We start from the raw sequence: 267,958 nt of genomic DNA, 5'->3' as shown, positions 1-267,958 counted from the left end.
TTAAACAGGTGTGAAGAGAGTCTTGCTGTGGATAATCTTTGCCTGCTGGTATAAAATTATGTTTGTACAGCTTTGTAAATATATGCAGCCACTTCGTATGCTCTCTGTGAAAGAAACTATTTTATTCCCTAGGTTTTCCTTTTGTACTCTTTTTTTGAATTCCTGCATTTCCATTCCTGACACTAACTGATGCTATTTTTATGCTCTGTTTTCTTGTTTAAAAAAAAAGTTCCTAAATAATAAGTGTGCCATTCATTATTTGTGTTTTAAGACACAGTAGACTGAGTCAATGTCTACTGTAACTTAGGTAGATTTACAACAAATGTTACTTTGGCATTTGATGACTGAATTTGACAGTTAAAAAGCTTGCCTTGCCTCCAGGAAAGTGGCAGATGAAGGGCCAAATTTCCTTCTCACAGCTCCTGGCACAAATCAGCTTCGTTCCCAGTAAAACTGAGAAGAGAGTTTGATACAAAGTACAGTTGCACACATTTTTATTTTTATTGAATGGTTGCCCAAAAGCAGCACGTCCAAGAACTTTAAAATTACTGTTTTCCCTCTCTCTTAGGAATATCCTTGATCCAGAGTGTTTAATATGTGGAAAGAAGATAGTCACAGATGATGCAATTTTTAATTTTGGCTCTGTGAGTATTTTATTTTTTTAATCCTCCCAACTTTTCTAGGAAGCATAAGAAGATAACACTGTATCCAATAATAACTGGATAGAAATTCAAATTGCAGGAAGAAGTACACTTAAATGCGTAGTGAGGTTGTCTAGGCAGTCCACCTGTAAACACTTCTGAACTGTACAATATTGTTGTGAGGGTAACTGTATTATGAGACCTAATTATCTCTCAAGAGTGATACATCTTCTCATAAACTCCTGTTTCTTGCATCTGAGTATAAACGCCAAGATACTGACTCAACTATCCCTGCTAAGGTGGAACCTGAAGATTTCTTTAAAGCACAATGATGTCATTATATGAAAAAGATCAAATTATATTCAGATGTCATAGCCATGGGTCACACTGCTAAGATATCAGTTAGTTAAAATAATTCCCATTCTTATTGCATGGAGTAGCTAAGATGGCCTTTAAGAGCTTTAATTTAAATTCTGCCTATATCATTAATATAGCTTTGCTCTGGCTTGTGGTTAGTAGTGTTTACGAGATTTGTATCAATCTGTTTACCAATTTTGTATTCATACTGTGTGCTAGATAAAACCAGATGAAACCAAGAGCAAGGACATTGAAAGAATTACAGCCAAGGGTATGAACAAGAGTTTTCTTCATTTGGGTCAATCAGATCCATATAAGGTAAGTCATAGTTAACATCTAGAAAGACAATGTAAGAAATAATATTTAATATGTATGGGTTATAAATAAGTAATTTCCAGGGAAATAACTCTGTTATAGCAATATCCCTTAACCTTAATCAATATATGTATAGCAGGGCCAATTCTGCATTGTACGGAGAATTTCCCAAGACTGGTGGGACTAAAGCATCCCACAAGGCTGTTGATGGTTTCTGTTGCAACTTTAAGGGTTCAAGGATTTTCTTTGCCTTCTCCAGCTGACACTAGAGTACCCTGAATATCGTATATGCTGAATATCAAAGTGGTACACAGTATACACTGCATAAAAGGACAGTGTTTTATCTCTGTCTTCTACACAGAAGGGTTGGATTTTTTTTTTTGCATAAGCAACATTTGACCTGAAAAAAACTTAAAATATTCCAATGTTGGAACGTCTGGTTTTGTCAACATCTGTAAAACTCACAGGGCTTTACAAAGACAAAAAAAGAATTGTCAGTACTGTGATGCATATAGTATTTAGAAATACACAACTAGAACAAAAAAAAACCTAAAAAGAATTTGCAGGGGATTGATTTTATGGACTCAAAGCAGTGCATTATAGATGAGGAAACTGTATTATCAAGAGCAGTCAAATGACTTTCTCAAGGCTACCGACAAGGCCAGTTGCAGAACTGGAACACTGACTGAAGTATCCTGGCATTCATTGTGAGTTTATCAGACCACAGTGACTCAAGAAAGAAAAGAAAGAGAATACAACAAAGGAGATGGCTACATAAGCAAAACAAACATGTTCTGCTGTTTCTTCTCTGTGTCAGAGGCTCAAATGAGTGTCAAGTAATATTTTAAGATTAGGCACCAAAACACATTTTCCTACTAACTGCTAATGGCAAAACAAAGACAGCTGAAAGAACGTTGACTTTATCAAGCAGTTTTAAAATAGATGAAATCACAAAGACAGATACGGTCTTCATGGGTTGTACGAAACGAACCTTGGGTCCTGTTAGCTTATTCAGAAGTGTAATTTTTGAAATGTAAATTACACTTTAAAAACTTTAAATGACAAGGAGCATGTCTTACTTTGGCAGGTGACTTGTGAAATTTAAGTTCTATTGATTTTTAGTGAGACAGACTACAAAAAGGCTGTATTGCTCCTGAAGACCTAGGAACCTAATTTAAAAATTACATATAAAAATGCTGCACTTAAGTATCAAATTGGCAGTCATTAGTTTAAAAAATGTCTTTAATCTTATTTGTTGTGTCTCTGTTTCTATCCAGAATTATCTATCCAATATATCATTGAGATCATTAAAATATTTTAAATATATGTATTTTATATTTGTATAATTTTATAGATATTTAGCCATGTATGGTATGGAGGTATGTATATATACCAATGTAAGAAGATTTACCATCCTCATGTGGCATGGCGTGACGTTCATATGAAAATCACGTGGGGGAAAGGTATATCTGTGTCTTCATCTGTTTCACACATGTAAATTATGTTGGCAGATTTCCATCGGATCTAGTTAGTAAGACAAGAGAAAATGGAAATGACATGGGACAGATTTTCGAATCTACTGCCATGCTAACCTTAGTGACTTGTAGTCGGAGAGTTCTGAAGTACTAAGCAACTCACAGGATTAATCCCAGCAAAAATGGAAATTCTTGGAATAATCACTGCTTAGATGACTCATCTGTATTATGAAATGGAAATTATTTCAAAACACATTCTGTACTTCCATGCTTACTGGGGATTCTGGACATCAGAAAGGTCCTTTTATATCTGAATTGTACACAGTGTTTTTCTATTCCTTGGTTGTTTATATACATGGTGTGCAAGTATCCAAATGTTCCAGGCTTTGAATCACCAGCTAATAGCTTTAGCGGTTCCAGAAAAACATGCGTTCAACTGCTACACTTTTGTAGTCTCCCCAAAGGCCAGCCAGCCTCTGTATGTGGGATTACGATCTGCCTACATATTACTGCACTTGCCCAGAAAACGGTGTACTTTAGTCCAAATTTATTCTCACGTCTCCTAGAATAGAGATGACTGGCCTCGTCTGTCAATTCTGACAAGATGCCAAGGGCCATGTATAAACAGGATTTTTATTGTCATTTATTGACATAATAGCACATCATAGTCTACCTAGCCTCCGAAGTGAACTTCAGAGTTTCTCCTAGTGATATGCACAGATAATCTCTGAAAGCAGGACCTACTAAAGGCAATCAAATGAGTTTGGTCATTATACTTGTATTCCTTTTTAATATATTTCCCAGATCAGCCTTTGAATAGGACAATTCACCAGATGCCATTCTAATGTGATTCTCCCTGAATACTCTTGGCAGATATGTAAGACCTGAATTGGTTGAATTCCTGAGATAACAACAATTCTGAGGGTTAATACTATGTAAGCCTTTTAGTTCTTTTAAAAATATATATTTCTGTAAGTTTCCATTTGTATTTTACTGATTTTTAGATAGCTAAGTGTCACAAAATGAACTGATTTCTCTCTTCATTGCAACCAGAAATTAATCTAATTGATCCAAGCTAGTAAGTGACTCAAATAGACCAAATTCCACCCTGTTATGCATAGTGACACATGAAACTCGCACTCTTTTGGTCTGGTCATGAAAGCTGCTGTGCTGCGTCTAATTACTGTGACTAATCTAGGAAGAGAGCCAAATGGTGCCGTTCTCTGGCCATTGTTTTACTAGCAGGGTGGAAATGATTTTGTGTATATAATCTTTCAGGATATGCCACAAGCTCTAAGTAGCCTTAGCCAGATGAGTGCTCTGTCAAAAATGTTTTTGAATTAGGAATACCCTACAATTTTAGAAGAGGAATGCTAAATCCCTGTAGCAGGTTAATATTCTTGCTTTTCAATACCTCTGTACCTTTAAGTGAGTGTCATAATTCTTTCCTGGCTGACCTGAAAACATATCATATTAAATACCAGGTGAAAGAAAATTGCTTACATGAGCTAGTAGGATGCAAGTCCAAGTTACCACATAATTTTTATTTTGTTATGATCGTACACTCAGAATCTGAAATCATCTGGAAGAGGAGAAATATTCACTTCATCACACTGAGTTGTTTGTTCAGCGTATTTGGACAACGTAAAGCCAGAATATCACACCGAAATAATTTTCTGTCTTTGTATAGCAATGAAGATGTTCAATATAGGCACAGCCTCCCTTCTGAGTCAGCAGGTGGGATCCTGCATTGGGTAGAGCAATGCAAAGTGCTAGAATTGAATCCTTAGTAAGATTTCTTTCAAGTTCAAAAATCTTTTTTCATAAATAATCTCAAACCCCTGTTTCCACAAACAAAGAGTTGTGGAATCTACTGACAGAGGTCAGTAGATTCATTTATAGTAGGGGTGTGGAAGAGATGAGTGAGAACATACTAAGGAAATCCATTTTTTCTTTTGAGTGAATATTTTGTAATTTTAAAAAATCGCGCTCTCTCTGAGAGCTGCCAGTTTGGTGTTCATCCATCATGAGTTCTCTCACTTGACCCTACCTACAGAGGCTTATTTTCAGTCTATGTAAATGTTAATGTTTATGCATGTCTCCTAGCAAAATGTGTTCTTAATCTCCTGCTGAATTCTTACATCAGAACACACTGAAATTTGGCATGGCCATCAGTTATTTTCCAGTAAAAAACCACCTTATAGGAGTTACATATGCTTTCAATTTTTAAGATATTTAATAATGTTTTCACCTCTAATTAGGAGAAATATCTGGGTTTGGCTCTTTCATTCTCCTGGGAACTAAGAGTTTGGTTCTGCCAATTGCTGGGTCATTACAAAATTCCATTCCTTGCGTTAAATTTTGCTTTTCAAGTTCTGAATGAACTTGGAATTTGGATACATGTTTCAGCAGCAACTGATTTCCTGGAAAATACTAAACTGAATTAAACACCACAACTGTCATAAAAAGAACATTCAAGTTTAGAAAACAATAGCAAAGAAATCTTGAGTAAAGATGGCTATCTTCAACCCTTTCTTTTCTATCCGAGGAAATACTTGTTACACACAGGTGGTTATTTATAAAATAGTTATATTTACCCATATCCATAGCTAGAAGTCACGAAATGCAGATTATTCCTTAGGTGCCATGGTTCAGACTATATTTACTTTATTTATTTGCTACTTGACAACTAAAATGGCAATTGCTTTTGCAAGCAAAGCAAACAAAAAGTTATATTTGATGCACTTTGAATCAGCTGAGATATTAAACCACAAAAATTGGGGTTTACAATGGAAAATCAATTTTCTCTTAATGACAGCAGCCCCGCTGGCGCCAGTTAAAAGTACTCCAAAAGAAACAGAGAGAGGTTCAGAGTCTGGGTTTAGTACACTGCAAGCTGGTTTCAAGGAGCCCTGTCATGGACTTGCATTGTCTAATTTGGCTTTACAAGAGTAACCTCAACTGTGCATTCTTTCCACTGGCTATTATATGTTCTCTGCAATTTATACTGTGAGGCCATGGAGCACATCCTCAGCTAATGCAAATCAGTGTTGTTGCAATTATTTTGGAGGAGCTATACTTTTTATACTTGATATCTAGATCTGTAGATACAGTATTTCTTTAACTGAATCACAAAAAGAAAATGTGCAAATTTCTTTCCAAAGAGAAAATATTGTATTAACATCTCGCACATCCACACACAAGGAGATTCACATTTCACTATGCCAGTTTATACCTGCTGAAATGTGATTTACAATATATAGACACAAACACTAGTGTTGGTGACAGATTGGGCATAAACTACAGCTGTAACTAAAGACTCGCACTTACTACGTGGCTGCATTGTCTGTCTCTGCCAGAGTCTGATTAGCCAGTTTTCCTTCATTATTTATAAAAAGCAATATGCCATAAAAATGTCATTTTCACTGCCCAAATCATAAAATTTTCCATAAAAGCCTACTGCTGTAAGGTCCTAGAGAATGTTCATCCCCAGGCTCTGACAGCTAGGTAGAAATAGATATTAGTTTCCTCCATTAGTGTAATTCCAAAAGTTTGGAGTCACCAGTATATGCAGTATTAAAAGGTGTTTTGTTTCTAGCCCCAGTTAGCTGGGATATGTTAGAATAGTATGTATTGAATAATAGTTTTAAGTAATGTTTGCCGTTGCTTTTGGTGCGAGGGGGGGTGATCCAGAGATACGGTTATAAAACGGAACTGGAAGTCGGGAGGTCTGTTTTGGTCCCGATTTTCAGTAAACTTTCACCACACATCCTTCATGCCATGTTCAGCAGTGGTTTTGGGAGAACCATCTTGGGTCATAATGACAGCATTAATCCCCAGAGTTCAGTGTTTGCTGTCAGATAAGAGCTTTCAAAGCAGCCAATAAAAAGCATTAGCTTGGTGAAATTTAGAACAGGGTGCAAGGACTCTTGTAAAGGCCTGTACTTGCATTGACAAGAGAAGTCTGGAGATAGATTTGTGGCAGAGATTTCAATTCCTGGCATGAATCTCTTCGTACGTAGTGAATGAAAAGGCACCACATGGTTTTTTTCTGCATCAAGTACCTACACATAGTCAGAGATGTATTTTCACGCTAAAACTTCAAACTCCATGAAACTTGCCCAGCTTGTGGTTATGCACAATTACTCAACCCAGGCTGACAGGGAATCTTCTTTATGTCCCTGGTGTCATTTGTGGCTTCCTATCAAAGCTAAATAACTTCACCGTTTCACAGTTTCCATATGACACTGAAGAAGCCTGGCAGGATCAGCTAAGCTTCTGGTTTGGTCCGGAATCTCAAAAACAAGCTAGAATCAAAAAATTCCCATGGAAACATGAGGGGTCAAATTAATCTGTGACGTAATTTAACAGGATTCCATGGATTTATACCAGAAATTGGGGGAACGTATCTAAACCCACGTGAGTTCAAAGCCAATTCTTAGAAAGGCACGCTCCCGTGTATCCTCTGTCTGTGTCCGCTGGCCCCATGTCCGCGGTGGTCCTGCCGATCTCTGTGCCCAGTTCTGAACAGCTCCGGGGCAAGTCCCGGCAGAGGGCAGCCCAGCCCAGGAATGCTTCCCAGGGCCCTGCCTGCCGGTCCCTGGGCTTTGAAGCAAAATGTTCATGATAAGAAAAAGCGTTAGATGTGATTTTAGATAACCAGATTAAAAAATGCTGAATTTCCTTCCTGCACATATCTTGCCACAAATAAAATACAACCTTAGCTTGTGAAAACTTGCCACATTTCTGAACTGTTGCACTATGAAGCCAATCTGTATTTTGATTTCTTCCAGGATGACCCATTGTTACTGTACCTGAACAGATGGGAGCATTCATTTCCTAAGCACTTTGTGCCCCATTCACTTGCTTTGGAGTTTCGACATCCAATTTGTGATGCAGATGTTCAACATGGAGCTACAAGGTTTGTTTTCTTGGCTGAATTCCAAGGACGCTGCTGGGAACTTGTATGTGATGATGTGCTTTTGGAGTCCCACCACTGGCAAAGCAGCCAAGATACTTGGCCTCATGAGAGGACTCTTTCTATTCAGGAATTTAAACACTAAGTCTGCTTGCCTCTCTTCAGAATATAGACCTGTCTTTCCCTATGCCTGCTTTCTCCTGCTTCCAACTTTACTTTTTCATTCAGGCTTCTCCTATGTTTAAAATATATTTTCCTTTCTCCTCCAGATTCCTCCTTAAAAACATCTTGGTTTGTGAACACTCAGGAGTTTTCTTTCTGTAGCAATGTTTTGATGGGGGCTTTGGTTTTCTTTACAATACCATTTTCCTCCTCTGAAACCTTGGATAATGCTTGGAACTTCTGTGTTCGCTGGGTTTGTTGCCCATAAAATACAGGTACAAATAGACATTGTCAGTGGTGTTGTGGAAATTATTCAGGTTTATGAACCATGCTGAAAAATACTATTGGAAAGATATGCCCAATGCTATTAGTCACTACAATAGCAAAGTGAATTACGGTCTCAGTGGAAGAGAGATGCAAGTTAGTGCATAGTGAGTCTCTTTCTGCTTCTATCATGTGTAAAAGAACATCTTCTAAACATCTCATTTTTTTTTCTCTTATTAGCAAAAATTAGTAACTTCTGAAAGGGTTAGTGGAGATTTACCATAGCCTTCACTCTCCCTCAATTCTTGTCATTTGAGAGTTAATGAACACATTATTAAAGAAACCTGTTGTTTCCTTTTTCTGTTTCCACTAATTAGTCCTACTCAAATATACTGTCTTCTGATAATTCTATAGGTTTCCATAGCACACTGTACAAGTGACCTGAGTTATTGATAGAATATCCATATTTTGCCAGCTGTTTTATAGTCAGAAGATGTTGAATCTGAACTTGTTTTTTCATGTTACATCCGGAGCTTTGGAAGTGTTTTGGCAGGCTTCCCGGTGGGCACAGCTCCCATTCCCAGAGTTCTCTCCAAAGCATTAAGAATGGAAATAAGCAGCTAAGAATTTTCCAGTTTAGATCAGGCTCTGTGTACGTTAAGAGAAACAGAAGCATAACCAAAAGTACCAGCATAAGCCCTTAATGTAGACAGGCTGCAACAGAAAGGAGAGCTTAATCTGGTGAAACTGTCATAAACTGGTCCATGTTGGCTTCACACATCTGTATCCCGTGTTTGTCCTGGTATGGAGACATAGTGACCAGCTTGGTATACCCCCAAGCATCTGTCTGTAAAGAAGGTCTGCCTAGTAAGGTTGCCTAAAATCAGAGGCAGGCTCAGTGATCTCTTATGATGTTTTACCGTGAAGTAGTATTGCTTATAGGAAACTATCAAGGCCACTATGACAGAGAGAAACACTTTAGTTTTCTCTAGCCTCTTCTCTTCAGGGTGATTCCTTGGCTTGTATTGTGGAAACTGCTTTAGTGAGTGACTGAAAGAAGATAAATGGTATATAGTGTCCATTTTATGGGTGCTTTTTTCCTGACAAATGCTGAAGAGGTGCTCCAGGACATCTATTATTTGGAGAAGGAAAAAAAAAAAAATTTTTACTAGGAAGCTGAGGATAATACTATGTTACAGAGAATATGATCTGGAAGAAATCTTGAGGCAGAGTGGGGATGAAGAAAAAAAGATTGATTCCTGATGTCTCTTTGAGGATTAAAGTCCAACTCTTACGGAAGTTAGTGGGAAACTTTCCATGTGCTGTAATATGAGTTGGGCTGGGTCCTCAGGATATCACCATAACAAAGCAGAGCTACAACTGGTAGTAGGCGCAGGCAGATATAACAAAAACATTTTAAAAGGTTTTATTGTAGACAAGAGATTGAATTGTGGCAAAGCTGTCAAGTTTGCTGAGGATAACAATGTATCAAATTTCTTTTTTTTTATCTTGTAGATGAATTGATGAAATCTCACAGCTACTCTGTTGTACTCCTATTTCATGGGTAGCTTAAGTCAGAAAAGAAGTAATAGCATAGAAGTTAAAGAACTACTTAATATCAGAGCTACAAACAGGCAGGAATCTTGACTTGGAGCACTCGGCTCCAGTTCCTAGAAGTATTGCATCTCATGGGGACTGGGTCTTCTTTTACTAACAAGTTTTCCTTCCTGTGTTTCATCAATTTTTCAGGGTTTCCTAGAACATGTGCACATTTACAGATAATTTATACTAACTGAAAGTTATGTTTTCATAGAATGAGACATCCCTATCTCAAGCATCTCTCTGAAATTAGATTCTCAGCCCTGGAAATATTATTTGCACTTTGACTACAATCTTTAAAACACTTAGCATCTGAGCCTAAATTCCATTTTTAAATGTACTAAGAAAGCTGTTTCATTAAAAATCTCAAGCCCTTGGGTTATTTTAAAAAGATAATACTCATATTAAATATATTCCCTTATGAGCTTTTTTCCTTGGATGTAAAAATGATCATTCACCTTAAATAGTAACACAGTGCCCTGCAATGCTAAGCATTGGTGGAATGGCTCTACAATAAAGTTAGGCTTCAAATTTTAACCTCTCTCTGAGCCACATCCTGTTTTCGGTTAACTGATCTCATATGGGGGAAATTTACCAGAGGAAATATCTCTAGTTTGGAAAGTACCAAAAACTTATCTTTAGTTTCTTTGTGTAGTTCAGCATCTTTTAAGACAGAGGTGTAATACTTTCGAGAAGTCTCAAAGCAAAAGAAAAGGAGCAAGCTAACAGCACAGAAAGGAGGTGTATAGGTGCCCCTTCATCCCGAAACAGAAACTGACCCACTGGTGTAACATTGATCTTTCTGAAATTATTAACTTACACCTCTTTATATTCCAAAAGCTTAAAAAGCCACATCCAGAAATATTTTAAAAACTTTTTCAGAAACTAATTCACATCCTGGCAGAAACTGCCTGTGCCAGATTAACTTGCCATGAATTTTAACAACCCCTAATCATAAAAGAATGAAAGCAAATGTTTCAGGCCGTAAGGACTAAGACTGTATCACACTTTCCCCATAGACTTTTAACTTTAGTTAATACATGGCCCTGATGACTCTGCATTTAGAGCATCTACAAATCTGTTTACAGCACAGAGAAGTAGTGAGAAGGAAGTGGAAATGAAGAGACGTTGCATGTGATTCTGCAAGTATTGGTAGGGAAAGTCTTCTCACTCACATAGGTGGATGTTGACATTTAAACTGGAAGCCTTAAAAATAATAAAACTGGCCTCCCTTTCCTCTTCCACAATCTCATTGCCAAATCTTATTAACATCCTGGCTCTTAAAAAAGGTTACACATGCAGGTACTATGGCTGTATACGATCAGATAATTGCACACCCACATTGCTAAATTAGTCATTTTCTTGTGCTGTGACAGCATTACTGAACTGCACGTGATGCTCTTCATCTGGTGAGATCTAAGTGTTTTGCAAAAGGAAGCAAATGTTATCGCCTCTTTACAGAGGAAGGTGGAAGCATTTACTAGGCTAGTGGTTTATCCAACAACACTCCAGTGATGTATGGTAGTAAGCCAGATGGATACCGTAAAACTGACTCTGCAATTGGCTCCATCAGGCTTACGTTTACTTCCCTCTATAACGACAATTTCCTCTGCATCATCATTTTTAAATGGTTAAAGCCTTCAGAAAAAAATCATGTCACTTGTCAAAAGCCTGTCTAGTTCAAGGGAAGGTAAATAAAGGATTTTCTGACAAAGTGAAGATCAAATCCTTCTTTTGGAAACAGTCTTACATCCTGATTCCTGTGGGACTACAGGGTGGAACTGAAAATAGCATTTGGCTCATAGGTGAATTTTTCATAAAACAGTTAAAGAAATTGTGGACATAAATGTAGGAAACTTTTTGGATAAACTGCTTGCAAGAATGGGACTTTTATTATTAAAACTCCTAGCCACCAGAAGATGGTCATTATTTGTCTCCAAGTCCCATGAATGAACTAGCATACAGCTGTGAAAAGGCATTGCCCATGCAGCAAACGAGTGAAGTATGTTCTGTTACAGACAGCAGAGCTTGAAAGGGTAGAGAAAACTGAGCAGCTCTCTGCCTTAAAGAGACCAGGTACAGTCTTACTGTGTTTTGAGTATATTTTTAATACTTCCTGTTATTTTCAATTTACCGCAAAGATGATTGAAATTTGCAATCTCGATTATTTTGTATAAACATTTTTCATCCTGTTTTTTGGTAATATTATGGGTTTCTTTAGTCTCTGTTCTGCAAATAGTGTCAGGTTTGGTGCTTATAATATCCTCACAGTACTGTATACTTACAAGATTAATTTTTCCTGTGTGTACATAGACTTCCAGTATATCGGCTCTAGAAAGGATAAATATATATCCTACCCATGGACCTGGCTATCTTTTTAGAGGTTTTTTCCTTAGGTGTATTTGGTTTTAAACTAAACTGCCCTTTTGAAGTCTAGAAAAATGTTTTGTTTATTCTTGCTTTGTTTGACATCTACCTTTTTGTCTCAAAAGGACAAAGTTTAATGGATTTTTTTTTTTCTGGGAAATCTTCAATAAACACAGCATGTGTAGCAGAGGAACGCATGAAAAAGAATAATGTATCCTACAGGGAAACATAAGGGCTGAATCACACAAACAGCTCTGTGAGCAGAGTTTATGAATATTCTTTGCTGCTTCATGAAAACATCAACATAGCTGTTTATAACATCAACATAGCTGTTTATAACAATGTGAGGAGAAAAAAGTTCTGGAATTAATTCCAATATTTCTCTTAGCAATGCAACAGAGCACTACAGCATACACTTCACCTACTTGAAGAAGGGCTATTTCTTGATCCCAGAAGCTGCCCTCCTTCCCATCTGTTACTCAACAGAGCTATAGTCTGTTTGGTATTGTATTTGGTAATCTGTAATCATGTTGGGGGGCCAGTCACCCAGGGCAGCTGTTCCAGATGTGGAACTATTATCTGTGCACACACAACATAGGAAGGTGTCAGACTTCAGGCAGATGCTCACTGATGAATAATAATCTCCTCATCAGCTTTCACGCAGTCATAAGGTACCTGGATGTGAACACTGTTGTAAATGCAGCAGAGTAACAAGCCAAGTGAAGCAATCCAAGAACCACCTCCGCTTTTTATTTTTAATTTTCAGCTAGGACTCACCCCCAGTGGTATTCCCCAAGTTTCTTTCACAAGGAAGAGCTAACAGATTTGCATCTGCAACTTTCTCTCTTCTGACTGAATCCTAGTAGATGGGGTTTTAGCATGTGATTTCATAGTGAACTTTGTCAGGGGAAAAGAGGACCTTCTTCTGATAGTGAAACTTTCCTTTGTAGAAATCTTACTGCACTGCGAGCATCTTAAAAGGATTTGCATACATTACTTAACTTGCCTTGTGTTAGCCTGGTGGTGTAAATATTACCTGCCTTTGCGAGCAGCTGGAAGGCGAGGAACAGCAAGGCTTGCTGGAGGTTTCCTAGTAGGGTTGCGAAGGAAATTCAAGTCTCCCCCTCCCTTACTCGGAGCGGCGGGTTTCCCCCGAGCAGACAGAGGTGTGGAGAGGGCGTATTTCAGTGTAATCGTGCTCTGGGTAGGCAGGAGTTTCTGTCTGAGTTACAGGGCCGGGTCACCGTGTCAGATAGCCATCATCACGCCAGTTTCTGGAACTAGCTACGCAAACAGATTCTCCTTTTCAGCTGTCCTGGGGCAATTTGCTCCCTCGGGCCTTCCCTTAGTCAATTCCCCATCCCTATCCCCGCGGGTCGGTGCCAGTCAGCCTTCCGGGGGCTGGGGGAGAGCCCTGCGGCGGCCCTTCGCCGGCCCGGGACACCGCTCGCTCCCGCCGGGAGCCGGGCTGCGTTCCCTCGGCCAGGGGAAGGCCCGCTTCTCCCCGGCCCCACAGGCGCATTTCGGGTTTCCCGCTCCTCCCGGCCTGAGCGAGGCAGCAGTCACCGAAATTCACACGAGCCGACCGGCTGCGTTTCCTCTGCCGGCGGCACGGGCGGCCTCGACCGCGGTAAGCACCGGCGCGGCCGCCCCGCTCCGCGCCCCGGGGCCGGCACGGCACCGCCCCGCCGCCCGGCCCACTCGCCTAGCCACCCTGCCTCCCCGCGGGGCTCCCGCCCGCTCCGTGCTGGGGGGCCCGGCGCGGCCTGGGCCGCCTCTGGGGGCGGCGGGCTCAGGTAAGGGGAGCGGGAGGGAGGGAGAGCGGGTCCCGCCTCAGCCGCCCTCGGCCTGGCCGCCTCCCGGCCCCTCGGCCTCCCCGGGCGCAGGGGCCTGATCCCCGCAGCGCGCCCCAGCCAGCACCCGGAGGGCGGCGGGGGGAGGCAGCCCGCCCCCCGAGGCTACCCCGGGGATCCTGGCCGTCCTCGCTGCTTCCTGCTGCCTACGAAGCTGCCGGCCCTCCGCCCTGCTGAGCCGGGGATGGGGACGGAGGCTGCCAGCCAAGCCGGGGCCCGCCAGACCCGCTCCCTGTCTTAGGGCTGCCGTTTTACCGGGCGTTATCGATATAAAACACTTGCGGGGGTGAGCTTCCAGCCCCACGGAAACGATGGGCTCTGTTAGTACAGCCAGTGCTCTGGCAGAAACCAGTGGGCGGCTCGTCTACCCCATCCTCACCTGGGTACCAACCCACACCGCCTCTGACACAGCTTTGTTAACTCGTGGGTGCACATTTAGCGTTGCCGGTTTTAATTTATGGTTCTTGGCAGATTGGGCAGCCCCTGCATTTGTTGCTAAGCTCCCTGTCAAATGGCTGGAGAGGCCAAGGGAATTGCCTGAGCCACACAACAGAAAATGCTGTTTGTCCAAAGAGGAGTGTTTTAAATCCAGGGCATGCCCTATACACCGCATGGCAGTCACACTGCTGTTTTGTGCCATGCTGTGCCTGGCCCAGGCAGTCTTGCTTCATTTTTTCCAGAGACTTGTTAGTCAGTGTTACTTTTGATAATGCTGGGATAGGTTATTATGTGTCAGTACTGTTATGGGAAAAAAATGGATTTATAAAGGCATTGTTACAATCAAACTGTACCGGTCCCGGGGTGAAAACCTTTCTTGAACTTTCCGAGTGACTGTGGAGACAGCAGAATCAATTTTGGTTGCATTTCCAAAAATACTCAACTGCACAGCTCTTGTTAACCAAAACCAATACTGAATGTATATGACACCTTGGCATGTGTGGCTCAAGGTGTATCTGGTAAGAGCAGAAGCATTAAGCTTTTTGTGGACTTGAGATTTCCTTTTTCATTTTGCCACTAGTTTTGTGACTTCAGGAAAGTCACTGTAAACATGTCAGTTGCTCAGTTTCTGCATCTATGAAGTGTAATCACGAGTTTTGGCTGCTGGGAATTGAAGGTGGTTGGGGATTTACTCTACAGGAAATAATTCTGTGTGATGCGGACCGATGGTATTGTAGCTCTAAGATGATGGCAATATTCATCTTTCTACAAGCTAAAAAACTTTGGAAAGAAAACCCCAACCCTTCATTTTAATATATTGTCCGTTTTCATGTTGTGTTCGAGGGAAATTTTAAGTCTGTATGGTAATTTCCTGCTGATACCTAGTCAAACCCCACTGTGACATTTAGTCACGCATGTCAGCTACAGACTCAATTAAACAGATTGCTAGATTACTGCACAGGTTTGGAGCTGCTCGTGGACTTTGATGCCTGATATATTCTCTCACATCAAAGTGAGCATGTGTCTGCTTGTTTGAGCACCTATTTTTTTTCCTTATCTCCGACAGTAGTTTACTTCAGATGGCTGAGAAAACAACCAGAGGCCCGCAGGATGTCCCCGGCTCTTCTCCTGATGAAAATGAATTTCCTTTCGGATATCCCACTAACATTTGTGAAGATGTGCCTGATCAGAAGTACCTGTGCAGCAACTGCAATAACATTCTGAAGAAAGCCCTGCAAACGCTCTGTGGGCATCGGTACTGCTCGGCCTGCCTCTCCTGGATTGTACGGTAGGTCCTTGCTGCAGAGGGTCACTCCGCCGTGGCAGAGTCTGTGGCTGCAAGCGCTCCTGAGAGCTGTGTCGTGCCATTGTGCTCAGTAGATGAGTCTGTGGCTACCTGGCCCGCTGGACCGCAGTCGTTTTACTATCTGGAAGTACTTACCTGCGGTGGACTGCAGGCTGCTCTCTACCTCCTTCTTGCTTCCAGTGTGGAAGTCTGCAGGGTGGGGAAGGCTGGATTACTGGGCTTGACAGATGTCAGTTTTTCTATCTGTAAGTGTGAGATAATGATTCTGATTTAACCTTGAAGAACTAGTACAAGGCTGACAATACTTCCATGGGACTTGACAGTCCTTTGATAAGTGATGTTATAGGATTTTAATAAACATTGTAGAGTTTTATTTTTAGTAACTCAGCTAGGTCACTACATGTTAAGGTGCTGCTGCCATTAGTGACAAACAATGACAGCCATTGTCCTGGACAACCTGAAAACCAGGAGGTGGGCGGGGATTTGCTTTGATTGATTAGCTGCTGCTATCCTGCCTTTTCTTTTCGACAATTACACCTTGATCCAGAGCCTTTGGAAAAGGGTATGTCTGCCCTGCAGGTGAGAGGTGAAACTGCAGTACAATTTCATGAACATGAGCTGACTTTAGCTTTGATGTTTGGAAAACACTAGCTGCCAAGATTCAGTGACTGGGCTTTAGTACTGGCTAAGTAAGTCTAAAGCCTGTTACTGTGCTTCCTCATGGATGTTATTAGTAAGCTAGTTTGTGCATGCCAATTTGTGCAGTCCCAGCTCTGATCACAGTGTGGGGCACCTGGAAAGCTGAGTCAATGCACTGGCCACATGTGATTTGAAGATCAAGGTATAATAATGTAAAAATGTGTTGAAATTAATGTATTTGACTAATTTACCTAAATCCATTACTGTAAATCTAGAACAAAGCCCCTTAATGAAGCAACATAAACCATAAATTCAGAAAACTGTCAGCAGAACATAACCGGAATTGTTACATCTTCCCACTAGAGTCTTACAGCACAAACGGGAAACTGGCTCAAACAAGCTAATTAGTACAGTTTGAAATCACTTATGCTCTGGTCGGATGGATGCTTTTCTGATGAGCTTCTCGGTCTGTGGTAGTCCATTATTTGCCTGGATGCTGAACAGCACTGGCAATGAAATACCTCTCTAGTAAAGTTTTATTTTTCTCTTTTGTTTTATAAAACTGTATGCTAAATATTTTGAGAGTAGATCAAAACCTTTTTTAGCTGCAGTAGGGTGTTAACTTTCTAGAACTCAGTTCTGCTCCAGTTCTACTATGTCTTTGTAATTTGAAGTCTATATATCTATCTTGGGAGAATGGGCATTCTCTGTGTTTTAAAAGACTTTAGTTTTCATGTTACCTTTCCTACACGGTGTTTTTGCATAAATCATGAGATAAATAGATTTCTATCTTTATTCTTTTTTATGATCCAGGCTGCTCTTACTTTGCTGAAATACAGATAAGATTTATGGGCCTAGTCCTAGTCTTGAGGAACAGAACAGCAGGGTTTTATTGACATCAGTGTGTTCAAGAATTGGCCCTTTAATGAACAAGGACTATGGATTCTGAGTGGAAATTACAATTTCCATGTTTTTATTTGTGTCAGTGTCTATACAAAGACCTCCTAAACTACAGTACACCAACTGATTGTTATTTCATTCTTCTTTCTTTTTGCCAGAAACAATAAAAATGCAATTTGCCAGAAATGTAAAGACGAAGATCCCAGCACTTTAAGTGAGGGAAGCCTATTGGCAGAAGAAAGGGTAAGTTGTAGTTCACAGTTCATTAATGTATCGTTAACCATTCTCTGGGCTACTCTATAGTCATCATTGGACTACAGTTTAGGAGGGAATAATATAAAATGTGATAACAACTGATAGTTACACATTTTAACTTACGCTTTAGTGATTTGGATTTCCCACAGTTTTTGATTTAAAAAAGTATAATGGCAGCCTTAGGACTTTCCAAGTCTCTCAGATTCTGCAACATAAAATCCCATACTGTTCCATATAATTAACTTTTTATTGTCTCAAAGTAACCGGTGCTTTCCTACTTGTAATATGTCTTAGCTGTTACTTACTATCCTTAGTAAGTATCCTAGTGGATTTTCCAATCTCGTGGTTCCCTGTAACCCTTCAAACATGTTACCGAACTTACAGGTGGAGCATCCCTAAGAAAAAAAGCTAGAGTGTCAGCTAGCTGGCTGAATTGCCTAGAAAGTATTTTGACAGCCAGGGTATCTGGAGGAAATAGTGGAAAACACAGAGCTGAACATAATAATTGACAAAAACTATACACTGGCAAATGTTTCATCTGTAATTTAACGGTGCAGATCTCTCTTGCTGTTGTGTGATCTTCCAGGCAGACCGCTGCACTATTCTATATCCTGAATACAAACTGGGCCATAGGGCTCAGTCCCAGCTTTGTCTTTTTCCCTCCTTTCTGATTACGTGCAGGAATACCAAGAGACACATATTCTGTCTAAATTTTTTAGGGAAAAATGAAACCCAATAGGTAGCTGGCAGTGAGGTGAAAGACAAAGTTTAGGAAGTGGCTGCAGCAAAAAAATGAATCTGCTATTAATGCTGAACTTGGTAATATCTCAGAAAAAATCCTCAATTCTGCAATAAATTTCCCAGTAACAGAATTTCATGCGTCAGGTAACCACAAATAGGTACAGCTAAACCCTTATGAACTTCTTATTCTGTGTTGACTGTCAGTTCTCTTATAACTTCGGGATTTCTCTGCTGTGGGATTCTCACTAAGTCTGCTGGGACTTTCTGCAAAATCTGTGGGTGGGTCGTTGTAAACAGGGCCCCACTCTTGCAAGCTGATCTGCCTGGGCAGATTCTTATGCCTGTTGAGAGTCCAGATGAAGTCAGTCACCACGAAGGCATGAGGATCTGCCTGTACAGATCAACTTACAACAAATGGTCGGAGTTTGTAAACAACACGAATAATGAAGATTATTTAGCAGGTTTATTCTTTATATCTATTCCTGATAATCTCTGGTTTACCTTTGCTGTGGTTTTGCTTAATGTTTATTTCCTATGGTATCTGTTTATGTGTTTATATTTTAAATAAGATACCTACACAAGGAAAAGAAAGGCCCTATCAGGATGTGTATTTGCCGTAGCTTATCCCAAGATCTATTTCTGTGGTAACTCCCATCCCTTCCCTGTTACACTTTTAATTTATGATCCCTTCCTATACAACATACACTTCAAATCTTATCATGGTGCTGTTCATCAGTATCAGTTACTGAGCATCTGCATCTCTCACTGAAATCAGTTAGAGGAGTGGCGCATCCTCCCAAGCCTCTGCTCACACCCTATCTGCTGTCATTCGTGGGCCTGGCTTAGGGGACAGTTCTCTGCTCTGAACTGAACATGAACCACTTTGTGGCTCTCCCCTCTCTGGCTGTGTTAGAGCAACTGAAGATCCTGATTCAGCTGCAGAGGGCCAGCCATAGCTGGAGAGAAGAAAAATACTGGATTTATCCTGGAAAGCTTTCGGTCAGATTGATCCGTTTGTTAAACTTGTTGCTAGCTGATCTTCCTGACCACATGAGCTGTAGACCAGAGTCCTCCCTTAGCTAGAAGCCGTACGATACACGTCGTGTGGGTCAGAGTGCCGAGGAGGAGTGCATCTGGCAGTGGTTTTTGGATGGGACATGGCAGGGGACCGCCACTTGTGTCACAGCCAGCTCTAGGACAGGCAGGTCTAGGCAGGTATGTGTGCCACGACAGCCACCCGTGATCAACGTCAGCAGCCCCTGCACCAACATCTTCCTTTGAAATAGCTAAAATGAAAGAGGGGAGATATGCAACTACCGTATATCAAATCAGAGAGAACTATTTTCTGTTTCCTTCTGTTTGACCCAGAGCACTTTTATGTCAGTGAGAGTCATCTCATTTACTGTATGAGGGTCTGACTCAGGTCTCTAAGGTTCTGTGCGAACTCGGGTTCCCAGATAAGAGGGCAGAGGTTCAGGTGAGTATTTCGAAGCAGTGACCTGTGCTGATAAGAGATGAGAATTTCCTGCCTTGTTTTTTACCTGAGTAGTGTCCATAATGATTTAGCAACTACAAGTGTGAAACAAAAAGCACAGGGAATGCACACAGCAGTAAGAAACCCATGCACTGCTGGGACTGTCCCTGTAGTTAAATATATTTTAAATGATCTATTTTGTAATGTCAGGAAATTCCTTGAGTTTTTCTCTTATGACACAGGGGGAAAAAGCCACTGTGTGCCTGATAACTTGAATTTCTTTTCTTTGATTTTGCTCATAAATTAGACTAGAATGTTTTAGAGGATGGGGCTGGTATGCTTTCACTAATTGTACATTGATTGCTAGCTTATTACATAAACTCTTCCATATATGCAGATGGAGCCATACATGTTTTTGTACAACCTGCATGATTATTTTTTAATTCCTTGTTTGTGGAGTTGTTTGCAGTTTGTGTGCAAAGTTCTGGACTTTGCTTGCAGGTTGAGATTAGGAAATGAGTTTCTGTGAGACTCTGCATATAGAAATGTATCTCGTTGTTACCATTCGTAGCATTGGCTGTGCTGCTTTTGTGTGATTTAATATGACAGATGTAGGTAAGTACCAACATCTTGTATCTAGATTTAAAAAAAAAATTGGGAAAGTTGATTCAGATAATTTTGTTCGCTTATTTTTTTTTTTAGTTCGTTCTGTAGAATTTCAGTAACTTTATTGAAATGTGGGCATCATTTGTAAATACTTTCCTCCCTCTATTTGTAAAGCTTCCCCCCCCAGTTCTTGCCTTGCTCTGTGTTGTTACATGGGAAATCTGCAGTCCTCTGTACTGTGTACTTAACAGAGTATCTAAAAACATGCCATTAACTTTAGTAGGGCTTGTTCTTGTGTCAGTGTACCTATTTTGATTGTGCAAGATGTAATATTAAAAGTGTGTAGTGTTTCATAATTTACATAATAATTTTACAATTTTTCATGGGTAACATAATAAAAAAATCTACGTAGTGCAAAAAAACCCCACTCACATATGGTTTACATTTCTTTAGTACGCAGTGCCATACTAAATGGAAACAGCCATGGTCTGAGAAATGTGCTCTCACTGCAGAACGGTCTCAAGTCCTCTCTGCAGCACGTTTAGGAGGTGTTAATGACCCCAGTAATGAAATGCATTCATTAAGAGTGGCACATGGCAGCACCCTATAGTTAGGGTCCTGTCAGCACATTCATTGCATGTGACATACTTCAGGCTTCGGTGAAAAGAAACTTAAAATAATAGCTGTAGTTGGCTAGGCATATTTTCAGTAAATTCATATCACATCAAATAGTTGATTTTTGAACGATAGGAAAGAAATGATTTAATGATTATTTGGGCTTCTACTACACTAAGATTAACTTGCTAGGTTAGAGAGTCTTATGGCAGTACGGTAAATTAAAAAAAAAATAAGGGGTTTATCAAGATCTGAAATTTTGACACAGCCACCTTATTCCTATGTCAAAAATGCATGCTGGAGTACTTTCTGACCAGTGGTTTTTTCCTTACTGTGTTTACTTTCCAGGCTTTTGGTGATGCTGCCATTAATAAAGAGATTTCTGAACTCAAAGTGCACTGTGTGACCCTTGGATGCAGTTGGTCTGGTATCATGAAAAATTTTGAAGTACGTTTAAAGGCAGTTTATTTAAATTAACGTGCACTCTTACTGGAATGGGGGCAGAAAGACAATGAAACTAGGTTCTCAGCAAGCACAAATTAATGCAACGTCATTAGAATCAGTGAAGGTATCATGATTTATACCAACAGAGTATCTAAAAACATGCCATTAACTTTAGTAGGGCTTTGACCAAATCCAGAACATCCTGAATGATTGTGAAATTAATGTTGCACAAATTTACATCAACTATGATTTTTTTTTTTCCAGTGGGTTTACTTATTATATAAATGCAAGAATGCTACAAGCAGGTTTTGACAGACCAGAATACTTCAGTGTCCAGGACATTGTTATGGGCAATATCCTTAGTATGTTTTTATAAGAGAAATAATTTCCTCCTGTGTAAATGACTCCTATTGATTGCATGTGTTCATCATTCTTTTCAGACTGATGTGAAATGCCCCAGGTAAAATATTTAAATGGCAAGATTTGTGAATCTGCCATGCAAATTAGAATAATGAAAGAATGCAGATAATTCTGATACTAAAGCAGCTCTATTTTGGTCTCCTGGTGTAGGAACAGAGGGTCTTTCTGCATTTATAACAGGGAGTCTGCTGTGTACCTTGTATGACTGTATATCTGATAAGCATTTGAGGTGCTGTTGCCTTTTCTTTGCTAATTTTGCACAAATTTTCTGTTTGAGTGTATTTCTCTTTAAGGAAAATCTACCCAGTTTGCATAGCTTCATAGTTTTGAGAATTGGAGCCCCTCTCAGCATGAATACATGGCAAAATTCATTTGAGAGTTGGGCGTGTGATTGAAATTGGCATTTCTGAGCCCGTTCTGTAGGGGACAGCCATCTCCCTTTAAAGACAAAATCAGTTGTGACACAGTGCCTACAGAAGCTTCAGTAAAAGAGGTCAGAGTAAATAGTTTTTATTGAAATACTGTGTTTTTAAGAATCTGAAGATAGACCTGTTGGATGTAGTTATGAATGAAGTAATGCTAATATTTTTCCTTGTTGAGATGAGAGGATGCAAATAGTAAAAAGGAAACGTTTTAAAAGTTATTTTGAATGTAGATAAGGGTTGTGTCCTAATTGTTGCAGAGGAGGTGTCAGATGTCCATTCTTTTGTGCTATGCAGAGATGTCAGCAGACTAACCTTGTTCATCCTACCAGCCAGAGCAGGATGGTCTCAGTGCTCAAAAAACCCCACCCAAAACCTCACAAAAAAACCCCAACACCCCAAAAAACCCCCAGGCTAAAAGTTAGGAATCCTCTAATAAAAGGAAAAAAGCTGGGACCAGGATCATGTTATTTTCAAACAAAAGCACTAGAGAGAGACAGTTCAAGGGAGACTTCATGTTTGAATTTATCAAAAGTTTGTTTGTTGTTGGTTTTTTTAAGCTAAGAATTAACAAAAAAGCCCCAGTAAAGTTGGTGAATTTTTCAGCAGTAATCTCGGTAACATTGTGGAGTGGGACTTTACCCAAGCTTAGAAGAAATGCAAAGCAAAGTTCTAGGCTGGCAGAATGGGGACTATTTATAGATAAATGTGTATCTGCAGTTTTCATTTTGGCTTATAACTTTTTACTTCCAGGAGCATCAGAGCTTATGTGAATATGCTTTAATCCCTTGTCACACTGGTTGTGGACACATGGTGATGAGAAAGAAACTTGCAGATCATTTGGAAAATGGATGTGTTAATAATGTGACAATGTGTCAGAAGTGTAAGCAGAGCTTATCCAGTAGTGAATACCAAGTAAGAACATTTCTCTGTTTATATTAATGGCTTAAATAATCTATCATTACATTTTTCATCCTGATTTCGTGAATGCTGTTGCACTTGGAGAATATTTAATTTTCCTGAGTTTGCTAATTTTTCCATGCATGTGTTGGAGGGAAAAATGAGCTGTATTTGATAGTCTGCTTGTGATGTTACAACAGAGAGGGAAATATCTGTGTGCTCATCCAGGGCTTGGGCAGCCCATGTTTTACCTCCTGTCCCAAAGCGTGTGTCCCAGTATGAGGTAGGTAAGAAGCAGAAGAACACAGACAGTGGCAGGGAAGAGATCTTGAAAGTGTCTGGAGTTTTATTCAAACTAAAACTGCCCACAAATTTGTAAGGCAGGCTTTTGTCAGATAGTGTTTCTATTAGATATGATCAGGTATAACTCTCCAAATTAGCAGCAGTGTCCATATAGACCAGGAAGAGCATACTCTGAATCTGCCAGAAATTTCTCAGTGACTATTTAAACATATTTAATTTATATTTTTTATGTTTAAGTTGTGTTTCCCACTGTTGTGACAGGGACTTGCAAAATGTATGTGTATATACCCTGTATGTATATATATACAGGGTAACACTAGTCTGTCCCCAGCATTTGCTCAGAATCCTCTTTAAAACAACTTTTTTTTTTTACACAAGAATGTAGTTGATCATCAAACTTTTATGTTACCAAACCTATTCCATTCTTTTTTAAAAGTAATGACTTTCTCAGTTGATGCTCAAAATTATGATAGCAGGGCAACGCTATATGTTACTGACTTGCAGATTTTAAGTACCTTTATACGTTCATTTTAACTTAAATAAAAGGTGCTCTTTATTTTTACCCATTTTTGTAGATGCAGCTCCGTACAAATTCTGGGAGTGGTCTGAGGGCATAAAGTGAGCGAATAGAAACTCTTCTGTGCTGCTGAAGGAGGAAATGGTGTGGTGGGGCAGATCAAAAGTGATAGAAAATGATCTGTTCTTATATGAAGAGATTGCCAAAGATGTAGCTTCAGTGGCACGCTTCTCAGCCTCAGGATGGAAGTGCATCATCTGTCGTTTAGGACGTTTTGTGATTAAAAACTCCTGGAGCAAAGCAATAGCAGCATGAATGAGAGATGCCCCACGCCTGCTAGTACTGCTATGTGTGTTTTGATTTGAAAGCTCTGAAAATGTTCTCATCCCAACCCCACCTGACTTCTGACCCTGTGGGCTCTGTTATCACAGAAAATGTTGCTGGGGCAACACTCTTTTGGGGTGTAGCATAATGAATATTGTTCCCTCCAGATAATTTAAAGAGAGTAACTGCCAGCCTTGGAGTTTGTCCTGGAATAGGGACATAGTGATATAAGACCTACATGGCAGGAAGGCTGTGAATATCTCAAAAATGTAGCCTGAAGTAAATAGTAGTGGATAGCTTTGCATGTCGTAACTGTCACAAATGTATGCCTTTCCAAATACTGAGCTGTAAGATTTACTCAACATGGGGGTTGCAGTCCCTCTGGGGTAAGAATAAGGCGCTCTTGCTAAGACGTGCTTCTTGGGAAGCTTTTGCCTGTGCTCTTCATATCTTACTAACTCATACAGAGAGAGAAGAATATCTGGACCCAGGCACATTTTACCAGTGCTAAATCCAGCGTATGTTTCAGAGAGACAGTAAATACCAGAAGGTGGCAACACTTAATCCCTTTCTGTAAGTGCAGTAGGCAGGCTGGAGGAGGAAACCTGAGCTGCGTCAGTGTTCCCTGAGCACCTTTCTCTTTTCAGAGGTCTGCGATACCGCAGATCCACCTCAGCGGGCTTCATTTTCCTGCAATGAAGAACTGTTTTCCTCCCACTCATTCCGGTTAGCTATCATCTAATTAATTTTTTGGTTAGGAAACCTTGGCAACCAAGCAGGGGATTGACCTTGAGATGTTGATTTTTCTCTGCCTGCCTTAGTTAGTATTTGTAAAATTGGAATTTTGCTGGTTACATGATCTGCTTTATTAAATTTGCAGTTACATGGCATATGAATTTTGATCATTTGTGTGTATTCCATGTATCCACAATCCTCTGGGAGCAAATAGTAAGTTTTGTGCACTGCTCTCGCCCTCTCCATCTTAGCCAATCAGTTATTGGTCTTGTGATTTTTGTATTTCCATATTTTAAAGAAACTTCTCACCAGCCTCTCTCCACCTCAAGAAATCAGCAATCTGCAGGAGTCAAATAGCAGAAAGGAAGAAAATAAAGGCATACTTTGTGCAATAGCTAAGATAGAGAGTATTAAAAAATGAGTGAGAGAGTTGAGAAAAACCTATGGCTGTATTTCTGGGGATCGAAAGAGAAACCTCAGGACTCTTTGGAGGGGAGACTTGAAGGTTGCTGGAATGGCTTTATCAAAAAATTTCTAGACTGCTATAGGAAATGTACTGGCATGCAAAGGCATTTATAAAGATTAAAGACAGCCCCTCTGAACAGTATGAATTGAAAGCTGACAGTTGCTGTGTTAAATACACATATTACAGTTGTATGAACCAATGGCAGGAGGATTACTTCAGGATTACTTGGAGCCAGAAATGGCAGGAAGTCTCGTGTTAGCGGTAATGCATTTTGCATTAGCACGTCATGATGGAAAATTTGGATTCCAGCCTTCAAAATGTTAATAAGCAGGATGCAAGAAGGGTCTGCACATTAAGCAAACTATATGAAGTCAATGCAAGAAGAGTTTGTGTTTGGGTTTCCTGTGTATTTGCTTTCTGTTCTGTAATCCACCCGCATGTCACTGCATATATATGTGTGTGTACATGTATGTGTGTGTGTGTATGCACACAACTATGGTTTGAACTGGGCAAGACTTGTACGTTGCCAATCTTGTATCAAATTTCCCAGGGTGACCTTGCAAAGCATCTGTAAGTAGTTTCCAAAAGCTCTGGGCCCCATAAGCGAAAGATCACACTTTGTACTTTCACTTAACAGGTATTGCATCTGGAGCTCCTTCACCGAACACGCCTGCTAGGCTGAGAAGAGGAGTAATCAGCTTAGAGGCTTAGCTTGAGAAACCTCTGAGTCTGCAATTCGTTGTACAGGGGACAGCAGCACCCAGTTTTAGCAGATGTGCTTTAGTCCCAAATTTCTGAACGTTATTTCCTCTAAAAAGGAGCCAGAGAACTCTGCAGCCTGTTGTGTAGTGAGGCCCAGAGCAGGCACTCTCTGGACAGGGGTACAGGATTTTGCACCGTGTGTTGTGGAGCTTGTAGTGCTCCTGAGGAAGTGACCCTTCCTTCCTTTACTCTTCCTTAAATCCATACCTTCCAGGAAGAAAGGAAGAAATTTATTGTAAACTTTTTCTTCCATAACACAGAATTTCTTGTAGAAAAGCCTCCCAAATCCCCAAGTTTCTGTAAAATCAGAATAGCATTCCCAAACACAAGCTTTGTCTCAAAGATTCCTAAATAAAGATGCTCAATGATTTTAATAATGTACTGAATTCTTTTCTTCTTGTTTTAATGACAGGAACATTCATGTGAAGGCAGTTTATGTAAGGAACAAAAACGTGTGCAAACAGAAACACCATCAAAGGAAAAGGTAGGTAAAAGATGAGTGAATGCAATACAGCTTTATTTCAAGTCATAAAAGTATCACTTGTTCATTTAGATTAAATGAACATCTGAGAACATCTTCAGATATGGCAGTGTATCTGGGTGCTTTTTGCATCCCAACATAGCTCTGCTGACTACCTTCTCTTCCCTGCTCCCACAATTAACTTTATTAAATTATCTTCTCAACTAATCTCACAAAAATGGGGAAATGTTTTTTTCCTTTCACATATTCAGGGAGACCCACGTGAGCAAAAGAAGAGTATGCTGTATAACAGCGTATTTGAAGAGACATGCTTTTGGTTGTGAAGGGGACTAAATCTGAACGTCAGTCAGAGCTTTTGGTCTGATAGATCCATTCATTCCCAGGACATGCTGCACGACACAGCTCTTCTGTGCGTTCTCTAAGAGCAGGAAGAGGGTTGGAGTGGCTGTGTGCATGGTGTTATCCACTGTGGTGGGCCACGTTGCTTATTGGCATCTTATTTTGGAGAAGTTGTTATTAGGGGATCACTGTGGTTTGTTAAATTATGTTATATCACTGTGGGGTCTGTTAGATGGACACTTAACTGCCAAGCTGCCTGCAAGAAATTTGCAATCAACTACACTCTTGGTTGATTTACCAATGAATTTTCAAAGCTGATTGGACACTGTAAGCTGCGGTAATGCCTTGACTTGAATTAACCTCATTTATAGGTGCTGGGATTGTGGCCTAGTTGTTTGTAGGTAAATAAAAGAATCCCTTTCAATTGGTATTTGATTATTTTCTTTCCTTTTTTTTTCAACAGAACTGCTCTACACCCTTAATCAACAAGGACGGCTGTCGTTTTTCTGAAGTTGGCTGTTCATTTAGGGTGAGTGAAACGGCTGCCTTCAGGAAGGTCTCAAATGGTGCGCAACTCAGCACTGTGCCTTTGGTCTAGCCAGCCTTTGTGTTCAAGGTCGTAGGCCTTGATTTAGATATATCTTTAAGAAAAGAGAGAAAGTCTACCCACCTTTAGTAGACCAGCAGAGGTGATGTTGGAACTGCCATGGTTACACAGGGTGTGTAAGGTGCAGTTCAGCCTGTGATACTTTGTATCTTGCACTGTGCACTCATGTCAGATAAAAATAGATGTTCATTAAAATTCTGCTGGTCTATCAGATATGCTGTTCTACTCTGTTTTGGATATTCCCTTCAAGGTAATGCCTCTTAAAACAGTAATGGGTCGTCTTTGCATTTTAGTTGGCACCTGTTGCCTTGTCTCATCTTTTGTGCACAGTATATGTATTAAGTATTGGCTTATTTGAGAATCTTGCTGGGACTCTGCCTAGCATCCTGTTTAATACAGAAATTGTAGCCAATTGTTTTCTTTTTACGTAGCATGTGTACACATGTGAACACATAGCCTAAACTGATCATTAGAGGGCTTGTTGGTTTTCCTCTCTCCGTGTCTCCTCTGAGAGTCGGCTGCTATGTAGCTGGACCTGTATCTTGCAGTTTTTCCATCTCTGTCTCACCCAAGAAGTTAAAAGGAACACTGCTTGATTTGGCCCCAGGCCAGTTATGGTAGTTGTACGGAGAGTGTATTGACAGTGTCGTCTTCTTACAGGGAAGCAAAGAGAAGATAAAGGAGCATGAAAAAACCGCAGTTGGGACCCACATGCTGCTTCTGCTGCAGCACATAAAGCAATTGAAGGCAAACTTGTGCACTGCTGCCCAAGCTGCGAATGGTTCCATCCCACAGTCGGAGCTGAATGTGAATGGTGCAGGAAAAAGCATCTCTGATCTGCGGATCCCAGGGGGGCTGGAAATCAATGGGGATCTGGAAGTAGACTGTTTTCCTGGATCTTCTGTTTCTGAAGATGAATCTGTTCTGCAACAACTTGTGAGGGAGAAAGTGATTTCTGAGCTAGAAAATAAGCTACATGTGTTTGAGAATATTGTGGCAGTGCTCAATAAAGAGGTGGAGACCTCTAACTTGGAAATCACAGCCTTTCGGAGACAGAGTGAACTTGATCAAAATATAATACGAGGCCTTGAACTGAAGGTAAATAATTATGATAAGCATTGTCTGTGTGCTTGTTCTATTGATAACAAATATTTACACATATCGGAGAGAGGTGGTGTAGAGATCAGGGCAGGGATAGGCACAGGAATTTGAGCTGTGAAGTGTTAAGTTCTGGACACATCTACAGCATCCTTCTGTTGTTTTGGATAAATTTTCAAATGGGGATCTCTAATATTTGTTATCTAAATCTGTGTTTAGGTACCTAGATATTCCTGAGAGTTTTGAATGTTCAGAATTTGCCATGATCAGACTGTGAGCAAGCAAGACAGTTGTTTAATTGACTGATCCTCTTAAAGTAGCATTATGCCTGGAGGACCAAACAACCATCTATCCAGTTATTTGCCTTATGTGTTGACACATAACTGTCACGTAAAAAGAAGTCAAAGGAGACCCTCCAGAACAGGAGGACTCCAGAACGGTTCTGCTACTTCTGCAGCCCAGCAGCCTGGAGAAGGGGAGTTGATTGAGAACTGATTTATGTTTTTTCTAGATTGCAGAGTTGCACCGGTGCCTGACGCAGAAGGATGCAGGCCTGAGCAGTCTTCATAAGAGTCTTCTGTTCTCTGAGCAAGCTTCCTATGATGGGGTCTTTCTGTGGAAAATAACAGATGTTGGCAGGAAGTTACAAGACTCTGTGACTGGAAGAACAGTCAGTTTGTATTCACCAGGTAAAAGACATGACGTATACGTGTGTTAGCAAAACCCAGTCCTTTAGAAAACCTGTTGATTTCTCTAGAACGGTGCTTCTTTCTGCTCATGTGGGCAGGAGTTCCTTTAAAATAGCTCCTTAAACTAAGATGCTGTTTATGCAAAGACCTCATGCTCTCCTGCCTGTAATTCAGGGCAGCTGTGATGTGCTCTTCCACAGAGTTGTGTTCTGTTCTGGGCTTTCATTTTGCAATTTGCCCTCTGCTGCAGCTACTTGCAGTGACATCTGCTGGATCCGTCTCGTCTAACCCACAGCTTGGTGCCTGATGGTACCGAATGGCTTTCTGTGGCAGTTATCTCCCATGTGAGAAGTAATTTGATTAGGTAAAATATGCTTGTGTGGCTAATAACAGGTAATTTTCACCGAGGCACGAGGCACTAAAAGGATTCCAACCACTGGATTTTCATTGCTTAAAATCTCCAGGGTGTACTGATTTGTCTGTTCTCATCTCTGTGATAGCAAAACACGTCATACACTATCTTTTCCCTTATGCTGGAACACTCATGATGTCTTTTTTTCAAAGGAGGCTTTACTAATGAAGAGTTCTGATTTTCAGCTTTCTACACTGCAAAGTACGGCTACAAGGTCTGTCTGAGGGTTTATCTGAATGGGGATGGGACAGGAAAAGGAACCCATGTGTCCCTGTTCTTCGTTGTCATGAAAGGAGACTACGATGCTTTGCTCCCGTGGCCTTTCAGACACAAGGTAAGAAGGGCAACCTTTTCATATCTGATCCTAGCATAAACCCACTACTTCTCCCAGTGAACACAGGGGGACTTTTTCTCTGGAGTTTAGTGGAAGTTGGAGTGCTTTCCCACTTTCCTCTCTGATGGCTACTAGCCACACTGTAATCTTGGGTAATAATTTGTCTCCGAATGGAGTGACTTACACACAGGGAAAGCTGCTCGTACCGAGATTCCGTACTTTGCCTTGTAGGATTTTCAGACACCAGAATACTGGTGTTGGATATATCCCAACCTGTGTCCACCTGGGTTAAAGCCAGAGACACATTTTTTCCTGGCTCTTGCTATACATAGATAATATCAGTTTATGAGGGAATTATGATTTACTGCCTGAAGCACAGGTGTCAGAGATGTGAGGTTAGAGTTCTACTTACAAATGTGCCATAGATGTCTTATGTGATCCTGATTGTGTTTTTTTCTCATTTTATAAGTGCAATCTGATAATGGCAACAATGGTTAGAAAAGCAGTGAAAGTATGCACAGGGTTCTGATCTCTGTTCTAGCACTTGCCTTTGTGTGGTAATAATTCTGTAAGCCTTTCAAATAAATAGCCTTACTACCACTTAGCGGCCAAAAAAAATAGAAATCAAAGTTCCCAATCCTCTCTGTATTAAAAAATTATTACATACATTTCACATTCAAAGCTAAAGAACAGTGAGTTAATAAAAGTGGTAATGAGATGGGGAGATTATATACTGATACTTAGGTTGTGTCTTTTACATATTTGCGTACAGGCAACTGAGCTGTTTCTTTTGATTCCAAACCACAATAACAGTGAATGTAATGACTGTAACCAAACTCAGGGCTTGTTTAAGTTGTCAGGAGAGAGAGGAAAAAAGTCTTTGGACTGTGCAGTGCTCTACCAAGAAATAATTCCTTACTCTATTTTATTTAATTTTCTTTTACGGGTGGCAAAGTTTTAAATACTTCATCTGGGAACTGTTACAATCTCCCTTGTTCACATTAACTGACCTTGCAGGTTGCGAAACATTCATTACAATTTGTATTTAATTATCGATAGAGCATCCAGCTGCTTTTGCAGCATGTTTGCACTTCTGTCTCTGATAGTTTCTGGTTTATTTTTCAGTTCAGTCACTCATCGTTGCCGCATTCTGTTTTTCAGGTTACATTTATGTTGCTTGACCAAAATAACAGGGAACATATTATTGATGCGTTTCGCCCGGACTTGACTTCTGCTTCGTTTCAGAGACCAGTGAATGATATGAACGTTGCAAGTGGCTGTCCCATGTTCCTCCCTTTGTCCAAATTACAGTCACCTAAATATGCCTATGTGAAAGAAGACACGCTTTTCCTTAAATGCGTTATAGAAACAAATTAGTAAATCTTGAAATATGGGTGTCTGGTAAATCACCCACTGAATTTCATTAGTTTAGAAGAGAAAAAACCATCAGCTTCAGACCTTGTATTAGTTTTCACGTGCGCACAAAATCCAGAGAGTCTGAGCCTGTGCTCCACTGAATCAATTCCCATCAGCTGAAGATCTGCCTGCTAGAGTTAGCTACTGCTGAGCACGCCGAGTACTTTGCCCAGTGCCCCGCCGGGTGTGCTACTGCAAACGAGAACTGTGATGATTTCATCACAACAGCCGATACTCCCGGTTTAGATGTAATTACAGTCACCACCCCTCGCAGATGCACTTGTGGAAAAAGGCGCTGTTCTTTCGCACACCAGGCCCAGGCGTGGGTGTCATTCTGCCGAGGTGTCTGGCAGGGAGTGCGGCCCGAGCTCCCCTCTAGCACCCTTGGCTTAATAGGTTTCAGGGATGCAAGGGGTGAAGCTGAGCTTTCCCCATCCGCCGGCAGCACCCCGGCGTGTGCGGCTCCCTTTCCCGGGAGGTGCGGAGCGAGCACTTGTCAGACTGCGCTGGCTGGCAGCCCTGATGTGGGATTTCGGCTGTTCCCCCGCCAGGGACAAGGGCAGATTCCTTCCCCTGAGGCACCGATCGGGTGTCTCTGTTTGGGCTCATTGATGACCTTGAAAGCAGTGAGTTGTGGATAGCATTTGTAGCTTGAACTCCTTATACTGGATGATTTATTTCTTGCTATTTATTTTAGACCTATATTTATGTGCTCTGTAAAGAGATGTTCTATTGCATGAGCAATCGGTGACCAGATTGCACTGTGCCTTGGGGAAATTACCTCTTGTATTTCCAAAGGAGTCGTTTGACTTGCCCATTTCAGATATGGAGCTCTGAGGGTTGTTAACCCCCGGGAAGTCCAGAGCTGCCGGTCCAAGCAGTGGTAAGGACCCTTCAGGAGCTTTGTTTTAAAGTGGTCAGTCACTTCTGAACCTTCAAGGCAAGTGACTTATTAGAAAGTATTGATCTTTTTTTTTATTGCTTAATTCTTTTTATGTGCTCTGATGTTTAAGTCTTTTCACATGCTAAAATAGAAGTAACTACTAGAAATGTTTTTGTCTTTTTTTTTTTTTTTAAATAGAGGTAAGGAATGAATAATTATTTTTTTTGTAAGCAAGTCAAGCTTGGGAATGTCTGGATGTGTGCAAAGTTCACATGCTACACCTTATTCCCAAAAAGCAGCAAGCCTCGCCCTCTTCGTTCCCTGCTTAACAACTGTTTGACAGAATCCGTGGAGTTGAGTTGGGTTTTAGTGCAGCAGTTTCTGAACTTCCAGCAAACTCGTGCTGCAGTACAGCTTGCTTGTCCGGGACTGCGAGGTGGGACGGCAGTGTACAAACCCGAGGCCTGATCTTGCAGACAGAGGCAGGTGTGTGTGTACAAGCGAAAGGCCTTTATGCAGTTTTTTCCTTTGCAGTATTTCCCATGTCTCAATTGAAAACACAAAGCCGACAGACAGTAGTGTGCCCGCTGCGTGAGAAGGGGAAGGAGAAACTGTTTGTCCACTTATATTTTGCAAACCATGGAAACCGCAGCCGTCTAGCAGAGCTGGTGAAATGTCATGTGCTGCGACTAACCTCCAGCCTGACTGCCAGCATATGAAGAGATTTTTCAAATCTCTCATTTCTATCTTGACAGCATCCTTTAAAATAATTAGCTGTGATGAAGTATCAAATTTCAAAAAACCCACCCTATAAACAAATATCTATCAAAGCTTGTTTGGGAAGGAACTGGATATTCTTTGCCATCGCACACACACAGAGTCTCTGTCTTTTTCTCTCTTCCATGTTTAAAATGTTCTTTCAGGGACAGAAAGTTATTTTTCCAGCAATGTGCCAGCCCCTGTAACCACACTGGAGTAATATGCCTAAAAATTTTACGCTTTTCATGGCCGTGTAATTTTGACAAGTGCTATATTTATTACAATCATTCATATTTTCTTACAATTTTATTTATTTCCTAAATAAAGCTCACTAACTTAAAAAAGGTTTGTCTGTTATTTTCACTGTAAAATAAGGAATTGAGCAACTTGGAGGTATGATGATAGCGGTTTGCTATAGAAACAGCAGCACCAAGCAGGTTTACCCAGCACGGGGCCCGGCTGTGCTGTGCGCTGCCCGGTGACCCAGAAATAACCAGCCCCTCTCCCGAAGAGCTGATAATGCCAAGAGTCAAGCGAGGCACTCGGGATGAAGTGCCTTGCCTGTGGTCCTGCAGGAAATCGGTGAAAACTTCGGGAATGAACCCTAAAGCGTCTCTCCTGTCAGTGCCATAACGATGGGGTCACCTTTTCATTGCCTCTGGAAGTTGGTGTGTTTGTACGGAAGAGGTAGCACCCAATATATGGGGTTTTGACCTGGAAAATCAAATGAAGGGCTGTACGGCTCCGACTCCCAGGGTGCTAGCCCCCCCGCCAGCCGGGCTCAGTGCACAGGGGGATCTGGGCGCGGGGGGGTGAGCGTGGGCGATGATGGCACGATCTGGCACAGCGAGCTTATTTCCAGAGCCTCTTCTGGCTACTGCAGCCAGAGCGGAGCGGGAGGGAGGCGGCAGCTGATTTTATGGGAATTACTGCAGATTAAGATAGTGGTCGGCTCTGCCTGGTTGCCAGGGGAGTCGGAGTTGCTCCGTACCTGTGTGAGCTTTCCTTGGTCCTCGCTGGCCGTGGAGCTGTTTTTCCACTGGGGTTTTTTAATTAGCTGCTTTTATCGTAGTGGGCATTGACTTCCCAGGGTGGCTTGGCTGCCTCTCTGCTCCACTGTTACTTTTTTGTGCAAAATCCTTTTCCACGTAGAGCTGTTAGTTCTTAAAAATAATTAGGAGGGGTTTCCTTGTGTGTGAGAGACAGAAGGTGGGGGAAATGAGTAAAACCGCGTGTGGGTGAGAGCTGGGGAAAGAGAGAAAGTGTGTGGGAGAGAAGATGTGAATATATGTGTGTGAGAGAGTATTTATGTGTATGATGTGTCTGCATCGAGGGAAGCAAAAATGTATGTGTGCATATGTGCGTGTGCAGGTTGAGAGATACATCCAGCGGAGAGTGAATGACCTGACGCCTCCGTGCTTTCCTCTACTGTGATTCTACCAGGAACAATGACACTGATTTTCTTCAAACCCTGTGCACAGCCAGGATTTCACTCATGGCGGGAGCCCGGTGTCGCTGCAGGCAGGAGGTCAGATCGCACAGAAGCAGCACAAGCTGCAGGGAAGCAGAAGCATCCACACTGGCCGAACAAATACCCTGGAGAAAGGACGTGATGCAGCAGGGCTGTGTCCATCCCGGTGTGACCGATACCAGTCTGTGCCTGACGTGCCCCGGATGCGAGAGCAGAGCAGGACGGGGTGGGCTGGAGACCTCGCTCGGCACGTCCCTTCTGCCGGGGGGAGCAGGGAGAGCCCGCGCAGCCCTCGCCGGGGCGTCCTCCTTGGAGGACAGGGCTGCTGATGGAAGAAGGGACCGGCTTGGTAAAAATCAATTTTAAAAGTTTATTGGAAGCCCTTTAGTTCCAGTTTTCTTTCTAGCCAGAGATTCCCAATGGGGAAATCCCTGAAGTAAAACGGGAGGAAAGCTGCAAGGCTGCAGAGTTTGCAGGACCCCGTGCTCATCGTCCCGCAGCGCAGGGCTGAGGCAGAGGTGCCTCTGACCGCTTCAGTATGAAATCACCGGAGCAGCATCACGTGGAGCCAGCTTTTGGGATGACTCAGGCCTGGATGGCAAATGTCTGCAAAGGGAGGAAATTCGTTACCGGCTGTACTCGGTGGTGTAAAACCGTCCCCGGGACAGGACGTGGATGAAGCGTTACAACAGGTAAGAGCCAGCCTCGCGGGAAGCAGAGGCAAGCTGAACGGCCGTGAAACTTGTGAACGTGGTACGTTTATTGTGGGCTCTGTGTAAAAGGTTACTCAAGGCCCAAAAAACAGCGGGGCACCCTGGAGCCACAGGCTCGAGCCGCAGGACGGAGCCTGCGAAGGAGCATCGTGGGCTGGATGAGCAGGACTGGCTCTGGGGCTCACCTCGGCTCCTGAAGAGCAAAAGCAAAGAGTTGGAGCCTGCGGGTTGGGAACGCCCTGCTAGAGGAGAGGGGGAGCAAAATCCCCCGAGGCAAGCGAGGGGCTACCAGAGCCACCCATGGGGCCATGCCCTGGACTCAGGGATGGCCAGTGGCACTGAGGGTCCCTGCCTGCACAGCATTGCACCGCATAGACACAGCCCAAATTCTTCTTGAACACTGGTAACTACAGTTCCACTGACAGGCATTTGCCTTCTGCAGTTTTGTAGCTGGGTAAGCAGTAAACATCCCCCAGTAAATACAGATCTTCACTCCCCATTTTTCACTTTTCCCCAGGAACAAAACAGGCTTTTCTTTCTTTCTTCTCTTTCTTTTCTTTTCTTTCTTTTCTTTTCTTTCTTTTCTTTCTTTCTTTTCTTTTCTTTTCTTTTCTTTCTTTTCTTTTCTTTCTTTTCTTTTCTTTCTTTCTTTCTTTTTGGTGGGGCATGTCTTTTCTGAGCTGTGCTCAGGAACTGCAGACGTGTACATAACATATCTGTGTCAAAATTATGTAAGGGCTCCATTAATATAAAACTTGCACAGCTGTAAGAACACTTACAAGCTCTTCATGTCTTATGCAATTGCATAGAAGCATGCAAAGAAAGTTAAAAAAAAAGGATATGGATTAAATTCATGCTAAATAAACAATAAAAAGACATGAAACCCAATGCCTAAATGCTCTTCCTTTTAAAGGCACAGCTGGCATAAAACAGCTGAATGTCAGATTTAACTGCTCTGATTCTAATTACAACCATACCTTTGTTCGAATATGCCCTTTGGTATATCACTTTTCTCTGAAAGGGCTCGAACAAGAGCTAACTCCCCCTGTGCCGCGCCGCACGAGGCACCGCCGGAGCATTACCGCGTCCATGTGGAATGCATTGAGCCGCGGCACTTTCCAAACACGGGGCTCCGCTCCGGGCTCCGGTGTTCCTGGAACAGGCTCCCGATTTTCATCTCCAAGACCTTCAGCCACAAAACCACCTTGATAAGGAAACGGATGACACTTACCAGGAAAGAAGCTGAAATCGGAGCGGTATCAAGAGTTCTCTAATCCAGCAAATCACTTCTGTTGCGGAAATGAGCAGCCGAAGTGATTTTTTTTTGGTCTGGACCAAATGAAATGACACAGAAAAATCAAAGAGAGTTTTCGTGAGTTAAATCAGGACTGGTTGCTCCGTGTTTAATGGCTAGGTTGGCAAAGAGTCATAGTGCTTCTGTAGCTACGATGGTCTAAAATAACCAAGGACAAGATTTGTAAGGAAATATAGTATTTTTTTTAATTGACTAATAAAGCTGAAAAAAATCAGGCAAACTTTTAGGTTTATAAGCCCTTCTTCAGGACAGGAAAAGAACTCATAACCTTGCACACAGTTGCTTTGAGCTTAACTTGGTTGTGTTCGTCAATCAGATGGTTTCAGTGAAAAGGTGGTTGAGACCTGTGGAGCAGAGGGAAGCGCTGGCCGCGAGAGAGATACTTATGTCAATAGCCTCAAGCTACTTCGGTTGTAGCTAGTTTTATTGGCGTGGATGTGTGCTATTTTACCAGCTGAATCTCCAGATGGAAATGGCACTTGCGAATTGTTTTGAACAGCGTACGAGAGATGCACCCAGTCTCGCGGTCTCTGCGCCGCAGCCCCGCATGGCTCGGCTGCAGGAGGCTCCGAAGCAGCTGCAGCCAGCGCGAGTCGTTTCTGCAGATCCTATCTCCACATCAGGCCTGTAGTTCATAGGCAGCTTCATGTTTGGGTTTCCATTCAATATTCCTCGGCTTCGGTTTCCAAGACTACAAGCCAACATACAACCCCTCCTCCCACTCCTGTTTTCAAAGAAAGAAAAACACTGTGAAAAGAAGCTACCCGATTTCTGGGCAGTTTTCAAAGCAGAAAGAAAGGCAGCGCCAGGAGCTGCTCGTCCCACGCACGCCGCAGGCTCTGCTCCGGCCAGGGCTCCCGCCAGCTCCCGGCCGGGCTGAGCCGTGATTCTCCGAGTGCTCCATCCTCGTGCGAGCAGGAAAGCGCCTTCCCCACCTTTGCAAGTGCAGGGCGCGGAGGAGCGACAAAAAGTTTTTAAGGACAAAATGAGGGTGTCAGAGTAGTTAGCTACCTGGGGCTTCATTCAAATCATTTTGCAAATGCTGGTTTTGTTTGGAAATTCAGTAGCGGGGAAGGAGCCGGGGCAACCTGCCCTGGGAGCCCACGCTGGCCCTGCTCCCCGGCCGAGGAGGGCGGAGGATCGCCGGCACTCGGCTTCGCACCGTCGCTTGGGGTCTCATTCATTTCTGTTCATTTGCTTACAGCATAGTCTGCTTCTAACGACTTGACTGAAATGGGGGCTTCCTTGCTTACCTGGCATGGGGAGCAGGTCAGCATCTTCTGCCGGCTCTGCATGCCGGGGCACCGAGGTCTCTTCAGCTGGGGACGTGAGAGCAGCACGGAAATATTCATGTCAGCGTGGGCCCGGGTGGGTGCTCCTTCCCCAGCGGAGCGTGTCAGGCATCGTCCCGCTGAGGTCCCTGGAGCCCCACCGGTGCGAAACCAGTCACTCAGCTGTGTCTGACCACTGCACCCGCTCCAGGGGCTGCCGGCAGCCCCGCACCAGCGTCTGCCAGGGGCCGCGAGCCTTCGCACGGTGCCAAAGAAACAGGATCTCCAGTGGCTCCCCCGACTCCCTGAGGGTGTGCGGGAAAAGCCGGGCGGGTGTGCAGAGGAGGAGGAGGAGGAAGAAAAAGAGGAGGAGGAGGAAGAGAAGGAGGAAGAGGAGGAGGAGGGCAGCACCCAGTAGCTCACCGCAGCGGGAGCTGAGGCCAGGCTCGATGGGGATGGTGTGGCCGGAGGACCCGCAAAGAAACCAGAGTTAAATGCGATTGCGTGGTTTCATTCGTGTTAGGAAATAGAGGATGCATCTCAAATTCCTTTTTTGTTTGCTTTTTGTTTGGGACTTCTGTTCCAGGGCAATGTTACTGCGCTCTTTCCATCGGCACGTGCCGGGTTTGGGGTGCCCTCTCCGTGCCGGAGGCTTTTCGGTAAGGTTATCCCTGCTTACACCCGTGGTGAACTTGATCCAATGTTGATTTATGTGTCACATCCTCTGCATTCCCATGGCAAACAACCAAGATGCTGCAAACAGAAACCACGGTGGCTGGGGAGGAGGGTGTCAGAACGTCCCCGTTTGCTGCTCCACCAGCACCACGCAGGGACAGGCTGGGAGGGGAGCGCCGCTCTGCGAGCACAGCAAACGGCTCGCTTTCGGTCAAACCCAGCACCACCAACTGCAGTGAAGTGAGCAGCGGTGTTTGTCCAGGGGGAGAGTTATGGTGCAAGAGTTATTTTAATCCTGCAGTGACTCACGGCTAACACATCATGACTCACCGCAGAGTTTGGTTGTTTGACTGTTTTGAAGATGCGTCAGGTTCCCCGTGAAGGAGAAGGACGGTGTTTCATGCCGGGGAACGAGCTGCCATTTTTTTCAGCTGCCTAAACCTCTGCAAACCCGGGCCCAGCAGTTGGGCGTAGGCACGGCACGGCATGGCACGGCTCGGCATGGCATGGCACAGCAAGGTACGGCATGGCACAGCATGGCACGGCACAGCATGTCGGGCCCCCACCCGCCACCGTCTTCACGTTGCGCTAGGCTTGGACTTACACACAGAGAACTGCAAAGCAGAGAGGAGAACGGCCTTACGGTGCCCGCCGCTCGGGGAGCTGCATCTCCCGTCAGGTTCACAGGTACGGCATCGCCTGCACGCTGCCAAGGGCCAGTCACAGCGCGAGGAACACTCGGACACCGATGGTTTATGGGAAAGTTTGATTAAAAAAAAAATTGTTTCTAAGATGACAGAACTACACAAAGGTGTTTAAGAGGCGTTTCAGCACTGTGCCGTTCCTTCCCGATGCCCAGGGGAGCTGCTCACTTGCAGTGCAAGCTTTTTTGCAGGCGTGCTACGAACCCCAGCACGGGGGAAGCCACCCCACGGTGCCGCGCAGAGCTCATCGATTACAGGCAATAAAATTCGTATCGACTCTGCTTGCGCTTGGCCCAGACACTACACCAGGAACCAGCTTCTCTACTGCCTGAGCAGGCCTGAAAACATTTCTTTTTTGGCAGCACTTTCCAACAAACAGCAAATCCTTAAGATTTCTTCTTGGCACCGACCGCAGCATTTTTTCAGTGATTGATTTTCTCTGTTGAGATTCAGGGAAAGGCTACCCCCGTTTCTAGGAATCCCGACGAGCACAGGTCGTTCCCTTGCGCCGAACAATGCCGTGCAGGCAGGGCACCCCTGCCCGTACCCCATCCTGGGGGACCGGGGGATGCCCCTACCTGGCCGCAGCCGCCAGTCAGGGGGGAGGGCAGGCAGGGAGGTCCCCTGTGCGTGGCACAGGGTGACGGTGCCCCCTCCACGGGCGTGGCCGGCCCTGGGTGCCCCCCCCCCGGGGACCCCCAGGTGCGTGGGCGCAGACAGAGGGGCTGCTGGGTGGGTGGGCTGATGCCGCATGTGTGGTGCCCCGCAGGGGCTCTGGGGGTGGGACGGGACCCCGTGCGGGGCAGCGGCAGGTACCCCACGCGTGTGCTCTGCCCTCGCCCCGGCGGTGCTGCGTGCGGGCACCGGGGCTGGGCTCTGTGCTGCGCCCCGCGGCTGTGCCGAGCCGCGCCGTGCCAGGCCGATGCGATCCGAGCCGTGGGAGGCGGCGGAGGCGGCCCCGCGCTAATTGCATAAGCGGGACGTCAATGCCCGCGGGAGGCGCGGGGGGAAGCGCGGGAAGATGGCGCCCCGCGCCCTGCCCCCGCCGCACGCCGCCGCTCCCCGCCGCGGCCCCCGGGCGGGCGGGCGCTGACCCGGCCCGGCGGCGGCGGCGGCGGCGGCGGCGGCGGGAGGCAGAGGGGCGGCGCGGCTCCCAGCGGTAAGGGCAGCGCCGCGGCAGCCCGGGCCCGGGGGCGGCGGGGGCGCAGCCCGGCGGGAAGCGCCCGGAGCGGCGGGGCCGGGGCGGCGGGGCCGGGGCCGGGCGGGCGGGACGGCGCCGCAGCGCCTTTGAATGAGCCAATGGCGGCGGGGCCCGCGGCCGCCGCTCCCGGGGCTGCCCGCGGCGCTCCCGCCCGGCAGGTGCCGCCGGACCCGTTCCCCTCCCGCTCCCGCTGCCGCTCCCGCCCGCGGGGCTGGCGGCCGGGGAAGGCGGGGGGCGGCTCGGTGCCCCCCACCGACGCTTGCCGGTGGGTCCCGCTGCCCGGCATGGGAGCAGCGTGGGAGGTCCCACCCGTGACCGCGGGGCCGGGGGAGGGGGGGGGGGGGGGGGAGCGGCGGGGGCTGTGTGTGTGTGTGTCCCCCCGCAGCCCCTCCGCCGGGCGCGCTCCCCGGGGCTGGCGGGGCGCGGAGCTGCCTCCGCTTTCATAATCGCTCCCGACGCGAAAATCCGTGCTGGCGGGTGTGCGCTGCTGGGTGACATGTCGCAGCTCGCTGCTGCGGCTCCTGCCAGCCCCGGTCCCGGAGGAGCTCGCTGCTTTTTTTTTTTTTTTTTTCGGTCGCACCCGGTTTACCGTGAGTTTAATTGCTCCTGCCCGTCCAGGCTATTCTCGGGAACCGGGAGTGTTATTAATAGCACGATCCGGGCAGAGCTTACAGCACGGTGAGGTTTTGTGTTGTGATCCGTGGCGTGAGGTCATGCGTGTTGCCGTGATGGGAGCGCAAAGAGGGGAAAAGTAACTTTTAAGTTGTTTTACTGATGTCTATTAACGATCGCAACTCAGGCTGCAGGGTCGGCGCTGCCGGCTGCGCTCGGTCTGCTTGCCTTGTGCACTTCAAACCTTACGGCAGTGAAACTCGGCTGCTTGGTTTCGCTCGCTGTGTGTAGTGCTGCCGCTTCCCCGCTCACGCAGCGGTCCCCTTGCTTTCAGAGCCCGCGAAACTGCTAGGAAATTGTGAATTAAAAATCACGTTAAATTTAAAACTATGATCCCTCACATGTCCCTTCCCGAGGCTGAGCCTGTGCAGGCCTGTGGCGTGCCCCGCGGCGGGGTGGCTCCATGCTGCAGGAGCCGAGGCAGTCGGGGGGTTAGTTCACTCTTGCTCAACAGTAGCAAAGATTGCGGCTGCTCCTTTTGATTTCAGGTAAACGAACCCGGCTCATCAGCACTCGTTTTGCTGGTCCTGAGTCCCCGCTGGTGGGGCTGAACAAGCCCCGTGCTCGGTGCTCCCGGGCGAAACCTTCCGGGACGCCGTGCTCGGCCGATGGGCGCGTTGTGTCACGGCGCGAGGGCAGGGTGACGAGCGTGTGCATCCCCTCCAGGCTCTGCTGATGGAGACCGCCAAGCTCAACCCCATCATCCGGGATGTCTACGCGGCCGCTGGTCGTGTCCAGCAAGCACCGGCCGCCGTCTCGGCGCGGAGGGGCGGCAGCTGCCGAGAGCTCATGGTCAAGCTGACGGAGGGGCAGTACGTGCTGTGCCGCTGGACCGATGGGCTCTATTACCTTGGAAAGATCAAAAGGGTAACGTGGGCACCCAAAAGGGTAATGTGGGCACCCAAAGTGTAGCTAGCACCATTCCCTGGGTCGGTTCGTGGCCAAGAGGGGTCCTGGCCTGGTCTGCAACGTGTCTTTGGTCATCGGGGCATTTTGGGTTGACGTCCTGCCCCTGGGTATCACACCCCAAACCCGACTTCCCGCAGCCCGAGAGGCAGAGCCGGTCACCAGGGAAATCAGGGAAGCGCTGGGAATGGGGGCTGAGGCCCCGCGGTTCTTCCTGCTCTCTCCCTGCAGGTGAGCGGCTCCAAGCAGAGCTGCCTCGTCACGTTTGAGGACAACTCCAAGTACTGGGTCCTCTGGAAGGACATCCAGCATGGTGAGTGCTGCCCCGTCCTCCCTTCCCACCGCCATGCTGGGGGGTCCTTCCCAGCGAGGCTGTGCCTCACGCATCTCCGACTCTGCCGTACCTGTCCCGCAGCCGGTGTCCCCGGGGAGGAGCCCAAGTGCAACGTCTGCCTGGGAAAGACGTCGGGCCCCATGAACGAAATCCTCATCTGCGGGAAGTGCGGGCTGGGTGAGTGTGGGTGCATTGGCCCGGGGTCTCTTGTGTCCCACCCTGGGGGCAAGGGTTTGGCCAGCCTGGCGGCGCTGACACCAAGCCCTCCCGCAGGTTATCACCAGCAGTGCCACGTCCCGGTGGCGAGCGGCGGTGAGGGCCCGCTGGGGACACCATGGTTCTGCCGCCGCTGCATATTTGCCCTGGCCGTGCGGGTGAGTGGGGCTGCCCGGGGTTGCCGGCACCGCGTGCCGCCCGCCCTCGGCGCAGCGGTGCAGGATGCGGCCCCCCGGCCGGCTGTGCTGACCCCCATCCCGCTCACTCCCGCAGAAGGGGGGTGCCCTGAAGAAGGGAGCCATCGCCAAGACTCTGCAAGCCGTCAAGATGGTGCTGTCCTACAACCCCGACCTGCTCGAGTGGGACTCCCCGCACCGGACCAACCAGCAGCAGTGCTACTGCTACTGCGGGGGCCCCGGCGAGTAAGCCCCTGCCTGTCTGCCTGCCTGCCTGCCTGCCGGGAGGGTTGTCGCGTTTGGTTTTGTGGGGAAAAGCATTCGCAAAAGGAGATGGGATCAGGGTAGGGATTTTTTCCTCCCAAGAGAGAAGTCCCCAGCTTGCAGGGCACTTCCCTGGGGCCGGCGGCTTTGCTGCCGGTGCTGCCTCTGCCATCTGGGCACCGCTTGCGCCCACCTCTGTGGCTGCAGAAAATACTAGTTAGGGCCAGACTTTCTCTCCCTGGTTGGGGGGTCCGTGCCTGGGAGGGGGCCGGGGCGGTGGCTGCCACACGCTGCCCTCACCGTCACCCACCTCCTCTCCCTCCCCAGGTGGTACCTGAAGATGCTGCAGTGCTACCGCTGCCGGCAGTGGTTCCATGAAGCCTGCACCCAGTGCCTCAGCGACCCCATGATGTTCGGAGACCGGTACGTCCCTTCCAGGATTTGCTGGGCTGGTGCTGGATGTCAGAGCTGGCTGCCTCGGGGGGACTCATGCACGGACACATCCCCAGTCTGTATCTCCCCGATCCGGCTGTGGCACCGACGTGGATCAGCCACCCCGGGGGCAGGCGGGTGGCCCCGTCCCGCAGAGCCCCGCTCCTCCCGGCCGTGCCGTCAGTGTTGGCACCCGGAGCACTGTCCTCACCCCTACCCGTCCCCAGGCCCTGTGTGGCTGCGGGGATGACCCCCACCCTCAGCGCTCTCCCTCCCCTCTGTTTTCCAGGTTCTATGTGTTTTTCTGCTCCGTATGCAACCAGGGACCTGAATACATCAAGCGCCTGCCCTTGAGATGGTAAGAAATGGCCCCGGCTCCTTTGGGACATGCCGAGGTGGCCACGGGGCACTGGGCTGGCTGGTGCCCAGCGCTGCTGAGCCCTTGCCCTGGGGCCAGCCCCAGAGCTCTGGGTTTCAGCGGTGTGAGTTCACAGAGCATCTCCTGCTCATCCCAGCCCGGCCCTGAGCTGGGGACTTTGCTCGGCCGTGGGCCCCGGGTGTGCAGCTCCTCCTGCCCGGCCCCGCGGGGCTGTTTCCCAGGGAAGCTGTTTCTCAACGTGCCCCAAACCTACTGTTTGTCCGGGAGCCAAGGTACACATTTGCCAGAAGATAACTGGAAAAAGCAATCTGGTGACAAGTCATCAAATTCTGTGATTAAATACAAGTTTACAAGTGGTACCTTCTAGCGTACCTTGATGGTCTGAAAGCACTTTATAAAGTATATTAACAGTGCCAGCAGCCCAGCTTTTCCCTGCTGTTGCCCTTGTGCTCGGCCGTGTTAGCGGTGCTGGCGGGCTGCTGGGACACAGCTGCCTCGGGGACATTGCATCGAGCAGCGCAGCAGGCTGGAAGAAGAATAAGGGAAATCCTGCAGGATATGTTGCTTGGCTTTCATTTTCAGAGATGCAAGTGTAAAATCCCACAGGATAGATTGGGTTGTTAAAATAGACAGTCTGTTTTCGTGTGAGTAAGAGCCATCCCACTCCCGTACCTAACTGCAGCAAGAGCATACGGCTGGGGCTTATTAAAAAGCTGGAAAACTGGGCATTTGTCCTGGGAGTGGCATGTCCTCCAGCTCCTGGGCTCGGGGATCTCGGCATTTGGGGTTCCCCCCAGCTGCGGGCAGCATCCCACCCCTCCCCAAAGCTCAAGGGATGCTGTCCTGGCTGTGGCATCCCCGGGATGCACCTCTGGGCTGGGTTGCTTCCCCTGTGAGGTGTGGGAATGATCCTAGCTTCCAGTGGGTGGGTTTTGGGACAACCGTGCTGGGGGCTGTGCTTGAGCGGCGCTGGTGGAGCAGAGCATTGTGGTGGGTACCGTCCTGCCGGCGAGAGGGTGGGCTGCTGACCCTCTCACCCCCTTTGCTCCTGCAGGGTGGATGTCGTCCATCTTGCCCTCTACAACCTGGGCGTACAGAGCAAGAAGAAGTACTTTGACTTTGAGGAGATCTTGGCCTTCGTGAACCACCACTGGGATCCGCTGCAGCTTGGGAAGGTAAAAACGCACGGCCCAGGCTCGGGCTGGAGAGCAGCCGCGGGGAGGGAGAGGTGCTGCCGGGGACGTTAAGTCACGGCTGGCTGTCCCCGAAGCCTCGGCTGGGAGGGACCGGACCCTCCTTTCCCACGGCAGCCGAGCCCCTGAGGCTGGGGCAGGTTGGCTGGCGAAGGACAGTGCTTGCGGTGAAGCGGTGGGGCAGCGAGCTCTGCCCCTTGTTTAGGTTGGCTTCCCCTCTCCGTGACCGCCAACCTTAAGGTGTGTTTGCATGTTGCTTCTTGGGAAAGGGTCGGAGCTTTGGGAGCACCCGCTCACCGTGGCCCGAGCTGGCTGGTCCTCGGCCGGTGCCCCGCAGGGAAGGAGCTTTAAAACACCTACCTGTTTTCTCAGGGTGGGCAGGAGCACCCGACCCGGGGTGTTTGCACCCACTGGGAACATGCGGCAGCTCCCATGTGCTGTTCACCCGCCCTGGGGTTGGTGTCAGAGCAGGGTGTCCCCAGCAGGCAGTGTCGGTGGTGGAGGATGCTGCTCCCTGAGCCGGGAACGGTGTCGTCCCCTGGGCACGGGCCCTGGGCAGAGCCGAGGGACCTTTCCTGGGGCTGGGGCGCAGCTGGGGTGGGCAGGGGGTGAAGGGTGGAACGGGACGTGCCCATGTGTTGGCAGTGCCACCCTGCCAGCAGTCCCGCGCCGACGAGCTTGGGCATCTCTGCAAAACCCCGGTTCGTGCAGCGCTCGGCACGGGCGGCTCCTGCTCAAAATTAGCTTAATCTCCTTCCTCTGCGCTGGGATTTCCCTTTGTTCGGGTGTCATACCTGACAAGTTTCCCGGTCAGAGCTAGAGCCGGGAGAAGTGCTAAAACCGAGGCATGTTGGAAACCTGTCACTGCGTCGGGATGGATCGGTTCCCCGCAGACGCCTCCCTCCCCTGCGCCAAGGGCGGCCGGTGCTGGGTGCCAAACCCCGGGTGGCTCTGGGTTTTGGCATCCCTCACTCCCTGACCTTGGGCAGGAGCCGAAACCCGGAGTTCGGGTTCCCCCGTCTGTTTAGTTTCTGCATAACCGCAGCGGGCGCCGAGCCCTGCCTGACCTCTGCCGTCTCTCCGCAGCTGACGGGCACCCCCATCTCTGAGCGCGGCCCCCACCTCCTCAACGCACTCAACAGCTATAAAAGCAGGTGAGCCCCCGGGTGCGGCGGGGCGAGGGACGGGGACAGGACGGGATGCAGGATGCTCCTGTGGCCCCTCCGGCTGAGGGCTGTTTCCTCCCCTCTGCCGCCCAGGTTTCTGTGTGGGAAGGAAATCAAAAAGAAGAAATGCATCTTTCGCCTGCGGATCCGTGTCCCGCCGAACCCCCCCAGCAAGGTGCTGCCAGAGAAAGCCCCCGGCGTGGGCGAGAGCGGCTCCTGCGACCTGAAGAAGAGGGGAAAAAGCAAATATGTCCATAAAGACAGGTGAGCGGCCAAATTCGCCCGGGCACCCCCCGCCACCGCAGCACCCCGTGCCCGCGCTCCCCTGGGGCGGCCCGGCAGCCTCACCCCCCGCCTTGCTTTGCAGCCTGCTGCCCCGGCAGCTCCAGCAGCAGAAGCGGCGAGCGGCGCGGCGCAAGAGGGCTAAGTTCCTGCTGGAGGATGCCATTCCCAGCGTGAGTCCTTCGCCCTCTCCTCTGTGCGACCATCCCGGGATTTGACAGCCAAGTGGGACCCCCCGGCTCCATCCCTGGGGCTCCCCACGAGGTTCCCCCACTCCCGCAGGCAGGGAGAGCCCCTGTCCCTTGCCCTGGGGTTTGCAAATGTTCCGTGCCAAGTCCGCTTCCCAGGGGCCGCGGGGCCACGGGAAGGCGCACGGTGGCACCCGGGCAGAGGGTGACGATGCCGGGGCCGCGGGCATTACTGCTCCGCTCGGCAGCGACGAGTGAGCTTGTTTTTGCGGCGCAGAGTGACTTCACCTCCGCCTGGAGCACCAACCACCACCTGGCCAGCATCTTTGACTTCACACTGGATGAAATTCAGAGCCTGAAAAGGTCCGTGTGGCCGGGCCCGGGGGTGTGGGTGGCAAGGGGGGGGGGCGGTTTAAACGCCCAAATGCGAAGGCAGGGCTGGGGAAGCGGTGGGAGGCTACGGTGCCCCTTGTGCCGGGCTGGGACCGACGCTGCGTCCCGTCCCCAGTGCCAGCTCAGGACAGACTTTCCTATCGGACGTGGACTCCACGGATGCCGCCAGCACCTCGGGCTCGGCCACCACAAGCCTCTCCTACGAGTCCAGGTGAGGGCTGTGCCCCTCACCCCCTTCCAGAGGGGTCCCGGTGGCATGGCCAGGGGTGCGAGGGCTGCCCCTCTCCCACTGCAGCACCCTCATGTCCTGGCACAGGGATGTCCCGCATCAGGGAGCCTTTCCTCCCTGCCTCCCAAAACGGGCTGGTGGTCCCAAAGTGGCGCTGCCTCTCTGGGCGTGCAGGGTCGGAGCCATCGGTCTTTGCTGGGCTCGTCCGAATTCCCGGCACGCTCCCTGCAGGCTCGCAGGGTGGCAGGCACAGCCAGCATGGTGGGGGACACCTTTTGCGTGCTGCCCTCACCCCTCTTCTGTCCCCTCCCTCGCAGCCGGAGGACCGTGGGCAGCCGCAAGCGCAAGCTGGCAGCGCCAGCCTACGCCTCGGCAGGGGCGAAGAGGAGAGGCGGGGAGGCGGGTGGGCGCCCAGCCGGGGGCACCCCCGAGGGCAGCGAGGCAGCCTGCGGCCCCGACCGCCCGGACGATGGCATCGACAGCCACACCTTCGAGAGCATCAGCGAGGACGACTCCTCGCTCTCCCACCTCAAGTCCTCCATCAGCAGCTACTTCGGGGCGGCGGGCAGGCTGGTCTGCGGCGAGAAGTACCAGGTGCTGGCGCGGCGGGTGACGCTGGAGGGGAAGGTGCAGTACCTGGTGGAGTGGGAAGGCACGACCCCCTACTGAGCCCCGCCAGCCCCTAAACCTCTCCCGGAGCCAAACCAGAGGAGATCGGGATGATGGGGGAACCCTCGCCGTGAAGCAGAGGAGGGGCGCTGGCCTGCGGGGAGGACTGGGACCCCTTCACACTGGGGGTCCCGGCCGGACCGGCTCCCTGGGAACCGCCACGGGTGGAGGCAGCGCCCGAGCCGGCGCCGTCAGCGGTGCTGCCCAGGGGTGAAACCCGCAGCCTTGCCGCTGTATTTTTTTTTAATCTTAACAATTGTTATTTTATTGGCCGTGTATATGCAAAGAGCGTGGCCCAGCTGCGCTTTCCTGATGGAGCCTTTGGCCGAGCCCGAGGCACCATCACGGTGGTGGTAAGAGCAGTGAGCGGGTCTGGCCTTTCCAGAAGGGTCCCCCCGGCATGGCTGGGCACCCCCTGGGAAAGCCCCTTTGGGGGGCACCCCACAACCTGCTCGTGCAGACGGACGTGGTGCCGGTGCCCGGCACACCCTGACTTATCCCCACGTCCAAGCCTTACAGAGCAGACTCGAGGGGGTCCTGCTGCTAAAGCAAAAAGCACCCGTGCTTTCACAGCCCGTCCCTGTGCCCATAGGAAACCATGGATGACTCTCGCCAGAGCCAGTGTATGGGGTTTTCTTCCTCATCATAAATCCATTCATTAAAGGAATATGGTTTGTTTTAAATGAGGGGAAATTGCCCCATAAACAGCCCACGTGCAGCCGGCTTTCGCGGCCGCGGGGCAGACATATGTGGTTGCTCTCGTCCCGCAACCTGGACTGCGTGTGATGATGCACCAGCTTCGTTTCCTTGTTCTTCTGACAATCACGGTCTTAGAAGAGATCGGCCAAAAGATACGCCTTTGCCTTAAAACCACCATGGGCATTTCACAGACTGGAGCCCGAGGCCTTTGTTCCCACAGGAATCTTCATCCTGAACGTGCCAAACGAGCAGACAAACCAAAAAGGCTGAAGAGGACAGCAGGGGCATGGGGAGGGGGTTGTACCGGGGTCCCCGTGGCCATCCCCGTGGCCTCGTGGCTGTGCCTCACTGGAGAGTGGCCGTGCTTTCTGTTACCAGCATAGTGTCGATGTTTGTGAGCACGTGAGGCTGGTTTGTCTGCAGAAGAGAAGGAGCAGCCCCATTCTTTAACTAAAGCAATACCAGGTTGTTCAGGAGCAAAGCAGTTGTCTTTTTTAAAAAAATTCTAATATTTGTTAGATTTTTTTTCTGAGAGAGAGAGATACATATATTTTTAATGTTGTCCTCCTTGTCTCTCCCCCATCACCACCATGGCTGTCCCATGGAGACGGAGGGTGGGCGATGCTGGGGGGGCTGCGTAGTCCTGCTCTGTCAGCACACCCTCTCCCTATAGCCCCATCGTTGTTCGTACCTGCGCTTGTGGGATCTGCCGACTGGAGAGTGAATTGAAAAGGTTGTTTTATTGAAAAAGTACTTAAGAAAATTAGTCAGTGTAATTGGCAGGAGGGAGCAGGCGATGTCTGCAAACCAGAGGCCAAAGCGTGGCCCTTAAAAATAAACTTTTGCTTCGGCTACTGCTGAAATAATGCAGTGGGACACCCACGAAGCGGGGCTTGCCAGTTGTTTTAATTCATCCAGCCCGCACCAGGCCTTTGCGTGGCTGTGAGGTGATGACGCCTCGCATGGGGCCGTGGTGCAGAGCAGCAGCTTCTTTGCAGCCCCGGGATGTGCCTTCGTGGTTTGGGCCAGGCGTGAGCTGCTTCGGTGCCAGTACCAGGAGCCTGAATATTTGGCTCAGCAGGTAAAAGCATTTTTAACTCCTTCCTGACAAGTTGTCCGGTGCTGTGTGCCCAGTGTCGTGCTCGGTGGAGAAGCTGTTGGCCGCTTGTGTGGGGCGAGGTCTGGGAGAGAAGGCTCTGTCCAGCTCCAACCATGAGATGGTTTGAGCCGAGCGGGGTCAGATGTGCCTTGGGGAGAGGTGCTTGGCACCCTCAGGGTCTGCATCTCAGCTCATCGGGAGGGGAGCGTCTCCGGAGGGGCCCCGTCCTTTTGGGAGACGTGCTGCCAGGACTCCCCATCCTTGGCAGGGAGGGGTGCAGCGCCTGCAGCCAGCCGGGTCGCTCCCCGTCCTGCCTTGGCTTTGTCACCAAAGGATCGCTTAAAGTATTTCCCTTTCACGAGTGCCTATGAAGCCCTTGTTATTGTCCGAGTTGCTGCCTGGGGGGCCGGGGGCTGCCAAGAGCTGTGCCAGGGCCGAGCGGGGTTATTCCCGTGGGATGTGCCAATGGACACTGCACTCGTGGGAGCGCCCACAACACGTGGCCCCGGTTCCTGTCCTCTCCCTCTCTGTTCCCTCTCCTCTCCTCCTGGCCTCTTGCAGAGAATTGAATGTGGAACCTTTAAAAATATTTTTGTTGCAAAGTATATTTTGCATTAGCTGTAATAGATATTATAATGACTCTGTGCACCTTCTAAAGATTTATGAGTTCAGGTTGCTGCTTGTAATAACCAACTCTTGTTATACCCAAGTTGTAATTAATATGTCTGATGTACAATTAAAAAGTCCTTTTTTTAACATCACTGGTCCTTTGTAGTGTCAGGATTATTGAGTTTGGGCACTGGGGGTCAGTGTGTGCTCCCGGGCCGATGCCCAGTGCCCGCCACGATGCAGCCGGTGCTGCTGGGTCGTGCTCCATGCCAGGGCGAGGTGTGCCCTCAGCCGGAGAGATGCTGCTGTGAAGCACAAGAACGGCAGAAGGATGCGAAGGGGCGAGTGTGGGCACAGCCCAGCGGGGTGCGGGGACAGCGGGGGACAGGGACACCCCTTGCAGTGATGGGTTTTGTAGAGAGGGGCTGCCCTCACTCACAGTCCTGCTGCCTGGTGAGGTCCCAAATGGCCCCCATCCACTTAATCTTAGCCTAAAACTTGCACATCGCACAACGTAGCCCTGACAGGGCTAAACAAAGCTTAGCTTTGAGTGCGGTGCAGACCTGGCCTGGGGGTGCTGGTGCTCGCTTCATGTGCTTTGTTCCTTTTTGCCAGACAAGGTGCCTGGCTGGTACCCTGCTTCTTTAGACTTAGCACTGAAAAGTTTCCTGCTCTCAGAGCTCAGACCATTTTCCCTCTTGTCTTCTCTTTCCTGCACCTGCGAGCCTTCCCCACACTACCTCTGATGGCTGATGGGGCCACACAAGCCCGTAGGCACAGCTCTCAATGCCTGCAAAACGCCCTGTACCATTTCTCCACGAGCCCGAGACGAGCAGGTAGGAGCCAGCGGAGCATCGGTTAGCATCGGGCTGGAGAGAGTCACTGCGAACCCACGACGGGCCCTTCCTCCTGCCCAGCTCACTGCGGACGCTGCGCCCACAAACCACGACAACATGTGAGCCTGCCCAGGTAAGCAACGCTCCTGTTTATTCCCTTCCCAGTCACATAAATAACTCAATATTGTTCCATAAGTTATGTCCCGTTAAACTATTAACATGAGCATCTTTTTACACGGTTAAACTTGGCCCGGGTAGAAAGCCACCGTTCAGGCATGGGGAGGGGATGCATGGCCGGGGCGATGCTCCGCAGCCAGGCGATGCCCTGGTCCTGCTGGCACTTGGTTTTCCTGAACTGGCAGTGGATGTTGCCCAGCTCAGCCTGACTCTCCCCGGCTCGGCAGGTAGGGCAGGCTCAGTGCGCACGCTGCTTGCGTCTCCTGGTAAATGCTTGCAGCGTCTGCTCAAGTTTGCCATTTCTTTGGGTTTTGTCAGACTCGAACCAGCACGTTGCATGACAGCAGGAGAGGGCGTGAGCTGGCGCATCGCGGGGTGCCCAGCCACATCCTGCTGCCTCCGGGCTGGGGAAGCAGGAGGCAGAGCGGTGCAGGATGCTGCGACAGCCGCTGCGGGGGAGCAGGGGGGCCAGGCAGGGTTTGAGGCGCTGGCTGTGGGGACGCACGGCGCTGGAGGGGCTGCCGGGGGCTGCCAGGCCATGGCTACCAGCTGGCATTTGCTGCTGGCGGTCTGAGACAGCCCCCAAATGCTGCACTGTCCTGACATGAGCATCTCTGCGTATCCTCATCCGCAATGCTGCAACAGCCCTTGGTGCACGTAGCCCTTCCCCACTTCAGCCTGCGCCGCCTCCGGGCTGCTCAGTGCTCCCTGGAGCACAGGGTCAGGCCAAGGAGGGGATGTTTCGAGTGCAAACGAAATTCCCAATCCCAAGCTTCTGTGTTATAGCAAACCCGTGAAGATATAAACTGCCTCCCCACATATGCGTAACTCCTGCCTGCGCAGGGAGACCAGCGCGGCTCAGCACATTTCACCTGGTCTCCCCAAAAGCGAGGTGCTTCCTGCACTGTTCAGTTAGTCCCGTGGGACACTTTCTTCTATCCATTTGAGGTAGAGAGGGTTTCCTTGGTCAATAGGCAGGCTGATGATTTCAGGAATTTCAAAGGGATGGATGGATCTAAAGTGGAAACAGACGCAGAGGAACAGTGTCACCGTCAGCCCCGTGGCAGAACAGACCCGCTCCCGCTCGCAGGCGCAGGAAGCAGAGGTCTCCGCTCCCAGCCGTGCGCACCAGCCCTGCCCCACGCTCTCCACTGACTTCAAAGCACCCGCATCTTCTTTTTGCCACGTGAGAATTTTGCTTTGAGTTTGGGGTTTACCACAGCCAGCAGCTGACTGCCAGGGGCCCTGGCCGAAAGCTGGTTGTGCTCACCACTCAGTGCTTGGGAAACGCAGGAAATCCCGCCAGGAGGCAGCCAGGGAATAACCTGTGTTAGGAGAAGGAGAATCCCTCCTTGTACCCAGTACGGAGGCGCTGGTTGAAGACCAAGAGCTGATATTCCCGCCAAACTTTTCTTTTTTGCTGATGCCATCTCTGGGTTTTGCTGGCTCACAACGTACATCAGGAGCACTTAAACCCCCCCTGGGTGGGAAGGGGCTCAAGGAACCTGACTCCCAAAGCCTGAGCAGGAGATGGCAGCCTACCTTGAATAGGAAACCCCGTGCTCCCACAGAGCCAGAGCCTCACCTGACGTAGTTGGACAATTCATCTATTTTGGATGTCCTTGTTTTCACTAACTGTGGAGAGTAAAAAAACAAAACAAAACAAAAAAACAAGGAAGAAGTAAAGGGGACGGAGCAATCCTGCATGCGCAGTTCCACTGCGCCCATCCAGCACGGCCGGCAGCGGGCGGTGGGATAGGAGCCCTTCCTAGGCTTTTCCTCAGGGGATGTCCCCTGTGGTGGCAACATGAGGGGCTGAGCCAGGCTGCCACCCCCAGCCGCCACTGCCACGCCTGCAGATGGGTGCTCGGGGTCCCTAGGTACTGTCCCAAATCTCGGGCAGGTTGGTGCCACCCTCCCCAAACCACCCTTGCAGCCCCTTTTGGCTGGGGCTGTCTGGGACCGGGATTTTTGTGACGCGGGGAATTGTCACCTACCAGTAGTATTTCAGTGGATTCTTCCAGTTCCCCTTTCCAGAAATACCTAGATTTAAATGAAAAGAAGCATCAGCAAATACAGCTCTGGGTGCAGCCATGCTGATTCCCCTGGGGGGGGTAGTTTCCCTGCTTGGTGCTTTCTACGTGTGGCTATTCCTTTATAAAGTGGTGCTCAGGAAGCATCGCTGGCCCCAAAAGTCTGCTGTGCCCGCGACTGAGCACCCCAGATTTACAGACCAGAGCCTCCTTGGCTGTGCCAGCCTCGAGAGAGCTGCCCAGGGGGGATGGCAGGGCAAAGGAGCTGGGACTGGGGTGACCGTGGGGGGCTGTGTGGTGGTGGCCCTGCTCCAAGCAGCGGCCAGGGGACGGTGCCTGCAGGGACTGCGGCATGGCTGCAGCTGGGAGGCTGAGCGCGGCAGCATCACGCTTTTTTCCTCTCTTTCCCTGCAGGAGAGGAGATGTACTCCTCATGAGTCAGATATGACCTTTCAAAACGTTTATGTTGACAGAAGGCCATCGTGATTTCATCTGCGCGCTGGGTCCCTGTGCAAGGAGCCATTCAGAGGCGTCGCGGTGTCTCCTGAGCGGGGCATGGAAGAGAAATCAGCTGGAGCAGGCAGGGTTGGACATGAGCATGAGCCCTCTAACAAGTGCAATCCCTTTGCGTGGATGGCTGAGGATACCTGCAGAGCATGGCTGGTTGTATTTCAAGGTCAAAGATACTGTTCTTCCTTTCTGAAAGTGCTGCTTAATATTGTAAAGGCCTTTTCTGGTCCCTATCTTCGCTTCTTTTTAGATCCTCTAAAAACAGGCGCCATGTCCTCAGGACCATAAATCACCTTGCTCTTTGCTAGATCTCCATGTACCCAAGTAACCAATAAATAAATGGTCCCCACTGGCAGTCGGAGCATCTGCACTCCTTACTAAGCTTAGCGCACTTTGCATGGGTGAGGATCATCTCTACCACCCACAACAACAAACAGACCCAGCAGCGTTCTGGAAACTGCCTCCTCTCCCCGGGGCTGTGGGGTGTCCATCTCCTCCTTCCCTCCCTGGGGAGCCCGGGTTTGCCTCCTCCCTTGGGGAACATTCAGCCCAACTTACAAGGCCGAGCTCTTCGGCAGGATGTTCACGTAGGCAGCCAGCTTCTTATCCATGATGGCCCTGGGTGAGACAGGAGGGGGAGTTAGTGCCTGCCCCCAGCCGCGGGGACATTCCCTCGTGCTGCCCCTGACCGCCAGCAGCAGCTTTGACATTGGAGACGTGGGATTTGGGGTTAATTATTACCCTGAGAAAGCAGAGGCAAAGGTGACCTCCAGCTGGAGCTGCTTCAGCTCAGGTCCTCCTCGCAGGGCTCTGGGACCCTCCCTGCCATCCCTCCCTGCCGAGCAGGAAGGTTGGGTGTTGCTCCTGGCCTGCAGCAGCACACGGGACCTGTGCCTCGCTCGGTGCGAGGACCCTGCCCACCGTCAGCCCTGTGCCCACCTCGCCGCGGGGACACCGGGGCAGGGGCTGAGCCGTGGGGCCGCGAGGGCTGGGGCTGGGACGGAGGCGAAGGGGTTTGTCTCCCAGTCGTGTATTTATGCTGTCAAACTGTGCCTCTTCCTCGCGCAGCAGACTAAATGTGGATCTTGTTAAATTAACAACATCAAGGTTTTTCTACCCAAAATGTCCTAGAAATCTGAAGCCTGAATAAATTCCTTCCCTCCGGCTGCCTCCTTTAGTTGTGGGCTGATTTGTTATTGCAGAGCTGCTTGGGTCTGCCAGCAGAAGTGATATTTAAGTGATTAAAGAGTACTGAAGCAATCTCAGGGTGGATTTTTAGAAGAACTAGGTCAAATGTTGTGTTTTCTGACCACAGCAATGTCTGGGCCCTTCTCACAGAGATGGCAGCCCCGTCCCTCTTGCAGGCAGCTCTGTTAAAGGCACTGCACTAGTGACTTCACCTTCGGTTTTCTTTAACACTGGCCTCACCGGGCGCTACTTTGTACCAAGTGCTTTGACAATGCAAACATTTAACTTCTAGATGACCTTGAACTGCAGAGAAGACATGAGTTATTAGATATTGGAAGGATCGATTCAACAATCTGCAAAAATTAACTCTTAGTGAGCTAAAGAATTAAAACCATTCCAATTAACTACCGCTCCAATTCAAAACACCCTCCAGAATGCTTTTGGCTCAGAGCAAGTTAAAAATTTATTATCCTTACATCCAGGGTATGATACAGCCTGGAGGTGACTACAAAACAAACTATAAGAAACTCTTAGCTTTCAAAAAGACAACATTACGAACTGTAAAAATATGACAGACTTGGTCGCTGGCTAGCACGCCCCCGAAGACGAGCAGAAGGAGCGCGAGAGGTGCCTCCCCCACGGCTGTGACCTGAAGATACCCCGGCCAAGGTGCTAATGTGCAACTGCATCATGCCTTGCAATCTGGCCTCTGACCCGTAAGGAAAGCTGGGCTCTTGTTTGAATGTGCGTAAGCTCCTTTGCACGTCTTCATTATCAGCCCTGCTTTCTCTCTGGCTGTTTGCGGAGGTTTACACCTTGCAACTACGAGCACAAGGCAAAGGTGCCCTCGTGGGGCTGCACGGGCTCTGCTGCAGGACAGCGAGGAATCGGGAGCAGCCCGGGCGCTGGGAGGAAAGCAGCTCTTCCCGATGATCCTACAACATCTTGCCACTCCAGCAGTGAACTGGAGAACCAGTGCCAGGACCCAGCTAACTCGTGGGATCAGGTTTAATGTTTAAGCAGAGCAAGGCGATGGAGGTGGACTTCTCTCTGCCGATGGCTCAAAGGGACCGTGGCCTGAGAGGACAGCCATCCGAGGAGGCTCCGGGTTGTTTGCTCTCACCATGTGTAGCCAGTTCTAGGCACTTAATGCTTGTAGAGCATCTTGAGTTAATCTGTAGACCAACAAACTGCAGCAGCATGAGCGGAGATATCCCTGCTGCGTTTGTCGTGTCAAACACATGGCACAAATCATTTTATTTTTGCTGCCTGCAACTTCCAAGTCACTTTAGCGCAGGAACCTTTTGATTTGGGTGAGTACCTTCTGATTGCTTCTGCTCTGTCCCAATAAACTGTGAGCCTAACTGAGATCCTGAACTTTGTTCTAGCAAGCTGAGCGAAACAAGCGGCCACCATGGGAACGGGAAACATTATAAGAAGCTGAATGTGATCTGTGGAAAACGTCTGCATAATACATGATATCTTTGGGTTGGGTACTTAATGTGTGTTTCTTTGTCCCTGCCTCACAATAGGCTCTGAATTGAGACAGATGAAATATTAATAAGCAGAAAAGCAAAGAAAATGATATGCACAAATCTAAGGCAGAACTGGAGGCTGACAGGCTGCTCGGGTGTTAGCTAAGTTATGTGAGGTGCAGTGGCCACACCGTCCAGCCCGAAGGGGTCAACTTCTCACAGCAGGCACAGGGGAGAGGCTAGGTCTCCTGTGTGGACTCGGGGGTTTCTTCTGAGGATTTTAAGTTAATAGTAATCCAGATAAACTGGGTTAGAACTGACACAACAAACAAGCCAGATGCTGAATTCTACCTGCAGCTAATCGGCTTTCACAAACCTTGAACTCCTTTTCCTTAAAACCAGCGGAAAATTTCCTTGCAGACTGATCCATCAGAGTGAGTGCTCCACTGAGCAATGTAAAGGAAGAATAAACACGACAGCACAGGAAAAAGGTGTGTGGGAAAATGAGTGTAGAAGCCCTTTGTCATCCTCTACAACCATGGCTCATTCATCCAAATTCCAGAACAAAGGAATAATTACTCCACCAGTAAAAACACAAGGAAGGTACATATATCTTAGTAATGGGGAGTGATTTATTTCCTCTCCCTTCCCTGCAAGATAAGGAACAAAGAGTGGGAAACATTTGCAAAGCTGTTAAGATGAAGCATTTTCAGGAACTGAGGCTCTTTTCACCAGCCATGTACAGTTACTCCTTTTTTCAGAAGACATCAAGCAGCGCAGATACTATTTGAATTTCTTAATACAGTTGCAGTATTTAAGGTGACACAAAATCCCTTTCAGTAGCCTGTCAGTTCCTGAACGACTGTTTGGGAACACTTTACAGAAGACGGAGAGTTTTTGGCAAGCAGCAGGGTAGCAGGGTAAACAGCGCAGGAGGTGTTGCAGGAAACTTAATGGTCCATCATAAACATTTCCCCAGTCAACATGGTTTCAGTACTTTGAACAGACCATCTATTGAGTCAGGGACTGACAGATGTGTTAAAAAAAACTCTGCATGCAAAATATCATGCAAAGTATCTCATACATTAAAAGAGGAAAAATAAAAAAAATCAAGGTAAAGCCCTCATTCCCTGAAGTTTGTCTGGTGAGCAGAGTGCAGGCTTCCAGGCGGTACCTCACAAGTGCCTGCTCTGTGTTTGCTGTGAACCACTTTTGTCTTTTATTTATTTTCATACACATGGCAGCGTACTGTGCTTTGTCCCTCTCCATAAACCCCTCTCCTGGAATTTGTTATCTGTGTTGTTCTGGAGAAGAAGAAAAACTGTGGCAGATCAGAGAACATGGGGCTGGGGCTTAATCCATCTGAGGGCCCAGAGATTTAGGGCCATGGCTTTAAAATGGGTCTTGAAAACAAAAGGCAAAATTGAGAATTGGCTTGATGTTACCGTGGCATTGACTTCAGAGGCAATTGTTAGCTTTCTTTTAGAAAGCACAGCTCTTGGTAAGTGGATACGTGATACAGAGAGAGAGAGAGTGTGTAAGAGAAAAGGAGCACCGTTTGAGTAGAAGTGCAAAGTACAGAGAAGTACAGATCCTCTCGAGGGACAAGGAAAAGCTTTATTCCACAAGAAGCGGCTTTCGAACAATTCAAGCAGACAAGCAGGGGAGGCGTCTCTGTACCTTGCAATATCCTTGGCAATCTGCTCGTTGAGGCAGTTGATGAAGGCAATGGAGTGGGTCCCAGAGACGTAGCTGCCGGTGACGGCAGAGTGCAGCTGAAGAGCGAGACTCCTCAGCACTGGGTACATCAGCAAAGACAGAGTCACCACCTCAAATGAAAAACATATGAGTGATGATGTTAGGTGAAATACTGCATTTTGTAAACTAAGCATCTACATTTTCTGTGGCTCAAGGGAAGTCTCCAGTCCCCTTTCAACATTACAGTAATGCTAGTTGTAATTTAAGTGAAAACATGCTCATAGGGAGATTCATTCCCCTCCAATGGGGCCAGTCTAGTACTGCGCCAAGTGCTCAGGGCAGGAAAGGGTCAGTTTTTGAGGCTGTATCAGCCCAGAGGTGCCCAGACCTCTGCTGCAGGTCGTCACACCCCAGACTAATGGGGGTTACAGACCCTGCCACACGGCCTCAGCAGCCAGGACTGGTTTTCCAAAGAAGAAGAAGGAGGGAAGTCACTGACTCTCTCTGTTAAAATACATTCCCATTGCAAAAAAGAGCAAGAAAGGAACCACCAGGCGTGGCTCCCACACCAAGCACATCTTCCCTGCGAGGACACATCCTGCAGCCATCCTTTAGCTGTGCGCCCAGGGTGAGGCACGTCCACCCCTCTGGGAAATGGTGGGGACGGGACCCTCTGCCTCCCCGGGGATGCGGAAAGGAGGAGAGCGGTATGTCAGGTAGGAGTAAGGACCTGGCCATGGGATTTGGGCTGGAGCCTGATGTGGGAGCAGAGCCCTGGGAAGCCTGGGATAATACAGTCTGTGCCGGGACCCGGAGAGCTTTCGTCCTGCCCTGTCAGCCCGGGACGATTATCCTCTTCTGCTGATAGATGTTGTGCAGCCTACCCAGGCTATGATACAGGCTCACACAGCAGGCAAGGGAGGGTAAGACTTAAATGCAGGTTTTAAGTACATTTCATCTTAATTATCTGATACTAATAGGACAGTGAAATTGGATCCTTTTGGGCGCAGAAATCCTAATGGACACAGCCCAGGTCTGTAGGGCTGTCTCTGTCCGACTGGGCTGCAGAAAACAATAACGCTCTCTCCGTGGGCTGACAGTGCTGTGGCAACAAGTTGATTTTGCTGTACATGAGATGCTATTCCTGGCAAGCTCCTTAGCTGCTCTTTGTACTCACATGCCATAAACACAGTCACGTGAAAATACATAATTATCTCAGCGGGGACGTTGCTGGAATAGCAAGGTTAATTTGGTGTGCTGAGTAATAGCCGAAGGATGGTGCCCGTAGCCGGGGCTGCAGCGCTCGCTGTCTCTGCACAGCTGCTCTTCTCTTTGTCTTTTGTCTTGTTTTTGAAATAAACAGCATCTGGCCCTTATTCAACTACAGTGATAAAAAAAGCCTATAAGACTAAAAATATATTCCTTTTTTCCCCTTATTCCCACCCTCCTTTGTCCTCTGAAAACCCTCCCATTACAGGGCCAGTGTCAGAGTTTTTTTTTTAAAAAAGATGGAATTAAAAAAATCTCTCTTGTCACCACAAAGACAGGAGCTCCTTTCCGTTTGGAAAATGACTGATGTGCTATATTGGTTGTCTCCTCTTTTCCAATCCATTTGAGGAAATATTCTTTGTTATCACAAGGTTTCTCATAATAATTTTTAGAGCTTCTTTTGTGCTCTTTTTTCCACTAAGCCATTTAACAAATATTATGCAACAAATCCCAGAAGCTACTCAGATAGTTACAAGCCAAACAGAGATATGCTGGTGTAACTATTTTTCCAGATTAGAATGTAATCATGCTCCCTGCTCAGGAAAAAAAAAAATCCAACCTGTTCAGCATGGCGATCATTAATCTTCTTGCAAGATGTATGTGCATGTGATGAGGAAATCCCCACGAACATTTGTAATTGAATGTTAGTACAAGAGTGACCACTCTCTTGCTTTTTTGGGTGTTCTCCCCCTCCTTTTTTCTGAAAAGAAAGATAAAAGCCCCCTTTTTTCCCCAGAATAATTGTATTTGCCAAGGGATGGTGCAAAAGTGAAGGAGTGAAACTTCAGGATTCCCACCTGCTAAACTGAATAAACTCATGACTGCCAAAATGTTGAAGTGAACAAAACTGAAAAACCTGCTGTGAGATTTTAAGTATTTCACTGAAAAGCACTGACCAGCATAGTCATATAGTTGATAGCTGAGTTTAGAGAGACTAAGATTTCTGCAAGATTTGTTTTGCCTTTGGTGAACTAAAAACAGCTTTACGGTTTAAAATTACCATGTTAGGACTTTTTGCCTAGTTTTGAGGAGATTCTGTACAAAAAAAAAAACCCAAAACCAAACCAAACACAACTTGTGGCAATCTTGAGTATGCTGTGAGCTTCCTCGGCACAAGTGGAAAAAAACTCCGAAGAAATTTGCTTCCCTCTCTGCAGAGACTGAGAGTACATTCCTCCTGCATGATCTTTTTTTTTTTTTTTGCAGAGGTTCCCTTATAAAGGTATAGACAGAGGCATTTCCACGGTCGCTTGGGTTGGCATACACCGCGCTCCCCAGCGGGTCATCCGCGTCCCCCCATCCCAAGCCCGGAGCCAGCCCTGGCACTGCCGGAGGGCTCCCACTTACCAGCAGCAAGGTGCCGCGACCTGGCCGGGGACAGCCCTGGGCAGCGGGCAGCAGCGGGCAGCGCTGGCTCAGCCACTCCATCTCCCCGGCCGGGCGAGAGGCTGCGTCCCCTCCGTCCCTCCACCTGCTCTGCCCCGAGCTGGGAAGGCTGCCTGGGAAGGCTGCCCGCAACGAGCACTAACTCCTCCTCCTCTTCCTCCTCGCCTGCCTGCAGGCTGGTACCCGCCTGCCTGTCCCAGCGTGGGGCTGAGGCATGGGCCCGTGGGCCGGCATGGCGTCCCCACGGCACTCCTGCCTCCCCACGGGCCCTTCCCTGCCCTCCCCTGCCACCCCAAGCCCTAGCATCCAGCCTCTCTGCCTGCCCGCAGGCAGCTCCCTGCACAGCCAGCTGCCTGACCTGCAGAGCTGGGGTGGACAGATGCCGGGGCCCGGCACCCCCAGAAGTGGGGTCAAAGCCATAGCAGGCACAAACAAATAACCTCGCAGTATCGGTGCTGTTACCAAAACCGTTGGCACCAACATCTGCTGGAGAAATCTCGCCCTTCAGTGTAAGCACTGGGGTGCACTGGGGTCCTCCCGCTGCTGTCTCAGGTGCTCTGAGACACTTGCCGATGCCATTTGGCACTTTTGCTTTAATTTTCCCATCTATAATATAGTTATTTTCTCAGATTTAATATCGTTGGGGCTCTGTCCTCTTTGGATAGAAACTACTAGGAAGCTGCTAAGTCCTGTTGTGTTGTTTGGACTTAAAATGCTCCTGTAAAGTGAAAAAATCCAGTGCAGAGAAACAGAGCGCTCCGTTCTGTCTCACGCTGTAACTTTATTACGTTACTGTCAGTTCCCATAAGCTATTAGGATAACATTTTCATTGTCAGCCCGCAGCGTACAGCACTTCTGGTGCAGCAGCCCCAGCCCGGGGTTTAGACAAGAGCCTGATGGCTGCACCTCTGCCCACTGTCCCGGCGGGCAGGCGCTGGAGGAAGCTGAAGACGTGGTGCCTGCTTGGAGGCCTCGGGGAGGCATGAAAGACCCCCAAGCTCGGCAGTACGGCAACAGCCATGGATTTGCTACACTCAATTGTCTCCCCTGTTGCCCATGGGCTGAAAAAATGACATTTTCCTCCGCTGGTGTGAAGCAAGCCCCGTGTTTTCTTGCAGCGCGTCCCACCGTGAAGCGGCCGAGCTGTCCCCGTCGCCATGAGCAGGGATGAGAGGCAGCACTGGAGGGGGGGGGGGTCCCGGCACTGCAGCCCCCTCCCAGCCAGCAGCACCCACCCCGGGGTGCAGCTCTGCCACCACAGCATCCCCAGGCTGAACCTCCATGTCCCCACTTCCCACGTGTGCCACCGCTGCTCTATCCCTCCGGGCCCGCCGCGCGTTTAGCCCCAGAGGGGCCTTGTTCTCCACAGCCCAGGGAATGCCACTGCCCCAGGCTGTCTCTGGGGGCACATCGGGACGGCGGCTGACTCTCTCGGCTGAGGCAGCTTCCATTCCCGCCTCCACACGAACACCATTTTTCCCCCCTTTCCCCTGACCAGGGCAGCGCCGCGCCCGCCGCCCCTTCTCTCCTCAGCCGGGGCCACGCCCCGCACTGGCCCCACCCCGCTCCAGCACCGCCCCTCGCGCGCCTGCCCAATCAGACCGCGAGGCGGGCGGAGCCAAGAAGGGGCGGGGGCGCGGCCGCCATTTTCTTTACGGCGTGGCGGACGCGAAAGGGGCCCCTGGCGACGGCGCGGCGGTTGCTAGGGGCGGCGGGCTCTCGCGATGCTTTGCGGCGGCGGCGCCAAGATGGCGGAGGCGGTGGTGGAGCTGCTGGAGCGGGCGGCGCGGCGGGAGGCGCCGCTGGAGGAGCTGCGGGCCCTGCGGCTCGCCGTGCAGGCCGTGCCACCCGCAGCCCTCCGCGCCCGCCTCAGCGACGACCACCTGGGAGCGCTCTTCGCCCTCCTCAGCGCCAATGACCGGTGAGCGGCGGCCCGGTCTCGCGGGCCTGGCTCGGCCCCGCCGCCTCCTCTGTCCCTTTTCCCCGGAGCGAGGGGGCTCCTGCTGCCACCTCGTCTCCTTCCGTGTCCTCCTTCAGGACGGGGACTGGCACAGCTGAGGATCTGGGAGCACCCGGCGGCGTCCCCCTTCTGAAAGGCTTGGTTTTCTTTCTGTCCCGCCCAGGGAGCAGGTGTCTGCGTGTGTTTCCATCCTGGAGAGGCTCCTGCAGGCCCTGGACCCGGTCTATGTGATCCAGAATCTCAGAGAAGAGCTTCAGAAAGGGCTTTTCCACCCCGATGACTCCGTGAAAATCCTCACCATATCTCAGGTACAGGGTTTTCCTCCAGGAGGAGGGGACAGAGCTCTGTCTTGAGCCAGGCTGGGTTAGTCCTAATCTGTTACTGTTGTTTCATGTCCTGACTTGACAAAAGTGCTACGTGAAGTGTTATCTGCAGGAATTGTGCTCTTATACACTCATGCAATTTTGGATAAATACTGTGCAATGATACTTCATGATGTGTCTGTTAAACATAATGTATAAAACTGTGTCTTGACAGAAGTAACTTGTAAATGAATCTTCTGTCACATGTTCTGGATAAAGCTTTCTAAGCCAGCACTGCTAGCAGGTGCCGTAAGAATTAAGAACAGCAACATTGTGATATGCAGGATACTTTGAACAATATTGTGGAAACACTGAAGAGGAATAGGCTGTAGTAACTTGACACTTGTTGCATTAATATAAGAACAGAATCGTGGAACAGTGTAGTTTGGAATGGAATTCTAGAGGTTTCAGGTCCAGCCCCCAGCTAAAAGCAGGGCCAGCTTGCAGCAGGCTGCTCAGGGTGTTGTCCAATTGAGTTTTGAGCATCTCCAAAAATGGTGATTCTGTCTGTCTGGGTGGCTATTCCAGTACTTGAATGTCCTTATAGTGGGAAAAGTTTGCTTTAATGTTATTTTCTATAATTATTTAATCATGTCTTTAGGTTGGGAGGATTGTTGAAAATTCAGATGCTGTCACAGAAATTCTGAACAGTCCTGAACTATTACGGCAAATAATAAATTGCATTGGTGGAGAGAAAATAGCAGTGGCTAAAGAGGTAAGCATTGCTTTCTCTTTTTCTTCATCTACAAACTGATGTAGACACTGCACAGAACACCTTTTCTACTGTGTCTGAGATGGCAGCCTCTGCTCTTCTTTGAAGAAAAGAGAGTTTATGCTGCTTGAAAGATGTTATAAGCATGTAGGTGCCTTAAGCCCAGAAATTACTTAGATGTGATAGAAAATTTACCTAGAACTGTTATCTTCCAGTAGCTATTGATGCCAAAGTGAACTCATAGACCTGAATTTGATGCCAGAGACTTGGATCACAGTAACGATAACTAGCTCTCGTCAATGGAAAGTGAATCACAGTTAAAATTTTAGATGTATAACTTGATTTAATATGTTAGTCAAGAACATTGAAACTAAGTCTGAATGTCTTGGATCTTCTTCTCTTTGTGATTTTGTTTGTTTGTTTTTAATAATAAGCTCCTGTTTTTGCTTCCAGGCCATCAAATCGCTCTCAAGAATAGCACAGACCCGAGATGGCTTAGAGGCTTTATTTGTGAGCAGTTTGTTGAGTGACTTGAAAAATGTCATGGCAACGAGTGATATTGTTCGATATAGAGTATATGAGGTAGGGGTGTGATCAATGTTAGCATTTGAATGACATGATACTGCGTTTCTCTTGGGACTGTAGTTTTGAATTACAATCTGGATTTTATGGCTTGCTTTTAAATTAGTATTCATCACTGCTTTACGAACTTTTCTTCATGTCTGCGTTTTGTCAAGGCCAGAAGGGAGTAGGAAGAGTACAGCAGTGTTGGCCCTCAAATAATGTCATAACTTCTCTTTCTCAGTTTATGGTACAAAAGTGTGAAGTACTGTTTCCATCTTTTATTTTCTAACTTGTGGTCCCTAGGGCATTGGAAGGGCTACACAGAGTTATTGAAGATACGATAAAATGTTTGCTCCTCTGAAAGGAAAAGTGAAATAGCTGCTGTAGTCTCTTAACCTTTGGATGTGAAGTGCTATTGAAACTTCTGGGGCCGGGGGGAAGAGACTGAGAGAGAGACGCCAAGTGTGTCAGTCTAGATATGTATGGCAAAGCAGAAATAATACAACCTAGCCATTCAGGAGCTTAATGGGGATAGCAGTGATGATACTCTGAAGAAAAGATAACTGTGAATAGAAATTAAATGTGTGTGCTGTAAACTTGGAGCTCCTTACGAATTTGTTTCAGGCAAACATTTAGGTTAATTATGAAAACATAATGAAATTCTATGTTTAATATATATAGGGTTAGTCAACATTATAAGATGTATTTGGCCATTACTGTGAATTGTTATCATTATAATGTTTTTATAAACTGTCCTTTTTTTTCCCTGTGCCTTTATTTAGTTAATTGTTGAGATTTCTTCGGTGTCAGCAGATTCGCTAAATTACTGTGCAAACAGTGGATTAATATCAGAGTTAATTGGAGAGCTGACGGGAGATGATGTGCTGGTCAGGTATGTTGCTAGTGAGTTTGCCAATGAGATTTCCCCCATTGTTGAAACTGCGATGTTCAGTCTTAAAATAACACTCTTCAAACACATCTGTGTGTGTTTCTCGTGAAACCCTTTTCAGGAAAATGCTTTATCTGCCTCCTCTTAAACAGCCTTGAGTGTAAAATACTGTATACTTAAATTTGAGAACCAAGATGAAGTTTCCCCAGTATGCTGTGATAATTGTAATGCTGGGCTGCAATATAAACACTTTAGAATTCTTTCCAACTGTACACCTAAAGTAAGATAGCTGAGTGAGCTTGGAGGAGTGTTGGACCGTTGGGGTAGTTCTGGTTTTTGGTTTTTTGTTTGTTTGGATTTTGTCTTAAGGGTAGAAAACCTGTTTTTTCTTAATCACTGAGTACTTCAGAAGCGCTTCTGAAATAGGCCAAAATAACTGTTTGTCTGTTACAGAGCTACATGTATAGAGATGGTGACCTCACTGGCCCATACTCCACATGGGCGTCAGTATCTTGCTCAACAAGGAATTATCGATAAAATTTCGAACATCATCGTTGGTGCAGAGTCTGATCCTTTCTCAGGCTTCTATTTACCAGGTTACATCATGCACTTCTTGTTTCCAGTGTTTACTGCTTGCTTTTATTAATGAGTTAAATTGAGAGGACTGTTAAGCCTCTGTTTTGAAAGCTCATGTGAGGTTTTTGAATATTAGAACATGTATGTTGGATGTATAAAAAAATGCTGAAGGACAGTCAAACACGTGAATAATATTACTCATTAACAGTGGTAGTACAGGTAAGGTCTGGAGAGACTGTACTATACATTTGAAGTTTGTGTTATTGTAGCTTTTTTTAAATGAATTTAAGAAGACCGCTGTTACATCATGAATTAAGTAACTTCCAAAATACTGGCTTGTTCCTTAGTTCTGTCCTTATTCTGATGCCTTTCACAAACAGTATTGAGACTTAGTAACACTAGTTTAGCCGTGAAACAATCTTATGTTAGTGTATGTTTAATTTTGACATTGCTAAAGTTATTGTTCTTCCACTCTGAATGCTTTTTTTTTTGTCTTGTTCTCTCAGGATTTGTTAAATTTTTTGGAAATCTGGCTGTTGTAGACAGTCCACAGCAGATCTGTGAACGATACCCTGTCTTTATGGAAAAAGTCTTTGAAATGGCAGAAAGTCATGATCCAACCATGATTGGAGTGGCTGTGGACACCCTAGGAATCCTGGGATCAAGTGTGGAAGGCAAACAGGTTTTACAGAAAACTAGTTAGTATCATTTTTTTTCTTTGATAAAACTTTCTCAGTATGTCATAATATGCTAGAGTGAATTGGTTTGGTGTAATAGAGAAAGGAATTGAAAAATATATTTATTTATCTAATAATCAAGGGTGTCTGAATAGCTGTGCTATAGCAGATAAGGTGTTTTTTAACTGTCTTGCCAGGCATGGCAGTGTGAAATGTCTGGCAGCTGGAATTCTGATATCGCAAGTATGATTCAGATCTTTCTTTTCTGGTGAGCTGCATCATACGAATCATCAGTAGTTGTGTTATTTTAGGTTCCTCTGTTTCTACTGATGTCATGACCTTCTCACCAGGATTAGAAGAATATGAACTATCATGTAATGATGCTTTCTGTAAAGACTGTATTGTTTCTCTTAATATAAAACTGTTTGGGGGATTCAAAGTAGGTGCTGGACTTCTTGCTGCTAGTCGGAACTTTGCTTTTTAAGTGAGTATCTGTATTAGCAGATAGCTATTGGAGGACTAGGATTGAAGATTTCTAACTACAAGTGGACTAGGGTCTACACTTTCCGAGATGATAACTCAATTATCTGTGACACAACTTCCTTTTTGGAAATGTTTGGGTAGTCTGGAGAATTAACATAAAAGCTTTGGATTTGTCTATCTTAGATCCACATGAAGCAAAGAGAATCTTACACTGCTTTTATTATAGTAGATCAAGAAGTTGCCTTTCTCAGGTTTAATGTACAACACTCTTTCTACCAGTTAATGTAGTATAAAGTGACTGACAGGTAACTTTGTACTCCTGTAGAGGTCTGTCTGAATTAATTAAAAGCGCTTTGTTTTTATTTCAAAGGAAATAGATTTCAAAATCTGTTAAGCAGAATAGGGCACCAGGCAAAGAATGCCCCCACGGAGTTACGCCTTCGATGCTTGGATGCAATTTCATCTCTTCTTTACTTGCCTGTAAGTTTGTGGTCTGGTTTGTTGTCTTTTTTCTTTTTTTTTTTCTTTTTTTTAAATCTACAAGAATGAAATTATTGTGCATCTGACTAATTGTGTGAAGATCTTTTGCAGCATCTAGTTCAGGTAGAAGTGGTAGCTTTCTAGTAGTCTGAGTCATTAACTGTACTGTTTTGAAATTCCCTGGTTTATTTGTTTGCTTAAAGTTTGAGTTTGTTTATTAGAAGCCAGGTGTTCTGAAATCTGTTTATAAAACATGAAGTCAAGACAGCATTGGCAAGGGAATGAGAGTAAACAGTTTAATATTCTGGTGCTTTAAAGGGATAGTGGCAAACTGGTCTAATCCCTGTGTATGTTCTTTAGATCCACTGATCTCGTTTTAATAGTGTAGCTCTAAATGAGCAAGTAAGCCATTTTCATTTGTCTTGCAGGACTGCACTCCAGCATAGCACTTATCTCGTGTATCAAAATCAATTTATTTAAATCTGTCCTCCAAGCTAAATGAAATATAGAAGGCCATTTCTTCATTCATGAAAATAAGTTGAAAATTTAAACTATTTCAGTTTAATCTACTGGTGGTTTGTTTTAAATAACTTCCTTAACTATTGAACATAGACTCAAAACTTGAAAGCTTTTCATAACCCTAATCAAACTCTTCCATTTTTGTACGTGGTGCGTGTAGCCAGAGCAGCAGACGGAAGACCTTATAAGAATGACTGAATCATGGTTCACATCCTTGTCTAGCCAGCCATTGGAACTCTTCAGGAGCATCAGTACTCAGCCATTCCCTGATCTCCACTGTGGGGCTTTACGGGTATTTACTGTAAGTGCTTTTTATTTTGAAAGATCAGGTAGTGAATTGTATTGCCATTCAGTCTCAGATTTTTTTTTTAAGTGAACGTCACAAACTTCTTGTTGAAGCCCTGAAGTGGTCAGAAATAAAGCCTTGTTCATTGTGCCCCACTTGCATTCACCATTTAAATAATGCAGCAGACATATCATGTCTGTAATGCTTATTTTCTTATAAATTGGAAAGGGGGGGGAAAAAAAGCAACGGCTATGCTCTAGGGTGCTGCTTTAATGTCAGAGGCACTGCTGTGATAATTCACTTAGAGCTTTAAAGATAAGCACTGAGCTGTACTTGTTTTCCAGTGTTAAACCCTGCTGCTTGATTTGAGTGGTGGTTGTGTAACTACTGTGTAGAACGAATATCCCATTTCATTTTTTCTGTTCCTTGGCTATTTGCGTAACAGCCTACTGTGTAACTGGTTTTTGGGTTTTTAAAATGAGGTGTTTTCCCCCTCTCCCCTCTTTTGTCTTCATGTTTAGGCTATTGCAAATCAACCATGGGCCCAGAAGTTGATGCTTGACAGCCCAGGGTTTGTGGAGTACATTGTAGACAGATCTGTGGAGCCTGACAAAGCTTCGAAGGATGCCAAATACGAACTGGTTAAGGCCCTCGTAAACTCTAAAACAATCGCGGAAATCTTTGGAAATCAGTATTACTTGAGGCTTAGGGCTTACTTGCGTGAAGGCCCTTATTATGTTAAGGCAGTTTCTACTACAGCTGTGGAAGGAGCAGAATAATGTCAGTGGTGTCTTGGTTCCCCTTCTTGCAAACCATGTTACTGAAGTAAGTGTTAAGATATAAGGTGTAAAGACTCTCCACACTGGAGTCTCTTTAGATTGTCTCTTTAAAGGATTGTGAAGCACTTTGACTCTATTTTGAAATGAGAGTCACGAGAGCAAATCAAAACCTATAGGGCACAGCATATTTTCCCATAGAATGTCATGGCAGAAGTTCTCTGTGTACTGTCGTGAGACAAGTAACCAAGGTAAGCACTCTGTCAACTGCTGACTGTGTTTTATTTTGCAGAAATTATCAGTGTTTGGTTAAACTGTTCTTGGATTTGGAGTTCCTATCGTGTTTTCTCAGTAGATCACAGTTCAATTAAAAAAAAAAACAAACCACCAAAACACCTCGAGGTTTGTAACCTCAGATGCTGCCATAGTTTCTCTCTTTTTTTAAAATTTTTTTGTATCTGCTGAACTTGGCACTTGCATGGAACGTACTCTTTTAGCCAGTCCTATTCTGTCAGAAACCCTGTTGGTAAAAATAAGCTAGTAACATTCTGTCCACATGAGGGAGTAAGAACTGGGTTCTCTTCTATTTTCAACTTGCTGGATGTAAGTCTTGCTTCAATAAATAATCCTAAATATTGTTTACATTTTATGCTGAGGATGAAGAAAAGCTTTTAGCCCTTTTAAAAACAAATGAATGCACGCTCTAGTGCATAAAACCAAAATGGGAGCTTTGTCTTCCTTGTTGACTGCGACCTTGTATGGCAGCTCAGTTTACTTGCTCAAAAGGAGCATGAGCTATAGCACTACAAGTCTACTTCAGAACCAAATCTTAAATTGTTTACACTATTTTTAAACAGATAAATTTTTTTAGTTTTAAGTGTTATTTAAAAAAATGTATGATTTTAGTTGCCTGAGCTAGAATAAAAGGGGTAAGAACATAAAGCTTTCATGTTTTAAGGGCATGAACGGAATTAGGAATATGGAAATGTAGTACCTTACGAAATTGTGATCTTCTTTTGAAGGTGGTCAGCTAGCTGTGGATGAGATGCAAGACTAGCTGGACACTCTGGTGACATGTGATGTGTCGTTGTCCATTAACCGAGACCACAATGTACTTTATACAAAAGGTTTATATTATTTTTATTGAGGACGTAAGAAACAAATCTGAGGAATAGCTGGGGGGAGCATAATAACACATGAAATTACTGCTTTGGGGCTTATTTTAGTAGTGTGTCAGGTCAGGTATACCTCTATGGAAAGTACTCGCCCTATGTCCCCGCTCTGCCAAGTGAAGCAGGATGATCTAGTCATGCCGTAACGCTCTTCTTGCTTGTAGTAGCTTTGAGCTGCAGCAGAGGTGATGGTATTGCCTGCCAAAAACTGCTGGCAAGGCGTCGAAGTGGGCTCAGAGGAGCAGGGTAGTTGGGGAAGATCCCTTAATGTTTAATAAGCTATCTGAATGCAGGCGATCTGCCTTGTTGCTTATGATCTCATATGTACAAAAGTTGTCATCCAGCATTATACTACTGCTGATGCTTTCATCCTACATGTGCATAATAAACATCTGCTGGCGAGAAATGCGGTACACAGCGTCTCATTTGTGAACGGAGAGAGCACAGAAGCTTCATGAATCCTGCATCCAGAAAAAACATGAAAGCACTAAAAAGGAAACGAAAAAGAGCACACGAGTCCTTAGTTTGCGCTTGTATTGGACAGTTCAGCTTTGTTATTTTAGGTGGCTTTGTGCGCTGGTAGCTCTGTATGAGCCGTATACTAAAAATCTCAGTAAAAGAAATCAATATATAAACCTTTTCTGCAATTCATGAGTCTCTTCCATGTGTGTTTTCAGCTGTTGCTTTTGAAGACTGCTCTGTGTGCAAAGTCTTTAGCATCTGCTTTGCGTGGTACGTTTGCCAATACAATATTTTAGAATATACAGAGATGCCAAACAAGGGGATTTTTTCCTATATGCACATATGCTTTATTTTGTTGAGATTTGAGCTCAACACTCTGATTAATTGATCAGACGCTTACCCCTTATTATTCACATGTCGTTTCCTACCCATCCTGTATATTGCCATATGGTTTATGTGTTGCTGCTGGTGTATCTTATATACAATGGAAAAATTTAAGCATGTTGTCCCTGTCCTCCCCCCTGTAAAGTAACAGGTGGCGATGGTGGAGGAAAAAACAGAAATGGAGTGATGGAGAATGAGAATTGAGGTAACATGCTAAACTTGATGAACTTGGTTTAAAAAAAAAAAACCAAAAACCAACAAACCAAACCAACCAACCCCCCTCCAAAACCAAACCTCATCATTTGACCCTGGTTAACGAGCAGCATAACTTGGTACTTGAGAACTGTGGATCCTTCGGAGCACGCCTCCAATTCCTTCAGTCACAGCGGGAAGAGTAGATGGGGCCCTCGGAGGTACGTGTGTGCCTCCTCCCCTGTGTGTCTGCCACAGTTGCAGACCAGGGCTGTCCAGCTAGTCTTTCTGCTGCTGAAAGAGCCGATACGGAAGAGCTGATGTGGAGGACATAGGCACGGGTGGGCTTTGTGTTCTGTGACTGGTTCCTAATTTGGGGAGTTTTTTTACATTTTGGATAAGTTCGGCATTACTAGCATGCTGGTGAGTTTGTTCTGACTTCACTGCTGATGCTGTTCTCCAGCATAACGCTACGGCGTTGAGCTGCGTGTGTCAGTGTTTCTCTGACGCCACGGCTGACAGAAATACCAGGTTGTTTAACAGATAAGTTAGATTTCTCACCTAGAACCTCCCCGGGCTGTTTACCTGAGCACTTCCCATGATGGTTCGATGTCTGTTCCCACTCTAAGCTGTCCTGTAGTTTCACTGGTGCGGTAACACAGGCTGCTCAGAAGTAGCTCCCTTTTGTGGATGGAAAGATTTCCCTTTGTTACAGAATACTTTGGAAGTAGATGACGTCTTGCAGGTAAAAAATGCAGAAGGACTTTTGGCATAAGGTAGAGGACTTCAAAGGTCTGGAAAACACTGGATACAGACAAAGTTTCTTGGAATACTCTTTTTTTTGTTACTTGTATGCGTGTGCTTGTAGGTACTTACGTACCTGGAGTACATCCAGTTCTCTTGCTGCTGTGACACACTATAGCATTGAGAATTCATTTGCTGTTGAAGGGAAGAGAGCTAACTTTGAGAGATCATTGTTACTGAATGTTAACAAGATGAAACAGCTGGTACAAGAAAATTCAGACTTTCTTCACAGAAGTTAAATCTTAATCGGCGAAATGAAGAACCTCATTTTTAATTCTATCTAAGTTAAACCGTTTGAACTTATCAATATAGGTCAAAACCTTGCAGGACACCAGACCGTAGTAAGTTTCCAGTAATGAGCAATCTTTCCCATTGCTTGTTTCCTTCCAGTCTTTGAATAACTCATCCTCTTTCATGTTGGAAGAGGTGAAAATGAATTTATAGCAGCATCGATTGTAGCTGATGTGCCTTTCCCCAGAAAATCGAGAGCTGTGAATGGGAGTGATGCCAGCTTTTTTAGCACAGATTCCAACAAAAATATCGGGGGGCACCGAAACTGGCACCTCCTTGGCAGCCACGTACACCTTGCGAGCGACGTCCTGGGACATGATGAAAGCGCTCCCATCGCAGTAATCTGGGTAAAACTCTTCTGAGTATTGATGGATGGGAACAAAGCCAGGGCTTTGGGGGTCTCTGTTGGGCACTCCTTGATAAATGACCCTCCCAATGTAGATGTCTTCTAGTTGTGTTAAGCTAAGCAAGTATCCAGCCAGGCTTGGAATACCGACAAACATGTTTTCATCCGTTTTAAGAATATACCTTGCACGGGGACAGAAAGTCACTGTCCACTCCACACTCATCAACATCTTCTGTGTCTGCATCTCGGGAGAATCAATGAAACTGCCTTCAATAATGTCTCTGTGCTTTTGAGATTCTTCATTGATCTCCAGCTGGGTGGTTACTGAAGCCGGCTTTCCTAAAGTAAACAGAGTAAGGACAGCATAACCTCTGGTGTCTGTCACGTTGCCCCATGTCTGCCTGATCACGTTGCGCCTTGTCCTGTTTTCTGGGCTACTGCAGACTAGAATGAGCAAAAATATCTCTTGATCAGAGCATGTTGCTGCACTGCTGATAGTGTAAGAGAGATTGGCCTTTAGAGGATCCATATCTAGCTTCCTGGCCCTCTCCCTGATTTTGAGAGTGTTTGCGTTGGTGTAAGAAAGAGGTAATGACCGCAGGAAGTATTCCTCCAGTAAATCTGCTCCAAAAAGCAGCACGTGGAAAAGCAAGACATTAAAGAGAATGAAGCACCACTGGTGAGTCCGGAGCCTGCAGAGCGTCAGCTGGGGAAAAGAAGACATGGATACTGAATTCTCTTGCTACTAGAACATAAAGGCTTTCCTTCATTTTATAATATATTTGTGCAAAACAATCACAACTTTTAGACCGTGGTCTTTGTATTATTGGTGTAAGGCTCTTTTCCTCCTAGAAACTTAAGCAACCCTACTTTTTGTGGCACAGCAACATCGCACGCTGAGGAGGACATTACCATGCTGTAGTTCGTAAGGCTTCTTTCCGTGCATCCAGGTGTGGAAATACTGAGGAATAACTCCCTATTAATATATTCTGGCTGCTTTTAACCTGTTACTGAAGGCCTGAGATGCTAATGAGGACCTGCAACGTCAATAGAGAGCCTTTGGTACTTGGCCTGACAACGCCTTGTGAAAGCCGGCAGGGTAAGAAGCAAAAGGGAAAGCTCCGATCCCTGCTGTCCCAGAGGGAACAGCCTCGTGCTGCCCTCCGGCTAAGCAATGAGCTGAAGCGCTTACCTGCATGGTGGTGGGAGTTCTCCCTGCAGCAGGGTCTGCGTTCACGGCGGAGGCGATTTCTCCCTGGCAGAGGCTGACGGGGCAGCGTCTGTATCTCGGTCTGCAGGATCCAGTTACTGCCCAGTGCCCAGAGACTATGGCTTCCACCTCACCTGCCTGTGGGGAGGAAAGATGATCCCAGGGGACGATCGTATTGCAGCTGCATAAAACACAAAGCAAGCAAAACTCTAGCCTTTCCCTTTATTCACTTCTGACAGTTGAGGTTGGGTCTCTGAGACATGAAGAAGTGAAGCAACTGCTGGGGCTCACTTGGTAAAAGGGGTCCTCTGGTACTGTTGTGAAGCTGTGCTAGGTCTGCCAGTTTGTTTTATTACAGCTCTGCCATTTTGGTGTTGGTTCTCCCATCCAGGGCAGTTGACCCCTGCGCTGAGCACTCTGCATCTCCTGAGATGGAGGTTTGGTGCGGGAACACGTGGATTTGCCTTGTGGAGGACAGCCCCAGGCCGTGGGCGCTGCTGGGCCAGGCTGTCTCTAGCACGCGGGGAGCAGAGTGAGCAAGGAGAGGGGTACGAAGTGGCTTTCCCTGTGCTGGGGTTGCAGCTGTGGGAGCTGTGACCCTGCTCCAGGCAAGGCGCCTCGCTTGGCTCTCTTGATTGCTCCTGGAGCCGAGGAAGCGCAGGGCATCGTTTAGTACCAGGCGTGTTTTCAATGGGGCCCTGGGAGCAAGGCACGAAGAAGGGGCTGTGCAGACGGTGCTCGTGGCCAGGAGGCTGGGGATGCTTTGGTGCGTCCCCCCACCTCTTCCCCTCCAGCATCCATTTACCGAAGTGAGGCTGTGAACTGTAACAAGCTGTGTTGGATGGTCCTTTGCTTTCTGTCCGCACCATGTCACCCCGTGGTTTTAAATGACTGTATGGATCTATGCTTTTGTGGTGGTTGCGTGTCCTGGTGAAGAGCTGCGGTGATCTACGCCTGGACCGGCTCCTGCCTTCGGCGGTGGCCTCGGCTGTGCCAGAGCCTCCGCGTGTTAATGTTGGCACAGCCGTGGGCTGCGCTGGAGCTGACTGGGCTGGGGAGCCGCAGGGGACTGGAAGTGCTGGAGGGGGAAGTGCCAAAGACACCACAAACAGGATGGAGGTGTCAGCGGGGGTGAGAGTTGGGTTTGGCAGCCGGTCTGCGAGCCGTGGGGCCTGCGGAGCACTGAGGGGGGAGAGGGGCACGCGGGTCCCCAGCAGCCCCCTGGGGAGGGCAGGTGGAGGGGGCAGGCGATGGCAACGATGCTGTTTGATGTGCAGATTGTGGCGAGAGGTGTCAGCCTTCATCAGCACAAGCGTGGGAACTCCAGCCTCCGTGTGAGAGCAGAGAGATCGTGATTTTTTTTTTTTTTTTTAAATTTTGAAAAGATTTCTCATAGGTAAAGGTGCATTTCTGTTACTGCATCCTTGGGTGAAAGGGTGCGAGGAGAATGCAGCATTGCTGTGGTTTGCCTTAGCTGTGTGCCTTGCAAGGGTGTGATGCTCTGACCGTTGCAATCCTCCCTGAAGCACCCTTAGGGGAGCTTGTGTCAGCCAGATGTCCCAGGGAGATGAAGAGCTTTGATTTCTGGCTTGGGGTGACCAAGGGTTAATCCCCCAGCTCTGGCTGAGCCCCTCAGCTCTCCCAGCGCCTGCCCCTGGGTCTGTGGCAGTGCGGGGAGATCTTTCCCACGCGGGTTGGGAAATCCGCATTGATGTAGGGAGCAGCTGGAATTACAGAAGAAACCAGGTCCCTAAAATGTGGTCACAGCTTGGAAGTGCATTGTGCCCCTCTGAAAGATGGCCCAAACACACACAGCGTGCAAGTCCCGCTGTGGACCTCGGCTTTCGGCTCTCCAAAAATGGGAGAAACCCCTTTCACAGAGCTTGTGTGTCAGCTGGGCTTACAGCTTCATCTGGACCAGCCTCGCAGTCATTGTAATCCTGCAGAAGTTGTACTTTGAAGCTTGGCAAGCTGTCAGCATGGGAAGTGTCAGTTAAATGTGTTCTCTGAAATAAAAAGCTAATAAGGAAATATTTTTCATGTACAATTATGTAGCACTATAGCCCCAGATACCCGTTCTGGGAAAAAAATTCCTCCTTTGAAGATGCTCCGTCTCCAGCTAAACCATTTAATAAGCAAATAAATACTAGCATTTGAAACCACTTCCATTAAAAATATTGGCTTTCCCAATTGTGCGTTTTTAGAATAATAATAAAACCCACATGTGTATCATCCTTGTTGCAATTACGCGCAGCGTGGTGCTCGCAGTACTTCTGAAGTCATTTCTTTAGCACTGCTTTGTGGTGGCAGCAGGAACTTCAAACAGTCGCCAATATCGCGTCTATAAGATTAACGCTATCCAACCACAGCCGGGGCGCGGGCAGCTCTCGGACGTGGGGTTTTGTTTATCCGAAGAGCCTGGCTGAGTCCCACTGGGGCAAAGCTGAGGAACAGAAATGAAAAGACTGCTGAAGGGTAAAATAACTGGTCTGGGAACGCCACAAGCCCCCTCGGCTCCAGGGAATTTGCCTGGGGGTGATCCCTCCATCACCTTTAAAGCCCAGGCTTCAGGCAAACTTAACGCACAGCAGCTTAGGTATGACCTTGTCTCGCTTTTCAGATGGGTGAAGTCAAACACGTTGAGGGAAAACCTCACTCCCAGTGAGATCCAGGAGTTTCCAGAAGAAGAGTGAGTTCAGGACCGCGGAGTGGCTGAAGTCAGGTCAGTCTGGGGAAAGGAGTGCTGTTCCTTCAGCTTCACTTAAACCCTGAAAAATCTTGTGGGTGTAAATTAGGGAAACAACCGGGAAAGCAGGTTTCCCTGAGCCATGGGGCTATAATTTGCTTTATGTAAGATGTTTTCACTTTTTCCTTCAATTTTATGTCCAAGCAAACCTCATTACGGGAGCAGGGATGTACCAATAACGCTGTAGACAACTTGACCTACCGTACGAACAGCGAGTGTTTAGACTGAAGGATGTTTGGAGTTTGGGTTTGATTTTTTGGAGAGGACAGGGCCCTGAACTCCCCTGATGTCCAAAGGTAAAAGCAGAGATGCCTGCAGGGCGGTGGGAGATGCTGTTGAGCAGGACGAGCCCGGGGCCAGCGCTGCGGGGCGGGCAGCCGTGGTGCAATGTGCTGCAGGGGAGCAGCCATACCCACAGCTTCTTAAAATGTCTCTTAAAGTCTCCTGGCTTCCCTCCCAACGCTGTGAACATTTGGAAGGGGGGAGCAGAGCCCGGCTTGTTTCAGTTCTGCTCGACTCCGCTTCATGAAAATGCGAAGGCTTTGGATGACGCACCGTTCTCAGGCGATGGTGCTGGCGAGGGCGGGTGGATGGGATTTATTGGGGAAAACCGGTGAAAATTGTTTTTTTCCAATATAAATTTGCTCAAATATAAAAACTCGAGCTCTGCCTGCCCTAGGTGTCCATGCGGTCGCTCCGTGCCGCACGCTGTCCTTCCCTGCAGGGTGGACACCCCTCCCCTTCCCCACCACGGTCCCCTCGCTCCCAGGCTCTTCCCAAAAGCCGGGTTGATTCCCGCAGGCAGGCTTTCAGATCTTCACTCAGCTGCTCCTGCTCCAGAGACATGCCAGATCCTGCCTGCGTAGCCTGCAGGCGGTTTTTCTCGCACAACGACCTCTTTCCACGAGGCATTCCCCCTGCCCTCGCGCAGCTGCTTGTTTTATTTTAAGGGTCAGAGATGGCCCGTGTCACAAAGCATCCTCTGGCAGCCCCGCCGGTCCCCAGCTGGGATGCTCCTGGGAGCACAAAGCACTCCCTGGTGTCCAAAGTGTTTCAGACCCTGCCCGAAGGGTCCCCTCTATTTACAACCTGCCTTTTGCAGCGTTTTGCCAGCACACGCAGACCCGATAGTGCGAGGGGCTGGGAAGGGACTTGTCTGGTTTTTAATAGCAGCATCAGCTGCAATAAATAAAGGGAGACAATTGTTTGGGTCTTAGTCACCTAATAGCGATGTTTTTGCTTAAAGATATGATTCAGCTCTTGCAGGCAATTCTTCACCTTAAGTTCTCCATGAGGCTTGGGAGATGATGGAAGAGAGGGCTTTCTAAGAGTTACACGGTGTGCATTTCAATTATTTTTTGATATTTAACATCCTTCTGGGTGTTAAACATAAGTAGAAAACTTAAAAACAAGCCAACAAACCAGAGCGCTGAGACAAATAGATTAGCCGCTCCTGGTACACAAATGAGGGTGTCTTTTCTTCCTATTTAATGGCTCAGTTGACTAGGTTAAAAACATGTTTTTATAGCCGAGTTCCTAGCATTCATTTTTGCTTTGCATACATCAGTCTCGGAGTTACAGAGCTCTATCTTTTTGTATGGGTGTGTTTAATTATTACTTCTTGAGTTTAATGACAGCTTTGACAACTAACTACCACTATATTCCTTGATAAAGACAGCTTAAACCCTCCGTGCGTTCTGTAAGTGCTGCCTTCAGCCTCAGAAATACCAAGCTAAATATAAGCTGAATGGAGAGAGCATGAGCTTGTGAGAAATGTCGAGTTGCGAGGCCACAGGGCTCCAGCCCTTGGGCCGAGCTGGTTCCCGAGAGGTGGTCTCCCCGCCAAGACGTCAACTTGACAGAAAAGTTGCCTATTTTGCAGTGGACCAGAAGTTTTCCCCTTGTTACTAATTTTCACACTGTGCCGTGCAGGTTACTTTGCCTTGCCCTTTCCTTCCCTGAAGCTAGACGCAGGCTGTGTTTGTGCTTGGCAAACCTAGATTTCACATGAAATTCCTTCGACACGCACAACATCCGAAGCGTTTGAGTCTTGAATCGAGCTCCGCTTTGATTAAATTCAGTCCATGCTTTGACAATATTTGCAACTGGGAGCAGAGCAGGCGTTGCCGTGCCTGACTCCACGGCCGCTCTGGAGCTGCAGCGACGCTGGGGCATTGCTTCTGGGCAGCTCCTTGCCCTGGGGTTGACGGGGGTGCGTGTGTGCGTGTATGTGCGATGTACCAAAGGTTGTGGAGGGAAACAGGAGCTGAGTGCAGGTCCTGGGGCTCGTGCGATGCCCCAGCCCATCCTCGCCGTGTCCCACGGTGCTGGATGGATCCAGCCGCGCTCCAGCTGCATGGACCTGGGGGTGCCCCAGGGATGGGGAGGGGGCTGCAGCCCCCCAGCTGTGGCCAAGGCTCCCGCCGGCAGGGCTGTCCCCCATCGCCCTCCTGGCAGGGGGCTATCGGGGAGCTCGAGCAGCACAAAGACACCCTCCAACACGAATCCTCACTTGGCTCCGGAGCACCGCGGCGTGCTGGACTTGGGTAATGTGTTCCTCAGAAGATGACTTTCTCTCCCTCTTGCCTCTGACTCATCCCACCGTTGCCTCCCACAGATTTATTTATTGCCTTCCCAGACACAGAAACAGCAGCGTTGAGTCTCCGCTGCCCCATGCCAGGCCCCTCCTCGGGCAGCCGGGGCCGCGATCTGCCGGGGGCGGCCGTGCCTTCCCCTGGGCGGCATCGCAGACTGGGGGTTTGCCTTTCCCTGGAGCCCCCCCAAGCCCCCCCACGCTGCTCCCCGAACCTTGCTCTGCTATGGAGAACTCACGTGCATGCACGTACAGCGCACGGCCCTGCAAATGGCCCTCGGCGTCCCTGGATGTGCCCGTTCCCTGGTGTGCTACGTGCTCCCTGCCCAGGCGGGAGACAGCCCCTTGGGACGTGTGCTCTCTTGCTCCGGGGTGCGGCGGGGAACGCCGGGATGCTGGAGGGACCCCCCAGCAGAGCCGCGGGGGCTGAGGGAGTCGAGAGGAGGAGGCACAGTGTCACAGTAGGTATGTGAAATCCTGGTTAATTTTATTTTTTGTTAATAAGACGACTGTTGGGAAACGAGGACTGGTAGCATCGATGGCATTTTGGGGAGCGCTGCAGCTGAAGGCAGGGAGGACCGGCTCAGCCAGACCCGTGCCCCCGAGACGCTGAACGGTGCCTTTGCTGAGAGCGCTGCCCTGCCTTCCCCCGCCGCCTTCCCCCCTTGGCAGGTACCCACAGCACCCTGCCCGACCCCCGTGGCATCTCTGGGGCCGAGGGGCTGGGCGCCTGCAATGATTAAAGACGATGTTAAATCATGGCAGCTGGGAAGAAAAAGTCTTTATCATGAGGTAGTGCTGGCTGTGACCCAAAAGACCTAAAAGAGTTTCCGAAGAGAAGTGAATTTTACCGCTATTGATCTTGGAAGAGCAGAGGGGAAGGGCAGCATCTCTGGTCGGCGCTCAGACGAGCAGGTGGAGAGGGGAGAGCGTGAAGAGAGCCCCCCAAATTACCCAAAGGCTGGAGAAAATGCCTTGGGGAGGAGAGAGAACACTCAGCTTTTCGTGAATAAAAGGAAGAGGTGTTTTGTGTTGCAATATATTTTCATGGGGAGAAAACGCAGGATAAAAGCAGACTCTTGATGTAGTGCGACGAGGCAGGCAGGCTTTGCCGCGGCTGGAAACTGCAGTCAGACAAATCCTCGTTAGGAGGAGGGGGTGCGGCTGACTAACGAGCGAGGCGGTGTGTAGGGAAGCCATGGGAAAGAAGTACCAAGGGAGGGAGATGTGGTGATCTCAGCATCCCCAAATGCATCCCTGGAAGTCAGACAGTGCCGGGGCTGGCCAGGAGCCTCCATGTACCGGGCAAGGGACGAGAGGATCGGATCAGCCCCTCTGGGCTCTGGCACAGCCAGTTGTCCTCTGACAGGGAGAGTGTGAAACTGTCTTGCCCGGCACCGTGAGGGAGTAGAAATCCAACAGGGACCCTGGCCTGAACGTTCACCTTTCCCGAAGGCACCCAGCTCCCAAATACATCCAACTGTCCAGGCTCCTACCTTGAGTTTAGGACAAAATCAGACTGTGCTGTGCTGAATGGCAGAGGAAGAACAAGCAAGCTCAGCCCGGGGACCGACAATGCTCCCACGACAATGTCAGAGCGTAAATAAACCCCCGTCCCCTGGTCGTTCTCTGTTGTACAATACACACTATGCCCTGAAATACTTTCTGGAGTTAAATAATAGCAGGGCAAGAAAAAAACAACCAATGGGGAAGGAAGGAAAGTATTTTGCTTTTGATTCTGTTAACTACAGGTTGTAAAGGGGGTTTGTTACGGAGGATCATCTTGTACCCATTCCGCGGGAGAGGAAGCAAAGGCTGCAAGTTCCGCAGAGCAGCGGAACTCATCCGTGCTGGAGCTGGGAGCAGTCCCCAGGACAAGGGCTCTCCTTTCTCAGGTAGGATCCCACCAAGTGCCATCACCGGGGCAGCTTGTCCCTGTGCCCGGTGGCTGGGCCTCTGCCTCGGCATCCCCCCTGCTCCGTGGCGGGACCGGGAAGGCACCAGTGCCCTTCCCGGCACAGCTCCACGGCCGGCCCATCCCGGGTGGCTGCGCCAGGGCGGAGGGCGGGTGGGACCGGGCCGACCTCGCCGCTTGAGCTGCAGCATTTGGATGAGGGTGTTCTCTTCTTCTGGCTCTTTCTCTTTCATTTTTCGTTTCTCTTTTCTCACCGTCCCCGCCCCCCCCCGTTTTAAATAATTCCTCCTCCACGCCTGTGTTATCATCTAGCATGTCAATACGCTGCTGTGCCACCCACCCCTCTCCTCGCAGAGCTGCACGTTAACATTTTGCACCCAATAATGTGAGGCAATTAGTGAATGAAGAATAGCTTTCCTACTTAAAAGCATGATGGGTCGGGAAGCATCACACGGATGGATTGCACGGGGAGTATTAATTGCTTTTCTCTCAAATGACTTCTAGTGTAGGAGAGTCCATATGGAGAGAGAGGAGGAGGAGGAAGAGATGCTGCGGGAGAAACAAAGTCTCCGGTCCTAGCGAGAAACGTAAAGCCCAGCGCATCTGAGTGGGCACTTTCCCCCGGAGCTGGAGGCTGCGGCGCAGCGGAGGCTGCGGCAGCGAGCGGGCACCGTGTGCCGATGCATCGTGCGAGGGCCGGGGCTCCCAGGGGGGCAGCCCAGGGGCACGGGGGGGCCTGGAGCTGTCGGAGAGAAATCACCGCTCTGGAAGCAGCGAGCTCCTGGCCCGGATGGCGTCACCCTCCCCTGGGGTGTGACTGAAGCGGGCTTTGGTGTTTTGGGTGACTGAGGTGGCAGAGGAGCGTTGCACAAGGCACGGGGGCTGTCTGGCCACTGTGTTTTTCTGTGGGAGCGTTTCCTTTGTACCAAACGGTTCTCGCTGGGGGTATCTGCTCACCCCCGCAGCCCCGGGATCCCGTGGATCAGAACCGTGGTGAACTGCCCAGCGCCCGTGCAACAACGTGGTCTCTGGAAGAGAAATAAAAAAAGAAGCAAAAGAGGAGAAGAGCGTGCCGGAGCTGGGGCAGAACTGCTTCCCCCGGGGCTCTGCTGCCCCGTGGGCTGCATGGCCGCCCCTGCCACAGGGCCAGCTCGGTCCCCCCCGGCCCGGGGCCAGCGTGGGTCGTGGGTGCACAGTGGGAGCCTGCGAGGAGGCTGCTCTGTTTGCCAGCCCCCCGAGGGGGGACGCAGCTCTGGGGCGCTTTGGGCTTGGCCACATCATTTATGGATGGCACCTCCTGACTCCTGGCACGTAGCACCCGTGGGGCTGAACTTTCGAGGGGAGAGAAGGCACCTTGGACTCCATCCCGTTAACCCTTTCCCGGAGGCGGCCGGCTCGTTTCCAGGCTGCCCCTGCTGTCCCTGGGGTGGGGCCGTGTTATTGCAGCAGGGCCCCCCCTGGAAGATCAATGCTCCCCGGCCCGGCCGCGCAGCACGGCACAGGAATTCCCCAGCAGGCCGGGGCTTGGCTGGCCTGTTTGCTTTCGGCACAACCCCAAGGCGCAGCAGCACTCAACACAAATATTTATACGGCTAGTAGAAAATAAGATCAAATTAAAAAAAAAGGAAAAAAATTTAAAAAGGAAAAAATTAAAAAAAAAAAGAAAAATTAAAAGAAAAAAGAAAAATTAAAAGAAAAAAGCAAGCCGAGCCCCCCCCCGGGGGAGGCGTGCGGGCAGAGGCCGGGGGGCGAGGGGACGCGTCCTGGGCACCCGGTGCCGGGCCAGGGGTGGGCTCACCGACTGCTGCCCGCAGCCCGGGCGGAGCGGGGCGGGGGGGGGGGGCGCGGGGCCGGTGCGGCGGGCGGCGGCAGGTGCCGGCATGGGCGGCAGGGGGCGCCGTGGTGCAGCGGCGGGGCCGGGCGGGGGGGCCCCGGCGGCGGCGGCGGCGGCGGCGGCGGCGGCGGAGGGAGCATCGAGGTGGCGGCTCCCGCCCCGCCGCTCCGCGCCATGGGCTTCCTCGGCGGGCAGCGCCGCAGCCGCGGCGGGCAGGGGGAGGAGGCGAGCGGGGCCGCCGCGGCGCCGTTCCGCCGGTGCGCGTAGGGCAGGACCCCCCCCGTGTCCGTGTCCCCCCCCTCCGCCCCGCAACTTTCCGGCACCTGTTGCTGCCCGCACCCCGCCGGGCTTCCCCCGCGGCGGCCGCCTCGTCCCCGGCATGCGGAGCGCCCGGCCGGGCCGCGGGCTGCGGCAGCGGCGGCGGCGGGGCGCGCCGTGATGGGCGGCCGGGAGCGGGAGCGGGACGGCGGCGGTGGCTCTGCCCGCGGCCGGCAGCCCCCGGCCGGTGCCTTCGGCAGCGCGGAGCGCCCATGCTCTGCTCCGCCTCGCCTCTCCGGGCACCCGCGCCGCTTCGCTGATGCCTTTCTCGGGCGAAGAGCGGAGCCTGCAAGGGATCTACAAGCCGGCGGGGCCGGCGGAGGGCAGGGCGGCCGGCGGGGCGGCCGTCTGTACCGAGTGCTACACCAACCGCTCCTTCGTCTACGACGATGGCAGCGCTCACAGGTACCCGCCGGCGGGACGCGGCGCGGGGCCGGGGGCTGCCGGCGGGGGTCGGTCCGTGGGTGTCGGGGCGGGGAGGGGAGGTGTCCCCCGGGGGGCTGCCTGTGCCGCTGTCGTGGGGAGCCGCGGGGCTGGGGGACCGCGGAGCCCCCCTCCCGCCCCGTGCAGAGCCGAGGGGAGCCCCTTCCCTCCCCGCCGTCCGCGCCCGGAGGGGCCGCGCCGCCGCCGGGACCCCGCGGGGGGAGCCGGGCTCGGCCCGGCAGGACCCCCGCCCCGCATTCCCACCGCCCTTCCCATGCCCCCAGCCTGGAAGAAAGTTTCCGTGACACTTCCAGGCCTGGCTGGGGTCCCCTGCGAACGCCCCTCCGGGCAACATCGCCTTGGGAATGGAGTAGGTGGGGGCTGCCTGGGTACAGGGGGTGCTCGGAGATCCCCGAGTTGTTTGTTCCCGGTCATACCCTTCATGGGAAAAAGGTCGGTGCTGCCCCTCTGTCGCGCCTAGCACGGACTGAGGCTGTGCTCCGTGGTGTACGGGTCAGGCAGTGTTTTAGAGGAGCTGGTTTGGCTGAGCCCTGAAGCCACCTCAAAGCCAGAGGACCAAAAAGCACGCAGGCGAAAAGGCTACATTGCCCTAAGGCATCGCAGCCCACGCTCCAGCTTTAGGCTGTTTTTATGCCAAAGTTATAATGTCCAATACGAGGGAGGGGCTGCGGTGTAGAAGTGAAGAGCTGCTCGGAGGGGATCCCAGGGACCCAGTGCCACTGTCGTCTTGTGCCCAGGCAGCAGCAGACCTCTCTCACAAGGGGACAAATGCTTGTTGCTGAAGTATCCCAGCTTTTCCTGCTAACTCCTTTATATTATCATTGATCTGATTGTATTCACTAGCGTGGCTCTTCTGACTGTCACACTCATCAAACGTCAGCTTAAATGAGCAAATGAAATGTGTGTATCAATTCATTCTTGGCAGATAAAGACCTTGGCTGGGTTTGTGCCCTGGGCTGGTCAGCTGGGGTTTTCTGTGTTGACATCTGCTCGCTATAATTTAGGGAGACCATCTTTTATTCCTAAAAGCCTAGATGGAAAAAGAAGGAACAGTCTATTCGGTGAACTCTTTAACTTTCAGTACATCGCCACTGACTGGGTAATTGGTAAAATTCTTGAATATTGGTTCTTGGGATTAAGTCCCTGTCGTGGTTTAACCCCAACAGGCAACTAAGCACCACGCAGCCGCTCACTCACTCCTCCCCCCCGCTGGTGGGACGGGGAGGAAAATCATGAAAAAAAGTAAAACTCGTGGGTTGAGATAAGAACAATTTAATAATTAAAATAAAATATAATAACTGTAATGACAAGGAAGATAGCAAAAAGAGAGAGAAATAAACCCCAAGAAAAGACAAGTGCTGCACAATGCACTTGCTCACCACCCGCTGACCGACGCCCGAGCAGCGATCAGCCCCTCCCGGCCAACTGCCCCCAGTTTATATACTGGGCATGTCGTCCTATGGTATGGAATATCCCTTTGGCCAGTTGGGGTCAGCTGTCCTGGCCGTGCTCCCTCCCAGCTCCTTGCACACCTGCTTGCTGGCAGAGCATGGGAGACTGAAAAATCCTGGACTTAGGATAAGCGCTACTTAGCAACAACTAAACCATCCGTGTGTTATCAACATTATTCTCACACTGAATCCAAAATACAGCACTGTACCAGCTACTAGGAAGAAAATGAACTCTGTCCCAGCCGGAACCAGGCCAGTCCCTCATCATTTCCCCCTGCTGTCCTCTCTGTCAGAGGCACAATGTCCGATGCGGCCAAGGCACGGCGGTGCCTCGGGAAGCAGGACCGCCTAACTCCGGAGAACACCGTTCGGTTGCCTTGGGCACGCCAGGGTGGCTGCAGAGCCATAGTGCCTTCACCAAACCCAGTTTCCTCATTTCGCAGCTGTACTTGGTATGTTTGCAGAAATGACATCCTTGAGGAGGTTATCGAACGCGTCTGGGGGGGGGGGAGATCAGAGGTCAGGCTAGAGATGGCAACTTGCAGAGAGTTCGGACTCCAACATTACGGGAAAATGATGAGTTGTTCAGCTCAGACAGCCGTTATTGCTCCTTCTTACCTACAGTGCAGTACTGCTCGGGGTCATCTATCCTCATCTAACACACAACAACAAAATCCTTGTCCAAAGGTCTTCCCCTCTGTCTCTTTCAATCAGAATAGAAGAGCTTTGTTTTCTAATTATTATTATACAGCTCAATGTGTTTCTAACCCCCTCTGGCTCCAGAGAGGTTGAAATGCCGTTGCTTTCCGTGGCTTGTCTTGCTTACCTCTGCGTTCAGCCCCTTTGCTGCTCTTCCAGAGATATTGAACAAGCTGGTTGGAGCCGTCAGGGCTCGGCAGCTTTGCCTGTAGCTGCTTGTTTCCCCAGCTCCAGCTCGGAGCAGCCTGGATCTCTAACGTACTTTTTCAGTGCTGTTCAGCTGAAGAAGCAGAAAATGATTGTTGTAAAATGGCTAAAGAGAAATGTGCAGGAGCAGGCAGAGCAATAAGCACCACCCTCCCCCATTAGATGATCCCAGGGGCCCACTGGCTAATCTGCTGTTTGCTTTCCTCTTCTGCAGCTTGGGCTGGGGGCGCGCATCCCCTGTCAGCGGATGATCATCCGCATTTAACAACCTGCTATCGCTCAGCCTCTGCCTGGGACAAGAGTTTCTTCCTCAGCTCCCGTGGGTTTTACCTCTGTTCAGTTGAAAGGGCCGTGAAGGCAGCACCCTGCCCGTGCCTGACGTGGGGTTTGTGTCTGACGGGTGCGCCGTCCCCGGGGGAGACCGGGGCTCGGGAGTCCTGCGCAGGCTCCTCGGCTTGTCTCTGCTCTGTGCTTCCAGGCATATACTCGTAGCTGTAGGTGTGATGGCAGACGAGCAGACCTGTCACCAGAGGTGTGTGCAAAGGATGTGAGAGCCAGAATATATCCGAGCAGCGAAGATGTAGAACACGTTCAATGTACCTTCTGCTGGATGTTCAAGGGGACTTCAGCTGGGCTGGCCCCATTACAATAAATGGAAGCCTCCATTATCCCCTTGCTTAGCAAATCTAAAGATGGCTTAAAAGCTGTTGAAGAGAAATTCCGTCTTCTCAGTTGCCCGAGTGCGGAGGCGTGTGTGCACATATCTGTGTGCTTTCTCCTGGCCCTCTTTATAAGGGGACTATGGTCCTGAAAGTCCCTTCCAGTCGGAAAGCAAAGGGTTAACTGTAAAAGCACTTGAAAGTATGTTTGGAGAGCAAATACACATTTCTGGCACCCAGAGGGTACAAATAGCCTAAATTTCACTTTCCTACCTCGTGGGAAATCTGGGTAAATGTTTGTACAAGGAGCTAGTCCGTCATTTAAGGGAATACAGGATTTCCTCTGGCCAGCAGCTCTGCTTCCTCTGCCTTGCCCATGTAAGGACACTCTGAGAAGCAGCAGTGATGGATGAGCAGCCATATGGAAGAACTCACGCAAAAATATCCTGCACAAGGAAGGGGGCCTGTGGGAGAAGCAGGGACGTGCGAGAGGAGACTTGGTTTTTCCTACCTCCCGCTACTATGGCTTATTTAAGAAGAAAAAGGTGAAAGAAGGCGGCATGCACGATGATACCTGGAGAAGCTGCTTAGGAAGATCACGTCTTTGCATCAGACGTACGTGGCTTTTCTCATGTCTGTTTTTCAAGTCTCTTTTGGGAGATCTGTCTGTCTGCTAGACGGCACCGCTCTGCTTAGGTTCAGTGCTGCTGTTTATACTTGGAGTGAACAGCAGATGTCCTGTGCCGAGCGGGGCGGGTTCGGGTTCCTTGCCATGGATTTGGGAGCAGGACGCGGAGGGAAGGCGGCTTTCAGCTGGAGCGGCTGCTCCAGTGCAAGTGCTTGAGAAGCCGAGGTTGGGGGCTGGAGAGCAGCAACCAGCGCGACCTGTGAGCACCGCTGGCATGGCAGCTCTGGATGTGCTTACGGAGAGAGGGCTTGGCTTGATAAGGGCTGTGCTATGGTGGGGTCTGTCCTCAGTCCCACCCGACTGGGCAGCCGGGACAGATCGTACTTTCTGGCCCTAGAAATCACAGCAAGATTTGGAGCAGTGGCAGCAAGCTAGCAGATACCTATGGGCACCTTCTGCTGCTCTGGTCAAAGCCTCTGTCTGAGTCCAAAGGGAGGTGTTTGCCTGCTGTCCTCGCTGAACCCGAGGTGATCGGTGGGTTCCCAGGGCTGTGTCTCTGTGAGAGAGCTTGGGAAAGCTGATCTGAATCCATGAAGGATATGAATGCAAAAAAAAAAAAAAAAGAAAAAGAAAAAAGCATTGATTAAGCCGGATTCTTGCTCAGTGTGAACACTCTCATCCAGACTTGGGTTGACTCCCCCATGGCTTCTCCTGCTACGCTTCAGATGTGTCAGACGGACTGTCTCAGTTTAGCACAAGGATGGTCCCTGCCGCTGAGAGCCTGTTGTTGTCTCTTAAGTTTTCCATTTTCTGGAAATGAATGGGAAGATGCTTCTTTGGCAGAGCTTGCACTGAACCAGACTCTGTAGCTAATTAATAACCAGTTCTTCCAGGCAGGATAACTAGCTTAGACATTTATCAGCTTCCAAAAAGTCAGCCTTGTGGATTGCAACAACTGTTGCTCTGGCTGCCCGTGGGGATCCTGGCCTTGCTGTTCCAGGAGAAGTTGCAATAGGGAGCCCTAAAACTACAAGGCCAAACACCCTGTATTTGCAGAGTGTTTATGTAGCAGAGATAAGAAGGAATTCTGCTCTTGTTTTCCTCAGCTGATTAGGAAAGGGAAGCATGTGGCTCTGGCAGGAGTCTGAAATCCAGGGCTCGACAGGGCTGTCAGCAGGTCGTGCTGCAAAAACTGCCGCAGGAGAGCGCCCGCCAGCACACCTGGGTCAGTGGGAAGAGGTTTTGGGAACCCCCCTGCTATTCCATTTAACAAAGGACCCCCAACATGCTGAATGTCCTCCTTAGAAACTGCCATTGGGTTCTGGCACGGCTGTGTCACTCTTCGCTGGAGAACAGCAAAGTAGGTCATTGCCTGCGCTCAAGGCTCTTTCTGCTCTGCAAAAATATTTACAGCATCTATTTGAAACCTCCCAATTCTCCATCAGCAACCTCTTCCTGACCTCCATGCCTGGTTCCCAAGTGCTGCACGTAATTTGTTTTGGAGCTTGTTAGTGTTTCTCTTGCATCCATGCCAAACTGTGCTGGAGTGGGGAACATCTCATTCATCCTTCTTATGAATAAAAACAGGCGAAGAGCCCTACTAGGTCTGAGCACAGGTGCCTCTGGCCTGGTGTCCTTTGACAGTGGCCGGTGACAGGGACAGAAGGCAGGTACAGAGCAACCCTTCCCGGGGCTGTACTGCTGCCGGCTGTCAGATCGGGATCCTGAGCTGCAGGTTGTACCCAGCGGTTGTGCTTCGAAGATATGGGTGGATGCCTCCCCTGGGATTTGCCTGGTCCCTCTTGAACCCACGGGTACTTTCTGCCTCTGCAAGAGGATGTGACTTCTCTGATGCAGCTGCTCTTTGTGAAAACATGCTGCTTTTCCTTTGAGCCTGCTGCCCTGTGATTTCCCTGGGCCCCTAACAGCTCTTGTCATGTGCTTGCTCCCTGGTCGTCCGCTCTGATTTCACCTGCCTTTCATCATATTTCTTTCCAGGCTAAAGACTCCTCCTGATCTATTTAGCCTCTCCTTGTACAAAACACTTTATAACCCCGTAGTTATCTCCGTTGCCCTTCTCTGTGCCATATCATCTCTGAAGAGGGGAACCAGAAGTGTGTGTGGCTCCGCAGTGGGTTTATCTGTAGTATAACAGCCTCTCCTAACGTTTTGGATTTTGACCACCACTGACAGGCAGCTGTCAGCTTTCTGGTATCATCCACTGTGACTTCGGCTCTTTTCTGAGTGCTAATTTGCAGGCCTTCTGGTGCCTGTGCAGGAAGGTGATTTTTCCCCCCCCGCTTTTGGATCAGTTGGCATTTATTGATGCTAATTTTTGTCTGACATTTTATCATCGGGTCAGTCAGTGCTGCAAGATCCTCCTGCAACTATTTGCAGTCAGGTTTAGGTTTGACCGTACTGGATAATTTGTAGTCATCACCACCACTTCTGAATCCATGGAATAGCAGAGAGCCTTGTGGGACCCACAGAAAATGTTTGCTTCAGTGTTCCCCTTCTGTTTGTCTCCTGTTTTCTAATCCAGGAGACATATCCCTCTGTCCCATCGCATCCTAGTCTGGCAGGTGGGTTGACAAGCCTGCCTCCTGGGGTTTATTTCTATAAGTCTTTGTATCCTTGAACAGTGTGAAAAGACTCTTCCTCCTCCCACGTCTCTCTATTATTTTCTGCTTTCAATAGAAGGGAGTGTTCTGCAGGGGTCTGGAGCACAGAGAAGTTTCTTCTCCGTGCTTCATCCCTGGCTGCTTATAGCAGTTTGGGGCTGTGCAGAAGGGAGAATTTTCCCAGCGGATCAGTAGCAAGAATTAGCACTTTCCTGATCTTGCAGCCTTTTTTTTTTTTTTTGATGTGAGCCTCAAAAATACCGGGCACTGGCCAATTTGATAGAAGGTATAACAGCTTGGGGTGAGGGGGAGTGAGATACCACCAGGATCGTGTGCCATGGGATATACACTCCTGTGAGCAATGATTCTGAAGAGTAACAAGCTCTGCCTTGAGACCATCTCCTTGCTCATCCTGATGAGAGCTGGGAGCAGGTAGCGTTGTCCTGCTTGCAACTGGTCGTCTACCAAGATGAGGGTTTTGGCTGGTTCCAAGGTGGAGAGGGTGACATTGGTCCCAGGTAAGCTCCATGTGGGAGGGGAAGCCCCAGGGAAAAAAACGGATTGGGCAACAGCAAGAGGACAAAGGACTTTCAAGCCTCGCTTTAACTAGAGGTGAGCTTTTCTGTCCCCTGGGCTGGAGGAAGGAGGGCTGCCGCTGCCTGCAGAAGGGTGCCCCGGCAGGAGCGAGACTGTGATGGAGCGTTAGGATTTGTGGGGACTAAGAGGAGTCCTCGTGGGAGAATTGTAACTGGCCAAGACCCACTTGGCTTTCTGGCCTTCCTCACGATGCCGGCTGCTGGAGCAGGGACCCGTGGGACAGCCGAGGGGTAAGTCTGGGCGGTGAGCGTAGCTGCACTGGGATAAGCGGTACCTCGTGGCTGTGAATAGAGGAGTGGCTGAGGTGTAGAGACTTGCTGTAGTGCTGGTAGGAATTATATTCCCCTTCTTAAGCAGGTAATAGTAGAGGGTTGGCTATCGGCTCCAGGAACAGAGCCGGAGGCTGTGACAAGTGAATTGCTCTCTTTTTCGTTTAATAACCTGTTTAGGTTTAAGATTTTTTGCAGTTGGTTGGCATGAATCATGAGCCTGGTGTTATCCCTGTGTGCAACAGCACCCTGTCATTAAAGGCCAGGTGATTTCCCAGGGGAGCCTGGTGTGCACAGCCTCCGAAATCCCCAGCGGGACTGCTGCTGGGGCCTCGCAGGGAAGGAGCATTTCTCACTTCCAACAGCATGAGTCCTTGTTGCTTGATTTCTTGAGCATCGGGGATGATTCTGCTTTTAAATGAACTTGCATGTGCTCCCAGGCCACCTTGCAAACCCAACACCGTGATAAGGAAAAAAAGGGTCATGTCCTTGCTGGGGAAGGGCCAGGTACTCTGGGAAACCTGCTCCTCAGCATATAGCTCCTACAAGGAAGATATAGTTTAATGTTGTAATCCATAAATAGCCCTGGAGATCGCTGGGTCAGGAATTTCCCAGCAGAGTTACTGACCTTGGCTCAGCAGGCTGAGTGTGTTGTGGGTTTGCCCCTCCTTCCGAGGTTGTTCACGGCCGAGATGCTGGGAAGAGCGCGGTGGGTGCCCCTGAGCCTGTCCCCGGTGGGAAGGGTCGGGCTGGATGGGTGGCTGCAGGCAGAGCTCGGCCGGAGCGTTGTGCCCGTCCTGTCCCTGGGTGCAGATCGCTGGTGGAAGTGGTTTGCTTCCAGTGGGGAGTTGAATCTTCACCTCTGGAGGAAGGCGAGCGAGTGAGGTCCTGCCGCTCCTCCTGTGGCAGGAGCCCTCCCGGCTGCAGGAGTGAGACCCTTGGAGACCCTTGCCCAAGGATGTTGGGATGGGGAGCAGAGCTGTGGCCTTAGGAAAGCAGGGGTTGCTATGTTGTGCTATAAGTGATCATCCGAGCTAATCTGCCCTCTATTTGCATATTTACACAATAGACTAAACCGGTTGCAAATGGACCATTACGCTCTATTGCCTGGCTCTGACGGGGAGTACAAGCGTGGCTGGGTGCTGTCATTACCCTTGCTGTGGAGATGCGGCTCCGGCAGTGAGTCAGCACCGGGGTGAGGAGGTGTCTGGCCCAGTGGGTCCTGCTCTGCCCGGGGCATTGCCCTGCTCTGCCTGGGGGACTGCCCTGCTCTGCCCGGGGCACCGACCGAGGGCCCGTTCCTGGCACCGCTCTGCTCACCCGCTCCTTGAATTCCTCTTTCTGGTCTTGCGTTGATGGCTCTCCCAGGCAGATGCTATGCTCGTGTCCCCGGTGCTTGGCCCAGCAGGGACCTGTGGGTGACAGACACAGTGCTCACAAAACCAAAAACCCTGAGGATTCAGTGACACCTGGAAGCTGCTGGGCTTGGGAGCTGGAGCCCAGGCTGGCTCCCTGCACTAGCCACTGCAAACGCTTTCTTCAGCCTTTTCTTTTGGTACTACTTAATATTGCCGAGCAAAGATGAGGAGATAAGTGCCTTTTCCTTCCAGGAGGCTCTTTGTGAGTGGCTGAAGCCTGTTTGCTGCCAGAAGTTGGGGGATGTTTTTTTGAATTGCAGCAATGTCTGCAATGCACTCTTGCTAAAGGACGGGGGTTTGGGGTTGCTCTGGGTGGCCCTCGGTGCATGCCTCCTCCTGTGCTCCTCATCTCTCTCCCCATCAGCCCTGCCCTGCCATCTCCAGCCAGTTCTTTGTCCTGCATGGCTGCAGGTGTCTCACAAACCTCTGCAAAAGGGAAGGATGGGACATGCAATGCCAAAAGTAAAATAGCAAGGGTTAAACTGGACACTTGGTGCACTTGTGGAAAGGGCTCCCAAGGCTGCAGGTGTCCCTTCTGTCACCTCCCCGCCATGGCACGTACCCGTGCCTCTGGCAGAGGAACAGGGAGCGGGAGCGCAGGGGCTGGGTGGTCAGGAAGGCACTGGGACCAAGTCAGTGTGCTGCAGAACGAGGTTGTGAGGTTGTCGTGGTTTAACCCCAGCCGGCAACTAAGCACCACGCAGCCGCTCGCTCACTCCCCCCACCCAGTGGGATGGGGGAGAGGACTGAAAAAAACCCAACTTGTGCGTTGAGATAAAGACAGTTTAATAGGACAGAGAGGAAGAAAATAATGATAATGATGATAATAATAAAATGACAATAATAATACTAAAAGAGTTAGAATATACAAAGCAAGTGATGCACAATGCAATTGCTCACCACTCACTGACCGATGCCCAGTTAGTTCCCGAGCAGCGATCCGCCCCTCCCGGCCAACTCCCCCAGTTTATATACTGGGCATGACGTCATATGGTCTGGAATATCCCTTTGGCCAGTTGGGGCCAGCTGTCCTGGCGGTGTCCCGTCCCAGCTCCTTGTGCCCCTCCAGCCTTCTTGCTGGCTGGCCATGAGAAGCTGAAAAATCCTTGACTTAGTGTAAACGCTACTTAGCAACAACTAAAAACATCAGGGTGTTATCAACATTATTCTCATACTAAATCCAAAACATAACACTATACCAGCTACTGGGAAGAAAATTAACTCTATCCCAGCCGAAACCAGGACAGAGGTGCATGTCAGGAGATGAAACCTGGCCATGTGCCGCCGTCTCGCTTCACCGGCGTGGCAGCCCCAGCCCAGGCTTGAGGAGAAGGAGCCCGTCTCCTCACCTGCCGGGAACCAAGGGTGTGCGGGATGTGCTTCCCCTCCCTCCTTTCTCCCAGTGTTATTTAGGCTTTGCAATCACCAGGGACATCAGCATGCCTTGTTTACCTTTGCTTCTGCTGGAAACACCCCCAGCGCTGCCCCGGCCCTCCCTGCAGGATGCTCTTGAGGAAGGGGCTGGCTGCGCCTCGCTCCTCCCGGCTCCCTCGCCCTTGGCAGGGCCACCGATGGATAGCTTCACCGGCCTCCCGGCCGGCGGGGCTGGAGGAGCCGAGCTGCCTGCCTGTGCCACTCGTGTGCTCGATGTGCTGCTGTTGGGATGAAAGAAGAGTGAAAAGACTTCTCAGCGGGGCTTTGCCTTCCGTGAGTTCTACCCTGTTGTACAAAGCGTACGTGTGCATCAGGCCAGAAGGGAATGGGGAGACGTGGGGCTGAATTGCTAATACGGGGTTGTCTAGTAAGAAAAGCGGCTCTGGACCTGGAAGGTACAATTTCTACTTTTATCTTCTAGAAAATAGCATTGCCAGCGGGGGGAAGGCTCGTGGAGCTTTGCACTGACTCACGCTTCCTGTTCATTTTCAACGTGAAATACACAAAATGCTAATTTTTCCATGAGGCCTGTGGTGCTAAATTGCCTCCGCTTGTTGAAAGTGAAGCGATGGATGAATTTGTCACAGGGCTCAGCAGTTTTGTAGAAGTTTTGAGCAACAGCAGCCCCTGACATGGACAGTCCGACTGTCCATGGAGGCGCAAATTTGGATGCAGGAGTTTAATCTGGGAGAATGAGTGCTTCATATATTGCGTGTGTGTGTGTGTGTGTGTGTGTGTGTGTGTGTTCTGCAGCTGTTGTACCCACAAAGCATAACTTGGCAAAGCCATTGGAAAAAAGACACAAGCCCTCAGCCTCTGGAGGTGACTTCTGTCAGGCATGAGGGCAAGGTATCCCTTCAAGGAAGATGTTGTGTGTCATCCGAGCAAGTGGACTACCATGGAGAAAGGTATCCAGTACCTGAGGGAATTAGCCGTGCGGGAGATGGTTTATTAGGACCCGGACAATGCGCAGTTACCCACAGATCCAGATGAAGTCCACTGCACATGACGCGCGTGGTGGAAGTTTGCACGGAGCGCACCATCGTTGTGTGCAGTGGACTTTGCCCTCTCCTCTGGCCGGGCTGCGTTGTGCTGCCGTGCCAGCTCACTGCCCCTCCTTGCCAAGAGAGCGGTGCCAATGCCTGCAGCAGTCGCCTGTCGCCGGCGCGGGAGGGGGCTGCTCTCTTCCAGCCCGGCTCTGGAGACCGAGCATGCGTCTCCCCACGCACTCGGGCCATTAGGAGACCCCACAGGGATGTCACTCAGAAGCAAAAGACAAAAAGAGAGGGGGGAACAACTGTAACCCGGTAACCATAAGAGCTGTGGGAGGAGCAGCAAATAGAAGATGATTGTATATATTTTAATAAATATAGAAAAAAAAAAGGGCAGAATTTCCTGTATGGCTTTGTTCATCGGAGAGGCTCTCAGAGCCTGGCAGCGGCTGAGCTTGCCTTCACTGATGGACCAGGGACGCAGGGCCAGACTCTGCAGCCACGGCTGGTGAACCAGTGTGGCAGGGAGGAGAGGACGAGGCAGGGTCCTTGCTGGCCTGGGGCAGCCTGGCTCCGAGAGCCCTCCTGAGAAGCGTCCCATCCCTTGAGTGCAATCTAGACACTGTCGCCCTACGATGGGTCTGGGCCAGCAAAGAGCAGCTGGAGGCTCCCGTCCCACCAGTGCCGGTTTGCTGCCCAAAAGGCTGGGTTTAGCTTAGCCACGGGGATGGCCGGGCTGGCTTTGCCTCTCTAACAACAGGTTGGGCTGCAGCCCCACGCCTCTGCCAACAGCAAGAGAAAGGTCAGACCCTGTGTCTGACTCTTGTTCCACCATTGCTCTCAGCCAGGGGTTGTCCTTCCCATCCCGGTAGAGGTGGCAGGAGGCCCAGCAGCAGCTGGCTGCGGTGTTGCAGTGTGTGCTGGGTACCAAAGCTTGAGGAAAAGTGGCTTTGCCTGGGGAGGGGATGTTGAGATTGAACACAAGGTACTTGCTTTCCTGGCTACACATCCAGACTCCCCGGACATCCTCCTGGGGGAGGGATGGAGTTGGGACAGACAGCTGCCAGCAGGACCTCGTGCCTCTGGCTCCTTTTACGGCACGGAGTAGTGAGAGAGGAGGGATTTAGACTGTAGGTTATGCAAGAATTTTGGCTCAAATGTAGGTTCAGCTGTTTCTTCTGTTCGTGTACCCCAGCCCCTAGAAGGAGGAGAGGAGGGGCATTCTGGGAGGGTCTTCAATGATTTTTGGTGCCGACAGAGCAGGGGGTGTCACTGAGAGCTTTGGAGCTCCTGACGGTGCCTGGCAGGTCGGGGCAGTTACAGCGTGCGGGTACCAGAACGTAGGATTATGGGATCTGTTGATGACCCTGGGTGGTTTGGGATTAGTTCGTGGTGGGAAGCAGGAGGGTGCTCTGTGGTTTCTGTGGTGCGTAGCGTGCAAGGAAGCAGAAGAGGAACTTGGGTTGTGTCCTTCCTCTTCTTTGACGCATATAGTCAAAAATAATAACAAAAAATCCTAAAATACGTTGTAGCAAGCTCCCAGCCTGTGGAGTTTCCTCTGAGGCAAAGCTGCCTCTTGGGTGCTGGGAACCCAAACAGCATCTGACGAGCTGCACAGGGTGCACGCGTTGCAGAGCGCCCGCGGCCAGGCGCAGCCCCAGCCGGCACAGGCAGATGTGTGGGCTGTCACTGGTCTTCTGCCTGCATTTCCAGTCTCAGGGGATGGTGCTGTCAGCAGCGTAGCTTTCCTGCGTGCCCCGGCTGGAAATACAGCAAGGGAAGAACGCGATTGCGACCAGCCCACGCATGAGAAAGCTAATTGAAGAAACCCAAGGTTGGTGCAGCTCTGAGGCTCCTGCTAGAGCGTGCTCCAAGGGGCAGCTGTGTTTGCTAAACCGGGATGGTGACTGTGTCTAGCTGCAGTTTAACGGTAGGAGAGATCAACAGGGAGATCTGGTTTGGATCACACTCGGCTTGATCCCAGTTCCCATGTTCCCAAGAGGCTGAGCAGTAGGGTGTCCCCCTCCCGGTGTGCCGATCGCTGCTGGGGAGCTGGCCAAGCTGGGGGAGAGACGGTGTCGTAGCGAGAAAGTGGAATAGTGTTGAGGTTTCCATATGCTGATTACAGCGTGCATTTTTAGTGGTACATGGTTCTGGAGGAAGGAAGGAAAAGGAAGATAAAAATAAAGCTGCAGTCCTGTATTTAGCTATAAACCACTTTGGGATTATTTTTTTTTTCAGTAGTATTTGAAGACTATGCAATAAACAAGCTTGTTCATGAATTTTTTATTTTATACCACTACTGCTTTGAAGAAGTAGCCGCGTTGATGTGGCATTTCTATAGCTCAGAATCCCTATGTCTGGGCGGAGAGGAGGGTTGCAAGTTCTCTGTGCCGATGCCAGGAGATCTGTGTGCAGTGCAGGAGCACTTTTTTCTAAGACACTGATGTGCAACATATCTTAAAGTTACTGTGTAATTGATAAAGACATCTTTATCAAATAAGTGCATGCAATATTTGTCTAACTGAACCTTCATCCAGAATAAACAAATGTGCCAAATTTTTAAAATTCTGAATGATTTCATACGTGAGAATAAGAGAGAATATATTCAAAACGTAGCTGCTACTGCGGATGGGAGAAGAAACTTAGATGCAAATACATAGCAGAAATTGTGTTTCCAGAGATACTGTTATAATCGGATTTTACTACAATTTCTTAACACTAATAAAGGACAGTGGGAAATATTTGCTTTGTTTCATGAATCTAACACATGATCTGAGGCAAAGAGAGATGGATTAATTGGGTTTGGAAAGAATCATGTGGGGTTTAAAAAAACCCACACCCAAACCCCAAAAGACAAGCATCTGACATTTGAAGAGGATGGTTGTGTATAGATAGGAGTGTCCTTAGCTTTCGGTGGGCGCAGGATAACGGTGGCCCTGCCTGCCTGGACCTCGGGCAGTGGGAGCCGTGGGGAGTGTAAGACAGGGTGGTAGCTCTGTGTAAAGGTGCCCTTTCCACATGGCAGTCGGTGTGTCCGTGGCTGTGCAGCCGTAGCACTCAGCCTTTCCTCGAGGAAAGGAAACAACGTGCTCCTTTAAACAGGCACTTAATAATCAGTGGAGATTACGGTGTGTGACAGTCTCCTTCAAATGCAATTATAATCGCCCACATTTGGAGTTAGGCACCTGGCTCCCCACTTTAAAGTATGCATTATGATAAGAGAGTGGATGGTTTTTAAAATGTATTTTTTCGCTTCCTGAAAGTCCAGTTTTAGGATGCTGCCCTGGCCTCACAGCAATAAGAAATCTCAACTGGGCTAGAGCTTTGCTGGAGGTGGCCTGGAGAAAGTGTGCTTTTGGCATAATTTATCATAGTTAAGCTCTAAGAGGAAAGACTGGCTTTGTGGCTTTTTTGTGATTAGATTAATGTTAGATCCTCCTTTGCAATGTGAGCTAGAGATGGTCAGCTAACTTCTCTGCTTATATCAGTTGATCCAGAGGGAGTCCTTGAGTTGACAGAGTTTGGCTTGATTTCTCTTAAAGACCAAGTTTTGGATCAATGTATATCATAGAATAACCTCCCTGATGCCCAAGGCCCGGCACAGATGCATTACTCGGTGCAGAGCCTCAGCTGCAGTGTGCATATGGCAGCTAAAAGGAATTGAAAAGCTCTGGGAGTATAGAATTAAGTGGCAAATAAGATCAGTGAAAATCATCTGAAGCGCTGAGAGTGAGCTGCGCTGTCTTCTGGGGCTGTGTTCAGCAGAAATTTCGCATGCTGGTTGCTCTTCCAGAGACTCAGGAACAACAGCTGATCAGGACTGGAACCTGGTCGGCTGGGAACTTATTTTCAGGGGTTTGAGCTGTTAAAGGTAGAAGATGATCTGAGGAGCCTCAGATCACGTCTCTGCAGCCAGCAGCAAAATCCCTAGATGTCTGCTTATTGCCAGTTTAGTATTCCACTGTTTGAAGCTCTTTTGCCTGTATATAGCTTATGCAGTATGTACTGCAGGCAAAGCTGCGGGAAGGTGGGAGGAGTGGGTTGGAGAGGCTTTGGGTGAGACCCTTGGAAGTACATCTGACAGGAGCTGGAGCCTTTCAGCTGTTTGCCTGCCTCACACTCCAAAGTTACATGTAAGGGACAAAGAATCAGCTCACTGCAGAGGCACCACCTCTCCTCTTCCAAGCTCTCCCTGTCCTTCCCACTTTCCACAATGGGTCTATGAAATTAGGGTTTCTGTCATGGCACGGATAAATTTCACTGATGGAGCCAGAACCCGAAGGATCAGGACCTGTGAATCTTGCCTTGTCTGTCTGTACCCTGGCTTTACAGCATTGAATGGCTTTGTTGCCTTGTGAAGGGAAGTTTCAGCTTGACCCTGATCTGCTATAATTAGTAGCTCTAGCTGACATGGGGAGCAGTGTCGTACCCGGGTTCTGGTTGGTAAATGTGGTTTGAAAAAAGAGACCAAAGACAAGCTCTTAACCCTCTGAAATGACAGTTTGAGAGCTGGTAGAGTTTCATCTCTTTTCTGTGTGGCAGGGCAGGCTGCATGTGGCTGGCCATGTACAGCTGTCTTTGTCTGAGCAATCACCTTGGGTCTCTCCCAGGCATTGCGATCCCCCCACCCCTTGATCAGAGACATCAGCACGCCAAGGGATGGGTGATATATCCTCCCGGCCACGACACTTGGCAGCTGGACAGATGACTGACTCATCGGTGTTCGCGGTTTCTCATTTAATACTGGGGCTGTTCAGATGATTTAAGTGCCAGCAGTCCAGAGAGGAGGTTGTGCTTCTGCTTCCAGCACGGTTGTGGAGCCATCGCCTTGTCTGCCTCCCAGCCATACTTTTCTTTGCGGGGGGAGGCTGGGGGTGGATCTGGGTTTGGTTGTCAGCTGTAGATCTATCTTGCGAGCGCTTTGATTTCCTCCTGGCGACTGGGCTTTTCCATTGGCTCCTCTTGCTCTCTGTTGTTTGCCTGCTGAGAAGCAAATGTCCTGTGCACAGCGCTGCCCTGCGCAGCGGGCTGCGGGGCGCTCCGGGGGACCCTGCCCGCCCCGCCGGCCCCTCGCCTGAGGCCGGCCGAGCCCCTCGCCACCCATGCCCCCGGGGGGAGCGCTCTGCAGGGGGGGCACCGCCGCCTGCCCCGCAATGTAATCGCAGCCGGCGGGCTGCCAGCCTCTCCCGGGGCGGGGGGCCGCGGGTCGGGGCAGCGCCGGGCGGTGCGTGCCGGGGTGCGGGTTGCACGGGGCCGGCCCCGGAGGAGGTGCCGGGGCGGGGGCGGGCGGCGGGGGCGGGCAGGGCAAGGCAGGGCGCTCCCCCCCCCCCCCCCCGCCCCATTGCCGCTGCCCCCTTCTTTCCCGCAGGCTCTCGTCGCCCGGCGGCTGCGGCGGCGGGGACGGCGGCGGGAGCCGCAAGAGCGGGGTCATTCTGGACATCGCCGCCCTGAAGATGACGGAGCTGGAGTCCGAGGTGCTGCCTCTGCCGCCCCGGTACCGCTTCCGCGATCTGCTGCTGGGGGACCAGTCCTTCCAGAGCGACGACAGGTTCGGGGCGTACGGGGGGGGACGGGGACAGCGGGGTGGGGCGGCAGGGGGACACACACCCACACCCCGGGGCGGGGGGGGGGGGGCGTAGGGGGGGAGACACATTCCTGGGGACACGCAGTCCCCGGGGGTGGGGACACGTACCTGGCCGTGGGGACACACACCTGGGACACCCGCGGACCCCCGCCCCCCCGGGACGGGGGGGACGACACCCACGCACGGCGGGTGGGGGGGACACGGAGCTCTCCGCGGTGCTGAAGGCCGCCCCACGCGGAGCTCTCCGCGGTGCTGATCGCCGCGGGGCGCGGAGCTCTCCGCGGTGCTGACGGCCGGTTCCCGTCGCGGCGGCCTCGGCGGGCGGTGGGGGGGGGGGTACGGGCAGGGGGCGGCTGGCGGGCATTGGGGTGCGGGAGTATTCGGAGCCTGTGGGCGTTGGGATGTCGTTCGCAGGAAGCAGTGGTCGTGCCCGGGAGAGGGGGCACTGGGATGTGCGTGGGGGTGCTGGGGATGGAGGCCACGGGGATGGGCGTGGGTGTGCCTCGGACAGTAGGCGCTGGGAACGTGTGGGTGTTCCAGGGCTGGTGGACATGCCGGAGCTGCTGGGCGTTGGGAGTTGTGGGTATACTGGGTCAGGAGACATTGAGATGTGTGGGTATGCTGGGCAGCTTGCTGTGTCTGGGAGTCCCATCAGGGGTTGGCAAGGAGGAAAAGGGACCTGGCTGGGAGATGCGTGAGATACAGTTGGTGAGGTGAGGGGCTGGTGAAACTCCCTGTTAAGCCATACGCAGAGTTTGGGCCGAGCGCATACATTTATTTAGGAGATAAGGCTCATCCAGGCTGTTCCCAAAGGCTGTCTTTGCAGCAGGGGATGCTGATGGGAGCAGAGTAACTCTAAAGAGCTGCTGTGGATGTGGCACAACTCTCCCTTTCTTGGGCTGTGTAGGGAAATGGCCTTTATGGGTTGAGCGCCAAGCCGGCTATTCCTGGCTGGCTGGCAGGGATTTATTACTAGGTTGAGTGAGCTAAAGCAAAAGGAGGAATGCCATGAGTGGCAAGTGAATTCCATGAGCAGAGCAGTTAAATGAAGAGGAAGAAGAACAACCCTCCCTTCAACTCTGTTCGTATCATAAAAATCAAGGAGCTACAGTGCTAATGGAGAGGCGATAAGATTGTCATCTTTTCCCACCAATTAATTGCATTATGTAATCAGAGAGAGCTGTAACTCTTGTTGGAAAAAACCCTTCAATTGCTGGCAAGTTAGCCTTTGGGTAGCTGCTGTGTAGTTGGTGCACCTGCATCAAGGCTTTTGTGCATCTGTGTTAAAAGGTAGTTTCATTTTTTTAATGTGTACGAGTGTTATACAAAAAAAAAGTGAATTTGGGTTTGAGAATGTGGGATTTACAAATGTTCTACATAAGCGTTCCTAACTTTTATAGTTGCATAAGAATGGATCTTTCTCGAAAACGAGTCTGTGATCCTCAAGATTTTAAAGCCCAGATTTCCTTAACAGGTACTTAAACATTAATATAGTTTTATGGCATCAGGTGAGAGGCTGATTGGAAATTCCAATGCAGAAAATGTCTGGATTTCAGAATGGTTATGATATGGCTCATTTGGATAATGAGTTTAGAGTTTTAATAGTTTTCATATTTAAGTATTTGAATGGATCTGAAATACAGAAGATGACAATTGCAGATTGTGTGTTTTTTCTGCATCTCACTGGTATACCTCTTATTCTTCATTTTCATCTAGATCTGAGTGTTTCTGATTCAGAATCTCTCTTTAATTTTAGCGTGGAGATGCTCTGGATTATTTTGGTAAATTCATTAGCCTTATTTCTCAAGTTATCTTTGTTTCACTGGCTTTATGTGCTGCTATCGTTAGTTGTTTGACTTCCCCCTTCATCTAGAAGATATTGAAAACTTCACAGTGTGTTTGGGAATGCAAATCTGTGAGCACACGTTTGCTATTCACATGTAGTCCTCTTGATTCCGCTGGGAGTTGAGGTGAGCCACTGCCATAGGCTTTTGGAAATGTTGCTGTTAGGCCTCCGTTTCAGTCCAAGTCATTAATGATACCGGGACTGTATAGATGAAGCACGGTCTCTGGACTAATTATGACTAGATTAGTCTGTTCCAAAGCAACTAAATAAGCAGCTGATTTAGGCTAGCAGAAGAAAAGCAGAAAGTCTTTTTGGCTTTGCTGTCCTTATAAATACTAAGCAGCTCAGAGATATGCTTTGAAGTGCTTTGTTACAGCACTGACAGGAATGTGCTGAGGAAAATTCCCCCACGTAAACAGTATGGGGAACTGCGCGTGGTAAAATAGAGCTCATTGGACTTACAGGTGTAACACTGAAGGGAAACACCCATAGCACTAAATATCTCATTTATTTATAAAAGCAATGCTAAAAACATGAGCGTCTCAAATGTCTGCTTTTGAAAAACTCCCCTAGAATGATAGTGTGGTGATGGAAGTGAGGAGGTTTCTGGGGTCAGCAGAAGACTGAAAGGATGGGAGGCCGTAGGGGAATCCAGGTTTCACTGCTTCTGGAGAATTAAGACCGCTTCTGTTAGAGATGTGTTAATCCATCCTCATCACAGAGGATGCTGAGGAGACACCAACACTGGACTGAGGTAAGAGAATGAGGTCATGCTGGAGCTTGAAGAGATGAGAGCTTTCTGGAACAAGTAGATAATTAAGAGAGCTGTGGTATGGCAGGAGGAGAGAGCATGTCCAGATAACCCACAGAACTGAAAGAACTAATCAGTGAATACGAGGTGGAATAGGTAAAATAGGCTGCTCCTATTTTACTTTTCTTTTTAGAATGAGAAAGGTGAAGACAGTCAGTCTAACTAAGTAAAGCTTACTCTTTGGCAAGTAGACTGATTAACATGAGAATTAAAATAATACTTTGAATGTTGTGTGGAGGACAGTAATAAATCAGATGGGAAGCAAACAGGAAAAGACTGGCTGGAAGAGGAATGGGGGAGGTAAATGGATTTGTGCAACAGAGAGAGAAAAGCCTAATGACCAGCAAATCTAGAGTTGTCAAATGGAAGTGCTCCTTCCAACATCTTCGTATTAATCTTTGGAACTCACTACCACGAGGCATCTGGAAGGCTTTGAGCTTAGCTGTACTTGAATGCAGTGCAACTCTAAATTTCCAGAGGCTACGAACTGCTGTCTCAGGGCATAACTCTGACTAACGGGGACTGGGAGGTAATTTCTCCTTTGGGGAGAGAAGGTTCTTTTTGGGAACATTGAAGTTGCCTCAGTTGTCTGGCAAAACTCCTGTCTGGTTTAGAAGTTTCTCTTTTTGGAAGGTTCTCTCAATGTCAATACTGGGAGAAAAAGAGATCTGTTCTGCTCTCTTACAGCAGTATTGCATTTCTTATCTCACCGGTGTTTTGCTGTCCTGAAAGTATTCAGAGCCACTGGAATAGAACAGTAAAGGCAGAGTTTAAGTTTTTGAGCCTGTAACAAAAAGAAGGTGAAGAACTGGGGGCACGAATTCTGCTTGTGCCCGGCTGCCCTTTCACATGCTTGGCGCGTGAGTCCTCCGGTCGTGGGAATCCTCGGTGCAATGGTACCCGTGTGGGTAGGAGCAAGGCCAAGGGGTGCTGCTGGAAGGGAGAAGGAGCTGAATGCGGCATCCCATCAGTGCTGCAAGTCTGGGCTCTGCAAGGAAGGCTTCTGTTCTAAAGTGATACTGGTATTTGCTGATGAAAGGCAGCTGAGAAAGCACGTCTGCCGAATTGGTAAATATTGTTTTATACCACAAGCTGTGGCATCCCTTTGATCTTTGCTGTCCTGACTATGGCAGTTTTTGATCTCCTGCGTTCTCTTTTCTTGGACAGTGCTGACAACTGGGCTGGGGCATGCATAAAAAAAGCCCATAAATAAAATTAAACTGTATCTCAGAGAAGTGCCATTAGGAGCTTATTTGTTGCCTAATTTAAATAGTCTGAATACTTTCCAGAAAATCGTTGTCAGAAGCCACAGTCCTATTTACAGTAGCAAGAAGTAATGGATGTCACTTTGATTAAGTGCATTTTTCTGAGGCTAATTATCGGCAAAGAATCATTTTGATGGATGAGGATGTTTGGAAAAGCTGCTTGTGCAGAAGAATTCAGCAACATCTCTATAAAAATTTTAACATCTCCTGTGTCAAATCAAAGATGTTTTGGATGTTGCATAACCAAGAAAAGAGAGGCTTTTAACAACTGGGGCGAATTCTTTTAAGTTTCTACTTCCAGGTTAGATAGATTTTGAAAACTTCTTTGTCTCTTAACTGCCATCTGGTCTTTGTCTCTTGAATTTGTCACTGAGTGGTGGCTCTAAATCATAGGTTGGATTATACGTGGCACAAGCAAACCGTAGTGCTGAAATACCAGGCTTGTAGGATCTCATCCTTGCAGTTTTCATGCTAACATGCCCCAAGTGACTTCCTCATCAAATGCATCATTACATTAATGGATCTGAGCAGTTTTGTGTCCCTGTGTCAGGTTCCTTGAATACGTCTGCGGCTGAATCCCCACTTCATTGCCATTTGATTTAATGGGCGATTTTTCTCATTTTATTGGGACGATGCAGATGCTAATTTGAAAATTCCAGTTTGTATCCAGAAGTTCGAGACATTTATTTCTGTGATGGTGAGGTAATGGCCAATATTTTAGGTTCTGGACTGCAGTGTCTGTTCAGGCTATACGACCTGTGCTTGGGAAGGTTTGTACCTGGATTTAGGAGATCCAGCTCTAATGCCTGTGTGCCGCAAAATTCCTCTGGCGAAGGCTCTTCATCTCCCGGCAGTTTGATCCCTTGCTTGTGAAAGTAGGATGAAGGTGTTCATTGTCTAATACCCTTTCCCTCAATAAGAGTGTTAAGACCCAGTCTCCCACCAGCCCTGTGTGCAGAGCCTCTCAAAGGGTGACTCAGTCTCAGTTGCGATGCCTGAGCCCAGCTCCAAACCAAGTAATAAATAACACTGGTGAAGACGGTGGGATCCGAAACAGAAGCTTGAGCGTGCCTGTGTGACCGCTTGAATTGAATTGCTTCTCCTCTGCTTTTGCCACCTGGCAAAGCAAAAGCAAAACATTTATTAATTGGATTAGGCTGTTTTCCTGAGTCAACGCTTTGTCAGAAAGTCTCTGTCCGACAGTACACAAGCAAGTGTCTGCTCCTGAACGCTCAGCCAGCCTGCGGCAGTAACCCTGCTCCCGGCTGGAGCGATTGCTGCTCTGCGTGGGCTCCTGCTCCTGAGCCAGGCAGCACGGCGAGTCGGGCAGGTGACACATACTGGTGTAGCTCTTTCCAAAGGAGATGCCTACAGCTCTGCTGTGTCAGCCAAGGCTGCGGACAAGACCGAATTCAGTCCCCAGGTGCCATCAAGGTGGTTGGAGAAGCTACTGGCCAGGAGCGCCAGAGCTCATGGGGGGCAGACTGGACAAGCCGCACTGCTCCGACGGGGCTTATTCCTGCTTTCTGAATGAGTGGGCAGGGGCCACCAGTCCCAGGCCACCAGCCATCCGGCGTGGCTCTTCTGAAGCACGGTGCCTTAGGTCTAGACTAGCAGAGCTGCTAGCAGTGTAGGGAAAAACACCTGGGGCAGGGTGTTGGCATACTTAAATCTGTTGCCGGTCCCATTCGCCACCTTACATGCAAGAGTAACCAAGAAGCCTGCGCTCTGCAGCCCTGGGTGGCCGGGTCCTCTCCAGCGAGGGTGGCTTAGCGGGTCCTCTCCTTTAACAGAGACAAAATCAACATATATTGCCACTGGATTCCTCAGCCTGGCTCCAGATGGGATACACCGGGGTGAAGAGCATGTTGGAAGCCTGGGGCAGCTTTATAAAAAGGATTTGGGTTTTCTTCTGTTTGTAGATTTTTTTTCTTTTAATGATAGACAGCATTCTTAATTATGGTTTGCTTTTTCAGTTGTTCTGAAAGGCTGCAGTGATGATTACTAATGCGGTGTCTTAATTGAAGTGCTGTTCGGAGTTTTTAAAATGGATATTTCCATGTAGCTATTGATGTGCCTTTGAGTATTCATCTTCAGGCAGAAACCCCTGGACATCAGCAGGAATATTAGGAAAGTTATGAAAGTAATAGTGTAAGAGAAGAAATGCACTTCTCTTATAATTATATCTATTATTTTATTAAAAAAATGTCATTACTCTTTGCAGGGATATTGCTTTTACTGTCAGTAACACACCCTTACTAGTAATAAAAGTAAGTGCACGTAACAGTCTGGTGGAATGAGTGGAGGTGTCCCTGGCGTGCTGCAGTACCTATAGCTGTGCCTCGATGAAAAGGAAGAACAACATCGATTTTCAGTTATTTAGCACAATTTAACACTATGGGCTCAAATTTCCATCCCTCCCTGGTGCATTTTTTCAGTTTATTTATTTTCACGTTGGTTTCTATTCAATTTATTGGGAGGATGGGCTTGAAAGGGGAAACGTAGTGTTTCGAGTTACCTGCGAGTACCTGTCCAAGTGAAGGGGAAAGCATGAGCAAGCGTGGCAGAGGGCCGCGTCCCTGCTGAGAGCGGTGGGTGCGGTCCCAGCAGAGACTTACACCAGTTGAGGATCTGGTTTTTTGGTTGATATTGTGTGCAAGAGCAAAGGGGAAGGGCAGGGCCGTGGGGAGGAGCGACAGCCCTCGCAACCCAGCAGTGAGCGCTCGGTCTGCAGGCACTCTGCGAGGTGGGCACGCTGGCAGGGCAGCCCCTGGGTGGCTGACGTCGGCCTTACTGAAGGAAAATTAAACACGTTGGCAAAATGAACGTTTTTACTCCCCTTGACCGGTTGTACAGGACACACAGAAAGCCCTAATTGAAAAGTTTCCTGCAGTGAAACTGAAGAAACGGAGTGCAGAGTAGCGTGAAAAATGTTGGAGTCTCAGGTCCTACCATGGTTAACTAGGGCAAATCTCCTTCCACGCGTTCTTGGCGTGAGACTGAAGCCCGGTGGGGACATCGCCGGTTGCTCCAGCTCTGCGTGGGCCTGGTGCACCTTTCTGCCTGCGGCTTCTTGGAGCTCCCGTGCTCAGATGGATGGCTGCTTAAACTTACCAGTAAAGAGCAGAGAACAGAAATGACATGCGAGCCAGTGGAAGAAGCTTGGTTGCGTGTAAGATCTTGGCACAGATCTACAAGGGACGTGGGTCCCTTTCGCACCAGGAAGGTATCATGAATGTGAGTCTGTGTCCACAGATCTGGTGAAGAAACGAGGATATTTGTCATCGTGGCAAAACCCTGTGTCTGCAGAAATCAATGGGAGTGTTGCCGTCGGCTTGGGTGAGGGTGGAAGGTCAGGCTGAGACCGAAGCTGTCACCGCTGCCATAGTGACAGTATGAGAAACAACTTGGCAGCTGTAGCTGTAATTGCAGAGAATACATTAAATTTTTCTGCTATGTTTTCCCACCGCTTTATCTCGTCACAGTTGCATCTTTGTTCCCAAGGGAAATAATTTATTGCCGTTCTGAAGGTGGTGCTCATTCCTTTTCCTCTGCACAACCTGTTTGGTGACTGACGGAGTGTAGGGAGCGTCGGAGCTCAGGCTTCCCCCGCTCGCAGCCTCCGGGGAGACAGGAGCTCAACTCCTGCCGCACCATCACTACCTGCTGCAGCCAGCCCTGTCCTAATGCTGGCTCTAGTTGGGCATGAGCTGCTCTCTCACAGACCCCTGTGTGGTCATGGTAAAAGAGATCGTAAGCAGAGCCTAAACAAATTGGTTAGTAAATCCCCCCCCATACATTCTTCTGTAAGGCATAGCATCTCAGAGACTTCATTTTGCAGTAGGCTATGCAGCAGAGGGGTTTAGAGAGGAATAAAAGGCCTGAAATTTGGATGAAAACATCTCTGTTTCTGAGAAGTTCCATCAATAGAGAGGATTAATTCTTTATTGTCTGCTATTTTCAGCTCTGCTTATCAAGAGAGACGTGAACACATTTGCCTGCTGAAGCCCTGCAACTAGTGCAGATTTCCTTGCCATGCTGCATTTGCCTCTGCTCCACTGGCACTTGCTTGGATCCGTGGCAAAGATGTAGGTATTAATTTGCAAAGAAAATGCCTCATATTCCTCCTGACTGACAGCTCAGTTAATGGGTCATGTGGGCATTGTACCAATCTCTTGCCAGCTACCTACAGAACTGTGCTGGCCGCAGTTTGCCTGCGAAGGGTTGGCAGGGCAGGCTGCTGGGCAATGCAAGGCTAAGCAGCACCAGCCTCCAAGTCCCTGAATCTGGAGATTTCTTCTATTATCAGTCTATTAATTTGCTGCATTGCTGCAATAAAAAGAATTTTATCTTCCGTTCTTTCTTATCTTTCAGAGAGTTCAGAGTTTAGATTACATTGCTACATGACACTTGGTATAAAATGGTACTGTTGAATTTCATCTGCCATCATGACCTTATTTCCTTTCTTTGTGGAGCATTTGGTTGCCGTTTTAGCAAATTCATGGCTGGCTGTTTTACTGCAGGGAGACGATCAAAGTCCAAGCCACTGGAGAACGCAGGTCCCTGGGGGTTAACAGCAGTCCCTGCTCTCCTGTCCTGTCCCAGCAACCTTATTGTGGGTGTCTTAACATCTCCCCTGCATAGCCAGAGGGCTGGGAGGAGGTTCCCAGGGTTGCGGGTCCCCTGGGTAGGCTGCAGCATTGCCCCTTCAATTATTCTAGACAATAAATAATGGATAATGAAGGAGTTTGTGGTGATAGAGTTGAAATCCAAGGCTTAAGTCTTGGTGGGACAGATAGGTTGTGGACGTTAGCATGTTACTAGGAGATTAAAGTAAAAAAAAAGCATGTTTTCCAAATCTCTCAAATTCAGAAAACTTGTCCCTTCAAGCAGGAAGCCTGTAGTAGTGGGTGAAGCAATGCTTTGCAACAGTTATGTTAACTTGCAAGCATTTTAAAGAGTTATTTTCTGTTCTAAAACTACATGAGACATTCAGTGCAGGGGGCGTGTGTGCTCTGCAAGGGCCATCCACAGCTTTCTGGAAGAACTCCAGGAGCTTTGAGTCGGCTTTGCCTCTTCGGACTTGCACCGGGGCCACAATTGCATGGTCTTGCTTATGTCTTCTTCCTAAAGATAGACCATCTGGTTCTCTTCTGGTCGTCTGTCTTCAAGAGGCGGTCTGGGGCCGTGCTGTTCGCTGACAGTCAAACGGGACATAGAAGCAGTGTTTGTGAGTGGCAGCTGTAAAGCGAAGTCTGCAGACAGGTGGAACACGTTGCGATCGTGACGTCTCCAAAGCAATCGCTTTGTGGTCGGTTCCAGTGTGCTGGGCACAAGCCTTCTATTGCGGGAATGAACGTTTCTGCGGTCAGACGGTATTTGCTGCGTGCGAGGGTACCTGTACACAGGCGTGTTTTCCCCTCTGTTTTTCTATGATATTTTCCCCATTGAATAGGATCCTCTTGCAATGGAGAGGGTGCATCTTGCTTACACTCTCTCCAATCCGACGCCATCGTTGTTTTTCCCTGCCTGCTTTTTTGCAGCAGTTGTGTGAGTGTGCATATACGCGTAGCACGATGTACAAGGAGCCACGGCCTTTGAGAATTCAGAGCCAGGCCAGGACGTGGGCGCAGCCGGAGGGAAGGAAGGAGGAATTGTGTTGAAGGCTGAGGATAACAGCATACGCTGAGCGAGCCCATTAGCCAGGGGGTGGGTAGCTCGTGGGGTCAGCTGGGTAATGTAAAGAGTGAAACGGCAATGAATTAACTGGGTGAGGTAAGTGGTTTGCTTCAACGGCGAAAGACTGAAGTGTGGCAAGAGGGGGGACACGCACAGCGAGGTGTCACCTTGGTGAGACCGAGAGGTTCATTCACCCCTTCCCTTTGTAGGTTACTGTTTTGATGTGTTAAAGTCTTGCCTGCTGTGAGCTAAAAAACAGGGTGAGGGTTGGTCTTGTACTTGAAGGTGCTGGTTCAGAAATAACCTGCTTTTGCTCAGTGTGCAACCGCTGCTTGCAACGTTGGGCCCTAGTGAGGTGCTGGCTGCCTCGTGGCAGCGTGCTGCTGTGCCGCTCTGCGCCTCGGCACGCTCCGGTGGGCTGGAACCGAAGCTCCCCTGGCTTCCCGGCGTTGGAGCTGCTCCCAGCTGCGGCGTGAGGAGCAGCGCTGAGCCCTCGCCTCTTCCCTCGGGGAGCAGAGCGGCGGAGCAGCCTTCCACTGCCCGGGGATGGGGTTTGTGTCCCCAGATGGGGCGTTGGGTGGTCCAAGGAACTGATGGAGAAGAGTGCGGGTGTTCGCTGTGGCCAATGCAAACCTCCTTCTGTTGTTTGGGGGTGCCCACTTCGGACATGAGCCGCTTTCTCACCTGCGTGGCATCGCTCCCCTGACCCGCGTGGGGCTGCCCAGTGTCTGACCCTCGCTCTGTGCCCCGCTGCGGTCGGTTTACGGAGCCGGATTTCATGTTTACTGTTGTCAACAGTTTCTTTGTCACGGATGATTTTTGCTGCTGCTCTTTCATAATGCTGTGGTAGAGCCCTCTTGAGGACACCACAAACATGACTCCTATCCAACAATACTCCCCAAATGCAGGGCAAAATTGTGATTTTATTCTTCTCTCCAGGACTCTTCGCTGTCACCTGGCATCTAGCTTTTGGTTACAGCTTTGCATAAAGCTGACTGGTGTGGTGCATTTGCATGTGAGATGCTGGATACGCTGTCTGTGGGGTGCAGGGGGGTGTGGAGGGGGTATGTCCGTGTCTCCTGTCCGGGCAGCATTCCTTGTGCTCCCCCTGCAACAGCAGCTTAGCCGAGGCTGGAGGCTGAGATCCTCCACCCAGCCTGATCCTGCCTGGGGACATGCGGGGGTCCCAAGGAAAGTGCTGTCATCCTCCTGTCTGCAGGTCCTGAAATTCTTGGAGTTAAATGTGGATCTGCAGGTTGTATCCCCCCTTCCTCGTGTGCTGCTTGCTCTTCTTCACACGCTGGATAGTTCCTGGTCCTGGTTTGCAGAGGGCTGTGATGAGTTCCTCACTCCGGGCTGGGGCTTGTTGCTCTCCTGCAATAGTGGGAACAGACACGGATACTATGTGTTTGTCAGCCTCTGCTATCCAGTACAACAGCAGGATTTTTTTAAAAAGTTTCATTTCAAGGTCGGGCGAAACCCACCACGTCTTCTGTGCTTGATCTGTGATTGAGATCTGCTGGATTTCGTTAAGTTTGGGTGGTGATTTCTGCTGCGTGGCGAGCACCCGGGCTCTCCGCTTCGCAGGCTGTGGCTCCCGCGGGGCCTTTCGCAGCGTCTTCGGGCTCTGCGCTGCTCAGGCCTGGTCTCCAGCCGACGGGCTCGTGTAGCCGCCGTCCACAAGCGCTGCGGATCGGCACGGCAGCAGGTCTGCGGCGGCTTCGGGAGGGAACCGTGGGGGAGTGCGGCGGGGAGGCTGTGGAGCGAGTGCCGGTACTACAGCGGCTGTGTTTGGATTAGTGACTCTGCCGCGCTTCCTGCAGCCCACGCAGGCTCCCGCAGGAGCGGGAGTGTTGCTCTGCAAATTTAGCAGCTACCTTTAGGCAAGGAGCAATTACTTTTTGGGCTGTGGGTAGAGTCATCGAGCCTTTCTGCATGTCTCATATCCGTTCCCAGTACGCCGGTGGTGACTGTTAGCAAAGCCGTTGCTTTGGTTGAGCTTTGCTGCAATCGGTTTCTGACTTCAGATTGATACAAGCAGATTTATTTGGGAATTGGACTTTCCAAATGCCATGCTGCTGCTTTGGCCTGGCCAGCCCTCTGTGAGCCTTGGCCGTGGGTCAGCGCCCCCGTGAATCCAGCACCCATTGCTGGGGTGCCAAGCAGCAGTTAGAGCACGAAGCACAAACACCATGGCTCGGTGGCAGAGTCCGTGCTAGCTCCCCGATGGCAGGAGCTGTCAAGAAAAACATCTCCTCTGTCTAGGAGAGAGGAACGTTTCTGGGGAGCAGGTGGTGAAGATGTTTAGCAAATGTCAGCTTGAGACCTTGCCATCCTGTGGGCAGAAGTGACATCGCTGAGAAATGTGTTATCCTGTCAGAAAGCAGCAAAAAATCCACCAGCTAAATGTTTACGAGCAAGGCAGGCCTTTGCCAAAAGCGGGTGGTTTTCCACCCCTGAGACTCATGGAGTGAGAGCTCCTCGGAGCAGCGGGAATCCTGCTCCTGCACACGCGGAGGCTGAAGGCAAGAGCCGTCGGCACCGGGCGGGCAGGGCATCGCCGTCCCTCCTGGGCAAAGGCTGCCAGCCTCTGCTGACCCCCGAGCCACGGCTCCTGCCTTCTCTTCTGGGTTTTTTTTGTTTGCTCCCGTGGCTCCTCTCTGGGTTTTAGCCAGAAGCAGCCTCTGAGCTTCCCCCTGCCTCTGCTCGGGAGCCCGGAGCCCCGCTCTGCGGGGGCGGTGGGAGGATCTCGCTCCTTCCCCTTCTGCACTGAGCGGGGACCAGGCAGGGGCAATGCCAGATGAGCAGCTCTGGCGAGACGCAGATGCCTCCGCCTGAGGAGTGAGGCTTGGCCTTGCAACTCGTGTAACTTGGGTTTTGACAGAGCTTAGGTAGCTGGGGCTCAGCCAGCGCTGCCGTTTATCGCTGATCCTGACATATTTTTACTAGAGAGATCGGGCAGCTTGTGCCCCGCTGCAGGCAGAGAGGAAGCAAACGCTCTCGGTTTAGAGATTGTCTCGAATCTTCTGCTGGTTCAGCGGAGCTGGTCTTGTAGCTATTACCGGTAGGACATAAGCATCTGGCCAAGCCACGCTGCATTATTTCTGAATGCCTTAATCAATCCCCTAGAGCTATTTAATTTGAAAGTGGCCTTCTTACTGCATGCAGTGGGCTATTTTCTATGTGACTGAAAAAGCTTAAATAGAAAGGTTTCCTGCAGACGGGTGCTAAATACAGTTTTTCAAAGCTAAAACGCTGCCTAAAACTTTTTCTTTCAGACCAGCTATGGATGTGATTGCATGACTGGGAGTGGGGAGAGCTGCAGAGACCGAAAGAAACTCCTTTGCCCAGTGTCCACGTGTCAACGTGTGAAGCGCATAATTACATCTGGGCCAATAGCTCCGTATGGGAGTATTGTTTGAAAAATTTCTCATTTAATGAAATGGGTAGTAATTGGTTATTAGAAGAGAGTTTAATTGAAATAATTGGCATGGACACTAGTGTGCTAATTTAGTTTGGTACTTATAATGCACAGTCACATTATTTGTTCAAGGACAGAGAAATGGGTATTAGGTGGTGCCCGTATTTCTCAGCAAGAAGTTACAGCTGGTCTCTGGAAAGACATTTATTCAAGGAAGCTATTTAGTCACTGTTCTTGAGCTTGGATTTTGAAGATGGATTTTCTTCATTACAGTTTGATGCAATTACACCCACGCTGCTGAGAGTGAAGGCCTTCTCTGACACTTCAGTTCCCACTTTGGATGACTTGAGATTGGTCTTTCTAGTCATCCGGAGCAGCTCCACCTCTCTGGCACAGGGACATACCCTTCCTGAGGCGCTCACGCACACGTATGTGCATAAGTGTGCTCGCCCGCGTGCCGGCATGTGAGCAAGAAAGGGGACATTCATCTTCTCTATACACCCTTTCATCCCCGCTTGTCTGAAGTTCCTCAAGCCCTGTACACATGGCATCAGTTCCAGCTCGGTAAATCAGCACCGTGAGGTTTTCCCACGTGGAGCAAGACTTTGTAGTCCCATTCCGGAGTGGAGATCTCTCATGTTGCCATCTCAGAGCTGTTGTACAGGGATTGCCATGAGCTGGAAGGCTCTGCTGCAGGAGTTAGTAATCTGTCGGGTCACTGAAAGTTTTACATGGTGAAGAGACGGTGACACGAAGAGCCATTACATCTCATCAGCCTCTTCCAGAGCTGACATGCAACAATTGTTCCTTTTCATCTTTCTCTAAAGTGCTTTTAAAGTTCAATATTGTCACTTTGTTTGGATTCTTCCCACACAGTATCTGCACTTAGAACTGCCCAGTGCTGATGGAGAGGTTTATTGCCAGCAGCTATTTGCTAAAATTGAGAGGAAAAACAATTTCTAGGCAGCTCTTGTTATGGTCTCTAATGGGAGATATTTCTTTCTTGCTAAGAACTTGTAAATGTGTTTTAATGCCAGATGCAGTGCTCTGTGGCTAAGAAACGTTCAGCCTTCCAGGGTTCAGCAGTACAAAAATTTCTGCTTACAGACATGTGCAAAACACATTGCACATGTACGAAGGACGGATGCCTTCCCAACAGTGCGAGTTAAAAAAACCAAACCAACAACTATGAAAAAGAGCAAAGCCCAGCTATCAGCCCCCAAAGCTTGCTCTCCAACGCCCAGGGACATGCCTCGTACAGCTTTGTGAAGGAGTCCCGCCTGGCAGAGCTGTGCAGCAGGTTCAGGTTAAGCCCAAAAGGTTAATGAAGTAAATCCAAAGCCACCGTTTGCATAGCAAGGCTATGCTGCTGAAGGAAGCCCTGTGCTGGTATGTAGAGGAGGGAAAGTGTCTTCTGCTCCGTCTGTGACGTGCAGGTTTTTCCAAGAGAAGCTGGTGATGCGCTTGGCCCCAGGAAGGCATCCAGCTTCGGAGGCGAGGGGCAAAGTTTGTTCATCATGTAAGTGTGCTGAAGCAGATGGCACCATGCCAGCCACGGCTTTGCTCTGCTGAATGACGTTGGCGTTCGCACCCTCAGGGATTGCTTTGCCGTCGTTGTGTGTGTTAGCGAGCTGCCGAGGGACTGCACTGCTTCGGAGGGAGCGGGTTAGGGGAACGTGGACGGGGCTTTCAGCGGGAGGGAGAAGGCGAGGGAGGGACGTTCAGCTCTGTGGCAGGGAGTTATGAAAGACTGAGATGACACGCATGTCTGGATGAGTCCTGTGCCCTTTTCCAGCACTGTGGGTGCTTTTTCGTGCCAGTGCGATCTCCCATGCCCTTTCAAAGGAGGATGACTCGAGAGGCACAGCGGGTGCTGCTGATCAGGCGTGTATTAGCACAGGAGAGCGCTGAGATCTGCTTTGGGGCTCGATGGCTGCTTTTCTTGAGCAACTTTTGAGGGTTGGAACAATTATCACACCTTTAAAGGCCTTTTTTCCCTCTAAGCTGCCCTGTTTCCCACTATCGGATCTTAGGGAGAGAAAGCTGTACAGCTGAACCTGCTGGTGCAGATATTAGCACAATCATAATATAATTTAATCTTGATACCATTAAAGACCCTTAATGATCAGAGAGTTTCTCACTTGATTTAATGGACTCTTTTCCAGAAGATGAGGCTGCAAGATCAGACACTTGTTATAAACGTCTGTTTATTAAACAATCTTTCTTCCTAAAAGCTTCTGCCTGGCCAGAATGAATATAAATGGAGAGGATGGTGTTTGCAGTTCAGTCTTTAAGGAGACACTGTGTAAAAAATCAGAGTCTATTCCTTTTTACTTTTGTGTGTCTTTATGTGAGAGATGAGAACATGCCAAGACATTTTTTTTAAAGTGTGCTTTTTACTGTAAATGTATGAGGCAGTCGAGACCCGGCATCCGTGAAATAGCATCTGCTGTCAGACCGACTCCTGGAGTGGATATTCCCTTCCCAACAGAAGATTTGGTCATGGGAGTTGAACCAGAAGCTGATGAGCAGATAAGACGAATGTTGTATAATAACCTGAATTAAAAAGCCTTTTCTGTGGCTTTAGTTCACCTTTTGCTCTTGACCGCGCGTGCTCGGCAGAAGGCAGCGCAGAGCTTGCACGCGTACAGCAGCGCTTGTCTCCTTTGGGGAGAATTTCAGGGTTTTTTTGTGCAGAAGAGGCCCCTGGGGCCTCTTACAGCAGGGACACGGTGTTTAACGCAGTCATCTGCACACTTTACTCATTTATTTCAGACTACACAAAGTGTGTAGATACCCAACATTGTAAAAGACCTTTGCCATTGTGTAAATGCTGTGTTAAGGCTTTTAGGAACGTGGTGCCTGTTCATGGTGGCGGTTTGGATGGCCCAAGCGTTACACAAGAAACCTTTCTTTTCCTTTTAATGTCTTGGTTCTGAGCCCTGCTTTTGGCTGAACGTGTAAACAGAGAGACCCTGTTTGTCAGATCCCCGACGGCATCTGAGCTTTGACTTGGGCATTGCACGTCAGCTGGCTGGCAGGGACTCCTATCTCATGGCAGAACTTTCAGCTACAGCACGCTATTGACTGGGAAACAAATTTTTCTCATTGAAGTTAAAATAAGAAACGTACTTGAAGATCAATGATCTGGTACAATCCCTTGTTCTAGTCCTTCCCACACACCGTGATGAGGCCGTCATAGACTCCATGGAGTTCATGCCTCATTTCTGCAGCACATTGTGAATTTCTCTTTATATGGACTTGCCATTTTCTCTGTCTTATGTAACGTATTACAAAATGAATGGTGACAGAAACGGGAAATGTATGGCAAATGGTACCTAGCATGATCCAGCGACCCTGGGGAGGGAAGAGAATTTTATTACCGTGAGACACAGTTGGCAGAGCTGATGGAGAGCCCCAAAGCCTAAGTTTCTCCTTTGAAGATTCATCTTTTTAAAAAAAAACAAAAAAAGCCAAGAAAAAAAAGTTTTAATAAGGTTTTTAGATGCTAAAATTCTCCACATTTTAAGCAGAAACTCTTAGAGCCATTTAATAAGTAAACACAGCTTTGCAGTTTAGCTGATCATTTCATTAGAATTTTAATACTTTAGTAACAAAGTTGCTGCAAAAATGGCATGCAAAAAAAGGCTCGGAGTCCTTTAAAACTGCAAAGTAGGAATCACTTTGGCATTTTGAAAGTCTCTGTGAAATTGCTTCCTGGCGAGCTCTGCTGGGGAGCTCAGAGAGACGTTTTGCAGCAGCGAGCGAGCTGCCTGTGCCTCCTGGCTCATTAAACGCCGTAGTGTGTCTCCATCCGGAGCGTCACCAGCTCCTGAAGGCACTTTGCTGCTGGGCTGGAAATAGCGAGCGCTCGGAGGGCTCGCGAGAGGCTGCGCGGGGAGGCACAAGGCGCTTTTCAGCTCTTGCTGCCTGTCGCATCCCCTGGGAAAAGCTGGGGTGAGTCCCGGGGGAGTGGGTTGTCCCCTGGAACAGAGTGTTTTTGGACAATGTGCCGCAGGAGCTGGGGGTGAGCGCGCTGCTGTTGGCCGTCCTGCCCTTAGCCGCTGGCTGAGGATGCTCAGAGCATCCCTCTCCTTTCTCCGGGTCTCGGCTCGGCCACCTGCAGAAGGAGGGCAGCAAGGGGAAGGTCCTGGCCTTGGAGGGAAGCTGCAGGGCTCAGGTCCTCGGAAAGGCTGGAGGGAAGTTAGAGAACTGCCACGGTAATTACGCCACGCGGCATGGGTTTATTGCTTCCTCCCGACCGACAGCTTGGGCGTGGGGACCTCTCTGTTGCTGCTCCTCCTGCAGGTATCGCGAGCGGTACCCAGGGGTGTTTGCAAGGTGTTTTCAGATTCACGGGGGAAAAGTACTGCACAAACACTTAGACTAATAAACATTTGTAGTGCAAAGATCGTTACAGCTGGGAGGCAATAAATTGCCGCTACTGGCAGTGGAGGGCAGGCACCCAGCCTGCTTGTCCCTGGGAAAGCGGCTCTGCCAGCCCCCAGCCCTGTGCCTGGGGGAGCCCGGGACCCCCCTGCTCCTCCTGGCTGGGTTTGGGTCCTGCCCCGCCGCCTTCTCTGAGCATCGCTGCCTGCCTTCCTGCTCACCGCATAGCGCTGCCTCCCCGCGCAGCGCCGGGGCTGACTCATGCTCTGGAAAGCGCTGCCCGTCCCTGCCAGCACAGGCTGCCAGCTCTGCCTGGGCGAGGACCCCGGCGCTGGTCTCATTAAATCTTGGGAAGCGGATAGTGACCCCGTTATGTACTCGTCTGGAAAAGTGGCTCGGCCGTGCCTGATTACTTTGCTCTGCCTGGAGACTTTTCATGCTTCCCTTGCAGATATATATTTAGATTTTACTCAAGGGCTTTTAATTTCCTCGCTGGCTTGAGCAGCTGTGACAGGTATACAGATACCTTCCCTTTTTCCTCTGGCCATTTTAACCTGTCATCCACTTTGTTAAGAACTGGGAAGAGTTTACGAGTCACTGTAAAGCTTCAGGGTCTCATTGCTCTGCTTGGAAGGATGTAAAATGCACCACAGAGATAGGAAACTTGTCGGAGGTATCGTGGCTTTGTGGGGATATTTGTTCAGCATCTGCTCGGGTCTGCTCTATTTCTTCTTCTCCCTGCTAAGCAGTCCCAAGTTAACATACTGGGTTTGCAGCTTTCATGTTCGTCGCTGATGAGCCACACTTAGAGAGGTAAAAATGGGTTTGCAAAGGCTGCGATGACAGTTCTGGGATTCAGCGCGCGAGGCTCTTGCGTCGCAGTTATATAATGGCTCTCGCCAGCTCTCCGGGTAGTTGGGGAGTTACTTGGCGAAGGAGACCTGCCGTCCCTCCTCTGGGCTGGCCAAGAGGGGACTTGTTTGCGAATCCCCTACATCCGTCCGCGGGGGCCAGGGCGTAGCCGTGGGGGAACCGGCCGAGCCCCCCGGCAGTCGGAGCAGCGGGGTGCTGGGGCTGGCGTGGGCACTGCTCAGTGCGCCGGGCGGGAGGGAAGCCGCAGGGCACGACTGCCTATTACTGGGCAGTTTCTGAAGTCCTGGGTCCTCTCTTCTAAACACTAACATTTTGAAACTGTTAACATTTGAAGTGTTAATCGGAGAACTCGGGGAAGAGGAGAGAAATCAAAGGCTCTTCTAGTATCAGACACACCGTCCCCCTCCAGGCTTGCAGCCTGCCTGCAAGCTCTGTCTGTATTTTCTTACTTCACATAATTTTTCCATCTCTCTCCATCAGTCCAGCTCTTCAAAGGCTTCCTTCTGTTTCCAGCTCTCTTGCTGCTGCTAAATGTGCTCTCCTCTGTGCTTTCTGAAATGTTCCTTCTTCCCTGAAAGTCCAGTGCTCAGGTCTATTAGCGAAGTCTCCCAAACTCTGCTGAGGAGATGCCGGGTGAGGCCGTGAGCTGCTGCCAGGCGCCGTTCAGTGGTACCGCCTGATTCAGCTGCCAACACTAAATAGGGGAAGCAAGGGAATAAAATGCAGGCAGTTAATTTCTGCCTGTGTCACGCAAACCTTTCAGGTGCTTTCGAGTGCCCGGTGTCTGGTGTGGCACCGGTTGGCCAAAGATTTCCGCAGCTGCGTGGTGGCGTTGGTGAATGTTGGTGTTGCCCTCCTCCAGGCTCTCTCCTGTTGGGTTTCTTCAGTTTGCCGTGGTGCCGAGCACCCTCCAGAAGCACAGTGGGGATGGAGCAGCCCCCCAAGCCCGCCGTGGTGGGAGACAGTCTCACAGGGCGCTGCAGCAGGGAGATCCTCGGAGGTGACACCCTTGCAAAGGTGGACGTGGCTGCGATGGGTGGCATTGACTGCAGAAAACGTGCTCCCGTGGAGACTCCTGAAGGGAGCCGGGTCTTCAGTACGGCTGTGGTTTTGGCAGTAACCGCTCAGCCCCGTTGCCCTCCCAGCCAGCCGCTGCGATGACAGAAATCCCTGCAGTTTGTGAACTTTTCCTGAAATGCTTTTAATGACAGTTTAATAATAACACTTAGCGCTTGGTACAGAGCTTCTCGCCCCTGGAACTGAAATGCTTTACCGCGAAGGGTAAGGACCATTATCGCCCATGTTCACAGGGGGGGAATAGCTGGATTTTATTTGTGAGAATAATTATAACAAGTGGAATTAATCAACTTTTCATATGAATGGTGTTGCTTTTTAAAGACAAACGTCGGGAAAGAGTCCTAGATACAAAGGAGAACTCACAGTGGTGTAGATCCATCTGATGACTTCTCGGGGGGCTCGTCAGTGCCTGTGGTGCAAAGGCATTAACCCTGCCAAGGCAGCGTGCAGAGGGAACAGAAAGCAGTGAAAGTAAATGCAAGACAGGGCACAGTATTGACTTACTGGTGCCCTAGATCTTGGTGAGCAGGCGCTGCAGAGAGCTGCTGTTGCCCTAACCCCAGTGTGTATTGCTCCCTCTGCACTTTGCCTCTCCAGCCGCTCAAAGCCCCGTTGCTTGGGAAGACTCTCCCAGCTCCTAAACGTCCTCTGGGGCTTGGTGCGCTCTGCGTACTGCATGGAGAAATTCCACTGAAATAATTACTCTTTCTAGTTTCTTAGCTGGAGGGCTCAAAGAGGCCATAACCTTTTACAAGCTCCTGCGAAGTCACTGAGGGTTAGGCTTTTTTTCCCTCCTTCTCTGTCCTGCTCTACATCCCCCTCTTGCATCTTGGCCCTCTTCAGACTGCAGGCTTGCGGGGGGGAAAGGGCTGGGTTCTTGTGCTGAGCCCAAGGAAACAGAGGCTTGTTTTGGCTGGGACCTCTTGGTGTGACGGTCATGCACGTGGTGAATAACAACGCCCCTGTGCACCGTGAACGCAGGTGGGAGAGTCATCGAGATGCTTTCTCCTGTCGCTGCCCTGCTGCTTACAGCCCATTACTGGTTCTGCTTGTGGAGATGCCAAGACATGGATTCACCTCAAAGAAAACTGAAGTCCTGGGAAATCATCCCGTTATCTTTGGCAATCTGCTGCTGAGGGCCTCTGCTCGCAGGCACCGCAGGAGCTGCGGTCCTTCAGATACAGAGCGCTACAGGAGCTTAAATGCAGACCACGTTTGCAAGTACTTTGAGTTGCAAAGTGCTGCTATGGACTTGCCTGGCCCGAACCTGGCGGGGAGCAGCGCTCAGGCAGCACCCGGCCCACGGCTGCTCGGGGGGATCCCCATCTCTGTTGTGGGGAGCAGCCTTGGGGAAGCCCCAGGTCACCTGGATGCACGTCTCTGTGAACAGCAGGTAGGAGTCACCATCCATCCCTGCTTTTCCCCCAGCCCCTTCGGGAAGGATTTGATCATTTGTGTCTTTTAAACCCTGATTTTCATTGCGCAACTCATCTCTGAGAAAGATCCGCTGGCTCTCCGCAGCAGCTGAGTGCTGAGGTCCTGCTCCCATGCCGGCGGCCATGTGCCAGAGAGGACCTTCCTCTCCAGGCTAATGGAAAGAAAATGGACAGAAGTTTTTAAATTGACTTTGCATCAATACAAACAGTATTTTCTAAGCACATTTATTAATAAATACAGACATCTTTGCTGTCCAGAGAGGATTCCCGAGTATCTCCTGTTTATTCTAATATCTCTGCAATCTGAAATAATCAATGCATTGGTATCGTATTTTTGACTATAAAAGGAACTGAAACTCTTTGGATTCAACCCTCTCATTAACTGCAACTCCACCTGCTGATCGGTAGTCAGAAATATGGGCAGAAGGACCCATCTTGTTAGGAAAAGAGTTACTTGGGCCACTCTTGTGCATGGTGTGCTGTTCAGGAGAGCAGACGAGGGGCTCCCGGGGGCCTCGGGGGTCTCTGAGTGTGTCCGTGCTCCCACCACATCCTTGTGCGGAGGAGCAGCGCTGGCAGCCCACGGGGGTGGAAGGGCCAAGTCCTATGCAAGGAAGGAAGATGGAGCATCAACGTTACTTTTTTTTGGCATTTTTTTTCTTTTTGGCAAGTTTGTTATTTTAACTGAAACAAATGTCAGAGGAAAAAATGTTCCAGTGAGGAAGCAGAAGCTCCATCTTCTGTGATTTTAACTTCCCATTGGAAAAGAGAACAATTAGTAAACAGGAAAAAAAAAATAAATCTTTACTTTTCCTCAAAAATACTGACATTTCCAGCCAACTCTGTTGAAGAGGGGTGCTTCTGCTGGTGCTTAAACAGTGCTGCTTTATGCGGCTCGGTGCCAGCCTGGTTGCAGAAGCCTCGCGGTGGGGCGTGGAGTTGTTTTTGCAGGGCTGCGTGCGCGGGCTGCGAGCCTTGGCAACCTCACAACGTTGGCAGCTTTTGCAAAGCTATTCTGCAAAACGCGCGGTGACAATGTAGGGCATTCCCCGGCGACGAAAGGGCAAAGCCGGCGCGTGTGCACTTCTTGAAACACACTTCAGCAGACGGCTGGGCCAGAGAGGTTTGTAACATTTGTCAAAGTATTAGCAGTGCTCTAAAGTTTATTAGGCCATTAATGTCATGCTATTACATCTGTTGGGGTCTTGAAATATAGCAAGTGTTTGTGGTGGTAATAAAATTGCGCGGGACCTTGCTTTTCCTTGGAGTTGTTAGATAAAGGGAGGTCAGGACTGCCCTGCCAAGGCAGCACAAACACAAACCAGCCTGACGAGGAGCAGGCGGAGGGGCCGTGCAGGGCGCTGCTCCTCGGGAGCCGGGCCATAGCCCGAAGGGAAAGGTGATTTTCCTAGAGCGGCTCGCCAGTGGGTCCGTAGAACTGGGGGGGTTCGCTAGAGAGATAATAATGAGCCTTAATGACTTGTCAGCTCGGGGTCCCTCGAATTATTGCTGTATTTGGAAGAACGCAGCCCCTCCTGCAGAGCAGCAGCTCTGCCGCGGCTGATAAAGTTTCTCGTGAGATGCTGACGCGGTCGTCGGCACAGACGTTTTCTAGCAAAATGTGCTCTCCTGCCCAAGTTATCTTTTGTGGTTTTGGAAGTATCTTTGCATAGTCAATGCCTTTCAGGGTGACTTTTCAAGATTTTTAAATATGTTAAACTGGCTTTTCTTACAGAAGGCTTTGCACACTAACGCTTTGGGGTTGTATCTCAACATAACAGGTTTGTTTGCCAGAAGAATACGAAAAAAACCCAACCCCTTCCTGGTTCATCAGCTGGTTATAATGGACTAGGTCATGCTTTATTAATAATAAGTTGAATAGGTGCGTAAAAGGAGTTTTGGCAGTTGGGACTGAAAGCTACCTGGATAAAAGGAGAATATTTAACAATGCGGTTGCTGTGGATTCAATTAAGACTAATGAAAAATCTGCTTCTTTCTAAATCTTATTTTCAGAAATATTATTACCACTGCAACTGCTGCTCAGCAGTTCCCAGCCATCTCTCCAGCCCCCAGCACAGCAGTGGTCTCTGCATAATGCAGACGTTGAAATGAGAAATCAGCACTTTGTAATGGGCTCTCAAACTAAAATTAAACATCGATTTCCTGCCTTACAGTCAGATGGTTGGCATTCAGTTAGCCGGGCAAATATTTCTGGACCAGAGGAATTCTTATTCGTACTTTGATGTTACCGAGGTTGTGTTTTGTTGATTTTCACTCCTGGATTCCCTTGGAGAACGCGCTGTACAAACAAGGTGTTTGATGTGTAGCTTACCCTCGTGTACCAGGGGTGGAAACACAGACAACGTGTCCCTGCAGAGCAGCCTCACCGAGCTGGGCTTCAGGTTACGTTTACAGTCATGGCTCTTTCTAGGAACATGCCGTTTCCCAGCAAGAACGAGCGTGCTGGATGTACCGAGGGATGCATTTTGCCCGTTGCCTTATTTGAGTGCAGGGTGAGCATATAGCAGCCATGAACGGGCATCACCAGCACAGGGGACCTGCAATTAGTCTCAAATGTCTTTTCCTAAGTAACAGCCCTTCACTCTCGGAGTTACAGGAAAGCGGCTTTATCCATTCACTGTGGTCCTTTGCCCTTTGACAGACAGCGACGTACTCCACCAGCAACTCCGCACTCAAGTGCTTTTATTTTTCCTTTTTTCTCATCAGTGCCCTGGCTTCCCGTCTCCCAGCCGAGAGGACCAGGGCGCTTTTCCTGCGTTGCTGGTGGCTCAGGGACCCAGACAGCTCCGGGTTGCCTTTGCTCCGAGTTCCTGCTTTACTCCTTCTCCTTCAACAGCTCTTACTGACACGATAGTGCTCGGTGCCTGTCTGGGAGATGGCTTGGGAGGAGAGACGCTGCCGGGGCTGTAGGTCTTTGGGTGAATTGTGGAACACATTGCGTTGCCTGAGGGAAGAATATTTTTCTGACGGAACTCCAGCAAAGGAACTGCTTCAGCAGCCCAACGTAGATCTGAGCAGTCTGAGTAGCTCGGTGGGATTATCCAGCCTCGGAGAGGTTCTCCTCAGCACCAGGCGACCTCTTTTCTCCCTTGGAAGGGAAATGGCTATTCAAACCGGCAGCCCTGTTTGCAGTTTCTCATGACCCTGCGTCGGATCGCTCCCCTCTCTCCTGGTTTTCGTGTCTTGGTTTGTGTTTAAGTGCTTAACAGAAAAGGTGTCTTTGTGTAGAGGCTCCCACAGATGGGAATGGAGTTTCTCAAGGGGTTCTTTGATGTGGTTTTTGTCACCTTCTGTACAGCAAAAGTATGACAGGAGAGTTTCCATTTTCTGTTAAAATTCCCCAGGTCTTTCCCTAGTACCTCTTCTGTTCAGTGCTGCTGCTTGATGGCATTATTGCTGAGGTTATAATTTAAGCATCAGCCACTTTTCACATCTAATCTCAATCCTGAAATTAATGTTCTTCTGGAATTAGGAATACAACGTAGAATTTGCAAATAGCTCCCTAAAAGAGAGACCAGATTGCCCCCGTCCCAGTGACTCCTGTTGTCTGGGAGGATTCATCAGGCCCCGAGCTGGGCACAGTCCAATCCAGAGGGCTAACAGCAGTGATTATATTTGGGGCTTGAGAAACAACACCCTGAAGTAAACAGAGGTGGAGCAATAAGTTGAAGATGAGGCTGAAGCAAACCATGAAGCAGAAAGGAATGACTCTGTTAGAAAATGAATGCATTGAGCTAATGAATCATTTTGAGGCAAAAGGAGAAATTAAATGTATGCTGAAAGCTGGCACATTAGTAAATGGGCTGTGGGTTTTTATCCATTTTACATTTCAAAATGCTGAAATAGAGTATGTCTTACGGTGAAATCCCATTAAGAAATAATACTCTGAGTAGGGAAACGAGGGTTTGGTTAACAGGAAACGGGGACTTGGTTTCTCTTCCCAGATCAGCCAGGGACTGCCTTTGTGTCATGGGGTAAGTCGTCATTAGGTGCCAGTCTCAGGGGGAAGACCAGCGAGCAGAGCTCATGCCTGGCGGTTCACTGGCCAGAGAGAGGAAGAAAAGGACCGGACTTTTCTTCCCAGAGTTTGGCGCAGGACAGCGGTGCCGGGTGCTCCGATAGCCTCGGCGGGGGTATGGAAGTGTGCAGCGTGGTTAGGGCACACAGCTGGTGCCAGAGGAAAATGTCAGCTTTTCATTCTGAAAGTGAAGTACTTTGGATCCCAGATTTCCCATTTCAGGGCAGCTTCTGCCCTTACCTCAAAGACAGCCCTCACAAAGCTCTGTCCTCAGGCTCGGGGAAGACCCTGCCAGGTATTAATATGTTGAGTCTTTGTTCATAATGTTCATTTTAAAGAAATCCTGTGGTGGAGTTTAATTATTTGCACTGGCTTTTCATGTCACGATGTCTCGCTGGTGATCAGTCAGTGAATTCAGTCTTTGTATTTAAAGTATGCGGTGGGCAGCATTGTCGTGCAACACTGGGGTGCAGTGGAGCGGCACTGGCACGCCACAGGGCAGCATCGGTGTGCCGTGGGGTAGCGTTGGCGTGCAGTGTTGGCGTGCTGTGGGGTGCTGTTGGTATGCAGTGGGGCAGTGTTGGCATGCCGTGGGGTGGTGTTGGCGTGCCGTGGGGCAGTGTTGGCATGCTGGCATGCCATGGGGTGATGTTGGCATGCCGTGGGGCGGTGTTGGCATGCCATGGGGTGGTGTTGACATGCTGTGGGGTGGTGTTGGCATGCTGTGGGGTGGCGTTGGCATGCCGTGGGGCAGTGTTGGCATGCCATGGGGTGGTGTTGACATGCTGTGGGGCGGCGTTGGCATGCCGTGGGGCGGCGTTGGCATGCCGTGGGGCGGCGTTGGCATGTAGTGGGGTGGTGTTGGCATGTAGTGGGGTGGTGTTGGCATGCCATGGGGTGGTCTTGGCATGTAGTGGGGCGGTGTTGGCATGCCATGGGGTGGTGTTGGCATGCCATGGGGCAGTGATGGCATGTAGTGGGGCGGTGTTGGCATGTAGTGGGGCGGTGTTGGCATGCCATGGGGCAGTGTTGGCATGCCGTGGGGCTGTGTTGGCATGCCATGGGGCGGTGTTGGCATGCCGTGGGGCAGTGATGGCATGCTGTGGGGCGGTGTTGGCATGCCGTGGGGCGGTGTTGGCATGCCGTGGGGCAGTGATGGCATGCTGTGGGGCGGTGTTGGCATGCTGGCATGCCGTGGGGTGGTGTTGGCATGCCATGGGGTGGTGTTGGCATGCCGTGGGGCGGTGCCGTGGGGCGGTGCCGTGGGGCGGTGCCGGGCCGCCGCTGTCCGTGGTGCTGAGCCCCGTGGCGCGGGGGAGGGGCCGCGGCCCGGCGCGCTGCGGCAGCCTCGTGGGCCGCTTGAAGATGCTCTGTGTTGCAGGCTGCCATCAAGCACGAGCTGGAGCAGCTAAGGACTGGTGGCATCCCCAAAAGAGGGCGGGACGCACGACCCCCCCCTTTCCAGTCCCACCTGCGCACTGGGAGACTCCCGGGTTTAGCTCCTGCTCAGGACCCCCCTGGGCAGAGTGAATTCCCTTTTCTGTTTGACATTTTGAGAAATCGATGCCAAGCATGTTCAGGGAGCAGCAGCTTTTGTTCTCACCTGAAGAGGGAAAGCTGGGTTGTTCCGGGACAGGTAGCGTGCACCTCTCCGGGCGCTGTTTCTGCCTGGCCAGATGAGCAGTGATTGAGCCCCCGCGGCCGCTGGCAGCTCAGAGGGAAGCAGCAGCGAGTTCCTCTCTGCTCAGTTCACAGCGGGTGCGTTTAGGAGGGGACCTTGCTCTGCTGCTTTGTGTCTGCGAGCCAAGCACGCTGAGTCTATTCCCTGGCATGCAGTCCACACACTGCTCTGTACACAGAGGAATAAGATAAAATAGCTTCCTCCCCCTCACGTTGCTACTGAAAAACAGGAATGGGGAAAAAATAATCCCTCAGCCCCTGCCCTGCTTGGGGTGATAAGAGCGATGCAATCATTTTTTTAAAGCAGGCAGCCAAGGCAATTACGTTATTTACTAAACAAAGCCATCTCAGAGATTTCTGCATTGTGGATGTTTTCTCGATCGTTTTGCACCAAATTTGTTGCAGCAGCAAGGCCAGAGAGTTTGCCTTGACTCCCCTCACTACCAAAATAAATGTACAGGGCAGGATTGTTCCACTGAGCCGCCGTGAGTGGGGAGAGAGAAGAAGGAAGGAGATGGTACGTGCCGACAGCTCTAAACTGAATGCGGTGAGGATTGCTATGTATGAGAGAGTTCAGGGGGGAAAGAGGAGGAAGTCGGAGAGGCAGCCAAAGCTCGCAGGATGGCGAGAGCCAAGCTGAAGAATTCCCCTTCAGAGAGCAATTCCCGTGTAAAAACTGTCCCGCCAGCGATGACAGAAGATGTCCATGGGGTGAGCCCCTTGTTACCAGCTCGGAGGATGGGATCCTTGGGGAGTGATGTCGGACAAAGGTATTGCAGGACTGCAGTGATGCGTGGGGCTTTGTGGGTGGGGGAGGCAGCACCTTTTATCTTTTAAATGAGAGAGAAAGGATTAGTGCCACCACGGGCTGGAGGGGCGGTGGGTCAAATCCTTCTGGTAGCTATGTTAAAGAGCCACACCAGCTCCAAAGTTGTATTATGAAATAGGTAGCTGGAGCAGAAGAAAGCCAGTTCCTTTAAATTTTTTATAAGTGCTTCTTGTTCTTTTACATGCCAAAAGCATGTCTGAATGGCAGCCCTGAGACTGTGGGGCTGCCACACAACACTCTTAACTTGCATTGCACCTTATCTGTGCAGTATAAGACTGAAGCTTATTTACACTGCTAACACTACAGTATGCACTGTACATAAGCACCATCTTTGCATGGAAGAAGAGATGCTCAGTCCCCCATCTGAGGAATAATTTATTCACAACTGGGGGGAAAAAAAAAAAAGCTACCATACAAAATGCTGCAGCCTCTTTCTGCAAGCACACAGCTGATGTGTACAGAAAGAAATGAGCTGTTTTTCAGGAGGATAAAAATGCTTTACATTGCACTTCAATTACAGTGTTTCAGAAGAAGCCAGGTCCCTAGTTATGATGAGGATGCATATGTCAGTAATTCAGTTCTTGTTCAGTTCATTCCATTTTCTGTTTCATTTTTTCTCCCATCTATTCAGCCTTTCAGCCCATCCATGCTGTCTTCCTTCTCGGCAAAAATTGCCTCACCTGTGATTGTGTACTGTATATCTTCTAGGATGTAATTTGGTGTTGTTTCTAGCTCCGGTTTCCAGTGCATATTAGCACTGTAGGAAAGCTTCTGCTCACGGTGAATTTTACTTGTTTGGCTTTAGACTGGAAGGGATTAACCGCCTCGGCTTCAGTGTCTTGGTGTATCCCACCGGTGGGCTGGGGGGAAGATGGCAACAAGCCAGGATCAGCAGATGTGGTCCCCACCAGGGAAGCCGAGGAGGGAGGTGTGCGTTGCGGGAGCAAGGCAGGGGCATCGGCGTGGTCATTCCCCCGGTGCCGAGCTGTGCCAGGCACGTGCGTTAGCCTCCAGGTCTGGGAGGCAGAGTCCTGGCATACTTGCGGAACTGAGAGTGCATGTCTCGGTCTGATGTGTGGTGTGTCAACTCTCCAGATGGCACCGATGCCGGTTCTCTGGTGAGCAGACACTTGGATCTTGTGGGTCGTTGCCTTCTGACTTCGTGAGGCAAGGGCTTACACATGTGGAAAGCTGCAAACGGGCATCGTGTGGGTGCATTGGAACTAGATCCCTGAAGCTTGTGTGGTCTCAGCATGTTTTGGCAAGCAATCTGTATCTGCTCCCAGTGTCGATCGGACTGTTTTCGCTCTGTTTTCGTGTCTTGCTTTCATTGCTTCAAAGAGACATCAAAGATTGACCTGTTCTGGGGGTACCTACACCTTTGAAGGCATGTCCTGAACACTGTTGTTGGCGAAGCCGTTGCAGCGAGCTTGCTTTCTTCCCTGTGCCCTTTGAGGTGCTGTTGGTGTGCCCCTCATAACAGTGCCAGGATGTTCACATCCAGATGCACTGGGGCTAGAAAAAGACTCCTACTTGCAACTGGGGGACTCTTACAAACTCATCCCAAGCACTGCTAATCGGCTGTGATTAAACACCCAAGAGGGGCTTCTCCTCTCCTGCACTCCGGGGCTTGGTGGGTTCCTGTCCCTGGACAGGAACCAGGCAGCCAAACCTTCATCTGCAGGGCTGATCCTCCTTGTCCCTTGGGGGAGCGTGGCACAAAGGAGGGATGCTGCAAGACATCATTGGATCTGGGGGGGGCAGCAATTCCAAAAATCATGTAGCTACAGTGTTTTAGTGGACCCTTGCCAGAAGGCCAAGTGTGCCGAGCACACCAGGGTGCCTCAGGGCTTTATAAAAGAACCCAATTCCCTGGGTTTCACTGGCATGTCAAGTGTTTTGCTGCAGTCTTGTTGTAAGGAAGTGATGGTGCCTTGGGCACTGCTGCTGAGAGGTAGAGAAGTTGATGGCAACACTTTTATGCTGCTCTGGCAGCAGGCAGAGCCCTGCAAGCTGCCGCTTGCAGTGTCTGATTTCCCAACTGCCGGGCTTTCCTTCTTCTCTGTGCGCTGCTTCTCGACAATTGAGTTGGCAATTAAGACTGAGATTTGTGCACTTCTCTTTCACTGCGTGTGCAAGCAACAAAGGCGGGAAGATTGCTTTGGAAATGATGAATAGCGTGTTTGAGATGCTTCGTCTCCTCCAAAGCCAGACGCAAGCAGTGTTATCAAGTTAGCAGCGACAATTGTCACTGGGAGTTGGGAGTGAAATTACCAGGTGATGGTGGAAGAAGATGCTGTGTTACAGAATGTTCTCAGGGATGCAAATGAATTCTCTAGACGACTGAAGCCAGTGAAGTTTATTCTCACCTACTTTATTTACCTCCTTACTCTGTCTCTTAGTCATTGCAGCATCTCAAAGCTTTTAGGGGTTCTCAGTCAAAACAGGAGGAAAGGATTTGAATTTGTCTGAAGAGAAACCACTCCGCAGCCAGGTATTATTCCACACCTGGAGGCAGAAAGGGGAGTTCAGGGCTGACCCTGGGCATCCAGGCTGGGGACGCTTTCCTGTGGGTGGAGAGCTGCGGGTGGGATGGGACCGGCCCAGGCTGCTCATGTGGAAGTAGCTCCCGATGAAGATGCTTGGAGCTAATTCTGTACATCAGGGGCTGCTCTGAGAAGGGGATGCAACCAGGGCAGCCTCCCGGCCGCTCCGGGGAGGGCAGGCTCTGCTGCCAGACCTGCCGCCTGGGCACTGAAACTCTCCTGGCACGCAGCGATCGTGTGGCTGGAGCAAGCCGTGAAAGGTTGAGTCTTTCCCTTACGAGCTGGGCTTTTCCTGAGGCAGGTTGGTCTCGTATGGCTTGTGTTGGGGGGGAATTTGAAAGAGAAAGGTGTGATAGGGAACAAAGTCACGGAAAAGCCAAGTGCTGCGCTGTGCTCTCTATCGAGCGGCTCTGTGTTTGGGAGGAAGCTGCAGGCAGGCATGAGGACGTGTAAATATCTGTGTTTGGATCCCATTTCATGGGCTGGTGATCTCTCTGTAATACTGGAGATGTGGTTTAAAAACACAAACAAACATTTTTACAAGATAATCGTGTCCTGTTTATGCAGCTCTGCTGGAAGTAGGGGAAACTCTGACCACTGCCCATCCTGGGGCAAACTGATACTCTGAAGGGTTTGCAAACATGCCCTTAAGGTGTCTGGTTTTGAAGCTCTGCCCTAAGCCCTGGGAGGGCCAGAGGCTGGCAGTGCTGCCTATCCCCTCCCTGCCCCACGTTTCCACCCTCGCCTCTTTAAGTCGCCTTCGCCGAGCTGCCGATAGCCGAAATCTGAACTGCTGAGGTTTGGGGAAGAAAATTAGCATTGCAGAAGAGTTGAGGTTGGAGGGGACCTCTGGAGGGCTCTGGTCCAACCCCTTCTCAAAGCTGGACTAACTTTAAAGTTGGTTCAGCTGGCTCAGGACCAGTCCTGCTGAGTTTTGAGCATCTCCCAGGCTGGAGATTTCTCAGCTTCTCTGGGTGCCTGGTTCAGGGCTTGATCACTCTCAGGATGAGTAATTTTTCCCTTGCCGTATCTTGTACCTGTTCTCTCTTGTCCTTTTACTGCGTGCATCCGAGAGGAGGCTGACTGCACCTCACCCGTCAGGTAGCCGAGGGCAGCAATTAGATCCTTCCCTCCCTTTCTCTCCTTCAGGCCGCACAGTCCCACCTCCCGCAGCCTTGCCTCGTCTCTTGGTTCGAGGTATTTTTGGCAGGAATAAATGAGACTTTGCTTCAGCCACGTTACAGTCAACAAGGTGGCTGGAGTCTACTCAGTGAGAAATAGCAGCACTCTGCTAGGGCGAGTTTAATGCAACGTTGCTTGGAGGTAAAGCCCTTCGGGGAGCGAGGAAGTCACCCAAATGTGTCTGAAAATGTAATTTCTGACCAATCGATGTTTTTTCCCCCAAGGGGCAGCCAGGCGTTAACAAACAGGTCTCGCTAAATGTGTTTTCATCGTCTGGCACTCGCACACACAAGCAGACCAGTGGAAAGGTCCAGTCTGGCCATTGAAACCATTACAACTGCTCTGTCCTTGCAGCAGGTTTCCTGGTGATGGTCTTCATAGCAGGTCGCAGCAGCAAGTGCCTGGGTGCAATTCCCCCTGCTGTGGAACCGTTGCTGTGCCGTGTTGCTGAATCCCCTCCCGCGGGGACAATAAGTCAACAGCTAATTTTTTTTTTTTAACATTTCTTTAACAAAAGCTTTTTCCAACAAAGAGCTTTTGGAGATGTAACTCTGTCTTCAGTGAATAACATATGCCGGTTTGCCAGTTTAGCTTTCAGTGGGGTGTTTTTGTGCGGGAGAGATGCTGTGGCAGGGACGTCCCCTGAGCGGGGTTTGCTCACCCCTGCCCCTGCCAACACGCACGGTCCAGCCTTGATTCTTCTGCCGCTACTCTCTTGGCTGCCCGCTGAAGGTTTATATCAGAAATCTGAGAAATGCTGAGGCCGGGGGTATCGGGATGGTTTGGTTATGGGAGGATTTCTGTGTCTGTGCCAGACCTAGCTCCTGCACTTCTCCTCTCTGAGCCGGGACCGTCTGCGCCACTTTGCGAAGGCAGCACTGCCGCGTGTCCCCGGGGCGGGCAGGAACCGGCATCGCTGCAGGCAGGGTCCCGGCGGGAGCCTTCACGGAGAAGACCTGAAGGAGAGCCGGGGGAGGTCCAGAGGGTTTTGCTTTGGCCTTGATCCACTTTCCCTCTGGCTGGGCTGGGCAGCCCCTCGCCGGAGATGTATTTCTGGCAGCGGGTATCTCTGTATGGAGAGCGCTGAGTCCACGGCAGGGTTCGCTGTGCCGCGCGGCTGTTTGCTGGCAGGGTGTCCTTGATGCTCTGTGATGGTTGCCCAGACTGGAGCATGGCATCTCCAAGCCTTCCCCCTGGCAGGAACCAAACCGCAGGCTGGTCTCGGAGCTGGGGTCCAACCACCCAGCCTGCCTGCGGGTCCGTGCCCAACATCCCCGTGGGAAGGTGCCCGCTGAGCATTGCCTCTCCTCGCAGCCTTGGGTGTAGTTTCCTCGGGTCGTTCTTCCAGGCAGCATCGTAGAGCTCTGTGGGGGTGGCACTGCTCGCACGCCATTTAACCCGGGCATTTCTTTCCCGTGTAGCAGCGGGCATTGCCGTGTGATGCTGAGCGTGTTTTCAGCGTGGGACCACTGCAGTAAACAGGCAGGGTGCTCAATTGCTGCGCTCCGTTATAAGGGCAACATGCAAATGCACTGCTTGATCCTGATGAGCAGGAAACGATCCCAGATCCCGGCTGCCAGCACAGCGAGCTGACAGCTGCCATCCTTCGCACTAAACAGAGCCATTCGTAAACACAGCCAGCGATTTCATCCCGGGCTGTGGCGTGGGGGCTTGAGCCCGGCTGTTTCTTGTGCTCGTCCCAGAGCTGTGCTGGAACAGCCCCCGAGCTCTGCTCATCCTCCCCGTTTTGTACCCACTCCTCTGCGTGGGGACAAGACCCACATCACCGTGACCCAGCCAGGGCTCAGCTCTGAGCTCCCTCCTGTGGGTTCTGGATGTGTTTCAGGTGGCTGGTCCTGTGTTTGTGGTCCCCGTCCCTCAAATCCCTGTCCCCGTCCCCAGGCAGACTCCAGCAGAAAACATTTGCATCCTCCTGGGCACGGGACGATGCTAACCCCTGAGCTGGCAGCACTGCAGCCGGGCGCCTAAGGGGAACAGGCTGAGTTTTGGAAGCGCTGAGCCCTCCTCCCACGGCTGCTGGTAAGACGCCAGCGCCGCTGAAAATCTCGGTGCCCTATATAGGCACTGCCATGCAGACAAGGCGCCTAACCTGAGGATGCCTACACTCGAAACACGCACTGGGGCTTTTGCTCTGTTTATTTTAAGTCCCTCATTCCCAATCAGGTCCCATCAGGGCATGGGGATTAGCACGTTCCTCCTCCTCCTCCTCCTCCAGCGGAGGCTTTCCTGCTTGCGGTGAGAGCGGGATGCCAGGCATGGCCATCCCTCTGAGCGGGCCCCAGCTGCCAGCGCTGCCAGCCCAGCCGCCGGGCTCACGCAGGGCTGCGGCACAGCGGGGTCTCGCAGCCCACCTCCGAGCTCGTGCACAGTCCTTCCTCCGCAAGGCTCAGCCGCTTGACGGGACCGCAGAGACTCGTTTAGCTCATTAGGAAAGGCAGGGAGGTGCTCATTAGAGCAGCCTCAGCATCTGTAGGGCCTTTTTGCGCAGCGGGCAGAGCCCAGTGCCCAGGCTTGGCAGCGCCTGCCCCTCTGAGAGAGCCAAAACTTTCTGGAAGGTAGTTGCAGGCAGTGCCAGGAGCTGCCGGGCACTGGGCTGGGAACGGCTCGTCGGGCTGCGGCGGGCAACGCTGCGTTTTTGGCGCTGCACCTTGTTTGTTTCTAAACTTTATGTATTTTAGTTGCGACGTAGGTTTTGCAGAGGAACGCCAAGGAAATCACTACCTCTGTGATTAAAGACGACCCCCTTGAGGTGCCGCTTGGTGGGGAAGAAGCAGCGGAGCTCACGCTGCCGGCGTGCTGCCTGCCTGCCCGCCTGCCTGCATGACATGCTTTGCTGCCGGTGGCGGGAGGGTTTGTTCGTGTGGCACTTCTCCAGCCATCAGGCAGCCGTCAGCATGTGCCTGGAGCGGTCGGTGGCTTTTCCTGCTGCCCGCCAGCACAGCTTGCTGAGCTTCCTCCAGACCTGGGGTGCTGAGGGCTGGAGTCCCTTCCCTGGGGTCATCCCTGCTCCATCCCACAGCCGGAGAGGTGAGCTGCCGTTCCCCGGCGCTGAGCACGCCCTCCCCTCTCGCACGTATTTGCGAGCAGGACGCGTGCATCTTCCTCTCCCTTTCCCCTTCCTCTTGCTCGTTCCTTCTCCCCCTCTTTACTTTCTTTTTTCGTCTCCTCCCATCTGTCCTTCTCACATCAGGCTATTTTGGGGGGATGAGTTTCTCACTGTCAATATGGTAGGAACCGTGGTGCATCTCATGTCTTAGAGGATGAACACCGCTTCGGGAAGCCTTCCCAAGCAGTTACCTTGCTTGGTGCATCTTAATCCCCCTGCCTTGCCCCTGTCTTGGAGGTGTTTCGAGACTGGGGCGGGGGGGATGGCTCAAGGGCACTAAATCTGACGGCTCGCTCCTCCGGCTTTGAGACGCAGTCTCAAAGCCGGAGGAGCGAGCCGTCAGATTTAGTGCCCTTGAGCCCCCCCGCCCCGGTCTCGAAATGCCTCTGAGCCTTGCAAGTGGTTATTAAGCAGCTTGAAGCCAAGTGTGGTGTTGGCAGGTCATTACTTGTGTCTTTGTAACTTCCAGGGGCTTTAAGTCAAGGCATGATTTTTATTTTTTGTTGTTGTTGTTGTTGTTGCTTGGAAAGGATGGCTGTAAATTGAATAGGAACTGCACAACCAGAAGTGAATTTTTAATACACTTCATTTACCAAAATACCTCCCAGAAAAATCAGGAGACAGCGGCGAAGGCGCGGAGCTGGCAGGGAGTTTGCTGGGAGGGAGCAGATCTCTGTGCAAGCTCAGCTGAGCTGCCGCCGTGCTTTGCTGCTCTCCCCTCCATCTGAACATCTTCGAGCACTTGAAATACAGGGACAGTGTTTAGCCTCAAATTATCTGCGTGAGGCAGATGAGCTAAATGCCACCCAGATCCCGCAGCACCCTGGCAGAGCTGGGAGGAGAGCTGGGGCTCGGGGCCGGCTGCCTTCCCCTCCCTGGAGCAAAGGGGACCGGATCTGCAGGCCAAATTTTTGGGGGAGCGGGGCCCGGGGGTTGCTGCCCGCATCCCTGCCCAGCTCGAAGGAGGAGAGCTGCCTTTGCTGGGGTGTGCTGGAGCCGGAGCCGAGGAGGCAGGACGGGGTGAAAAGGTGGCTGCTCAGCCGAGGAGCTGCTGTGCAGCGTGGGTGGGCAGGTGATTGCTCTCTTTTGTACATAAGCAAGGTTTATTAGCGGCTTTTGTTCTAATAATAAATATGCCATTGTCTCTTCACCTTCGAATAAAACCTTTCCATTTTGTAAGGGGCTGCAGCTTGAAACGCGATGACAGACCTGTCTCTGTAGCAGCGAAGTTTCTTCCCCCTCTGCTCCTCTCCTTTTTTCTCTCATCCTTCCCTGCTCTGCCCCTCTCTCCAGGAGATGCTGCTTGCACCAGCCGGGAGCTCGGCATCGTGGTTTAATGGTTTGCAGGGCCAAGACGAGGGGCCTCGGGTTTCCCTGTCCGGGTACGGCACTTCTCTCCCAGACCCTGGACTCTGGAGGGGAGCAAAGGTTGGGCTCAGCCCCGGTGTCGCAGTTACATTCCGTGGTAGGAATCAGATGAGTTGTGGTTTGTCTGCACAGGGATGCTCAGGGAGGCAGATCTAGATGACATAAAAAAGTGAATTTAAAGTAGATTATCTAAAACACATTAAAAGCCGGTGTAACCTTTCTGACTCAGTTAAATGGCTTTAATTCTGTATATTGTAAATCTGCTCTTTCCTTTCGAGTGCGACTGCGCACGAAAGGGTTCATGCCGTTCTGCTGATCCCCTCGAGCAGTTACCCTGCATTACTTGTCAGATAAGTGACCCTGCAGACAAGCCCACGAAGGCTGGGGTGGAGTTTGTGAGGAGCAGCGAAGGGAGGATGCTTGTGCAGCCCCTCTGGTGCAGGGGTAGCAGCGCCGCTCGGGCCGGGCTTGCACCTTTAAAAAGTTTTTGGGATCTGGAAAACAACTGTTTTTCAGATGAGAATTGGAGTAATTTTTGGTTTTCTTAAAATTTTTTCCGTATTTTCTCAGCAATTAGACTGTTTATGAGAATTTGGGTGCCTGGTGGGAAGAAGGAGAGGTTTCAGCGTGACATCTCAGGGCCGCTTCTTCCCCCTGTGATCGGCATAAAGCGGTTCATTCATTTGACAGCCGAGAGCACCTTTTTGTTACTCTTTTATCGCATGTGCTTTAACCGTGGCACAGACTGGCCAAAGCCACTGTTGGGGAGGTTTATGGTCTGTCCGTCACTTTGGAGTCCCTTTTATTCATGGTGCCTTTTTGTGAGTGAGATGTTTATTCGCCTCATGAGCCCGTGGCTTGCCTGCCTGGGGAGGGTGTCCTGGGAATCGCACCGGCTCATCCCGGTGCTCTGGGACCCACGGTGACACCAGACCTTCGGGGTCTGCAAGACCCCATCAAGCTGTGCGATTAAATGTACCATTGCTGTTTGGTTTTCAGAGGCGTTCTTCTGCCTTGGGGACCTGGAGCTGAAATAAACCCCTGTTCGTACAGTCTTCCCGGTTGCCAGCTGGCAGTATATTAGGAGAAAACCGAATCATTTGCTGTTTCTTTTCCACAAACGTCTCTGCGAGGCATAAAAGGCTACTGTGCAAAACCAAACGCGAGTGGAGGGGCTTGAACAGCCCCTGCTGCTAATGTGGGATAATCCAATTTGGCAGGAGGGAGGCTGAGCTGGCGAGGCTCCTTCCCGGAGCTGCGCTTGTCTCTGGTTTGCAGCTGGAGAAAGTCTGGGTTGTTTGTCAGTAATAAATGCCAGGGCTGCTCGGGGGGACGGTGCAGCTGAGAGACCCACGCCGGGGCTTATTGTCACTGGGAGAGATGGCACGAGAGACCGCTCGGGCGTGAACTAACTTACTGCTCCGTGATCATCGCGCCCGCAAGTTAAAAATTAGCAGGGCCCGGGGGAGGATGGCAGGTCAACACCTTTCTTTTCGCAAGCGGATTATTTGTGGACGAGGCTGGGTGTGCGGCCCCAGGGGCACAAACCCGGGCTGGGGGTGCTGGCCTGCCTGCGGGAACCCCCCTGGGGCTCCTCGGAAGCCGGGAGCGGTGGCAGAGGCTCGGCCAGGGCTGAGCCTGCAGAGCAGAGGTGGGAGTCCCCAGCTCTCCCCGCGAGCAGCCCCAGCACCTCCTGCCCTGCGGCCGCCCGAGCAGCTCCCCGTGGAGGGCTGGTGGCCGGGCTCGTCGCGCAGCCGTCGCCTGCTCGTGGGAAGCGGGGCTGCGTGGGAGCCTCTCGTCTAGACGGAGCACCTCCTCAGCCCCCGCGCCGGCTCCCCCGGCTCCCTCCCTTCCAATCTCTCCCAAATTGAGCATCTCCCGCGGGTCTCCTGGCTCTGACGTGGGGGGACGTCGCTGTCGGTGTCACCCGGGACGGTGGCTCCGGTCGGCACAGCCTGTGCACTCTGCAGGCGTTTTGGCTCTGGGGCGATGGGCTCCTCCCTGCAGCCTTCGCACAGATAATAAAAGAAGAGTAGCAGCAAACTAAATCATGTCGCAGGGAGTTCGACTCGCCTTGTAATTGAAATGTGAATTTATTGCTTTTATTTAGTTTGAACTGTGCTGGCGTGCTGTGGACTCATAAAGCACAAAGCAAAATAAAAGAAAAACCTTTATGAACTGCAACTGCCCCCTTTGCTTTGGTTATATTTCTTGGTTGCCCTGACTCACGTTAAATAAGGACAGGAAAGAGGGCACTGCTGGACACTGGGAGGCAGGGAAGGGCTCCAGCTCAGGTGACAGGGACCCGTGGCCATCCGCGGGGATGGATGTATCTTGAAGGGAGTGTTGTTTTTCCAAAGGGAATTTTTTTCTTCGCAGCTGCAATTGCTTTGTTTCATAGCACTGTGCTGCTGTCTGTCTGTCTGTCTGTCTGTGGGATGTACAGTACACGAGCACAGTCTCTTCACCTCCCACTCACTCTCGTACATCTCTGTGTTCTTCTTTCTCCCCCTGCTGTGACCCGTGGTGTTATCCTCATCGTTCCTTTCTGTTCTTTTATTTTATTTTGTCTTCCCTTCTCTGGTCATCACCTGTGTCTGTAAAATCAGCTCGGTGAAGGTATGCGTAGGAGAAGCACAACGTTAGGTTCCTAAAAACACCCCAACCAGCATCTTTCAAAGTCTAATTTCTCCACAGAAAGTGTGACACTGATTTGAGAGAGAGCAGCAATGCAGCTTGCGAGACTCATTAGAAAAACCCAAAAAAAGCATAAAAAATGTTTTTATCTGTGGAGCTGAGTCCTTAAAGGGGCCGTACGCTGGCAAAGCCACCAGAGCATCACTGGGTCCCCAGCATCCCCACCCTGGGACCTCAGCGGGGACCCATCCCAGGCACGGTGCGACCCCCGGCCGAGCACTTGGGCGGTCGCTTGTCCCTCCGGCATTGGTGTTCACCGTGGCACGGCTCCGGCTGTCGCACCGGTTTCTGCCCGGCAGCTCTACGTTTCCCTCACCTCCTGTGATGCTCTCGCTCTGTAGGCCTCACGCCGAGGACTTCAGCGTGGATTCCTCTTTCTCGCAGTAAGTGCACCGCATGCATTTCCCTGCACCGGCGCTGCGGGGAGGGGGCGAGGGCTGCTGTGGCACCGCCGGCCCCGGGGACCATCACTCTTCCACGGGGGAACAGACAACCGCGTTCTCCGGAGAGCAAAACCCCCTTGCAATCTGGGGTGTTTGTGCAGTGCATGTGTGCATGGTGTCTCATGAGCCAAGTATTTTGGGCAGTACCTCCTGCCACAAACAGTGGTTAGCCTTGACTTTAAATGAGTGATAGATTATTCTGCTTTTAAGGGAGCTGATAAGCACGAGGTTGGTCCTTTGCTGCTCTTGGCACCAGGGAGCTGTGTACGGGACCAGCACACCCTCCTGAAAGAGCAATGGTTCCCACCATGGGGAGGACTAGCTGCGCTCAGAGACAGACAAGTTTCTTGGGGAAGAAGTGATATCCTTGGCAGCAAATTGGTTATTACCCATTAGCGATGAGCTCCATGCGCAGACTCTAATTAAACAATCCAGATTCATCAGCAGAAGCAATTATAGGAGCAGACTCATGAGTGTCAATCTCCAATGTTGCAAAACAAATAAGCCAAACAAAACACAGCGTGTTATTCCATTGCTTCTTCTCTTTCTGGTTTTTAATCTTTTTTATTATCATTATTTTATTAAGAGCAAGCCATGCCGCTGCCTGGCCGCGAGCAGCGTGGGGCCAGGGCTGGGGCTGCTCCGGGCATCCGCGGGGCTGCCGAGACCTTGGATGGGAGACGCAGCGGGAAGATGACTTGGGGGATGAGTGTGTCCTTGCCCAGGGCCCATCGCTGGAGATGTGTGTCCTCGGACAGTGCCGAGCGAGAGCCCCCTGCCCCCGCGGGGAGCAGCCTGGATCAGGCCCCCGCATAGCACATCGTTGCTGGAGAGGGCTCCCCATCTTCCCTGGCTCAGCACCTAGCTTCGGGAGCAGGCTGCGGGCCAGGGCCCGCTCCCCGACGTGCTGCAGGCGTGTCGGTAGGGTTGCACGTGGGCATGGCACGGAGCCCCTTGGTGCTCCCCCGGCTCCTCTCGGCCGTGCTTGCCTTGTGCCACCTCCCCGCGGTGCGCACATGTGCCGATATCCAGAGCAGCGCTGTCCCCCGGGAATGGCCCCGAGCCGGGGCTCCCAGCCTGGGGAGGCACCGGAGAAGCCCTGGGATGAAGCAGCATGTCCTGCTTCACCCCGGAGCCGAACTCACGTTCTTGGGAGCGCAGGGTGCTGCCGGGTCGGTGCTGCGCTGCCGGCCCCGCCGTGCATCACCGCCCCTTGCTCTTTGGTGCTGAGGGCACTTGCATGGAGAGATCTTCAACTCCAGCTCCTGAGTGCATCCCTGCTGCTGCCAGTGCTTTGTTTGGTGCCTGAAAATGAGCTCTGCAACTGCTAAATACAGTTGGAGAGAGATGATAGCTGCCTTTGCGGAACGAGGAATTGATGAACTCTTGCAACATGAAAATCCCTTTTTCATGGCAGTGTCCTCCATAATGAAAAAAACAGGAAAAAGAAGTCCAGCAGCAGATTTCTTTTTTATCACTACAAAATTGTGAAGCCTTTCCTGCAGCGTGTGTCAGGGCTGGCCAACGCCTGTGTCCCAGCTTAGCGGAGCCCTTGTCCCCTCAGTGGGGTGCCTCCTGCCCAGCCTTTGTCCCACCGACACAGGAGTGCTTGTGCGGATGAGTTCAGGGCATTGTTCATCTCATGGTGCAAGATGAGTTGCCGTGAGGACTGGCCTGTGAAGCCAACCTTGGTATTGGGCAGAGTTTTTCCAGAAGTGGCTTCTTGGAGATTGCTTTTCATCCCCCAAAAATAAAATTGCAGTGTAAGTGCTGGAGCCAGGATGACTTTACCTGCATCAAGCTGTGCTTAATTTGCTGCAGAGAGGTTGGTAATATTGCTCCTTTCTTTGGGCAAAAATCACGCCCCATAATAAAACAGGAGATGCTTTTTTTCCGATTTATTCCCATGGTAATGCATGAAATCTTGAAGAAACAAGTTTTTGAGCTGGTCCTGGGGCAATGTGTGCCGCAGCATCCTGGTTCCCAGTGCAGCGTGTCTGTCGGTGTGGGACTCAATTTTGCTAATCATTGTTTGTGGTGTGCCTCGGCACGTGCTCTGCCCAGAGCCCGAGCAGCTCAGCCAACTCATTCCTGGCGCTGTGTGAGCCGTGGCTCAGAGTGCTCCATCAGTCTGGTGGGGCCACCCAGGCAGCCTGGCCGAGAGGCCGAGGTGCCATGGTGGGTGCCATGGTGGCTGTCACGGTGCCATGGTGACTGCGACGGTGCCATGGTGGCTGCGACGGTGCCCGTGAGAGGCTGATGCGGGACCTGCTGAGTGCCTCGGGGCTGGGTGCTGCCACAATCCATGGGGATCATCTGGGACTCTGCAGAACGAGGTGGGAAGTGGCTTCAGTGTTGTGCCTACTAAGCTATGGGGGACAAGAGTGATTCGTAGAGAATGGGCAGATTTCCCCTGTTTGCAATACTTGGCTTTTTAGACCATGCAGACTCTCCCACCAGTCTCCCGGGTGCTCTCACGTACCTCCCAGGCGCTGAAACCTGCCCTTCTGGCCCCAGCCCTTCGCCCTGAGACAGGTCTCCCCTCTCCCCTTCCCTCCGTGGGTCGGCAGCATTGGCTGGGGGGGGGTCTGCCCCCCAAAGCAGGGAGAGGCAAGCAATGCCCTGGCTCCCAGTCCCTCTCTGGTTACTTTGTGCTTTCTTGTTTAAAAATGTGCCAGAGATTTATTGGAGAAGCTGCTGCAGTGAGAGATGTTCAGGGGTGTTTGATAAACCCCTGGAGAAGCTGAGATATTCATGGAGGAAAGCTCCTGGCCGCAGCGCTGGTGAGCGTGCTGGTGGTGCTACAGGGCTCGGTGGGAGGGTGACCGGGTGTCCAGCCGCATTCGGCTCGCAGCACGGCATCAATCCTGCCCGGCTTCTCCGCGGGAGGGGTGAACCCATGCATCTCCCCGGCCGATGAGAGACACAGCGCAGCACGCTGCCGCTGCCCTGCGAGCACCGCAGCCCGGGCCACCGTGGGCTGCCAGCCGAGCCTGGAGCTTGCAGAAGAGGCAGCGAAGCAAAACCAAGCGGCAGAGTTTGCAGAGCCCCTGTTGCAGACTGGTCCCTGCATGGCTGCCCGGTGCGCGAGGGGGGATGCTGTGGCAGGAGATGCCCCCCAGGAGCCGCGCAGCCCCGTGCAGTTTTAAAGCCGTTTTCTTGCACGCTTGCCGGCACCGAGCCGGTACAGCCTTGTTGAAACCCACAACCCTTCTCCTTTGAGTAATTGTTCAATTACTGCTTATTGAGCGTGGGGGCAGCCTGTTCCCTGTTCCTCACTTTGGCAGGCGCCCAGGTTCTCTGTACGCACGCAGCTATTCCCCCTTTCCATCACAAAACCACGCGCTGGGAGCAGCTCGTCGCGCCGGCGAGCCGGGAGCTGTGGTGGGAAGGGCCGTAGCTGCCCCCCGTCCTCCGCTTGCCCCGGGATAGTTGGGGGATGGCAAACGCATAGACCACAGAGGTGGCGTTCAGTACGCAAAGCTCACTCAGTGTCGTCCGTCTTGCTGTAGCTTCTGTACCTGAGTGCCTGTTACCATCAAGAAAACGGTGGAAAAAGGAAAGAGCATCTCTGAAGGAAATCAGGAGGGCTGGCGGCTGCGGGAGGTGTGCCTGAGTAGTTTGTGTGGTTGCCATCAGGAGGTATGTGAGCCTCAAGCTGGCTGGTTCGGTGGTTTGTTTGGGAAGGACTTTGGCCTCCGCTCAGCTTCCCCCGATGCCCCGCGGGGCCCTGCTGGCACCGGCTGCTCTCTGTGCCGGGCCGGAGGCTGAGCGAAGGACCGGCGGCAGCGCGGCTGTGGTGCGGTGCCTTTGCTGAGCAGCAGCCTGCCTTTTGCACAATAAGCTCTGCTGTTCCTTGCACTGCAGGATGCTGAGAGCAGAAACGTTGCAGACCTGCGCTTCCAGACGCTGCTCCTCACCTTCCTCTGCCCCGGGCCACGTCTGGTACCCACAGCCCATCTCCAGCGAGCCCCCCTGGGCCATCAGCACGTTCCTTTAGTTTCAGCTATTGTATGCCACAGCCACGTTTCTTATGTGTTTGACCCATGCGGTTTTGCAGGGAGGATGCAGAGCCGTCCTCCGGGCTCGGCCACAGGCGGGGGATGAAGTGGGGTCTCATTTGAGGCTACACTGTCTTGGCAGAGGTGGGTTGTCGGCAGCCACCAGATTGCAGAGATTTTGGTTTTGTTTTGGTTTTTTCCCCCCAAATCTCTGAAGAGTCTCGTTTGCACCCTACTACATGATGGGGGACGTTTCTTGAGAAATTTCTTGGATGTTTCTTGGAACAAGAACGGCATTTCCCGCCCAGCCAGGGTGTGAGAGCAAGGGTTGGAGCTGCGGAGAGATGCTGAGATTTTTTCTTGTCTTTCAAGAGCCGTATTTATTTGAAGATACACTTCTCATGGCAAGAAATCTCTATTAGGAAATAGAGCAAAAGCACCCCGGGCACCTGAGCCCTTCTTTGGCAAGCAGCAGGGCAGCAGGGAGGTTTTGGGCAGCGTTCCGGCGCAGGGGGTGGCAGCTCGCTCGCTCCCTTGGCTGGCCGGTGGTTTTTGGAGCCGTCTCAGTTTTCAGGCCGTGCCCAGCAGCTGTCACATGCCGCGGGGACCGGAGCGGAGCTGCCTGCGCCCGACTGCCCATGTAAGTCTCCCGGGGACCCAGAGCTCGGGGGTACGTCTCCGTCCCCCGTCCCTGCCTGCGCTGCCTGTGCGGATGAGCCCTGGCATGGGGCTGCACGTGGGCTGCTATTTTTTGTGGTTTACTTGTCTTTAAGGGGAGCGTGTTTATCCCCAGCTCTCTGGGGAAGGTACAAGTATGGAGCTGGGGCTGTGCTCCTCCGTGTCTATTTTAATGCCGGTGAGCCGGGCTGTGCTCATCCTGGGCTTGCATACTGCACTTTTCCGAACAAACTATTTTGTCTTTTTTGGGAGCTCATCATCTTAGAACAAATTGCTTCTAATCTTAGATTAATAAAGTACAATAAATAACCTAGCAAAGAAAATGAAATTGCTCAGGCATTATGAAGTGCATAATAGCGGTAATTACACTTCCAAGCAGAGGGCTTGTAACTAAACTTGTTCTGTGATGATTATCTGCGCGGCCCGGGGAGGTTCAGCCGGGGTGAGGCGGGGGGAGCGGCGTGCTGCCTGCTCCCTTCCCGCAGAGCGTGCCGCTGCCTGCGCCCCTCGGAGCTGCCCGGGCTGGGCTGGCAGCACGCTGCCCGGCCGGCGGGAGGGATGCCTGGCTGGCAGGAGGGATGCCTGGCTGGCAGGAGGGATGCCCAGCCAGCGGGAGGGATGCCCGGCCATGGCAGCGGGGAGGGGGCAGGTTGAATGGACCAGCTTGGCTGAGCTGCTGTGAAGGCAAAGCCCGTCGGGGGGTGTGTTTTGGGGCGGTAATGCAGTCGGAGTTTAGCTTGATTTTTGTTTGAAGTTAACTTCTTGACAACGAAATTAAAGGGTACGTTTTAGATGATATAATCTCCTTCCCTCAGCTGGAAACGGAGTAGGAGCTTTGATACTTCTGGATGGTTGCTGGTGCCTGGTAAAAGCCATCACTCGTTCAGCCGTGGGTTGGCTCTGGGGTGTTGGGTTAACCTGGCGCCTGCAGAGCGGGTGGCAGCCCTGGAGCGGGCAGTCAGGCCGCGGCAGCACCCTGGTCCCCGTCATGCCCAGCCCTTGCTCTGCCCTCCCTCCTCCTGCAGACAGAAGCCCTGTGGGATGGTCACCCCGTGGGCGCTGCCGGGGCTCGGCAGGGCATCGGCGGGGCCGTGGCTGCGGACCCCCAAACGGCTCCAGGGGCTCAGCCCGGTTAGCAGTGAGGGCAGGTTGTCTGCACAGGAACGCATTCTTTCTACATGCTTTTGTTTCGTCATCTCTTTGCAGTGATAAATACCCTCTTCCGCCCCCCAAGAGCTGCTTCAGTTGCTTTCTGAGTGTTTCTTCTTCCTGCGGCCATTATGATGGATGAATGCATGGGCTACTTTGTCATAAAAAGTTAGATCTCTTCTAATCATTCAGTTCTCTTACCCGTCAGCGTTTATATTCATAGTGTCGAGGTGGGCTGCAATGCTATAGATCAGTGAACCATCTGTCTGGCGATGGAGATTTATATTGCTGTTTGTTTCTTTGGTACGGAAGCGAATGTCTGGGAGAGGAATCGTGTTCCCTGAAGTCTCCCTGTCCTCGATGTGCTTAATCCTCAGGGACTCTGATGAATGGGGTACCCAGCGCTCACGACAGAGCTGAAGGCCAGTTCCTAGCATTTCCTGGGCATTTTTAATAAGGAGAAGGAGCAATTAGCTTGCGTGTGCAGTGTCATGAGCAGTTGTGGCAGCTGATTTATGCCCTGACACAGATAAATTATTTGCCAAGTCTGGCTTTGGAAACAATTAATTTAACACGTGTTAAAGCTGTGCTTACGAAGCTCTGCATTTATGGCTGCTTGCTCCTAAGGCATCGTGCTGGCTGAGCCAGCATTCGTAAATTCTCCTGCTCACTCCCCAGAGCTCGCTGTCCCCGCAGCAGAGTCTGTGGTCGCCCACCCACCTCCCCGCTCCCTTCTTGTGCCAGCGAGTGCGGCTGGTGAACACGCACCGGGTTCGGTGCAAAGCCCCCCCCGGCCGCCCTCCCTGCCCCTTAGGCTGGCCTCTCCCCGCGAGCATCGGGGCCCCAGGGGAGACGCAGGCTCAGCTCCCATCCCTGCCGCTGCCGGCTGGGGACGTTTGGGGTGAGGTGTGTTCTTGGCGAAACCCCACATCTGCCGCCACGGGTGCATTTGTGTTTTAGCATTTTCCTCACTTGATGCTGTGAAATCTCCTGGTGAGGAGCGACGCGCTCACCTCGCTGCTGCTGGCTTTGCTGAGTGCTGCCAGCTGTACCTGGGCATCCTTCCCCTTGGCACTGTAACCAGCACAAACGCCAAATGTCTTAACAGGATTGGTGACTGCCCCACCGAGGCTGTTGGTTATTGTCACCTCCGTTACCGAGCTGCTCGGTGCGTGACATCCTGCCAAGGGACCCGGGCAGGGCACAGGGTCCGCAGAGGACATGTCTGCAGATGGGCAGCAGGAGCTCAGCGTTTGCTTCCCAATTAGTGCTCCTGATTTCTTTCCTCTCCAGCACCGTCGATAGGGACAAGGTGACCCTGCAGCGTGGAGCCCCTCGGCTCTGCCCGCAGCAGCTCTGGAGCCGGAGGGGCTCAGATGGGTGCATCTCACCCACCCCCCGGGCTGCACCTCGTCCAGGCTGTGCTGCTCCAGCAGCGTTAGGGAGATGCTGAAGGACGGGCTCTCGGAGCGGATCAGCCACCCCCAGCCCGTCACCCCGTCCCTGCCAGCCGCCAGTCCAGGCAGCTGCCGGTGGGTTCCCGCTGCGTCACTCCAAGGGAGGTTAAGCCAGAGAGCAGTTACTGGCTTATGGCAAAAGCATGCAACATTTGATAGCCCGTATAAAATTTTATCCCAGCTATCGTGCCTGAGGTGATGGGTTTCTCTCTGTGCATTTGCTTTTTGTACATAAGAGCCTTGTAAATTAAAAATCTGACTTTTCAACCTGATAAGGGAGTCCACGAGAAGCCCCAGGGAGCTCTCAAGGGTGTGCCATGCTTTTTACATGCTGGGCAGTTTCCCCACGATCAGTCAGGCTGGTTGTGAAATGCCAGCGGGTGCTGGTGGGTACCAGGACGAGGGACTCCCGAGCAATGAGGGTCTCATAAAACCCTTTCCCAATTTGCTACCCTATCAGCTCGGCATTAACGCTCAGTAAATATTTGTTTATCCCTCTGTTGTCAGAGCGAGTGGCAGCTGCTTTCCAGTAAATCACGATTCGGTGGCGTGTGCCAGGCGGCACGCTCGGCTGGAGCCAGCCCCATGTGTGCACAGGGGTTGCACAGGCGAAATAAAATGGGGTAGTAGGTTTAATGACCGTCGCTGTGAATTTGCTCGCCTTGGTCTATGCCTTGGCTTGGTAATACACCTGATTAATGAGATCTTGATGACCTCTTCCAAGCAGTTAAAAAAATAGTAATAATAGTAGCACTTACTTAAGAGACTTGAATACAGTGAAATAGGGGAAACAGCTAATTCATTGCACTTAACTCCATTATCAGCTGTAACAGTAATGAACAGACTTTGTCTTGCTCAGAGTCTAAAGCCGAGGCATCAGAAAACAATCCCTTTTCGCCCGCACTTAGCAGGCAGGAGTGTAACTTATAACCCTGCCTGGTGTGAATAAGTGAGTTTGCAAAGGGCTGCGGGCGTTCGTAAAGTAATAGGAGAAGTGGGTGGCAGATGAGCTGAGCAGGGACCAGTTTTGCCTGCAGACCCTTAATCCGGGTGTGCTTGATCCCAGACCCCGCTGACATCCGTGGTGAGGAACCTCCAGCCTCGGTGAGGCTCTCCCCCATCCGCGTGGTCGTGGGCATCCACCCGGCATGTGGGGACCGGCAGGAGGGCTGCGGATGGGGGCCGGTGGTGGAGGCTGGCGCAGCTGAAGATGAAGAAGTGCCCGCGGTGGTGACAGCGGTGGAGGGGCCATTTTCAGTTTCACCTGCGGCTCCTCCCTGCCGGTTTCGGCGCAGTGCCCCGGCGGGCGGCTCTCCGCCGCGGCGCCTTGTCCCCGTGCCACAAGTCACCAGCGGCTCCGAATGCCAAGTGACGTTGGGAGTTGGTTGGCAGCTCCTGGGTTTTTCTGGAATGGCCAAATGCAGTATCTTAGCAACAAAGGGAATTTTTCTCCTTTTAGATCGGATTTGTTTTTTAACGGCTTCGATGCTGAACATTGCTCCTACCCAGGCAGAGGCAGGGCATGGGCGTACTGGGGACATCGCCCTCGCTGGCTTCTGCTCTGCTGCAGTCCTGGGGGGTTGGAGCAGATAAAACATTGGGGGAGACCGCTCCAAGGCCACCACTTTTCTGAGAGGCTTTGAACATTGTAAAGCGTGCAGCAAAGGAGAAGTTTGCAAGTCCGATGTCAGCTGGTTGCACGTGAATGAAAGCAAATCCCTCAACCCAAAGCAGACCTGGCCCTGCGGGTCACATCTGCTGCTTTGGTAGTCATCGATGCACCACGTCGTGGCGCTCACAGCTGGTGGTACCGGCGATTTGGTACTGTGGGAGCAGCTAGGAGCCCAAGGCTGAGCGTGGGGTCTGCTGTGGGCTGCTCTGGGGGGTCACCCAGCCGGGACAGGGGGACAGAGCTCCTGGGGGGCTCCGGGTCTGACCTGCCACCCCACTGATGGGCTCCTCTGGGCACTTTCCCCGCAGGGTGCAGGTTGAGTTCTACGTGAATGAAAACACCTTCAAGGAGCGGCTGAAGCTCTTCTTCATCAAAAACCAGCGATCGAGTGAGTGCTCCATGCGCGGAGTGAGCGTCTGCTGGGAGAAACCAAACCCTGCCCGAGCGCGAGAGCCGTGCTCTGTCCTCGTGGGACGAGAAGCCATTGCCATCTGCTGGCGGCTGTTTCCCCGTGTGTCCCCAGCGCTGCCTGTTGGCCTTTCTGTTGGGTGTTGGCCAACTTGGTTTGGGGGGGACGCGGTTGCATGGGGAGGAGGGGATGCTGCCTGCCACCTTTGCTCGCTGGGGACAGCCACAGCACGGGAACCAGTTGGGACAAATTGGTTGGGAGCAGGGTGGGCGTTGGGAGCTGCCCGGAGGGGGTCAGGGAGCAAACGTCGCCGTCACGGAGCCGGCGATGCTCCCCCCGCCCGCAGGGAGGTCAGTGGCTGTGGGGACAGCCGAGGCAGGCTGTGAGTTACCCGCTCCTGCTTCAGCCATCCGGATCAGCCTCCACTTGACTAATGGTGTTTTTATTTTCTTTCTCCGAGATGTCATTAGCTGTCTGGAGGGAGTCTGCTCGTTAATTTATAAATTCACATTTTCTTTTCCTCCCTGCATCCTGTCATCTTGTTAAAAAGCTGGAGTGCGGCACAAGAGGGTGCCCACGGGGAAATTTTTAATGAAAATGTGATGAATTTCTCACTTGTAATTTGAGTAATAACTCGGTGAACTGGCTGGGGAGGGAGAGCAGATAAAGCAGCAGCTCTTGCTCGCCGTCCCTCCTCCTGCAAGCTGTTTGCAGTGCGGCGAGTGGAGCGCGGCCCCGGCCCTGCCTGTCTGATGCTTTGTAATGGATGCCTGCTAATGAGGGGGATGCACTCCAGCAGCTCCTCGTCTGTCTCTCACATCTATTGGGGCCAGCAAGGAGCTGACTCATCGTTATTTATTTCTATATTAGTCTCCTATATCTCCAACACTGGGTGGGATGCACAGAGCCCCCGGCAAAGCATGAGCAACGCCCTGCAAAGCTTGTGGGAAACTAAAGGCGCTGTGCTGTGGGGTGCACGGGGTGCATGGGGTGCAGAGGGTGCATGGGGTGTCCAGGGTTCATGGGGTGCCCGGCGTGTGCTGCCTGGCCCACGCCGTGCTCCCCTCTGCCACAGGCCTGAGGATCCGGCTCTTCAACTTCTCGCTGAAGCTGCTCACCTGCCTCCTGTACATCGTCCGCGTCCTGCTCGACAACCCGGAGGAGGGCATAGGCTGGTGAGTGCCGCCGGTGCCGCAGGGCTCCCCAGTCCGCCCTGTGCAGTGCTGAGCGTGGATGTGGTGGCAGCCGCTCACGGCGGGTGTGAAGATGCACGACGGATGGTTTTTCCTACTCCAGCTGTTTGAATTGGTAGTTTAGCAAAACTTGCCAAAACTTTGCTCCCTGCTCGAACCCCGTGGACGGGCGTGTGAGCGTCCGCTGGCCCTGCGTGGCGCATGGGGAAAAGGCGGTGGGAAAATTCAGAGTCACGTTCATTTCCAAATGCTGTCTGGCTCTGATGGTCAGGGGAGCAGCGTGGCCTTCAGACACAGGCAAGAGCTCATGACTTCAGTGCATCGCCGTGCAAATATTTTCTGAATGCTGACGCCCTTGAAGACACTTATGCTAAATCCCATTTAAGTGTTTGGGAAGGAAATACGTTGTGCCATTTAGATCCCTGAGGTGACAGATGATTACATACATCAGCTTTGCTCTGGGTTTCAGTATAAGCCTGTTTTTAATATGTCCTTGCTTTGTTTAGCTCACATACAGCGTGGGGTTTTTTTCAAGAGCTAGGAGAATTAGCAATTTGATTTTCTCTTTGCAAAGGTTACAGACTACCAAGTACATCTACATGCTCCAGAAGTGGTTTCCAGCCTGTGAGAATTAAGCGTGACGCAGATGCCTATCCTGGAAAGGTTTAGCACAGCTGCAGTTCAGGAAAGTCCACTTTCCTGAGGGTGTGTGGCAAAATAAACGCTGGCCAGCGGGAACGCATCCCTCGCAGCAAGGCAAGGGGAGAGCTTGGCTGCCTGGCAGGCTGCTCGGGGCCCAGCTAGCCTTGTCCTAGAAACTGAAGCTCAGCAGCTTTTGCTAATTGTAACCTGGTAATTCCCAGCTGCAGCCCTGTGTTCGAGCCCTGTGCCCAGGGAGCCCCGTGCCCGGCGAGTATCAGCATTTCGCAGCATCTCTGGTACGGGCTGAAGTACCTGATGGGTCTTATTCGTCAGTAATATGATGTTAGAAACTGCCTGGATGAGATAGGGTCCTGTGGAAAACCCCAGCTGTAGGGGCCAGTGTGCGTTTGGACCCGTGGGAGTGTTGTCCGGGGGCCTCCCGCAGCATCAGGACAGAGCGGCAAGGGCACCCCATGAACCTGGGGGGTCCACGCCAGCACCCCTTTTCCTTCCTCCCACCCGCTGACTGCTTTCCCTTGCTTTGTCTTTCTCTTCTTCTAGCTGGGAATGCGAAAAGCAAAATTACACGGCGTTCAACCAGTCCACGAAGATAAACTGGTGAGTCGAGAGTTGCTCCAGTGCTGGGGTCCAGCTCTGCCAGGGTGCGGGAATGCGGTGACGGACGTGGCTGGTGCTGGCAGCTGCCCGTGGCCATTTCTGGGTCGTGGGATGCGGAGCAGCATCCCAGGATCAAATCAATTGACAAGTGCCTGTGGCTGCACCCTTGGGAATGGCTTATTCCCAGTGCAGAGGCTGGTTGAACAAACGGTGCAGTAAGGAACACCAGTACCAGTCCTGAGCTGGATCCTGCATCAGTGATGGCCTCAGATTTGCATTCGGTGGCGGGTAAAGGCACTGCTAGTTGGGCTACGGTTTAGATCAGTTTTGAATTTCCTTTGCAGGTCACACATCTTCTGGGTGGATAGAAAAATGCCGCTGTGGGCTGTGCAGGTGAGTGCGCAGACCTTGGGCATGGTCGTGCAGGAGCACAGCAGGAGCTGGGCTTTGAGCTCTGCCGCCAGCGGGTCTCTGTGCATCCTCTGCCCGCAACAGCGAGGGGCAGCGGGTTCTCTTGGGTGAGCAGAAGATGAGCTGGGGGTTCTGCTGGGAGCGGCCACATGGCCCTGGGTGAAAATCCCGGGGGCCGATAGGAGAGGACAAGCTGTAGGAAGATAAAATCCTGAAGCTGGCTCAGCTCCTCCCCAGCCTGGCTGCAGGTGTACGAGTAGCAGGCTGTTTTCAGGCCGGGCAGCCGCCTGGGGAATCGCTTGCAGGAGGGTTGAGCGCCCATCGGCTTCGGCTCGGGGCTGCCTGCACGCCTGTTGCTCGTGTGTGGCAGGCGTTCACACAAACGGGTGCAGAGAAATCAAACGAACAGGCCTGTCTCTGCGATACCCATGGGCTCCTCGTTGCACGGGGCAGGGAGGGCTCGGCAGAGGCGCTCGCAGCCTCTGAGCGGCTGACGATGCATCGACCGAGCCCTCAGCAGCCTCTGCCTGTCTGTCTCTGCAGGTCAGCATAGCTTTAATCAGCTTTCTGGAGACCATGCTGCTCATCTATCTCAGCTACAAGGTAAGTGCGTGCCCCGGGGCGGGCGATGGGGTGGACAGTGATGTGCAGCCTGGGTCTGACCCCCCGGCGTGAATTCATTTCTCCTTCTTTGAGCTGTCTGAAGCCTGAAGCATCCCGAGAGGATGTTTGTCTTGGCGATGTCTCAGCTGGCTGTGACTGTTTTCCTTTCTCATTCCCCCTCGGGCTGCTGGATAAGTGTTTGGCAGAGCAGAGCTGAGAGATCTCTTCTTTTTCCACTTTCCATTAAATTCAGACCTGTTTTACAAAGGCTCACTGTCTTTATGGGGGGCCAGATTGACGCACGCCGAGTTTCCTAACGTTGAGGACTTGGAGCTGAGCTTGGGAGTGTGACTCCTGCTTGTGCCGAGGTCTGCTGCCTCCGGAGGTAGCAGGCACTGCTCCAAGCCAAACAGGGAGAGGCACAAGCTGACTCTTTTGGACCAAAGCCCCTTAAAATGGCCAAGAAAAGTGACCTTAACAAATGGCATCTTCTCAGGGTCCCTGGGACGGTTGGCAGAAGAGACTCAGACCCTGTCTCACCCACCTGGTTTGAGTGCCAGTGATCTGTATCAGTCACTCTCATTCTCTGTCCTTGCATGAAGTGTTGTTGTCCCCTGGCTTTGGGCAGCAGCAGTGACAGACAGAGGGATGTCGTGGCTGTGGAAAGGACTGAATAGTTTGGGAAGATTTTACAGACTCCAGCGTGCCTGCCACCAGCACCACATCTCTCTCCCACAGGCAAACTGGAGCATCTCTCTGGCTGCTCTGGTGTACTTGCCCCATCTAGCAGGGTCTGTGGCAGAGTGGGAGCTTTTTAATTGTCATTTGGCAGATTTTTAAGCTTATTTAATTATTATTTGTTTTTAATTCCTCAGGGGAACATCTGGGAACAGATTTTTCGCATTTCATTCATCCTTGAGATGATCAACACAGTGCCATTTATTATCACGGTGAGTGTTTCGTGGTGAAATTTTAAAGCAGCTTTAAGTTTAGTAAGTACTGTAGTTTTGATGGTGAAATAAAGAAATATGGATGTCTGGCCAAGTAGTATTTAAAGCTGGCAGGAAATTTTTGCTTCAATATTTTTCAATATAATGACTTTCTCTGGACCGTTATCCCAAAAACTATTCTCCCTTTTCAGCTGCTCGGCTGCAGCCAGGGGGGCCAGGCAGTGTTCAGTGGCAGCCTCTGCAGAGGCCGGTGCTTAGTTTGGAGACGGACCCCTTCCCGACAGGGCTCAAATTGGCTGTTTATAGCTTTTTCTGATAGAGAACACGGATTTTTTCTGCGAGTAACTCTTGCTTTCATAGATCTTCTGGCCTCCTTTGCGGAATTTGTTCATTCCTGTGTTTCTGAACTGCTGGCTTGCCAAGTACGCCCTGGAGAACATGATTGTGAGTGACCAGCCGCATCCCACCCCTTTCACCCTGGGGATGCCGAGGGTGGCGTGGCCGGGAGGGGGGCCCTCGCCTGCCGCCGGCTCTCGGGCAGGTTTTCGGTGCTCAGTGCCTGCAGCCGTGCCGGGGTTGACGGGAGGTGAGGCTTTGCCAGCTGGTGATGCTGGGCTGTGACCTGCTGCGGAGCAGGAGCCCTTCCGTGTGTGAGCCACGTTGACTCTGTTGGCTGCATATTGACAGGGACGGCCTCCGGCTGTCCCCGGGATATGGTATTTCAGCCGGAGGAGGTATTCCAGCATTCCCACGTGCTGTCTCTCCCGGCAGCAGAGCTCAGACCTGCTCACAGAAATACACATCCCTTTTCAAGGGCCAAATTCTGGGCTGACCTTCATCGGGGGGGGGCACTGCTGGAGCCAGCAAGACAGCAGCTGGTACTTGGAGGAGTACTTTACCCTCCGCCTTCCTAAGTTGGTGAGTCCTCTCTTCTCTTCCCAGAACGACCTGCACCGAGCCATACAAAGGACCCAGTCTGCGATGTTTAACCAGGTGCTCATTCTGATCTGCACCCTCCTGTGTCTCGTTTTCACCGGGTAAGCCACCTTCTTCATCCAGGGAAATCAGCTTTGCATGTCCCAGAGGTGTCTGGCGGAGCCGGGCTCTCGCAGGGCTTACAGGACAGGGAGGTGGGGTGGGACCTTCCCGGCTGTGGTGGGATGGCACTGCCAGGACGTAACGTGGTGATCTGGGAAGCAGGAGGAAGTTCTGTCTTTAAGTGGTGTCTTCTAGCTTGATTTTTCAGCCTGAGAGATTTGTGCAGACTGAAGAAAGCATAACTGTGCAGGGCTGCTGATCAGATTGAACTCCCAAGTCTTTGGCATCCTTTCTTTGCTAATGGGAGAAGTCTCAGTTCCTCAGGCCGAGTTTTGGAATCAGGGGAGCCATGGCGAGGAGCGTGCCCCAGGTTTCCACGCACGTCCGTGGGCTTTGGCTTGGGCACAGCCACGTCTGCTGGAGCTTTGGGAGGACCCCCTGCACCACCAGCCCCCGGCGCCGGGCTCCTCCCTGCCTTGCTTCATGCCCCAGTGCGCTGAACACTGGGAAGATCAATTTCTATTTTAGAAACTAATTATCCTCCCCAATTATATGATTTTAACAGAAATTTTTTAATGGGCGTGTGTGAGGATGAGGGCGTTTTTGGAGGGAGATGGGTGATGCGGACACACGAGTGTCAGAGCAGGGCTGTGAGTGCTGCAGGGTCAAGGGCAGGGACAGCAGCTTCCTGCGGGGACACGGGCTCGGACGTGTGTGACGGCTCATTCACCAGGACCCATTGCACTCCCTGGCTCTGACCGCGCTCTTCCTCCCCACCAAGTTACCATGGCTGCTGAGCTCGTTTGTGTAATAGGCCACTGGGGCTCCTGCTAATTAACTGGGCCCTTCACCCTGCGCATTGCCAACAAGAAGGGCATCTCTTTGTAAAGGAGTCGGTTCTCATCGCTGGGTACTTAGCTTTGAATTAGGCTTCTTGAACCTTCCTCTGGCTCCCTTGGTCTGGATTTGCAGTATATAATACCATTAAGTTGCTGAACGGCCAGGAAATGAAGCTTTCAGGCTCATGAGCCTTTGGCAATAAAGACGATCCTCTGATGTGAATGACTAACGCAATTTTGGAGGTCATCAGTGCTCCCTGCCTGCGGCACCTCCTGCCCACGGGGGCCGTGGACCTGTTTCTTGGTGGATGCGGCAGGGCTACAATTCGGGTCCAGGACAACTTAGGTGACACTTGTGTTTAGCAAGATGACTTTGAAACGGCAGGTTTGTGGAGTTACGCTGCCTGCCTATCCGCGGGGAGCGAGGCGGCTCTGCGGCACGGCTTTGCAAGGGCAGCGGCACAGGGCTGGGAGTGGGCGACGGGATCTGCCTCCTGCCTGCCGGAGCGCATCCCCCCCGTAACTGAGAGCCCTTTCTGTGGGCTGAGTCCCTTCAGAGCCTTACTGGGACAGCTGCTTGCCCCCCCATTTTGTTTTCTTGCAATGCAAGGGCAGCCCCCGGGTGATGTTCAACATGCTGTCCGTGGCATGGTCTTATCACGACCCGTCACCCAGGACCTAGACTTCCCCATGCTGCTTTGGTGAGCAACCACATCAAACGAACTCCTTCACCCGTAAGCGCCATTAGCTGAATCATTTCTGTTGGTGACATAAATCCACTGCTGATGCTGACAGCGTGTTACAGACAAATTTCCTCCATGGACATGGGTGTAAGTCGCCTTCTAGGGTTCCCTACTGGCTTCAGCAGGCGCTACGGGCACTGCCTGTCTCCCGGGCAGGGAAGCCCTCGCTGTGATGTGTACTTTCTCCCTTCAGGACCTGTGGCATCCAGCATTTAGAAAGAGCAGGTGAGAAGCTCTCCCTCTTCAAGTCCTTCTATTTCTGCATCGTCACCTTTTCCACCGTGGGCTATGGAGACGTGACACCAAAGATCTGGCCTTCCCAGCTCCTCGTCGTGATAATGATTTGCGTCGCCCTGGTCGTGCTGCCGCTCCAGGTTAGACCTGCACAGCCAAGGATGGAGAGGGATGCAGAGCCTGCACCCGGGCAGCCCTGCCGATGGGGACATCAGCTCTCTGCCTTCGTTTGCAGTTCGAGGAGCTCGTCTACCTGTGGATGGAGCGGCAGAAGTCGGGAGGCAATTACAGCCGTCACCGTGCCCAGACGGAGAAACACGTCGTCCTTTGTGTCAGCTCCCTCAAGATTGATCTCCTCATGGACTTCCTCAACGAGTTTTACGCCCACCCGCGCCTGCAGGTGAGGACCAGGCGTGTTGGCACGCTGTGCTCGGTCAACGCTTGCCCTTGCCAGGCTCGCAGCCTTGCTGGGCATGGCTGGGTCGCTGCTGGTGGTGCCCCTGCCCAGCTACAGCGGATGGGGCAAAGAATAAGGTAAAAACCATCCAGCCCAGCACCGGGAAGCGTGTGCTGCACTGGCCGAGGAGAGGTGACAAGTGGTGCCCTAGGGCCGCCTCAGTTTGCCATCTCAGTGGTGGGGCTCTCTCTGCCTGATCCACCCCGTTTTCTGGCCAGGCCTGTTGTTACAACACTGTGTAAGCACATGGAGAGGGACCAGAGGGACTTTTCGAAATGTAAGGGTGTCTTTGCTGAATGAAGAATCTCAGAGAAAAACAGAACATGTAATTGCTAAACCTCAGTGGGATTTACCCAGCTCTAACTGGAGTATCCCCACATAATAAGTGATTTTCAAGCAAATGACTATGCCTTTCCATCTCCCCAGGACGAGAGCATCACAGACGTGTTTCAGATTTGCATTTCATTCCAACACTCACATACGCTTCATTACCATCGCCCAGCCTTGATTCCACACTTTCAAGCTTTAAAATCCTGCTTGTTCCTGTAACTGCAAGAGGCTCCCCTTTGCTGTGGGCATGCAGATGTGCCTGCATTGGCTTTGTTATGCAGAACGGAGTGGGGAAGCTGCTGATGTGTCTTCCGAGACCCTTGCAGGGCCCTAGAGCAGGGGCAGGGGGTGTCACACATGGGGACAAATATCAGAAGCCCCGGAGGAGCTGTTCGCTCAGGCAGCAAAACCCCGTTTCTCAGCTCGCTGCGGCAGGCGTGCGCGGGACCGCCAGGCTGCAAACCCACGCGAGGCTCTCTCTTTCAGGATTACTACGTGGTGATACTTTGCCCAACAGAGATGGATATCCAGGTGCGGCGGGTCCTGCAGATCCCTCTGTGGTCACAGCGAGTGATCTACCTCCAGGGCTCTGCACTGAAGGACCAGGACCTCATGAGAGCCAAGTGAGCAGAGGGACATGCTGCGCATCCACGGCGAGGCCGGTCCTGCCACGCTGCTGAGCTGCCCGCAGGCCTCGGAGCCGCAGAGGAGGGTCCCCAGTAATGTCAGCCCAGATGCATGACGATGGGCGTCCCTGCATGCCTTCACTGGGGTCTCGGAGGGGGCTGACAGTGCCCTGGCTGGTACGGGCAGATGCTCGGCTTTGCTGGCTCATGCAATTCATGGGGTCGCTGCTCTCTGTTTGCAGGATGGACAACGGAGAAGCCTGCTTCATTCTCAGCAGCCGAAACGAGGTGGACCGCACCGCGGCGGTAAGCCAGGCCTGGGGGATGGCACGGTCGGAGATTATTCATTTCTCAGCCGGAAGGGACCACGGTGATCGCTGCATCTCGCCTCTGCCCGGCACAGGCGGGTGCTGGGAGGCAGCCGGGGCGAGAATGTGGCGTTGAGTGCTGAGCTCTGTCCCCTGGGCACCCACACAGGCTGTGCACCTCGCACTCCTTTGGGCAGCTCACCCCAAAACCTCCTCGCCTAATGCAATCTTATCCCAGCCCAGGCAGGGACTTTGCTGGGAAGGTCTTCATTTTGGAGCCCTGTGAAAGGGAGGGGGTGGCAGCGGTGACAGCTCTCGCTGCTGGCTGGTGCCAGGGATGCTGCCTGTGCCATGGCGGTGGCTCCTGTCTGCCCGTGCTGTCCTGAGCCCGCGTGGCCCCACCGGAGGGTCTTTTTTGCAGGTGCTAATGTGCCGAGCAAGGGGTGCCACGCTCCCTCCCTGCTGCCAAGGCGTTGCCTGGCCCTTCCCTCCTTTGGCACTTGGCACTGCTGCTTGTGACGAAGCTGCCGAAGGGTCCCCACGGGCCGGGAATAACCATGGAGAAACGCAGGGATGGCAGGGGGATGGCACGGGGGATGCAGCAGCACGCTGCCGGCTGAGCCCCTGCAGGCTCACCTTCCTCCTGCTGTCCCAGTTTCCCATCGGTGCTGGGTTTTGGGGAGCAGGAGAGGGCAGTTATCCCCCATTAGCAGCGGGTGTTGGAGGAGCCCTTGCCGTACATGTCCACAGTGGCCAAGTGCTTTGCAGTTCATCCCTGGTGTAGAAGCGTTGGGGAAAATAAGCTGTCAGACAAGTAGCTCTTGCTCTTCTCCTTGGCTAGGACCACCAGACCATCCTGAGAGCCTGGGCTGTGAAAGATTTTGCTCCGAACTGTCCTCTCTATGTTCAGATCTTAAAGCCTGAAAATAAGTTTCATGTCAAGTTTGCCGGTGAGTCGGAGGGGCTGCGAGGCAGCGAGCAGCACTGCTCGCTTCGCTGGTCTGGACTGTCTTACCTGCCATCACAGATGTTTCCAGTGGTGTTTCTTTTCTCGGAGGAGTCTGTGACCTGGTGCTGAGACTCCTCCCAATTGCTGGAAGATATTTTAGGGCCGTCAGCCCCTTTAACATGATGCACACTAAAGCATGCAGCAATGTGCATGGGGCCGGGGGAGACCTGGCTCCGGGCTGCCCCAGGACAGGCTGCGTGCGGGCACACCAGTCCCGTGTGTGCCTGGGTGTGTGTCCCCGCGGACGTGGCAGCGGTGGCTTCGGTGGGCTGGTGTCCACCTGGCTGGTTTCCAGCCTGCATCCCTGTTTTCCTGCCTGCATTAATCCCATTTGTGGTGTTCCCCGTGGGCTGTTGATCGGCTGAAAGCCCTCCCGGACTGGCAGGAGGAGGAAGCACCCAGCGCCCAACACCACCCCAAAATTACTGCATCCCCGGGCACTGCCAGCTGAGGAACCCATCCGTCCCCCTGCCCGCCGTGACGGTCCCCTCTGCCTTTCAGATCACGTCGTCTGCGAAGAGGAGTGCAAATACGCCATGCTGGCACTGAACTGCGTCTGCCCCGCCACCTCCACCCTCATCACACTGCTGGTGCACACCTCCCGTGGCCAGTGAGTGCTGCCTGCATGCCCTGCCTGCCCGCCCCTGCCTGCCTCTGCTGCCCCTGCCTGCCCCTGCCCGGCCACCCGCCCTCACCTCCGCTGCCCCAGCCTGAGCGTGGAGGGACAGCGGAACGGGGGGGTCTCTGGGGCCCAGGAGGAGCGGGTGGGGGTGTGGGGTGGCTCTGGGGGAGCACCATGGGGCTTGGGACCCCCAGCCAGGTCGGGAGCAAAAGCCAATATTGTAGCGGGAACATACCGGTGCAGATGGGCTGGCCAACACCGCCTTTCCAGAGACTGGGAATAAAAATATCTTCTTTATACTGGCATGGTCCCGCTGACAGGAAGGTTAATTCACAGCCCGTGCAAACTCGGACCCTGCAGGCTGTTTGGCGGGTTTATGTACAGCGCAGCTGGAAGGAGCTCCGCCAGCCCAGTAAAGCGGTGGTGTGAGTCCTGCGCTCTTTGGCTGGTCAGAAATGCTTGAATTTTGGGTAAAGTGCCATCAAAAGAGTTATGAAACATCATTGCCAGATGACTCTCGCCCCATGCTCAGAGCTGTTTGCCAACATGGGCTCTGAACCCTGCCTCTGCGCCCCCCCCGGGAGCCCTCGTTAAACAAAAAGGCACTTAAAATCAGAAATGAAAACGAGCTCATCCTCAGCCTGCAAACGCCGCCAGCTCGTGCAGACACGTCGCTATAATCTCACCGCTGTTGGTCTAAATGGCAGCTTCGGCGCTTATTAGCGCTCCCGCCGCGCGGCTCTGCCCTGGGAGCTGGCTGGTGTGCTGGGGTCTGTGCCAGCACCGGAGTGTCCTGTCCCGGCACCATGGGGGGGGTCCCATCCCGGCACTGGGGGGGTCCATCCCGGCACGCTGCTGCTGTCATTGCAGGGAGGGCCAGGAGTCCCCGGAGCAGTGGCAGCGGATGTACGGGCGCTGCTCGGGCAATGAGGTCTACCACATCCGGATGGGCGACAGCAAGTTCTTCATGGAGTACGAGGGGAAGAGCTTCACCTACGCCGCCTTCCACGCGCACAAGAAGTGAGGGCAGGGGGGCGACGGGCAGGGGTGGGCAGGGCATATCTGCCCATCTGCATCCCTGGGGGGTTGGGGCTGGGGCTGGAGGGTGCTGCGAGGTCCTTTGTGCAGGGACAAAGCCCCGAAGGGGCTTTTATCCAGCTGTGAATGCCCACGTCGTGCTCCCGGCACAGGTACGGCGTCTGCCTGATCGGCATCCGGAGGGAGGAGAACAAGAGCATCCTGCTGAACCCCGGCCCGCGGCACATCATGGCAGCGTCCGACACCTGCTTCTACATCAACATCACCAAGGAGGAGAACTCCGCCTTCATTTTCAAGCAGGAGGAGAAGCAGAAGAAGAAGGGCTTTGCGGGGAGAGGCACCTACGACGGCCCGTCCCGCCTGCCTGTGCACAGCATCATCGCCAGCATGGGTGAGTCGGCGGGGCCTCGGCGGGGCCGGGGACAGCGGGGCTCCCCGGGATGGGGGGCAGGAGCCTGCACACACCGCTCCATCTCCTTCCCCAGGTTTGATTTTGTTTCCTTCCCCAGGTTTGGTTTTATTTTACTTTTTGCAAACTCCTTGCCAAGCCCCCCACCTGGGTTTTGCTGAAACCACTGAAAATCCCTTTCCATCCCCTGTCCCAGTCGCCTCACCAGTAAAATACACACTGCTCCCTGCACCCTGGGTGCTCTCAGCCAGCTCAAATATCATGATTAAAGCTCGTGATGTCCATTATCATTAATGGTATTTGCATAAATCCCCCAAGCCCTGGCTGGAACAATAAATGCCATTGGCTGCATCCTAAATCAAGTTTATGATTCACAGCCCGACGAAGAGCATAGTTTGCTCTGCAGCAAGTGGTGCATTTTTGCAAATAAAAAATACCATGAGTCATTACTTCCAGCTTGTATCTGGGGAGAGCAAGTTTTGGGGAGGCTGCGCTACAAGAGCAGATTATATTTCAGGCAAATAATTTATGCGTTTGTACTCATGAGCAGCAATTTGCATAGATTATCCCCCAGCAAGCCGCAAAGCACTTTGCTGAATAGCGGTTGTCAGCGTTCTCGTTACATGGCTTGTTCGCAGAGGGGCCTTTGCCAAAGAGTAACGAGAGGGAGAGAAATCGCGCGAGTGCAAGCAGGGCAGCGGTGCCCGGCGAGCCCAGCGCCTGGGCTTTGCTTGCTGGGGAACTCCCCGCGTTCCTGACCATCTAAAACTCACTGTTTGGCCAAGATTCAGATAAGAGCCTCGGCGGGGGTTTCTGATGGTGACTTGGTGGCCCCGATCAATACTCTGTAAATATGTTTGATTTTTGGAAGCTGCTGGAGGACAGGATGGGGAGGTCTCTCTTGTCCCGCGTGAAGATCTGGAGCTGATCGGGAGGGATGCAGGAGGTGGATGAGGGCGTTGCGCTGCGTTGGGGGCCGCCCGCCTGCCTCTCCCTGGGGGCTTGAGGACCACGGGGGCAAAGGGGTGTCCATGGGGAGGGCAGCGTCCCAGCGAGGGGCAGACACGGTGGCATCAGCTTGTTCCTAACCTGACTGGTGTCTCCCAGAGCCTGCAAAGATCTGCAGGTAGGGGTTAGGCTGGAGGCTTGTCATCTGTGAGATACATCAGAATAACAAAACCTACCGTAAAGCCAGGTTTTGCGGGTTCAGCGAGCAGCAGGTGGGCAAGCGGTTCAGCCGGCGCAATGGAGGTGGCCACAGCTGGGGGACACAGAGGGTGACAGTCCCCGGGACCAGCAGCCTGCACCCACCATGGGAGCCACTGAGCTGTGCCCCCAGGGAGATGCTCCACACAGCAACGCCCTGGAGCTCGCTGGTGGGTGCTTTGCCTGAACTCCCCCTGCCCATGAAAGGTTTAGCTTCATCTGGGTTGTATTTAACAGGCACGATGCACGGCCCCGCGTGCTCCACCTTGTCCCCGTGCAGGGCTCAAGGGCGCGATGCTTCGCTGACGCAGCTCTCTTCACTTCCTTATAGCATATTTGCTGTGCTTCCTTCCCCACCGTGTCCAGGTACAGTAGCCATGGACCTGCAAAACACAGAGTGCCGCCCTGCTAACAGCAGCAAGCTGACGCTGCCGGCGGAGAACGGCTCAGGCAACCGCCGGCCCAGCATCGCGCCCGTCCTTGAGCTGGCCGACACCTCGTCCCTGCTGCCCTGCGACCTGCTCAGCGACCAGTCGGAAGACGAGATGACACAGTCGGACGAAGAGGGGTCGGCGGTTGTGGAGTGAGTCGCTCGCCTTCCGTCGAGCCGTCCCTCGTTTCAGAGAGACGGGGACCATTGTAAATGACGGGCGTTCAATGGTGCCTGAGGGATGCTCAGGCTCAGCCCCTCTCGGCTTTTGCATGAGCACACGAGCGTCTGTGACACGGGCAACCACCGCTCAGCCGTCAGCCTTTTGGGTTGCTTTGGAGAAGTCTCCTCTGGGTATCAGCGAAGTTGCACCAAGGCAGACGCTGCTGGGGATGGTCAGGTTGTTCTGTCAGTCCTCTCGCCTCCCTTCGCTCACCAACGTGAAGAGGATCCTATTCTCCAGTGCACATAAATTAAAAATACAAAATAAATGTTGACTCCAGCTTTAAAGCTGTTTGTTAGTTTATGACAGCCAGATAAGCACTGGCTTTACTGGTTACCTGTTTGGAAGCTGTCACAGCAATGTGGGGACTTTACTGAGTATCTGCAACCTCTCACAAATTGGCTTTTAATTCATGTCCACTTTTAGCTGCTCTTTAAAGGAAGATTTCTGCTTCTGGTTCCTTCAAAAATACAAATGGTGATTTTTTTAAATATCTGTTCACCAAAATGAGCTCTAAAAATGGACAATGAGTTTTTTGCTTCTTTATATGGCTCAGCATTGCCCTCCTCTCCTGGAGCTCACTGCCCTGTCTCCTTTCAGCTGTGCTGAACGGTCCTATCTGCTGCCTCCTCCACCCGTGCTGGGAACACTGCGTATTTACAATCTCATGACCCTTTGCATAGCAAAAATGATTCATAAATAAGTATATTTTGCAAAATTTCCAGCCGCTGCAGGAGAGTTTTGCAAAGCATTTGCCAGTGATGTGCGTGAATCCTGGGCTGCTGCTATTAAATGTTTTTCCCAGTGTCTGAGTGTTGTAGATGTGGGGAGCTCTCCCCACGTCCTCACACTGCTGGATTTTCTCTCTGCTGCAGGTACGTGAAAGGCTACCCACCGAACTCCCCCTACATTGGGAGCTCGCCGACTCTGTGCCACCTTTTACCCGAGAAAGCCCCATTCTGCTGCCTGAGGCTGGACAAGGTACGATGGGGCTGCCTGCGGCTGCCGGGGGGCTGCAGCCCCCCCAGGAGCAGGACGGCTCCATGTGAGGTGGGTGGGCGGCCGAGAGCCGCACGCTGAGTCCCCGCGCTGCTTTCCACCGCACAGGGCTGCAAGCACAACAGCTTCGAAGATGCCAAAGCCTACGGGTTTAAGAACAAACTGATTATCGTTTCGGCAGAGACGGCTGGGAACGGACTGTATAACTTCATTGTCCCCCTTCGTGCGTACTATCGGTCCCGCAAAGAATTGAACCCAATTGTGTTGCTGCTGGACAACAAGCAAGTACTTCTCCACAGATGTTTGCCATCACACCAAGCCCTCCCCTGTGTTTTCATGGGCATCTCATACCGTGGGGACGGGAGCGTGGGGGAATGGCAGCGCCACTGTTGGGTACCTCGGCTGATGGTGGCCCTGGGGACTCCCGTGTGGGTTTTGTGTCTGTCTTTGCCCATGGACTTGCTGAACCACCTTGCTCTCTGTTGCTCTTCCTCCAGGCCCGAGCACCACTTTCTGGAAGCCATCTGTTGTTTCCCCATGGTTTACTACATGGAGGGCACGATCGACAAGTAGGTGTTTCCGCGTGTCGCTGTTGTTACTTACGGTGCTGCCTACGTGTGTTGCATTTACCCCGGCCCAGACTTTCAGGTCATCCCATGAGAAACCCCAGGGTTGGTACCGTAGAGCTGAGCCCACCCTTGGCTTCTCGGGTTGTCAAACCCCCCCCGGTAGATGGGAGCAGGTGAAGAGCTGATGGTTGGGAGCAGCCTGGGCTTGCTGTAGCGCTGCGCGTCGCAGCGTGCTGCTTCCCTGTGTCGTTTCCAAGGGCTGACCCTGCGCTCTTCTCTTTGGGAACTGCCCAGCCTGGACAGCTTGCTGCAGTGCGGCATCATCTACGCCGACAACCTGGTGGTTGTGGACAAGGAGAGCACGATGAGCGCCGAGGAGGACTACATGGCGGATGCAAAGACAATTGTTAACGTCCAGACCATGTTCAGGTGAGGGGTGACTGCTGCCCCGGCTCCATCACGGCCACTTACTTCTGCTGGAGACAAGACCAGGAAGGGTGCCGGTAGCTGGGGTGGTGGCTACGGGCAGTGGGACACATCTGCGGTTGGGCTCGCTCTAGAAAACAGCATCTAATCAGCTATTTCTGACCCCTGACAGGCACAGAGATGGTTTTGGTCTTCCTCAGGCTTTAAAAGCAGGGATTGCTCTCACTTCTAAGCGACCTGCAGGACAACAGGTCTCTTTCCATTGCAGGCTCTTCCCCAGCCTCAGCATTATCACAGAGCTGACCCACCCCTCCAACATGAGGTTCATGCAGTTCAGAGCAAAGGACAGTTACTCTCTTGCCCTTTCCAAGCTAGAAAAGGTAAGAGAAGGTCTTCCCCTGCATGCGGGGCCTGGGAAGTCAACGCTGAGAGTGACTACATTTGAGCTCCTCAAGGTCCTGTGCTCTTCTGCATGCTGCAGCTACCATAGTTAGTGTGCATCTACCTGAGATGATAACCTGCAGCAAACAAATAAGCAGGCAGTTGATCTTTGGACTAGGTACCTCCTTCTATGTGTTTATGTATTTATTCAGTGGTTGGAGTTTGTGCTGCTTTGCCTACTGCTGTGCTGGGCACACTGGACCTCCGAATCAGGTTTAATGCCGTGACTGCAGTAAGGGGGCCAGTGGAGTCACTGTGCTGAGACAGATCTTCTGACAAGGGAGAAAATACCCCTGAACCAGACACTGGGCTGTGTGAAAGGGCTGCATCCAGCCCGTGTCAAAAAAACCCAACCATGTCTCACACATTTCCACGGAGGAAAAAACCTCTTTCACCCAGTATAAGGATGCTGCCCTGGTTCCCTCCTGGCACACGCACCAGCAACGCTGCGCTGGCATCCTCCCATTTTCATGAGTCTTCTAGTTTCCGTGCAACCTGTGCGCGGGGGAGGCTGCGTGGTTTTGCTTTGCTAAATGCCCTGGAAGGACGTGAACAAGCCCCTGCCGACGGTGTTTCCCTGCGGGTGCTCACATCTCCCCTTCCTCTTCCAGAAAGAGCGAGAGAATGGCTCCAACCTGGCCTTCATGTTCCGACTGCCCTTCGCGGCCGGGAGGGTCTTCAGCATCAGCATGCTGGACACACTGCTCTACCAGGTGAGAGCCTGACGGGCTCTGGGTGATGCACCCCTGCGGCTGTGGCCGCCCCTTTGCATCTCCCAATGAATAATTGAGCGAACCTTTTCTCTGCCTTCCTACCCAAATGTCTCCCCCCAGTCATTCGTGAAGGACTACATGATCACCATCACTCGGTTGCTGCTGGGCCTCGACACCACGCCGGGCTCCGGCTACCTCTGTGCGGTAGGTGCCAAGTCCCTCTGGGTTGAAACCATCGGGCCAAGTCATCGTGGATCTGGTGGGATCTGTCACCCTGCGCATAGGGGTGGAGGGTTCCCCTCTTCTGGGGAATCGGAGGGGAGGCAACATTGCCAGGTCATCGCTCGCCTCCATCGTGTGCAGGGAACCTCAGTGCTACCAAGAGCCCAAAAGCCCAAGAGCTGCCAAGGACCAAAGTCCCTATTCTGAAGGCTGAGGTCGGAAATTGCCCCTGGTCTTTTTGTGGAGTCCAGCTCATTTTTGGGATTGTTATGGGTGGGCCGGCGTGAAGCTCAGGAGCAGCCCGAGGTGCTCCTCAGCAGGCTCTGCACGGCGCAGGGCCGTTGATGTTTGTCCTCTGTGGCTCAGATGAAGATCACTGAAGATGACCTGTGGATCCGGACGTACGGCCGCCTCTTCCAGAAGCTCTGCTCCTCCAGCGCGGAGATTCCCATCGGGATTTACAGGACGGAGTCGCACATGTTCGCAACCTCCGAGGTAGGAGCACGGCGGCGGCGTGTGCCAGGAAGGGGCTGCTGGTGGTCCCAGCCGAGCATCACCGCCCGGCAGAGATGCAGTCCATGAGGCTGGCCGGGTCCATGAGGCCCCTTGGCCTTGGCTGCAGCAGCGGTGGGGAAGAGCGAGGGGAGGGGAAGCTCTGCCTTCGCTTCGTTAGGAGCCCCGCGTCTGCGTTATGGTGGTGGTGTCCTGGTTCCCCAGCCGGGTAAGCTGGGTGGGTTCAAATGCCCGTCTCTCCGGGCAGCAGCCTGGCTGCGGGCAGGCGGGGGGGATTTTCTTGGCACGGCTCTGCAGTGCCGCCTGGCACCGAGTCCCCGGGGAGCAGGGGGGATGTGGCACAGCAGGGCTGCCCGTTTGCTGGGCTGACGCTTTATTTTTCCTTCCTTTTCCCCCGCCGCAGCCCCACGACATCAGAGCGCAGGTGAGTGCCGCTCGCATCCAGGCGCCGGGCGCTCGGGCGGTGTCGGGCATTACCCTGGCTGTCAGCGCTGCCTCCTGGTCCTCCCCGACCCGGAGGCTGACCCGCGGGCAAGCGCTGGGCTGGCTTGTGCCAGCAGCTCCTCTGGCCACCGAGAGCCACCGCACGCCTTGTGCCGGCTCTCACCCCCGGTGCCAGCACGGCGCTGCCTGTCCCCGCGGAAGGGTGATGCTGGCTGAGCCTCAGCAGTCCGGGAAAACAAAAGTCCTCGGTGCCCTGAAGTGTAATTAACTGGGATAAGGGGCAGGGGAGTGAGCCAGGCTCCGTTTTAAATACCTTCAGTTTTCAGCTTTTGTGGGAAGCAGCTACAGGGAGCCTAAAGTTGATATTTAAGTAAATGCAATCCACCTCTTTCTTAGAGATGCTTTAGACTGCTTTATTAATAAATTCCTGCTTACCAGTGGGGATTGCTGTATCGGAGGTGCAGCAGCACGTCTGCTGTAAGATGAAAGAGAGGGAGACAAGGGCACGGCTGTCCCTTGGGCAGCCCAGAGGTGATGGTGTGAGAGATGTCAGGTGCCTGTTAGACTCCACTCGGCAGTGCTTACCCCAGATCTGCCGGCCAGGTAGTTTCAGCAGTACAGAGATGATGTGATGTTCTGGGAGAGCGCGTGTGGGTCAGAGGAAGGATCCCATCCCATGGGAGAGATCCCACCCCACCAGAGACAGGACAAGCTCTTTTTGGCTCCCCCCCGCCCCCGTGACCTGCTGGGCTTCCAGTCACAGATCTCAATCAACGTCGAGGACTGCGAGGACACGAAGGACGTCAAGGAGCACTGGGGCATCAAGACCAGCCACCACAGGAACTCCTGCTCCAGCGACCAGTCCGAGCACCCGCTGCTGCGGCGCAAGAGCATGCAGTGGGCGCGCCGGCTGAGCAGGAAGGGCAACAAGCACTCCAGCAAGACGGCCGAGTGGATCAGCCAGCAGCGCCTCAGCTTGTACCGGCGCTCCGAGAGGCAGGAGCTTTCCGAGCTCGTCAAAAACCGTATGAAGCACCTGGGCTTGCCCACAACCGGGTACGGTAAGTGCCGTTCGGTTGCTCTTCTCTGCGGTGGTGCATCCCGCTTGGGGGCTCCTCAGGTAACCCTGTGCCGAGCCTAACCCCAAGCTGAGCCTAACCCCAAGCTGAGCCTAACCCCAAGCCAAGCCTAACCCCATGCCAAGCCTAACCCCAAGCCAAGCCTAACCCCGCAGGCGCTGCCGGGCCCGGCTCCGAGCAGCGTTCCCCGGCTTGCTTGTGCTTCTGCAGACGAGCGCGTTCAAAGCTGGGGTCCCGCAGCGCAGAGCCCCCTTGCCTGCCACCCCCCGGCCGACTGCAGGCAGCCACCCCCTGTTTCGGGGCTCGGGGACGGGTCCAGGCAGGAATTTGCAGCGGCAGAGTAACTCTCTCCCTTCTGCCTGCAGCTGGACCGAGCACCGCCGTGCAGCCTTCGGGTGCGATGCCCCGCTTGCCCCCCCGCTTTCTGGCCGTGCAGAAACGGTGGCTCAGGACACACTGACTCCAAGTCAGCAAAACCCTTCTGCCCGAGAGCCCCCCTAAGTGCGGCAGGGAGAGGTGAAGCCCCATCAGCTGGCACAGACCCCTTTTCTTATAGACTTTAATCCTTCATAAAACTCTTCCACGGAAAACATTTCGGTAGCTGCAGGGCTGAGTGGTTTGCTTCATTGCGTGTGAAACCGGTGTCTGGCTGTGATGAGCCCGCACGGCCCCGGGGCGTCCGCAGCGCTCAGGGTCCCTTCGTGCAGCCACATTTCTCGTGAAGCTTCTCACCCACCCGTCGGTGCTGGCGTCTGTGTTCCCCCCCGGATGATTCCTCACCCCTTGGTTACGACAAAGTCTGTAGCCCACAGCTTCCTTGGTTTGTTTGGTTTGCTTTTTTTGTTTTCCTTTCTTTCTTTTAAGCCATCCTGTGCTGCTGCCTGTTCGCTCCATCCTCGAAGAGCGTCCACCCACCCCGTACCAGCCCCTGCCCGCACGCAGGCTGGCACCATGCCCCGGCCGGGACGGGGGCCGATTTCAGGAGGCGGGGGGGGAGGGATTCCTCCTCTCCCATCTTGGCTTTTCCCTCGCAGCCCTTTAGGCACCTGAAAGAGGAGGAGAAAATGTAAAGAAATGTAGCGCAGGAGGGGGTTTGGAGTGGAGGGGAAACGGGCTGGCTGTGGGCATCGGCCAGCCTCGCCGGGGGGGAGGCAGGAGAGCCGGCTTGCGGCAGGACAGAGGGGGTACAGGGCATGCCAGGCGAGGGCTTGCAGCGGTGCATCCCCCCCCCCCTCTTTTTTTCCTACATTAGTAGTCCTAAAAGTTTTCTGCTGCTTTTTCTGGGGGACTTCCAGCTCCCTGCAGCTCTGTTGCAGAGTCTGGAGCACGGCTGATGCCATTCACCTCCTTAAAAAAGCTGTTTTACCCGGCTGCTGGGCGTGGGAAGCTGGGAACCAGAGTGCTCCCGAAGCACAGCCCTTGCACCCAAAGCAAGAGCTGCCGCAGAGTGTGCTGCTGAGGGCAGGCCACGGCGTGGCATCCCCTGCAAATGCAGGCAGAAGTTAAGGCAGAGGCAGCTTCCCTGCCTGTACGGCCTCGCTTGAGGATCCCGAGGGGCCACCCTGCAACCAGCCCCGCCGGGATGCTTGGGGCATCTTTGGCTGGGTTAGCATCAGAGTTTGCATCCTTCTCCTGGCCGATCCGGCAAATTTTGTCTGGAGCAAACCGGGGGAGCTCCGGCAAGCGAAGAGGCAGCAGGGCGTGCAGGATCCGTCTCCTGTCGGGGTGGAGGGCAATGCCTGGCCGGGACCGGGGCGTTGGGCATGGCGGGGGGGGACCAGCAGCTCCCCAGCCCCTGTGGCACGTCTGCGGCCGGCTGTGCTGGGACTGTGCGTTGTCACTGTGTGTCACCATCAGTGTCTGGACACCCATGGCGTTTTGGAGGAACACATTGCTCTGCCTTCTCCCCCTTTCCTTTTTCTTTTGCTCATTTTATTGCTGCAGTGCAGGAGCTCGTCTCTGATATTTGCCGAATCATGGCTTGCTGACCTCTCTCTCTCTCTCTGTTTATGTCTGTGCCTTTCCCTGTATGTTCTGTAGAGGATGTAGCAAATTTAACAGCCAGTGATGTGATGAATCGGGTAAACCTGGGATATTTGCAAGGTAATTCCCTTTCCCTGGGAGTCCCGCGTGACTCATGGCGTGCAGCGTACAACAAGATCATGCCAGCTAAGCCCAAACCACACCCTTGCCGGTTTTCACCTTAGATACCCAAAGCCTTTCAAGTACTAATTTGTTGGGTGGCGTTGGAAAACAAAAGACCGTCCGGCAACGGCGGTGCAAACGCAGGGCTCTGCAAAGTCACGGAGATAAAAACTTCAGGGACCCTTTTCTAGTTGAATTCTTACAGGGAAATCAGCCCGCGGCTGTCATTAAGAGAAACCCTCCCGCCATTGCTCTGCAAGTTGGTTTTGGTCTGTCACGCCAGTGGCAATTCGAGGAGGGGATTCGCGGGGGGGACACGAGCGCAGCGGAGCTGCTGGCGTGTGCTGCGATGAGATGCTGGAGCTCCTGCACCGGCCCCTTCGCCTCTTGACCGCACATGGGTCAGCCACAGCTCAGGGGCAAGGCAGCCCTTGGAAAGCCCTTCGCAATCCTCGGTTTGCGTTTCTGGACAGCTCTCTAGCGTTAGCAGACCCTGTTTTCTAACCGGGGAGGTGCTGAGCTCGATGCCAGGCAGCGGCAGCAGCCGCAGGTGCCACCCGTGCTGCAGACGCCCCGGGGCACCTTGTTGGCATCTGCGGGAGCTGCAGGGTTATTGCATCGTTTACACCTTTACACAGTGGTGTAAAGTGCCCTGGAAAGGCCCCTTTTTACTGCAGCAGCCTACAGGTTAGCAATAGCCCGAGCTAGCTGTATTTTAGGCTTCACTAGCCCACGCTTAAGGTGAAAAGTTGGCATTTTCCTATAAACCGTGTCCTTCATCAGAGAAGCAGCCCCAGCTGGGGCTCATGGAAGCCCCACGCCAGCAGAGTATATTGCCAGCTGGCCGGCGGGTGCTGGGCAGAGCTCAGGCCCCGCTGGTATCTCCTCCTCCCGCAGAAGAGCTGGGGCTGAGCGAGAGCCCGTGTCCTGCCGCAGAGGGGCCCAGCACCATCGATTCACCCCAGCCGCCTGCTAAGCCAGGAGACCCCACGGGTGAACGTCCGACGTGGTGGCATCACTGCCGGGGGCTGCGTGGGTGCGGGAGCTGGAGCTCAGCGCTGGCTCCGTCCCCCCTCAAAAAAAATTTGCTGGAGGGTGCTGCTGGGCTGAGCCCTGCCGCTGTGCCGCAGGGGACGAGATGGCAATATACTTGGTGGGTTTAGCAGTGCCTGGCTCGGCTGCATGGGGGTCAGGAAAAGGTGCTTCCATGGAGCAGGGAAACCTGCCGTGAGCCAGGGCCCTTCCCCGCCTCCCCCGTCATGGCAAACCCCGTGTCTCCCGTCGGGTCCCAGGGTCCGTGTGCCACCCGTACCCCAGCATTGCCACCCCCTGTCCCCGCCTCGCTGTAAGGCTGAGCACTGGGATGGCCGAAGCTCTCTGGGACCGGCCAGCGCCGGGAGCTGGGTGCCCCGGCACAGGTTGGGGAGGTCCCGCACAGCATCTCCCTGCGGGTGGTCCCAGTCCTCCACCGGCCACGGCACCTTCTGTGGCCTCAGAGGTGCCAGGGAGGTGTTTGAGCAGCAAAACAAGGGTCTCATGTCCCCCTGCAAGCGCCTCTGTGTGCAGTACCGGCACGGTCCGGCTGCGGGCATGCCCTGGGGCCCATCTGGACTGATGCTGGCCAGACCGAGCTCCATTTGTCCGAGATCGGCAAACATCTGGTGTGCACTGATGCTGCTCAGAGGAGCCTTTCTAAATAGCCCGGAGAGGCATCCCAGTGACAAGCCCTGCAGCGAGCTGGTGTCCCGCCGCGCTCATCACGCTGCCCCTGGCGTCCGTCTGTCCGTCCCCTCTCCATCCTGTCCGTCCACACCCAGTCACTCAGTCTGTAAATGGTGTTATTTGTCGCAGCTTCCACCCCCTCCCCGGCCGCCCGCAGCCTTGCACCCCCATTCATTTCACCCATGATCTTGTTCTCAGCGATTTCGGAAAGCGCAGGGCCCCCCCTGGGCTCGAGGCTGCCCGTTCGCCCTGCGCAGCACCCATGGGTGCAGCTCTCGGTGGCCCCGAGCGCCCCTGGGAGGTCACCGTAGTTTAGAGCCGTCCCTGAATGGCATCGACGGCTCTGAAACTCCATGGAGGCGGTTTCCTTTGGGCAGGAGAAAGAAGCAGTCGTTGAACTAAATCCTGTTGCTGGATGATGCTAAATTAAGTAATTCAAGAAGGGGAGAAGTGGGCAGAGCGTTCGAGCGGCCCAGGGGGGGTTTGGCTGCCCTGACCCGGTGGTTGGAGTCGTTGTGCTATACCTAACGCGGCAAGACTAACCTGTTCCCTTTTTTGCACTAAACCAAGGTAAGATATCTTACTTTTTTTGGAGGGGGAGCAGGGACTTTGAAGAGTTACGTCTGCCAGCCCCCTGGGCCGGGCCGTGGTGGGTTAGCGGCTGGGGAGTCGTGGAGGGAGGTGGCAGCGATGTTCTCGGTGCTTTCCCGGTGGCAACGCCATTGCCCGTGGCGTCCCCCAGTGAAGGGACTCATTTGCTGTCCTTGGGGACGAGCCGTGACCCCTTGGAGCCAGGTGCTTGGGGACGCTGCAGCGGGGCTGTGGGAGCGAGGGCCACCGGGGTGTCTGTCAGAGTGTCCGTTGGGGCGTCTGTCAGGGCATCCCTCACCAGCCCTTTCCCCTCTTCTTGCAGACGAGATGAACGACCACCAGAACACCTTGTCCTACGTCCTGATCAATCCCCCCCCGGACACGCGGCTGGAGCTCAACGACATCGTGTAGGTGCTACCCCCCCACACCCGCGGGCTTCCCCCCGGGCAGGAGCGCTCCCGGTACCCCCAGACCTGCCCCAGCGCCGTGGGCTGCCCCCGTCACATTGCTTTCCATGATTTCTCATAAAGACCAGCGGTTTTTGCCTCCTTCCCAGGCCGTTCCGCCTCCCCGTGTTCCTGAGCAGTGCCCAAACCGCCCCAGCCCCAGCTTTGCTCATCACTGCTCCGACCGGCAGCGTGGAGGTTTTCCCTTGGCTTTTGCCGCTGTGCAGTGCCAGGAGAAATAACTCCTAATTATTTTAACAGCTGCCGCGCTGCTGTGAGCAGCAGCTCCCAGCACAGCGCCGTGGGGCATCCCCGCAGGTCCTGACCTCGAGGATGGGAGGACCATCTCCCTCCTGCCATCGGGGAACCGGGGGGGGTCCCAGCGGCGTAACCGGGCTGTGCCCCGCAGGTACCTGATCCGCTCCGACCCGCTGGCCCACGTGGCCAACGACGGCCACAGCCGCAAGAGCAGCTGCAGCAACAAGCTGGGCCCCTGCAACCCCGAAACACGCGACGAGACCCAGCTCTGAGCAGACCCCCCCCCCCGCGCCCCGCACCCCTGCCAGGGGCCGGCGGGCTCCGGGGAGAGGCGGTGAAGAAGAGGATGGCCAGCCGGAGGGGAAGGCCGCTGCCGCTTGCGGGTGCCTGTTGCCCCAGGGGAAGGCGATGTCCAGCATGGCTTTGTGCCGCGGAAGGGATGCCCGGAGCCCCCGGAGGGGCGGGACAGCCGGACAGACCGACAGCCGGTGGTCGTACGCCCCGTGGCTTTTAACTTTTTATACCAATACCGCAACTAGTGAGAAAGATTCGCTGGTGCTGGTGGGACGTGGCTGAGACCAGATGACAAATGTGTGAGCAGGAGGACTGCGTTTAATATTGCCCCCAGATGATGCATGTTGTTTGCATTTGATGGGGCTTGTCAATACAAGAGCAAAACTGCACCGAAACCCTCCCATTCGTCCTCCTCCTCTTCCTTCTCCTCCTCCTCCTCCTCCTCCTTCTTTGCCAGGTATCCCCCAGAGTACCAAACTTCTGCTCTTTCACCCAACTCATGTTCTTCATCCTCTGTTGGTTTTCTGTTACGGGCATCGATGTGAGGAGCGCTCGGAGCTGTGCCGGGAGGCAGGGAAGGACTCACTGGCGGCTGTGGGATGGATGGGATGGGGGTGCAGCCCCCTCCGGTGCCACGGCAGGGGCTGCGCTGCCTCCGGTGCATCTTGGCATCTCACAAACCAAACCCAGGTGACCAAAAACCATGCCATCCCTGCGGCAATGCCTCGTCACACGTGCCCGGCTCTAGCCCGAGCCCCGGCTGCGAGCACGGTGCCCCTGGGTTTGCATCCCCTGCTGAGCTCATCCCCCATCGCTGCTGCTGTCGGAGCTGCCCGGGGCTGCCCGGGGGGACAAGGGACTCAGGGGTCCCTGTACCGGGGGGTGGGACGGGGCAGGCTGGCTGGGGACACGCACCGTTGGGTGCTGTGGGTCAGCGTCTTGGCTCAGCCCCTTCCCCTCCTTCCAGGGGCAGTTTGGGGTCCGACACCCCCCCGGGCTGCGCAGCCGGGACATGGCTTTCCCCCCTTCCCCAGGTCACGGACCGGCAACACCGTTAAAGGCAGCGGGTTCTGCCCGGCCCCCCCGTGCCCGCTGCAGGCACCCTGGCAGCTCTGCCCGTCCTCGCTCGACTTTATAACCCAGCAAAGCCGTGCATCCGAGCGGCTTCGCCTGCAGCAGAGGTGCATGAATGTACAGAACAGCGTTAAACCGTACACCGCAGCATTGCATACGCTGGCCAACCGCTTTCGGTCTGCATCAGCCGACCCGTAGAAACCTCTCAATAGCAGAAACACGAGATGTATTTTCCATCTATTTTTGCACACTTTACAACATTGATGTGTAAAGGTTTTATTTGACTGCCAAGTGAATAACCGAGTTGTTAACTTTATATACTTTTACATTCATATATTAAAACTCCAATGTGATTTTTTTTTTTTTTTTTTTAACAACAAGAAGCCTGTAAAGCACAACGTCAGCCATCCCGGACTCGTTGCCAGCTGAATGGTTTATTGCCATTAACATTCGCCGTTCGTTCCCCATGACACCCCCAATAAAAGTTGTTTACAAAAAAAAAAAAAAACCCAAACCTGTTTAAAATGACAGTTTTAAGCAGTTGGTGAGGTGTCCCCGGGCAGCCCCAGCCCGTGGGGACGTGCTGCCCGTCCTGCCTGCCCTGCCCGCCCCGTGGGAAAAGCAGCGATGGGGAAGAAACGCGTGTGTGAGGAACGAGGATGCGCGGGGTAGGGGTCGGACCCGTACCGAGACTGGTGTTGCCTCGAGAAGGCGTTGAGACAGACCTTCTGTGCCTGGGTGGGGTTTGGGGTTGGTCTTTTTTTTTATTATTATTATTATTGTTATTTTTTCCTGATGTGCTGGCCACGAGGCCCTGGGTGACCTGCGCCAGGCACCGTCAGCTGACGGCACGTCACGGGCTCGGAGAGGAATCGCAGGTAAAAGCAATGAGCCCGGCCTGCCAGCCCGACCCTTTGGCTACGCTTAGATGCAGGCACAAACAGAACTGTCTCTGATGCTTTTTTGGGTTGTTTTGCAGGGGTTTTTTAAATATTAATTTTTAATCTATTTGGTTAAGGCAGATACATGTTTTATTTATTTCTGTTTGCAACTTAGCATGCCAAAAATATCATTTAAAATAAAAGAAGTTCTTCTTGTTGTAGGCTAAAAAGTGAGCGCAGTTGAAGTACAAAAGCACGCGTCGGGTCTGTGTTAATTTAAAGCCTCGAGATGCTCCGATAACTCCAGAAACGCCTCTTCAAGTGTTAATATATTTAATTGCCTAGATTTCAGACAGACGATTTTCCAGTCCCCACTTAGCTTTCAAGGCAGAGTGGAACAAAGCAGTATTACAGGTTTAAGAAAAACCAAACCCACCAAACCCCCAAGCAGTGCGGATGATGCGATGACCCGCACGTCTTTAACTACTCCGAACATAACAGTTTTTAATATTTTATTTTTTTTTCCCCTTTGACTGGCTGCTGGGGTAACGGACTCCGTAAGCACAGCGTTTGTGAGCGCAGAGCGGCGAGCCCAGCTCCTGCAGCGCCGTGTTGCTCAGCTAAAGCCGCCCACCGGAGCGGGACGTGCCAGCCGACGCAGCCCCGAGCCTCCAGGCTAGCCACGCGCCGCAGAGAGCGAAGGGGCCTCGTGCCAGAGCCCCCCCAGGCTGCAAAGGCATCGGGTGCCGCGGCAGGAGCTCAGCTTTAGGTACCGCTCCTTCCTCACGGGGCACTCCGAATTCTCAGTGACCCTTAATTCCGGGAGATCATTAACCTAAGAGGAAAGCCACATACCAAAAGAAGGCTCGACTATACATGGTTGGTGATACTATTAAAATAACGACCCTCAATCTTACTGCATTTTGACAATGCTTCTGTTTGTTTAGCGTATAAATATATGTATTTAAAAAGAAAGCTACGTGTATGAGCCATACGCGTTTTTGCATACGTTCTTTCTATGGTGTAAATTTATAGCAGACATTCTAATGGGATGTTGAAATAAATACTGTAGATATTTACCTGTGGTCAATGCAAGTCTAAGAACAAACATTTAATTTTTCTAATTCTTTAGACTCAGTTACAATACTAATGTAAAAACAAAAGTATTTTATTTTTGTAACGGTCCTGGAAACGTTGATGCGTCAGGAAGAGTGGTTTCTGCCTATAAAAGGGCCGTCGTGGGTGTGCACAACAGAGGACTTCTCCCCGGAGCTGCCTGGGGCTGGGGCCAGCCCGGTACAGCCCCGGTCCTGCATCATCCATGGGGAGAGGAGAACGATTGCTATTGCTTCCAACTGCTGACAATAAACTTAGAAAAATATGATTTTCTGAAGGAAACCGTTGTGTTCCAATGCAGAGACATGACAGGCCCTGGGGGAACGCAGAAACGAGGACGGCTGCGATACTTTCAGGTTTACCAGCAAGCGGCTCCATCGCATGTTACGTGTCCACTAACGGTTTCATACGCTAAATATGGACTAAATCCGTATATCAGGCATTGAAGTAAAATCAAATATTAAAACAAATGTTAAGAGTATTTATTTCCTGTTATACCCCTTTTTACTGCAATCTATATAGAACGTGACATTTTTATTTCCCCTGAGAGCCCCGTCATCCCTCAAGGTCAGCTTGTGCATGGATTTTTATCAGCACCAGCAGATAAAACTCCCGTCTTTCCTCTCCGAGACCTAATTTTGTGACGTGTTCTGCTGGGATGCACTGCAGACAGCCAGCCGGAGATGTTTTTGTACAATTATTGTGAAGATGCTTCACACTTCTGTAAAGACAAATGAAAATAAAAGAGCTGCATGAAGCAACAGTAGAGACCACCGTCTTATTTTTCTTCTGGGAGCAAACTTTTATTTTAAAATCCATGGCAAGATGTGGCTTTTGAGTGCCAAAGCCCTAACACTCATCTCTTCCAAAGCCGGGACACATGAAAACTTTTTTTTTAACCTCAGCTTTCAAAACTCTTTGTGCATGAATGTAGAAAGGGCGTGTTAGATTTGCTGTTGTGTTACAGTAACAGTACAACTCCAACATTGTATTTAAAGGTCATTTAATTCATTTATTTAATCCTTATTTTCTATGATTCAACAAATGCATTAAATTTTGTGGCTATTTAACTGAATTTTTTTTTACTGATGTTGAACCAGGATTCAGTACGTGTTCTTCTGTCTCCAAACACTTCAAAATTTTTCACTGACTCTACGGTTCACGTCCGCATCCCAAGATTTCCAGAAAGAGAACCCATTTCTGGAGCATACTACACACATACACATAGATTTTAACTCTGAGATCAAATGCAAACAGCGGGCAACTAGAGATTGTTTTTATTAGAGATTTTAAGAAAATACTGTAAAAATTGTATTTATTTAAAATCATACAGAAGGACACAAACAATATACCTTAAACAGCGAAGATAATTCTAGGATTAACACACATGTACAAGTGAGAAATCTGGAAGCCATCAAGTCGTTTTGCTGTAAACTTGCCCAAGTCAAGGACGGCAGCAGGAAGCCAGATCCCTGTTAAAATGACTTTGTCTTTCAACAAGACACATGTATACATGGAGAACAAACTCCTTCCGATTTTTCCAGTACAGCTGAATTACAATGATTACAACCAAAAGCAGGGAATTTCCACACCACCACTACCAGCCCTCACTGGTACCAAAACCCATCAAAGACTGCAGAACAGGATTTAACGCTCCACACAAGCAGCCACAGGTAACGGCTCATTCTGAGCAGGCATTTCTCGTTACGTGGTTCATTAGCCACAACACAAAGCTCAGCGGTTTTTTCGACATCTCTGCATTTGCTGTAGTTGGTTAAAAACCCCCACAATTGTTATTACCGACGGTGGCCTTTCTAGCGACGCTGTGAAAGCTCGTCCAGGCGCCCACGGCGTCGCAGCACTCGTCATTTCTTAAGTGGGCTCGGTTGTGGTTGCCTCCGGTTTCCACTTCCAGATCGCCGGCTGTGAGATCTCCCCTCCCCACCTTCATTTCTCAACACACCCCAGCCATTCCGCGTTACGATTGCCAGGGTCCTGCCTCGCTTTACCGTCGTTCGTGTCACTGTCACCAGAGCCTATGTTTCTCAGTTGCTTTGTCACCGTGCCAAGAGGACTTTGTTGCTTCTCGGCAGTAGGTTCTTTACCTCCTTGCACCTGCTTTTTATCTTGCTTCACCTTCCACAGCAACAGAAGCAGTAAAAGAAGGGGAAATAATACTTTTAAACAGATTTTGGTTCATTTTGCACTGTGCCCCAGTTGAGAAAAAATGAGCTTCTAACACTGAAGACTTCTTTTAGAAGAGAAAAATCTAGAGCACTAAAATACACGTTAGAAGGGAAATAAAAGAATGGTATTGATGTAGCTGGGAAACAAAAAGGAAACCAAAACCGTGAAGGATTTTTTATTTTACTGTAAATTCAGTTTTTAGAGTTATTCTCTGAAAGACAGACATTCAAAAGAGGTAAGTTTTTTCTTTGGTAAGATTTCCATGTAATGCCATGGCAATTCTGGGAGTTTTGTATGCTTCAAACCGTTCTTTCAAATGCCTCATTTGAATTTTAACAAGTGCTGTATATTGAATATTTAATCATCCCTGCTGCACACATCAGTTTAAGATGCTTTCCCCAGAGTTTTTCTCCCCCACTACAATAAATATGTTATTTCTGAACAAGTTCAGAGGGATGTATCAGAAAACTATGACAGTATTTCAGTACCAAGATGTAATTTGACAGTCGATTTATATTTAGCCCAGACAAACAAATAAATCCATCCTGTAATTTTGCAACAGAAGTGCGACTGTGCCAGCATTCACTGTGCACACCAGCGTTCCACTGAAAAAACAGGCTGGGGAATGAAGCAAGGTGCATAAAATATCACAGCTATCCTTGCCGTCACAAAACGTGTTTTGAAAAGCACAATATGAAATAGTGTACTAAAACCTTCAAGGAAACATGCCCGAGCGGGTAGCGTCTCACTGAGGACAGCTGAAAGTCAGAAATGCTCCCAAGAGCCGTTCCTTTCACTGCTGGTGGGCTTTGAGGTGTTACAACCAGAGCCGTTTCCAGGAGGGAAGCACTCAGCAGCTCTGTGAAACCAGAAAGCGTATCACCAGAAAAATCTATCACTTCAACGTCTAAACAGGCTTTAGATAGCTAACAGAGTATAATTGTGCAATGTGAAGTGTATGGAAAGAATCAATCCTGCAAAGTAAAAGGGGAATAGACTAAAGGTAACTCAGTTTTCATTTCACATTTCTAATTATGAGTCTTTCAGTTTCTGGAATTTATCCTTTTGCCATACAGACTGGATTTAATATAGGTTCAACTACTGAAATGCTAGCTTATTTTTGTCATTTATTCTATCCAAACATTGAGGAATTTTCTGTCTGCAGTGTGGGGGACAAGAATAGCTAATCATAAGTTTTGGGATCATTTATGAACTGGAAAAAAAAAAAAAGCAGCATTTTAATTAGGTAATCTTTTCAGTTAATTTGATCTTCATCCAGAAGGGACATTCCATTTCCTTCATATGAAGATCCACAGTTACAACAGCAGTTTTCTTTGGATGACTTCGTATTACTGACTTTTGACAGTCAAACTGTCAATGTAAAACAAAAGAGAAGAAACAGGCATTTTGCTATGCTTTTTACAGTATAAGCTCCATCACATCCTCCTCTTACTCTTCAATATTATCCTAGGCAATACGCTTAGTACAGAAGCAGATCTATAATACAGTATCTAGAATATATTGCCATCTTTAATGCTCAGTCCTATACACAGTAACATTATCAGAAATCACTTAAAATTATATAAGGCATTAACATATGAAATTATAAATGAAGTCAGAATCTCTGTAATATCCAAATCTTTAGTGTTCAGATCATACAGGACATTTGATAGCAGTGTTTAACTCTCGTTTTGTGAATTTTCATTATCTGAAGTTACTTCCTGTTTCCTATTTATTTCAGAAACCTGAACTTGTGTTATTTACTGTCTAGCAGAAAGAATCCCAAGTCCTGAAGATGACATGAACAGTTCCTTGTAGTTTCACTGTTGGAGATACCCCACTGAACACAATGCTTGATAAAGTAGGTATTACCAGACAGATAAACCAAAGTTGCTTCGATAAGCGTTTCAGACTTTCACCTGCAATCTTATTAATTTTATTGCCTGCTAAATTCAGCGTGGTCAGGTTAGTGAAACTGGGTAACATATTGGGTCTCATTTCCTGACCAATATTTGGAGATACCGAGCAATTTTCTGACCATTCAGGTTTGGAAAGCCACGAAGCAGAAATTGTAGTCGAGTTGTTTTGATACGAACTGAGCTTTGTCGGGGTTCTGGAGGGCGAGAAGGCTCCAGGTTCGGTTCTTGTGATGCTGCTGTTTGCTAGAGGGAGGCTTGAGAGAGGCTGCAAACGGGGGCTGCTGAAGGCGGTACAATTGGTAACTCCAGTCTTGGCTGCAACAAGTACAGCTGAGGCCAGGCTTCCTGGGAAATCTGGGGAACAAGGCAAAGAAACGCTTGCACGAATACAGACAGATAATTTCTTTTCATATATCCGGATTTAGTCTCCTCACAGTTTTAAAGACAAAACATTAAAAGACATTCTAGCCAGATTGTGAAATGTGAACATCAATGTGAAAAATTAAGCTCTGGTTACTAAAGCGTAAGCTTATTTTTTTTTAATAGCAAAATTTTCCCAATTCTAATATAAGTAATAACCAAATGGTTAAATATAGACCAGAATTACAAGAAAGGTCTTTAAAACACTGTTGTATTAACATGGATTAATATAGTCTACTGCAAAGAACTTGGACATTGGCTAACTCTGCAGAACACTGTAGTTACAGTCTTCAATTCTTTTATGCACACACAAAAAAATCCCAAAATTACTGACAAGTAACTGATAGTCACCCTAACAGACCAAACCAAGATTAAACAAACAACATATTCCTATTTAAGAAAGTTTAAGTGGTAGGAATGGCATTTTTGATAAAAGTTTGGTTTAATTTTTAAAATAAGAGTTTAACTTACCACTTGGAAGAGAAGAGCAAAAATTCCCCTTTTCATATGCACACTGGAATCTTGAGATCTTCAAAACCCCTAAAACCAAAATAAGCCTTAATATACCTGCAAACAGAAAGCTCAGAACCATAAGGGAAATATTTTGCTTATATAATAATTTTATATTGATAATGTATCCAAACAAAATTTCAAAAAAAACCTAAATATTTTTTACCTACTACATGATAATAGTGGTCCATGGTCTGAACGGTGATCTCAAGTTAATTGCAAAATTTTAAATGCAATGTGGGCAATATACTTACATTTCATGATGTGAAAGTTCCTCCTGTAATTCTGGTATACTCGTCCTGACAATTTGCGTGAGATAAAGGACTATAACAGTGCACGTCATTCCCTTTTGTCAAAAAACAAGTCAAGATTCGCTGTTTTCTTCTCTTCGTTTCGGAAGCATACGACAGAGGTGGATTAAACGTGCCTTCATTTTGTGACCGCTCATGATTACCTGCGGTGACTCTCTCAGGATGCGTCACATCAATGTTCCTTCATTGCTGCAACAACGTCCTAAACCTAAATCCATGATCACACTCGCCATCCATGGAAATTTTAGGTATATCATAATATACATGTAACATGAAAAAAAATTACAGAGTAAGATGAAGTAAACTTTTTCTCCCATTTTTAATACTCAGTCTTCATATATATAATTAAACAACAGAACATCTGATCAATGTAAGTGAGGATAAGAATTCAATTTTTTTGGCTTTAATGTGTTGAAAGATGTATTTCAGACATCTAAAAAATATACTCAAGTCGACCACATGAATATCTCAATTTCAAACTGTCCTGAAGAATATTATATAAAAGTTTTCACTTATCAGAAGCACACACAAAACACCTCCCCCACAAAATTCTTCACAGAATTCTCCCGTTCTGCGTATGTAACATAGCAGTAAAAATGGGTACAAAATCAATCTCTCCAAAAATCTTCTTTGCATGTCACGTTCTGGAGTGGTGTCCTTGGAGTGTCACAGAAAGAACAGCCTCATCTGAAGTCTTGGAATTCAGCTACCGTTTGGCATCCTAACCGCAAACCCCGCTGCAGAAGTCGTACCCTGTGACTCGTCCCCGCCACTGCCATCCTCAGTCACACCAGAATGCAGCCACCTGCATCCCACTGAACCGCTTAAAATGAATTCAATTTAAAACCCTAATCAACTGAAAGCTATTTAATTGGATAAGCATAGCATGGATAATAGCTTAATACACAACCATAAAGACTGGCTGTACTAATGTACGCCTGAAGAAAAACCCCAGGTGTGATCCTGCTGTCAGAAAGTACAACAGATACCAAGTTCCGAGGACGGTCAGTTCAGCTCAAAGATGACACATCTTGTTTGTTGCTATATTGGAAAAAAAAAAAAACCCAACCCAAAACCAAACAAGTGAGGGGGTTTTGAGTGTTCTGACACTGCCTTTAGCGATCAGTTCTGAAGACTTGGGGGGGAAGAAAGCAAAAGGAATGGAAAATTCCAGTCCTATACTACAGCCCCAAACCATTGGTTGTAGGAAGTGAAAACTCCAGAGACATCACCAGTTTCTACGCTCTTAACTCTCCAGCGTAGTGGGGACAAAAGTCAGATTATTTCTTTTGCACACTCAATCGTTCCAGCAGCCCAGCATGTAGTGTTGAACTGTATTAAGGTTTTCAAAGTCAGTCAGTACTTTCAAAACTCAGATTATTCTTGCTTGAACTCTTACTCTACCAGAGAGCACGATGCAAATGAGACAAAGACACATTAACTACAAATGCAAACAGCACGTGTAAATACACAACAGACTGATGTATGAAAGTTTGGGAAAAAGGAACTGCATTTAAAAGCACTTTAAAGATGTACATTCTTGTATTTATTACGTGTAAGAAACTAGTAAGAAATGGAGAGAGGTCAAAGACAGATCTGCTTTCATACTGCTCCATATGGGAAACTAATTCTCTAGCTCAGTGCGAACACAGCGAGAGCGCTGTGGTCCGTTGCCAGGGAGCGCTACAAACAAAAGGCTTACAGATTGTTCCGCTTAGGCACATCTTCGGAAAATTCAGTGGAAAAAAAAAAAACCCCACTTGTTTTTAGACAGCCCTTACAGTTTATTTCCCTTCCACAGTCATTAGGAAAAGCTGATACTGTAGCTGTACCTAAAGCTCCCACTCTCTCCTCCTGCCCAAACTCCCAGGAAGCACAACAAAGAACCTTTGTGAGCAGCTCGAAGGTTTTGTTAGCCAAAGCCAGTTCTGCTTGCTTTTACATGGCTAAGAGGGAACAACCCTGGCTCTAATTAATCCTGGTGACAAACAAACTAAACAAACAGCTTAAGCTGCAGGTTGACAAATTATTTATCTACAGGAGGCACCCAGACATACAGCATGGTACCATACTACTGAACTAACCGATAACTTTCCACGCATTTCAACTGTAAGGGTATTTACACAGTCCTCGAGTGGCTGTGGAAAGGACAGCATTTCATATTCTAAGCAGTGATTTTTTAGAAGTGACAACAGCAAGATGTTGGCACCATTGCAACATGACAGTTGCAGTGCACAGATCACCTAACTATTCCTACACATAATGATTTTCAGTCACTGAAAGTGAAGCATTAAGCATGATGTCACTAAAATCAGAGTCAGAAATCCTACGTATTCAGAATTCGATAAACTTAACACAAAAACCAACGCTAAGAAAGATATGTAGTCATGGTCCTACAACCACATTTTACCTTGGGCTGACACCAAGCGGTGAACACATTTAAGTTGACATCTTGGATTATACAAAACCTATTTAAGAAAATGAATTATTCTCCCGTCTACAAAACACTGTCTGCATTTGCCTACACACATCTGCAGTTCTCCCGTGTTCCTCTGCACATTCACCCACAAATTCTATGTTATGTTCTTACAAAAAAGCTTCTCTCTCTTCCTGTTGCCAGACTAAATTAATACACCATATTCCTTGCCAAGGTATTTGAGATTAATGTTTTTTTCAATAACTAGAACTCAAGACTATTAGTTTTTCAGAGAATTTAATCTCTTAGAAAACGACTTACTCCTCTACTTCCTCTATGATCCTCAGCTTGGGACTTGGGGCTACATGCTGCCTACAGATGAAGAACTCCCGGCCTCCTCTCCCTCTCCAAACGGATGCCACCTCCTATTGTTTCCAGTAGTAAACAAAGCCACATCGCAGCAGGAAAAATAAGGACCTGATCTAGCGCAATGAGATCCAAGATGACACTGAAGGTGCCATCGCCTTCTTTTATTCCAGTCCTTTCTGTGGGCAGCGGTTATCTCAGCCTGAATGAAATACAGAAAAGTACAAGTCACTGGAATCACTGATTATTATTTTTTTAATCTCTACAAACAAGGACTATCATCTTTGAAAAATTTATTGTACAGTCACAGAAAATTATTTCCGCATTGGAAAAGTCTATAGTTTTGAGAATGCAAATTTCACTTCTGTGCAACCAATATGGATTCATTATGAAGCCTGAACAACCAGCTTACTTCTAAGTTCTAGAGGCAACTTGTCTTTACAAATCACAAGCAAGCTAATACTGAAGAGCCCAACAAAAGACATTCTCTTGGCGCTTCCAAAATTCTGTCGCTAACTGAATACCCAGATCAAAGAAAACCCACCAGCCAGATTCACGAGTGAAGACTGATGAAATAAAGCCTTAAAGAGACTGTTAAATTACTTTCCGATTTTCTGAAAGCCTTTCGGTCAAATTCTTGCACATTGCAATCAGGGTCAGGAGAACTAAGCTCTCGTCACAAAGCTATTACAGCTACTTACAGGTGAAGCTTTCTAAGAGCACAACTAAGCATAGAATAGCACATCTTTAAAGCATATTAGTTCTCTGAGGGGATGAAGTGTCACAACAACAAAAGTACACATAAAATAAAAAGGAAATCAGTTAATGATTTTTATTAAATTTCAGTGTTTCATAAAATAAATATGGTATATAATATCAAACAGTGAGAAATAAAGCACAAGCATGAAAAGCATGGTAACAAAAGTTACACTCATGACGGTGTTTAATACTTAGCACTTTAGAAACCATAAAGCCTTTAATTATTTACAAGCAGCAAACTATCTAACATAATTTACAAAGTTGCAGCAGCCTAGTCAAGGAGTACTGGAAGGGGAAAAAAATGGAGAGACCGCAATGGAAGACCTTCACTTTGCTCTATCTAGTTAGCACTTTATTACGTACCCTATTCTCCCCTTATGTACATAACTCTTTGTAACTTCCATTATTCTCAAAGTTTAATAATTACACTATACTGTATTTTAGAGCTCAGTTCATCTCTAGGATGGTGTAGTGCCTTTTGCACTTAAGAGATACATATTCAAGTAACACTTCAAATAAAAGTAAACATGTGCAAACCAAAGTTATAAGCCTACATGACCCGCAGGTAGTAGTGTCAAACTGGATGTAGCAGGCGCTCGTTAGCAGATTAAGTTAGGTTATAGCTACAGAAACCTACTCGGAAGTCTAGCCGGGGCCAAAAATGAGAAATGGGAACATTAAAAAAATGGAACTGAACTGCAAATATACCCTGTTACCACAGACAAAAATTTAATCTGCTGAAACACAAAGACTTTTAAGGTCATAACTCAAGATTTAATATTTCAACATGAAAAGAAATCCAAGCCATTCGACTTATTTGGGCTTTTGAAACAAATGCAAATGTCTCTGTTTAAAAATTACTTTTAAATGAGAAAAACAAATCAATATATATTAATATATCACCCAAAATAAAAAACATAACACACTCTTCATCTTAGAGCATGCTGCTCATTCAGAATAAAGACAGGACAAAGAAAGTAGAATTACATTTCATGATGTAATAAAAACATTAAAATTTGTGATCATTAAGTGCACCATCGTACAGGAGTAGCGTGCTCAGAGTGGAAATGTTCTATACCTACCAGAATCCATCTTTATTAAAGCAACCAAATCTTTAGGACACTACCTGAAACTGAAATCAGTAATAACTGTGCTCCGTTCAGCTTGCCTTAAGTTTCAGTCAGGCACATTCCAGCTGGTAGCACCTGTATGCCTCTTCATGATTGTATTCCAGAAATCTTTAAATTTGTGAATGATTTTTTTAAAAAAAGACTGGCTTTTGCAATCCTTGCAATGCTTATCCTAAACAGATACTGCAAGTAAACTCTGTTCTGAGCAGCACAAGGTGGGGCTTTTTTCAGAAATCTGAGAGCTGGACTTACGTTGGCAGTAGATAAAGTACAACAATTTGATGTATTAAACAGTTCCTCAAAAAGAGTCTGAAAGGAAGATTTCCCTAAAGACTGTTTAAAAAACCAAACCAAACCAAACCCAAAACACTTCACCCAAGATCTGTTCAATCCTTCTACTGAAGTTCAGAGCTTGCCAACTTTAAGAATGACAGGAAAAAGGAGGGAATGAGGTGGAGAGGAAACAGAACTAAATTATTCCCAATTTGTACCGATGAAAAGCTTCAAGTAAAAGGAAATCCACTTGTTAGAGATCTTGCTACGTGCACAGTCCCTCATCAGTTGAAAGCCACAGTAGTTAGCATTGGGTGCAACAGCAGATTTATCATTCATAAAAAACACTGGCAATGTTCCTTCATTCTTAATAACTTGCATCCACGGTTTCTGTTTAGAAGCTTCTTAAAAAATGTTTATGGTTCTGCACATTTCATACCAAACTGGAGGAAAATGGTAAACATGTCTTCTTCCGACGCAATCCCAGTCAGCAATCTTCCCAAGAACTCAGTGTCATTTACGAGTCTGAGTCTTCTTTGGCACCGCAGGTCGCTTGGCTTGCCACAAGTGGTTATGAATAGTAAGAGCATCCACACTGACAGACATGGTTTTGGCTGGAATCACGTTAAACTGTTTTCTGTCCGAACTGTACTTATAAAGTTTGTCAATCATTTTCTTGGTGATGCTCTTTGGCCCTGTTCCAGTCAGCTTGTAGATTTCTTCAGTGTCAGGATAGTAGCAATAAAGTGCTCTAAACTGGCAGCCGGCATCACGGAACAAAATGATGTAGTGGTTGGCATCACATTTTTCTAGTTCCTGCATTACAAATAAACAAACAAACACATACATAGATTGTTCATAGTGAAAATTCTCATATTACGCCAAGCTTTAAGCTTTCACATATAGCTAAATAAGCATTTAAAGTTTTTCGAAATGCTACATCAGTAACTATGATTTTCAGTCCTTCTATAAACTTACGAGTTGAACTCTTAATACAGGATCATGTTTTGCACAAGTCCATACAGTCACGGGAAGTAAAGGATTCTCAATACAGGTACCCTTTAGGAAATGGCATTCACCACAATGCATCAGTGGGATTATGAAATGAGCATTACAGATACATTTTTATTGTGAGTGCATTAATAATTTTGTATTTTAATGTTTACCTCTAATATTGAATTCTTATGTGGTTCATTCACTTTTCCAGCAAGACAGCAATGAGATATAGCATTGTGAATAATAGGTTTGTTTGATTTGCTGCTGGGTTCCTTAAATAATTTTGGACCTAAGGAAGATAAACAAGTAAAAATTATTCGCCCTACATTTATGAACATGAAGATTTTTCATTCATCAAAGTGAAAAAAACCTCTCAAATACTCTTCTACAATAACTTACTTTTAGAGATATAAACCAGAACAAAATACACCTGACAACTTCTCAAAAATAACGTGTCACATGAAATACACCAGCTTTTTATGACCTGTTATTCATAACAAATGCTCGAACTAAAACAAAATAGTCACCTGTGTATTCTGCCACTGAAGCAATAGAAGATGCTGTTGAAGCGTTCTCCCAATCTCTTTCTGTGTTTCTGCTAGGATTTCTGCTCAGTATTGGTAAGGACTCCATTGATTCAACTCTGGGCGGGGCAGGGGGGGGTGGATAAAAAAAAATTATACGCCAAGATTTTGTTTTTTTCCCCTCCAATCTTAAATTCACCAGTTGCTGGCCCTGAATGGAACAGGCTATTGTCCCTTTTCCTCCCCCAAAACAGTCAGATTCTCCCTGCTAGATTATCAAAGCAAAATTCTATTATTCCTTTGGGAGAAAACAAAACAAAATTGCAAGTTTGTACAGAACATCGGAGTTGGCAGCCACATAAAATAGAAGGTGAATTCACTAATTACTATTGTGCCTCTATGCCAGTGAACTGAAGCAAACAACACTGAATCCCAACACTATTTCATAACATAGTAAAAAATAAAAAAATTAAAATTAAGCCTCTCTACCTCTGAGATGGCGTGCCACCAGAGTGTACACTTTCAGGTTCAGTTGTTGCTGCCGAGGCCAAAGAAAGACTGGAACCAGACTGAGCACTGCTCAAATTATCAGCTACAAAATAAAAGAGAAAATGTGAAAATCATTTTGTTAAAGCAGATTTGCAGACTCAGCAAGAGTAAACAAATCAAAATTCTTACGTGTGGAAGAACACTTTGTCCCTGAATCACTGTAAGATTCTTCACGATGGACTGACTTTGGCCTGGGTTTTTTGGGCTTTGTTTTGGGCTTTCCAAGCCCTTGCTCCTCCAAAATTTGCTGCTGTTTTTTCCTCAGATATTCTTGCTTGATAAGTTCTCTTCGAGCCTTCTCCTCTTCTTTCCGTATTCGGTCCTCCTCAGCTTTGCGACTGAAAAGCAAACACAACATTAAAGTCAACATATAATAGTTTTCCTCATCTTGAAGATAAAAAGAAGTATTCTTTTCCACATGTTACTACCGAGCTTCGTCTCTTTTTTGTTCAACTTCAGCCTCCAACTGCTGTTTCCGAATCCGAGCCTCCTCAGCTTTGCGCTGCTGTTTCAAAAGGAACGCGGCACGTTTTTTCGCGAGCTCATCTTCTGCTTTCTGTTCATCCTGCAAAATTCATAGGGATAGAGAGTTTTAAAGAATAGAAGAAAATATATTAAGCTGGACATCACAAGATTGCTGAGGATTCCAGGAAGATTTTAGGAAAACCTAAGCTATTACTTTCGGAAATCTTGACATTTTTAGAATCGATGAGTGTAAGTCAGAACTGTATTGAACTTTTTGTTCCTCAAGAAAAATTTAAGAGACAGTTTTAGTGTTCCCTTAAGTCTGTGAGGAGAAAAAAAGGGTCTCATCTTACTCTGACTTGTTTTTAAGTACGTTTAATCATCACAAAACCTTCTAGAACTGCAAAGTACAATGCAACTACCATGTGGGCTAGGATGGACAGCACAAATAACCCCAGCATAACAATAACCTTTCAGTCAGTCAATATTAATCACACTATGTAAAACTGGAAGTTAAATTCACCAAGATTGAGACGATCTAGCTTGACTTTCTTGAAAGAGAAATTTAAAAAGTATCATCACGTCAGCACATTTGAGGCATCCACAATAATCATTGCTAAGCAGAAATTAAGATACTAAATGTTCCGATAGCAGTTCTGAACTTCACTAGGAGTAGACACATTATTTAAAAAACATCCAACCCAACAATATAAGAAATACCACTGTACTAAAAACCCCAACAGCTTAACAACAACCCTTTCCCCAAGCCAGAGTTCGCTGCAAAATGAGAAAAATTACTTAAATGTAACGCATTTTCATCATGAGCCCTATACACTACCATTATAGGACAAAAATGAAAACTGCATAAAACCCAGTAATTTCTTCCAACAGTGCACTGAAGCATCTAATCTTTCACTTGCATCTACAGCCATACAACCAAATTCTCCATTAGAGCCCTTGACTTTTAGGCTGCTAGGCTGCTCAAAATCGGAGAAATTTGGGTGCAAATGCCAAAAAAACCCCAGTTCAGACTCTCAGCTCCCTGACAAGTTTTAAAACCTCTTCAGGAGGCTTTTGCTAGACACCCGTGTTCTGACAGAATTTTTTCTTTCAGTTGATACAGGTTCACAGAATGCTGGGATTTCAAAACGGTAAATTCTTATCAGGATTTCATACATTAAGTCAAAAATTTTTTTCTGCACAAGCAATTCTTTTCCAATGCAGTTTTTTAGAATTCTAATATTGCAACCAAAATGTACTGTGTTCCATCAGAAGACTAAAGAATGAAGTGGACAAAAATAGTTCTAATGCTGGGCAAATGTGTAACAACAACCAAACATAGGAAGGTAATATATTTACCTTGAAGAAAAAACCCACACCAGACTTCTGATCACCTTCACTAATTATATCCGTAGAGCTATCCTGGTTTTCAAGCTCTCCTTCATCTGGAGCTTTTAAGTCAGACAAGTCTACTTCAATGAGATTAGCCTTGCTTCTCAGTGGCTCATCCACTGGGACATTTTCTTTTCCTGAGCCATCAGAAGAATTCAACCCTGTTTCCTTGAAGCTGTTATTCACCTCTTTGCTCATTTCAGAAATAATATTTGCATCTTTGGAGGTGGAGAGAACAAGTGCCCGTTGATTGCTCTCATCATGAAGTCTATAGGTATCAAAGAAACACTTTTCTTGAGAACCACTTCCATGATCAGGACTACTTTCCAAGCCAATTTCTGTTGGTGTCTTTGACAAGCTATTGGACGGAAATGATCTTAAATGTGGTAAGGTCTCTACACTTTGTGTTGGGGTTTTAACACGTGCTGAATTTTGTTGTCTGTCTTTAGCGACTTTCAGATCAGTTGGTCTTCCTGATCGAGGACTCCTTCCTTGACCAAATCGAGGCGGTTTACGAAGACTGTTCATTCCAGTTGGAGACAGGGGCTCAACAAAATGAATCGATGGTTTTACCTTTTGGTCCTGAGAGTTACTTCTGGTTCCTGGGGATGGCACGGATGGAGATTTCATAAGTAGTTCCTGTTGCTGAGAAATCTTTAATATCGCCTGCTGAAGTGTACTGATTGTTTCATTCAGTTTTTCAATAGAAAGATCACATTCATTTATATCCACTTCAGTAACATTGTCTTCCAGGAGGGCAACAGAAATAATTTTACTTTTTTCCAAATCATGTATAGCAGCAGAGTCTTTTGGTTTATGTTGCTCAGCAAAAGCTAGGCTTTCTTGCATTTTTACTTTTGTTACTTCTTGAGAATCATTAAGCATTTCCTCTCTCTCCTCCTCTTTCACAAGAAACTCCTCAGATTTGGAACCCAAAGAAACTTCATCTAAGTCTTCACCATTGTGCCGAGAATATTCTTTTGCAAAATGTTCTGGTTTAAGAGGTTGTGGAGCATCAGGAGATTTCCCTTTTTTAACAACATGCAAGAAAGCTGCCTTGCCCAATTTTAGTCGCTGCCTTGCCGATAACGCTTCCATCTTCTTCTTCTGAGCTTCTATTGCCCTTCGTTTCTCTTCCAACTGCATATGAAGCTGCACCAGTTCAGAAGCTAAAAGATTAACGTTATCTTTATTTTGTCTGTTGGGGCTTTGTTCTCGCTTTTGTTTCCATGTGGTTAGTGGTGCTGGGCAGCTTTCTGATCCATCTGGTGTGGTCTTTTGTGAACTACTTGTGCTGGACTTTGTTTCATAGCTATTAAGTCTCTGAAGCTTTCGTTCTGCGAAGTTGGTCATTCGGACACTCCCACTAGTCATTGACACACTGCTAACTTGAGAAATTGTACTCAAACACGGGCTGGAACGTCCACTAGCATCATCCTTATCTTCATGTTCTTTTACCTTCATATCTTCTTGCAATTTTGCAGATTCTTCCTCACCAATGTATTTAGTGACTATAGGATGGTCGTCTATGACTACCAAATCCTGTTCAGCATCTTCTATGTCTAAGAGATCTGAATCAGAGTCCTGTCTCACCATAGTCCATGTAGTATCCGGAACATGCGAATTGAGACTTTTCACATAACTTACATTGACTTTACTTGCTATATCATCATCAGATTTAGCAGCATGAAGAAAAAATCCTCCAGGGGATAGCTCCTGAGTGGAAGGATCGAAACTGCTACTAGCCAAAGGTCTGGAAGCTTCTAAACCTGCCTCCACCAGTGCCACTGAATCTGCAGTACTAGGATCTGCAACTGGAGTGAAATCAGAACTAGAAATCGGAGTAAAAGTCCTATTGAGGTCATGCTCACCATGACTGCTACTTGTTTTCTTGCGGATCAAAGGCAAGTGTCCTTCATTTAATCTCTTTGTTGTAAAACTCCTTTGTTTCCCCTCCCCACATTCTTCCTCTTTATTGATTATCTGTTTTTCCTTTGCTGGTTTTAGAATGGCAGGCATTAAAGGCTCCAAGTAAAAACTGTCTGGTTTGCTTTCTGAAGTCTCGCTATTCGTTTTTGGAGACCATGCAGTTGCAACTATGCTAGGCACCCTGGCTGACGCATTCTGCAATTCAAGGTCACCACGGTTTGGCCTTTCTTCAGATCTGATTATTGCAATAAGCTCTTCATCTTCATCCTCGATTTCAACATTGTTCAGCAAACTCTTCCCGTTAGTTTTCACTGATGGAGGATGGGGCTGATTTTTTGGAGTTACATTAACAATGTTTGAAGCAAGACTGTCTTTGCTGATTGATCTAGCCAGACTAATGCTATCACCAGACCCAGGGTCCACATCACTACTGGCAGAATGATGAAGAGCAAATGGTGTTGGCTGAGACAGAGGCCTAGAAAAGATAAGAATAGTCTACTCACGCTTAAGCACAAAAAGTTACAATTCATTGAACTAAGGACCATGATATAGACAGATATAAAATTTTTGCTCCATTTGAAAAATGTATGCTGTATCAAAAGTGACCAGCAATACTAAATAGCAGCTTCAGATACTTCAATTTTCAACAGTGATTACTGAAAACCACGTTTAAAGTCTTTCCAATTGCAACCCTAAAATCAGTCATCTCTGAAAACGTACATTAAAAGAAAACAAAATTAAGCGACTCTCGGTCCAGTTCTAAGGAAGCGATACCACATTACTACAATGAAATTGTCACAGTATCCTTCCATTAAACAGTACGGTAATACTTAAAATGCATCTGTTACCTGGGTTTCCTCTCTGGCCATGCAAGAACTGAACCTCGTGGTTGCCCGTCAACACGGGTCAGAGAATTAGAACGATGCCGATGACCTGAAATATTTTTAAATTGTTAACAGTTTAGAAACGGTCTTTAAACTAGCACTTTTACTTTATTTAATAGCAAACATAATAAACTCTTTCACCAAGAGATGGCAGCAGAAAACAGATTTGCTGAAATATTACCCAAAGACAGACAGTCAAAGCCTGAAAAAAATACAATTAAAAGTGACCACACATACATCTCTGACTTTTGGATTTCCAAACATTAAACTGTTTAATTTGCTTTCCTTGTCAGCCCCCCAACCTTTAAAAAAAAGTGTCCTTGCTGCATGTTGTTAGAGCCTAAGCAGTTGGAATGTTTGGTTGGTACCTCAGCTGACAAAAGAAAAGAAATTCTGAGCATCTCTGGGTAAGTCTGAAAACCTAGGTTTTCAGTAATTAAAAAAATGTTTAGGCAAAATCTGTCAAGTATTAGAGAGAGTTTGTCATTCTGGATGACAATCTTACTTCTTAAGACTTTTGCTAGTTTTATGAACATTGGACAAGTGGCTTTTTCCTTTCTTTTCACAAAACTGACATTATTAGTCTTAAATTCTTGCACTTGAGATTCTGAGAAATAAACTCATTTGTGAGAGAAAAAAATTTTTAAAATCCAGTAACTTTCTTAAAAGATCTTTAACATCTTTGAATGCAAACAAAGATGATTTACTCAAACTAAACATGCTTACCACTCGGCTGACTGCAGTTTAATTCAATTTTAGATCATTCACATATATGAACTTATATTTTTATTCGTTGCTGTATTGACATTGATGGTCATTGCCTGTTGAAATGCAAATTCAAGGTAGACTTACCAGGGCTGTCTTCTCCCTGTAAAGATTTTTGTTGCTTTTGTCTCAAAGGGAGCAGTGGATGGGAAGGGCTAAAGGCAGGGCTTCCTCCTTTGCCACTAATTCAGAAAAGCAAAAATTCATTACTACAACAATTTTTTTTCTATAATGAGAAAAATTATATAGTTGCGAAGTTACACTGGTAATAGTTACCCCCATCCTCTTTAAAACACAATAATATAACATTAATTTTAATGTTAAAGAAGTTACTTAAGGAGAAGAAAAGGTTTTCACATGTAACAATATAAAAGTAAACCTACTACCTGAAATCAAACTGTTTAACTTTCTAAATACAGCAGATTTAAAATGTAGCTTATGTAAATAGTACATTAGAGACAAAGTAAAGGTTGAAATAACTTATTGGTTGCCATCAAACTTAGGTCAGCTGAAAAACCTTGTCGCTAACCTTCTTGTACATTAGACCCTATTTAAGTTTGTTTTCCTGTCATCATTTATAGAATACGGCTAGTAAAGATGAGCTGCTTGAACAGTTTTCATGTTTCACATTTTTTTCAAAATAGAAATTAGACTAACTTCTTCTATCATGCAATGGTGACATTTCCTGGCGGGGGTTATTGGCATTTGCCAAACAAAGATCAAATATAACAGTGCAAAGTGTTTCTTTGAACTTGAGAATTGAGAACATTTTAGAGACTGACTGCACACAACTCAAATTCACTCAGTTTGTAGCAAAATCAGAACATTTAGCAGCAGAAATTCCTAGGTTATCCAAATGGAAGCATAAATGGAAGAAGATTACTCTAAACAACATGAAAACAGACTTACAGATAGTCAGGCTCCTCAGGGTGCAGGTAGTATCTATTGCAAGCTTCAGGGCCTGTCTGAGCCGAGGGCTGCAAGTCTGCTGGACTTGTACTAGCAGGGCTAGCCATGAAACTTCGCTTAGTTGCATTGGAAATAGGAACAGGTGGACGACTGCTCTTCTGCTGCAACACTGTTTTAACTGTGCATATATTTATAACATTAACACAACTTACACTAGCCATTGAAATAACAAAACAGAACAGGAAGGTTGCAGTACTTTAGAATGGAAACTTTATGACACAACACTAAAATGAAACCTTAAGTACTAGTCTTTAAAATATGTATCTTATGGTGACCTTAATGGAAAGAAAGTTACAAGTAAATAATTAGCAGTTTTAGGGAAAAAATTACCTATCTCATTCAAAAAATCAGAACTCAAGGGGATCTAGGACTAACTTCCTTTCCACTTTTACTGCTTTCAAAGACCCCCAGCAAGCAGAAAGTTTGGATAGAAAGAAAACTCCAAAGGAAACACCGCTGTGCAACAGTTTCACTGTAATGTAAGTATTTTAAATAACATGCTAAAATCTATCAAGAGTTAAAAACTTACCATCTTTTATTTCCTGAATATCTCTTGGTTGTACAAAGTCTGGTTTGACATTCTCAAACCACCAGAAGAGTTCAGCAATGAATACCATGACGTTAGGCTAAAACAGGAAAAAAGAAAAAACATACCTCAATAACAAAACACTTACGATTTACCCACATTTTATTTAAAAATATATCCTTCATTATGTTTCTTACCTTTAAAACCAAAGGAGCATATAACATGTCCTCCAATGTGAGGTAAAAACATTTGTTTAGATATTCATTTGAGAATTCTCTCAAAAGTTGAATATTATAGAGGCTGTCTGCAATTGAAGTTACCTCCTTCAAACAAATATCTAGAAAGGTGAGAAAGAGTTATGACACTATTCTAATGAATTAAACTTCCATCCACAATTAACAGAAACACTACATACACAAACTTCACAGACTGCTTATACACCATCATTTAATATTTATTGGCTACCAGTGACATTTCTCTACCTGTTAAGTACCAGAGGGATAGGAAAAGGAGAAAGAAAAACACAGATAAAACTGTATCAATTTTGCATTCATTTTAGAATCCATATAGGATTCTGTCTATCACAGCAACAGAAAAGGTAAGCAGGCTACAAAGAACACACATAATGACAAAATACAAAAGCAATTAAAAACAGACATCTTGATTTGCAAATAATAAAAGGTTACTCCTAGGATTCACAGTGCTGGTTCCTTCTGAAACCATTCAGGAGCTCTGCAAGGTACAACATATCTGAGAATTTAAAAACCAACACAAAAATGTTGATTTGTAGAAGTTCAGTGCAACAATGACATTAAATTATTAAGAAAAACATTTTCTGGGAAAGTGAACTCATGTTTGATCTGCTGAAGAGTGACAATTGCTGAAGACTGGGAGAAACTATTTTAAAATCTAGATTTTAAAATGTCAAATTATGTACTCGTACAGAAGAACATAAAAATTATCAGCTAACAGTAGTGGACATGTATTCCTTCTTTGTGGTCTGTTGAAACCAAGCTCAGTTATTTGAACAAAGAAAGCCATATCATCTAGATCTATAAAAGGAAGGATTCTTTTGTAGCTCATAATATACAGAGCAGAGCATTCTAAATACAGTAAGTAAAAAACCAAAATCAAAGAGAGGTTGCTTTTTAAATACACTGATGCAGATTCCGTATGTGACCTGCCTCTAACTTGCTGTAGTCCACTACCTAGAACATGTGTCGCATTTTCATTTGATAATGTATTTCTAGTTCAACTTTCGAAGATTGAAGAAATTTTTTGTTTTTTTAGAAACCTTTATTACATACCATCTAGTTTCATTTGCTCTGGACAATAATAGTGTATCACAGCTAGAAGAGCAGCACCATCGCTACCATCTTTCATCAAATCTTCAAGCAAAGGAAAGTAAGGTAATTGCCTGCTTGAAAGATGGTCTCTTCGGTAACGCACCTAACAAAAGAAGACAAGTGTTCATGTGATGCTAACAAAAATAAAAAAAAAAAAAAAAAAAAAGGAATTTTTGTTAAGCGCTGAAAACTCTTTACGGTGGATCCTTTACAGCATTCTGCTCTAAGTCAAAAACAATTTACGAGGTTATACTTTTCTCTCAATGGAAGCCAATTCTGAAGAATACGGTGCTTCCCTTTTAATCATTCTCCTCATATCTGGAAGCAATCCGTGCTGCTGAATTCCTAGCTTCATTCACACATTTTAACTTATTACAAGCAATTTAAGTCAAAATCCTTCCACACAGATGCATGAATGCAGCAGATCCAAAGAAAGAGACACAGATAACTACATGAAAACACTTAAAAGCTTGGGAAAAACAAAACAAAACACAGCAAAAAATAATTCAGATGAGCTAGTGATTTCTCATACGTTACCTACATCCACAGACTTGCCATCGTGTCCACAGACAGCAAAGTTCTCTCAGAGAGATTCAGAACATCGTATGTCTGGCAAGCCAGCACATAATACTCATGTCGTGCAAAAGAAAAAAACATGGCCTTTTCCAAAAATGGTCAGCAAGAGGAGCAAGTAGGCCTTTTAAATCAACGGCAAAACTCTCCTTGATTTCACTATAGATCAATATCAAACTCTTCTGCAAACCACCTCCTAGCCCTCATGGAATTTGGAGCATAGCTGAACAGTAGCTAAAGCCAGTCAACTAAAGAACAAATCTTGGCATTGCTTCTTGCAATTTTTGCAAGAAAAGTTTTAGTGTTGATATTTGCTAAGCATCCACATGCTAGCTAGACTAGAAGGCTGTACCTAAGTTTCAGCAGCAAAGCGATGAGGCAAGCAAAAGAACAATACATTACAGAGCCTATCAGAAATACCTTTCAGTGTTGGAAAAAGATTCCTTTTACACTTTAGTGCAGTAATATCACTTAGCATTTAACAAACTATCTTGACTGATGTGCTGACCTAACATGCAGATATACAGAGAATGTATTTAATCATCAGAGGAAAGTTGGATTTTACCAATGGTATCATACACTTTCCAAGACAACGTGGGAAAGCTCTCTACACAAACACACACGTACTCATATGTGTCAATTTAGGATGGCACAGGCTGAGAAAAAAATCTGTTCAGAGGAACGAAGATCACTTATAATCAGAGTAATAAGAACCAGTTTCATTTATTTATTTTGCACAAATATGAACATGTTATGTTAAGTTTCCCTGGCAAAGGCAAGTAACTCTAAAAGCTATCTCTATATGCTAATGCTATTTTTCCTGTCCTTATACCAGGTGCAAATTGTTTTTTTCCCCAGCCTGGAGCACTCCACAAATATGTAATGGAATGTGAATCATACTGTACCACACGAGCATATTCCACTGGTTCCAGCATGCAGTGCGATATGGCATGCATCAGATCAGGCTTACACAAAAAGAAATAGTTAGATATACGACGGTGGTTATTCAAACAAGAAACAAATCAAATGCATTAGCAACATCCATTATGCACTGGAAATGTGGTCATCAAGTCTGATAAAATAAGTATGCACACTAAGGTGAACTGGTTAGCTTAAAAGGTTCATCATTTATCCACTTAGCGAAGTAAGCTTATTAAAGACAAACTTCAGAAATTTCTTTTTAAACTTTAATTCCTCCTGTATTTAAAGTAGATACAAATATTTCCTTTCCAATAGGCTTAAATGGAATTTAAACCAACTACAGTCAATACTGAGAACTAAAATCTATAAGAATTCCTTGTTTATTTTAGCTTTGGTGAAAAACCCACAAGTTTATCATCAAAGAGGTTTTTCATGGACTTAATCTAATTCCTTATTTTTTGCTCAACTATTATTCTCTTAACCTTTCAGTCTTTTATACTGAAAATTCTGAATTCTTTCTTATATTCTAAGCCAAGTCTTGTGGTTTGTTCCCCCCCGCCCATGCATACAATTAATGACATTTGTATGCATTAAAGTGCAGAAATGGGTGCTACTGAAATAGAGATAATTCTGTTTAAAAAAAAAAAAAAATCACAAAAGAAAAAAGAAATACAGAAGTGACACAGTGTGGCAACTACTATGGAGACTGCAAAATCTGTCAGTAAACCAGTATAATCTAAGTGGTACTGGACTAGCAGTGAGATAACCTCTATTTACTCCTTCCTTTACCACCAACTTGCTCAATGATAACCTGCAAGTCAATTCCATTCCTGTAGTTTCTTCTACTCTCACCCAGTTGTCTCTAAACAAAACCTAAACCTACTCAACTTCCTCAAAAGGCTATCAAATGTATGCCTCAAATGCAGATGCAATCCTTAAGCACACTAGAAGGTAAGTGATAAGCAGTAGGTCGGTACTTCATTACATACTGGGCGCAGGTCATTAAACGAGGCTGGAAGACAGGGCTCTGTCACAGATTTTATTAGCCTGCAGCTCCCCACTCGAATTTCCTTTATTTCAGATATTTAAAGTTTTTACTGCGGTCCATACACGTGGTTCAAACAAATAAAAAGATTATGAGGCAGAGGAGTGGGACTGAGCTCTCTGTGGAAAGGCAGAGAGATTGTGGGGACAGGTGACGGCCCGATCACGCCCACCTTTTCCAAGTGCACTGCTCTTTGGAATTTGCAAGCAAGACAACAGCTCTCATCTTCCCAGAGAGAAAATGAAAAACATCAAATCCAGCAAGTGCAGGAGAAAGGGTATCAAGGCTAAGGAAAGCAAAGGAACAAAGAAAAATCTCTGCAAGTTGAAATAAAACCAGGAAACTCAGCCAAAAGAAAGCAGGCTTGTATACTAGAAGTACAATTTTATTATTTTTTTTAATATATAGTGGAATTGATATTCCATTTTCACACTTCACCATAAAGAAAATAAGTATTTTGTTCTAACATGTAAACTGTCTTTCCTCCCATTATGCCAGCTTCAGTCTCATTACTTTAGCATACAATTCCAGCAACTGTCATAATGTGTCCAAACTGGTTTGTCAAATCTTCTAACCCCATCTCAATGAATAGCGGTGTTCTGGTTTTGACAGATTTACAAACCTGTGCAAGAGCAGGTGCAAGAGCAGTGCAAGAGCATTATTTAAAGAACGACTGCAAACATCTGAGTATCTTAACTACGGATTCAAAGATTAAGCAACCATTTAAACCGACCAGCTTTTATATCACCTTAGTGCTGTGATAATTGCCTACTTACAACAAAAATAGTAAATGCAACCATATCAACTGTTGTTAATTTTCTAGTTTTTTGCTGCTACTCCATATCCCTCACTCCTGCTCTGTGGAAACAATTTTGAAATGCTGTAAAGTGATTATGCTATATGCTGTACAGTATGCAAAAATCATGTTATGAAAACTAAGCCTGATGACCCAAAAGGTTACACAGTTTGTTTGGTGGTTTTTTTTTTTCTCCAAAGACCATCTACGAAGCATTGTAATGGAAGCAAACACTCTGAAGAAATTTTAAAAGCCATGATTTTGTGGATGACAACTGGTGTAAAAGTAGTTCACTTACAGGTACTAATTTCCAATACCATTTGGAAGGAGACTGCTCAGGAAGCAAGGAAAGGAACGTAGGAATAGGAAAGGAACATCAGCAACGCAAGTTAAAAGCAGTAATACTTAAATGCACTTCAGCAATAAACACTTTCATATTTTAGAGGGGTTGTAGCCTAGAAATTTAGATTTTAAAACATTAAAATGGGACCCAAAAGTCAATAGAGAGTCAAATAGTTAAAGGGATCCTTCAAATCATGCATCAATTTCTAAATTAAACAGCTCTTTAGCCCCTTATCATTGAAGGATATCATTTTACATAAAAAGCACATAAAAAACCTTTGCCACTAACATGAAAGTTAAACAATTGTGCCTCGTTCATGTCACACTTTTATCCCCTTTGCACAGCAATGCCAATTGGAGGAAAGAACTCAGAAGTTTTTCTTAAGGCTTCATCAAATCATAAATTGGGAGCTCAGAGAGCTGATATACATTATGTTTGAGAAAGATCTATTTTACATTCTCCAGAAATGAAAGTGTACTATGTTTTGCAATGTTAGTGCATTGTGATATACTTTCAAGGGAAAAAGGTGGAAAAAACTACAGACACATATAACATTTGAATGCCAAGAGTATGCTTACTAGGCAGAACTTGAATAAGCCTCTGAATATACATTAGACAATTAACCCATGCAAAATGAATATGCCCCAAGAGCTTTCAAAATATATAATATATATTTTGTGCTGTGAAAGCTGAGTCATATTTACCCATGTAAAGCTGATACAAGTTATTTTAAGTTGAAACAAGTTATTTTAGTCCAACTGAAAATTAATGGAAAGTCAGAAGATACCAGTGGGCTTGAAAGGTACGGAAGGGCACTGATGATAGACGCAAAAAAAATGGCATGCGCAAAATCTCAGGATTTTCGAGGACTGGATGCCTCGCATTTCTCTGACAAAGAAAATACTGAGATGTTTGTATTTAAATCCATTAATCAGCAATACACAAAATCACAACTGAAGACAAATTTGTTTTACCTTTTGGTGCCCTGGACTTTCCATTAGTTGCTGTTTTAATTTAATCTCTTTCTCTGTTATCTCTCTCATTTTAAGGTTCACCTAAAAGGGCATAGCATAGAAGATATTAAAATACATCTAAATATGTGTTTCCACAAGTTAAGTCTTCTTCCTCCCCTTACTTAATGGTCAATCCAGTCTACAAACATAAAAAGTTCAGAGAATAATGTGTTACAACATTTTTCAAGACCAACTCTCTTATTAGCAGTAGCTATAATCACAACAAGAGAATCTTGTGTTTGCCAAGGAGACATTCTCTTTGGAATATGACTCTGTTGTCACTCGAAAGGGTTTCAGTTACGTAACCTCTACCCTTTGAAAAGTTTCAGTATTTCTGTGAAATGTATTCAAGCTAGTCGGAATTAAGTCTATCCTGTTATTTAACATGAAACAGTGCTTCACCTAAAAAAAAATCCTCATAGCAACTTGTCTGAAAATAACACAATTTCTACAGTTTTCCTAATTTAGTTCTTAATTATCTTCTTTATTTCAAAATTTGCCTTGAAAAATTTACCAGCTTTATTACAGCATCCCTAAGAAAAAGAAATTGCATTTCCCTGCTAGTCTGATTCTTTTTCCCAATGCATATGGAAACCTTGGGAAGCCAAGCAAGAAGACAAAACTAGAATACGTTGCAGTAATAAGGGAATCAAATACCATTAATAATAATCTGTATTAGGAGGATATTATACCCAACTACCACTGGACTTGAGGTAACAAGTAACAACACAGTAATTAAAGCAGTTCTCTTCATCTGAAGTGGAAAAGATGATAGAAATGCACAGGTAAGAAAGATGGAAGGAAGACACTCATCAGAACCTTTTTAAAAAAATCTGAAAAGTGACAATAAGAAACAGGCACGCTTTTCTCAAAGTAAATTTTACCTTGTTAATCCAGAAAACCATTGCATCCTCCAAATCATAGGGCAGTTCTTTTGAGGCACTGAATGTAGAGAAACGCTTGACGCTAGCAACCACCTTTTCAATGCTGATCATTTCCACAGTATAGGCCATCATAAGAGCATCAATCATTGCCATATGAGAACTCTAAAAGAAGAAAACAATGAGTATTGAAAAATAAAATCCTTTACGAAAAAAAAATTATATATTCTAACTGTATTTAACATGAAAAATTCCTGAGGTTAGTGACCTAGAAATTAAGAGCTCTTCATTCCATTAACTATTTTCAATAGTGTTAAATAAAAAGAAGATCATTAGGTGGATTTAATTAAGCTAACCATTTTGATTGGTGCACAGCCCAGATCCGACTCAGACACAGGTGTATCATCGCTCTCCATGACGTAAATCCCTTTTCGAGACAGAGCCTGGATCACTGACTGGTGTCCCTGCAGAGCAGCCACCTGATCCCCCTTCAGAATGAGGCTACAGACACGGCAGTACAGCTCGCTGGACAGCAGCAGCTTGATGACGGGTGGTTTAATATGTTCTTGCTCATACTGATCTATGTAAAATGGGTCCTTCAGCTCCTCTGGGACGTTATCTGAAACAACGAAGAAAAGTTTCAACAAGTGGCACCAGTAAGTGGCATCAGTTATAAACAAAAGTAAACATTTTTACTTTAATTCAAAGATAGCGTATGAAAGAACAAAAAAAATCAAGCACAAAAAATACTGAATGTAATTAAGTCTGCAGTTACATATTGCAAATGGTTTTCAATAGGTCTTCGTGCTTAAATTTTAATTAAGTAAAGCATACATAATTGGCTCCTGCCATATACATACTTCAGTAAAAATCCTATACGTTACCAGTTAGCTTTCTCAAGATACTAGAGTCCCTTTCAAGAAAGCACTTCAACACGCACAAAAGTCCCACTGTCCTCTAAGCATCTCTAGTTGTTTCCTTGAATAAGACCCAGCTTAATCAGAATGATACACTATCACCTCTACTGATTAGTGCATATTATCAGTATTTTAATTTTCTTTTGAATTAAAAATCATTTACTTAGATCACAGGCTAAAATGCTCTGTGTATCAGATGAGCAAAGTATATATATATCTTCAAAGCAAAATTTACAGCTACTTCAAGCAATATCCCAAAACATCTGTGCACAGCAATTAAATAACTGCAGCGCTCAGTCACTAAGAGGGGCCGGCCAAACATTCTCAAATTGACAAAGAAAACTAAGCCACCTATTTCTTGGTTCTAAACTGCCAAAGTTCATAGAAAGACCGAAATATCTGACTAAAACCTTGAGCATTTTACAAACTGTTTGCAAAACAATTGAGTCTCCAGTGAGCCGATTGTCTATGTTTTTGACAAGAGCATTGAAGCAAACTATTGCAGCGTTTCAGCCTTTATATAAAAATTAAAGCTTATGAAGGAAAACCATTCCACTTGGATTTGGATTCAACATGAATTTTAAACCAAGTCTAAAATTAACTTCTTTTGGAATGGCACAATTTCCACAAGTTGTCTTACAATTTTATCACACTGAACACAGATCCTGAGTGTAGTCATTTACATGCAAGTTAAAATTAACAACACAGAAGACGTCATCCTCGCACACCGCTTCTTCCCCACCAGTTCCCAACCCTCATAGAGACTTACACTTTTGCTACTAATCAGCACAGCTTCATAGCTGGCAGGAAAGAAAGGCACTAACAACAACTAATACTCTGATCACTCTAAACACGTCTAAGGCATTTCAAATCCATACATTGCTAGCTGAAGTACTGCCAGTGTTAAAGGTTGTAACACTATAACGCAAGGCAAATGTCAACTGATTACAACAGTTGAAAGTGGAAGGAAATGCTGTTGTAAGCAATATTTTCCTGATATTATTGAAAAGACATAAAACAAGTCAAAAATACATATATCCCAAAATAAATACTTCTACTCCCATTCAGTAATCAGCCTAGAAGCTATTGATCTTTATAACAGCCTAGCAGTAATGAGAGCCTCAAGTGTGTTCTCTTAATAGAAGCCTGACGTTTCATAATTTTCAAACAGAAGATTCTATCTTATGCTATCCAGTCACACTGAAGATCTTCCCCTGAAGTCACTTCAACAGTTCATTTTAAATACTTACATCTACACTTAAAAGAATTATTAATTTGACAGCATATTTACTTTTCATTCAGCTCATTTCCAGAATAATTAAATTTCCCCATTCAAAAAAACTCCTACCCATAGCATATCTTCGAACTGCAAAATAAGCCGCACAGTATTTGTATACTGCAGAGCACTTAATGTTCATAAAGAAGAGAAACTGAGACAGAATGTTATCAATTACATGAGCCAGAAGTACATCTCACTTAAATGTGAGTAGTAAACCAGTGTTGTCCTAACAGCTCTAACAGCTACTCAGTTAGTCATACAGTACTGCCCCTATTTTTCAAAATGGAAAGCTTTCTGAAGTTTTTATAAATTAGGATCACTATTTTTCCTTTATGTGACATTGAATGCTGCGATATACAGACTATATACTGAAGATGGTTGGAAGAGAAACAATAAAACCCCGCGGGCACTACATAAGTAGTATTTATTAACGTGGGCATCCATTTTTAGTGAAATAGATAATAAATGCAAATATTTTTAATCTTCTTAACATTAGTCAACCTGACCTAAAATCAAAGGCTGTTGAAAGCGAATTCCATTTAATGGTCATTGCTGTTTCCAGAAAGAGAACTAGAGCTTCCATTTCTAAAGACTGGGGAAAGATCCAAAAATCATAATGTAAAGCAGCTCCCATAATTCAACATTTTAGCTTCATTACAAGCAGCTATACCTTTAACAATCAGATACATTGCTTTTTACTAAAATTATTTGTGAAAGGAAATAACAGAATACTAGCTCATAAAATATCCGTGAAGAAGTACATTTCTGGTAAGAGCATTAGCACCACTCCAAGTTTTGAAGGCTTTTTTAAAACAAAAAAATGCAAATTCAAAATGTCTGAAATCTGAAGTACTTAGGTGAGGGTTTCAGTACGAACATCTGCGCTCCACCAGCTCCACAGGCCCCCGCAGAGCAGGGTAACCGAGGCGACTGTCTGAAACTGCGCTGTGAGTAATGGCTGGACAAAGAACCCTGAACTTCCTCCAACACATCAGCTGCCCAGCTATCCACGCAGCCCACTGCATCAGCAGACAGACAGCTCACTTCGGATTTTCTTCAGGTCCCTTTTCCACAAGGCAGACTGCGATTATTTTATAGACTGTAACTACAGAAAGCAAAAAGCTTTCTCTTCAACACTAACATACCCACGAGGGTTACAATCTATTGCATTGGGGTCTTTACACACATTATTAAAACAGAAGAGACTATTGGAACACGATGCTCAGCTTCCTGCGTGACAGGGGCAGTAAGATCTCCCACACTAATTTTCATTTAAATGAGCAACATTTTAATGATTTTTAAAAGACTTTTCTAGCAATAAATGGATCTAGTCCTTAGCGATGAGATTCCCTCATCACTAAGGAGGGTGGGGAGAGAATAACTTCTAGTACCAGGATTAATAATTTGAATACTATCATAAGGAGTTTTTTGTAAACATTAATCCTCCCATAATTGCAACTTGTTTTACTGTAAATACTTGCCCAGTTTTATTATCTACATTAGTGTATACAACACTTCTGCCAGCTAAATTTGCCTATCTGTGACAGAAAGGAACAGTTTTGTAACTCATTTGCTGTCCTGACTAAAGGCCCACAGAAATTTTAAGATACAAAAACCACATCAAAGCTCAAGAGCAGTAATATTAACTTTACTATTTAACTCAAATTTATTTCATACTGGACATAATCGTACTATCCACAGGGCAGGCACAAATAAATGAGAAATAAATGGCAGGCAAAAATGTAATGCAAAAAGGATGCTATAGAAGTATGTTACTCTGAGTTGAGAAACTTCCCAATATCATAGTTGTAGATGTCCTGTACACAAGGCAATTATCTCAAACAGGTTAGCATAGCCTTCCTAGACAGCCACAGACCAAAAAAGTGCTCTAATTGTGAGATATCTTCAATACTTGAAATCCTCCTCTGAAAGTGCAACATAAGAGACCTATCTTCTCTTTCACATCTCTGCTAATTATTCTTATCTAGTATAATGCCACATAAAACACTTGCAGCACGCAGGTCTCCTCATTCCCCTCATTCTCCTCATCTCCCCCAAACCCCCTTAAAAATGTCAAAATTGCCACATTGCCAAAAATCTCAGAAATACGTTACCAGTTTTAGAACAATTACACGCCATCAGACTTAACCTAACGCTAATTTAAATAACACACTACGGATACACAAGTAGCCACTGGTATTATGGATAGCTTCTCTCCCCAGTTTTTATGGATCAGGCAAACTCCAAACATCTCATATGCTTTTTGCTTGCCTCACTACAGAATGTGTCAATGCTCTTTTTGAAGAGAATGTCCCAGTCTTTCCAAGTCCCAGTTTCTATAAGCATCTGTTTCAACACCTTACTTTCATGACCTATAACTGAACCTAGATGTTAGAAAAATTCCGTTCATTAAAATTTGTATTTTTACACATTTATGCTTTGGAATTTGGAAAAATCAACACGAAAAGTTAACTTCTGAGCAATTAACTTCTAAGCTATAGCTACAAAAATTTCTGCTTGAGCAGTTTAACAAATCATACCAAAGCAAACCAAAACCAATTAAACAACGTCCTTTTTCCTACTTATAAAAAAGTCTCCAACACTATCTTAATTCCAAAAGGAAGTCACTTTTATGTTTCTATTGTATGTTATCGAAAAGCTTACAAACACCTTCTGTTTTTCCGAATGTGCTTTCTGAGTTGTTACCCCAGGAAAATGTTAGCATCAACTTCACAGTTGCCAGTTTTAGACAAATTGAGGTGTTCAGAAGACATAAAGCTTAAAAACTACCAGTGCTTTTATAGTAACTTAAAAACAATGGCACATAACCTGATAATCAGATCTGTGAAGGCATACATCATTAATTCAGTCTGTCCTAAGTTTTCTGTCAAGAACTGCTGAAGAATTTACCACGCTACACTCAGTATCAGAGTCGACCAGATCTCTTTCATACATGGATTTTATGTACATTTTATACCATGTTACTTAGTTGCATGCAGTCAGCTTATTATAGAGCAAAAATGCTCATTTTTGCTGTTTCCCACACTTAGAAAAACAAAGTAATAACATATTTTTTCCAAGTTTCAGCAGCATAAACTCTTAAGTGTTCTTGCCCCACTGAGCCTACTGGAGAGATACCTCTACCAGCTGTTTTTATAAGAGATGAAGGACTCAAAAATAAACCATCGTAATTCCTCATGAAGCAACTCTTTTGGTCTGTTCCATCATATCAATGAGTTCTAATGTCCCAAAAACCTGTCAGCTCCAAGTATAAATCATTGTGTACAACATAGTTTACAGGATTACAAAAATAACTTCACTTTTAACAGCCATCAGAGAGACAATTATTGCCAGACTCTTCCTCTCCTCACTTTAGGGTAGGGACCATTTCTTTATCATCTCAGTTACAAAAACCTGTTCAAAGACAACTACCTGATTATGATTTAATAAAGAAAAATACAGCAATCTGAACAATTTTGACTTATCCCTTGAACTGGAGAAGTGGATACACCCCTGATCTTATTTTACCTCCAGAAGCATGAAGAACTGGTTTCACATGGAAAGAGAGCCAAAGCATCATGGTAAACAGAACGAAGCTTATTCAAATGCTGAGTAGGATTTCATTAGTATCAGTATCTGTTCACAGAATTATTTAGTGCTGTGTGGATGCCCTCTAAGCTGCAGATCATGAGCAGAAGCTACACATTCTCAGCAACTAAGACCACCTGCATTATAATAAAAACATTCTTTGTTGGTTCTCATTACAGAACTGTATTATAAACTCTGTAAGTGATCTATAATAGTACACATGAAAATTTACATACAACAGGCAGAAAAAAAAAACAAGCTAAAGACTTTGTATACTGCTGGTGAGAGTGACCGCACTCTCATCATCATATCTTTTGATCAAGCGTAAAGCCACAAACCTGGATGAAGCAGAAGAGACAAAATAATAATTATGGAATTCTTCACCCCTGTAAACTTCACACAAGTAATAGTCAATGTTTACGAAATGGGTATTATCAAAGAAAAAAATGTTTAACTATTGAATATTTGCAAAACACAACAGCTTTCTTAAAAATATTTTTACTATGAACCTCAGAAGAAAGCTGACAAAGAATAGAAGCAGGGAATCCAGGGATTTAGGCAATTTAGCCCAGGAAACACGCTCACACTGCCTCTACCAACCGGTAACTGTGGGTAGCTATTATGGTGCTGCAAAACCTTACTTAACAGGTAAGTATTAAGTACTTCAAAGACCAAAAAAAGCCATAACCTGCATTTCCCCTACAATGCATTACATTAGTCCTTGGCTTTCCTGCCTGAATCTTGCCAAAGGTCTCAGGCTAACGTTAGCATTAAGTCTGGAAACTATGTAAAGCTCCTAGCCCTGATAAATAAGTAAAACCCACCAAGTTCGTTTTGAAAAACCCAAATTTTACAAACAGTTTTAAAGAAGCAACAACATTTGTTATGGAAAGGGTTGCAAACAACCCACTTGCTCACAGCAAGCTGCAACACTGAAAAACTTCCACACACTCCTTCCATATCTAAATTTTAACATTATAACCGTGACGACAGAAAACATAATTTCTACACAGAAATTAATGCTGTACTAACTAAATCTGCTGAGAAATGAAAATTTTTCATCGTCATTGTCTATTTTCCCAAGTTGTACAAAATGAAAACGTACTAGTTGTGTTCATTCTGACTGCTGCTGCTGCTCAGAGCCCGAGGGGACAGCGGCGCTGAAGGACCAGGTCCATTTCCCTCCGCTCAGCTTTGTGCAGCGCGCGGCCCTGTTACTGCTGGGCAATCTGGTTCATTCCACCAACTGTGAAAAAGCGATCTCTCCCACGGACGGCTTGCCAAGCCTCTCTGAACCTCCCACACTCGCCTCCTGTGAACTAAAGTTCCACAAACTCAGTGGCACCCCTGCTCCTCGGCCACTTAAATGTTATGAATTGTATTTTCACACTACTAGTAGAATTCCCTGAAGCGCACATTTGGTTCTAATCAAAGTTTGCTGATGAAAAAGATAATTCTGTTCTAATCAAATCCCATTCCCTCAAACTACTGTCTCAGCTAAATGGACTTTATAATCTTTCAAGCATATAGAAGGTTTCCAGATGTTTGTGCACAGTCTTTTAGAGTGATCCATGTCAGTACGCCCAGATTTATTTGGGGAGATGGCTGACACTGAATGGGGAAACACCTTCCTTCACAACATCCTTCCCCTCTGTCTTCTGGAATTCAGACAAACAGTTACAAGACCTCCCTCTGGAGTCCATCTGTGACAACCAGGCAGCCACCACAGACAGGAGGAGCTACGGGCTTCCAGAAACAAACCATTCAGCCCAATTCCTATGCAAGAAGAGGGGTTGCCTCACTAGCAGTATTTGTGTTGAAGAGAGAAGGTAGCTGTGCTCAGTTGTCTGGCTACCAAAATTCTCTCTTTTCATGGCCAGAAGGGAAAAAAGGAGGAATGCACCATCAAACAAAACAAAGCCCAAACGAGGACTTCAAATCCAAATTGTGTGTCATGCATGCTCTCAGTAATTTGTCCTTGAGAAAAAAAAAAAGAAAGGATGAAGACTTTTTCTACTTAGATGCCAGCTTAGATGTGGAGAATTCAAACATCCTTTAATAGTAAATAGAAAATACAGTTTCAGGCAAAGCCTGCAGTGATGAATGACTTTTAGTAACAGCCTACACTAGAATAAAATTCCAGTTCTTGACCATTCCCACACTTCAGCATGAGCTTAGCCTTACTCAGATGAAAATGAAATCCAGGATATGCACCAGCATTTGAAAGATTAAGGCACAAAATTATGTCAATTCATATATGTCAATTCCAAATCTAACATTTCAGAAAAACACTCTTTACTTAGCCACTTGAAGGCAGTTATGGAAAGCCTATCAGATAAGAATTACTTCAGAACATGAGTGTTTTAATATTATGAAGAAAAGCATTTTTTTTTCACCAAATTGACCAGAACTAAGTCTAAAATAACAAAAAAAGCCCCCAAAAACTTTCATCTGCATAGTGAAATTTATATAACAAATTCACAATTGCTTGGTAGCTGCCCAAGACTCACTGAACAACATCCAATATCTTAAAACAAAAACATAACCCTGAGAGATGACAAGTAATGTATTAAGTTCAAGTATTATTCAAAATTATAATCACATAGGAAACCTTTTTAAACCCATCTCTCTATGAATTAAAGAGGCTTATAAATTTCTAAGTATTTTGCAATGCTCTTCCAGAAGTAACGGTTAGTATGTGACAATGCCTTGCAGGAGCCATTTCAAAAATCAAACTAAATTTCCGTGGGCCATGGTCCTGCAAAGATACACACAAAACCCCTCACTCGCTGGAGCTCATCAACAACGCAACACCAAAAGCCCCAGCAAAAATACTTTTTCCTACTGTTCATGGCATTTAACTTCTATTAAAATGTAATCTGAACCAGTCTAAATGCAAGTAGAAAAACTAGCAAACGCTGCCACAGCCTTCTCTGCACTAGAGATCACATTATTGTCATTATGAAAGGTGGGTTTCTTTTTAGTTTTTAGTCAAAGGAAAGTAAAATACTTATTCAACATAAATCTGTGTTGTCAAGTGCATGAACAGATTCGCTGTTAACCGGTTAACTGGTCCAAGACATATAGACACAACCCTGAGTTCTGGAGCCCCAGAAGGCACTACCAAGAAACACGAGGCCATAAAGCTTTCTCTGCAGCGTAGGATCCATGCCAGTCAATTCTAATTTAGGATTAGCTTTCTTTCGAAACAAAGTCATAATATAAATAGTGCGTCTCCATGTCTGGAATACCCATTTTATCTCTGATCACTAAAAAGTCTTCAGGAAACATTACAAACAATTCCAGCAACTGAAAAATATTTACATGAGGAAATGCCTGTTCAGTTCTTTTAAATTATCAATGTTTTACTAACACCCTCCCCAAATTCCCACATTTTTACATGTCATCTGATAAACGGGGTTTTTTCATCTCTTGTTGCTTGTAATGAAATACCTTCACTAATATTAAACATTATAAACCCATGATTTTCTCTTTTCCCCACAATCATTAAGATGATGAGAACACTGTCAGAGCTGGAAATATTAAAAAAGAAAAATAATTTAGAAAAATATTCCAACAAGGATTAATATTTAGCTGCAGGAATGGACTGCTTTTCTTCAGCCTTGTCACAAAGTAAGCTAGTGCTAATCCATTAAGCATATTATGAGTTTGGCGAATTAGACTTAGATTAACAGGGCTACCTCATTTTCCAAAACAAGATTCTGTACATGTTTTTATTATATGTTTTGTTCTGGACAAACAAAAACCACAAGTATTCCATCATATTTCTCCAGAATGAAGCTACTTAAACTCAAGATGTATCTAGTAACAATAATTCAGAATAGACAGATAGATCTAGTTCAAAACAAAAAAGCAAATTTCAATAGATGCCAGGAAAATACTGTACAAATGATATTCCAAGAATATTTTTCCATGTTTGACTGTAAAGGTTTATGACAACATAAGGAAAAGAAGAACTCCTCTATCACCTACAACCTGCTGTTTAATGTCACAGAACACAGACAAACTGTACCTGCTCATTCAACACTTCTTTTACATAAAAGAATGTTGCTGATCATAAACAGGTTGCTTTTTAGTTCATTTTGAAACCAAACCCACAACCTGACAGAAAAAAAAAGTCCTAACTGAGTACGCAAAGGGTATCAAGGTCCTAGCATCCGTTGGCCAAGATGACTAGACACGGAAGCACACTAAAACCTTCACAGCCTGGAGGGACTCGGGGCCTGCAAGCAGTGACATATGGTTCTGTGGAAGAAAGTTTACTTAGCTAAAATGAGGATTTAAACATTTTGAGGTATGCAGTCTTCACAAGCACAATCTGTGAGCGTTCACCATTAGGTCTGCTGATTCAGGGCATCTCATATAGTTCCATTATTCCTGTCGAAGGTACCAGGAAACATGTAATATTACAAGAGAACAGACTGTCGTATTATCGATGTTTAAAACAAAGGCGATTTAAGCCCAATTTAATTACTTCTGGAATGGCAGGGGAGACAGAAAAAGCAAGAACAAAATCAAGAATGACTTCCTGATAAAAGTGATCTTACCTATTCCGTAGGCTTTAGCACAGATCCATTGTAGATTAGCAGCTATTTTTGCTCTGGCTGAATCATAGAGCTCCAAAGGGACAATCTCAACTGCACTATCTGTCAGGGCATCCATTTTTCTTCTGGTACTATCTCCACCCGCACAAACATCAACATCCACCATCTAAAACAAAAACAAAAGACAGCGGACTTTTACACAAGCAATCGCTCCCATTGCATTTTCAAAACCGCACGGGAGAGGAGCTGGCTGAAAGGATCGCCAGCGCGCGTTATACCAGGCACAATACGGTGGGCTGAACGCCACAGGCCCGACATCCTTCAGGATTCTCATCGGAAGGGCTTATTTAGCAATTTAAAATCCACTCGGAAATCAAAAGACATCCGAGCCCAGAGCGAGCATCCCTTTTTACGGACGACACGGATCTGCCCACAGAAACCCCTCTGCCGAGGCTACGAGCTGGCGTTCGCGAAAGAAGAAAGGAGCAGCCCCATCACCTGCCCGACCGCTGGAATAAAGGAAGGCTGGGGCGCTCCCTCTCCACCCTCCCAGCGCACCCTCCGCCGCACGCCCCCCGCAGCCCCCGCACCGCCGTCCCCCCCGGCCGCCTGGCAGCCGAACAATGCGGGCAGGTACCGCGGCCCCCCGCCCGCACCGCCCCCGCCCCGCGGGGCCGCGCCGGGAGCAGGGGCAGGCCCGGGGCAGCACCTGGGGCTCCTTCCCTCGCCTCGCCCGGGAGAAGCAGCAGAGGTTTCTCGCCCGCACCCCCATCCCCGCGCCGCCCCGCACCGCTCGCCCCGCCGGGCGGCGGGAAGCCGCGCCGCGCCGGAGGAGGGCAGGGGGGGACGGCGGCTCCCCCTCCCCGCCGCGGCCCAGCCCGCATCCCCGCCCCCACCCGGGAGGAGGAGGAGAGGGAGGAGGAGGAGGAGGAGGAGGAGGGAGAGGGGCGCAGCCCACCCGGCGCCGGGAGGCTGCTCCGCACACGGGAGCCGCCGAGCCCCCGCCGCCGCTCCCCCCTCACGCCCGCCCGCCGCGGCCTACAGGCCCCGCCGCCTCACCTTTCCGCGCTACCGCTGCCTCATCCCCGGGGCGGGGTGGTGGGGGGCGGGGGGGGGGCCCACCGCCGCGGCGCCCGGGGCCCCGGCAGCGCGCCGAAGAGGCGGGGGGAGGCTCGGCGGGCCGGGGCCGGTGCAGGAGGGAGGGCGGCCGGGAGGGAGGGCGGGCGGCCGGGAGGGAGGGAGGGAGCCGCCGCCGCCGTTGGGCCGGGGCTGCCAACGCTCGGGACCGCGCGCGCGCGCATGCGCCCGCCTCGCGCGCGCGCGCGCCCTCTCTCCTCCTCCTCCTCTCCCGGCCGGCCGGAGCGGCGCGCGCTCGGCGGGAAAGGAGGCGGGGCCCACTGCCGCGCGCGCCGCCAGACCCGCGCCGGCGGGGCGGGGGGGGGGGGGGGGAAGCGGCAGCACTGCGCAGGCGCGGGGCTCGGCCGCCTGCGGCCCTCGCTAGGCAACCGTTGCCGGGGGAACGGAGACCGGCCCGCGCGGCGCGGGGAGCCCTTCTTCCCTCACGGCCCCGCCGGGCCGGCCCAGGCCTGGGCAGGGCCGGGCGCAGCCCCGGGGCTGTGGTAGCCCTGCCCCGGGGCTGTGGTAGCCCTGCTCCGGCCCGTGTGGCGGGCCCGTTGCACGGAGCTCCCGGGGGCCGGGTGAGCCCTCACATCCTCAGCGCCCCGCCAGGCCTCGCAGCCGGCGGGAGGCACAGAGGCCCCAGGCCTGCTCAGGCCGCAGAGTCTTCCCGCTTGTGAAGGAAGGAGTCCAGCCGCCTCCCCGGGTGGTGACCCCGTGCTGTGGCTTCCCGGCCCTGGCTACGGTGCGGGAGTCGTGCCGGTGGCGGAGATGGAGCCATTCTGGTTAAAAGTGGGGTGAGCAACGAGAGTGGCTTGAGCCGCTTCCCCCTCTGTGGTGCACAGCCGGTCTGTCAGGCGGGTCCTGGTCCTTGTAACCCGCAGTCGGGGAGACACGCGGGGTTTGCACAGGTTTAGGGAACCCGCTCGCAGGCAGGGCTGCGGGACGGGGCGTTTTGCAGTGCCTGGCGTGCGGCTGAGCTTCGCCACCGCCAGCCCATTGTTCCCTTCCTCATGCTGGCAGCCTGGTGTGCCTCTCCATAGCGGTGTCGCAACCCGTTGTCATCTTCGCTTGGGCTTCTGTTTGAATGCAGGGAAGCACAGAAATGCCCGGGAAACTTTGCCTCTTGATTGTAAATCCCTAGCTGTGGACACCTTTAGGTACACAATAAATTCCGCTGTAGTAAAATCAGACGTTTGCTTAATCGCATGAAGGATTGAGATCTCTCTCTGCTGCCAGCTACACTTGACAAAACATTGGTTGATAATCAGCGATACTTTTCATCAGGTTATTACAAATAATTTTGCCCAAGACTTGATGTGTTACTATCTGCTCACGATTGAAGGATGTCAAAGATGGTTTTCAGGCAGAAGCCTGGCTTATGCATCTTGTGTGTTTCTTAGCAAAGAGAGAATTTCTTCACCTGGTTTATGTCGTGATCCATAGATAACAGCAAGAAATGTTTGACAGGTGTAATATGTTGATTGTTGTTCTTTGCTGGGTGCAGTCAGACTGTCAAAATCACCTTGAGGCCATTCTGCTGGGTGCAGTTGGACACTGCTGTCTGCCAGCCACTGGCCAGAGGCCAGTGTCCTGCCGCCTGCACGGAGAGCCTCTCGGGTTCATCCCACTCTGCTGCGCGCTGCGTTTGTGATCAGAACGAGATCCTGCAGATTAACTCGCTTGACAAGTGAGTTTCAGGGCTCATCTGAAAAGTGAAGCTACATGATTAAGTGAGTAGAGGTTCGAGCCTTTAATGCCTGTGCTGGATAGATGAATTATCTTAATATCCAGCTACTGAAAATGTGATTATAAGTTTAGCTGCACAACAGTGATAGCAGACTGACCTTATTCTACCTAATTTTCTTTGTTATGATTCTCATAAATTATTTTTTGCTGCATGTAACTGGTAGATTATATAAATGTTTCAAAATCATTAAAGATTAATTTGGGTCTGTCTTAAGATTCAACATTTATTTCCCTATATCGTTTCAAAGCGTAAGCGGAGGGCATTCTGCTTCGTGTCATCAGGAAATACGATCTGGCGTTCAAAGGTTATTCCAGCCTCTGTCACTCTTCCATATTGCAAGGCTGTCTGCAATTAAAGTAGATATCCTTTGCCGACAGCTTGCTAGTTGTTTTATAATCTCCGTTCGAAGAGTTCGGTTTTCAATGCAGTTTTTACAGGCTGTCGTTTTGTGATGTTATCATCATAACAAGCTGCTCTTGTTTTTAGATTAAGCATTAAGGCCCAATCCAAATCCCCTTAAACTCAAGAAGAATGTTTTCATTTATGTGGTGGGTCAGGCATTAAAGGGGCTGCAGAAACAGAATGGCCCTTTGACTCTTGGAGCAGGTGACCTGTACGCGAGGGTGAAGGTGCAACGGCGAGAAAACTGACCTCCTTTTTCCTCTGACATATTTTTGCTAGAGGTAAAGAATGGATCCAGTTGTTAAACTTCTCAGAATCACTTAGAAATCTGTTTTAAGAGGGCGGCAGACTACCCCTGCAGAGCCAAGCCAGTATTACTTGGACCCCTGAAACTCTCTGAATAAAGGAGTGGAAAAGTTTGCCTCAAGAAAATGAACATTGTAGAGAAAAAGCATGGGGGGAAGTCTAGTGGTAAGGAGAATGCTCTCCTTCTACAGGCTTCTGCTGCACTTAGGATCCTGACCGTAAAACTGCCTCTTGTTCTACCCCTTTCACTCATACAGCACTACCCTCCAGATCCGCGTTTATGTATCGCTGCCCTCCAGTCGGATGTGAAATGTGCTGCCGCTTCTTCCTCTGTGGTAATACCCTGACACTCGGCTACGTAGGGCATTTGTGCGTCCTTAAGTGGAAGCTGAAATGGATGTTTCGGGAAACTTTGTAGGTGATGATGAAGTGGTTTGTCAAGAACTCGGCACCATCCCACACCAGCGTCCTCAAAATTGTCCTGGAGATAAAGAGCCTGCATTTAAAATGGGAGGGTCATCAGTGGATTGCTAAATGTGTTTGCTTTTTCCATGAGAAAACAAATGACTCTCCCATATTCAGTAGCAGCAAATTCATCTTTAATTGGCGTACCACTTGTTTCTTTCCTGTACTCCACTACTAAACATGCTGCAAGGATCCTCTTCTGGAAAATGTTAATACGTTGCTTTTCTAGATGAAATAATTTTCCTATTAGTCTCCTGGATTCCTTACCCATTCGGAGTGGGTGTACATGTGAACTGACAAACACTGCGCAACTTGTCTTCCAGCAGAACTCTGAGATTAATTACTGGGAGGCAATACCTTTGAGAAATTACCATATTCCAACACGACACCTAGTACATGTGACAAAGCTAAACCCGCGTGTTTGTTTTCTGCTGTACTGGAAGAATGCCTGGGATTTCGGTTTCTTCTACCATGTTTCATTTATCAGTATGGGACACTATATGTAGAATAAGAACATCAGTCCCTTGTCATCCCAAGGACATCACATCTAAATTTATATTGTAAAAAAAAGGCATAGTCTGTAGAAATATAAACGTGCTGTGCAGTGGGATCGTATAGGGTGGAGTATGTAGAGAAAGCGAGAGCTGACCCGTCAGTGGCACCGTCCGGTTAGAAAGGCCAGCAGGGAATTGGGATTCTGCCTCAGCGTTACAAAGAGCACCTTCGGATGACAGAAAACGCGTATCTGCCGGAGACTGCATGAAGCCCATGCTTCACTGTCTCCCTGTAGCTATTTAAGGAGAGGGAGGACTCCATGCGATGTCTCTACCCATCAGATAATGCTCCTAGTGCTAAAATCAGCAAAAAAAGCAGAGCGAGGGGCTATGACTTGGGAATTTTGGCGCGCTGGGTAGCCTGATCTCTGCTTCGTTTACTTTCCACCGTTAGGACTCACCACACTTTCCAAAGTGGTGATTCCCCATCTTTCACCTCCTTTCTTCCTCTCCCCAGGAAAAGAACGGTTATTACCCAGAGAGAGCGCCTTTCCCTCCACCAACTCCTCAAACGCTGCCCACAATCAGGTAAGGTTTACCGCAGCCCAGTCCCACAGCACGAACGCTGCACAGATGGGTTTGCTCCAGGCAGCACCACCACAGAGCAAACAAGAAGAAACCACTCTGGTCTGGTGCATGCTGCGCTCCTCTTCCCTCCGGCTGGTTTATAACCCACAGCCTTCGGGACCGAGCTGCCCGCTGCCAGCGCCGCTCATGAGCATTGCTGGGGGAGCGCTTGCTAATCCACCTCTTCGGCAGCGCGTAAAGGTGGGAGGCTCTTATCTGGGAAGAGGTTCTTTGCCTTCAGTCTTGCTCAACAGCTCCTGCCTGTGCTCTCAGGAGCAGCGAGAGAAGACAGTCAAATGAATCAACAGGAATTTTTTCCTGTTATCCTTGCAAAATATCCGTGATGGTCAAAAGCGCTGAGGACGGCCCCGGCAGAGCAGTGAGGAGCAGCTCGTGCGCGCTTGCAGCCCAGGCCGCCTGCAGCCCTCTCCTTATGGCTCTATTTTCAGCCCTGGACTAATTTTGAACACCGCTGGATCTGCTTCCCTGCGCTTAGTTCTGCAGGGCCTCATTTGCCCCGGTGCTGAGCACTTAATATCCCCGGCTGGGATCGACTTAAGAGCCGGGGTGCTTCTGGAGGTCACTGCATGGGGCTGACGCTGGCACCAGCACTGCGGGCTATCTGGGAGGAGGAGAAGTCTTTCTTCCCTATGCCGGTAGGCTTTAGCATCCCCCAGCGCATACTACAAAGTTCAAATAAAGTTACGTCTTACTAGAAATACACTAAGGAAAAAGAGATGTGGTCAAAAAGACATTTAAAATATCGCCTGAATGAAAGGAGCCGGGGTACCGTAACGCGAGGGTGAGTGGGGGGGCAGGCAGACTCCTCGTTCAGTTGCTGCTCTGGCCGCTCAAAATGTCTTTTTCTCCCTTGTACAAAACAGTTTCCTATGCCACTTCATCATGTAGCCAGCCTTAAGGAGGAGAGGGCAGAATATTATTCTTAGTAATAGAACAGTCACTTCAGTGCGATTACCAACACCACGGGAACAGTTTCTATGGCATAATGCCGTTGTCAGTAATTACTTACATCCAGTTCTGTAACTCATGAGGAATATGCAGTGGCATGGCCTCGTGCATCAGGGAACCGCATGCAACAAGCAATATTTTTCATGTAAATCAAGAAAACAAATTAAGTACAGATAGTAGGACTCTATTTCATTCGTGCATTCATATTATTTTAAAGGTAATGTGCACGCAATTCAGCTATTATGCTGATGAGTGCAACAAGTTATTCAGATTTATTTCTTTTCCCCTTGCTTAAAATATGTTTGATGTGTATCAAATGATGCCAGGGGAAGTACCGCTTCACACCTCCGCCTGCCGTTTGGGCCTTGCCTGGGGCTTCCCTCAGCAGCCCGCGGGGCTGCTCCGGGGCCGATCCTGCCCCTCCGAACCCAGGGACCGTACTGCTGCTCCGGGGGCAAGCGAGCCGGGCAGGGAGTGCTGGCAGCTCTGCTCCTTCCAGAGAGGGGCTTCCCCCCCGGCTGGCGTGCACGGTGGGAGGACGATCCCCATCGCATTTAAAATAACACTTCTCTTCAGCACTTATCTTCAAAGTGCTGTACAAACATTAATTAATGACTCGGTTACTGCCAGAGGGGAGAGCTGGCAGAGGGAGAGGTGACAGCTCGCCCTGCCGAAGCCAGACCTTCCTTTGCCGGCTGCGAGGAGCGGGATGCTCCCTCACCGGGCTTGCGGTTATCTGCAGCAATTACAGCTCTGGAGGCGCTGGCGGTGGGTTTTAAGTGCCTGCATTAATAATAGGAGGGGTTTTAGCGTGTAAGATATTTTTATCTATAAGATTGTTTATTTTTAAAGTCCCTGGACTATCTTTAGGAGGATGATGGGTCAATAGCACTTACAGCCCACCAGGTTTTCCAGACAGACTTTCATACCGAGGAGTTTGGTCCCAGTGTGCCTTCCCTACGCCTTGTCCTTCCTTGAGCAACCCCAACCAGAGAGACCCCAGGGACTAGCTGGGTGAGCGCTGAAAGGTTTTTGAGTGTTGCCATGATCTAATTAATGAGCAAATGAGATTTTTCTATATTTCCATGTATCTTGATATTCATCAAACCCTTTTTAGCAGTCGTATTTGGGTAGTGTTCAGACAGAAATCAATTTTGATGGGAAGCGTGATTTGCTTTACCCAGACGATTTCTTTTTAAAATGCACTTTTTTCCTAAGGACTCTTTGGAAAGTAAAACTATATTTACCGCAAATGTACAACTATGCAAAGAGAGAATGACTTATCTCCAACTTTTCCACCACTGTTTAAACATTATTGGCAAGCAATGAATAATTGAGAGGCAGAAGAAACGAGTAAGAAAAAAAATCTGATCAAATTCCAAAATGCAACATTTGCCCCCTGCTCCTGGCTGCGCTCTGCGAGGTGCAATAGCCGAGAGCAAGACTGAACGTACTCAGCATCTTCATCCCAATAAATGTCATCGGGTTTGTGGCCGGAGCAATACGAAGCCCTGGCGCCTCGATAACCTGACTTCCAGCGAAATGGCACATAACCCTCCTCTCTCCCCATGAGCCGGCGCGGGGTTATCCTCAAAACCAACGTCCTGAACCACTTCTCAGCGTTACCTTTGGGAATGCACAGCGGACTCCAGCCAGCCTTTTCCAAAAACGTGTTACGACATCGTTATTTCACTGAAACATTTTACATTCGTTGCACAGAGGGAGGTGTTCGCGTGGGAACAAAACCGGGGCCGCCTTGTTCCAGGTCACCCGGGGGATGCACAAAGGCAAAAGCCGCCTGCCGCGTCCTGGAAAATCACCTCTTCCGTCCCAGCCACAGGAGGGATGTACCTGACCCAGGTGGTTCCCTTTCCCTGTGGCAGGTTTGCATTGTGGTCTTGAGATACAGGGGATATTTTGAGGAAAGGGCTGTCATTTCTGGATTTTAAGGCTTTCCCCTCCATAAATATAAACGACGTGGCCCTGGGCTGAGGGGACAGCACCGCAACTCTCTCCAGGAGATTTTGATGTGCAAGGCTTCAGCCCAGAGAGCTTCTAAAGAGCAGAAATTGCCTCAAAAGCAAATTAAACCTCCTCTCATTCCACCACAGCAGGGTCTGGCAGGTGGCGGGCAGTGGCTTTCCACTGCATTTCGACTCATTCCCGTTCGGTATTTTTAGCTCCTGCTATTCCGGTGGGACGCAGCTCCTGGTTCACCTTGCTGCCGGCTCCGTGCCGCAGCTCAGCCCTTCACCTGGCAGCCCTGTCCCCTCTCGCCCTGCCTCTAGAGAGGTGCCAAAACAAACACGACCTTCCTCACCCCCTTGGGTCCCTGCCAGCTTGCACACGCTGCGCTTCAACGCTCTTAAATCTGTAGCCAGAGAAATATGTTAACGTACAAATTAGTCAGAGTAATTAAAACATCTCAATCCTGCTTGTCCGGGTCCTATTTACAGCAAGAACTTGACGACTGTAAAACTCAAGACACCAAGCAGGAAACCAAGCCACGCCAGCACCTCCGAGCCACTGGCAGCAAATTCTGGCTGATGGACCTCCGAGCAGATGCCTCGGGCAGGCAGGAGCAGGCAGGGGGGCAGGCAGGGGCCAGCCCGGTCCCCACGCTCCTGGCAGAGACGCTAATGCCCTGGGGCGCACGTCCCGTCCCTCCCTGCCGCAGGGCTTGGCACACAGGGGCTGCCTGCACGCCCCGGGGTGCTCGGAGCAGGGTATCGCCTGTAATCCCTTCCAAAGGCTTTGGCACACGCCAAGGCTGGCAGAAGCAGCCTGCGGCGCGGCGCGGGCGGGATGCAGCCCTGCGCCAGGACGGGGCTGAGCGAGGAGAGAGGCCGCGGCACGGCGAGCAGCACCCGGGGCTGAAACGCGACGCGGCTCACGGCGGTCCCGTCCTGCTGCGACTGGGGTGACCCCGCGGTCCCAGTCGAAGCCGGCACGGTGCCGGTGACTCGGGCCATCAGGCACGGATGCTAGCCACAGGTGTGGGGCTGTATGGCCCCGGTCCCCACGTGTGCTGAGGCTGGTGCCTGCCTGGCACCGCTCTGCCCCGGGCTCCCCTCGCTCCCCGGGGTTCGGAGCTGGCTGAGAGCAGCCCATACCCCCCTGGCTGGCCCAGGGAATTGGGGTGACGAGACCCCCGGGGCTGCCAGGAGCACATGGAGAAGGGGATGTTGCAAAGGATGCCCTGTATCCCCGGGGCTGGGGCATTGGGTGCCGCTGCCTGTCCTGCTGGGCAAGACATGCGGACACTGTAAGACCCCCGGCAGAACCCCCCCCAGATGGGTAAATCCCCGACAGCGCTGACTTACCGGTGGCAGCCGTCGACATCCTCGCAGCCTCGGGGGTCGCAGGGGGCTGTGGGTAGCAGCCCGTGACATGGGAGCCCGTGGCACGTCCCGGGGGCTCAGTGCCGGGGGGCTCGGTCCCCACCGCTCCCCGGGAAGGGCCGGGGGGAGCGGGGCAGCGCTGCGCTCCCCAGCATCGCTGGCGTCGCCACGGCAACTGCCGAATGACTCACGCTCGTTTATGAGTGACATCAGAGATGCGGAGGAGGGGGCCGGGGGCTGGAGGGGCTGAGGGCGACACTGGGAGCAGATATTCCCGGTTCGGTTTTGCTGGTTAAAGCTGGAAGGTTTTGTGCAGGGAAAACATCCAGATGCAGGCCCCCCAGGGCAGCCTCTCGCCGGGGCCCTGGCATTATTTTGCAGCAGACCCACGAGGCAGGAGGGGAGGAGATGCCGGAGCCCCTCCATGGGTCAGCTCTGAAAGCTGCCCGGTGCTGGCAGTTGGGCGCGGAGCGGGCTGGGGCAGAGCAGGAGGGACACCCCGGGCTCCCCCGCGCTGCCCTTGGGCCTCGATTCTGTTCAAAACACAACCAGATTAAGGAAACCAGTTTAGAAATCACTTGCCTTGACCGGCTTCACCTTCGTGCCGGGCACGCGAACAGGGGGAGGTCGCCTTCAAGGGGCACCTTGGGCTCCTTGTCTTTGGTGATGCTGTGCCCACGCACCATCCCCACGGGACCCTGCCCGCACGCGGGAGGCACTCGCAGCTCCCCAGCGCCGGCGGCCTGGCACCGTCACACCGTGGGAGCTGAAAAGTGCCCTCGCTTGGAAACTACTCAAGAAGAGGGAGAAGCATTAGCGGGGCACATGCACGGGGAGGGGAGGTTTAGGCACCACCACACGCAAACGCTCCACAGCCGGGCATTTTTCCGAGCATTTTGGTAGCGCCTTTGCTCGCAGCCGCGCCGTGTGGGGCTCCGTTACGCACCACGCGCTAACCGCAGCCCGCAGCGCTGACGCTCCGTCCCCTCTCGCTCACAGGCTCCGTTAGATCGAGCCCGATGAGACAGAATGAAATATTTTTAGTAGGATGAGAGTCCCGCACGAGACTCCGTACTTAGCAAGAGCAGCGCCAGCTCAGACGGTGATGCAGCAGCCACACGATCTCCAAGAAATAAACTTTTCTCAGCCCTCCATGGGAGCAGCCCCAGGGGCGTCGCTCACCCCCCCCCGCCAGACACCCTCTCGGGGGGCTTCTGGGCGTCCCTCCTTACGTGAGGCTGGGATCAGGGAACCCAACACTCGGGGCTTTTATTTTTAGTGCAGCAAACTATAAATAGAGCCCACGGTAACCCACGGAAATCTGAGCGACTTCTTGGCTTGGGAAGTGACGGCACTGGGGAAGCCCGCGGCGGCCAGAGCTGCCCAGCCAGCGCCGCACTGCCGGGTCTCCGGCGGGGAAAGGCACCGTTCCACTTCCAGACACCCGGGCTGGATGAAAATACAAGGCGCTTCAAGCTCCTTATGGGCTCAGCTGCACCGGGCACGATGCTCCTGCAAGGGTGGAGAGGGGGCTGGCGGGAGGAGCGGGCTGCTGCCGTCTCCTGCCTGCGCTGGCAGGAGAGGGGAGAGGAGGGATGGGGAAGGATCACTCGGGGGCCAGAGTGCAGATTTCATGGAGGATTGTGCATTTTTTTTTTCTTTTCTTGGTGAGCGTTTGCATGTGGGAGCAGGGGAGGAAGGCACCCGTCTGCGAGGAAGCCAGGCGTATGGGGGGTAAATGCGGAGAGCACCCCGTGATTCATCGCACGCAGCCTGGCAACGAGCTCCTGTGTAGGGGAAAACACAGATGGAAGAGGGCTGCTGCAACGCTGAGCCAACAGCACGGAAATAGTCGGCTGGTGTCCTTTTAAGGATGATTTAGAAGGGTCCGAACTATTTTCCTTTTCTTGCACACTTTATGGAGGAGCCGTGCGGGGCGTGGGGGTCCAGCAGCCCACACCGCCTGGCTCACCCCAGCTGGGGCCCTGCTGCTGCCCGGCTGCCAGGACCACATGGGAACAGAGCAAAAAATCTCATCCCACGCGCCAAGAAATCCAGAGAGATGTCCCAAACCCCCCACGGCCCTCACGCAACGGGAAGGGGTCGAGGCGGCTGCGTGGCTGGAGGCAGCAGGTTCAGCGCGGCACCGGGGCTGTGCTACCCCGAGGGCTGCCCTGCACAGCAGCGTCGAGGAGCAGCTAAATAATTCAACCAAACTCCGGGCACGTGGGAGCTGCCGCGGGTATGGGACTCCCGGGCACAGATTCCCTGTGGAGCAGCCCTTCCTCAGAGGACAAATAGAGGTTCCCTGCAACATAAGTGTGGTTTATGCCCAATCTACAGCTCATAAAAGCCGAGTAACCACATCATGCATAAGCGCTACAAGTCTTCCATGAATAATTTTTTTTCCAGGGTGCACCGGCAGCCGCTCACACCTGCACAGCACCGAGACGCTCAGACAGCCCTCGCCCAGAATTAAGCGTGAAGCCTCGGCAGCTGTGGCTTGCACCGCGCACGCCGAGCCCTGGCGTGGAACCAGCTCGACCAGCTCACCGCTCCACGCGCCGCTTCCCAGAGTGGGAGAGCTCGTTATGCAACTGCTGATGGCATCGGTAACAAAACCTGTTTGAGAGCTGCAGCTCTTCCCTGTGACAGCAGCGGGGAAGCAGCAGTACTGCTTCCTGGGGTGCAGGATCTGTGCAGGACCCCAAGACATGGGGTTTGCATCCTCCCGGCTGCTGCATTAACCCCCCGCAGCCAAGCACCCTGCACGGGGGAGGCAGCAGCCACGCTGCTGGAGCCCAGCACCCAGAGCCCCGGGCACTCGCAGACTCTGAACTCAGGCCTTTTATTTGGCCACCAGCTCTTTGGCCAGGCATCTCATTTACACCCTTGGGTTTGAGAGAGCTGGTCAGTTCTCCAGGTTTATTTTGGTCCGACATGGTCTGGTCCAGCACATCTCAAGTTACCGATGTTCCTCCCCCAGCTCCACCAGTGACGGGATTCCTGGTGACACTGGATACAGGGGGCTCGGGCACTGCCATCCCTTCTCAGGTCACGCTCGCTGGCAGCCGTACCAACGCTGTTCACACATGTATGCTACGGGCCTGCCCCCTTCCAAGCCATTTTCCAGGACCAAAGCACCGGAGTGACAGTCCAGCTCACAAGCGCAAGTCTGGCGTTTGAAATGAAGGCTTTTGAATAGCAAGGGAAAATAATTTGCTGCATTGGTTCTGCCCCAAACCCACTTCCCCTATAGCAAAGCAGCCCCAGCAGCTTCCAGAGCTGCTGCTTCCTTCGGCCAATTCCTCTCTTCTAGCAAACTCACCATTAAAATAAAACAGCACGATCAAACACAGAGCAAATATTGGATCGTCAGAGGGGGCTGCAGCCTTGGGCTGGGCGCATCGGGCTGCCAGGGTGTAGGAGCTCCCAGGGGCAGCATCGGCCCTTTCCTTCTGATTCCGCTGGAACACGCTCCAGGCGGACGCGTTGGAGGAGCCGGCCAATTGTACAATTACCAATTGTACAACGTTCGACTTTTTTTATGGGTTAGCACAACTAGGGCCCACCGGTTCACGGGAGAAGAGTGAGCGCACAGAAGGCAAAAGCCCGACCACTGCGCAGCTTGCTGGGAGAGGCTACGGTGAACCACCCCGGCGGGAGCGGGAACGACTCTCTTGCCACACCGCTTGTGTTGTTAGTAATGTCTCACCTTGCCAACACCGAGTTGCATTTTCACAGCCAAGTGCAACCTGTACTTACCTTCCCCACCCTTTGTAGTACGGACTTTGGCTTTGCTGGAGGTGGCTCTCGGGCCGCAGCAGCAGCGAGCCTCTCTCCTTATCGCTGCTGGGGAACGCCAGCAACACATCTCCGTGCTGAACACGCGCTTCTCATCTCGAGAGCCGACGAACACTACGCCAATTACAACCCATCTTGTCACTCAGATAGCAGCGCTTTTTCATTTTTAAGGTGTGGATTTCTGCCCAGACCTGCTGTACCAGTTTAGGTTCAGAAGTACCATTATCTAATGATACACCACAAGCGGCTTTAAGGGGTTTTTTTGGTTTTAATTTTAAATTAGTGGAGAGCTGGACCTTTGAACTGTCCTGCAGCCTACTGCTAATCTATGCATTAAAGGATATCTGGGTTAGGGGCCACCTAAGAGAATACCTGCATTTAACACCACCGCATTTACAAACCTGCACCGAACAAGCAGCATTTAGATGCCTCATACACTAATCCTCCATCTGCCACGGGATGTAACGAAAATTACTCTGAACTCCTCACCAGTTGCTGTAACGTGTGCTAAATAAACAGGCTGCTGGCAGGTGCTCTTCCTTGCCCTGAACATTGTGTGAAAATGCTAATAATCCCACCTCTTCTTTAGAGAAACAACCTCACACATTTACACTCTTAATCAGTTGCCTCCAAGGCAACCACACACACACATGGGCAAGGCTTGGAGGCACTGCCCAGCTCGTTGCCAAATAGCCAGCACCAGCACCAGCACCGCAGCAGCCAGAAGAGCATTTTGGTTTCGTCATGTGCAAGTTGCTGCAGGCCACCACCCCGCCAGCTGCTCTCTGCTTGAGCTGTTTTCCTTCCTGAGGCTTCCCCTCCTGTGGGAGAAAAGGCTTCCAACTTGTCAGTCAACAACCGTCAAGATAAATCCCTCTTCAATGGCATCAGTCCATCCCAAGGGATCACCAAATCTTGTTTCACATAGCCCTTGCAATGAATCTTACCAACGCAACTTTTCCTGGAAAATACAGAAATAACTTCCAGGTGCAAAACCAGCTACTGAACCAGGATTTTCTCCACAAATTTTGTTACGGGTTTCTTGACCAGCTATCGAAATACCTTATTTTCTGAGAAACAATTCCAGCAGTCTGCAGATAGGAGGAACACTGAACGATGTGGATTCATAAACCTTTGCTGCTCCTGAAAATGATGTTTCAGAACACCTTGTAATAAATCAAAAAACTTTATTTAAGATATATTATAAATTTACAACACACATAACATCAGTGTCTTCAGTGTGTATGTGTGAGCAGGTTTTAAGACTCAGCGTTCATTCTAGTCTCATTCGTGGGTACGACTTCTCCACACGCTGAAGGTACGCAATTGTTTCAGTCTGAACAGGTCTGGCTTTGCTAACAACCTCGATAACTTCCAGGAATATATTTCAGCAGACAACAGCAACTGCTGACAAGGATAACAAATCAGTAGCATTTCTTGCGTTTTGCCCGGAGGGCTCCTGTACGGCAGCAAAGCCTGCTGGCTTTCCCACTCAGGGAGAGGTCAGCGACCCACGCGAGCACGTCCAGAATGAACCCTGAATTCCACAGGCTCAGTGACATCCGCCCTCGTTAAGCTTCGTAAAAGTAAGGTTACATCTTTGAAACAGCTGTGCATGCCACACATCCGTGTCAGTGCCATATAAAAATGATCATATGCTGTACCTAATTATTTTATACACAGGTGAAATGAAAAATGGTAAGTCAGTACCTTGCGATATAATTTTACTGGTGCTGCCTTGTGGTAAGTGCTGGATAGCAAATCACATTCTTGTACAGTTCATTAAACTCTGATAAAAAAACGCAAATTAAAAATCTCTACAGGCCTCCGTTACCTGCTGCAAAGACACTTTGTTTTGTGGGGCTTAGTTTAAAACACGATCCAATTTCTTCCCTCTTCCCAGAGCATGATATAAAACTATGCCCAAATTCAGTCAGAATTTAATGCATTTACATTTATTGAAGTTCACGTGTTGCAAGCCGGAGCTGCATTGAAGATCTTCAAATCTAGGGCAAGGGGTCCTTAAAAAAACAAACCCCTTTTGTAACACCTAGATGTCAGGATGCCGGTGAGAACCACCACCACGACAGCACATGCACGTAGACACAACATACACTGCTTGCTGTTTCCTCTGCAGGAACGCGGGCATTGCCACCCCGGCCGAGCTCACCGACTGCCCTACCTCCGGCAACAGCCAACACAAACCCTTCAGGCAAATAATCGGCTCAGAGAGGAGGATACAGTCACTGGTTTGCTTACGCCTCAAAGCGCAAGGACTTATGATCGGATAGAAATACCCACAAAAATGTTATTAAAAGTAGAAAAACAGGGCATTTACTTTGGATGAAACACTCACTATCCTGCGCACGCAACTTTCGGAAAATTGCCGCTGAAGTAGAGACCGTTGGTAACCTCTGTATCTCTTCCACAGGCAAGATGTGCTGACAGGGTTACTATACATTCGTTTGGTGCAACGCTTAAACAACTTTCAAAATATATTAAAACATCCCTCAGCCCATCAATCCCAATCCCTAAAAAAAATAATCATAACAGTCCTAACTAAAAAAAGCATTTCAATAACCACTTAAGTGTTTCTTGGATATGAAGATTAATCTCCAAAAGACAAGTTTGGTTCCAGGAGAGTGAGGAAAGAAATGGGGGTCAAGGTTCTGGGACACGTCCGTGCTAGAGGCTGCGAGCAGCCAACAGCAGCAATTAGCTGGAGGTTTCAGAGCTCTTGCAGGAGCGAACCTTGCACCATCCCAGAAGAGCAGGAGTGCACTGCTGACTGCTTTAGCAACCGTGCAAGTTAATTTTCCAGCTGCATGGAGAACAGAAGCGTCCTTGAAATGGTGTAAAGATCAGCAAACTGTGAAGTAGCTGGGTAATCTTGTGTGACCATTTCCATAGAGCGAGGCAGCAATCTTAAAGGAAGACTCATGTCACTGCTCACAAGGAGAGAAAGAATGGCAGATTTTTTTTGGACTGGACCAGACACTAGAGGTTTAGTAGGAGAGTTACGCTAGCTCAGGCTCACAGGTCAAGACAATCAAGGTCCAAGTTGTAAAGTAGCCACTGGTATTTTTTTCTAAATACATCCCTTTAAATGCATCCTCCTATAAAGAGAGTATAAATACGAAGCCCTGAGAACAAACTTCCATATAGTACATTTCTATTAAAAATATCAGTGTTTTGATGACAAAAATTATAAGTTATATATATTTAAATAAATAGCTAGTTAGCTTTCAAGAGTCATGTAATATCAAAAGGTAGAAGATTGTCTGTATCAACCGATGGGGCAAAGAGCCAGCACTGTAAGAAACAGACACTGTATTAGCCACCTCCCAGCCCGCTGCCCTACTACTTGATTTCACAGGCTTCCAAATATTCCCTTGACCACGTTATGAGACACTTCAATATGACATGTCTTTGCTAGTTATAACTTGAACACCAGAGATGCAAGCATGGGACCTGAACCTGTAAATCCTTACTCCTGTGAGCAGTTCTTCCTCACAAACACTTTTTTTTTTTTTTTAAACAAAAACTTCTATTCCCAGGTGCTTAGGGACCTCTCACTGGCTCACAGACCAGGTTCACCAGTCCTCCACCCTTCAGCCACGGAACACAACAGTTTATCACCAGGCGAAGCTCTTCCCACACACACTCCTTGCGCCTGCAGACCCGTCTGCGCATTCTGCCTCAATAGCAGAGATCTTTTGGGTTTTTCCACAGGTTTTGTACAAACTGGGACAATCAATGCCTTGGCAAGCACAGGGGACTTACCTCCCCCCTCCATTTCCTGCGATGAAGCAGCAATACACCCAGGTGTGACGGGGACACACACCTCCCTAGCCTGCTACTAATTCGTACCCTAACACCACCACTGATGTTTTGATCAATTCCTCAAGCGTTCATTTAACCTTAAGGGTACTTTTTGTTTGGTTTAAACTCCTAAGTTCTGGCCTTTCAGCTATTGGGCACTGGAAACTTAAGTTCTCAAAAGAGAAGCAGGACTATGTTAAAGCCATACCAAGCAAGAAGACTGTTTGGCAGATCAGGAGAACACACTCTCCAACACTTCAGCTGTGGAAGTGTTGAGCTCTGGAACAACAAAATCCAGAAATAACCACATACTCTCAAGCCTTCAAGCATTTTAAAGATGCAGTATTCCTTTACCCCTAAGGTCTCTAAATGCCGCTGCAACGTTAGGTTATGTTGTTGAACCTGGGCATTCTTACCTTCTTCTATTACATAAGCACGATTTGTTTTACTGATACTTCTCCTCACTTTATAAAAGGTTCAGGGGCACCGATTCCGTTCTGGCATACCAAGGGAGGCAAGCCCTAATAACTTTTATCACGCTGATCAAACTGACACTGAAGAACATGCACAGTTCATTAGCAGGTCCTGGCAGTATCACCCTCTGATCCCGTTGCTGTGGGGTTGATGCAGAGATAGACAAGCAGCACAACCTTTACCCTTAGAAGTGCACGACTCTGCTCCTCCGAAGCAGGTCAGACACCGCGTATCAGGAATGCGCCCAGCTTCGAGCCCCTAAAAGTGGGGACCTGGTTCAAGTTCATCATCCACATTGCCCCGGCAGCAGTAACAGACAGTCCTGGGGGCAGCTCCTCCCATGCCAGTACAGGCAAGATGGGTTGCTCACTCTTGCCATATGGCTAGTCCCCCACGTTCTGCCAGCAAACCAGATGCCAAACTTTTAGATGACTCTAAAGTTGACAGATGATCTTTTGCCTGGTCTGTCTGGAAGCTCTACAGCCATTCCAGAGCCTGATCATGTATTACTGAAATCAAAAGAAGCATTTCAACAAGCCTTTACATTCTTCAAAGACCAAGACTGCTACCGAAGTATCCGTTCGTTAAGTCTGAACCTGTCCTTACTCATTCAGAAGCCAGAAAACCCCCATCAAACTACAGGGTCATTTTTCCCAGCTTTGTCTTCTAAAACAGACTCATGAAAAGGAATATTTACAAGAATCCTGATTGGTAGAGAAGGACATGCACCTCTAACATTAAGAGCTTCAAGTAATAGTGTCTTCTGGTATTATTACAGGCAAAAAAGCTTCAGGGAGTAAGAAAAAAATGGACAAAATAATCAAAACCTTTCGTAACACTACAACATTCACTCCCAACTACTCATGAGTAGTTGTGCTGAACTCACTGGGTTGCAGGATCAGGTTCCTAGCTTTTATAGTTATAGGACAAGGCTACAATTTAGCGTCATGCTGTCAATCTGTTCTTAGCAAGAGTCCAGGGAAATGGTTTTACTGTCCAATCTGAACAGAAGTATCTCTATAAAGCTTGGAATTTCTAAATGTAGAAGTAAATACTTCAGCAGTCATGAACTGTAAAGCTTAATATGAAATTACAAATAACAAAAAAAATCCTGGGACAGTAAGTCAAGATAAAATCTCATGCTGTTTTGATTTCCCCACCCTTCATATTAATTATGTGAAATTGGCAACTTCAGTGCCTTGACTGCATAACAGCACAGATTAGACGCCAAGTTCAGGCTGAAACTTGTTGTAGGGCTTCAGGTTGCATCTTGTTGCATTTTTGTTTTAAAAAAACCCAACTGCACAAAAAAACCCCACTCTTAAAAAGGTGACTTGCAGAGCTATTCAGGATCTCTCTGTGACAGGGCACTTTCGTGCTATTTATGGACAGGCTGTCCATCTGGTTACTCTGCATTTTGGAGAGGCAGGTCTTGCCTAGCCTGCCTTTCCAAAAAAGGGCTGTGAAGCGCAAGACATGGCAGGGATCATGACAGATGTCAATCATGTTTCACTAATTTGAAAATAAAAGCCATTTTTGTTCAGACTGTTAAAAAAAGTAACACCTGCAGAGCCCAATCATAAAAACTAGCTGGATATTCACAGTGAGTTCTGTTCTTAAAAGCTCACAACTCCTGTCTGAAATCTCAAGTCGGTCTTCTGACAAAACAGGAAAGACACAGCCTGACATTCTTGGTATTTCCAAGGTAAAAATAAGTGTCAAGAAAAACCACTTCTAGCTCAAAGAAGATAATAATTTCAAGCGTGCTTTTAAATACATTAAACAAGATAAAAGCCTAAGCGGATCTGCTTAACAGATCACCAATGAAAAACCCATGCAAATTAGTTGCCTTTTTGTAAACAGTTTGAAACAAAGTCAAAAAACACAAGTCTCCCTTTCCAAAACTGTGCACATAAAAATGGAAAAAACCCGCTATGTGAATACAACCCTCCTTGTGCTAGGATATGGCGGAGTACAAACTTACGAACTGCAGCCTACTTGAGAATCCAAGTCTTGGTGTAGCGAGTTCTGTCGTGAAAGAGATACTGCATCTTTAATGTAGCTGACAGAGAATCTCCTACAAGTAGAACCACCGTGGGACTGCAACAACACTAACGCAGAAAATAAATAGGAAAAAGTAATGCTATTTATTAAAAGAATTCCATCTCTGCATTATTCTGTTTAAATTATAATGCAAGATAAACAAGTTTGGATAGAAATGTCCTTCCTCTCCCAGTATTTGGACTTTTAAAAAAACATTTCCTAAGAATCAATTTAAAAAAGCATTTTATAATTTGATTTAGCCATAAATTAATACTGTATGGAGATGATTAATATCCTATGCTAGTGGTCAGTGACCTTTTGTAAACACTAGCCAGATGCTAGCAAAACTGGCTAGAAAACTACTGTCACAGGCCTTTTTAACAAGCAATATCATATTTCTTCCCAACAACCAGATTCTTAATTGTTTTCACAAAACCTTTTCCTATTTTTTGATATACTTTATTTTAAACCTAATACCTGAAAACATAAACAAGTCTTCAAACCTCTTCCACTAACACTAAATCCACAAGGCAATTAGCTTCAGTTGGCCATAACTACATAAGCTCTCGTGCGAGAGACCCATTCAGACAGGATCTCCCCCCCCACTTCCATCCATCCCCCTCCCCAAACAATCCATGCACCCTCCCGTTGAGGAGAAGGTGAAGCGAGGGACAGTAGGAAGTGGCACAGTGGACTGGCATTCCCCTCTACGTGCGATTCAGCGTCTGGAAGATTCGAGAGATCTGTAGCATGACAGGCCCAGTTTCTGGATCATTCATCCACTGAGTGCTGTTCAGGGGGTTTTCAAGCATATCCTCGAAGGCTGCCAAGAGATGGACATTGCAACACTCAATTAGTCCTTTAGTCAGCAAAGGCTTCAATGTTTGGGATGCTTCAACAACAGGACAGTCAGAAATAGCTACAACTCAAAGGCAGTGGGCAAGCATCACTCAAAAACGGTGGGAATACACATCATACATTTACCATTTGCACTCCTAAGTCTCCACAGCCTGGGATGCTACGGGCTGTTATGCTTTCCCCGTTCCTCAGCATTAAATTCACTTCAGACAGAGGCTGATTAAATACTCAGCCTGGATTACAGTCCATCTCACAAAACCTCAAGGACATGGGTTTGAAAAGCTAAAGCCTTAGCAAATGTCTACATGCAGTAGCAGGGAACATGCTACACAATTCACCCATTTATGAATGCCCATCTTGGAACCGGGACGTTTGCTGCCAATACTCCTATGGAAAGGCTCTTCTGCAACTCCACTCCTCTGATGAAAGATTTTCCACATCCCAGCCCAGATTTCTTAACGGCTAGCTCTTGCACTAATATCTTTTTCCTCCCTGGTACTTAACCAAGACAATTCATAGAAAGCACTGTCACCCCCTTGCCTCTGTTACCTTGGCTTTCCTACGCTGCACTTTGGTTGTCCCATGGCTACTCTCTCATAACAGCTCTGAAGAGAAAACTAAGCCAGCAAAATAAGAAGCAGGTATGCCAAAGGCTACCCAGGAATGAGCAGCACAGCCAGCAAAAGTGTAGCCTCTTAAGCCCCCAAATCTCAGAGCTCTCTCTTTTCAGAGGCCCCTGGAGCCAGAAGGGAAGCAGCATCTCTCCTCCGAGCACCGTGTGCCTTCTGCGTCCTGGTGTCTGGAGAAGAGAGGATGTCAGGGAGGCAGCCAGTTCCACCTGCCTAGACACAGGCAGAAGGGGAAAGGCTGTCTGTGCAGAACAATTACCTCCATTTCTGAACAGTGACAGCGATCCAAATATTTAAGAGTGTTTTTTTCTTTCTATACACAGCTGTCTTTACAATAAGCTTTGTTGGTTTTTTTATTTAAATGTGCTAGTTTTCACTCTTCTACTTACGTTGAAGGAACCAGACAGCTACTGCAAGAGCTAAGCTGCAAATTTGGCAGAAGAATGGTCCAGGCAATAATTTATAAGCCTTATGACAGACACTGAGCTGGACTACCGGACATTTGGAGCAGTCATTATGGAACAGGACAAAAAAAGCAGTTGCACATCTGACCTATTCAGAAGTCACCAAAATGTCAGTGTTGCAAGAGTCTGGCAGACCAGCACCGAGGTCAGTGTCTTAATTCTCCCCGGAGCATTAGTGTACAAAGCTCCAACTGACATTAGTGGGAGCTGTAAGTACCCAGCACCTCTGAAAGGCTCATCATTAATACCTTGCTCAAGGTCATGCGGCATGCCTACAGAAAAGCCCAGAATAAAGTACAGATCTCACCATTCACGGCTTTAACTACATTTTTTTTTTTTTTTAAACACAGACTCAAAAGCTTAAAACTAAAGATTTATCAACATTCTGTAAGTATCCAATTAAATGCAAACATTCATTATTAAAATCTGTGACATAAGCAATTTGTAGATGTATCATCAGGAATATATTCTCTGATGTTCATCCAAGCTTTACAAGCGCATATAATGGCATTTCATTTTCTATTTATATTCTGAGCTGCAGTGTGGAACCCTCGCTGGAAATGAAGAGACCATTTGTTCAGAAATCAGAGTGGGAAGGTTCTGCTCTTGAATTATTTAAAGGCTTGCAAACTCTCCTAATTACATTTAAAGTAGTATTTTTAAAAGCTCTCTTGAAAGAGCTGCGCATACACCCTTTATTTAAAAGCATTGCTTCAAATAAATTTTGAAGCTAAAGACTAAATGCAAAACTTTTTATATACATCACAGAGCCAATGTCATTCTTCTGTATCGTCCTCCAGCGTCAGAGAGACCAATTCAGAGATTTATGTTTCACCGTCAGGCTCATCAGTTGGGTACTTGCTGTGCTCACAGCCGTTCTGACCACGAGCACGCAGACTTTACCATGGAGCTGAAACCCAAGCAAGGGGAAGTATATTTTCACATACGTTATCTCAACTTTGATAGGCAAGGCCTTAGCTCAGACTTCTTGTTTGGTTACTCTTCCACAAGTTATCTTCCGTCTCAATGATCAGGCCTCAACACACAGTAAGCTGTACAGCAGGAAACAGCCTTGTTTTTTCTGTGAAATAATCAGAGTTCTAGACAGACATTCCTGATTTTTCCCCTCGTGCCCAAAGGGAGCACACAAAAGGTCTCCTAAATCCACAAAAGCATTGCAGCCAGCAGCTATTAAAGTTCTGAGTTCAGCAAGTGTAATCCAGTAGCCTGGGGAATCAGTAGCATTTCTGGGACAGCCCCAAGTTCTGTTCTGGGTTTAGCTGAGTTGCAGTATGAAGCAAACAAACAATGCAGCTGCTGAAAGTGAGGAAAAAGGGTACAGGGCTGCACCTCTCCCACAAAGTGTGCTGTCATTATCCAGTCTCTACTTTTATTTGCTAGCAACTACAGAGACAGCGTATATATATCTCAGGAACCCAAGCAGGACTTACCTAGTAGAGTTTTAGGGTTGGTTAGCCCTAACTGTACCACTGGGTTTTCTAAGATGGCTTGGAAGAGAGGGCTGTTGGTGTCAATGCCCTTATCTAAGTCCTCTGGAGAAGGCTTTCTGTCTCCCAGCAGCCATTCACACTGAAAGAAATCACCAGGCACAACAGATTTCATGATTGGTTCCATTAGACTGAAAGTGTCTCAAAAGTTTTGACAATGTGGCATGTTAAAAATATTTTTTCCTCTCACAGTTAAAGACATAGCTATACATTTCCTTTCACAACAGAGTACTATTCACTTGTGTATTGCTCCCACAGAAGTCAACTTTTATTTCAACGGGAAGAGCAGCAGTGCCTGGTATGGTAATAAAGTTACACCAACTTCGGATGTTTCAAAGCTCAGGGAAGATGTGTGTTATCCTACATACCTACTGCCTCAGAGGAACCCCATCAACATGGTTACAATGAGGCAGCGTGAAGTACCATCCAGCCCAATATCCTCTCTCTAACAGTAGTCAGCACTTCATGCTTAAGAAGAAAAGATTCCTTGGCTGTCAGCTGTGTCCACATAATTTGCCTTAACATATCATCCACTAGCAGGGGATCAATCAATCTTTGAAAACCTTCATATTTTTTGGTTCCATAAACTGTGGAATGCATTGCTGCAGAAAGGTGATTAACACACTGCATGGCTTGAATCTCTTGCTTGATCATTTCTTCCTGTCCTTTAATCAGTTATTAGTTATTGGGAATACCTTTTCCTTTCTCAAGATAGTATAATCTCTTTTGCAGACTCTGGCGAGGGAGTTTCTCAAAAGCTTTCTGAAAATCCACATATGCTATCCCAACCAGATCAGTCTCAACCTCACACATGCTGAGTTCCTCTAAGAAGTCTAAAATCTTTGTATTCTAGTTATGTATCTATTTTGAAATAGGCACAGGATATATAGTGCTCGTTTAATCTCCAGTAACAGTTGGGCTCTATGATAGATCAAAACACCAACCAATCCAACGACGAAAAGAATCAGTTGAACAGACATAGCAATAAGGAACAGAAATGACATTGTACTCACGGCTGCATTTTGCTGGTTGTTGTTTACTCTGAGTGCATCTACCACTTCTTTTTCATCAAATCCCATCTCCATCAGGGCAATGACAGCCTATATCAGATTTGCACAGCTTAATAAATGTAACATTTAAAACAGAAATGAGAACAATCATATCCTTTCACCTTCTGTGCAGAAGCTTTTTGTGAGGTAAAACACCCCACTGTTTCCATTTGTAGACCACTACGTAATCTTATCTACAAAGTTTTCAAATACCCTGTATCACAAGTGTCTTTATTATAGAAGAAGTCTTAAGACTGGAGGTAGTTCCTATCCCCAACACTGAAAGCTAAACGCAAGGCAAACAGCAAGTGGGGTAGAAAGGAGAAGGGCAGGACAGAAACACCTTCTTTTGGAACTTCTCTCGGGTCACAAAGCTTTCGTTCACGTCTCACTGACAGATCAAGCTTCACATGCATTTGTAGTTCTATTCACTCAATTTAATTTCACTTCCCAGATTTATTATACTGCTAGTGAGCGTTATGTATTTAGACAAGCGTACCCAGATATTGTTATGAGAATGTTTAATCATTTAGAAATTGTACCCAGGTCAAATACATTTGCAGCTTTTAACCGAAATCTCAAGAAACAGCTAGTTGTAAAAACAAAGTGCTAGATTCTAAAGAGCACCTCCTGGTGAGTTTACAGCATGATAACAACACATATTTTCACTTCAGCTAATACTGTGTTCTGAAAAAAAGCCTAACTTCTGCATTTGCTGCAAGACTTAAATCTGCTGATGATACTTTTCCTTGCCCCCTAAATACAGTAATGCTCTTCTGTCCTTTTCTACAGCAAAAGGACCTACTCCTGTCCTGCAACCCTTCCTTCCTAGACAGTCATAAAAAGCAATGCCAGGAGTCTGGCAGCTCATTTCAGTCCCATCAGTTAATTTTCAGGTGCAGAAGTAACAGTGTCAGTAATTTAGATACTGCTATCTGAGACAGCAATGCATTAATTAGGTAATATTCCTTTCAGCAACCTGAATTTAAACAGTCCCTAAAGACTCCCACTAAAACACTGTCAAGCCAGCGTAATATACATATACCCAGACGTCCCATTTCATTTATTAACTAAACATTTATTTGGATTCCATGGTGCCCACACAGTCCCTTCCAATCCTAACAGTTATATAGTGGGATAAACAGCACATACTCGTGGGTCTGGACGGAACTCTCTTTTCCTCCGGATCTTCTTGAATATTTCTGTCAGCTCATCCTTGGCCTCTTCCCCACCCGCTTCTGAACTAGGACCCGCAGCCGCTTCAGCGGAGGATGCACCAGCTTCAGCTGTGGCTTCTGACGGAGCCTGACCTGGAAGCGGAGCATCCACTGTAGGGTCATCTGCGTGTTCTATCAACCACTCCATGGCCTGTGTCACTGACATACTGAAAAGCAAATCGAAATACAGGGATGAGAAACACTCCAGATGTACAGTAGCATTCCACACACATTTGCCTTTGCATTTATTTCCGTGGTATGCTGACTTGCAGGTTAATTAGTACCTGAAAAGTCATAAAGTTTTGGAGCAAATCTCAGAGCACCTTAACTCTGTGTGCATTCAGGGCACTACAGTCTTCTCTGAAGCCAGGAAGACAGAGGAATGAAGTCCAACTTGGACAGCTGCAACCCAGATTTTAAAAGGCATTTCTGAGGGAGTCACCTTATTCTCCACATCATCTGCTTTATTTCACAACAGAGAAACACTGACTATTTGCAACTGTTGACAAAACTGCAAACAAAGCATGTTGCAAATTTACATGGAACCACATCTCAGATGCAAGCTGCTTTGTTGCTTCTTAAGGAGATCTCTCTCAGACATCCACCCAGTGACCAAGGAATGCCATTAACACCACAAGAAAGAAAGAGGGTGCAAAACATTATATGTGCACAACACACCTCCAACGAGAGCAAAATTCAACACAGGCAGTCGCACTTGGCCATGTACCACTGTCTTAAGAAGAAATCTGTGATCCCTCAAAGGAGAGGCCAGCCCAAGGGAACAGAACATCATGATCATAACACGGTCACTTGCTACGCAGTGTAAGTACTCAAGCTAAGGGATCTTGAGAGTGCCTCAACACATCTCTTCCCAATGAATACAGAGGAAGAAGCAAACACAATGATAGGGCAACTGAAAATCTAATTTCACTTGACACAGGGGAATTATTACATGTTCATAGAAAGGAAAGCCTTTGCCTATTTGGCTTTTCAGTTACAACGTGAAAGATGGAGGACATCATGGGAGAAAGTCTTTCTGAGCTACAAGGGAGAGATACTGGAAAAGAGTGACTGGAATATATTGTGGATTCTCTATCATTAGAAGTTTAAGAATGGCCTAACAAACCCCCTCTCACAAGTGAGGCACTACAGCTGATTCTTCTTAGGGCATGAGAAGAACTACATTACCTCCTATTTTCCTACAGTTGCTATCTGGACTTCACAATAGTCTTGGAATGTTTTTAAAAGATCAGCACAAAGTATTTTTCTACAGCTGAAAGACCAGTGTGGATGGGCTAGGTTTGCTTTTTCTCTCTGTAAAATCCGAATTCTAAAGTGAAAGAAAACGTGAGTTTAATACTTGGAAACAGTGCCAGCCTGGCAGCCCTGTGAACCACAGACCAGCTATTCTCTCCAGAGCAAGTACAGCACTGTTTCCCCTTCCCTGTGCCACCTGCGCACTGCCCGAGGCAGCACTGTTCGCTGAGTTAATGCTTTTTCCAACCTAGTTTCAGGTGACCCACATAAGGAGACTTTAGAAAAAAAATGCAAGGTTTTTTTTTTAACCATATCAAGTAATTTACAGGCAGCGTGCTGAGTACACTTACTGATTTAATCGAAGGGCTTTGACAGCTCTGCTTTCTGGAAACCCCATTTCTGTAAGCTGTCGCAGAGCTATCTCATCCACTCTGTCTTCCTCATCCTCATCCAGCATGGCTACACATACACAAACAAAACAATGTTCAGATTGACTTCAAGCTAAAATAAAACCCTTTCTCAATGGAATGGCACGTGTTAAGTTCAAATCCTATTCTTCTCTTCCATCCCTTCTTTTGTTTCTGCCCTGAATTTGCTATCTCATCATTTAATTTGCTGCACTCAGCTTGGTCCAGCTCAGATAGATTCTTCCAGGACAAAGACTTTGTCCAGATGTGTTCAAGATCTCAAATAAAAGACAGCTAACTCTCACATGACCGTGGTATTTCCACATAAGTAAATACATAGGAGATTCACTGAAGATCTATTTATCATTTATCTAGAAAGTAAGTTGGATCTGGTCGTAGCAGATCTCAAGGGCAAGCATTTCCCACAAACTGAATCAACAGCTACACTTTCTCCTCATTTTACTATCTCCTCATGCATTTTCAACTATTCTTTACCACCCCTAAAGTGCAACTCATGAGGTTTTCAAATTTTTTCACTACTAATGATTTTATTTTAAAATGGAACTTCTCATCAATCCCAAAGGGACCTTATAAATTCACAAGTTTTAGACAATCTATATTCATAAAGTGAAATCTTTGCCACAAAGTTTGCAGTAGCTTTGCTATTACATCAAGGTCTGGACTTCACTCTGCGAGCCCACTCTTCTGCTGTGGAAGCAAACAAGTTCCCAGGATTGAACTAGTAACTAAAGATATATTCATACCATTTGCCTTCTTAAATAGTTCAACTGCATCTGGGTTCAGTGCTAGCAATTTCTGTGCAACTTCTATGAGAGACACTAAGATCTTCCGGAGCTCTGTCTGGAACTGCAAGAAAGGAAACTGTCAAAACATTTAGACGGGAAGTTACCAGACATCATTGAATCTTAATAGATCTATTGTTAGTATCTCAGCAGTAGTCTGGCCCCCTGGACAGAAGGTTGCTTTAGTAGGGCTTTATTTTCATTGTTTAGTCTCTCAATAAACACTGGGCCTTTCCAGTGAAGTGCTACATGTAAGTAAGAGCTACTGGGCAGAAAGATCCTTTCATTTCTACCACAGCCTGCTGCCCAGTACCACCACAAGATGTGCAGTGTTCAAGAAAACTCATTGTTTCACAGAAACACTTTGACTCCCACCTTGCAGAAGCATTGTAACACCACAGTCACAGTAGCTCCGTACCAGTGCTACTTGCTTCTGTGAACCAACAAGCCTTCCTGGTCTACTATTTGCTTTCTAGTAATCTAAATTTAAACAACCTAGACCAAAGCTACTTTCTAAACTGAAGCATCACAAATTCCTTTCAGTTGGACATGTCTTTTTAAATATACTGTGCTCAGTAGGGCATGTTGGCCGTCAAACAGCTTAAATGCCAGTTGTCCCTTTTAGGTTACTGGGGCACACTGACAGCACGCAATACGTAGGCAGATTTGCTGCTTCATATCCCTACCAGTACAGAAGGGTAAAAGTAGTCCCCACACTGCTGAAGGCACAGTTAGAAGCATTACAGACTCTATCAGCATTCAATTACTGAAGTAAAAATTTATGCTTAATTTCTCTTTTTAAAACTGTGGAAGAGGAAGAAAACCACTGCAAACACCTGAGCTATTTAAGACTGAAGAAATAAAAACCCCTAACTTCACATTTGCCAGATCTTTAATATGTTTACTGAGGCTTTCCCATGGACAACTAAAACATTTAAAATCATAATTTAGAACAGAGTGGTTTATTATCACTAAATAGTACCACCTGTATCTAAATCTTAAGCTATCTACTTTAATATACATTATATGCATCTGAATTTCTCTTACAGAGAAAAAAGAATCCCATTCATATGTAAGAGGAAAGGTTATACGAGATAAAAGGCAATTTGGATGTTAGCGTGCGAGTTAAAGTGAAGTCTAATACTTACATCCCTCATGTTGTGATGGGCCACAGTGCGATCTGCATTGCGAGAGGGCAGATTTGCAGTTGCTTTGAGAATAGCATCCTTATCAGGAGCTTTCTGCTCTTGTTTCCTCTGAAGGATAGGAAACATGATCAGGTTTCATAACCCATTATCCACAGAACAGAGAACACAGCATAGCGGAGAGCAGTTTCATATTCTTCACCAAGGCATCAAGCAGTGCTCTGCAACTTGCAACTAAGAGAAATAGCAGTCTAGCAATACAATGGATTAATAGCACCAGTATCATTTTGCAATTATAGAGCAAAACTGGACCTTTTGGGTTGCCCCACTTTCAGTTCTTATACCTATTTCTGTTATCTAAACAGGGAAATTCCAGCATAAAGAGGGAAAGTGATGTACCAAACATGGACAGAACTCAGAGGCCTCAGTGCCCAGGACCATATTCTGCTCCACATGGTCTGCTCAGAGCATGCTCTCTTCAAACCCATGGTTTGTCGAGAGCTGTACCAATACTGTGCACAGACTAACACTTAACTGCTTAACACTGGAAGTGCTTTGCTGCTTGCAAGTATCATGCAGAGATATGTGGTGCCTTGGATTTTCAGTACTTGCTTTAGTCCAGGACAAAACATAGCAGGGTACAAACTATAAATATTTCCCAGTCTTATAACTTCTGCTCTTACAGTGACATTCTGCACAGCAAGACCATACTGAAGAGAGACACATACACCAATACCTACAGGAAGGGATACAGAGACATACACCAATACCTACAGGAAGCAAGAAGAAACAAAGCTGTGCAAGGACAAAGTAGAGAGACCTAGGAATTGACAACGTCAAGCACAAGCATCACTCAAAGTGTTTATGCAATAACATCCACTGCAGTACCCCTCGTGCATAAGCATCATCCTGGGCATCACTGACTTTCAGTAACAATTACATTCCAATAAAATAAAAAAAGAATAGTAGGGGGCCAACACTTCAGCTCTAGAGACCTGGTTAGAGGGTGACAAGCCACACACCGATAAAGACAGAAGACAGCCTGACAGCAAATCAACATATTTCTATTGGGTTTTCAAACAGAGACAAAGCAAGGCACTTGCTGAACTACGCTTATACAGTTATTAGTTATTATTTGTTCAAAGATCAAATCTATACCACTTGCAGAGAGTATCTACATGTCTTATTCTAAGGCAAATGTTCTCACAATCAAAGTTAAAAATGGAAAATCAGCTTCCTCAAAGTTTGGAAGAAATATGGAATAATTTCCCTAGAATTTAACTGGCAGCATTTGCTGCATTGCATAACTCTACAAACAAAAAAAAGAGTACACCACAGTAATCCTTCTGCAGCTCATTCATAAAGCAGTTAATCAAAATGGCCAAGTCAAGAAGTCTTTTAAACTCACCTTCTCCTCTGCTGACACGTCTGCCATTTTGGGGAGTGGAGGTGGCGCACGCTTCTTTACTAAAAGCAAGACATCTAGAAAGAGAATGATACTGAAATACATTAGAAAGTAATGTGGAAACAGTTCTTGTAAGATACCTCAAATTCAATTTTTCAATTTTCAAAAGTTCAGTTTTTCCTGGAGATGAATTTTGTATTAATTCCACTGTAGCATCAGACCTTTTTCACACTTTAAAACCTGCATGGCTTTATACACCCCCCTTCAGTATTTGCAATTCCTTATTGCACAGTGAATTCAAAACACAGTCCGTTATTAGTTACGCTTTGACTGTTACTGGTTTCTTCTCCTCCTCACATGGCACCATTAAAGAAAGGGTGTTGCAGGCTCCGGTTGTCTTGTGCATTAATAGTACATCAATTGGCTCATCATAATAAGAAAGCATCAGCACTTCCAGTGCTTCCACTGAGAAGGAAGCAGTAGAGACTGGCCACAGATCGTTTTTGGTCTAAGCTGGGGCCGTCCTTCAACTGCAGCATGGCAAGTGCCAAGCTCCAACAAGAACTTCCAGTGTCAGGCTGAAACGCACCTTTGTGTGTGAATGGCAGTAGAGCGATTCACGGTCTACAGCAGGGATGCATCGCTGGTAGCCTACCAGGACAGGTCTCGAGGGCAAACAAGTCTTCAGTCTCAGATATCCCACATGATCTGGCACGAGCTTGATTTGGGCTTTTAAGACTAATACTTTCCCCTTACAAGGCACCCTTTCTCTAGAGATCACGTGATGCTTTACAAGTTTCTATCACCTCAGTTACTACCACATACATTCTAAGGGTGGAAAGAAGCAGACACACTAGTTAGAGCCCCAACCGGGCCTGTGCAGCACCTACAGTCCTTCAGCCAGATACGGCCTGACACGCAGTTTTCAGTCCATTGCGTTAAGCAGGTAAAAAGCAAACAAAGCATGCACTGCACAACAAGTTTCCTTGGTCTGGCTCAGCGCGTAACAGCCAAGAGCAGCAGCTGGTCAAGGCTGTTAACCCTCATTTGTCCAGCTGATCAGAACACGAAAGGATCCACATGCTGACTCTTGGCTGCCCTGTGCAGTCAGCCGGTGGCAATCAGCTGTTGGCCACGATCTTCTCTCCCTGACAAGCCAGGCACATGAAAGGTAGAGCACATTGCATAGGGAAAAGGAGCGAAGAGGCATTCGCACGACAGCTTACTATGACTACGCAGTTAATACTGCTTAGCTGCTGCAAACTGCAATTCAAAACTCTGTAGGAGCCGACGCCTCGCCTAGAAATAATACACCACCCATCAGCAAAAATGCTGTCCCTTGCCTTCGCCTAAGATGGCACTTCTCAGCTCCTGTTCAGCTCTAAAGGCGATAGGTGACACTGCCTTGGAAGAGACACCAAACTGCTCGTGTTCACGACAGCAGTTCTCCAGCCTGCATGAACTCAGGCAAAAACCCAGGAACTCTACTCCTGCTGAGTTTCTGGTTCAGACAATATTTCAGTCTACAGCAGTCCTGCTTCTCTCACTTTCTGCACCACTGCCCTTTATCTCCAGAAGGGGCCATTAGTTTAAGCTGTCTAGTAAAATCTGATTCAAGCGCTCATCTTTAGACCTTCTTTTGTTTCACATTAATCCTTTACACCTTTAAAGTTCAGAAGCAAATACATACCTTACATACTCTACTGTAGTCAGTGATACTACAGCGTGAATGGATTCTGACCTATGTTTGCAGAGGACAGAATGAGATCTAAACTGCAGACACTCTGATACACTTCAGCAACCATCCTTCTGCTTGACCTGGAGACCTCAAGAAACCCCCCAAAAGCATTGGGTTGTCTGTTTTGGAATACTCAGTCATGATAACTATTTTTGAATCATTTTGAAGGATAAATGCTGCCCTGGAGGTTTAAAAAAAATTCCTTTAAAAGGAGATAAAAATAATCTGTTTAACTTACTGACTTAATGAACACTCCTAATTCCTTTTCAACTCCTAAAAGGAAGAGTGAAGAAAAGCAAACTGCTCAAGGTGCTTTCCCCAAGGCAGGGGGGAGGGGGAAGTCTTTATTCCTCTTCCTTTTTTGCCACCTTATTAGCTTCCTATGTCAAAGCAGATAGCAGATATTAAAAAGATTACTGCTTGGAACTCGCCAAATAGTTAAACACAATCTCACATTTCCAGGCTGATAGGATTAAAAACCTGACAATCTTACCTCTATCTTGAATGTTTTCCTCCAACACTGTTTTTGCGTCTGTCAGCACCTTCTCAGAAGTAGCATGTATCAACTTATGATGTGTCACAGTTTTTGGATCCTCCAAGCTCCCAGGTACACACTGCAGAAGATAATAAATACTGAAGATCAGAAGACAGAAATAAGCCTATTGCATGCATCACTGCACTTGGCACTTAAGATTCTCCACATACAAACTGTGCCATCATTTACTTAAGTAACAGCACAATACGCTAGAGGCCAGTGCACAGAATGTATTTGATTGAAGAAACCCAGGCTTGAATTGTGCTGTAATGATACTGACTGTAGTAGGTTTCTACCTGTGTATCCAAGCTCCTGGCTGGGAAGGAAGGATTCTAGCCTTCCTCCCTTGATGCTGTTAAATTAATAGCTACATCAGGGAGTTGGACTCGATGATCCTTATGGGTCCCTTCCAACTTGAGATATTCTATGATTTAAGTGCCAACTGATTACGATGCTCTCAAAAACTTCTTTAAACAGACAGTTTCAAAGACCTAACATTACAGCCCAATTGCCCCAAATGAGCCCTTCAAGGGCACCAGCCTCTGTGAGTGGATTTATGCTTTTGCAGTACAGTACATCTCTATCACACTTAATTCTGAGTGCTTGGTCCTACAGTCAGGCCTACGGAGATTTGGAGCAAAGCAAGGATGCCCTAGGACCCACAGCTACGCTAATTCTGCAACAGATCGCTAAGGTCACTCACTCTTAGCGAGAAGTCTGGAGGTAGCAATTAGTATCATGAACTAAGAATGCAAATCTACAAAGAGCATCCAGTGTTTTTACAGAAGGGAAGGCTATAATAATGCAGTATGTTTCTCATTTGTAACTAGTGTCAAAATAGAGGAGAGACTCTCTGCTTCATCTAATAATTATTATTTACACACACTGTCAGACTAAACAAGCAATTGCCAGCAGTGATTTTGGTATACTTGACCTTAAACTGGGAAGGAAACAGCAGTTTCTGCACCTTGTTTCAAGCTGAAATCAACAGATTTGGCTGCTGGAGCCCCAACCTGGGTTCCTGCTGAAAGTGCTGAACAAAAGTTACATTCACAATTTTTCTTCCCAACCATAAATAATCAGTGTACAGTAGATTTTTTCATATACGAATGTTGTGCTTAATTCCTTATTACAATTCTAAATTGTACGTCAATTAATTCACTAGGAAATCAAGTTCAAATTCTGAAAAAGGAGCACGTGCACACACAGGCCTTGAACTGACTCATCTTCACACCAGAGTGGCTCCCAGATGCACAGTGATAGATTTCAAGAACATTACATCAGTGCATCTAGAGGCTTCTAATTTGTTTGAGTGGAAAAAGCAAGCATAGTGGTTGCAATTCCAGAAAGGCAAAATTAAAAATAACCACCTACCAAAACTACGAAATTGATGCTGCTGTTCTCGCCACAAAACAGGACACTTAATACTGACCTCACCTGCTCTGCTCACAGAAAACAGCTTTTAATGACACTTCTTTCAATACATGTTTCTACCAAGCCACTTTTACCATGTCTGCAGAAGAGCATGTTCACCCTTCATGCAACAGAGACATTTCCAGAAACCCCACTGAAATCAGTACTTCACTTTGATGTAGCATTGAGTCCTGTTCTTCATAAAATGCATCACCAGCCTCCTCCAAAGGAATCCTTTTAGTCCATCATCACCTTTTCTGTTGTGACTGCAACTGATGGGGAACTCAGCTACCTGCTCTTTTTCCAAACATAATGCACTTGTTTTCAACACGGATCTTCAGCTCCTCATCTGAACTTCTGCACAGTTCTGATGCCTCAATAAGATTGAGGCGAGAAGGTTTGAGTCCTGCTTTGTATAACAGTAGCTTCTTACTAATCCTTCAGCATATTAACTGCTGAACAAAAGCCAAAGAATGCATTAAAGCCTAGAAGCAGCTGGGAGTACCTCCTGTAATTGATCTGATAAGTTACCCCAAATGCATAAGAGTACATCAGCGGAACATCGCCTCTCCGTACAAGCTCAAAACATTACTGTTACAGATCCTGAGAGTCAGACCCCAAAAGGAAGAACTTGAAAATGGGAGCTGGGAGGTGTATGTTTGGGGCGGGATGGGACACAACAAGGACCCATTATCCATTTTTTCCCTAGCACATATAAAGGGTGTGTGTGCGATCATAATACTAATAAGGTGAAAGTGTAAGTGAAAAAAATGAAAGTTGCTGTTTTAAAAGAAAAGTCCAGTGGACACCTATTCTTACTTCTTGTTCCTCTAACCACTTTATTAACAACTGCATAGAATAATAAGGCATATATGGACAGTATATATATCAAAGTGACTTCTCAGTGATATACTTAGCTTATCGTAACATTTCAACATGCCCTGGAAATAGAAAGGCCATCTTAACAGGCAACACCTCTACTAGCTCTCAACAGACCACCAGGAACTACCACCACTAATCATCAGATCTCACTGTGGAATCTTGCTTCCTGAGAACCATATCTGCCAAAAGACAGTATTTTTGTATTAAATACAATGCTTTAAAGTGTAACTGAAAACATCTTCCTGCCCTGAGAGAGAACAACACTGGTAATCCGCAGGAAGAGCAGTGAAGGGGAGAAGAATTCCCTGCACAGGAAGCATCTGACACATAAGTGAAAGCATGCCGAGAAATCAGGGTGCACCTTGAAGCAGAGAAATCAGGGTGCATCTTGCTGCCCCGGGGCACGGCCGGCGTTAATGAGCACTGCTCCCCCGGCAATCAGAGGTGCAGCACGCTGGGGAAGATGAGCGCTCTCTCATCTTTTTGTACAAAAGGATTGCCAGGAGAGGATCTGCTGGTTCATCCTTTTGCTTCCAGCATAAATATTTGCATTTCTTTTTAACACTGGAGTTTACGGCAGGCTGCTCTGCCAGGCAGGTGAGAAACCTTTGTTCACAGGTGCCTGAGCAACTGCTGAAATTGAAAGCCCTGGTGATGCCAAATGCTATTTGCGAAGCTTGGAATCCTGATAAACCACAAGGCTTTCTGTTTGTTTTTAAAATAAGAAAAAGCATTTTTTGTTTGCTTTTATTAACAGAAACATTTGAAAATAGTACTGACACTCCCTACTACTAAGCTTGGGTGGCTTCAACCACCTGCATCCCTCACAAAGTATCCAAAAGATGCCCCGGGGCATGAACCTACCTTATCTTTGTACTCTGAGAACTAGCACCTTGCATCTCTGTTCCACAGATACTCCTTAGCATACCTTAAAACCCAGGCGAGTATCACTGAGGTAGCTTAAGAAAAAGGGGAACAGAAGCACAGAAGCATTAAAAGCTTGCCCCACACTGCCAGGAAAATTACAGGTAGAGCTTATGTACACATAGAGCCCATGTTTGTGCATCCCAAGTGCATGACCACAATTTACATCAGTATTTCAGAAATACTGCTGAGCCCCAGGAAGAAGCAATGGTCTCTTGTGATTAGAGGACCAGAACCAGGACTGTCTACAGCACCGCTGGCCAATGCAGCGCTGTACTTGAACTGTCAACGCTGGGCACACGAATTACGAATCATAAAGATATTTAAGTTAAGCTTGAGTTTCTGTGGTTAAGCTGACCCTTCTCAATTCTGGTTCTGAAATGAACAGTTGCTTTTTAAGGAAATCACAGAAGAGCTCAGGGCCTGCTCCCACTGAGGTGGTGGGGCCTTGTGCCAGGACAAGTGACTGTTCCAAGAGAACACTTTGATGCTGAAACTTGAGTTAAAAAAATAACTAGGAAGGGAAACAACTTATTATCAAGTATTTGTTCACAGACAACATAGACAGCATTACTAAAGGCAGCAGTTCAATAACAATCACCACTAAATTGTTACAGGTCAAGAGATAAAACTAGTGGGAGGGGTTTTTTTTGCTTTATCTGTAACAAAAAAACCAAAACATAAAATCGGGGGGGGGGGGGGGGGGGGGGGCGGGGAAGACATCAGGAGTGACACTTCAGAGATCAGTAAGCATCTGAATGTTATGGAGGGAAAAGTGGCCACCTTCCTAGTTCAAATCTCTTACAAGTATTATCTTCCTCTGCTTCCTGGAAGAATGACTTCAAAGACTTTAGGGAACACAATAATCAGCATCTTACAAGAGATGGCTGCGTAAATTATCTCAAGGTGCTGTCAAGATTCATTGCAACATACACATGATCAGGAGGCATGATTTTTTCCATTTCTATTTTTCCCCTCCATAAAACTATATATTATCCATAATGGTTATGCAAATCCACAGCATTAGCACAAAGCAGCAGAGAGAATGAAATCAAACATCGTGCCAAGTTATCAATCGCCTTCTGCCCTGACTCGCACTGCAATGCAAACATCTATTCAATTAAGCTTCCTGATAATTAAAGGCCCTTCAGCTCTGCACATATGCATGTAATCACTACCCCACCCTGTTTTGGCAGTCTTTGCACCACTCTTCTGCTTAATCGCTCAGCTGCGCTGAAGGGGGACAAGAGGGGAGCACTAAACTTCTTCCAGGAAGATAACAGTGTGGGGGGCCCTGAACCCCACAGCTTTCAGCAAGGCACCCCCATTTTCCCTCAAGAAGGATCACACCTCCCTCAGGCAAAGAAAACCCAAATGTAGCCCTTCTCATCCCTAAATCAAAAAGCGCTTACAAAGACTACAGGACAAGAAAAAACCGTGTGCTCTGTGTGACCTGTAGTTTCCAGGGGTTCTAGCCGAAAGCAAACAACTAGCAGGCCCGAGGCAGAGGGCACCTGGGCTGCTGGCCACCCTTACTTCACAGCATGCTCATTCAGAAAATAAAGCCTTTTACCCTTCAAATGGGGGTTAAGTAATTACATATTACAGGTATGTTCTCCTATTGCAAGTGTGTTTCATGGAAAAAAAAAAGTCTTTGCAAGACTTTGAAGACAAAAAACCACTATTAAATGTGATGTAGTAAATTGCGCTCCTAGAGATGGGAGTAGAGGCTCTTGCTTTTGCCACTCAAAAGTTACACGTCTCTCAGCAAAGCTCTCAGCAAGAAATTCAGCAGGTTATGACTCAAGCTGCCAGACCACGTTGTGTTGGTTCCAGAACGACAGACTTTAGGACGGTCCTGGTCATGGGTCACAACATTACACGCTGTCGTTGTCAGTCATGTTTTTGCTTTGAAGTAAAACACTGTCATGGCAGATCTTCAAAATTCAGTCCAACAGTTTTGTAACCACTGGTTTTAAATGTTAAAACCAGTGGTTACAAAATGTTAACACCCACAAACACACCAGTGGTAACTGAGCATGTGAGTACAAAGAGCCTGTGTTTTCCAGCTCAACTTCTACAGACTGTGCCTGGGCATTTTCATGCGTTTTCTCTTCCAGACAGTGATTAGCAATTTACCCTTTGGACACATCCATTAAGACCTTACTGCTTAGAGCACAGGGAGAGCATTAGACAAGCCTATTATCTCCCCACCAAATATCCCACTATTTACTGTGCCAACACAGGGTAAGGCTGTACTAAAACTTTTTCAAAAAGGGAAGTTGTCCACCACAGTCACTACTTTCCTTGTTTGTTCTTAAATAGAAAGAAGAAACAAACCGGGCTATAATTTCTGAAGGGAAATCATCAGAAGCCAGTTCACCAGTCTCTTGCAACACACGGTCACCAGTTCATAAAGCGCACGCAGGAGCTGGTGATCTCTAATACTACCGTGAAACACACGCCAAATTCTGTAACTAAAGGTTGCAAAGTAATTTCCCCCCCAAAGCCTCCTTTTCCAACACACAAAGCGCTTGAAACGGGCATTTTCTTTCTATATGGAACAGTTTCACACAATTCGGGGGGTGGTGGCAGACACGGCAAACCAGGAAACCAGAACACAAAACCACTTGTGTACTTGAGCTACTTTAAAAAAAAAAAAAAAAAAAAAAAAAGACTTTTACAGGGCGTTGTAAAAACCTCCCTTCTTTACACGGGGACCTGCCTGCCCTTCCTCTCAACCACGATCTTCAGTCCCAGCCCGGGACACGGCGCGTACCACAGAAAGCGCAGAGATTTCGGCGCTATCTGCGGCTCACACCCGCCCCGGGCTCGCCGCTCCCTCCGTACGACCCAACACACCCGAGGGTTTCCCGTGGGCACAGGCCAGCCCCCGGAGCCCGCCGGGGGAGCCGCCAGCGCTGGGGAACAGGACGGGACACCTCTCCTTACGTGCTTCAGGCATCGCTCCTTCAGCTTCTCCACCGTGGTGTCCTCGGGGACCTCCTCCAGCCACTCGGCGCCCTCCATGGTGCACACATGGAGCCTCAGCACCTTCCCCGCGAAGATCTTCTCCTCCTGCACGAACATCGCCCCGGGCCCCGCCGCCTCCGGCCCCCGCTCTGCCCCGGCGACACCTCACCAGGCCCCGGGCACCGCCGTGCGCCGGGCCCCGCGCTACCGCCCACCCATGAAGGTGACCCCGCCAGGCCCGAGGCAAGCGGCGAGCCCAGCTGGGCCGCGCTGGGAGAGGGGGAGCTCGGTGGGACCCTGGCGGCGCTGCCCCGCCCGCCCGCCGCGCTGCCCCGGCCCCGCCGCCGCTCCTGTCACCGCCTCGGCCCGACCGTCCCTCCGAGGGGACGGGGGCGCTCCCGCGGCGGCCGGAACCGGAAGAGTGGGGCGCCGCACTGCACGCTGGGAGACGTAGTTTTCTACGGCTGCGCCGGAAGTGAAGGCCGCGACGGCCCCGGGCGGGGTGGGGCAGGCATGAGAATTTTTTCACCGTTTATTAACGGCTCCGCGGCGGGCGGAGCGGCCCGGTTTAAAAAAAAATAAAAATAATGGGGGGGTGTGGGGGGGAAGTGTTTTCCCAGTGCATTGTGGGAATCGCCGTCTCTCCCTCCGCCCCGCAGCACTGTGGGAAGTGTAGTCCTCCCCTCCCGGTGCACGCTGGGAGCTGTAGTTCGGGGCGCTGAGGCGTCGCCCACAGGCCTCGGCCAGGCCGCTGCGGCCGGCCCGGGCAGCGCTCGGGCAGCGGGCTGCCCCCGCGGACACCCACCCGGGGGGCGCCGGGGAGGCCCGGCCGGAGCCTGCTCTCCGTGACCGAGCGGGACGGGACGGGACGGGACGGGACGGGACGGCCGGGGGGACACGGCGTTCTCCCTTCCGCCGTTAGAGGGGGACCGCGAGCTGCCTACCGCGCCCCGGGCCCAGCCCCGGCGGGGAGGCGGGTGGCGGTCCCTGGGGACAGAAAGAAGCTAAAGCCACCCTTGGGATCGTACCGGGCGGGGCGGTCCCACGGCCACGGCAGAGCGGCCGGTGGCAGCCGAGCAGACGGTGGGTGCTGCACCGGGGCCTGGCCTGTCTGTCCCGGGCCTGTCTGTCTGTCCAGACCTGTCCGTCTGGGCCTGGCCCTGGCCCGGCAGAGTCTGAAGCTAGGTGCGCGTCTCCCATCCTTTTCACGTGCCCGTGGGTGCTGCAGGGTGCGGCTATTCATCTCCCGGGGAACGTGTGGTATTTAAGACTAACCCATAGTAAAACGCTGGTCGCACGCTTTCCGCACAGACAATACGCTTTGGCTTGTTGTCCCTTCGCGGATTATCGCCTGCAGCCTGGCAGGCTATGGGGTTTTTTGGTGTTAAATACACTGGTAAAGGGATCTTGAAATGAAAAAAGGGCACTGCAGCTATAGCTGCTGGATTTTTATGTACGTATTAAATGCGGTTGTACTTGTCTGGAAAATATCAGGAATATGTCATCGTTTCATCTCTGAGGGTGAGCGCTGTAACGTTCATGTTACACACTGGTTGAACAGCAGCTAAAGCTCTCTGGAAGAAATAAACCCAGACAGAATTAGCAGACCCAGAGACAATAAAGGCGATAAAGTGTTACGTGAGAAGGAGCTGAGGGCTCCGGAGAGCCAAAATTCGATCCCGTCAAAAAGCAGATTTAGTTTGGGGTTGTCAAAAGCAGCAGGTACTGCTGAAGCCCCAACCAAGGAGTGTGTCTCTGGGGGCCTTTACGCTTACACCGTGCTGGCCCAGCAACTCCCAGGGGTCAAACGGGAGATTTGCTTTCCTGTTTTTCCAAGATGCGAAGGAATCCCATCCCTTTCTGCAACCGTTGCTGGCGTGCCGGGCTCAGACACCAGCTCCCAGAGCTCACGAGAGGGAGAAAATTCCCCCTCACCAAATTCCCTGCCAGCAGCAGCTCCCTTTGGGGACAGCCTGCATGGGATTCCCTTCTCCCCCCGCCCCACAAGCGTGGCCCTGGAGCTGGGGGGCGTCCGCCGGGGCTGACAGGAGGGGAAGGCGCGGGTCCCGAGGGCAGCAGTGGGGTAGCCCCGAGTCCTGCCCTTGCGAAGGGCCAGGCGGGAAGCCCTGGCTCCAGCCAGCCGCTGCTCGAGGCCGAGCACCAGCTGCCCGACACATCCCGGCCACGGAAGCCGCCCTGCGTGGGCAGAGGTGCTGGCGCGGTGCTGGGTGCCCTTGCCCAGGGAGAACCGCTCTTTTCTTCTGATGACCGGTGTTATTTGCTCGCTGCGACTTTTCCTGCTTCACGGGGCCCGGGGGGAGCTGGAAGTCTGGACGCTGGCTTGGGAAAGCGATGCTCGGTGACCCCGGCAGCCACTCTCTCTGTGGGGGAGAGCAACGATAACGTTTTGCTAGGAGATATTTTAAAACGGCAAAGAAACATCGGGTGGTTTCACGGCAGGCTAAATTCGGTTGTGAGATCTTCATGTGGGGAGGATGCGTGGACGTTACACAGCCATAAAGGGGGCTCTTAGCAGTCACTACTGCAAGTAGAAGCAATATTTGGAGATGAATCTGGAGGTGAGGCAGGAAAAAAGGAGATTTCTGTTTTCTGGCCGTATCTGGCGTCGAAACAGTGCTTGCCTAATACAAGTGGAATACTTCATTTTCATGCTTTGAATGCAGCTCCTATGTGCTTGATAAAATGTACCCATAAAATTGCAAATACAAGGCAATTTGACTACTGATGGCTAATGCATCATAACAGCTAAGGAAATGTGAGCATTTAAAAATACCCCATTTAAACGTTGGGCACTACCTCCTTTACTTGCACTATAGCAGAATAAATAAACAATATGTGTGTATTATGTTGATATCGTCCAAAGCCAAAAGAATGAGTGCAAAATGTGTTACTTGCTTTTTATGACTGATCCATTATGCCCAGAGACCAACGTGTGAATGAGAAGAGGGGGAAATCACCAGCTCTTTTCCTCTGAGAAACGGCTCCTTTTGTTTTACGTCTCGGGGTGGATTATTTCCCGTGATTGCATCTAGCAGCAGGACCCTCCTGCATCACCGAGGGGGATACGAGTCCCAGGGAAGACGGTTGCAAAACTCCGTCGATTTGATGTTTGCAGGCGTTGGGCTGGGGGCTACCCCGCGTTATGGGAGGGGGGGAAGGCAGACCAGAGGAGGGGGGACGGAGCCCACCCACACTCAAGCACCCCGTGTTCGGGCTCGCTGGACTGTACTTAGGGAGCAGCGTAACGTTAGCGTTGGCTCCTGCAAGAAGGAGGGCCGTGGAAGCGGGCGCCGCTGCCTAGGGTCTCCTTTGGTGCAAATTGGAGCAGTTTTGGGACTGCTCTGCTCTCTGCAAGTTGTTTGTGGCCCTCTGCGGAGGTCCCGGGTCCGAGGACTCCTCGGCACGCACGGGGCGCTGGCTGTGCCTCTCCTGGGCTGATTTCTTCTGCTGCAAGGACTCCAAGGAGCTCGTCCCAGACCAACCAGCGCTGGAGGAGCGGGGACATCCAGCTCAGGGAAATCCACACCAGCAACCCCCTAATCTCTTTTAAATTGTCTGAAAGTGGGAGGAATAAAAGAGAGTGAAAATTACGCCCCCTCCCCAGCTTTTCCTGGGCAATCTCAGAATTTATTGAGACAACTCCTGTGGGATGCTACATCATGTCATCCAAGACTTGTGTATCGACTCTTTTCCTGCTGCTGCTGAGTGAAGAAATATGATAGCGGGAGGGATAATGAAGCAGACATGTTTTCTTCAAATCAAACCGATTCTCCCTTAAGATGGGATAAAAGGGTAAAGAACTTTCCCTTCGCGATATTTTTCTCAGTAATGTGTTTTGACAATTTAATTTAGAAGTCATAGAGTAGCGAAGACAAAGTCACCCGGTGGGTGGACATCGGAGAGTTCAGTTGCCTTTGTGATGAATTGGTGATAGTACAGAGATGACAAAACAACACAGGGGGACAAGAAGGAGGCTGGCAGCACTGTCGGCAACATGCACAGGATAAATTGAACACTACACTTCATCCAGGATCTTCAATAGTCCCAGGCATCCCGATATAATTTATGAATTGCAATTAGCATTTTATTATGGCTCGTGCTCGAGCTGTGTACCTATCGCTTGGGTTCAGGTTTTGCAAGAGTTGCAGAGTGAAGTTTTTGTAAGTTTAAAGTACCTATTTATTTAAATTAAAGCAATAAATATGCTCAAGAGGTTGCTTTCCTGTTTTTAAGCTGCAGAGGTTGAGAGTGTGGATTTGTCGCAGAGGCTTCTTGGGGCGCTGGCTCACGTGGCTCTCCTTGCCTGGGCTCCGGCAGCCCACGCGTGCGTCCTGCTTGTGTTTGACAGCCTGTCCCAGGGGTGCCGCGGGACCCGGTGCAGGATCGCCAGCAAAGCGGCCGAGGGAAGCACCAGGATCTGTCTGTGCCCAACAGCCCCAGTACGGGATCTCGGCTGTGTTCATCACGGCCGAGCTGGTGCCTCGCCGTACCGCGGAGGAGCCCCGGCTCTCACCCGGTCTCTGAGCTGTCTCTATGTGCGGCTGCGAAGCCCCACGGGAGCCCCGTCCTGATGCTTCGAGGCCGATGGGTCCCATATTCGTTTCTCTTTTTCTGAGACATGGAAACTTCTGTCTCTTGCCCCTTAGCAGCTTCCCCAGTCGGACAACGGAGGAGCAATCACTGCTCCTGCTCCCCTCTCCATCCCGGCTGGGGAAGCAGCGCCCTTCTGCTTCCCCTTCCCTGCAAACAGAGGATCATCTTCAAAAACTTTCTTAAAAAGAATGTCTGAAGTCGGAAACTGGAAAAACTTGTGGGCAATGTCCGTCAGGCTGTCATTACCGGCACCGGTTCAGGACCCGCAGCACCCCAGGGCCGCGGGCGGGCAGGAGGGTGCCCAGGCGGGGCTGCCTCGCTCCCCGCTGCAGCACCCCGGGACCTCTCTGCCCCATCCAGCTTCGCCTGCAGCGGCTGCGGCTGATACCCCAATGCGGAGACACGCAGATCTGTTGTACAATTTAGCTCCAGAATCACTCTGAAAGGCCCCTGACTGTGCTCCAAACGGCTCTGTGGGTTGTTATAAATATACAAAGCTTTTTGTGGGGATATTCATGAAATTCTATCACCGCTTACCCTGGCTGGTAATGGCCTTGTTTATGTATGGGCTCTATACCTGGCTTTGCAGCCTCTCCAAACACAATTCTATTACCGTGTTTAACTGCTCTATCAGTGTAGAGTACTTAGCGCTCTCTGCTTTCCAGCACAGCTCCTTAATGGCCAGGGAAGGTATTAGGCGCTGCAGTTTGTGCGTATTCAAAAGAAAGTTCAAATCTCACGATGTCTTTATTTTAAAATTCATGGAATTTCTAAGTACCAACTTCTAAGCCATGACCAAATAGTCATTTCGTTCTTAAACAGCCTTTTATTTTCCCCTCTTTCCCCCCGCCAGTTCACTTGCTCTCGCCAGCTTTGTGGGACCCGCAGCTCTCCGGATGCCAGTCCCTGCCTGTCCCACCGCATGGGTCCCCGCCACCCTCCTGGTCCCCACCACCTCTTTTCTCCCCGGGAGCAGCCGCAGCGCGGCTCTGCCCACAGCAACCAGGGGGGCATCGCCATGGGGGCACTCTGGGGGGGTCACGCTGGGGGTTTGCCGGCAGCGTGGGGCAGGGGACCACCCGTGCCCTCCCCGAGGAGCGCTGGGGTGGGCAGCAGCCAGGGGAGCAGAGACAAGGGGGAAAAGAGAATTAGAAATCGGGGGGGGGGGGGGGGTGTATTTAAAAGGATGTGACAGTACCTGTGTGAGAAGGGCAGCAGAATCAGGCCACTGGCGGGGCTGGGGGCGGCAGTGGTGGAAATCATCCTTCGAGTCCTTCCTTATAATCAGCGTTTTGCTTTTTGGTACCGCGTGGATCCAATTCACAGATTTCTTTCCTAAATGGAGACGAAAAACCTTTCCACTTCCTATTTAAAGTCCCGCTTCCCACGCACGCCGGCGGAGAACGATGAATACCCATGTCCGCCCGCCGCTACCTCGTCCGTCAGGTGCTGTTTCACCCGCGACCGTCACCGCTGCGCCTGGGTGGCAGGAGGCAGCTGGGAGGATTTGCCTTCTCTTTCCAGCTGATCGAGAGCGTTTTCTAGTTTCCTCGTATGTTTTGGCAGAATGTCACAATTTAATTGTTGGAAACAAGAGCAGGAAATATTAGCGGCACCGGCACAATAGGATTTTAATTTAGCTTCAGGATAGAAATGGGTCTCTAGCAGAGTGCCAGGCTCCAGGATTGCCTGCGAGTACGAGGAGCCTGGAGTTTGCCTAATAGTTTGCACAACTGGGGTAATTCTGTAGGGATGCGAGGGACTTAATTGGGCTCATGCTTAAACATCCTCGTAATGCGAGGCACACTGCGTGCTCTGAGCATTATTATTAAACAGCCCATTTCACTTTTTAATGATCATCTTGGATCACCATAACAGTGATCAGCAAATAATCCTGGACAAATAAACATCTGTCTTCACCGTTTCCACAGCCGGGGCTGTCGCTGGGCTCCGAGCCCGGCCGGGGCGGGGGGGGACAGCCGTGCCCCCAACCCCGTGGGAGCCTGACCTGCCTCCCCCTCTGCCCAGCGCCCTTCATCGGGCTGGGGGGCTCAGAGGTCGGGGTTAGTCCTCAGCACCACGGACCCCTTGGGACACCAACGTCTGCCCCAAACGCCGGCGGGCTGCATGCGCAGGAGGCGTGTCGCCGCTCGCCTTGACATTGAGGTAAAATATGGGGCATCACTAAATTATTCAGTTGGTGAGAGGGGCTCTCAGGATGGTGTGTTGCTCTTCTGCAGTGTAATTAATAGTCTTTAGATTAAATATGAAATCATTCCTAGTCATTAATAATTTAGCCGCAGCGTGGCGATCTTTAGAGAGCAGCAGCACTTCATATTCTTCTCAAGTACGTTGCCTGAAACGCTTTGGGGGAAGCCAGCCGCCCTTTCATCCATCTCAATTACAATTGCTGGCTGCTCATTTCCTTCTTGAACATTGTTTTGCGAAGGTGTAAAACTCTTCCACTCCCGCTTTTCCTAAGTCGGTGCTTAATAGCATCAGTGTGTCCTGGAAACGAGGGGCCGGTGCTCTACATCAGCAGCGATCTGCCGTAGAGTGGAGGTGCAGACCTCCAGTGCTTCCCAAGGCGTCCGTGCTCGAGCCCTCGCAGGTGCCGGAAGAGTTTCTGGGTTGGATTTAGCTCAAACGCAACTTCCACCATCCTCACCGTGGGATGGACCAGCCGTGGGCCCCGAGAGGGGTCTGAGCGTGCCGCCGGTCCTTGCCGACATTGCAGAGGGAGGTGGAGGGATGGAGAAGAACTTCCCGTGGCCGAGGTGCCTGCACTGCTGCCCTGCCGTGGCTTTTGCCGCGGTGCCGGTGACCTCGGCCACAGCCGACCCGCCAGCACCAGTCCCAGCTCTGCAGCACAATAATCTGGTCCCTATAATTTCCAGAAAACGGGAGCTGACCCACCTCTCCTCCACCTCTTCCAGCCCCCAGGCCCTACTGCCGCGCTTTTTATGGGCAGGACGGAGATGACGGTTTTTGCTAATGCTGACAACGACCATAATTTAGCTTTACGCCAGCACTAAAACTGGAGAAAAAATTCATGTCCTGGGATATCTGTGACACAGTTGTGGCTGACGGCGGATTTATGTGCAGCCCCAGTGGCTCCCAGCAAGCAAAGCACCCCGGCGCACGTGGAGAGGTGTAACAGCCACGCTCCTCTGGCCCTGAACCGGCTCCAACCCCAGCAGTGAAACACATGAAATCAGCCGTCCCGCTGCAGTTCCCCATGCAGACCCTTCCCCGTGGGGACAAACCTTCGCCTTAGCCCAGCGTAATCAATGGGAAAGGAGGGGGGAAAAGCCCCATCCGCATCCTTCCGCGATGCTGGTGAGCTCCCACCGGTGTGCTGGACCAGGCGGGCGTGCACGGCCGTGCTGCGCCGGTGCAGGGCTGTGAGGATGCCCTGGAGAGAGCAGGGATCCTCAAAAGCAGGAAAAAGCAGCAGGTCTGGCAGAAGCACGGCTAAATCCCCCTGCAGCCGGGCTCCCGCTCCCCAGCATGCGATCACAGCTCGGCCGCAAAAGGCCACCCATAGCAGGAGGAACATTTTGGAGCGCCAGAGCCCCGGGGTGCTGGGCTGGGGCTGTGCCGGCTGCCGGCAGCGGCCCCGGAGGGACCCCGCCTTTCGCCGAGTGCTGTAATTCCTGTTTTCAAACAGCAAACAAATGTTAGACAGCTGCTGCAGTAAAATTTGAAATGAAAGCCAAGTCCCCCGGGGGTGCCAGCAGCGGCTGGGGCGAGGAGGGGCGAAGGGGCAGGATGAGACCAACCCCGGAGCGGGGCAGGGAAATGCAGCCCTGGGCTGGGTGGGGCGAAGGCAGCGGCTCCGGGGGTCCCGGCGAGTCCCACGGCCCCGGCAAACGCAGGCGCTAAATGTCACGTCTCCCAAGGAGCCCTAAATAACCGTGTGGCTGCTGTAACCTTTATAGAGCCCTCCTGATTCACGCCTTAGCTGTTACAATAGGATAAACTTGTTTGCACACCTGGCTGTGTTTTAAATAGGTTTAATTCCTTTGTGCCTCTCCACAGCTTCCTCCGATGACTAAATAACTTGTCAGCTGTCGAAGGCTGAACGCTGCTGGCTTCAACTTGCCCCCGCACTGGTCCCCCTCCAGCAGCATCCCCCGGGACAGCCTGGAGCCGCTCGAGCACGGAGGGGCTTGGCCAAAAGTGCAGTTCTGGCCCCAAAGTGCCGCTTCCCGTGGAGGGGGAGGACACAGGGTGATGGGGGTGAAGGGGCAGCGAGAGGCCAGAGACATTTTAGGGGGTCAAACAGCCTCCAGCGGAACCCCAGGGTACCGGGCACCCTCCCAGGAGGGGCTGGCCCCCAAATCCCCCATCGGTCCCTCTGCCAGATAACAGGATCCCCACATCCTACGGGGAGAGCAGCCGGGGCGATGGGTAAAGGCGCCGATCTGGTGCTGGCAAGGAGGGGACGATGCTGGGGCTGGATCCATCCCCAAATCACCCCAAAGGTGCTGGTGTCCCCCCGCTGCCGACCGGGGCGTGAGGAGGGGCTGGGGGAGCCGGGGCTGGCGAGACCCCGGGCATCCTCCCCGCCAGGGCTGGCGGTGGTACCCGAGCGGCGATGCCTAATTAACCTGGACGCAAAACCAGGCCGGGATTACAGAGCGGATTACTGAGACCTGTTTCATTTTGGGGACCAAGGTAGTGCTAGCCCTTCTGCACAGTACAGCGGGATATAAAAATAGGAACATAAGGGAGCATAGTAATGAATATGGAAACCTTCTTTTCTGGTATTGCGCACTCATAAATGAATCCACTTTATAGAGCCATAGCAGAGAGGAAATGACTATTCGGAGCTTGATTTATCTGCTCAAATGCTTTGTAGTACTTCAGATTAATAAAAATATTTAATAAAGAATCAAGATGGTTTATCTGTAATGCAAAGAGAATCACATCCCCTGTATTTTTATTACTGAAAAATTGGAAGCGGGAAGAAATAATGATATAAGCTACTGTATAAATGACAAAAATACCCATTCTAGTTATATGCATTGCTGTACAATCTTTTTCTATCCTATAAACATAATATATTCTTATGCCTATTTCAACTGATTCAGTAGTCATATGCTGCATTGTGCAGTTTAATACCATCCCGTCCTCAACAGCTCTGGCAAGTGATTAAATAAGAAATAAATTTTGCTGTCATTGCATTTAAAATCAAATCAAGGATCATTTGTTACCCCAAACGAACCAGTTATCCTTCTCTGCTCGTAAGTAGGCTGCTGTTTGCTGAAGCATTTAGAAATGTATATATAGTAAACTCTTTGCATAATGGCTTGTACTGTAATATGATCTTTATGAGCCTGCCGCTCCGGAGACACTCGGAAGAACCAATAAACAGTACATTGCTTTTTTAATTTAAAGTTATAGGTATGAGACATTTCATATTCTCCTTATATTCATCTGAGCCTCGTTGGCCGCGCCACGGAGCTGGGGCCAAAACTTCTCATCCCACCAGTGCCCCCCAGACCCGGCACGGCCACGGCACCGCGGGGCATCACCGCGATAACCCCCCCGGTGCCGGCGGGTACCGGCCGTGCCCGCGCAGCCCTGCCCGACCTCTCGAGCATCGGGGGTCCCCAGCACCGCTGCCCCCCGGGGAGAAATACGGCAGCACCGAGCCCCGACCATCCACCTGGGAATGCACCCAGGAGGGAGAGACGAACTGTCCCATTCGCCAAGTACATTAAATTTAATGTCACGGCCTCGTTAATGGCCCCTCGCGTTATAATGTGTAATATAAACTTACAAATTAATTGCAATACCTTCTAAAGCTTCTTTAACTGCTGCTGAAATGAAACCTCGCTAATAACCATAATTTTAAAGTCCATTCTTGTTAGAAGATTGTGTCTGACCAAATTTCTTTTGTTGGCTCATTATTTTAATTTCTCTCCTCCCCTCGAGAGTTGCCATTTTTCGACCACCTACACGCCGTCGTAGGGATTTACCGGCGAGCAGCTGCTGTTCCTTATGGGCTTCCTCACTGATGGATGAGCCTACAAAACTTTGATGAACAGTCTGCCTCGTGCTCCAGGTGTGTGAAAAAGCCCGTGATGGGACCCTCTTTTCTTAGAAAGAAAAAAAAAAAATAATTTTCATTTAAAAAATGACCATTGCAAGAAAAAGGAGGTTGCTCGGGGTGCCCCACGCAGGGTCTGGCATCGCCGCCGGCTCCCAGCCCCTTGCCATCAGCCTCGTGCCTGCCATGGACCCCGCCAAATCCAGTGGGTAAATTATTTGTTGCAAATTATTTGCTCAGCTTTAATTATCAAGTTTTGGCACCCATTAGTTAAGCCGGTTAATTTTATTACAGAGAAAACAACAAATCACAAGGCTGACAATAATGAGGATGAACAGGCATTTAATTATCCTTGTTCTAGACAGAACAATTATTAATTTTAAATTGCAAAAACTCATTTGAAAAGTTTGGAGTCTGGAGAATTATCGTGGGGAGCGTAATATTGCTGCGGGAGATCTACAGTCAGCTGTTTCATTAATACCAGTAAATCAAGCAAATCAATTCCTTCACCAGCCTCTTCCTCCCCGTTTTAAAATGCAGGAATAAAACTAATAAACTTTGGTGCTGGGGTCTTTGGTAAAAGAGGTCTGGTGGCCCCAGAACAAGGCTGGTCTAGAGTCCCTCTCCCAACTGCCGTGCTTGTGCCAGACCCGGAGATGTGTGCAGCCCCTCTCTGCAACGGCATTTTATCCTAAATCAGGGGAAGGGACCCCCCCAGCAGGGCAGGCGCCCACCCATGGGTGCCCTTCGGGCTGAGCACCAGCCCCTGGCTGCAGAAACTGCTGCTCACCCTGAGCACAATGTCCCCAGGTGAGGATGAGGAAGATGTGATGTCCCTAGGTGTGATGTCCCCAGGTGAGGACGAGGAAGGTGTGATGTCCCTAGGTGTGATGTCCCCAGGCTGGGACGAGGAAGGTGCGATGTCCCCAGGCGGGACGGGAGCAGAGAGGTGGCACTTGCACTCACCAGGACACAGCGTGGAGGATCCCTGCGACTTTGGGACAATGCCGTTCCCTTCCCTCACGTCCTGCCCTGAGCAGCTCAGTGTTGAGGCAACCTATAGGCAAAAGGAAAAAAAAAAACCAAACAAAAAACCCAACAAAAAAGAAGTTGGGAAAAAGAATCTGAAGCTTGAAGAAACAAATGAAATCTCATCATTTATCCCCAGTGGTCAGTGGCACAGATAACATTTTTCAAAGTGTAATTGCAGTCAATTGTACTTTCCCCCCAGTGCCCGTCAGCTCATCTTAGCTGGCGTGATAAATGTTAGCTTTTAAGCAAGAATGGATTGATTATTAATAGCTTAGATACCAGTTACAGGAACTGCAATAAAACTAGATTTTAATTTCCCTCTCTATTAAGGAATCTCATGTTTCATTCAACGTAGAGAGAAAGTAGGGGTTTTTGCGAAGATATTAGATTTACTGCCACTATAAAAGATCATTGATGCACCAAACTCTGGGTTATATTTGACTGTTTTTTTAACAAAAGGCAGCCTGGTGGGTCACCGAGTCCTCCCTGCGCCCGCCTCGGCCCTCGCCGGTGGAAAGGGGCTGGGAGGGGATGCTCTGACCGGCGTTAAGGCATTACCTTTAAAAACAAGAGTGCTGCAGGTGAGCAGTCCTCTCCTGTGCTGGGGGAGCTTGCTGTTGGGGTGGGGGGCTGCAGCACCCTGGGGTGCCCCGTGCCCATCACCTCTCCCCACCCCGGGCAGCGCTCGGGGCCCCGAACCTCGCCGGCACCGGCGAGCAGAGGGTTTCCGCAGCTCCAGTGTCTTTGACGGCAGCAGAGCCCAGCACCGGCTCCTGATCTGCTCTAACCTCCCTCCTGTGCGCTCCTGCTCACCATTAAAACAAAAATCCCTGCAGAAAATCACTTAATCAGGGTAGGGATGTTTCGGCTGTGATTTGTGTCTAAATCAGGAGAAAAAAGCATAAAAGCTGCCTTGACTGAAGAACATAGTTGTGCATTTTAATCTCTTATAACTTACTTTTATGATGTAATTCTGAATTATGTTATTGCATTTGTATTTAGAGAGCACACCAGATGGTGCATGCAGTAACACTTTAAATTAGGGTTTCCCAAATACACATTAAATTTAGATTTAATAAGACAGTTATCACATGGGAATTAAATACCAATTGATTATTTATAAAATATCACAGCTCAGCAAAGTGTGCAATTCAGCCGTCTTCTTGCACCGCAGCTGACGCAGGGGAAACGCACCTTTAGGGAGCGACTGGGGGTCCTGCCCCGGCTCCTGCCGGGCACCGCTGGCCACTGGCCTCCCTGGCTCCTTGCCACCTTGTCGGCCTCCTTGGCACCTTTTTTGGCAGCGGAGGATGGACACGAAGGGAGGGACGCTGTCATCTTCCCCCCAGCCAGGCCAGCACCCCGGCGTGCTCTCTGTCCCAAGTGTCACCCAAATCGGAGCAGTGACTCCCAGTCCGGTGGCCGGAGGGGGACCGCGGCTCAGCCGATGGCCGTTTCAGACCAGCATCGCCCCGGATACATAAAATCACCTCCCTGAAGGCATCTCCAGCCACATAAACCCATGCACGTCCCCTTCGGCCGCGCACAGCCATGCCCATTGCCTGCAGCCCCGCACCTACACCGAGCCGTGCACATCGCTTTCGGGCAGGGAGGTGCCACCGGCAGACACGAACGAGCTCGTCCTCTGCAGAGGATCCCGGTGGCATGGGGGTCCCCGGGGACATGGGGCAGCTCCGCCCGGGGTGCCCCGGCGCAGGGACCCAGCCCCGTCTCTGTGTTGGGCAGCGATCACAGCTCAGTCACTGCCCGAGCGGCTCCGTTCTGTGAAAACATTTAAGATCCTTTGCTGCCACTAATTTTTTTTTTATTATTATTATTGTTATTCAGAACCGCAATATACCGCTCATATACTCTGGGTAATTTACTTTTCTAATCAAATTGATTTCCATTCAAATGAATTCTCTTGTCCGTCTCTATTCCAGTAATGTTATTTTAAGCATAAGCTGTGTCTTGGTACAAATGTATAATCAAACGGGTAGATGCAGAGGGCATTGTGGTACTTTATGGTGAATCAAATAGAAGTGAAATTATAGAGGCTTTTAGGCGCAATAATTTATGTATTTTAACTTCTGGTTGGGCCCAGTGAGTGAGATTACATACCCCTCCTGGATTTATCTGTCTTGGTTTGTGGCTCGGCATTTCTTCCTTTGTTTTTCCCTTTTTGTCCTTGCATTGAATTCGACTGATTTAATTCCTCTCCCAGAGGGAGCAGAGCCCCAAGGGAACGAGAGCTGGGCAACGGCTGCCGGCCCCGCGGGACCCTCCCCGAACCGGGCAAGGACAGCACCCCACCACCGAGGGTTTGGGGTACCACCCTGCTGCCATTGCACCCATCCCAGCCCCAGCGCAGACGGCATCAGCCGGGGCCAAAGATCAAGTGCCTGCCTCACTTAGCTGCCGTCCTGCAACGCGTCCCTCCGTTAGCTGCTCGGGGAGCGGCCGCACCTTAATTACCTGCATGCCGGTGGCAGCTTTCCTGCAGGAAAGTGTTAATTGCTGCCGTGCTGCTGCCGCCGTCGCTGGCTGTCACCATCCTGGTGCAACCCTGAGGACTTGGCCGGCCACCTTGCTCGCAGTCCAACCCATCCCTGCCACCCCTCACCATCCCTTCACCAAACTCGGGGCATTATCATTACTATTTTTATTATTACTCTTAAGCTACCCTACAATAACACTCCAAAGACCCTGCCTGCAGCCCTGCTCGCCAGGGCTGATTTATGTGCCAGTGGCAATCTTAATTCAGCACTGGTGCGCCCAAGTCAGCGCCGCAGAGCAAGGCGGGCACGGCGGCGTGCGTCGGGAATGATGCAGTTCCTACCCTTCACCCTTTATTTGTATTTTCTGTCCTGCACGATATATATCAGCCATCGCCGGCACTGGAGTGCCGCTCCACAGTCTATTATAAAATGGCTTGGTGCAAAAGATGCATATAAATAAGAGGAGCCGTGAAGTGTTCCTCAGCCGCTGGTGCAGGGAGCGCTCGCGGCCGTGATTTATAGCATCTGCTCGATGGGCCTCTCTGACATAAATCTCACACTTCATTCACATGTACGGAGTTAGGGAGAGGGAGCGGCGGCACCCCCAGCGCCCGCGGGCACTCACCCTCCCTGCTACTCCCCCCCGCGCCACCCTCCCGGGCAGCAATCTCGGGGAAAAGGAGGCGAGCTGGGACGGATCCAGCCGTACCCCGTGTCTCGGCTCTGGCCAGGCGCAGCTCTTGCTCTCTCCTCTTCCTCACGGGGCTGAGAGCAGGGATGGTGCCGGGCTCACACGGGAGCTCGGTGCTGGCGGAGCAGCATGGTGCTGGGATACCGCAGCCCCCCGTGTCTGCTGGCTGCCCGCCGGCATCCCCCGGCTGCAAAGGCAAGGACCAACACCTTCTGCAATGGGCAACGCCATCTGCAATGGCCAATGCCATCTGCAATGGCCAACGCCATCTGCAATGGGCAACGCCGTCTGCAATGGCCAATGCCTTTTGCACCAGCCGAGACGGGTATGTCTGCCCGGGGCCGTGCTGCTCTCTGGCCCTCCTGGACGCGGTCCTGGCCAGCTGTCTGCCAGAGCCTCCTGTTTTCCCCTATCCACAGCTCACGTTTCGGGACCCCTCCAGGCACCCGGGAGCAAGTTCCTGGCCCTTTCGGCTCGGCCGTGTTTGGTTGCAGCCGGACAGCCTCACCTCCTCCGCTGCGGTGGGTGACAAGCTCCCCTTCGCCCTCCTGGGGTGGTATGTCATCAGGAGCCAGCGCAGAGCAGAACTGGAAAAGAGAAACTATAAAAAAACCCAAAAAGCAGCCTAAATCTGCAGCCCAGCGGGGACTGCAGCAAGCGGAAGAGCTTTCACTCAGTTTGGGCTTTTTTTCCTGGAGAAGGAGGGAGCCGCTGGGCACTGTGAGAGACCTGGATGTATTTTCCCCCCAGCCACGCAGGGCGGTGCGGTGTCCCTGCTGTCCCCAGGCTGGTGGTCCCCGACCCCAGCACCCACCTGGCTGTGACCCTGGGAGCCCATGGTGGGGACGACCTGCACCCAGGGCAGTCCTGTAACACCCCAGGGGCCAAAAAACAGTGGGGGTGGAGGTGAAGAGCCAAATTCAGAGAGTTTGAATGGGTGCAGCGCTCTGGCGTCTCTCCCTCCGGAGTAGATCTGGAGAAAATGAAGACAGGTTGAGTCTTTGAAACCCAGAGCTGCCTCCCAGAAATCAGCTGTGATCCAATCCAGCACCAACAAATAGTCATTTTTTAATGCCCTGGGGAAGAGAGCACCCATGGGTGCACACATCGCCCCGCGGCTCAGCCTCCTCC

General features: G+C 49.1%; 8 protein-coding genes across 14 annotated transcripts; 4 read left to right on the top strand and 4 right to left on the bottom strand.

Moving 5' to 3' along the window:
- Window positions 1–13,843: 13,843 nt before the first annotated feature.
- Window positions 13,844–32,671, top strand: TRAF1 (TNF receptor associated factor 1). The gene is made up of 11 exons (XM_050907922.1): window positions 13,844–13,894; window positions 15,456–15,677; window positions 17,393–17,477; window positions 21,274–21,372; window positions 22,965–23,126; window positions 26,631–26,702; window positions 27,502–27,567; window positions 28,306–28,743; window positions 29,255–29,432; window positions 30,030–30,178; window positions 31,340–32,671. Exons 2-11 carry the CDS (start codon window positions 15,469–15,471, stop codon window positions 31,553–31,555), a joined length of 1,674 nt encoding a protein of 557 aa, XP_050763879.1. The 5' UTR covers window positions 13,844–13,894; window positions 15,456–15,468; the 3' UTR covers window positions 31,556–32,671.
- Window positions 32,672–40,528: 7,857 nt separating this feature from the next.
- PHF19 (PHD finger protein 19) lies at window positions 40,529–49,072 on the top strand. 2 transcript variants are annotated; one of them, XM_050908042.1, is made up of 15 exons: window positions 40,529–40,544; window positions 41,925–42,125; window positions 42,396–42,477; window positions 42,580–42,675; window positions 42,772–42,872; window positions 42,988–43,136; window positions 43,482–43,577; window positions 43,876–43,944; window positions 45,020–45,140; window positions 46,245–46,312; window positions 46,418–46,588; window positions 46,692–46,779; window positions 47,072–47,157; window positions 47,303–47,398; window positions 47,734–49,072. In XM_050908042.1, exons 2-15 carry the CDS (start codon window positions 41,934–41,936, stop codon window positions 48,083–48,085), a joined length of 1,767 nt encoding a protein of 588 aa, XP_050763999.1. In that variant the 5' UTR covers window positions 40,529–40,544; window positions 41,925–41,933; the 3' UTR covers window positions 48,086–49,072. The 2 variants fall into 2 exon arrangements, with proteins under 2 accessions (XP_050763999.1, XP_050764000.1); XM_050908043.1 differs by lacking the exon at window positions 40,529–40,544 and adding an exon at window positions 40,838–40,851.
- Window positions 49,073–51,457: 2,385 nt separating this feature from the next.
- On the bottom strand, window positions 51,458–61,106 carry CUTA (cutA divalent cation tolerance homolog). The gene is made up of 6 exons (XM_050908014.1): window positions 61,026–61,106; window positions 58,392–58,540; window positions 54,607–54,666; window positions 53,503–53,548; window positions 53,091–53,140; window positions 51,458–52,520 (listed from the first exon to the last, which is right to left on the bottom strand). Exons 1-6 carry the CDS (start codon window positions 61,104–61,106, stop codon window positions 52,418–52,420), a joined length of 489 nt encoding a protein of 162 aa, XP_050763971.1. The 3' UTR covers window positions 51,458–52,417.
- Window positions 61,107–62,812: 1,706 nt separating this feature from the next.
- On the top strand, window positions 62,813–71,151 carry PSMD5 (proteasome 26S subunit, non-ATPase 5). The gene is made up of 10 exons (XM_050908090.1): window positions 62,813–62,985; window positions 63,188–63,332; window positions 63,988–64,101; window positions 64,552–64,680; window positions 65,445–65,554; window positions 66,005–66,147; window positions 66,634–66,825; window positions 67,658–67,767; window positions 68,447–68,587; window positions 69,094–71,151. Exons 1-10 carry the CDS (start codon window positions 62,813–62,815, stop codon window positions 69,349–69,351), a joined length of 1,515 nt encoding a protein of 504 aa, XP_050764047.1. The 3' UTR covers window positions 69,352–71,151.
- A 1,453-nt stretch (window positions 71,152–72,604) lies between these two features.
- B3GALT9 (beta-1,3-galactosyltransferase 9) lies at window positions 72,605–73,723 on the bottom strand. Its single transcript, XM_050908164.1, has one exon. It carries the CDS (start codon window positions 73,721–73,723, stop codon window positions 72,605–72,607), a length of 1,119 nt encoding a protein of 372 aa, XP_050764121.1.
- A 26,767-nt stretch (window positions 73,724–100,490) lies between these two features.
- On the top strand, window positions 100,491–173,464 carry KCNT1 (potassium sodium-activated channel subfamily T member 1). Of its 4 annotated transcripts, XM_050907974.1 has the most exons (32): window positions 127,759–127,907; window positions 139,228–139,269; window positions 148,595–148,674; window positions 149,771–149,870; window positions 151,092–151,148; window positions 151,493–151,541; window positions 152,103–152,162; window positions 153,038–153,112; window positions 153,473–153,556; window positions 154,055–154,149; window positions 155,926–156,106; window positions 156,202–156,366; window positions 157,240–157,376; window positions 157,622–157,685; window positions 158,529–158,637; window positions 159,198–159,306; window positions 160,189–160,338; window positions 160,509–160,747; window positions 162,338–162,554; window positions 163,500–163,605; window positions 163,732–163,904; window positions 164,121–164,192; window positions 164,487–164,621; window positions 164,887–164,998; window positions 165,671–165,772; window positions 165,893–165,976; window positions 166,361–166,489; window positions 166,911–166,931; window positions 167,709–168,012; window positions 170,071–170,133; window positions 172,811–172,895; window positions 173,344–173,464. In XM_050907974.1, exons 1-32 carry the CDS (start codon window positions 127,759–127,761, stop codon window positions 173,462–173,464), a joined length of 3,669 nt encoding a protein of 1,222 aa, XP_050763931.1. The 4 variants fall into 4 exon arrangements, with proteins under 4 accessions (XP_050763932.1, XP_050763933.1, XP_050763934.1 ...); XM_050907975.1 differs by lacking the exons at window positions 127,759–127,907; window positions 139,228–139,269; window positions 170,071–170,133 and adding an exon at window positions 100,491–100,585; XM_050907976.1 differs by lacking the exons at window positions 127,759–127,907; window positions 139,228–139,269; window positions 151,092–151,148; window positions 166,911–166,931; window positions 170,071–170,133 and adding an exon at window positions 100,491–100,585.
- Window positions 173,465–185,504: 12,040 nt separating this feature from the next.
- On the bottom strand, window positions 185,505–222,635 carry CAMSAP1 (calmodulin regulated spectrin associated protein 1). Of its 2 annotated transcripts, XM_050907983.1 has the most exons (19): window positions 222,567–222,635; window positions 213,118–213,280; window positions 203,122–203,384; window positions 202,769–202,930; window positions 201,846–201,926; window positions 200,827–200,859; window positions 197,155–197,296; window positions 196,045–196,184; window positions 195,851–195,947; window positions 195,262–195,439; window positions 194,440–194,534; window positions 193,552–193,636; window positions 190,742–193,178; window positions 189,346–189,482; window positions 189,047–189,255; window positions 188,858–188,960; window positions 188,372–188,487; window positions 188,015–188,133; window positions 185,505–187,664 (listed from the first exon to the last, which is right to left on the bottom strand). In XM_050907983.1, exons 1-19 carry the CDS (start codon window positions 222,633–222,635, stop codon window positions 187,362–187,364), a joined length of 4,932 nt encoding a protein of 1,643 aa, XP_050763940.1. In that variant the 3' UTR covers window positions 185,505–187,361. The 2 variants fall into 2 exon arrangements, with proteins under 2 accessions (XP_050763940.1, XP_050763941.1); XM_050907984.1 differs by lacking the exons at window positions 200,827–200,859; window positions 222,567–222,635 and adding an exon at window positions 214,174–214,224.
- Window positions 222,636–233,342: 10,707 nt separating this feature from the next.
- On the bottom strand, window positions 233,343–252,221 carry UBAC1 (UBA domain containing 1). 2 transcript variants are annotated; one of them, XM_050907915.1, is made up of 10 exons: window positions 251,914–252,221; window positions 245,701–245,821; window positions 243,473–243,546; window positions 242,068–242,175; window positions 240,881–240,998; window positions 240,060–240,168; window positions 238,388–238,619; window positions 237,200–237,286; window positions 236,130–236,268; window positions 233,343–233,550 (listed from the first exon to the last, which is right to left on the bottom strand). In XM_050907915.1, the coding sequence occupies exons 1-10, from the start codon at window positions 252,049–252,051 to the stop codon at window positions 233,435–233,437; spliced, it is 1,242 nt and encodes a 413-aa protein (XP_050763872.1). In that variant the 5' UTR covers window positions 252,052–252,221; the 3' UTR covers window positions 233,343–233,434. The 2 variants fall into 2 exon arrangements, with proteins under 2 accessions (XP_050763872.1, XP_050763873.1); XM_050907916.1 differs by having other exon boundaries at window positions 240,881–240,983.
- Between the last annotated feature and the right edge of the window lie 15,737 nt (window positions 252,222–267,958).

Source organism: Gymnogyps californianus, chromosome 18 (assembly GCF_018139145.2).
Source record: "Gymnogyps californianus isolate 813 chromosome 18, ASM1813914v2, whole genome shotgun sequence".
Classification (NCBI taxonomy): domain Eukaryota; kingdom Metazoa; phylum Chordata; class Aves; order Accipitriformes; family Cathartidae; genus Gymnogyps; species Gymnogyps californianus.
This window is presented reverse-complemented; position numbering and strand designations above follow the sequence as displayed.

Bases quoted from the DNA above. Each gene is read 5' to 3' on its own strand.
- TRAF1 (XM_050907922.1), top strand. From the start codon at position 15,469: ATGGCTGAGAAAACAACCAGAGGCCCGCAGGATGTCCCCGGCTCTTCT. The intron at 23,127-26,630 runs GTAAGAACATTT...TTTTAATGACAG, and splicing joins TATCCAGTAGTGAATACCAA to GAACATTCATGTGAAGGCAG. The intron at 27,568-28,305 runs GTGAGTGAAACG...GTCTTCTTACAG, and splicing joins AAGTTGGCTGTTCATTTAGG to GGAAGCAAAGAGAAGATAAA.
- PHF19 (XM_050908042.1), top strand. From the start codon at position 41,934: ATGGAGACCGCCAAGCTCAACCCCATCATCCGGGATGTCTACGCGGCC. The intron at 42,478-42,579 runs GTGAGTGCTGCC...CCTGTCCCGCAG, and splicing joins CTGGAAGGACATCCAGCATG to CCGGTGTCCCCGGGGAGGAG. The intron at 43,945-45,019 runs GTAAGAAATGGC...TTGCTCCTGCAG, and splicing joins AAGCGCCTGCCCTTGAGATG to GGTGGATGTCGTCCATCTTG.
- CUTA (XM_050908014.1), bottom strand. From the start codon at position 61,106: ATGGAGTGGCTGAGCCAGCGCTGCCCGCTGCTGCCCGCTGCCCAGGGC. The intron at 54,667-58,391 runs GTACAGAGACGC...TGTCTCACCCAG, and splicing joins ATTGCCAAGGATATTGCAAG to GGCCATCATGGATAAGAAGC. The intron at 52,521-53,090 runs GTGAGGCTCTGG...TTTCCACTTTAG, and splicing joins GAATTGTCCAACTACGTCAG to ATCCATCCATCCCTTTGAAA.
- PSMD5 (XM_050908090.1), top strand. From the start codon at position 62,813: ATGGCGGAGGCGGTGGTGGAGCTGCTGGAGCGGGCGGCGCGGCGGGAG. The intron at 62,986-63,187 runs GTGAGCGGCGGC...TGTCCCGCCCAG, and splicing joins CTCCTCAGCGCCAATGACCG to GGAGCAGGTGTCTGCGTGTG. The intron at 65,555-66,004 runs GTATGTTGCTAG...TGTCTGTTACAG, and splicing joins GGAGATGATGTGCTGGTCAG to AGCTACATGTATAGAGATGG.
- B3GALT9 (XM_050908164.1), bottom strand. From the start codon at position 73,723: ATGTCTTCTTTTCCCCAGCTGACGCTCTGCAGGCTCCGGACTCACCAG.
- KCNT1 (XM_050907974.1), top strand. From the start codon at position 127,759: ATGGCGAGAGCCAAGCTGAAGAATTCCCCTTCAGAGAGCAATTCCCGT. The intron at 154,150-155,925 runs GTAAGCCACCTT...TTCTCCCTTCAG, and splicing joins CTGTGTCTCGTTTTCACCGG to GACCTGTGGCATCCAGCATT. The intron at 159,307-160,188 runs GTGAGTGCTGCC...CTGTCATTGCAG, and splicing joins GTGCACACCTCCCGTGGCCA to GGAGGGCCAGGAGTCCCCGG.
- CAMSAP1 (XM_050907983.1), bottom strand. From the start codon at position 222,635: ATGTCACGGGCTGCTACCCACAGCCCCCTGCGACCCCCGAGGCTGCGA. The intron at 201,927-202,768 runs GTAAAATTTACT...ATGCCCTTTTAG, and splicing joins TGGTTTTCTGGATTAACAAG to GTGAACCTTAAAATGAGAGA. The intron at 189,483-190,741 runs GTAAATATATTA...TGAATTTTGCAG, and splicing joins GTGTGGGTTTTTTCTTCAAG to GATGAACAGAAAGCAGAAGA.
- UBAC1 (XM_050907915.1), bottom strand. From the start codon at position 252,051: ATGTTCGTGCAGGAGGAGAAGATCTTCGCGGGGAAGGTGCTGAGGCTC. The intron at 243,547-245,700 runs GTAAGATTGTCA...TTCTCTTTCTAG, and splicing joins GGAAAACATTCAAGATAGAG to ATGTCTTGCTTTTAGTAAAG. The intron at 240,169-240,880 runs GTATGAATATAT...GTGTATGTGTAG, and splicing joins ACTATTTAAGAAGGCAAATG to CCATGCTGGATGAGGATGAG.